This window comes from Cervus canadensis, chromosome 5 (assembly GCF_019320065.1).
Source record: "Cervus canadensis isolate Bull #8, Minnesota chromosome 5, ASM1932006v1, whole genome shotgun sequence".
In the NCBI taxonomy this organism is placed as follows: Eukaryota; Metazoa; Chordata; class Mammalia; order Artiodactyla; family Cervidae; genus Cervus; species Cervus canadensis.
This window is the reverse complement of record NC_057390.1, coordinates 29,026,835-29,315,192: the sequence shown is the minus strand read 5'-3', so window position 1 is coordinate 29,315,192 and position 288,358 is coordinate 29,026,835. Positions and strand designations below refer to the sequence as shown.

Here is a 288,358-nt window from a genome sequence, read left to right as displayed (position 1 = left end):
CATTCCAGGTTCCCGTGCAATATTGTTCTTTACTGCATCGGACTTTACTTCCATCACTAGTCATATCCACAACTGGGCTTTGTTTTCGCTTTGGCTCCCTCTCTTTATTCTTTCTGGAGTTATTTCTCCACTCTTCTTCAGTAGCATATTGGGCACCTACAAACCTGGAGAGATCATCTTTCAGTGTCATATATTTTTGCCTTTTTATACTGTTCATGGGGTTCTCAAGGCAAGAATACTGAAGTGGTTTGCCATTCCCTTCTCCAGTGGACCACGTTTTGTCAGAACTCTCCACCATGACCGGTCCCTCTTGGATGGCCCTACGTGGCATGGCTCATAGTTTCATTGAGTTAGACAAGGCTGTGTTCCATGTGATCAGTTTGATTAGTTTCCTGTGATTGTGATTTTCGTTCTGTCTTCCCTCTGACAGATAAGGATAAGAGGTTTATGGAAGCTTCCTGATGGGAGAGATTGACTGTGGGGGAAACTGAGTCTTGTTCTGATGGGCGGGGCCATGCTCAGTAAATCTTTAATCCAATTTTCTGTTGATGGGCAGGGCTATGTTTCCTCCCTGTTGTTTGACCTGAGACCAAACTATGGTGGAGGTGATGAAGATAATGGCAACCTCCTTCAAAAGGTCCAATGCACTCACTGCCACACTCAGTGCCCCTGACCCTGCAGCAGGCCACTGCTGACCCACGCCTCTGCCGGAGACCTCAGGACACTCACAGGCAAATCTGGGTCAGTCTCTCGTGGAGTAACTGTTCCTTTCTTCTGGGTCCTGGTGTGCACAAGGTTTTGTCTGTGCCCTTCAAGACTCAGTTTCCCCAGTCTTGTGTAAGCTTTGTAATCAAATCCCACTGGCCTCCAAAGTAAAATTCTCAGGGGGTTCTCAGTCCCTTTGCCAAAACCCCAGGTTGGGAAATTTGTTGTGGGTCCTAGGATTTTCCTAAGAATGCGATCAGTGATCAATGCAAGGAAATAGAGGAAAACAATAGAATGGGAAAAACTAGCAATCTCTTCAAGAAAATTAGAGGTACCAAGGGAACATTTCATGCAAAGATGGGCACAATAAAGGACAGAAATGGTATGGACCTAACAGAAGCAGAAGATATTAAGAAGATGTGGCAAGAATACATAGAAGAAGAAAAAAATCTTCAACCCAGATAACCACAATGGTGTGATCACTCATTTAGAGCCAGACACCCTGGAATGCGAAGTCAAGTGGACCTTAGGAAGCATCACTATGAAGAAAACTAGTGGAGGTGATGGAATTCCAGTTGAGCTATTTCAAATCCTAAAAGATGATGCTGTGAAAGTGCTGCACTCAATATCCCAGCAAATTTGGAAAACTCAGCAGTGGCCACAGTACTGAAAAACATCAGCGTTCATTCCAATCCCAAAGAAAGGCAATGTTAAAGAATGTTCAAACTACCACACAATTGCACTCATCTCACACGCTAGTAAAGTAATGCTCAAAATCCTCCAAGCCAGACTTCAACAGTATGTGAACCGTGAACTTCCAGATGTTCAAGCTTAATTTAGAAAAGGCAGAGGAACCAGAGATCAAATTGCCAACATTCGCTGGATTGTTGAAAAAGCAAGAGAGTTCCAGAAAAACATCTATTTCTGCTTTATTGACTATGCCAAAGCCTTTGACTATGTGGATCACAACAAACTGTGGAAAATTCTTCAAGAGATGGGAATACCAGACCACCTTACCTGCCTCCTGAGAAATCTGTATGCAGGTCAAGAAGCAACAGTTAGAACTGGACATGGAAAAATGGACTGGTTCCAAATTGGGAAAGGAGTACATCAAGGTTGCATATTATCACCCTTCTTATTTAACTTCTATGCAGAGTACATCATGCAAAATGCCAGGCTGGATGAAGTACAAGCTGGAATCAAGATTGCCGGGAGAAATATCAATAACCTCAGATATGCAGATGATACCATCATTATGGCAGAAAGTGAAGAACTGAAGAGCCTCTTGATGAAAGTGAAAGAGGAGAGTGAAAAGGTGACTTAAAACTCAACATTCAGAAAACTAAAATCACGGCATCCGGTCCCATCACTTTATGGCAAATAGGTGGGGAAACAATGGAAAGAGTGACAGACTTTATTTTCTAGTGCTCCAAAATCACTGCAGATGGTGACAGCAGCCATGAAAGTAAAAGATGGTTGCTCCTTGGAAGGAAAGCTATGACCAACCTAGACAGCATATTAAAGAACAGAGAAATTACTTTGCCAACAAAGGTCTGTCTAGTCAAGGCTATGGTTTTTCCAGTAGTCATGTATGGATGTGAGAGCTGGACTATAAGGTGAAGAATTGATGCTTTTGAACTGTGGTGTTGGAGAAGACTCTTGAGAGTCCCTTGGACTGCTAGGAGATCCAATCAGTCCATCCTAAAGGAAATCAGTCCTGAATATTCATTGGAAGGACTGATGCTGAAGCTGAAGCTCCACTACTTTGGCCACTTGATTCAAAGAACTGACTCACTGGAAAAGACCATGATGCTGTGAAAGATTGAAGGTGGGAGGAGAAGGGGATGACAGAGGATGAGATGGTTGGATGGCATCACTGATTCAATGGACATGAGTTTGAGCATGCTCTGGGAGTTAGTGACAGATAGGGAAGCCACCATGCTGCAGTCCATGGGGTTGCAAGGAGTCGGACGTGATTGAGCAACTGAACTGACTGAGCCATGTTAATTCCTTTATAATAGATTATTGGGTGTGTCTGTCAGGGTTTAGCAAAGGACTGATCCCCTAAGAAATATCTTAGTTTGACTTTATGCAGTCGTGGGGCTGTTAAACAGTCTCTGTAAGCTTGTATAATGGCATCTAATATTGGAGATTGACGTTCTCAAGGGCAGGCAGTCAGGATGTAAAGTGAGAAAAACAAGAACAGGCTGGAGGACTTCCCTGGTGGCTCAGTGGTAAAGATATGCCTGCTAATGCAGGAGACATGGGTTTAATCCCTGATCTAGAAGATCCCATATGCCCAACTAAGCCCATGCACCACAACTATGGCGTGCTATACAGCCTGGGAACTACAACTACTGAAGGCCTCGAGCCTTAGACCCTGTGCTCAGCAACAAGAGAAGCCACTGCAATGAGAAGCATCCACTCACCTCAACTCGAGAAAAGCCATGCAGCAACAAAGACCCAATACAACCAAATAAATAAATAAATGAAAGAACAGTCTGGAACTCATAAGCACAAGCTGGAACACATGAGGAGAGTTCCTGCCTCTGACCTTGGTCGTGGAGGAGTCTGGGCCCTTTGTCACAGAGCTACACACACACACATAGTGCTTGTTCAATAGTGAACATCACAACAGAATGAGGACATCTTAATAACTCCTCCAAATGAGGAGTCAGAGAACATGAAGGAGGATCCAGGAGAAGATGAAGCAGTTCCAGTCTTGACTGCTGTCCCATACCAACCAGAATAGCCAGCAGACCATGCATGTTAACTATACAATGACTATGACTTCACTTATACTCTCCAAATTGCCTATGAGAATCTCTCTTGTCCCCTCTAAAAGGAAATATATAGGAAGGGGAATTCTGGGAAATGTAGTTCAGCCTAGCTAAGCTGATACTTTACAAAACAACCACAATCTATCTCTTGCCAACTTGGCACCCAAACATATCTCCATACTTAATCTCCAAATAAAGATAACAACAAAGTCATGCTTCTGCCTGACATAATACAATTATCCTCAGACAATGAAAGACATGCTAACACAGGGGTCAGAAAACATTTTTCTTAAGGTCTAAATAGTAAATATTTTAGGTTTTGCAGGCCACATGGTTTTCGTTGTAACTATTCAATGTTTGCCTTATAGCATGAAAGCAGCTACAAATATGTAACCAAATGAATGTGGCTGTGTTCCAATAAAACATTATTTACAAAAACAGATGGCCAGCCCTTGGGCTATAGTTATTCGCTAACCCCTGTGTTAATCCTTTCACCAAGGGAGAATTAAAAATCCTTTTTTGGATTTAAATGATCTTTATTTTCCTCCTATTTAATTCACGTGTAACCTTTTGATATCCCATAGCTTAAATATTGAGATATAATGTTAACTGCACTTAGCACATCTTATATTAGATAAGGAGATAAGACAGAAGGAAGAAAACAAAAATGTTTTGTTCTATATATAAAGCATATCTGTATCAAAATAAGGGAAGATACTTACAACTATTACAGAACTCCTTTATGCAACTGATTGAGGTTCCTTGTCTGGTTCCAAATCTTATTCTCGAGGAGTTGAGGCCATAAGCAGTTCTACCTGAACTGGAGGTAGTTGTAGTTTTCCACTGACTTAATAATCACAAAACACAGGTGGATTAAAAGTTGCCTTAGAGGACCTCCTGAATTCCAGAAATACTCATTGTGTAACAACTCAATTTCCCCTTGATAGTTAAGCACAATCACGACAGCCAGTGTATTAAATCCCTTCTTTGGGAGACCAAAGCTAGACAGTTAGGTGGCTATCTCTACATCCAATTCAACAGAATCATTGTTGTGTCCCAAGGAAGACCATTCCTCCCTGTGGAACTAAGACTTATAAGGCAACAGAGCCTAAAATTGCGGGGATGGGAAACATGACTTGTACTAGTGGATCACTAGGAATAATAATAAGACCAACAACTTCCATTTCAACCCTCTCAATTTCTAGACTTGTGAATCCTGCCACAGGAAAAAAATAGCAACATAATGAGTATTGATTTAGAGCAGTTAGCATAATCTGGAGGATTATGTTGAGCCTTCACAAGTTGATTACATCATTCTGTCATGTTGCTTCAGAACTGCAGGTAACATGGTAAGTAAGACCAGTGAATTCTATGAGGATGAGCCCTTTGCCTCACTTCATTTGTTATGAAGTAAGTTCCTTGGTCAAAAGTGATGCTGTGTAGAATACCACATTTTTGGATAAAGTAATTGGTTGGCTCACAAATAGTAGTTTTGGCATAAGCATTGCAAACAGACAAGCAAAAAAGACAAGTCCATATCCAATAAAGACAAAGCTATCCCTTCCATGATGGAAGCTGACCAATGTAATCAACCTGTCATCAGGTAATTGGCTGATTCACCCAGGTAATAGTATCATATTGGGGATTTAGTGTTATCTCTGCTATTAGCAGATTGGGCACTCAACAGTGGCTATACCCAAATAGGCCCTAATAATGAAATTTCATAATGCTGATCCCAACATAACCTCCATCTTGACTCCATGGCCATTGGTTTATGAACTCTTGGGCAATAACAGGAGTTACTGGAAGGGAAAGCTGACTGACATTCACAGAACAGGTCATTCTGTTCACCTGGTTTTTAAAGTCCTCCTTTGGTGAGCTGTGACACAATATCTTTACATTCTGTGCCCAGTTAGAAAGCCTTATCTACATAGCTCTTCTTCAGTCTCCCTTCTCCCTAATTTTCCAATTTTGTTCCTTCTAAATCCTTGACCCTCCAGCCAAATCATTAGCTCCAGCCTGTGAATTGATGTGGAGTCATTTGTATGGCCATTTGTCATTCTAGGAAAAATGGATAACTACATGATCTGTTCAAAGTCCTGTCCACAGAAAGAATTTCCCTTTACCATGTCCCAAAGTGGGGTTGCAGTGCTGCACCTATCCACTTTTTGGTGGTTTCCGCACATCATGAAGAATTACCTGTAAACAGACTTCAAGTATTTTTATCTTCAATCAGCTAATCATAGGGAACTCCCTGTGAAGCCATAGATGCAGTTAAAGAAAGATGGAAATGGAGCTGGAGGAGGGGTCATTGACATCTGGGCTACTTCATCTTGCAATTTATCTGTGCCTTCAGGACCTCCTTATATCCAATATCATAGATAGTTCTTTCTTTTGATGAGGGAGTGATGCGGTGCATGCCCAACTTTATGGTTTGGTGGGTCAGACATACCCAGTTCATGATGAACATCTCAGGCCATATGGTAAGTTGGTAGCTCATGGGCAAGCATTTAGTCTCTACTAAGGCCCAGTAACAAGCTGTAAATTGTCTCTCAAAAGGGGAAAGTATGGCTTTGCTAAAAAATTCTAAGTGTTTGTGTTGTGATTCACCTATAGGATGGGGCCTGCCAATGGCTCCAAACAGCATCCTGGGTACCACCAATACTTCAAGTACTATCATATCTTCTGAGTCATATGGCCCAGTTAGCAGAACAGCTTGCATAGCAGCTTGACCTGTTGCAGAGCCTACTCTTATTCTGGGATTCATTCAAAACAGGCAGCTTTTCAGGTCACTCAGTAAATGGGTCAGAGTAGCACACCCAGATGAGATATATGTTGCCTCTAAAATCCAAAGAAGCCCAGTAGGCATTGTGCCTCTTTCCCAATGGTAAGGGAAACCAAATGCAGCAACTTGCCCTTTCATCTTAGAAGAGAAATCTCTTCATATCTCAGATAATTGGACCCCTAGAACTTTCACTAAAGTGGCAGGTCTCCTTGAATTTCTTTGGGATTTATCTCCCACCTTCTAGCACACAAATATCTTATAAGTATGTCTAGAATAGTTGCTACTTTCTGCTCACCACGTCCCCATAGGCTTACTATCATCCATGTAATGAAACAAGGTGATGTTCTATGGAGGGGAAGGGCAATCAAGGCCCTTGCAGACCAGATTATGATATAGGCTGGAGAGTTGATATACCCCTGTGGTAAGACAATAAGGGTATATTGCTACTTTGTCAGATGAAAGCCAACTGCATATGATAGTCTTTACCAACAGGTACAACAGTAAAAGCATTTGCCAGATCAGTAGCTGCATGTCAGAGACGTGTTGATTTGCTCTAAGAACAAAACCACCTCTGGAAACACAACTATATTTGGTATCACCACCAATTAAGTTTATGATAGTTCATTGTCATTCTAGTTGAATCACAACCCCTTCATCTTTCAAGTTCTTTCAAGTGGCACTAATTTCTGCAATTCCTCCATGAATCCGGTATTGTATTTGGTTTACTGTGGTTTACTGTTTTTGTAAGTAGAGACAGTTCTAGTGGCTTCTACTTGGTCTTTCCTACCATAATAGCTCTCATTCCATGTGTCAGAGAACCACTGTGGAGACTCTGCCTGTTTATGGGTGTGTCTATTCTAATTATACATTCTGCAACTCTAAAAATGACCATACAGTGCATTTGGGTACACACTGGGCCCACTAAGATGGACTGAGTCATATATTAGTTATACATTGCTGCCTAACAAATCATTTCAAAACTTAGAGGCTGAAAACAAATACTTATTATCTCACAGTCTCTATGGCTCAGGAACCTGGGAGCAGCTTAGCTGGATGCCTCTAGTGCAAGGCCTCTCAGGAGACTGCAGCCAAGCTGTTGCCTGGGGCTGCAGTCATCTCAAGACTTGATTGGGCATGAGGGACTCATTCCCAAGATCACTTATCTGGTTGTTGACAGGCCTCAGTTTCTCTCTCTTGTTGCACTGGGGGCCTCAGTTCCTCACCATGTCACACAGACGTGTCCATAGAATTGCTTACAATAGGACAGTATGCATCCCACAGTGCAAACAATCTGAGAGAAAGAGAATGAACCAAAGACAGAAGCCATAGTTATTTTATACCCAATATAGGAAGTGTTATCCTATTATTTCTTCCATATTCTATTCATGAGAAATAAGTCACTAGGCCCAACCCATACTCAAGTGTGTGAATACCAGGAAATGGGGATCAGGCACCATATTAGAGGCTGCCAACCACATTGGATTATTGAAATAAAATGAAATTGACAAACAATTGATTTAGAAATAAACATGAAGAGACCAAATAGAAAAATTCCTCAGATCTTCACACAACATATCCCATCTTACAGGTTTGAAATTCAAGGCATAGAGTGGTTAAAAATACGTATCCAAGATTATTTAGTCAGTGGCAAAACTGACGCTCAAATATCAGTGCAATTCCAAAGACTCATTCTGACTCTGAACTCTTCTCGATAATGTCCTTTAATGAGGTCATTTACTCCAAATGGCTTCTCCTCTTTTCCTTCTCTTCTCTTTCCTCCTACTTTTTTCTCCACTTCTAGAAAAAAGACGATTCATATTTAAAGAGACGGGCATATTTATTCAATACCTTATTGGACCTACTGAGGCAACCTCAAATGTGAGGTCATATTTTTTTTCCCAGAAAAGTGACCATTTTGAATGATAATCCAAGGCATTCTCACACTGAACTGTCTCTTTCCCTCTGATGATTTTACATCTTTCCTGTACTTTTTGCCTTCTAAACAGGAGCTGGTGATACTGATACCACAAATTCAGCATACTTGTTCCTTAGCAACAACAGCTGAATTGTCTTTGCCAGTACTTCAAGTTTCAGAGCTGCTCAGAAATCCCCCTCCAAAAGGGCCAGAGTCACTCTCAGAACAGTGAATCCAAAGTTTAAAATATAACTTGAGGGGTATAAGCATACACCCCCATCCCCACCTACTCCTTCCACTTCCCTTTTCCTCCTTTTTGGAGGCACAACCAGTGAGATTTCAGCAATAATTTCTGTAGTCCAGGAAAATGCCAAGGTCACACTAGGGGATACTGGGCTGCCCAAAGGACTGTTTCAGTTCCCACTGCCTACTTACAAGTAAAAAGCAGCTTGCATCCTTAGAATGATCATTTTCTTCACGTAGCTGAAAAAAGTCTCAGATCACAAATTAAAAGGTTGAAAGAATGTTTTGTTGTTTAATAATCAAACCATTTATTTTATCAACCTCATTCCACATAGGAGTAGAAGCCTAGTGCATCATTCAGGATCCCATCCTCAGAGCTGATCTGAGGTGTGGTGTGGGTTGAGGGGAGGATGAGTGGAGAAGACAGGGGAAGGGGACTCTGGCCTTCATCTGTCATCTGTCTGTATCCGTACCTGTTGAGACGTCTCTGATTTGGTTGGTCTCTAGTCTTAAAGCCATTTTCAGCCCCTTGTGCCTGACCACAGGCTCCTCTAGGCTGGCTTTCTCTAAGGTACCACTGTGCCCCTCTCAGAGGTACAAAAACATTCAGCTGTACTTCTATCTCATCTGGATGGGAGAATCCTACAAGTCTTGTGACCTCCCTGGAAGAAAGATACAGCCTTCATCTTCTAAATCCCTATACCTATCTGCGGAAGATTCTACTTCCTTCACTGCCCCCCAAAATTGGCCCAAGGGTTGGGGGTGAGCCAACGGACTCCTGCTCAGACACAAATAATATCTTGCTTCCTCTTAGACACTCTTCTTTTTCCATCTGCACTTCTCTAGACTAATATCAGGTGGAAAGGAGGTAGGGGGACAAACTGGCTTTGGAAATTCTTCAAGAGTTAGGAATACCGGACCACCTTACCTGTCTCCTGAGGTCAAGAATCAATGGTTAGAATCAGACTTTGAACAGCAGACTGGTTCCAAATTAAGAAAGGAGTACATCAAGGCTGTATTTTGTCACCCTGATTATTTAACTTCTATGCAGAGTACATCATGAGAAATGCTGGACTGGGTGAAAGCACAATCTGGAATCAAGATTGCCGGGAGAAATATCAATAACCTCAGATATGCAGATGACACCACCCTTATGGCAGAAAGTGAAGAGGAACTAAAAAGCCTCTTGATGAAAGTGAAAGAGGAGAGTGAAAAGGTGGCTTAAAGCTCAACATTCAGAAAACTAAGATCATGGCATCTGGTCCCATCACTTCATGGCAAATAGATGGGGAAACAATGGAAAGAGTGACAGACTATTTTCTTGGGCTCCAAAATCACTGCAGATGGTGAAAGCAGCCATGAAATTAAAAGACACTTGCTCCTTGGAAGAAAAGCTATGACCAACCTAGACAGCATATTAAAAAGCAGAGACATTACTTTGCCAACAAAGGTCCATCTAGTCAAAGCTATGGTTTTTCCAGTAGTCACGTATGGATGTGAGAGTTGGACTATAAAGAAAGCTGAGCTCTGAAGAACTGATGCTTTTGAACTGTGGTGTTGGAGCAGACTCTTGAGCGTCCCTTGGACTGCAAGGAGATCCAACCAGTCCATCTTAAAGGAAATCAGTCCTGAACTTTCATTGGAAGAACTGATGCTGAAGCTGAAACTCCACTACTTTGGCCACCTGATTCAAAGAACTGACTCATTGGAAAAGACCATGATGCTGTGAAAGATTTAAGGCAGGAGGAAAAGGGGACAACAGAGGATGAGATGGTTGGATGGCATCACTGACTCAATGGACATAAGTTTGAGCAAGTTCCGGGAGTTGGTGATGGACAGGAAGCCCGGCGTACTATAGTCCATGGGGTCACAAAGAGTTAGATACAACTGAGCGACTGAACCAAGCTGAACCAAATATAATTCTAAGCCCTTTTGTCTTCTTCCTAGACCTAAAATTTTTAAACTGAAAAGGAACTATTTCATTCTTGTTCTTTAATTTTCCTGTACAACTTTCCAGAAGACAATTTGTACCTCCAGAATAGGGGGAAAGCCATAGAATAAATAAGAATTATGGTAGAATACATATTAATTAATGCCAAAATATTATTTCACTACAACTAAACACATTTTCCTGCCTTAAAAAAAATCTGTGTCCTTTCTTTTAAAATAGTAGTCCTTTATTTTCTTTCAAATCTACTGAAAGCAGAAAACTCACTGAATATCCTGAGTTAAGTGTCCTTAGAGTGAAAAAAAAGGAGACAAAGTCCCTTTCCTTAAGAGTGGTTGTTATGGGTTGAATTGTTGTTGTTGTTCAGTCACCCATTCATGTCTGACTCTTTGTGACCCCAGGGAAGGCAGCACGCCAGCCTTCCCCGTCCCTCACCCTCACATCCTCTGATACCTTCTTCTCCTTCTGCCCCCAGTCTTTCCCAGCATCAGGGACTTTTCCAGTGAGTTGGCTGTTCGCATCAGGTGACCGAAATACTAGAGCTTCAGCTTCAGCATCAGTCCTTCCAATGAGTATTCAGGGTTAATTTCCTTAAAGGATTGAATTGTGGCCCCCAACCTCTGACGGCCCTGCAAGTATATGTTGAAGTCCAAACTCCCAGTCCTTCAGAATGATGATTTTATTTGGAAATAGATTGTTGACAATGGAGTTAGTTAAGAACAGGACATACTAATGTTCTTATAAGAAGAGAAAAGATACAAAGATCGGGACATACAGATGGTCATGTTATGACAAAGGCAGAGATTGGAGTGGTACAACGACAAGCAAGGAACACCCAGGATTGCCAGCAAACCCCAGAAGCTAAAAGAGGCAAAGGAGGATTCTTCTCTACAGATTTCATGAGAAAACATGGCCTTATATTTGAGGATGTCTCATAATTGGTTCTCTAAGGTAGACATGCCAGTCCCTAAATAGTCTTTCCTCGTGTGATGAAACATGGGGCATAGCCCTGTCAGCACCTTGATTTTGAATTTGGCCTCCAAAATTATGGGAAAATAAATGTCCATTGTTAAATCACCCAGTTTGTTATACTTTGTAACAGCAGCACTGGGAAACGAACACAGTGGCCAATTAAAGATTCAAAAACTCAGATATCACAAAGAGGTTAAGAATAATGCAGTGTTAAACTGCGTGGCACTGAGGAGAACTGCAAAAGGAGTTCTCACTGTGTTACTTCACTAACAACGCTAACACAAAGAGGTTTACCTCTCCTTGGTCTTCTGGGTTCCATGCTTCAAGATCCTATAAAAGAAAGCCTCCAGCTAAAGGTCAGTCTTCGCAGAGGAAGAAGAGATGCTTCTTTTGAACACAAATGCCATAGGCTCCAAAGATAAGTAGGACAAGCCCTCATATCTAGGAAAGTTTTGCTTGCTGTGACTGCCATGTGACTCTGAGCTTCTGCTAACCAGAGCCTCAACCAATAGGAGAATTCTGTCTTAGGAGGCCTGTTTTGAATCTTCATTTCTTTGCCCGAAATCTTAAGAATTGGATAATAGCAGTGGTTCCTATACAACCTGCCTGATTTTGTTCTGCCAAGTTCTCCTCTACTTGTAGGACCTCTTCGTTATGGCCCACTAAATAAGTTGTCTCTACTGGGGCTTCAGTGGCCACCAGGTGTATGAGAAATTCTCTTTCCCATAGCCACAGGACTGACCATTACAATTTTCTGTTTTCAGGGAAGGAAGTAAGAAGTGTAGAAAGAGATTGGTCTTAAAGGACAAGTGGTAAGGGCAAAATGAGAACCCAAATTATGGATTTAGAAAGGACAAAGGACTTGATCTAAACATGGCAACTTTGGCAGTGAGGGACACTATGGCACTGTGGATGAATAATGGTCTGCTGGTTGTGTTTGTCAGAAAGATTCCCTGGACTGTGACCTTGAGTGAGCTGAGAGAACACTTTGCACAATTTGGCCATGTACAAAAGTGCACTGTTCCTTTTGACAAACAGACTGGCTTTCACAGAGGTATGGGTTGGATTCAGTTTTCTTCAAAAGAACTTCACAATGCACTGTAACAGGAAATTCATGTTATTGATGGAGTAAAGCTCCTTGTTCAAGCTCAAAAACCCAAAGCTTTGCAAGGACATCAAACATCTGATGAAGAGAAAGATTTTTGAGACCATCACCACCTATTAAACAAAGTAAACAAAACTGCGGTTGGGGGTGGGGCAGGGGGGAGAGAAGGACCAAGGATAACTGAAGCATCCCAATAATTGTTAGACAAGGAATATATTTTTAAAAAATGAAAGTTTGGTATTCTATAAAGAATAAATAAACTGAATATTGAACATATGAAAAATATAGTATGATTTGTTTCAGAGAACTATGTTTTCAGTTTACTTAATTACTTAAATATCTACAGATGTTTCTGGAGATGTAAAATTAACTATCTACAGACTAAAATATAAATGTGCTGCTTGGAACTAAAGAAAAAAGTTTAAAAAAGAAAGAAAAGGACAAAGGAAATGAAAACTGGCTGGGCTTGCAAGTCAGGAGTCATCCTTGCTTCTTCACTTTCTCTTGTCTCCCACATCCAAGTAATCAGCAGATTTTATCCATTTTATGTCCAAAATATATCTCATATCTGTTCTTTCAGATTTCATCAACCACAAGTTCTTTACACCAGAAAAACATCATCTGTGTCCTAGACAACTGCTAAACCTCTTAACTGATCTCTCTTTTTCCAATTCTATTCTCATATAATACAAAGCAACCATAATAATCTTAAATCGTTAATAAAACCATGTCTTCTGATTAAAATCCTTCAGCTTTCACTTTCAGCTAAGATAGAATAAGACTACATCTATCCTCTTTCCCTAAGCAATTAGAAAAATGGACTATTTTCAGACAATTTTCAGTCTGTGGCTTTCTTCCCTAGGTCCATTCCCACCTTACTGCCTCCAGGTTAGTTACTGAGAATGGTAGTTTTAAAAAGATAAAGTGAAAGTGAAAATGTTAGCTGCTCAGTCATGTCCAATTGTTTGTGATGCTATGGATTGTAGCCTCCTATAGAATTCTGTCCACAGAATTTTCCAGGCAAGAATACTGGAGTGGGTAGTCATTCCCTTCTCCAGGCAATCTTCTCGACCCAGGGATCAAACCCAGGTCTCCTGCACTGTGGGCAGATTCTTTACCAACTGAATCACTACTGAAGCCCCTTTAAAAGATAAGGCTAGTTGTAAAAACCAGCAGCTTTGCTACTTATATGAACTTACTGTCTAGAGGTAGTTTTTAGTCCACATCACTGCGAAGTGTTAACCAAACAGATCATATGAGTTGCAGAGAAAGAGATCTAGCTAGAGCAGGTTAGAAAGTGAAAGTGAAAGTTGCTCAGCCTTGTCCGACTCTTTGCGACCCCATAGACTGAATTAATCAGGCCAGAATACTGGAATGGATAGCCTTTCCCTTCTCCAGGGGATCTTTCAACACAGGTATCGAATTCCAGGTCTCCCACATTGCAGGTGGATTCTTTACCAGCTGAGCTATCAGGGGAGCCCAAGAATACTGGAGTGGGGAGCCTATCCCTTCTCCAGCGGATCTTCCTGACTCAGGAATTGAACCAGGGTCCCCTGTATTGCAGGTGGATTCTTTACCAACTGAGCTATCAGGAAATCCCAGGGTGGTTAGGGTGGCTAGAATTTCTGGAGTAGAGTACCAGAAAAGAGTGAAAATCACAGAGAGAGAGACGGAGATGGGAGGAAGGGGTGGATATTCAGAAGACTAGAGGGATTCTATGAAGTCTCTGGCTGAGTACTAATCTGTGCATGCATAAGAGGAATCTACCACAGGCCAGGGAAGGAAACACCTGAATGGAGTAGGCAGAACAGTTCACAGATCTGGAGATAGATTGTATTCCTACCAGCCAGAGTAGAAAGACCTCATATCATAAGACACTGGGGCATTGGGTGGATTCCTTTTTTTAAGTCTTAATAATAGCCCTGAATTAGCTCTAAGTTGAAGGCTACTCTGGACCCACTCTGATAAAGCTTAAAAACAAGCCCCCAAATAAGCCAAATAACCTCAGGTCACTTAACTGGACATCAGAACAAAATCCAACATTAGTTAAGGAAATAGAAGAAAATCCAGCAAAACAATATAAAATTCACAATGTATGGCATCCAATAAAAAATTAATAAGTGTACAGATAGGACTTAGGGTTATGACAGGGTGAAGAGGTATGTGAATCCTCTCTTCAAAAAACAAGTATAAACTGGATAAAGTTGTCAAAAATAACCATTTCAGGCCCCAGGAAGAATTACCAAAAACACACACCACATTGATAAGCAATTGTTCATTTTTTAAAAATTGAATCTTCAGGCAAGATCAGCAGGAAGCTGGGGCCTTCTTGCCTGGGTCCATTCCCCTCATCTGCCCCCAGGTTGGTTACTGAGATCAGTAGTTTTAAAAAGGTGAAGCTGGTTGTAAAAACCAGCAGTTTGCTGCCAAGGAGAAGACTAAACCTGGGATAGGAATCAAAAAACCATAACAATCTTGTCAGTTAGAAAAAGAAAAAATGGTAGAAAATAAAACTCACAACTTTGCTAGACTGAGTTTGTGATCATAGCTGAGACAAACAGCCAGACCAGGCGGAAATTTAACAAGGAGGTCTTGAAAATAACAGAGCCATAGATGAGCTAGATTAGCTCTTCATCTATCCCCAGCTGACTGGAAAACTACACACACTCACAGGAGAATCCAAAAGAACTCAGTGGAAAGTAAAATTCTCGGGGGCTTCCCTGGTGGCTCAGTGGTAAAGAATCTGCCTGCCAGTGCAGGAGACATGGGTTCAGTCCCTGATCTGGGAAGATCCCACATGCCGTGAAGCAACTATGCCCTTGCACCACAATTATTGAGCCCGTGCTCTAGAGCCCACGAGCTGCAACTACTGAAGCCTGCGTGTCCTAGAGCCTGTGCTCCACAAGAGAAGCCACTGCAATGAGAAGCCTGCACACCACCACTATAGAGTAACCTCCGTTCTCCACAGCTAGAGAAAAGCCTGTGGAGCAACAAAGACCCAGCACAGCCAAAAGTAAATAAATAAAAAATAATAAATGCCAACTTAAAAAAAAAAGTGAAATCCTAGGCATACTTGAGAATCAGCTAAACTTTGAATGAACTCACTCCTCAATCTACACTTGGATAGGCCAACAGAGGGATGGGTCAAAGCCCAGGGTGTCTGAGCAAATCTCTCCTCAAATTATTGACTGATGATTAGGCTATGCTGATATAGAGATTGACCTCTAGTAAGCTAGGATAAAAAATAAAAACAAGAATAAGAATCTGGCAGAGACTTTAGCAGTGGCCTGCAACCCTTGGGGGAGAAAGATTCCTCCATTTAAGTCCACACAAATTTTTTTAAAAATCAGGGGGGGGGAAATCAGACTACAGACTTGCTAACATATTACGGAAAATGCCTGTCAACCAAATATTATGAAAAATGCAAAGAAACAGTGAATTATGATTCACATTCAAGAAAAAAATCAGTAATAGAAACTAATGATGAGCAGACAAGACTTCAAAGCAGCTATTATAAATATATTTAAATAACTAAAGAAACAACGGTCAAAAATTAAAAGAAAATATGAACATAGCTAATAAATAAGAAATTTCAGCAAAGAAATAGAAAGTATTTTAAAAGACCCAGATGGAAATTCTAGAGTTATAAAGTACAATAACTAAAATAAAATATTCCTTTAATGGGCTCAGCATCAGATTTAAGTTGGCAAAAGACCAAATCAGTGAATTAGATAATAGATTATTAGAAAATTTCCAATCTTAATAATAGGAAAAAATGAAGAATAATCAAAATAATCAGAGCTTCAAAGACCTGTGGGACAGCATCAAGTATACCCACATACCCATAATAGGAGCTCCCAAAGGTTAGAGGAGAGAGAGAAAAAACACTTGAAGAAATAATAGCTAAAAATTCTCCAAATTTGATGACAAATATTAATCTTCAAATCCAAGAAATTCAACAAACCCAGTGTGATAAACTTAAGGAAATCTATTCCTAGACATATCATAGTCAAAAAGTTGAAAGTCAAAGAAAAAAAGAAATTCTTGAAATTGGTAAGAGAAAAATGATTCATACAAAGGAACAAAAATGTGAATAATAGCTGGTTTTACATCAGAAATAATAGAGGCCAGAAAGCAGTAGAGTGATATATTCAAAATGCTGCAAGAAAAGCTTTCTAATTAAGAATTCTATATCAATCAAAAGTAAAAATAGAGACATTTCCAATGACCAACAATTCAGAGAATGTGTTACTAGTCAACGTGTCATTTAAGAAATACTAAAGGAAATCCTCTGTGCCTCAGTTTGCTTTTCTGTAAAATGGGAATAATAGTAATATCTATTTATAAACTTATGACAAAAATAAACAAGATTATATGTAAAAATTCCTAGAGCACATCTTGGCATATGGTAAGTGCCCAGTAAATACAAATGAATTGCAAGTATAAGAGCTATGTGCATACACCCAATAAGTCAAATGGCCCTCTGTGCATGCACCCCTCAGCACTTTGCCATTTGCCATTTGCAATGAAGCTATAGGTCTAGATGACCTCTGAACTTCTTGTATCTCAAAAAACTCTAAGACTCTGATTTTACCTTAGTTCTCTTCTTTTACATCTCAATCACTTCCCTTGACTCACCTCAGAGCTGTTCCACGATCCATTTTCCACTCTGTACCTTTTTCACAGAGGACAGTTGTTTTAAATATGCTCCGTTTACCCAAGAAGGAAGGAAAGAAAATTAACGAAATAAGAAGAAGAGTGGAAAATATAAAAACACATACATGAAAAGTCTAGAGATGAAAAGCAAAATGCACTGGAAAATACTACACCTTGTAGTTTTTTCATCATCCAGTTGGCAAACCCTTTCCCATATTGTAAAGCAACTCCTGAAACATCATTTCCTTTAGGCAGATTTCCCAGATTGGTTCCCAGAAGGAGTTCCACTTATGACACCCTACAGCTACTTCCTCTAGTGCATGTTTAACTTGGTTCAACCTGTCCTAAAAGGCAATCATCCTCGATCGGTATTAACAAGCATGTTTTCCTGTTTAGTGGCTTGACTTAATGTACTAAATTGTTCTTTGAAGTCTCTATATGTGTATCAATGTCAGTGAATCTGTCTTTGACCTTAAAGGGACTGTAGTCTCATAGTTAGAAAGGACTAGACTTACTATCAAAAAGATAAATCTAAATAAAATCCTGATGCCCTGAATTACTTTTTCAGACTTCATGCCTAAATCCCTTAAAAAAGTAAATCTAGTACTCCTGCTTTGAGGAAGATAGGGTATATATACTTTTCCCTATTCTTCCTACTAAGTGCAACTAAAAACTTTGAACACTATGCATAAAATAAATACATATAAATCATATATTAAAAAATATAACATATATTATACGTAAAATAAATAGATATAAATAAAATTAAAATATAAGAAATCTGAATAGTAGGAATAAGAAAGCAGACTGGTTAGGGCCTTCAGGGCTCAAGGAATGACAAGGTGGTGAGTTCTCTGACTTTTTCTTTGTGCCGCATATGCTCCAAACTGGGAACTAAAGAAGAAGGCAACACGGAAACGCCAATAAGTACGGACATTAAAAAAAAATCCAACAAAAGCTTGCTCTCTCCAAAGACCAAAGAAATAAAGAACTTCTAGACAATGTTGCTCTACTATGGCCAAATACAAAAAGAAAAAAAAAAAGCCCTACCCTAGGACTCTCAAAAGTACTATCCATAAAAAGAAAAGTTGGTAAGTAGGACTTCATAAAAATGTATAACTTTTGTTCAAAGACCCTGTTAAGAGGATAAAAAGACAAACTATAGTGTGGGAGAAATTATTTGCAAAACACACATCCAAAAAGGACTAGTATCTAAAATATATAAAGAACATTTTTTTCATGTATATAAATATATAAAGAATTTTCAAAATGCAATGGTAAAAAACAAACAATCCAGTTAGAAAATAAGCAAAAGATATAAAAAGACATTTTACTGTAAAGAATATACAGATAGCATATAAAACATGAAAAAAATGTTCTACTTCGTTAGCCATTGAGAGTGAAAGTGAAGTCATTCAGTCATGTCTGACTCTTTGTGATCCCATGGACTGTAGCATACCATGCTCCTCCATCCATGGGATTTTCCAGGCAAGAGTACTGGAGTGGGTTGCCATTTCATTAGCCATTCAGTCAGTCAGTCAGTCAGTTTAGTCACTCAGCTGTGTCCAACTCTTTGCGACCTCATGAATCGCAGCACGCCAGGCCTCCCTGTCCATCACCAACTCCCGGAGCTTACTCAAACTCATGCCCATCGAGTCAGTGATGCCATCCAGCCATCTCATCCTTTGTTGTCCCCTCCTCCTCCTGCCCTCAATCCCTCCCAGCATCAGGGTCTTTTCCAATGAGTCAACTCTTCGCATGAGGTGGCCAAAGTACTGGAGTTTCAGCTTCAGCATGAACACCCAGGACTGATCTCCTTTAGGATGGAGACTGGTTGGATTTCCTTGCAGTCCAAGGGACTCTCAAGAGTCTTCTCCAACACCACAGTTCAAAAACATCAAATCTTCGGTGCTCAGCTTTCTTCACAGTCCAACTCTCACATCCATACATGACCACTGGAAAAACCATAGCCTTGACTAGACGGACCTTTGTTGGCAAAGTAATGTCTCTGCTTTTTAATGTGCTATCTAGGTTGGTCATAACTTTCCTTCCAAGGAGTAAGTGTCTTTTAATTTCATGGCTGCAATCACCATCTGCAGTGATTTTGGAGCCCCAAAACGTAAAGTCTGACACTGTTTGCACTGTTTCCCCATCTATTTGCCAAGAAGTGATGGGACCAGATGCCATGATCTTAGTTTTCTGAATGTTGAGGTTTAAGCCAATTTTTCACTCTCCTCTTTCACTTTCATCAAGAGACTCTTTAGTTCTTCACTTTCTGCCATAAGGGTGGTGTCATCTGCATATCTGAGGTTATTGATATTTCTCCCAGCAATCTTGATTCCAGCTTGTGCTTCTTCCAGCTCAGCGTTTCTCATGATGTACTCTGCATATAAGTTAAAAAAGCAGGGTGACAATATACAGCCTTGACGTACTCCTTTTCCTATTTGGAACCAGTCTGTTGTTTCATGTCCAGTTCTAGCTGTTGCTTCCTGACCTGCATATAGGTTTCTCAAGAGGCAGGTCAGGTGGTCTGATATTCCCATCTCTTTCAGAATTTTCCAGAGTTTATTGTGATCCACACAGTCAAAGGCTTTGGCATAGTCAATAAAGCAGAAATAGATGTTTTTCTGGAACTCTCTTGCTTTTTCAACAATCCAGCGAATGTTGGCAATTTGATCTCTGGTTCCTCTGCCTTTTCTAAAACCAGCTTGAACATCTGGAAGTTCACAGTTCACGTATTGCTGAAGCCTGGCTTGGAGAATTTTGAGCATTACTTTACTAGCGTGTGAGATGAGTGCAATTGTGTGGTAGTTTGAGCATTCTTTGGCATTGCCTTTCTTTGGGATTGGAATGAAAACTGACCTTTTCCAGTCCTGTGGCCACTGCTGAGTTTTCCAAATTTGTCTGCATATTGAGTGCAGCACTTTCACAGCATCATTTTTCAGGATTTGAAATAGCTCAACTGGAATTCCATCACCTCCACTAGCTTTGTTCATAGTGATGCTTTCTAAGGCCCACTTGACTTCATTAGCCATTAGGGAGATACAAATTAAAACCATAGGGAGGTATCATTACACACCTATCAGAATGGCTAAAACAGAAAATAATGACACCACCAAATGCTGGTGAGGATATGGAGAAACTGGATTCATCACACATTGCTGGTAAGAATGCAAAATGGGATTGCCACTCTAGAAAATAATTTTACAATTTCTTTAAAAAAAAAAAAACCTATGCAATTGCCATACCACCAAGCAGTTGAACTCTTCGGCATTTATCTCAAAATATGAAAATTTACACACACACACAAACTTGCACATGGATGTTTATAGTAATGATAGCCAAAAACTGGGAGAACAATTGTCCTTCAATGTTTAAATGGTTAAGCAACTGGTACATTCATCCCATGGAATACTATTCAGCAATAAAAAGGAATGAACTATTGATATATGAAACAACTTGGATAAATCCCCACAGAAGCACGTTGAATGAAAAAAGCCAGTCCCTAAATTGATGCTTTTGAACTGTGGTGTTGGAGAAGACTCTTGAGAGTCCCTTGGACTGCAAGGAGATCCAACCAGTCCATCCTAAAGGAGATCAGTCCTGGGTGTTCACTGGAAGGACTGATGATGAAGCTGAAACTCCAATACTTTGGCCACCTCATGCGAAGAGTTGACTCACTGGAAAAGACCCTGATGCTGGGAGGGATTGGGGGCAGGAGGAGAAAGGGATGACAGAGGATGAGATGGCTGGATGGCATCACCGACTCGATGGACATGATTTTGAGTAAATTCCGGGAGTTGGCGATGGACAGGGAGGCCTGGCGTGCTGAGATTCATGGGGTCGCAAAGAGTTTGACACGACTGAGCGACTGAACTGAACTGAACTGAAAGTTTACCTACTGTATGACTTAATTTATCTAACATTCATGAAATGACAAAATTTTAGAAATGGAGAATAGATTTGTAGTTTCCTGGAGTTAAGGAAGTGGTGGGAGTGGGAGAAAAGTAGATAGGGCTATCATGAGGCAATGTAAGGACTATCTGTAGTGATGGAAACCTTCTGTATATTGAATATCACTTTTATGACCTTGTTTTGTTATTGTACTCTAATTTTGCAATAAATTGTCATTAAAGAGCCTCTTGATGAAAGAGGAGAGTGAAAAAGTTGGCTTAAAGCTCAACATTCAGAAAACTAAGATCACGGCATCCAGTCCCATCAATTCATGGGAAATAGATGGGGAAACAGTGGCAGACTTTATTTTTCTGGGCTCCTCAATCACTGCAGATGGTGATTGAAGCCCTGAAATTAAAAGACACTTGCTCCTTTGAAGGAAAGTTATGACCAACCTAGACAGCATATTAAAAAGCAGACATTACTTTGCCAACAAAGGTCCATCTAGTCAAAGCTGTGGTTTTTCCAGTAGTCATGTATGGATGTGAGAGTTGGATTATAAAGAAAGCTGAGCGCCGAAGAATTGATGCTTTTGAACTGTAGTGTTAGAGAAGACTCTTGAGAGTCCCTTGACTGCAAGATCCAACCAGTCCATCCTAAAGGAGATCAGTCCTGGGTGTTCATTGGAATGACTGATGCTGAAGCTGAAACTCCAGTGCTTTGGCCACCTGATACAGACAGCTGACTCAATTGGAAAGACCCTGATGCTGGGAAAGATTGAGGGCAGGAGGAGAAGGGGATGACAGAGGATGAGATGGTTGGATGGCATCACCAACACAAAGGACATAGGTTTGGGTGGACTCCGGGAGTTGGTGATGGACAGGGAGACCTGGCGTGCTGCGGTTCACGGGGTCGCAAAGAGTCGGACAGGACTGAGCAGCTGAACTGAACCGAACTGAGGAGAAACTAGGTAAATGATATTAGGATTTCTGTTTTGTTTCTTACAACTCTAAAGGAATCCACAATCACCTCAACTACACTGGGAGAAATCACATTTGGCTGTTTTTTAGTCTTTTAGATGTTAGTGTGAAAAAACATTTTATTTAGAGGATCCTTCAGGGAGAACAGGATGACCCTGGGTGCCTATGAAAAGAAGGTAGACATACATTTGAGGTTTAAAGGACAAGAAGGAAGCCAGATACAGAAATTGAAGTTTATCAACTTCTTAATTTAGACCAGGTCTGGTAGTAGTATAATTTTCTTTTTTTTTTTTAAGGTATATACACACACTGCTAAACACAATATATCATTCATGCTACTGTTATTTAAAGTTTAGTGATTTATATCAAGGGACTTCACTCAGGGAGGACTATTTTCAAGCCAAGGCAAGCTATGTCTACTGAAACCATGTCAGTTTAGTGGCAATTATAGGCTTAAATGACAAGTGAAATAATTGGATTCTGATTCCCCTCCATGCTTCCATGTCTCCTCCCTTCCAGAAATCATAGGTGACTTTCTATTATTCTACTACACCATGTCTAGATTTAGATTTGCTTTTGTTTATTGTATTTAGTGCATTCCTACAATTTCTACCTGTGGACTCAGGTCTTTCTTCAATTCTGGAAATTTTTCAACAATTATCTCTTCATATATTTGATCCCCTTCTTTTTCTATTTTCTTTCTCTGCAATCCCTAATAGATGTTTGATTCAAACTCTTATTTCAGTCTCCATGTCTCATAATTTCTCTATTTTTCCTCTCTGTGCTGTGCATTCTGTATGATTTCTTCACATATACCTTCTAATTCTGTAATTTTCTCTTCAGCTAATCTATTTAATCCAGTTTTCTTATTACTTTTACTTTTAGAATTTCTGTTTTGTTCCAATTATTTATTGCTATGTAAATTATCTCTAAACATAGCATTGTAAACCAATCATTTATTCTGCTCATGATTTTGTAGATTAGGAATTGAGATAGAACTCGGTTAGAGGTTCTGGCTTAGGGTCTCTTATGCAATTGCATTCGGACAGTGGTTAAAGCTTGAAGAGCAGAGGACTAGAAAAGTGATGGATACCCAGATAGCTCTCCTTATTTATGTAGCCTCAGGACCTCTGCATATAGGCATTTTGCATGGGCCTGACAACTCCTGGGCAGTTGAACTCCTTGCATGGCAGCTCAGGACTTGAGCACAAGTGATCCAGTCAACAAAACAAAAACTGCCTCACATTTCTGACGTAGCCTCAAGAAGTCACATGGCATTACTTATACCAGATTCTATTAATTACAAATCAATCACAACCATATCGCTCAAGGAAAGAGGCACAGACCCCACCTCTCAATGGAAGGAGTATAAAAGACATGTTGTAAGAGAACAGCATGTGGGATGGAAAATGTTGATGCCATCTATAAGCAATGATTTTGAAAGATACAATCTACTGTACTGCATGATTTTTTTTCAAATCCCTTCTTTTTAAAAAATGATATCCTGTTCCTACCTACAAGTTTTGTCCTTCCTCTCTTTTTTTAAACATCTGAAAGAATATTAAAGTCTCTTTTGCATTGTGTCCTGGATTGTGGTTAAGACCCCATCAAGCTTTTCCATGGCTATGTTTGCTAGGGTGTCAATGGGATTCACTGATTCCACATAAATATTTAGTTTAAATTCTTGGGCTTCTACACAATGAGGTTATTGTAAGAATTTGAGCCTGCATTGGCAGCACAGGATAAGGATCTTTATTTCTCTTAGCTGACTCTTTTGATATTCATGGCCAAGATGCGAGCCTGGTCCATGCTCTTTAAGGAGCCCAGCTATAGCTTATGCTATGTGCAGACCTAAAGAGTTGACTGCCACCCTTTCCAACTGTTAAAATCTATACTCCAAGGTGCTGGGATTGCTCATAGGACAAAAGTAGCACTCACCTCTGTGAATTTGCTCTTAATTTCTGACACCTGGAAATTTCTGTTTCTTACAAGGTCAGCTATGGACTAAGAAAAATATTTTTCATGTCCAGAGATTTTATGTTAGGAGTGGAAAGGGGATTTCCCGTGTTTCCTTGGTCCTATTTTTGACCACAAGTCAACTGTGTTTCTAAATATAGAGCTTTTGATTGCTGAATGCTTCCATTTAACGAAAAAATAAGCTCCTCTTTATGGATCTTCTAGCTTCATTATAGAAGATAATAAGAGACTGAGGTTTTTGCGCAAAGGAATAAAGACAGTGAGTGTGTATTTGCAAACCTATAAGGGAATGGACAGGCTCAGTACTTGCTAGGTTCAGGTCACAGATGCCAAGGACTTATTTTATTTAAAAATTTTATTGCAGTATAGTTGATTTACAATATTGTATCAGTTTCAAGTGTATAACAAAGTGATTCAGAGATAGATATTTTTCATGTTCTTTTCCATTATAGGTTCAGTCAGTTCAGTCACTCAGTCATGTCTGATTCTTTTTGACCCCATGGACTGCACCACGCCAAGTTTCCCTGTCCATCACCAACTCCCGGAGCTTGCTCAAACTCATGTCCATGGAGTTGGTGATGCCATCCAAGCATCTCATCCTCTGTCATCCCCTTCTTCTCCTGCCCTCAATCTTTCCCAGCATCAGGGTCTTTTCCAATGAGTCAGTTCTTCACATCATTATAGGTTACTACATGGTATTGAATATAGTTCCTTATGCCATAAGGACCCATTCTTAAAGAGTTGCTCCAATGTGAGTCTGCTCCCTGGAAGGTGCCCTGTAAGAGTTCAGAGGACTCTAGTGACGGCCACTATTCAGTGACCTTTCTATCTCTATCAATTGACCACCCCGTCTTAGATGAGTGGGAACTCAACTATATTCTCAGAACACTTGACCACCAGCTTTCTAACTGAGAAGTGAAGAGTAGTAGCACCTTGCTCTGCTGTGAGTCTATCCAGGCCACAGTGTTTTGCCAACCCAAGGAGGAGTTCTCTTACTTTTTCTTCATGAAGGAACAGAGCATAATAGAACATCAAAAACTAAGGCACTTGCAGAGTTCACCCATGTATGTCACAGGTGCAGAGATTTTGGGCACAGGTCAAGTATGAGGTAGTAAGAATCATAAGGGAACTCAAACTAACCTAGCAAAGCCAGTTTCCAGGACAGGAAAGGGAAACGAGATTTTTAGTAAAGTTAGTCTTCAGTGCCTTTTCTCCCATCACCTCCTCCTCTTGCCACCTACTCAAAAGGAACTCTTTTCAGACTTCTGTCTGAAAGTGTCCTTTCAAGAGGAGACTCGTGATGGTTCATATTTATACAACTGCTTTTTTATAAGCAAGATGATAATGATGACCCTCAGGGTCCAGTTAAATTCCCACCCCTACCCCAAGTATTCTCTGCCAACTCTAGCCCATTCTGACCTCTCCTTTTCCCTTCCCTTCGATTTATTGTCTATCTCATTCACTGGTCGCCTCACACGTGCCTCGGGACTTTTCCTGTCATTGTCTCAAATTGTTATTTATTGCAATATTCTTTGCAAACTTTTAGTATGTTGAGTTTTAGTCTCTCTAACCAGATTATAGGAGTTTTAAGTCCAGGAATGTACATCACACATCTTCATTTCAATAATTTATAGCACTCACCATAGGCTATAGCATGACACAGGGGCTCCATAAATATTAATAAACAATAGCTTATTTATTCACTGCTCTTGTTTGTAAGTTTATATGATATACCACATATTCAGAAACTGGCATGCTCTGGAATACAAAGGACCCTTGAAGAAATGGTTCAGTCTTACCCTGCTTCAGTTTCCCACCGGCAACATGGAGATGGCAATGCTTGCTGATCTCCACTTCACTGGTAGATGAAAGTGAAAGTCGCTCAGTCGTGTCCAACTTTTTGCCACCCCATAGACTATACAGTCCATGGAATTCTCCAGGCCAGAATACTAGAGTGGGTAGCTTTTCCCTTCTCCGGGGGATCTTCCCAGCCCAGGCATCAAAATCAGGTCTCCTGCATTGCAGCCAGATTCTTTACCAGCTGAGCCACAAGGGGGTTGTTATTGCTATTTTTTTTTTTTTAATCTGGTGACACAACGTCTTTACAAGCTTTCTGTGAAGCCTGGGCACAGGTGTCCCTCACTTTGCACAAATCACTTAGTTATGAAAAATTAGACAAAAATGAGATTTTACTGACTTACGGTTTGAATTCATCATTTAAAGTTTGATATGAGTTTGTCAGTTGTGAAATTAAATATGTAGTAGAGACTTAAAAGGGCTTCCCTGGTGGCTCAGACAGTTTGGAATCCTCCTGTAATGCAGGAGAAGAAAAAGGCTACCCACTCTAGTTTTCTTGCCTGGAGAATCCCATGGACAGAGGAGCCTGGCGGGCTACGATCCTTGGAGTTGAAGAGTCAGATTTGACTGAGCAACTAAACATACACACACACACACACACACACACACACACACACATACAACCGGACTTAAAAAACACTTGGTCAGATAAACTTGACTTGAAATAAGGAACCTACCCTAATTTATATATTTATAAATCCAGATTTTCCTTTGCACACTCCCCCAACAATATGGAAAATGTCCATCAGTGATCCATAAATTAAATCCCTCTTTTTCTGATTTGCACCATCCCCATTCTTGCTTATTCTCTGCTAAACCCACCTGGTGAAGCTCCAAGTGGGGTAAGCCAACTCTTGGCCTCCAAGGCCCCTGCACCTTAAATATGGAGCTCCTCTGAAGATGATTAATCACACAGCCCCATAGATCTCACCACCACTGGTCTCCTCAAAGCCTCAGTGCTTCCACCACCACCCCCAAACTCTTAGTGAATGCCTTTGCATCCTACTTAGCTGGAAAAAAATATATAAATAAATATATATATATATATATATACACACACACACATACATATATATATATACACATACATGTGCACATGCTTAGTCACTAATTCATGTCTGACTCTTTGTGACCCCATGGACTGTAGCCTGACAGGCTCCTCTGTCCATGGGATCTCCCAGGAGTGGGCTGCCATTTCCTTCTCCAGGGGATCTTCTCAGATCAGGAATCGAACCTGCATCTTCTGCAATGGCAGGCAGATACTTTACTGCTGAGATACCAGGAAAGCACACACACATACACATATATATAAATATGTGTGTGTGAGTGTGTGTGTCATAAGATGGAAACAACCTCAACAAAATTGCTGCTCTGTTCAACCTCACCCAAACGCCATCCACAACAAACTTACGTAATTGAGTTGTGACTTTGGGTGTCCCTCTGACCATCACAGACTTAAGTAACTTGACCTAAGCCCTAAACCCTCAATTTCTCTACCTAATGAGCCTAGAGACCATCCTTAAGGATTATGCAAATGCAACACTTAATTGCTTTGGCCATATCTATTCCTTTTGCACTCTGTATTTTGTCTCTAAGGAGTCTCTGACAGCCAGGATACTCACCTTGGCCCTTTCACTATTTTCACACAATACTGTTTACCAGTTCAGTGATCTCACAACCCATCTCCTAACTCAGAGTCATCCAAAGCCCCTGTTCTCGTCCTATGACCTTCAACACTATGGACCAGTGAAGTGTAGCTCACTTCCTAATGCTTCTCTCTTGAGGTGACTCTGACCAGTCTGCCCAGTCTCTGGCTCTTTGGGATTCTGGGGAAAAAAATTTTCAACATCTCATTGTACTCATCTTTTTTGAAACTTTTCCTTACTTCCATTTTCAGTGGAAAGGCTCATTCTGGGTTGTAGCTATTCAGTTGCTCAGTCACGTCCAATTCTTTGTAACTCCGTGAACTGTAGCATGCCAGGCTTCCCTGTCCTTCACCATCTCCTGGAGCTTGCTCAAACTCATGTCTATTGGATTAGGGGCCGGTATTCATTTTCATTAATTGAAGGCTTCTTCCATCACCCATTCTTGGAGTTCTGTTTGTATCTTCTTGGACATAATGTGGACACACAAATTCAATATATTTTAAATGCACCTACATGTGTGCCTCTGCTGCTATCTCACCCTGAAAAGATGCTTTTTCTTCTGAATGAAGGATAGTTTCATCTATCCCCCTTGACCAAGCAAATCATCCTTAACTTTCCTCTCCTCTAATTCTCATGTTCAAACAATCACCAGAACCAATTAATTCCACCACATAAGTCACTCTCTCTCTCCTTTACTGTTACTTCCCAAGTTCAAGTCTACATGATTGCAACAATCTTCTTGTTGATTTCTCTGAGTCTAGTCTTGCTACCTTTAATCCATTCTTTAGGCTTCAACCTATAGTTAGTTCAGATATGCTCTACTTGGCTCTCTTTATCTTTAGACCAGTAGCTACTTAAGGCTTGGTTACTGCTCAAAATGCTTCATTCTGCTGCCCAAGTTGAAGGAGAAATGGCCACCCTTGAATCTATTATAGCCAGAGAGATCATTCTAATATCCAAAGGTTACCAATCTCTCCCTTGATTAAAATTCTTCAGTGGCTCCCTAATGTTCTTAAAAGACAACCCAAACTTATTATGATATATTAATTAGCTATTGTTACAATGATACCATGTAACAAACTATCCCCCAAATCAGAGGCTTACAATAACACTCCCTATTTTCATACTCACAAGGCTACAGGTTGGCTACAGCTAAGCTTAGCTAGGCTAGAATTCAGGCTTCTGAGCTCCAGGATCTAACCTATAGGAGGTATATTGGGCTCAGAACCCTATACAATATAAAGGATCTTCCAATAAAGGCCCTACCTTGTCATCCAAATTCCCAGTACAGAACCTACTTTATAGTAAATGCTCACTAAATATTTGTTGAAAGACTGAATGAATCCAGATAAGGTTCACTTTGGGAAAACCAAGAAGTTAATTTCTGGGTCTGCAGCCTCCCCATTATACATGTCATTTTCTCATTTATAACATGTCTTGTTTAGGAATCTGGTTCCCTTGTGATCACCTCCTTCTGATCACTACTAGACCTCACTCATGCACTCAGCAATTTACACATTTATAGAAATATCAGTCTGTTAACCCTTCCAGATTTATTTGGCATCTGAGCTCTAACTAAGGAATCTGTAGCAAGACTTTGACCTCTGCTAAAGGAATTTAAATCATGTAGCTAAAGATAAAGAAAAAATTAACACTAAATAAAAGATGAGTTATATTCTCCTCGAGGTAAGGGTCACATAAAAATCAGATTCACCTCCCATTAGTTTATCATACAGATATCAGCTCAGCCCTTCACAACCATCACACAAAATGTTTCACTCAGTTAGGTGTTTTATTTTAAGCCCTCCAGGATGGAAGCTTTCTTTGAATGCACTAAGGATAAAGACAGCTGCCGCAGACAACAATCTTCCCATAACACACCAACATCCATGCCAGCTTTCCCCATGATTAATTCTTCAGCCAGTGGTGTACACATAGCTTCTTCCAGTGAGATCCGAGAATGCACCTAGAAATAGGTCATCTGAAATAAACATCAGCTTCACTTCAAAAAGATTCTATGCCAATGTGGTCATAACCCAAAAAAAAGAGTCCTTTGGGAAACAGGACATGTAAACAGCAGAGCCCAGGCATCCTTGCATCCTGTTCCTGCCTTCTCAGTGGCAGCTTCATAACTGACCTCTCTAAAATCAACAGCTCTTATTCTCAAAATGGAGTATGGGCAACATCGTTCCCTCCTTTCCTGATTTTCACTGTCTTAGCCCTGCAACACAATACTCATTTGCAAGAACATGAATTAATCTGGGTAAGCAGCAGGCTTGCTCCATCTTTCTGGTAAATTTATAAAACAGCAAACATAACTAGGATGCATCTTGAAGCCAGATTACTGGGGGAGGAATCTGGAAGGTAATGTGTGGGTACAGAGGAAACTAATATTTATTGAACAATTTCCATGCACCACTGTTCTATTGTTTTATATACAGGATGTAGTTTAACCTTTATAACACATATCTGAGATATCTGTTATCATCTCTCTTTGTAAATATAAAAGTCAAGGTTAATTAGAGAGGTTAATTAACTCACCCATGGGTCCCAGAGCTAATACTCAGCAAAGACAGAATTAGAACCCAAGCCTGACTAATCTCCAAAATCCATGTCCCCAGCACCTGCTACACACCTCCTTGACTGAGTCTCCTTAATGAGAGAATGAAAAGACACATTTCCAGAACTGTATAGCAAACAAGGAATTTTTTTTTCATTGAAGGATAATTGCTTTACAGAATTTTGCTGTTTTCTGTCAAACCTCAACATGAATCAGCTATAGGTATACATATATCTCCTCCCTTTTGAATCTCCCTCCCATTTCCCTCCCCATCCCACCCCTCTAGGTTGATACACAGCCCCTGTTTGAGTTTCCTGAGACATATAGCAAATTCCCGTTGGCTATCTATTTTATATATGGTAAGGTAAGCTTCCATGTTACTCTTTCCATACATCTCACCCTCTCCTCCCCTCTCCCCATGTCCACAAGTCTATTCTCTATGTCTGTTTCTCCACTGCTGCCCTGTAAGTAAATTCTTCAGTACCATTTTTCTAGATTCTTTATATAAGTGTTAGAATACGATATTTATCTTTCTCTTTCTGACTTGCTTCACTCTGTATAATAGGTTCTAAGTTCATCCACATCAGTAGAACTGACTCAAAGGCACTCCTTTTTATGGCTGAATAATATTCCATTGTGTACATGTACCACAACTTCTTTATCCATTCATCGGTTGGTGGACATCTAGGTGGCTTCCATGTTCTAGCTATTGTAAACAGTGTTGCAGTGAAAAGTGGGATACATGCATCTTTTCTAATTTTGGTTTCCTCAGGGTATATGCCTAGGAGTGGGATTGCTGGGTCATATGGTGCTTTTATTCCTAGTTTTTTAAGGAATCTCCATACCATCTTCCACAGTGGCTGTATCAGTTTATATTCCCACCAACAGTGCAAGAGCATTCCCTTTTCTCCACACCCTCTCCAGCATTTATTGTTTGTTGACTTTTTGATGATGGCCATTCTAACTGGTGTGAGGTGATATCTCATTGTAATTTTGATTTGCATTTCTATAATATTGGGCGATGTGTTTTTATGTGTTTGTTAGCCATTGGTATGTCTTCTTTGGAGAAATGTCTGTTTAGGTCTTTTCACCACTTTTTGAGTGGGTTGTTTGCTTTTCTGGTATTGAGTTGCATGAGCTGCCTGTATATTTTGGAAATTAATCCTTTGTCAGTTGTTTCATTTGCTATTATTCTCTCCCACTCTGAGGGATGTCTTTTCACCTTGCTTATAGTTTCCTTTACTGTGCAAAAGCTTTTCAGTTGAATCAGGTCCCACTTGTTTACTTTGTTTTTATTTCCATTACTCTAGGAGGTGGGTCATAGAGGATCTTGCTTTGATTTATGTCATCGAGTGTTCTGCCTATGTTTTCCTCTAAGACTTTTATAGTTTCTGGTCTTATATTTAGGTCTCTAATCTATTTTGAGTTTATCTTCCGTGTATGGTGTTAGGAAGTGTTCTAATTTCATTCTTTTACATGTAGCTGTCCAGTTTTCCCAGCACCATTTATTGAAGAGGCTGTCTTTGCCCCAATGTATATTTTTGCCTCCTTTGTCAAATATAAGGTACCCATATGTGCATGGGTTTATTTCTGAGCTTTCTGTCTTGTTCCATTGGTCTATATTTCTGTTTTTGTGCCAGTACCATACTGTCTTGATGACTGTAGCTTTATAGTATAATCTGAAGTCAGGAAGGTTGATTCCTCCAGCTCCATTCTTCTTTCATTGGACTGCTTTGGCTATTCGGGGTCTTATGTGTTTCCATATGAATTCTGAAATTTTTTGTTCTAGTTCTGTGAAAAATGTCACCGGCAATTTGATAGGGATCTCACTGAATCTGTAATTGCCTTTGGTAGTATAGTCAGTTTTGCAATATTGATTCTTCCTACCCAGGAACATGGAATATCTCTCCATCTGTTTATGCCATCTTTGATTTCTTTCATTAGTGTCTTATAATTTTCTGTGTACAGTTCTTTTGTCACCTTAGGTAGGTTTATTCCTAGATATTTAATTCTTTTTGCTACAATGGTGAATGAGATTGATTCCTTAGTTTCTGATTTTTCATTGTTAGCATATAGAAATGCAAGTGATTTCTGTGTATTGATTTTGTATCCTGCAACTTTGCTAAATTCACTGATTACCTCTAGTAATTTTCTGATGTCTTTAGATTTTCTATGAAAAGTATCATGTCATCTGCAAGCAGTGAGAGCTTTACTTCTTCTTTTCTGATCTGGATTCCTTTTATTTCTTTTCCTTCTCTGATTGCTATAGCTAGGACTTTCAGAACTATGTTGAATAATAGTGGCAAAAGTGGACACCTTTTTCTTGTTCCTGATCTTAGGGGGAATGCTTTCAGTTTTTCACCATTGAGAATAATGTTTGCTGTAGGCTTATCATATATGGCCTTTACCATGTTGAGGTAGGTTCCTTCTATGCCCATTTTTTGAAGAGTTTTAATCATAAATGGGTGCTGAATTTTGTCAAAAGCTTTTTCTGCATCTATTGTGATTATAATATGGTTTTTTATCTTTCAGTTTGTTAATATGGTGTATCACCTTGATTGATTTTTGTATATTGAAGAATCCTTGCATCCCTGGAATAAACCCAACTTGGTCGTGGTGTATGAGCTTTTTGATGTGTGGCTGAATTCTGTTTGCTAAATTTTGTTGAGGATTTTTGCATCTATGTTCATCAGTGATATTGGCCTGTAGTCTTCATTTTTGTGTTTTCTTTGTCTGGTTTTGGTATCAGGGTGATGGTGGCCTTGTAGAATGAGTTCCTTCTTCTGAAATTTTTTGAAAGAGTCTTATAAGGATAGGCATTAATTCTTCTCTAAATGTTTGATAGAATTCTCCTGTGAAGCCATCTGGTCCTGGGCTTTTGTTTTTTGGGAGAATTTTTATCACAGCTTCAATTTCAGGGCTTGTAATTGGGTTGTTCATAATTTCTCTTTCTTTCTGGTTCAGTCTTAGAAGATTGAACTTTTCTAAGGATCTGTCCATTTTTATTGCCATATAGCTGTTCATAATAGTCTCTCATAATCCTTTGTATTTCTGCATTGTCTGTTGTAACTTCTCCTGTTTCATTTCTAATTTTGTTGAGTTGATTCTACTCTTTTCTTCTTGATGGGTCTGGCTAAAGGTTTGTCAATTTTGTTTATCATCTCAAAGAACCAGCTTTTAGTTTTGTTAATCTTTACTATTGTTTCTTTCTTTTTCATTTATTTCTGCTCGGATCTTTATGATTTCTTTCCTTCTACTAATTTTGGTGTTTTTTCTTCTTTTTTCCAATTGTTTTAGGTGTACAATTAGGTTGTCTATTCGATGTTTTTCTTGTTTCTTAAGGTAGGATTGTCTTGCTATAAACTTCCCTCTTAGAACTGCTTTTGCTGAATCTTATAGGTTTTGACTTGTCATGTTTTCATTGTCATTTGTTTCTAGAAATTTTTTTTATTCCCCTTTTGATTTCTTCAGTAACCTGTTGGCTATTTAGAAACGTGTTGCTTAATCTCCATATGTTTGTGTTTCTTACAGTTTTTTTCTTATAATTGATATCTAGTCTCATAGCATTGTGGTTGAATAAGATGCTTGATATGATTTCAATTTTCTTAAATTTACTGAGGTTTGATTTGTGACCCAAGATGTTGTCTATCCTGGAGAATGTTACATGTGCACTTCAGAAGGTGTATTCTTCTGCATTTGGAATGTCCTAAAGATGTCAATGAGATCCATTTCATCTAAAGTATCATTTAAGACTTGTGTTTCCTTATTAATTTTCTGTTTTGATGATCTCTCCATTGGTGTGAGGAGAAAGAAATGGCAACCCACTCTAGTATTCCTGCCTAGAGAATCCCATGGGCAGAGGAGCCTGGTGGGCTGCTGTCCATAGGGTCGCACAGAGTTGGACATGACTGAAACAACTTAGCATGCATGTATGCATTGGAGAAGGAAATGGCAACCCACTCCAGTGTTCTTGCCTGGAGAATCCCAGGGACAGAGGAGCCTGGTGGGCTGCCATCTGTGGGGTTGCACAGAGTCAGATACAACAGCAGCAACTTAGCAGCAGCAGCAGCCATTGGTGTGGGTGGGGTATTAAAGTTTCCTACTATTATTGTGTTACTGTCAACTTCTCCTTTTAAGTCTGTTAGTGTTTATCTTATGTATTGAGGTGCTCCTATGTTGGGTACATAGATATTTACCATTGTTATGTCTTCCTCTTGGATTTATCCTTTGATCATTATGCAGTGTCCTTCCTTATCTCTTGTAATCATCTCTATTTTAAGGTCTATCTTGTCTGATATGAGGATTGCTACTCCAGCTTTCTTTTGGTCCCCATTTGTATGGAATATGTTTTTCCATCCTCTCACTTTCAGTCTATATGTGTCTTTAGGTCTGAAGTGGGTTTCTTGTAGACAGCACATATATAGGTCTTGTTTTTGTATCCTTTCAGCCTGTCTGTGTCTTTTGATTGGAGCATTTAATCCATTTACATTTAAAGTAATTATTGATAGGTATGTTCTTATTGCCATTTTCTTAATTGTTTGGGGTTGATTGTGTAGATCTTTTTCCTTCTCTTGTATTTCTTGACTATTTAAGTCCCTTTAACATTTGTTGTAAAGCTGGTTTGGTGGTGCTGAATTCTCTTCACTTTTGCTTGTCTGAAAAGCTTTTTATTTCTCCACCAAATTTTGAATGAGATCTTTGCTGGGTAGAGTAATCTTAGTTGTAGATTTTTCCCTTTAGTACTTTAAATATATCCTGCCATTCCTTTCTGGCCTGCAGAGTTTCTGCTGAAAGATCAGTTAAGTGTATGGGGTTTCCCTGGTATGTTACTTGTTGCTTCTCCCTTGCTGCTTTTAATATTCTTTCTTCGCGTTTAGTCTTTGTTAGTTTGATTAGTATGTATGTTGGCATGTTTCTCCTTGGGTTTATCATTATGGGACTCTTTGTGCCTCTTGAATTTGATTGACTATTTCTTTTTCCATGTTGGGGAAATTTCAACTAAAATCTCTTCAAAAAATTTCTCATACCCTTTCTTTTTCTCTTCTTCTTTTGGGACCCCTATAATTCAAATGTTGGTGCATTTGATATTGTCCCAGAGGTCTATGAGACTATCCTCAGTTCTTTTCATTGTTTTTACTTTATTTTGCTCTTCAGAAGTTATTTCTACCATTTTGTCTTCCAGCTCACTGATTCATTCTTCTGCTTCAGATATTGTGCTATTAATTCCTTCCAGAGTATTTTTAATTTCAGTAATTGTGTTGTTTGTATGTTTATTCTTTAATTCTTCTAGATCTTTGTTAATTGATTCTTGCATTTTCTCCATTTTGTTTTCAAGGTCTTTGATCATCTTTACTATCATTATTCTGAATTCTTTTTCAGGTAGTTTGCTTATTTCCTCTTCATTTATTTGGACTTCTGTGTTTCTAGTTTGTTCCTTTATTTGTGTAGTACTTCTCTGCCTTTTTATTATTATTTTTTAACTTTTTGTGTTTGAGGTCTCCTTTTCTCAGGCTTCAAGGAAAGTTGAATTCTTTCCTTGAAGAAGGTTGAATTCTTTCTTCTTTTTGGTTTCTGCCCTCCTAAGGTTGGTCCAGTGGATTGTGTGAGCTTCGTATAGGATGAGACTTTTGCTGAGTTTTTGTTTGTTTGCTTTTCCTCTGATGGGCAAGGCTGAGTGAGGTGGCAATCCTCTCTGCTGATGACTGGGCTTGTAGTTTTGTTTTGTTTGTTGTTTAGATGAGATGTCCTGCACAGGGTGCTACTGGTGGCTCAGTGATGGTGGGCCTTGTATCAGGTGGTTTTGTTTGTGTGGGTTCTCACCATTTGATACTCCCTAGGGTTGAAAAGACCCTGGTGCTGGGAAAGATTGAGGGCAGGAGAAGAAGGGGATGACAGAGGATGAGATGGTTGGATGGCATCACCGACTCAATGGACATGAGATTGGGTAGACTCCAGGGGTTGATGATGGACAGGGAGGCCTGGTGTGCTGCAGTCCATGGGGTCCTAAGGAGTAGGACATGACTGAGTGACTGAACTGAACTGAACTGAACTGAGGGTTAGTTCTCTGGGAGTCTAGGGTCTTGGAGTCAGTGCTCCCACTCCAAAGTTCGGGGCTTGATCTCTGGTCAGAAACAGAGATTCCACAAGTGGTTTGTTATGGCATTAAGTGAGATTAAAACAAATATCCAAAAATGAGAAACCAAAGATGAACCTCAGACAAATGGCAGTTATAAAATCAGGCAAATAATAATTAAAATAATGGAATACACCCATAAGCAAAGTCAAAACAGTCCAACAAAAACACAGTAGATTGACCTGGTGAACAAAGGAAATAAAAAATTATATTTACCAGAACAAAACTAACTAAAGCAAGAAATGGAAAACAAAACTAAAGTAAGGTGCCAATTGGGGAATAAAGCAATGAAAATAAGACTAACAAATATGTTGAGAGGAAAGGAGAAAAAGAAAACAAAGAAATAATAGATATGCAAAGTTAAACAGAGGTAGATAAAGAAGATTTATATATGTTAAAGATTAACTGCAAGGAGAAAAGAACAGCAAGAAAAGCAAACAAAGGAATAAATGTAGAAAAAATAATAATAAGTTTAAAAAATTAAAATTAAAAAAAGAGAAAAGAAAAAAAAAAAAAAATGGAAAACTCCACAGACCTGCAAAAGCCCAATGTAGAAGCAGAGGTTTATAACAACAATAAAAAAATGTGACTGAGAAAAAAAAAAAGCTCAAAAGCTTAACTGGATTTCATACTGCCAGTAAAATGAACAACTACAACAAAGGGGCAGAAAAGGAGGGGAAAAAGAGAAAAATCCAAAAGATTCTACAGATCAAGTCAAAAAATAAGAACAATAAATGTTTTTCTTGAGTCACTGCTGTCAGAGTCCTTTCCCCCACTGGGAGTCACAGTCCACCTCACCTCCCGAGGATGCCCTCCAACACTGTACTGATCTCTGGACCTGCTGTGGGGGCAGCTCAGATTCTAATCTGGTCCTACACCTGTGTGTTCTTGCCCCCAATGTCCACAGCTATCAGAACTAGTGTGTTTTCTTTTGTGGAAGCTCTCAATGACCTTTTATATATTCCATAGACACAGAGTCTGCCTAGTTGATCATGTGGATTTAATCTGCAGTGAGTACAGCTGGTGGGAAGGTTTTGGGTCTTCTTCCTTAGCCACGCTGCCCCTGGGTTTCAATTGTGGTTTTATTTCCACCTGTGCATGTGGGTTTCTACTGGGCTTTGTTCCTGAGGCTGCTCTGGAGGACTTGGGTTTGCCCCTGTGAGGGCCAGGTGTGGAGTTCGTGCAGATGCTTGGGCCACAGGGGTTCTGGAAGCACCAGGTACTCAGGGGAGTCGGCAGCTAGTGAAGCAGGAAATTCAGAGCTCTAGCAGGGTATGGCAAGCAGTATTGGCCAATACACTCCAGTATTCTTGCCTGGAGAAGCCCCCTCCCTGACAGAGAAGCCTGGAAGGCCACAGTCTACAGGATCACAACGAGTCGGACACGACCAAAGCGACCCCGTGCACATAGATGCAAGACTTTTTTTTGCCTGTAGCAGCTCTGCCCAGGGGAGAGGTGAGTGTGAAGTTTGCAAAGCTGCTTGGCTTACGGGGACCCTGGCAGTGCCAAGTGCAGGGACATCCTCCACCAGGAGTTACGGCCCTATCAGAGTCTTTTTTCAAGCCTCTTGGCAGCTGGCGATCAGAAGGCCTCTTTGGTCAGTCCTTCTCGGGAGCTCCGCCTGTTCAGGCACTTAGAGGGCTCCCTTGCCTGGGGTGCTTCTCTGCTGTTCAGGGTGTCAGGCACTTAAAGGAGCCCCTGGGTGGGGTCCTGCCCTGTAATTCCGCGTGCCAGGCGTTTGATGGGCCAGCCTCTCTATTTTCAGCTGCCAGTGCTGGCATGTAGGGAGAGAGAGGCTATGGTGATGGCTCCACCCCCTACGCATGACTCAGCAGTATCGCCTTGCCTCCATGGCTGCCTGGCTTTCCTCCACCGGCATTTCCCACCACAGTCTCCTCCCTCACATCCCCTTGATCGTCTCTCTGCAGTCAACAGCAGCCCTCGCCCTGGGGTTGCTCCACAATCCCTAAACCCCAGCTCCCAGCCACTGCACCTTCCAGGTGACCAGTGCTCCTGTCCGGGGTATGTGTGGCTGCGGCAAGGACTATCTGATTCTCATTCTATTTTGGCTGCCACAGATCATCTATTTCACTCTCAGCCTTAAATGTTTCTCCTCTGACTCAGACAACTGCCCCAGTGTGGGGATCGGACCCCTACTTCAGTTCCCCCACCTGCCAAGGGCAGGTCCCATCCTAACACTCCTGTTCTTCCCCCTAGTTCCTTCATCCTACGAGTTTTGCGTGGTTCTATATACTCTTTTCCACAGGTCAGGTCCTCCTGTCTGCTCTCAGCTGCTGTTCTGCATGCACTTCTGTGTCTGAAGGTGTATTCCTGATGTATCCGTGGGGAGAGATGTACTCCATGTCCACCTACTCCTCTACCATCTTGTTCTCTCTCCTAAACAAGAAACTTTTAATGAACCAATCAACAATCTTCCAGTTAACAAGTATATGCTTAAAGCATCACAAGAGCTGAGCCTTAGGACAGTCACCACAGGAAAGACACAGAAGTGGGTGATGGACTCTGACCCCCAGTAGATTACAACCTAGGAGAGAAGAAAAGGATCTTGTCCAGAAAATGGACAAATGCTCAACTGTGTAGTACAGCTCAGAGATAGGACAGGCCAGTGTGGGCTGAATAAGGAATGGATCATTCAGGGTTCTACTTACAAGAAACCAGATTTAAGCAAAAGAATTTAGTTAATAGCTAGCGGGCAAAACTGGCTTCCGAGTGGTGCTAGTGGTAAGGAACATGACTACCAATGAAGGAGACATAAGAGACACAGTTTCAATCCCTGGGTCAGAAATATTCTCTGGAATATTCAAGGGCTTCAGGAGGGCATGGCAACCCTCTCCAGTATTCTTTCCTGGAGAATCCCACGGACAGAGGAGCCTGGTAAGCTACAATCCATAGAGTCGCAAAGAGTCAGACATGACTTAACATGCATGGACAAAACCACAGTGAGGTATCATTTTACATTTAATAGAATGGCTATGATCAAAAAGACATAATTACAAATATTACTTGACAAAGATGTGGAGCAATTGGAACTTTCACATATTGCAAATGGTGCAGGCACTCTAGAAAACAGTTTAGCAATTCCTCAAAAGCTTAATCATAGTTACCATAGTTACTGTACCTGCAATTCCACTCCCAAGTTTATACCCAAGAAAAGTGAAGATATAACGTCTACACAAAAACTTGTACATAAATGTTTATAGAGACATTATTCACAATATCCAGAAAGTAGAAACAATCCAAATATCCATTAAAATATTAAATATCCATTAATATACAAATAAAATGTGGGATATCCATACAATGGATTCAACAGTAAAAAGGAAAGAATTACCAATACCTGCTACAACATGGATGAATCTTGAAAATGTAATACCAAGTAAAAAAAACCAATCCTTAAAAACCATGTTGTATGATTCCATTATATGAAATGCCCAGAATAGAGAAATCTATAAACAAATAAAACAGATTAGTAGTTGCCTACCTCTTGAAGTAGGGGGAGGAATAGAAAGTGACTGATAATGGATATGAGCTTTATTTTTGAAGGACAAGAATATTCTAAAATTAGATTGTGGTAATCATTTCACAGTCCTGTGAATTTACTTTAAAACATTGAACTGTACACTTTAAATGGGTATATTATATCTCAATAAAACTTAAAAAAAAAAAAACTAGTTGGGGAGGTGGTCCCTAGTGGCCTCTTGGTTAGGAATCTGGGCTTTCACTGCCATGGCCTAAGTTCAGTCTGTGATGGGGGAACTGAGATCCTGCAAGCTGCCTGATGCTACCAAAAATAAATACACACGCACAAAATATACCTTTTTTAATTAAGAAAAAACTAGTGGGTAGCTTACAGAATCTCTGGGAGATTGAAGAACTAGGCTTAGAGGTTGTAGAGGTGGGGAAAAAATGCTCCAAATTATTCAGGCAACTGTGATGTCAAATGCATCATAGTCATTGCTTTTGGGCACAGACTGTTCCTTGCCCAGAAGTCATGACCAACACAGAAGTCAGCTACAGGACCACAGCCGTTCCTGCTTTTGGAATCCAGATTATCTTCCACTGCGACAGCCCCCACTGGCTGTCAGAATGTGTTCTTCATGCTCCCTGCTTCTTCTCATAGATGGTTTAGGGTAGGGGGCATTTCACTGGGAGAGCCTAGGTCCCATAACCATACCACAGGTACAAAGGCCAGGAAAGTGAGCACCCAGTGGACAGTGGACAGTGCCTTTAAAGGGTGATTCTCCAACATAGGAAGAAGGTGGCCACTAAGAATGACTAATGCTGCTACAGAAAGTTTCTCCAATTGGAAATAGCTTTAGCCAGTCTTTGAGGGATAGACAGGATTTGATCCAGAAAAAATGAGAAAAACATTGCAGTTGAGGAAATTGCATTAGGTTGATAGGAATAAAAAACTAGGTTTTTCAGGAATTCACAAGGTCTTCCAACTTGATGGAAAGTTAAGACATGCAGGCATCTAAAAGATGATACAAGGAGACACAGAGACATCAAGCTCTGGGCTGTGCAGTTGCAGGAACTTTAAAAGAAAAGTCACTCAAGGTGGGTTATTAGAGGAAACCCTCAAGGTCCGAATCACTGGTTAGGATTTCTTTGTAGTCTGGCCACCAAGGGCTTCAGTGACAACTTAAAAGTTAGAACCAACCAATTCCCTAGGCACCCAGGTGGTTTCTTCACTTCCTTTGTTTAGTTCCTTGCAAGCCTGGGCAGGAAACTGAGCAATGGAAACAAGGGCTGCTTTTGAGGTGTATTCAAATGGGGACCATGGTGGCAGTTTGAGGGGGAGATATGTTATTTCTGGTTTAGGCTGTTGAGACTTTTTTTGCTAAATGATTTCTTTTTCTCCCTGTGTCTCCTCTGAACACAGGATAGATTGATCCCTCTCTCAGGCCATCCCACATCATTTCTTTCTATTCTTGATTTCTGTTTAGAACTCTAAATCTTTGTTCCGTCTATGTGGCTGAGATGATGTAGAGCAGTCTGGAAGAGGGTCTGGCCCTTTCACCATAGTGCATTTTATTTTTATGCTCCTTTTCTATCTGGTTTTTCTTAATAGCTTTGAGATGAATTTCCTTTCAGCCTTGCTCTGGCCTTGTGAAAGCAAAGAGTTGAGTTATTAGGCACAATAGGAGCATTTATTTATCTGGCTTTCGTCAAGATAAATAACAAATTTATATAAAATCTTAGCACATCAAAAAATCCCAGTCTATTAGAAATAAGTGCGCTTTACTTAATGGTTTTGCAAAACTTTGCTGTAAAATCTCACCATGGTAAATTAATTTGCTAAATAGTAGCTTAGCCTGAAGTCCCTTTTAGCACTATGGGGCAGATGGAAGAGGTGAATTTTAAGAAAATCTCACCATGGAGTTTAAAAAAAAACAAAAACCACCACATCAGCAACATCATACATAAAAAGCAGGGATGATGGATTCACCATCAATAAATTTAATAGCAGCCAGAGCACCATTTGCTAGAAATCCACTTTGAGTCTGAATTATTTTAAATAAGGCATCACACATAAAAGTAAGGAAGAAAAAATTCCCAGCTCAGTTTCCATTAATTTCTCAGCCAGTAAATTTGAAATAGGGTAGAATTTACAGGTCAACAGCAAAAACTCACTCAACCAGGGGAAAAATGGGCCATTTCTCTTTGGTATCCAACTGAAGACCCCACTTAGGAATTATTCCTGCTTCTTGAAAAGTATTTTAACTGTATCATTTCTTGATTTTAACTGGACCGAAGCAACTCCCCATAATACAGGGAAAGGGGAGTGAATGAATTGAGTTTCCCCTGAGTTACAAGGGTATTATCCAGGCCTCCAAGGGGCAGCCTACCCAAATTAGCACTAAAGACTGTCACACCAACTAAGATGAAGACACAAGATACAAATGCTGGCTTTTGTCATTGGCAAGTTAGAAATGCTGAGCAATTGGAAGAGAGAAATGTATCTGTCTTTGGCAGCCCAGTAGAGGGGTTTGCCTGCTTATTGAGCCTAACTCTTTAGAACAGGGCCTTTCACTGAGCTGGGGATTCAGGACAGCCATTTGACTAGTCCTCACATTCACGAAGAGCTTCAACTGTAGACGTTTGATGTTCTCATCTCAGGAGGTCATCCATCCAGTCCCAGAGATGCACAGTGACTAAAAGAGGAAGACATTCATTGTAAAACTTTCATCTACCACATGTCTGCCTGTGTTGCACCATACATTAATGTTTCAAATGTTTTTATGTGAATAACACAAATACACTTCACGACACTTGACATAAACAGTATTTTTTCCCAATTATTTTTATTAGTTGCATAAACAGCATTTAAAACAATTTTTTAAACCTAGTTTTGGAGATATATATATATATATATATATATGAGAGAGAGAGAACCTCCAAAATAAATAAAGGAGAGAGTGAAAATGGTATGGAGCCTCTCTCAAGTTCTGAGAGACCCTACGTAGAAGGCTGGGTCTTGTTAATGACACTATACTACACATTTGACTCAATTTTGTTTCCATTGTTAATCAATCTTTAGAACCTTAAGTTTCAGAGATAAAAAAAGCAGGTAAATGAAAATAATATTATTATTTAGTGAGTACCAACTACATACTGGCCTCTGTACTGGGCTTTTTCTGTTATTTTCTTTAATCCACAGCAGCATTTAGGTAAAAAATTATTATCGCCATTTTAATGTAATGGAGTGTTAGTTGCTCAGTTGTATCCAACTCTTTGAGACCCCATGGACTGTAGCCCACCAGATTTCTCTGTCCATAGAATTCTCCAGGCAAGAATACTGGAGTGGATAGCCATTCCCTTCTCCAGGACATCTTCCCAACTCAGGGATCAAACCCAGATCTCCTGCACTGCAGGCAGATCTTTTACAGTCAGAGCCACTAGGGAGAATGTAAACTGAGGCTCAGAGAATTGGCATTCACTTAAGATCACCTAGATGTAAAGAAGGACCGTATTTGAACCCAGGTCTGTTTATATTCAAAGGCCATGTTTTTAACCACAACTTGGGGATCATGGTAGTAATTAGTTTTATAGGAAAACTAAGAGAGAACATCATCTTCTTTAACCAGTACTAGATGAATTTTATCAAATTCTACCCTTTGGCCTCCCTTTTTGAGAGCTAATGCTGGCCAGGTCCCACGGGTACCATGTATCAGCTTAGTCTTCTTTTGGATAGATAACTGCAATACAACTAACTAGACTTTGATTTTAGATTTTTGTGTTCTCTTGAAGTTAGACCCTGAGTGGGATTTGGATCATTTGGAAACTTCTCAGCAACCATTCATAGATCACTGTTAGAGTGAGAATCTTATTACCAGAGGATAATCTTATATTTAAGCCTTGAACCACCTTGCTTTTCTTCTGTGTACCCAATAACATGCCTTTTAGAGAAAGAACTACCAATTCTCTGATATTCACTAGCCTAGTTATAGGACATCTCTTACTTTTAATAAATAAATGTATTATTTTAAGAGGTAAGAGCATTCAAAAATGGCAATAGGATTTGTAATAAAAGTAAGTCTTCCCACCCACATTCTAATTCTCTCCTTAAAGGCAACTACTATCTTTAAGAGATATTCCATGAAAACATAAGCATTGAATAAACGAGTGTTAGTCGCTCAGTCATGTCTGACTCTTTGCGACCCCGTGGACTGTGGCCGGCCAGGCTCCTCTGTCCATGGAAATCTCCAGGCAAGAATCCTGGAGTGGGTGTCCATTCCCTTCTCCAGGGGATCTTCTTCCCAACTCAGGGATCGAACCTGGGTCTCCTGCATAATAGGCAGATTCTTTACTATCTAAGCCATCAGGGAAGCCCAAGCACTGACTGTATCCATTTAAAAGTCAGTGTTCTCCCCAAATACTATACTTTTAATGATGTGTCTCTAAGATGGTTTCATATATACATGGAGCTTTCTTCTTGTTTATGACTACATAGTGTTTCAGTTTAGTTCAGTTCAGTTGCTCAGTCGCGTCCAATTCTTTGCGACCCCATGAATGGCAGCACGCCAGGCCTCCCTGTCCATCACCAACTCCCGGAGTTTACTCAAACTCATGTCCATCAAGTCGGTGATGCCATCCAGCCATCTCATCCTCTGTCGTCTTCATTTCCTCTTTGCTTTCTCCCATAAGGGTGGTGTCACCTGCATATCTGAGGTTATTGATATTTCTCCCGGCAGTCTTGATTCCAGCTTGTGCTTTATCCAGCCCTGCATTTCACTAGATGTACTCTGCATATAGGGCTTCCCTCGTGGCTCAGATGTTAAAGAATCCACCTGCAATGTGGGAGACCTGAGTTCAATCCCTGGGTTGGGAAGATGCCCTAGAGAAGGGAAATGCTACCCACTCCCGTATTCTGGCCTGGAGAATTCCATGACTGTATAGTCTATGGGGTCACAAAGAGTCGGACATTACTGAGTGACTTTCACCTTTACTTTCTTCACTCTGCATATAAGTTAAGTAAGCAGGGTGATAATATACAGCCTTGACGTACTCCTTTCCCAATTTGGAACCAGTCCATTGTTCCATGTCCAGTTCTAATTGTTGCTTCTTGAGCATACAGATTTCTCAGGAGGCAGGTAATGTGGTCTGGTATTTCCATCTCTTTCAGAATTTTCCACAGTTTGTTGTGATCCACACAGTCAAACTAGTAGTCCACATAGAATACTTTTGGTGTAGTCACTAAAGCAGAAGTAGATGTTTACCTGGAACTCTCTTGCTTTTTCAACGATCCAATGGATGTTGGCAGTTTGATCTCTGGTTCCTCTGCCTTTTCTAAATCCAGTTTGAACATCTGGAAGTTCACAGTTCACGTACTGTTAAAGCTGGCTTGGAGAATTTTGAGCATTACTTTGCTAACGTGTACTTTTCTACTTGTAGCAATTTACAAATGTAGACCTATCTATGCAATTAATTTTCAGAAATTACATTTCTGTGTCTAACTTTTTTGTGTGTGGTACCCTATGGCACATGGGATCTTAGTTCTGTGACCAGGGATGGAACCCCCTGCCCCCTCCACAGTGGAAACGTGGAGTCTTAACCACCAGAGTGCAGGGAAGTCTCTGCTGTGTCTAATTTAATCTGCCTTTTCTGGAAGGTGTACTGATTTACTCTTGCACCAACAATTTCCTACTTCCTAATATCTTCACCTACACAGTGTGTTACAAACTTTTGGATCTTTGCCAATCTTTCCAGTTTTAATTTATGTTTCTCTTACTTAAGCCTTATTTAAGGCTAACTGAACAACTTTTTATATGTTCACAAATCATCTATATTTCTTTTTCTATAAACTATCTGTTAATACACTTTGCCTATTTTTCTGTTAGCCTATTGATCCTTTTACTTATTAATGTGTAGGGACTCTTTTTATTAAGGAAATAAACTCTATGGGATATGTGTTATAAACAGGTTTTTCCTCAATTTGTTAGTTGTCTTTTCACTTTATTAGTTCTTTGCAAGCAATTTTTGTTTTCATTTTTATTCACTAAAATTTGTCAGTTCTTTGTTCTACATTCTCTGGGATTTGTATCAAACTTAAAAAGTCTTCTTCCACATTGATATTGTATAATAATTCTCCTACATATCTTATAACTTTGCTTTTTATATTTCAATCTTTGATCCATCTGGAGTGTATTTCATGCAAGGAGCAAGGCAGTGATTTGCTTTGATTGCAGTGTTCCAAATGGCTCTCAAACAATTTTGCATTTCATCTTTTCTAAATTATGCTTGGGGGCACCCTAAGAAACCTGGGAATTGGTGTTACTTTCAGCCTTAGATCCCTTAGAAAACCCACCCCACACAGCACACGGACAGCACAATCACTACTACTCTTAAGGAATCAGCTGGCATAAGTAGAATGTGTCAGAGTGAGAAGCCAGACAACTGAAATTAGTCCAGTTCTGAGCAAGAGAGTTTCGTGAATCCTAAAGCATATGAATTTGTGAAGGGGAGGGGAAAGGATATTCTTTAAATGTGTATATATATATATTTAAAATATATTATAATCTTATATTATAAATATATAATTAGATATAACATCAATATTTATTTAGAATAGGAGAAATGTTTAAAAGTAAATACAGTTTAAAAGTGAATTACAAACTTTAAATAATTCAGAAAATTATTAATATGTTTAAGTCCTGACATCTATCTATAATAATTTGGCTGCATATTCTTTGATTGCCTCTTCATATGACAATAATTTTATAATATTATTTTCCATAGAGAAAATAGATAACTCAGTTCTTCTTCTAGCCTGGTTGATCAAAACTTGTTTTTATTAATGATGACTTAAAAAATTTCCTTCAGCAATAAATGTTAGTGGTATTGTCATGTTATTTTATAAGATTGCTTTCAAATTTGAGGAAATCTCTACAAAGATTTCAGGTCATTTCAGTTTTCTTGTTCAATGGCTAACCTTAAATTCTATTTGAATTGATAATGATCATTAACCCATTTGTCATCAGTACTATCATTGTAAACCTTACGTGAATTTAGGTGATTTTCTTTTGTCCAGTATTTTCTGCCAAATCACAAAGTAACATAAACTCTTTTGCAGTGTTTGTATAATTTTTTCATCTTCATTAATGGAATTGACAAACAATCCAAAAGTTTATTTCTTCTCTTCAAAATTTATCTCTTCCTTTTACAGAATTATTGCTTCAGGTATGATATAAAATTTGGGGGTTCAAATTCACTTCTTCTTGTCTTTGCTTATCTCCATGACTATTATTTCATATTCCATTAATTTTATATAAAATTTTATTGATCAAAGAGGAAATTAAATCTGAAATTACAAATTATATAGAAAATATTTTTTAAAAGATTACTTTATAAGAAAACCAATGGGTCACAGCTAAAACTGCACTCTGAGGAAAATACATAGCCTGAGGAGCTAAAATAAATGGATTTACTTTTTTTTAACTTTCTATTTTATATTGAACTATAGCTGATTAACAATGCTATGATAATTTCAGGTGGACAGCAAAGGGACTCAGAATGGATATACTTGTATCCAATCTCCCCTGGGGGCTCAGCAGTAAAGAATTTCCCTGCCAATGCAGGAGACATAGGTTGCATTCCTGGGTCAGGAAGATCCCCTGGAGGAGGAAATTGCAACCCACTCCAGTATTCTTGCCTGAGAAATCCCATGGACAGAGGAGCCTGGTGGGCTACAGTCCATGGGGTGGCAAAGAGTTGAATACGGCTTAGCTACTAAACAACAGTAACAGTTCTCCCCCAAGCTCCCCTCCCATCCAGGCTGCCACATACTATTGAGCAGAGTTCCCTGTGCTGTACAGTAGGACCCTATTGGTTATCCATTTTAAATACAGCAATATGTGCACGTTCATCCCAAACTCCGTAATTCTCTCTTCCCCTATTCTTCCCCCTGGCAACTGTATGTCCATTGTCTAAGTCTGTGAGACTATTTCTGTTTTGTAAATAAGTTTATTTGTATTATTTCTGTTTAGACTCCACATATAAATGATGTCATACAATATTCCTCCTTCTCTGTCTGACTTACTTCACTCAGCATGACAATCTCTAGGCCTATTCATGTTGCTGCAAATGGCATTATTTCATTCATTTTAATGGCTGAGTAATATTCCATTGTATATATGTACCACATTTTCTTTATCCATTCCCCTGTTGATGGGCATTTAGGTTGCTTTCATGTCTTGGCTATTGTTAACAGCATTGCAATGGACATTTGGGTGCATGTACCCTTTTGGACCATTTTTTCCATTGGGTATATGCCTAGCAGTGGGGTTTTAGGATCACATAGTAGCTCTATAAATGGATTTACTTTTTTAAAAAGTAGTAAAAGAACAAGAAGGAAACCAAAAGAAAACAGTAAAAAGTAATTAATAAAGAAAATGTTGCTTTTTTATTTCAGACTATACTACAAAGCTACAGTCATCAAGATGGTATGGTACTGGCACAAACAGAAATATAGACCAATGGAACAAGATAGAAATCCCAGAGATAAATCCATGCACCTATGGGTACCTTATCATTGACAAAGGTGGCAAGAGTATACAAAGGAGAAAAGATAGTCTCTTCAATAAGTGATGCTGGGGAAATGGGACAGCTATGTGTAAAAGAATGAAATTAGAACACTTCCTAACACCATACACAAAGGTAAACTCAAAATGGATTAAAGACCTAAATATAAAGACCAAAAATCATAAAATTCTTAGAGAAAAACATAGGCAGAATACTCTGTGACATAAATCACAGCAAGATCCTCCATGACCCATCTCCTAGAGTAATGGAAATAAAAATAAACAAGTGGGACCTAGTTAAAAGCTTTTGCAAAGGGACTATAAGCAAGGTGAAAAGACAACCATCATAATTGGAGAAAATAATAGCAAATGAACCAACTGACAAAGGAATAATCTCCAAAAACATACAAGCAGCTCATGAAACTCATTACCAGAGAAACAAACAACCAGATCAAAAAATGGGAAAAATACCTGAACAGACACTTCTCCAAAGAAGACATACAGATGGCTTATAAACACATGAACAGATGCTCAACATTGCTCATTATTAGAGAAATGCAAATCAAACCTACAATGAGATATAACCTCACACTGGTCAGAATGGCCATCGTCAAAAAAACTACAAACATTAAATCCTGGAGAGAGTGTGAAGAAAAGGGAACCCTCTTGTACTGTTGGTAGGAATGTAAATTGATACAGCCACTATGGAGGACAGTATGAAGAGCCGACTCATTAGAAAACACTCTGATGGTGGGAGAGATTAAGGGCATGAGGAGAAGGGGAGGACAGAGGATGAGATGATTGGATGGCATCACCGACTCAATGGACATGAGTTTGAGCTAACTCCAGGAGATAGTGAAGGACAGGGAAGCCTGGTGTTCTTTAATCCATGGTGTTGCAAAGAGTCAGACATGACTAAAAGACTGAACAACAACAACAACAATGGAGATACCTTAACAGAACAACAACCAGGGATAAAAACTACCATATGACCCAACAACCCCATTATGGGCACGTATCCTCGGAAAGCCATAACTGAAAAGGACACATGTACCCCAGTGTTCACTGCAGCACTATTTAGGGTAGCTAGGACATGGAAGCAACCTAGAGTCCATCAACAGATGAATGGACAAAGAAGCTGTGGTATGTGTGTGTATACACACACACACACACACACACACACACACACACACACACACACACACACTGGAATATTACTCAGCCATAAAAAGGAACACGTTTGAGTCCGTTGTAATGAGGTGGATGAACCTACAGCCTATTATACAGAGTGAAGCAAATATAGTTTATTAACTCATATATATGGAATCTAGAAAGATGGTACTGATGAACCTATTAGCAGGGCAGCACTGGAGACACAGACATAGAGAATAGATCTGTGAACACAGTGGGAGAAGGAGAGGGTGGGACTAATGGAGAGAGTAGCATGGAAACATATGCTACCATATGTAAAATAGCTAGCCAGTGGGAATTTGCTATATGGCTCAAGAAACTCAAATCAGTAATCTGTGACAATATAGAGGGATGGGATGGGGTAGAAGGTGGGAGGAAGGTTCAAGAGGGGGGGAAAATATGTATACCTATGACTGATTCATGTTGATACATGGCAGAAGCCAATACAATATTGTAAAGCAATTATCCTTCAATTGAAAATAACAAATTTTAAAAAAGAAAAGGTCGAGATTATTGAAAAGTTATAAAAAGATAAGTAAACTCTCAAAATTTAATATTTGAAAAGAATCAATAAAATGGGTAAGTCTCTGTCAAACCTAATATAAAAAAGAGAACCACAAGATTGGGAATAAGAAAGAATATACTATGAGAATAAGAAAGGATATACTATTGATCCAACCAGTCAATCCTAAAGGAAATCAGTCCTGAATATTCACTGGAAGGACTAATGCTGAAGCTGAACCTCCAATAATTTGGCCACCTGATGCGAAGAGCTGACTCATTAGAAGAGACCCTGATGCTGGGAAAGATTGAAGTCAGGAGGAGAAGGGGACGACAGAGGATGAGATGGTTAGATGGCATCACTGACTCAATGGACATGAGTTTGAGCAAGCTCCGGGAGTTGGTGATGGACAGGGAAGCCTGGCGTGCTGCAGTCCATGGGGTCGCAAAGAGTTAGACACGACTGAGCGGTTGAACAGCAATAACAAATACTATGAGAAAATATTGTCAGTGAATATTAAATTGACCTCTATAGCTATAACTTAGAATATAGAGGAAATGAATGTTTTCCTATTAAAATGCAACTTAAGATTTAAGTTTAACACTACTTGAGTTTCAACTCAAGCCACAAGATGATCAGACTCTACATTCTGTATTTCACAGGAAGGACTAAAGTCTGTGCAGAATTTACAAAGGTAAAAAGCATTAGATTGATAACTTTTAAAGTTTTAATCGACTTTGAGAGCACAAAATTTGGAAAACTAAAGAGATCTTTGTCAGGAGGTTTTTTTTAAAAATAGCTAAACTGTGATTACTTCTCTCTAGCTCCACCAAAGGAGAGAGGAATGTTACCTCCTAATCCAAAATCTAGTTCTAGAGATTTCAGTCAGATGACCCAAAGAGCTTGATTTGTGTTCCCTGTTATTGCTGGGAGGGATTGAGAATGAGGGAGAAAGGCACAACTGTCTGGGGTCTTAGTCTTATCTAAGAAACCTCACAGGCGACTTCCCTGGTTGTCCAGTGGTTAAGAATCTGCCTGCCAATGCTCGGGACATAGGTTCGATCCCTGGTTCAGGAAGATTCCACATGCCAGGGGGCAACTGAGCCCCTATGCCACATATCCTGAGCCCACCCGCTGCAACTACTGAAGGCCACACAGCTAGAGCCTGTGCTCCGCAACAAAAGGAGTCACTGCAATGAGAAGCTCACAACTAGAGAGTAGTTCACTGCAACTAGAAGAAGCCTGCACAGCAACAAAACCCAACACAGCCAATCAATAAATAGATAAGCACATGACCTCCATGAAATCATGGACCTTGCACAGGAGACAGCAGCAGGAAATAAAGGAGCATCTGATAGATATGAAGACAGATGACCTTAAAATGGCCAGGAAAGCATGGAAGAACAGTTACAGAGGAGCAAGTGAAACTGAGAGAAGTTTTGCCTAACCAAAAAAGAAGGGGAGTGCCATGGACTCATGGAAGGAACTTTAAAAGCTGGAGCAATCTGGCCCCTGGGAACCTATTAGGGCTTCCTTCAATGAGAGGACAGTCCTTACATTAAGGAAAAACTGCTGAAACTAGAATCAAAACTTAGCAAGATGGAGTCAATAGAGGAGGAAGGAAAAAGGTCCAGAGCAAGTGCAGGTAAGGCAACAGAGCCAGGAAATCTCAGAAAATAAGCTGCCGAATTTTTTAAGGCTACCTGAAAACAGAAAAGAGAGCTCTATGAAGTTACCCTGAAACTTGCTTCCTTCCAAAAGTTCAGGAAAACTGGTTTCACATTAAAAAATGAATAATATAAAAGGTCTGAGGTCAAATCCCACACAAAGTTACTATACGGTAAAAGAGAGTAAGACACGGAATACCATTGCCCTGATCCAATGCTTCTCAAACATTTGTTCTCAGCATCCCCTTATACTTTCAAAAAATGGTGAGGTCACCCCCAAAATTTTGTTCATGTGAGTTATATCATTTTATATTTATCTTATTCAAAATTAAAACTAAGCAATATTTAAAATGTTTATTAGTTTATTTAAAAATAATAATGCACCGATTATTTTTAAATTGGAGAATAATTGCTTTACAATGTTGTATTGGTTTTTGCCATACTATAACACCAATTAGCCACAACTTGCTTCCCTAGTGACTCAGATGGTAAAGCGTCTGCCTGCAATGTGGGAGACCCGGGTTCAATCCCTGGGTCGGGAAGATCCCCTGGAGAAGGAAATGGCAACCCACTCCAGTACTCTTGCCTGGAAAATTCCATGGACGGAGGAGCCTGGTAAGCTACAGTCCATGGGGTCGCAAAGAGTCGGACACAACTGGGCGACGTCACTAAGTCACTAATATATATATATATCCACATCTCCCTCCCAACCTACCCCCAACCCCACCCCCTAGGTCAACACAGAGCACTGGGCTGGGCACCCTATGTTATACACCAGCTTCCCACTAGCTATCTATTTTATAAATGGTAGTGTATATTTTTATGCATGATAGTATATATATGTCAATGCCACTTTCTCAACTTGTCCCACCTTCTCCTTCCCCCACTGTGTCCACATGTCCATTCTCTACATCTGCATCTCTATTCCTGCACTGCAGATAGGTTCATCAGTACCATTTTTCTAGATTCCATGTACATGCATTAATACACAGTATTTATTTTTCTCTTTCCGGTTTACTTCACTCTGTATAACAAGCTCTAGGTTTATCCACCTCAGTTCAACTGACTCACACTTGTTCCTTTTTGTGACTGACTAATATCCCATTGTATATATCTACCACAACTTCTTCACCATTCATCTGTTGATGGATATCTAGGTTGCTTCCATGTCCTGGCTATTGGAAACAGTGCTTCAATGAACATTGGAGTACATGTGTCCTTTTCAATTATGGTTTTCTGAGGGTACATGCCCAGTAGTGAAATTACTGGGTCAGACCATAGTTTTATGTCAGAATTTTTTCAGGAATCTCCATACTGTTCTCCATAGTGGCTGTATCAATTTACGTTCCCACCAACAGTAATGTACCCATTATATGTTAACATTAATAATATTTAATGAAAAATCACTGTATTTTCCCAAACAACATGTAATTTAATAAGAAGAATAGCACTATTTTACATGTATATAGATCTCTTAATTGTTGGGCTTAATAGAAAACAGCCAGATTCTACTATCTGCTTCTGCACTCCATCTGTTGTGATGTGCTATTCTAGTCGAAATAAATGAAAAAAAAAATCTGGTCTGAAACATTCAGTTCAGTCGCTCAGTTATGTCTGACTCTTTTTCGACCCCATGGACTGCAGCACACCAGGCTTCCCTGTCCATGACCAGCTCCTGGAGCTTGCTCAAACTCATGTCCATCAAGTCAGTGATTCCATCCAACTATATCATCCTCTGTTGTCCCCTTCTCCTCCTGCCTTCAATCTTCCCCAGCTTCAGGGTCTTTTCCATTGAGTCTGTTATTTGCATCAGGTGGCCAAGGAATTGGAGCTTCAGCAACAGCATCAGTCCTTCCAATGAATATTCAGGACTGATTTCCTTTAGGATTGACTGGTTTGATCTCCTTGCTGTCCAAGGGACTCTCAAGAATCTTCTGTGATACCACAGTTCAAAGCATCAATTCCTTGGCACTCAGCTTTCTTCATGGTCCAACTCTAACATCCATACATGACTACTGGAACAACCGTAGCTTTGACGAGATGGAGCTTTGTTGGCAAAGTAATGTCTCTGCTTTTCAATGTGCTGTCTATGTTTGTCATAGCTCTTCTTCAAAGGAGCAAGCGTCTTTTAATTTCATGGCTGCAGTCACCATCTGTGGTGATTTTGGAGCCCAAGAAAATAGTCTGTCACTGTTTCCATTGTTCGCCTGTCTATTTGCCATGAAGTGATGGGCTTGGATGCCATGATGTTCGTTTTTTGAATGTTGAATTTTAAGCCAGCTTTTTCACTCTACTCTTAAACATATGTGTAGTTGTAAAAGAGAAAGTGAAAGTGAAGTCATTTCCGACTCTTTGCAACCCCATGGACTGTAGGCCACCAGGCTCCTCTGTCCATGGGATTTCCCAGGCAAGAATACTGGAGTGGGTTGCCATTTCCTTCTCCAGGGGGTCTTCCCGACCCAGGGATCGAACCTGGGTCTCCCGCTTTGCGGGCAGATGCTTTAACCTCTGAGTCACCAGGGAAGCCCTGTAAAAGAGAGAGGTATATTAATAACTTTTTCAGATAGTTGTGAATGCTCCTTTTTGATATTACACCAAACCTTTACAAATGATAATTGCTAAGAGGTTAGTTGCTAACTCAGAATATGAAACCCTGTTAATGAACTTTACAAATTCTGTTCTATTAAATCCATTGGTTTATTTTTGTGTTTTGTTTCTAATTTTTATTAGAGTTGATTTACAATATTATATTGATTTCAGGTATACAACATAGTGGTTCAATATTTTTATAGATTATACTCCATTAAAAGTTATTACAAAATAATAGTTATGTTTCCCTTCACTGTACAATATATCCTTGTTACTTATTTACTTTATATATAGTAGTTTATATCTCTTTTTTTATTGGCATATAATTACTTTAAAATGTTGTGTTGGTTTCTATTGTACAACAAAGTGAATCAGCTCTATGTATACAAATATCCCCTCTCTCTTGAGTCTCCCTCTCACTCCCTCAATAGTAGTTTATATCTCTTAATCTAATGCCCCTATCTTGTCCCTCCTCACTTCACTCTCCCCACTGGTAACCACTAGTTTGTTCTCTATATCTGTGAGTTTGCTTGTTTCTGTTCTGTTCCATACATTGATTTCTTTTATTTTTCAGATCCCACATATAAATGATAACATAGAGTAGTTTTTTCCCCTGTCTGATTTATTTCACTAAGCATAACACCCTCTAGGTCCATCCATGTTATTTTAAATGACACTTTTTAATTCTTTTTTATGGTTGAGTAGTATTCCTTTGTATGTACATATATATACATCACATCTTCTTTATCCATTCATCTCTTGATGGACACTTATATTGCTTCCATATTTCTGCTATTATAAATAATGCTGCTATGAAAGCTGGAGTTTATAAATATCTTCAAATTAAGTGCTATCATTTTCTTTAAATATATACCCAGGAGTGGATTGATGGATCATATGGTAGTTCTATTTTTACTCTTTTAAGGAACCTCCATGCTGTTTTCCATTATGGCTGCACCAATTTACATTCCCACCAACAATGTAGGATGGTTCCCTTTCCTCTACATTCTTGACAATGTTCATTATTTGTAGACATGATGATAGCCATTTCGACAGATGTGAAGTAATATCTCATTGTGGTTTTGATTTACATTCCTCTGATGATTAGTGATGCTGAGCGGTTTTTCATGTGCCTATTGAGCATCTGCATATCTTCTTGGGAAAAATATTTAAGCCTTCCGCCCATTTTTTAAAATCAGTATGTTTGCTTTTTTGATGTTGAGTTGTTGAACTGTTTGTGTATTTTAGATATTAACCCATTATTGATCTTATTAACTGCAGATATTTTCTCCCATTCAATAGGTGTCTTTCCATTTTGTCAATGGTTTCCTTTGCTGTGCAAAAGCTTTTATGTTCAATTAGTTCTCATTTGTTATTTTTGTTTTTGTTTCTTTTGCCTTAGGAAACAGATCCAAAAAAATATTGCTACATCAAAAAGTGTTCTGCTTATGTTCCCTTCTAGGAGTTTTATGTTTTCAGGTCTTACAGTTTGTCTTTTATCTAAATTTTGAGAGTTTTTTGTATATGGTGTGAAAAAAGTTATTTTCCACGTAGCTATTCAGTTTTCATAGCACCACTTATTGAAGAAGCTGTCTTTTCTCTACTGTATATTCTTGCTTCCTTTGGCTAAAGCACTTTGTGTTTCTTGGAGGGTAGCTTTGAAGTAATTTAATAAAATTCAGTGTTTGGATGGGCAAAAAAAAAAAAAAGACAAATGTTGACACATTCACTAAACAATTGCAAAAAGTCACACTTGTAAATCTCACCACAATGTCACCTGAATAGTATTTAAGTATTAGGAAATTGCAATATCATATTGAAACTGTGTAGTCTCTCAGACATGTCCAACTCTTTGGGATCTCATGGACTGTAACCTGTCAGTCTCCTCTGTCCGTGGAATTTTCCAGGCAAGAATACTGGTGTGGGTAGCCATGCCCTTCTCCAGGGGATCTTCCTGACTCAGGGGTCAAACCTGGGTCTCGCACATTGCAGGCAGATTCTTTACCATATGAGCCACAAGGGAAGCCAGTGGCAAATATAAGTTTTCCAAAATTCAGGTGCTCACTTGAAAACTTACATTTTATCACTGGCAATAAGTACTGTCAGTTATTTCTCATGATGCTTCAGGCATATGTTAGTTCATATTCAAAATATGTCTATGAAACACTCAATTCTGAATAACCGTGGCTTACCTGTTAGTCATTTCAAGTAAAGATGGTGTTCTACTTAAAAAATTATTGATTAGTTCAGTTAGCAATTCAAACATTGCAATACTTTTCCTGGAAAGAACCATCACAGTTTAGTATGCAGTTAGTGTTTCATACTACACTTGATCTTAGCCAAAAGGCCAAGAAATGACTTTATTTTGTGGGGCTCCAAAATCACTCCAGATGGTGACTGTAGCCATGAAATTAAAAGACACTTGCTCCTTGGAAGAAAAGTTATGACAAACCTAGACAGCATATTAAAAAGCAGAGACATTACTTTACCAACAAAGGCCTGTCTAGTCAAAGCTTTGGTTGTTCCAATAGTCATGTATGGATGTGAAGGCTGGACTATAAAGAGAGCTGAGTGCCGAAGAATTGGTGCTTTTGAACTGTGGTGTTGGAGAAGACTCTTGAGAGTCCCTTGGACTGCAAGGAGATCCAACCAGTTCATCCTAAGGAAATCAGTCCTGACTTCTCATTAGAAGGACTGATGCTGAAGCTGAAACTCCAATACTTTGGCCACCTGATGCGAATAACTGACTCACTGGAAAAGACTCTGATGCTGGGAATGATTGAAGGCGGGAAGAGAAGGGGATGACAGAGGCTGAGATGGTAGGATGGCATCACCGACTCAATAGACATGAGTTTGTGCAAGCTCCAGGAGTTGTTGATGGACAGGGAAGCCCGGCATAACTGCAGTCCATGGGGTCGCAAACAGTTGGACACAACTGAGCGACTGAATTGAACTGAACTGAGTATTTCATATGTACTTCCCATTTTGTCACTCAGAACATTAAAAAATGTGTACTCAAGGGAAAAACTTTAATAAAATTAATAATTTTTCCTATTTCATCAAGGACATTCTTAAGTAAAACTGGCTTTTTAAAAATGCATTTAAAATGACTACTAATACCTTTTGGTGCCACTGCCTTAATTCGTGATAAAACTAGCAATTTTACCTATCCTTGCTTTGAACTATCAGTGCAAATGTCAATACAGTGAAAGAGAAAAATAACACCTTCGTAAGAGCACGAAAATAGAAAATAGCTTTTACTTTTCAGTGTGTCTAAAAGGTTCTTGAACCACGCATTGAAGTCCACTTTATAGATAAAAAAAGCATTCAGATATGCTCACAGAATATATAAAAACTGTCCAAAGTGCTCAAAATGAGCTAAAAGACATCAAGAAAATAATAAAATATTTGAAAGAATAATGTAAATCAAACTTAGAAAAAAATTAGAAATAAGTTGACAGAACCCAGAAAAGAAGGAAAGGGGAATTCCTTGGTGGTCCAGCAGTTAAGACTTCATGCTTCCACTGGAGGAGGGACTGGTTTGATCTCTGGTTAGGGTTAGATACCTAAGATACCTCATGAACTAAGATACCTCATGCTCTGTGGCATGGCCCAAAAATAAGAAGAGAAAGAAAGGAATAATAATTTCAAAATTGAAGGTGAATGTAGAACCAATAAATCAGTAAACACAGTAGATTATGCCTTGAGAGGAATAGGTGAACTGGAAGAATCAACCTGCCTGACTTCAGGCTCTACTACAAAGCCACAGTCATCAAGACAGTATGGTACTGGCACAAAGACAGAAATATAGATCAATGGAACAGAATAGAAAGTCCAGAGATAAATCCACGTACCCACGGACACCTTATCTTCGACAAAGGAGGCAAGAATATACAATGGAAAGAAGACGAATATACAATGGAAAGAAGACAACCTCTTTAAGAAGTGGTGCTGGGAAAACTGGTCAACCACTTGTAAAAGAATGAAACTAGAACACTTTCTAACACCATAAACAAAAATAAACTCAAAATGGATTAAAGATCTAAATGTAAGACCAGAAACTATAAAACTCCTAGAGGAAAACATAGGCAAGACACTCTCCGATATAAATCACAGCAAAATCCTCTAAGACCCACCTCCCAGAATATTGGAAATAAAAGCAAAAATAAACAAGTGGGACCTAATTAAACTTAAAAGCTTTTGCACAACAAATGAAACTATAAGCAAGGTGAAAAGACAGCCTTCACAATGGGAGAAAATAATAGCAAATGAAGAAACAGACAAAGGATTAATCTCAAAAATATACAAGCAACTCTTGCAGCTCAATTCCAGAAAACTAAATGACCCAATCAAAAAATGGGCCAAAGATCTAAACAGACATTTCTCCAAAGAAGACAGGCAGATGGCTAACAAACACATGAAAAGATGCTCAACATCACTCATTATCAGAGAAATGCAAATCAAAACCACAATGAGGTACCATTACACGCCAGTCAGGATGGCTGCTATCCAAAAGTCTACAAGCAATAAATGCTGGAGAGGGTGTGGAGAAAAGGGAACCCTCTTACACTGTTGGTGGGATGCAAACTAGTACAGCCGCTATGGAGAACAGTGTGGAGATTTCTTAAAAAACTGGAAATAGAACTGCCATATGACCCAGCAATCCCACTTCTGGGCATACACACTGAGGAAACCAGATCTGAAAGAGACACGTGCACCCCAATGTTCATCGCAGCACTGTTTATAATAGCCAGGACATGGAAGCAACCTAGATGCCCATCAGCAGATGAATGGATAAGGAAGCTATGGTACATATACACCATGGAATATTACTCAGCCATTAAAAAGAATTCATTTGAACCAGTTCTAATGAGATGGATGAAACTGGAGCCCATTATACAGAGTGAAGTAAGCCAGAAAGATAAAGACCAATACAGTATACTAGCACATATATATGAAATTTTAAAAGATGGTAATGATAACCCTATATGCAAAACAGAAAAACCCTATATGCAAAAACAGATGTACAGAACAGACTTTCGGACTCTGTAGGTGAAGGCGAGGGTGGGATGTTCTGAGAGAATAGCACTGGAACAAGTATACTATCAAGGGTGAAACAGATCACCAGCCAGGTTGGATGCATGAGACAAGTGCTCAGGGCTGGTGCACTGGAAAGACTCAGAGGGATGGGATGGAGAGGGAGGCAAGAGGGGGGATCGGGACGGGGAATACATGTAAATCCATGGCTGATTCATGTCAATGTATGACAAAAACCACTACAATATTGTAAAGTAATTAGCCTCCAACTAATAAAAATAAATGGGAAAAAAATAAATAAAATGAATCTAGAGCACCAAAAAAAAAAAAAAAAAACCACTACAATATTGTAAAGTAATTAGCCTCCAACTAATAAAAATAAATGAAAAAAAAGAAAAGGAATTTTTTAAAGATAAAAAAATTAGCTTTTTTTAAAGATAAAAAAGTATCCTTAATAAAGAAAAATGGAGGGATAAAAAGGACTTAAGAGAATGTGACACATATTAAATACAGACAATTGAGAGCCAACATGTAGACAATAATGATCCTAGGGAAGAAAACCATAGCAAGAGAACAGGAGAAGTGTTTGAAAACTAATTGAAGAAAACTTTCCTGAAGCAAAAAAAAAAAAAAAAAAAGACTTGAAGCTACAGCAAACATCTGTTTCTGAGAATATGAACTCAAAACAAACAAAACAGTCATATTCTAGAATTGTTTTGAAAGAAAGGAAGAAAACATGCTTTGGTCTTCTAAGCAAAAATAGTAAGTGATTTGTAATGTTAAGAAAATTGGATTAGCATGAGATTTTTTCAACATTACCACCATATAACAGAAGAAGGGAAATAAGATATTTAAGATTCTCAAAAAGAGAAGATGTAGGCCAAAGATTTCATATTCATAAAAATTGACTTTCAAGTATAAAGTGCACAGATGTATGATTATCAGTATGCAGTAATTCAGGCAATATTGTACCCATGAGCCCTTCCCGAGGAATCTACTAGAGAATGAACTTCGATCTAAAGGATTAGAGATGCATTGCCATAAGGACTCTTAATGAACATTAAGTACAGAATATATAAATTTAATAGAACTAACACTAAATGAAGGTTAAAAGAAGAAAGTGAAAGTGAAAGTCACTCAGTCGTGTCCAACTTTTTGCAACCCCATGGACTGTACAGTCCATGGAATTCTCCAGGCCAGAATACTGGAGTGGGTAGCCCTTCCCTTCTCCAGGGGATCTTCCCAACCCAGGAATCAAACCCAGATCTCCTGCATTGCAGGCAGATTCTTTACCAGCTGAGCCACCAGCAAAGCCTTAGAAGGGAGAGAGTTTAGTATATAATGCTTACATTCTTAGGGAATGTAGATACAGCACAATGATAAAAAGATAAAGGAGAATAGGGAGAGCATAATGCAAAAAAAATTATAGTTACTGTCAGTACATAGTATTGCTAACTGAGACTATTGTATGTGTGATATATATAATAAAACAGATGAGTAGTCAAGAGATGTTTTAATTCCATTATCCTCTGTTCCCTTGAGAATCAAGATTCATGGTTTGGAAGAAAGGAGATACAATTGTAAAATAGAAGAGGCTAAGAAAAAACCTGCAGACTTGAATTTGAATTGGAAATATCATTGTAAACTCATGAGGTATTTCACCTTAGAAAACACAAATGTAGGTGTTGACATATATACTACCTAGCTGAGTCCACTGAAATGCCTAGAAACAATAACCGAGCCAATAGCAGTGAACTAATCTAGTACTCAAAAATATGGTCTTGAAATACTATTTCTCACTAAAAGAAACCTGTGTTTCTTAGAGAAGTGGAAGATTCTTTTTGCAACAAAAAATATACAAGAAAAGCATAGACCATCCTGTAATACTAAGGAAGGAATATAATCATCCCTGGGTATCCTCAGGAGATTGGTTCCAGGACCCCCTTCAGAATCCAAAAATCCAAGGATGCTCAAGTCTTTTATATAAGTTAGAGACAGAGAAATATCATATGATATTACTTATATGTGGAATCTGAAAAAACCCACAATGGTACAAATGAACTTAATTATGAAACAGCAACAAACTCACAGACTTAGAGAATGAACTTACGGTTACCAGGGGAGAAGGCAGAGGGGGAGGAATAGTTAGGAAGTTTGAGACTGAAATATACACACTGCTATATTTTAAATGGATAACCAACAAGGACCTACTGTATGGCACAGAGAACTCTTCTCAATATTATGTAACAACTCTAATGTGAAAAGATTTTGAAAAAGAATAGATATATGTATACATTCTACATCAGGAATACACCTTCAGACACAGAAGTGCATGCAGGACACCAGGTGAGTGTGGACAGGAGTACTGACCAGTGTAAAAGAATATACAGAACCACACAAAACTTGGTAGGACAAAGAAACTAGGGGGAGAAACAGGAATGTTAGTAGGACTGGACCTGCCCTCAGCAGGTAGGGGAACTGAAGCGGGGGTCTGATCCCCACATTGGGGTAGTTGTCTGAGTCAGAGGAGAAACATTTAAGGCTGAGAGTGAAACAGCTGATCTGTGGAAACCTAAATAGAATGAGAATCAGATAGTCCTTGCTGCAGCCATACATACCCCAGACAGGGACACATGTCCCCTGGAAGGTGAGTGGCTGGAAGCTAGAGTTTAGGGCTTGTGGAGCAATCCCAAAGTGAGGGCTGCTGTTGACTGCAGAGAGATGGATCGAGAGGATGTGAGGGAGGAGACTGTGGTAGGAAATGCCTGTGGAGGAAAGCCAGGCAGCCATGGAAGCAAGGCGATACTGCTGAGTCACGCATAGGGGGTGGAGCAATCACCATAGCCTCTCTCCCCCCATATGCCAGCATCAGCAGCTGAACAATAGAGAGGCTGGCCCATCAAACACCTAACACACAGAAATACAGAGTAGGACACCCAGGGTACTCCTTTAAGCGACTGACGCGCCAATCTACAGAGTAAGACCCCAGCCAGGGGGCCCCTATATGTGCCTGACACGCTGAACAGCAGAGAAGGACCCCAGGCACAGGAGCCCTCTAAGTGTCTGAACGGGCGGAGCTCCCGAGGAGGACTGGCCAAAGAGGCCTTCTGATCGCCAGCTGCAAGAGGCTTGAAAAAAGACTCTGATAGGGACATGACTCCTGGGGCAGAGGCAGCCGTGTCCCTGCACACTTGGTTCTGCCAGGGTGCCCATAAGCCAAACAATAGCACCACATTCACGCTCAACTCTCACTGGAGCAGAGCTGCCACAGGCAAAAAATAATCTTGTGTCTATGTGTGCAGGGTTGCTTCGGCCATGTTCAACTCTTTGCGACACTGTAGACTGCAGGCTGCCAGGCTTCTCTGTCAGAGGGTTCTCCAGGCAAGAAAACTGGAGCGTATTGGCCAATACTGGTTGCCATGCCCTTCTAGAGCACTGTATTTCCTGCTGCCCTAGCCGCCAACTCTCCTGAGTACCTGGTGCTGCCAGAGCCCCTGAGACCCAAGCAGCTGCACCACCTCCACACCTGGCCCTCACAGGGGCAAACCCAGGTCCTCCGGGGCAGCCTCAGGAACAAAACCCAGTGGACGACCCACGTGCAGAGGTGGAAATAAAACCACAACGGAAACCCAGGGGCAGCGTGGCTAAGGAAGAAGACCCGAAACCTTCCCACCCGCTGTACAAGCTGCAGATTAATCCACATGAAAAACTAGGCAGACTCTGTGTTTGCAGAATATATAAAAGGACATTGAGAGCTCTCACAAAAGAAAACACACTAGTTCTGATAGCTGTGGATATTGGAGGCAAGAACACACAGGATTAGGACCAGATTAGAATCTGGACTGCCCCCACAACAGGTCCAGATCAACACAGTGTTGGAAGGCATCCTAGGGAGATGAAGTGGACTGTGACTCAAACACAATAAGTTAAAAACAATAATGAAAAGGCAGAGAAATACTACACAAATGAATGCACAAACTAGAAACACAGAAGTCCAAATAAATGAAGAGGAAATAGGCAAACTACCTGAAAAAGAATTCAGAATAATGACAGTAAACATGATCAAAAACCTTGAAAACAAAATGGAGACAATGCAGGAATCAATTAACAAAGACCTGGAAGAATTAAAGAATAAACATACAGAGACAAACAATACAATTACTGAAATTAAAAATACTCTGGAAGGAATCAATAGCAGAATATCTGAAGCAGAAGAACGAATCTCAGTGAGCTGTAAGACTAAGTGGTGGAAATAACTTCTGAAGAGCAGAATAAAGTAAAAACAATGAAAAGAACTGAGGATGGTCTCAGAGACCTCTGGGACAATATCAAACACACCAACATTTGAATTATAGGGGTCCCAAAAGAAGAAGAGAAAAAGAAAGGGTATGAGAAAATTTTTGAAGAGATTTTAGTTGAAATTTCCCCAACATGGAAAAAGAAATAGTCAATCAAGTCCAAGAGTCCCATACAGGATAAACCCAAGGAGAAACACGCCAACACACATACTAATCAAACTAACAAAGACTAAACACAAAGAATATTAAAAGCAGCGAGGTAGAAGCAACAAGTAACATACCAGGGAAACCCCATACACTTAACTGATCTTTCAGCAGAAACTCTGCAGGCCAGAAAGGAATGGCAGGATATATTTAAAGTACTAAACAGAAAAAAATCTACAACCAAGATTACTCTACCCAGCAAGGATCTCATTCAAAATTTGATGGAGAAATAAAAAGCTTTTCAGACAAGCAAAAGTGAAGAGAATTCAGCTCCACCAAACCAGCTTTACAACAAATGTTAAAGGGACTTAAATAGTCAAGAAATACAAGAGAAGGGAAAAGATCTACTCAGTCAACCCCAAACAACTAAGAAAATGGCAATAAGAACATACCTATCAATAATTACTTTAAATGTAAATGGATTAAATGCTCCAACCAAAAGACACAGACTGGCTGAATGGATCCAAAAACAAGACCTATATATGTGATGTCTACAAGAAACACCTCAAATCTAAAGACACTTATAGACTGAAAGTGAGAGGATGGAAAAATACATTCCATGCAAATTGGAAACAAAAGAAAGCTGGAGTAGCAATCCTCATATCAGACAAGATAGACCTTAAAATAAAGATGATTACAAGAGATAAGGAAGGACACTGCATAATGATCCAGGGATCAATCCAAGAGGAAGACGTAACAATTGTAAATATCTGTGCACCCAACATAGGAGCACCTCAATACATAAGATAAACACTAACAGACATAAAAGGAGAAATCGACAATAACACGATAATAGTAGGAGACAGTAACACCCTACTAACACCAATGGACAGATCAGCAAAACAGAAAATTAATAAGGAAATACAAGTCTTAAATGATACATTAGATGAGATCAGTCTCATTGATATCATCAGGACATTCCAAATGCAGAAGAATACACCTTCTTCTTAAGTGCACATGGAACATTCTCCAGGATAGACCACATCTTGGGTCACAAATCAAACCTCAGTAAATTTAAGAAAATTGAAATCGTATCAAGCATTTTCTCCAACCACAATATGTGACTTGATATCAATGATAAGGAAAAAAAACTGTAAGAAACATAAACATATGGAGATTAAACAACACATTTCTAAATAACCAACAGGTTACTGAAGAAATCAAAAGGGAAATCAAAAAATTTCTAGAAAAAAATGACAATGAAACATGACAACTCAAAACCTATAGGATTCAGTGAAAGAGGGAAGTTTATTGCAAGGCAATCCTACTTTAAGAAACAAGAAAAACATCGAATAGATAACCTAATGGTACACCTAAAACACCTGGAAAAAGAAGAAAAAAACCCACCAAAATTAGTAGAAGGAAAGAAATCATAAATATCCGAGCAGAAATAAATGAAAAAGAAATTAAAGAAACAATAGTAAAGATTAATAAAACTAAAAGCTTGTTCTTTGAGAAGATTAAAAAAAATGACAAACCTTTGGCCAGACTCATCAAAAAAAAAAAAGAGAGAGAGAAAAATCAACTCAACAAAATTAGAAATGAAACAGGAGAGGTTACAACAGACAATGCAGAAATACAAAGGATTATGAGAGACTGTTCTGAACAACTATATGGCAATAAAATAGATAACCTGGAAGAAATGCACAGATCCTTAGAAAAGTTTGATCTTCCAAGACTGAACCAGGAAGAAATAGAAATTATGAACAACCCAATTACAAACCCTGAAATTGAAGCTGTGATCAAAAAATCTCCCAAACAACAAAAGCCCAGGACCAGATGGCTTCACAAGAGAATTCTATCAAACATTTAGAAAAGAGCTAATGCCTATCCTGCTAAGACTCTTTCAAAAAATTGCAGAGGAAGGAACACTTAAACGCATTCTACAAGGCCACCATCACCCTGATACCAAAACCAGACAAAGACAACACAAAAATGAAGACTACAGGCCAATATCACTGATGAATATAGATGCAAAAATCCTCAACAAAATTTAGCAAACAGAATTCAGCCACACATCACAAAGCTCATACACCATGATCAAGTTGGGTTTATTCCAGGGATGCAAGGACACTTCAATATATGCAAATCAATTAAGGTAATACACCATACTAACAAATTGGAAAATAAAAACCATATGATAATCTTGATAAACGCAGAAAAAACCTTTGACAAAATTCAGCACCCATTTATGATTAAAACTCTTTAAAAAATGGGCATAAAAGGAACCTACCTCAACACAGTAAAGGTCATATACGATAAGCCCACAGAAAACATTACTCTAATGATGAAAACTGAAAGCATTCTCCCTAAGAACAGAAACAAGACAAGGGTGTCCACTAATTTCACCACTATTATTCAAAATAGTTCTGAAAGTCCTAGCTATAGCAATCAGAGAAGGAAAAGAAATAAAAGGAATCCAGATCAGAAAAGAAGAAGTAAAGCTCTCACTGCTTGCAGATGACATGATACTTTTCATAGAAAATCTAAAGACATCAGAAAATTACTAGAGGTAATCAGTGAATTTAGCAAAGTTGCAGGATACAAAATCAATACACAGAAATCACTTGCATTTCTATATGCTAACAATGAAAAATCAGAAACTAAGGAATCAATCTCATTCACCATTGTAGCAAAAAGAATTAAATATCTAGGAATAAACCTACCTAAGGAGACAAAAGAACTGTACACAGAAAATTATAAGACACTAATGAAAGAAATCAAAGATGGCATAAATAGATGGAGAGATATTCCATGTTCCTGGGTAGGAAGAATCAATATTGCAAAACTGACTATACTACCAAAGGCAATTAGATTCAATGCGATCCCTATCAAATTGCCAATGACATTTTTCACAGAACTAGAGCAAAAAATTTCAGAATTCATATGGAAACACATAAGACCCCGAATAGCCAAAGCACTCCAATGAAAGAAGAATGGAGCTGGAGGAATCAACCTTCCTGTCTTCAGATTATACTACAAAGCTACCGTCATCAGGACAGTATGGTACTGGCACAAAAACAGAAATATAGACCAATGGAACAAGACAGAAAGCCCAGAAATAAACCCATGCACATATGGGTACCTTATATTTGACAAAGGAGGCAAGAATATACAATGGGGCAAAGACAGCCTCTTCAATAAATGGTGCTGGGAAAACTGGACAGCTACATGTAAAAGAATGAAATTAGAACACTTCCTAACACCATACACGGAAGATAAACTCAAAATAGATTAGAGACCTAAATGTAAGACCAGAAACTATAAAAGTCTTAGAGGAAAACATAGGCAGAACACTCGATGACATAAATCAAAGCAAGATCCTCTATGACCCACCTCCTAGAGTAATGGAAATAAAAACAAAGTAAACAAGTGGGACCTGATTCAACTGAAAAGCTTTTGCACAGTAAAGGAAACTATAAGCAAGGTGAAAAGACATCCCTCAGAGTGGGAGAAAATAATAGCAAATGAAACAACTGACAAAGGATTAATTTCCAAAATATACAGGCAGCTCATGCAACTCAATACCAGAAAAGCAAACAACCCACTCAAAAAGTGGTGAAAAGACCTAAACAGACATTTCTCCAAAGAAGACATACCAATGGCTAACAAACACATAAAAACACATCGCTCATTATTATAGAAATGCAAATCAAAATTACAATGAGATATCAACTCACACCAGTTAGAATGGCCATCATCAAAAAGTCAACAAACAATAAATGCTGGAGAGGGTGTGGAGAAAAGGGAATGCTCTTGCACTGTTGGTGGGAATGTAAACTGATATAGCCACTGTGGAAGATGGTATGGAGATTCCTTAAAAAACTAGGAATAAAGCACCATATGACCCAGCAATCCCACTCCTAGGCATATACCCTGAGGAAATCAAAATTAGAAAAGACGCATGTATCCCATTTTTCATTGCAGCACTGTTTACAATAGCTAGAACATGGAAGCCACCTAGATGTCCACCAACCGATGAATGGATAAAGAAGTTGTGGTATATATACACAATGGAATATTACTCAGCCATAAAAAGGAGTGCCTTTGTGTCAGTTCTACTGATGTGGATGAACTTAGAACCTATTATACAGAGTGAAGCAAGTCATAAAGAGAAAGATAAATATCGTATTCTAACACTTATATAAAGAATCTAGAAAAATGGTACTGAAGAATTTACTTACAGGGCAGCAGTGGAGAAACAGACATAGAGAATAGACTTGTGGACATGGGGAGAGGGGAGGAGAGGGTGAGATGTATGGAAAGAGTAACATGGAAACTCACATTACCCTATGTAAAATAAGTAGCCAATGGGAATTTGCTGTATGGCTCAGGAAACTCAAACAAGGGCCCTGTTTCAACCTAAGGGGGAGGGATGGGGAGAGAGATGGGAGGGAAGTTCAAAAGGTATAGGATATATGTATACCTATGGCTCATTCATGTTGAGGTTTGGCAGAAAACAACAAAATTCTGTAAAGCAATTATCCTTCAATAAAAAAATTAATTTTAAAAAATAAAAGAAAAAACTGCACATATATCTTCCAGAATTAACATATAAAGTTAATGCAATTCTAACTAGAATCAAAATAAAGATATTTTGATTTTGTTTGGGAACTGAATAAAATTATTTTAAAGAAGACTATAGAAGAATAAGTACCAAAAATAGTTAAGAAAATTATTTTTAAAAAGAAGAGTAAAGGGTTACAAGCTGTAGATATGGTCAGTTTGGCTTAATGTTTAAGAACATGGGCTCTGGAACTATACTTTTGGGGAACAGACTCTACTACTTACTGGTGATGAGGCACAGAGCATGTTTGAAATAAGGATGTTGATAGTATCATCCCCAAGAAAGAGAAACGCAAGAAGGCAATCTAGTTGTCTGAGGAGGCCTTACAAATAACTGAGAAAAGAAGAGAGGTGAAAGACAAAGGTGAAAGGGAAAGCTATACCCAGCTGAATGCAGAGTTCCAGAGAATAGCAGGAGAGATAAGAAAGCCTTCTTAAGTGAACAGTGCAAAAAATAGAGGAAAACAATAGAATCAGAAAGACTAGAGGTCTCTTTAAGAAAATTGGAGATACCAAGGGAACATTTCATGAAAAAATAGGCATAATAAGGGATAAAAATGGCAAGGACCTAACAGAGGCAGAAGAGGTTAAGGAAAAATGACAAGAATACACAGATCTGTACAAAAAAAGCTCTTAATGATCCAGATAACCATGGTGGTGCGGTCACTCACCTAAAGTCAGACATCCTGGAGTGTGAAGTCAGATGGGCCTTAGGAAACATTACTATGAACAAAGCTAATGGAGGTGATGGAATTCTAGCTGAGCTATTTCAAGTTCTCAAGGATAATGCTGTTAAAGTGCTGCAATCTTTATGCCAACAAATTTGGAAACACAGCAGTGGCCATGGGACTGGAAAAGGTCAGTTTTCATTCCAGTCCCAAAGAAAAGTGAAAGTGAAGTCGCTCAGTTTTGTCCGATTCTGCAACCACATGGACTGTAGGGCTGTAGCCTACCAGTCTTCTCCATTCATGGGATTTTCCAGGTAAGAGTAGAGGAGTGGGTTGCCATTTTCTTTTCCAGAAGATGTTCGTGACCCATGGATCGAATCCAGGTCTCCCTCATTGCCAGCAAACGCTTTACCCTCTGAGCCACCAGGGAAGCCAATACCAGAGGATGTTCAAATTACCATACAATTGCACTGATTTCACATGCCAGCAAGATTTCGCTCAAAATCCCTCAAGCTAGGCTTCAGCAGTATGTGAACCAACAACTTCCAAATGTACAAGCTGGATTTAGAAAAGGCAAAGGGCTTAGCAAACCAGAGGGCTTCCCTGGTGGCTCAGATGGCAAAGAATCTGCCTGCATAGTGACAGACTTTATTTTCTTGGGTTCCAAAATCACTGCAGATGGTGACTGCAGCCATGAAATTAAAAGATGCTTGGTCCTTGGAAGAAAACCTATGACAAACCTAGACAGCATATTAAAAAACAGAGACATTACTTTACCAACAAAAGTCCATACAGTCAAAGCTATGGCTTTTCCAGTAATCATGTAAGGATGTGAGAGCTGGACCATAAGGAAGGCTGAGCACTGAAGAATTGATGCTTTTGAACTGCGGTCCTGGAGAAGACTCTTTGAGAGTCCCTTGGACAGCAAAGAGATTATACCAGTCAATCCTGAAGGAGATCAACCCTAAATATTCATTGGAAGGACTGATGCTGAAGCTGAAGCTCCAATACTTTGGCCACCTGATTCAAAGAGCCACTCATTGGAAAAGACCCTGATGATGGGAAAGACTGAAGGGAGGAAAAGAAGGGGACAACAGAGGATGAGATGGTTGGATGGCATCACCGACTCAATGGACATGAGTTTGAGCAAACTCTGGGAGAGAGTGAAGAACAGGGAAGCCTGGCTTGCTGCAGTTCATGGGGTCACAAGAGTCGGACACTACTTAGCAACTAAACGGCAACAGCAATAGTACCTACCTGACAGGAGGTTTGTGAGGGTTAAATCTAAATTGCTTAGGACAGTATATAGTGAATACTACAACTGTACTCTTGTTATTATGCTATAATTACTATAAAGTCAGTATATCAAAGGGTATGATAAATTCCAGAAATATTCATAATGAAACAAATTAGAGTACCAAAAATAGAGTCCAGCATACATGGGAACTTAATGTATGACAAAGGTAGAAATTCAGTTTAGTAAAGAAAAATAATTTATTTACAGAAGAAGCACAATAGGCTGGCCATCTGGAAGAAATGCATGTCATATACAAAAATAAATTCCAGATGGATTCCACATTTAAATGTAACCAAAAAAATAAAGCTTTTAGAAAACTTAGAAGAATAACCAACCTTGGGATGAAAGAGGTATTCTTAAATAGGACAGAAAGCTCTGACTCACTGAATGAAGAGTCAAAAAATAATAAGCATAAATAAAATAAAAATTATAGTCTGTGGAAATATTTGCAACATTTAACAAACATTTGTTTGAACACCTTTTACGCAATAGATGCTACTGGGTACCATGATGAATAAAACATTTAGCAAATACTAGAAGCCAGGGTTTGATTTATTATTTTGTTATTTGTCTATATGATATACCTACATTCCTAGAGCTTATCTTCTAGTGATAGATATAACAGGTAACATACAAAGAGTTCTTACATGTAAGAGAGAGAAAAAAACCAATGGTAAAAGTGGTAAGAAAATATAAAGAGACAACTCAAAGAATTCCAAACAGCTATAACATATGAAATCATACTTATCGCATCTATGTGATGAAAACACTGCATATTTCTTCCCAACTCTGTGGTCAGTGACCTCATGCTGGTAGTTTGGCCTCAGTCATGATGAGAGTATTTACATCATAGAAATCAGCAAATGCTACAAGTTAGAGTTTGATTTATTATTTTGTTACTTGTCTTAAAAAAATGGAGAAAAATGTAAAAAATGTAGATTAAACTAAAAACGTGGCGTGTCTGTGGCCATCACATTATGAATAGCACAGAACATTAAGGAAATATTCTTCTAGTATTTGAAAACTATTATCTGATTCAGCACAATAGTCACTCACCTCACTGACAGATAATGAGGTTCCGAAATATGTGTGCTAAAATGGAAAGAAATTTCAATTTAATGAGTACAGTTTATATGAGGATAAAAATAGTTTAATAGTAGATCACATTTCAGATTTAATGACAATAAATTTATCAGGAAAAGAGTGAATTGGAATGGAGCTCCATTTGTTAAATCATGGTTGTACTGTAATCACAGGTTGCATATGCAGATATGAGAATTCAGTAACAACCAGCCAAAGCACCCTGTAATATTCAGTTGGCTATAAAGAACTTATGATACATCATTGAATATTCTATTATTATTTATAAATTATGTATCATTGAAGTCAGTAAAATCAACAATAAACATATGTGCTTATAGGTAGCACTTTGTGAATGTGTTTTTGCGTGTGTGTGTGTGTGTAGAGTTATTAATAGTTAAACACTTACCAGCACTTGCTTCCACCAACATCCCTTTAACCAGAATTTATTCACATGGCCATGGAAGGCTTGTTCTAGCTAAGCAACCTCATGACCAGCTAAAAATTGTTGTAACACCATGGTGAAGGATAGGCTGGATTTGGGGGGAAAAAAACTATCAAGCTCTGACACAGCACTGTTATTTTCATTTTTTTAAGAGGACATTGAGACTCAGCTTAAATTAACTTGCCCAAGAGTCACTCATCTAAAAAGAAGATGAGATGGGATTTGATCTCATGTTTGTCCAGTTCCATTTTTTTTTTCTCCACACCATTCTCTACCTCTCAAAATATAACACACTCAGTTTGACATAATGGTGGAGTTTACAAACAAAAGATTTTTCCAACTTCCCTGGAGGTATGTACTTATAAGATGACTAATATAGTGAAGAGTTTCGATCACAGAAAGAAGTCAATGAATGGCCAGCGTGAGGAAGTCAGTGGGAACAATGTGTTTCTCTGGACAGCTTATTTGCCTTCAGGGAGATTAAAACCATGGGTTTATCCAGACAGTTAGGGAGCTGTGTACCCATCTCCATTTTTTTTTTTCCAGACCCAGTCTGCATGATTTTTTGTTTACTATTATTACCTTGGAAATAAACATTGCCAGACACATGAGAAATAGATGGGAACCAGGGAAAGAAATGGGAATGAGACAACTTGAAAATTGCCTTGTCCCAGCTGGTCAGTAATACCCTCACTTTAATGTATTTATCTTATCTAGGGCTTTCCTGGTGACTCAGATGGCAAATAATCTGCCTGCAATGCAGGAGACCCAGGTTCAATCCCTGGGTTAACGTCCCCTGGAGAAGTATTCTTGCCTGGAGAATTCCATGGACAGAGGAACCTGGCGGGCTGCAGTCCATGAGGTCGCAGAATCGGACATGACTGACCAACTAACACTTTCAATTCTTTGTCACAAATCTTATCTACTAGGCTTTAAACCCCTTGAAGTCAGGAACTGTGTCTTGTTAAATGTCCTAATATAATTTCTCCATATAGCCAATGAGTAACAAATATTGGTTGAATAAATTATGATACGAGTGGATACTCAGCCCTTATTTACATAATATGTATCTTAGTTCTCTTTATCTGAGCATTCCCTGAGAGGAGGAACCATATCTTCCATCAACACCAAAGGTTATTCAGCTATTTATACAACAGATATCCATTAAACTCATGCTATATGTGAAGCACCACAGAGTGAAAATATTGGTCATTGCTTACACTAGGAACTCCACAAGACTCAGAACCATATACTTTATTTCCTCTGAGACTTTCCATAAAGGACAGTATATATTCAGAATGCAAGTTTCTTTATAAAAATAGCTAACATTTATTGGATATTTACTGTGTGTTGGCACCAAGTGCTTTATATATATTTTTGCATTTAACCACCATAACAAAACCATGGGCCTTCCCTCATGGCTCAGACAGTAAAGAATCTGCCTGCAATACCGGAGACCCAGGTTTGATCCCTAGGTCGTGAAGATCCCCTGGAAAAGGGAATGGCAACCCACTCTATTATTCTTGCCTGGAGAATTCCATGGACAGAGGAGCCTGGTAGGCTATAGTCCATGGGGTCACAAAAAGTCGGACATAACTGGGCAACTAACACAAAGCAACAATCCTATGAGGGGGGCACTATTACCACCCCTACCTTGTAGATGAGGAAGTTGAAGCTTAAGAAATGAAGTAGTAAAAAGAAATCACACAGCTACAAAGTGTCAGAATCCCAAATTTTTACTGCTGTGGCATCCTGCCTTCCTCTGGGCTACTGGCAGGGTCAGTTCTCTGGAACAACGCTGAAAGGACGAGCCATTAAAAAGTCTAGCCCTGTAGTTCTGCCAAGGACACTGAGTCTTCCTTCAATCCCTCCCCTTCTTAGCCAGGACTGACAGATATGATGTAGAGGTCATGATTTTAGATGAGGTATCTTATAACAGAGTCAGTGGTGAACACCATTTCTGACAGACTTTAGAGTTTGGTTTTACTATTTGGATAATAGATTACTCTCACCTGTCTCTAGCTCATTAGAAAACTAAGAGTTGCCTAGTTTGCTAAAACTGGAAAATGCTTTCAAAGAGACAGTGGAGTTCGAAGGAAGCTTTTTAAAAATTCCTGCTTTGTTTGGTTCAGAATAGATGTCTGAATTGATATATTTAAATCCCCTTCCTCTACACTAAAACAAGAGCAAAGATCTACAGAAGAGAATAAAAGAGAGGACCAGAGAATTTGATGACTTTCTGGAAAATAGAAAGTGGATAAGACCTTATTTACAGGTAAAATCGAGTCCCAAATGCACAGAAAGAATGAAGGAAGGGTTGGATAAGAAATAATGGGGGAAAAAAAAAAAAAGAAATAATGGGGGAGAAAAAGTCAGGAAGAAAGGAAATTTAGAAATGTCAGAAGTAGAACTTTGTTAGAAAGTTATGCTCCATACACCAAACTACAATAACATGAATTCCAGCATATGGTAGAGTATAAGAAAATGTAATGAACTTGACTTTGTTGCATGAGCAGGTTTCTTTGAACAGTTCTACTCCTTCTCCAAGGTTTCAATAACAATATTTGGGTATATCAAGAATATTATTTAAAGAGTCATATTAAGACATTGTCCAAAGGTTTCCAGTTTTTAGAATCAGTCCATAGAGAAGCCATGGAGGATTGTACAGCTGTAGAATAAAATGTAAAGACAATAAACCTGGACAAGATGAAAGTAATACTGTAGCTGACAGAAGTTGGGAGGAGAGGAGGATGAAGCAGAGGTGTTAATATATTCACAACAGAGAATCAAAAGATATTGTCTAAAGTTGTTTAAAAAAGAATTAGACATTGAAGTGTGTCATGTAAAGTCATAAAAGTAATAGAAGAACCAATGATAAAAATATAACGAACAAAACTTGGAAATACAAAGGAGATGAAAAGTCATATAAGTGAGCTAAATTCCTCATCCTTCTTTCATAGTAAGGAGTCAATTGATAAGATCTAAACTCGGTAAAGCAGGAAATAAATGATTAGGATATGATTTTGAATGATCATGCTGAACAACAGAAAAATTCAAAATAGAAATGGTTAAAAATGGATACTTCCCATCTATTCTAGAAAAACACTTCTACATGTGTACTAGGAACTAGAGACAATGAAACTCATTGCAGTTCTGTGTTGTAATAATGAAAAATTGGAAATATCTAAGTGTTCACTGTATGTAAATAAATAATGGCAGAGTGATATTATACAATAGTTTAAAGAAGTGAAATGGGTATATATGCACTGACATGGAAGGATATCAAAGTATACCATCTGTGCACAATAAAAATCAAAATAAGCATACATTTAAAGATTATAAAGATCTGAGAGGAAACCCACCACTGTTAACAAAGGTGGTGACTCCTGAGGAGGGGAATGTAATTGGGATGATGGTCAAGGAGGACTCTAACTTTATCTGTGAGGTTTAAAATTTTTACAAGAACATGTTCAAGCATGATTTGTGTAGCCTAAAACCAATCATTTTTAATTGGTTACCACTGTGGCAGACATAGAGCTTTTTCATTTAATACCACTCTATAACATATTTTTTTTTTACTATATGTATGTACATGTTATTTTAAAATAATAATTTTAAACAATGACAACAAAAAACAATATTTTGGTTCCTTTAGTTACAGAAAACTTCTTAGAACAGTGTAGCTGCAAGTAGTTCTCTAAGCCAAAAAGTTGCCCTCCCACTAGCCCTATAAATGATCGTTATTTATGACCACTTCGTGGTATAGATGTGTACAGCTATTTACCATTTCTTCTGGGAGGGTGGATGTTCACATTCATATGAGACAAAACAAATCAAGATTCAACTAGACAGGCTGCTGTGGGCTTGGGGATTAGAAGAGCAAAAATAAAAATAAAAAACAAACCCAGCAACATGCAACATATTCCAGTAAATCACTTCTCCTTTTTGTCTTCTTCTTAAGAAAGAATTTAACAACCTCATCTGTGTTGTGGACATTTTTATGTACTTACCACTGAGTTTTAAAAAGCATGAACAAAATATTTGGCTGAACTGGCCTCTGGACTGGAAGCAGGATAGTAATCACGGTAGATCTTGTTCAAGATTCAATAGTGAGTATATGTATTAATACATCATTTCATCTGTCCAACAATAGCTGTTCCTTTTTTTCCTTATCTTTTTGAGTAACCTTTCAGAAAACTTTAAAATTTTACCAGATTCTGTAGGTTTCACTACTTAAGACCAAGTGAGATCATTTAAACACTAGGGGGATGAGAGACTATTTCTTTCAATTCTTATTCAAATTCTGACCTTCCCTTCAACATCCCACCATTATGTTCTTTCTGAACCTCAAGAGTACGTTGAGCTTACCTTCCTCTTCCATGGCTTGTCTTTTAGGTATGATTCACTTGGGAAGAATCTAGAATCCTTCCACAGCAGATATGGCAGATTTTGATTCAGATGTTAATTCTGAGCATTTTGTTTTACCTATAAAGGAATTAACATTATTTAACTCCAATAATATTAGAATAATAATATTGTTCAATAACAGTGAACAACAATATCGTTCACAAATAGTGTTATTTAATCCTCTCAATGTCCCTGTAATCTTGAGTATTATAAGTACCATTTTAATGAAGAAGAAACAGGTGAAAAGAGTTAGGAACTTTGCCCCCAAGAGATGAATCACAAGAAACCGCTTTCCATTCCAGACCTTTAACACAGTTCTCCTGGTCCGGTTACCTAATAGGAAATCTTTGTTAAGATTCCTCCTGGTCTTACATTTATAAAAACACCTTTATGGATTGAGTAAACTTCCAGGAACTTTAATGAGAAATCTCCTAATGAATTCCTTTGAAGTTGCCAACACCTTTCAGATATATTTGCAGTGACACCACAAGTTGCTTTTTACCTGTAGAAACAAAGCACCCTATCTTTGATGTTAGCCTCCAGATCTTAACCTGTTTCTACCCGGGGCAGTGCAATTAGGGCAGTGAGCTGCCACTTGAAAAGAAGATCCATATGTTTGGTGTCCCTATTATCACCCTCTCTATATATGAGCCCATTGTTTTTCCATCTGACTGATGCTTACAACTTTACTCCTGGGATACACACTATCAAGACTCCTCACCCAGAACCAAGCAGGTAAAAAAAGAAGATTAAAAGGTTAAAATAACTACAACAAAACCAGATATATTACAAGATCACTCCTATCCCACCTTAGGTCAGGGCTGGGTCCTGACATTATTCCAATCACCCTTTTGTTGATGGTACTTAAATCAAACTGTGAATATCTCAAAGCTTGGAATTTGATACATCAAATCAAGCCTTAATTTACTCCATTCACTGGTCCATCTGTCACCTACCACACTTTCCCAGGCAGTACTGAGGACGTTCCAGTGTAATCTAGACTTGTCCTTTCTTTCTTCTTCCCAAGTTGAAACATTTTCACTCTCTGCCTCATTTCCATTGGTCCAAGATGTCTGTGGCTTCCGCAGAGAGCTAATCCAATAAGCCAATCCATGCAAATGTACAAAAAGGCTTAGAATAGAACCTCCCTGGTCCTCCCAAATAAAGAACACATAGTTCCTTCAAGACTAAAAATATCCAAAACTAAAAAGAAAAATTATAAATATGTAAAATTCCCCCGCCTTATTTTTCAACTGATTTATCATGAACATCTTCCCACATCAATCAATTTTATACAGCAACTTTTTTAATGTTTCAAAATGCAGTTATACTTCCCTGTCTTCCCACTGTTGAGCATTTAGTTTCTCTCCAGTTCTTCACTGTAATGAACATTTTATATCTAAACCTATACGTACAGAATATGGTTTCTATACCAAAAGGGATGCAGCCTGGTGAACAGGGAGGAATTTCTCTAGAAGGCCTGTTATGCAGCCTTATTTTCTGTGTGTGATTGGGTTCAACCTTCCTTCCAACACTATTTCTGTCCTTGGCTTGCAATCATCACCATGAAAGCTATTAATCGGGGACAGACTTGAGGAAAGGGCTTTGTTGTTGTTGCTGTTGAATTGCTAAGTCATGTTGGACTCTCTGCGACCCCATGAACTTCAGCACGCCAGGCTTCCCTGTCCTTCACTATCTGCTGGAGTATGCTAAAACTCATGTCCATTGATTCAGTGATGCCATCCAACCATCTCATCCTTTGTCGCCCCTTTCTCCTCCTGCCCTCAATCTTTTCCAGCATGAGAGTCTTTTCCAATGAGTCAGCTCTTGACATCAGGTGACCAGAGTAGTGGAACTTCAGCTTCAGCATCAGTCCTTTCAATGAATATTCAGCGTTGATTTACTTTAGTATTGACTGGCTTGATCTCCTTACCATCCAAGGGACTCTCAAGAGTCTTCTCCAACACCACAGTTCAAAAGCATCACTTCTTCAGTGCTCAGCCTTCTTTATGGTCCAACTCTCATATCCATACATGATTACGGGGAAAACCACAGCTTTGACTATACAGACCTTTGTCGGCAAAGTGATGTCTCTGCTTTTTAATACGCTGTCTAGTTTTGTCATAACTTTTCTTCTAACAAGCAGCATCTTTTAATTTCATGACTGCAGTCACCATCTGCAGTGATTTTGGAGCCCAAGAAAATAAAATCTGCCACTGTTTCATTTTTTTTCCCCATCTAAATTGCCATGAAGTGATGGGACTAAATGCCATTATCTTCATTTTTTGAATGTTGAGTTTTAAGTCATCTTTTTCACTCTCTTCTTTAATCTTCAGAAAGGGCTTGGAAGATGATAAACCTTGACATTCATATCTGAAAAGTCACTGTTACTGTATATATTTTTATCAGTTTGGATAAAAGTTGATGAGTGAGTGAAAATTGCTTAGTCATGTCCGACTCTTTGCGACCCCATGGACTATATAGTCCATGGAATTCTCCAGACCAGAATACTGGAGTGGGTAGCCTTTCCCTTCTCCAGGGGATCTTCCCAACCCAGGGATCAAACCCAGATCTCCTGCATTGCAGGCAAATTCTTTACCAGCTGAGCCACAAGGGAAGCCCAAAGTTGATGAAATTTAACCCAAATCTTCATGGACAATTCATAAGAATTCTGGGCAACCAGAAAGGCAATTGAGTTTCTATAGTAAATTTGGAGTTTGTGGGCCCAGCCGCTGATCTGAGCCTTGGTTTGGCTGCTTCTCTCCCCTTGTTTCTGTGACCCTCTTAAAATCAGCTTCAGGACTTCCCTGGGGGCTCAGTGGTAAAGAATCCGTCTGCCAATGCAGGAGACATGGGTTCAGTCCCTGATCCAGAAAGATACCACATGTCAGGGAGCAACTGAGCCCATGAGCCTCAACTATCGAGTCTGTGTTTTAGAGCCTGGGAGCCACAACTGCTGAGCCCACATGCTGAAACTACTGAAGCCTGCGCATGAGAGACATAGAGCCCATGCTCCAACAAGAGAGGAGCCAGTGAAATGAGAAACCCGTGCAGCGCAACTGAAGGGTAGCCCCTGTTCACCACAGCTAGAGAAAGCCCTCAAGCAACAGCAAAGATTCAACACAGTCAAAAATAAAATGGTAAAAAAATAATAATAATAAAGTAAAATCAGCTTCAGAAGGTCAAATGAAGCAATAATTGTCCCTCTTTTCTAACATCATTTTGGAATATAGGCATGATGGTGATGATAAGGATGATAGTAATGGTAACATAAGTAGACTCTGGCTAAAGCATTTGTTCCACTGGCAAGATCTTCCTGAAACAATACTACAGAGTGGAGGAACAGGATAATCAGAACAGGAGTCTTTTCATCTCACAGGAAATATGGGAGCTTAGTGCTCTGCCCATCTGCCTGCAATGGGATCCAGCTAAGTGTTCCTTCTGCTATTCCTAGTTCCATGAAAGGCAGACTTTACAATTCTCTGATGATTAAAAAAGAAAGACACTTGAAGATTAAACTAGAATTGAGGTAAAGTTTCATAAATCTCCTTTTAGCCACAAGAAGACTGAAGACTTTGCCTCCAAAATCCCGGGGATAAGGGACTGATGTGCTATCCATCACCTTGATGTGTTCAACATTCAGTTATAGAGAGGAGCTCAGTTTTAATGGAATACTAGGAAAAGCATCTGGAGATGATCAGGTACTGATTTAAGGTATCACAGAGAGTATGTATATTCTGTATCAGAAAGATAGAGGATCTTTTCTTGTGACCAGAATTAGAGATCGTTTCTGCAAAAGTCACCCAAAGGGCATCTATGTACCACATCCGAGGCAATTGCAAGAGTCTCAGCTTTTCCCACCTCACACTACTTCCATTTTGACCTTGGTCTTCTCATAAAGCAGTGGGCTTGACTAAAATGTGAGTTTCTGTTATTCAAATCCACTCTCATTTAAAGAGGCAAAGACATTTACAAATGGGAGGCACCCTTAGATTTGGGGATACTACAGCAATCCCTATGATGTATAGTTCAAGGGTCACCAGGAAGACTACTCTGTCTCCTATCAGATACATGCAGTGCTTGCATTAAAGAACTTTTTTCCCATTGAGTCTCAAGAACTTTCTGGCTTCCAAAGTCCCCAGTTATGACATAAATAACTCTGGAGAGGGTCACACAATAAGCTAACAGTTTAGAAAGATTCATTTTACTATCCTGTTCATTTTATTCCATATCTCTAAAAATTAACGTAATAGTTTTTCTAATTAAATCTTACCTAGAACTCCAATATATAAAACTACAGTGACTCTGGCTGAAGCTGGATGGAGGCCTGAGGCTTACCTACTTGACTTCCTCTTCAATCTGATGAAATCCAGAAAAACAATAGTCAATTTTATATTTTTAATGAAGTTTAAATTAAACATGTGCAAGTCCCCATAAGTAACACTGAAGAACCTTAGAGTTCCTCAACATACAGTTTGGATAATTAAAAACTGGACAACTAGATGTTATGTGCCCCTCCACACAATGCTATAGGAAGAATATAGGACCACTATGAAGTACCTCTACACAAAAACAACAACAAAAGTGTACTTAATCAAGCCTCGAGTTGTAAAGTATCTGTTAATGGGAAATAAGGAGATAGAGAAACAACTTAAATTTCACCATGTGGAAAAAATAGTTAGCCAAATACAGAATGAGGGAAATCCTATAGGACAAATGACCTGATTTTTCCAACAAATAAGTAATCTGGAAAGGGAAACTATTATACTAGATGTTTAAAGATTTACAAAATAACTAAAAGACAATCCAATTTAAAAATGGACAAAGGACTTGAAAAGACATTTCTCCAAATAAGATATACAAGTGGCCTAGAAGCACAAGTCATTAGTTACTAGGGAAATGAAAATCAAACCCACAATGAGATACCACTTCACACCCACAAGGAAGGCTACAGTTTTTTGGGTTTTTTGTTTTTAAAAGGTATAAAATAGCAAGTGTTGGCAAGATGTGGAGAAATTTGTACTCTCATACATTGCTGGTGGAAATGTAAAATGGTACAGTTCCTGTGGAACCAGTTTGGCAGTTCTTCAAAAAGTTAACCATAAATTTGCTATGACCCAGCAATTCTTCTGGGTATATGCTCAAAGAATTGAAAACTGATACTCAAACAAATACATGCACAAACATGTTTACAGCAGCATTGTTCAAAATAGCTAAAGATGAAAAAGCCCAAAGGCCCAACAACAAATGAATGGATAAACAAATTGTGGTATATACACACAATGAAATATTATTTGACCATAAAAAGGAAAAAAGTACTGATACACACCACAACATGGATGAATCTCATGGAGAATAAAGCCACACACAAAGGGTCATATGTTGTATGATTCCATTTTACAGAATACTCAGGACTGGTAGATCCATAGCAATAGAAAGCAGATTGGTGGTTGCCACATGCTGGTGGGAGGCAGGAAAGGGGAGCCACTGTCTAAGGGGGTTCTAGGGGTAATGAAATGTTTTAGAACTAGATAGACGTGGTTGCACAGGATTGTGACTGCACAGGATTGTGACTGTGATTTGTTCACTTTAAAATGATTAATCTGGGGCATGTTCCCCATGATCCAGTGGGCTAAGGCTCTGTGTTCCCAATGCAGGGGGCCTGGGTTTGATCTCTGGTCTGGGAACTAGATCCCATATGCTGCACCTAAGAGTTCACATGCCGCAACTTAAGATCCCACACGCCACAACTAAGACCCAATGCAGCCAAATAAGTAAATTAAAAAATAAATATTAAAAAAACTAAAATGATTAATTTTATGTTATATTTTACCTCAGTAAAGACAGATCATTTTTAAACACTTGGGAAATATACCAATCAGCTGCACATATAGACCTTGTTTTGGTCCAAAGTCAAGCAAATTAATTATAAAAATATATTTTTGAGGAAATTGGTGAGCCTTATACATGACTTGAGTGTTAGATGACATTAAAGAATTATTATTAATTTGTTTGTGAATTAACAGTACATCGATTGTGTCTTTAGAAATTCCTTCTCAGGCAGAGATTCATTCTAAAGGTGAAATATGATGTCTGGGGTGTGCTTTAAAATACTCCCCCCAAAAAATATTAAGAAAGGGGATAGTTGAAATAAGACTGGCAAAATTCTGACAATTGATGAGACCAAGTAATGGGGACATAGGTGCTATTGCTATTTTCATGTATATTTGAAATCTTCTATAATGAAACACTTTTTAATTTGGTATAGAAACCATAGATTTATTTAATACCATTTATGGTCTTTCAAAGGGATTCCCTGGTGGCTCAGACGGTAAAGAGTCAGCCTACAGTGCGGGAGACCCGGGTTCGGTCCCTGGGTCGGGAAGATCCCCTGGAGAAGGAAATGACAACCCACTCCAGTATTCTTGCCCGGAAAATCCCATGGATGGAGAAGCCTGGCAGGCTACAGTCCATGGGGTTGCAAAGAGTCGGAGACTACTGAACAACTTCACTTTCCTTTCCTTTGGTCTTTCAAAATGGACTTAGGATAGGTGCTTGGAAGGTGTTTGGCAAACATGGGAAGAGAAAGATGTAGTAAAAGCAACAGGTAGAGAAGAGAAAAACGGAAAAAGAATACTAATGGATGCCATATGTAAAATAGATAGCCAACAGGAATTTGCTATATGGCTAAGGAAACTCAAAAAGGGGCTCTGTATCAATCTAGAGGGGTGGGATGGGGAGGGAGATGGGAGGGAGATTCAAAAGGGAGGGAATATGTGTATACCTTTGGCTGATTCGTGTTGAGATTTGACAGAAAACAAAATTCTGTAAAGCAATTATCCTTCAATAAAAAGACAAATAAAACACATACAATTAAAAAAAAAAGAATACTAATGGAGGTATACTAACCCATATACCTCACAACTTTGCAGGGGCTAGGTCCTTTAGGAGGAAAGAGAAAACTGCCTCCTAAGTTGCATATCACAGCCTCACTCCAGCTTTCAAGGCCTACAGTCACAGGGGCCTGGACATGGTGTAAAGGAAGCTCTGTGCGTCCCTTCCAAGGGCAGAAGAAGCAGCATCCTCATCCTGATCACCAGTGACCAAAATTTATTGGCATCACCCATGTGTAAAGTACTGTGGCTATCAATAGCTCCAAGTTAAATCTCCACCTTAAACTGCATCTTGCCAATAGTTGTCATCACATCCAAGTAGCCCTTACAGAACTTAGTGACCCGGAGGTGGAGGGGAGCTGAGAAATCACAGATCTCTCTTCATCTTGTGAAGTCACAATGGATCTTGGCAGTGTTGAGTGCACTTGTACACTACCAACTGCCGCTAAGCTGTGTAAGTCTCTAGTTGTTGACTTCAAACACCTTATTTGCAGAATGAGAATTTGAATGGTTTCTCTTGTCCCTTTTATCTCTATAAAGCATTCATTCAATGAATATCTATTTTATGAATAAACACAGAATCTCTAGAAAGTTTTCCCTCATCAAAACTATTGTCCTCTAAACTTCAGGAGTTGAAAGTTAATTAGACAAGGCTTCTCCTCTAAACAGGAAAAGTGCAGCAAATACCTTTATCCGTAATCATGGGTGCCTCATAGGTAGGTTCCTACTACTAAAGAAGGAAAGAGCTATATTTTGCAGTTATTGACAGGCAAGAAGTTCTTCCTGAATTTGTTTCCTTTCTCTTTATTTAAAAAAAAAACCTTGAAATTTTACCACCCAGAGAAACCTCTTAACATTTTTCTAGATGTCTTTTCAGGCATCGTTTATAGTGGTTACATGGTATGCTTTTGTATGGATTCATTATGGTTTACATAACAATTCTCTACTTAGGTTGTTCCTATTATAAAATTATTGGGAGGAACATCCTTGTACCCACATCCTTGTTTCATTGTTCAAGAAAATCCTAGAATGGAATTTCTGGGTCAAAGGAAATGCACATTTAAAGTTTTTATAAAAGTGTTTAAATGCCCTCCAGAAAGACTGTGGCAATATTCCCACTAGCACTATATGAAAATGTCTATGTCACTATATCCTTCCCAATGTGAGTGTTAGCATTCACTTTAGTCTTTGCCAATCAATCCTTCCTGACATTTTACAGAGTCTTCTATAGTGCTGTGTTTGCTTTTCTATACCTGAGAGGTGCTATAATGCTGTTGTAAGTTTAGCCAGAGGTGGTACCTTCTTTCCTCCACTTCTGAGGGAAAGGGAATCTATCCCAAGAATCTGAATCCCCTAGTTCTTGGAGCAACAGTTAGAGTCTGCAGGCAACACAGCGTCTTCTTTTCTTTGTCCTCCTGGTATAGTGAACTACATTCCACTCTAACGCCATGTCCCCTGCTCCAGGAATATTCATCCAGATTCCCTATTTAATCACAAGCAACTAAAAGTTAATTCATCACAGCTCCTGTTAAGACTTCATAAAATAAAGCCGCCCTGCACCCCCATTCTGCAAACGGACAACTGACTTTTTGGTATAATGTGAGCTTTACTAAAGCAACCATGACTGATAAGAGCAGATTTGGTTTGATTTGAATTCCTTCCCATTATGATTTCCTACTAGCCTCCTGACTTACGTTAGCCAAACAGAGAAAACACCACACCATAGGTAACTGTCCATTTTTCTTTCTTTAAAGGTTAGTTTTAATAGGTGTTGGCAAGGGCCTGTCAAATTGCTAGGGATTTTTTTCTAGAAAATTAAATATGTAACTGATTTATTCTTCTGGCCAATCTTTCCTTCCATATCCCCACCTTCATGACATAACAATCATGAGGTTATAAAAACATGTGGAGAAAGGTTATGAGAATCAGTAAGGTTTAGAGTATGTTGTCTGCCAGCCTAAACTGCCTTTATGAATGCATACAAATTCCTATTCCCATTTTCACTGCAGAGAATAGGCTGTTACATATTCGTCTCGGCTGCATTCTGCATCAGCTCTCTATCTTCCAGGCCTCTTTCCCTCTGCACAAGCCTCTCTCAAATAAACCACTGGTCCAGGTAGTATTTCTAGCCAATGCACTGATAGAAGAAATGAGGGTGTTTTATTCCCTCTGAAGAGGATACAGTATGAAAGGCAACCCTTTTAGAAGGGTCACAGAGGGCTATGGATTTTTGCTGGTCGTAAATCAAGCTGTTGATAAAAAACAATGTGCTTTCCGGGAAGGAGTGATTTGAAGTGGCCCTGACCCAGGACATGGTGAATATACAGCACATGAAATAAGATGTGATGGTCACCTAGGCTACAGCCGGTGGCTCTAGTCACTTTTAAAAGTTGTACATCGAAGACTCTAGGGAGTACTTAAAATTATAATCTTTTAGAAGAAGTACTTTTGCTGGGTGCAAAGGGCAGCTGCTGGAATACATGGCCATCAGAGGGCTCCCCTCCCACTTTGCTTTGAATTCACTCACACCCTCTCTTCCCCAAAAAAGGAAGGACCAGATGGTTTAGGGTAGTGTTACCCAACTTTTTTGAACACATGCCTTATTTATATATATTATATATATATAAATTATTATATATATAAATATATATTTTTTAAATATAAAAATCACACACATACTCCCACTTAGAAATCATTATTGTCTACATACCCCCACCAGCCTGGGAGATTTTACCTAGTTTTACTTGTAGTTGTTTTCATTATGAAAATAATAAGGGAGTGTTTTTATTTGCCTTCAAATATTGAAAATGACTTTTTAAACTATACCATTCTTCCCATGGTCATCCTAGAGAATCGACAAATACCATATTCCTAATACTTACCAGTCTAGACCTCTTTCCTCACACCATTCCTGTGATTAAGATCCTAGTCAAAGACAGTATTTAGTCTTTGACACTTTAGTGTGAGTCTGCATCACTCTGTTGCCTCTCTGGAGACATGTGCAGATTAAGGCTATCTCTAATGGGATAGAGATAATCCTTAATTAAGGCTTCTGATTGGAGGACAAACATTCAAAGTTGGCTCTCAAAAGTCCCAGACCCAGCAGAATCCAGAATTCACACAAACCTACTGAATCAGCTTCTCCAGGCGGATGGTCTGGGAATCTTTATTATTGGAAAGTTTCTCCAGGAGCCTCTGACTCATGTCCAGATTTGTAACTAATCAGTCAACACTGCAGAAGACATTTGTCTTTCTTGGTTACTCCAAAACTTTTTTCTTTTTTTAACATTCTCATCATATTTGAATAGTTCTATATATTATGAATTCCATTTTCCCACTAAAAAGTCTAAATAAACCATTTTCCTATATTCCATTGCTGCTATTTGTGGGCATGTGACAGGTTCTATCATTCAAATGCACCTGTGTGAGTTTGATTCAGAAAGAGCTGCCTAAGGCTGGGCACGGAAGGACATTTTTGCTACCACAAGAGTCCTCCTGGGATTGTCAGAGGTGCTGCAGCTTGCAGATTATGGAAGAAGCCCTGTCGTCCTAAGATCTGTGATGGCAGCAGCTCCCTCATCAGGCAAATTCAGCAGTGTGGTTCTAAATATTATTTCTAGGAGGTCAGTCTAGAGTACTGATTCTCAGTCTTGATTATGCATTAGAGTCACTTGAGGAGATTTTTTTTTTTTTTAATTAACACCTGGATTCTACTCCAGACAGTCTGATATATGGTACAGGGTATAATGTGGGCATTAGCTCCCAGGTGATTAAATGTGCAGCCAAGTTTAAGAACCTCTGACCTTAAGCCTCTGCCTCTTTTTTCCCTTCCAACAATGATTTAATAAATACCTTCCCAATTAAAATAGCTAAATGCATTCTACAGTCTACAGCTAAGAAGCACAACCAGTAGAGATTCCTAAGATCCCTTCCAATTCTGAAAATATCGAATTTTATGGTATTCTGTCTTTTTAAATTGTTTAGAAGGATACCAGGACAATTCAATGGAGAAAAACAGCCTCTTCAACAAATGATGCTGAGACAACTGAATAGTCACATTCAAAAGAATGAAGTTGGAATCCTACCTCACATCATATACAAAACCTGACTCAAAGTGAACAAAGGACCTACATGTGAGAACTAAGAGCATAAAACTCTTAGAAGAAAAAATAGATATAAATCTTTTTTTAGTTGAAGTATAGTTAATTTATAATGCTGTGCTAGTTTGAATATACAGCAAATTGACTCAGTTATATATATTTTTCAGATTATTATCTATCATAGCTTATATAAGATATTGAATATTTCCCCTTGTATTATACAGTAAATCTTTATTGCTTACTTATTTTATATATAGTAGTATGCTTCTGTTAATCCCATATTCCTAATTTATCCCTCCCCACCTCCCTTTCCCCTTTGGCAAGTTTGTTTTCTGTCTGCAAGTCTATTTCTGTTTTGTAGATAACTTCATTGGTACCATTTTTTAGATTCCACATACAAGCGATATAATTTTTTTCTTTTTCTGTTTGACTTACTTCATTTAGTATGATACTATGTAGGGTTCATTCCTGTTGCTCAAAATGGCAATATTTTATTCACTCTTTTTTATGCCTGAGTAATATTATATTGTGTAATTTATATATATATATATATGTATATATGCTACATCTTCTTTATCCATTCATCGGTTGATGGACACTTAGGTTGCTTCTGTTTCTTGGCTATTGTAAATAATGCTGCTATGAATATTGGGGTACATATATCTTTTCAAATTAGAGTTTTTTTCTTTTCCAGATACATGTCTAGGAGTGGCATTGCTGGATTGTGTGATGATTCTATTTTTAGCTTTTATAGGTGCCTCCATAACCTTCCATGGTGGCTGCACCAATTTACATTTCCACCACCAATGTGAAAGGGTTCCTTTTTCTCCACACCCTTTCTAGCATTTATTATTTTCAGGCTTTTCGATGATAGTGTGAGGTTATACCTCATTTTGGTTTTAATTTGTATTTCTCTAACAATTAGTGATGTTGAACATCTTTTCATGTGCCTGTTGGCCATCTGTATGTCTTCTTTGAAGAAATGTCTGTTTAGGTCCTCATTTTTTTTTATTGGGTTGTTTGGTTTTTTGATACTGAGTTGTATGAGCTGTTTGTATATTTTGGAAATTAACCCCTTGTCTTTCCCACTGTTTGCAAATATTTTCTCCCATTCTATAAGTTGTCTTTTTGTTTGTTGATGACTTCTTTTGCTATGCAAAAACTTCTAAGTTTGATTAGGTCCCATTTCTTTTGCTTTTATTTCTTTGGTTTTAGGAGACTGATCTAACATAATGTTGTTGTGGTTTCTGTTAGAGAATGTTTCACCTATGCTTTTTTCTAGCAATTTTATGATGTCATGTTTTATATTTAGGTCAGTAAACCATTTTGAGTTTACTTTTGTATATGGTGAGGGGATGTTCTACCTTCATTAATTTCCATGAGGCTGTCCAGCTTTCCCAGCACCACTTACTGAGAAAACTATCTTTTCTGCATTGTCTATTCTCGCCTCTTTCATCAAAGATTAACTGACCATAAGTGTATGGGGTTTATTTCTGTGACCTCTAAAGTAGATGGAAATCTTCGTTACCTTGGATTGGTCACTGATTTCTTTCATATGACACCAAAAACAAAATAAATAAGAGAAAAAACAGATCGATGGGATATCATCAAAATTTAAAACTTGTGTGTCTTAATAAAGGACATCATTCAGGGAGTAAAAAGACAACTGACAAAATGGAAAAAAATTTTTCGCAAATTAGATATCTGATAAGTAAGTTGTCTCTAGATATATACTCTTACCAAAAAACAAACAAAAAGAACTCTTGCAACTGAGTGATAAAAATCAAATAACCTAAAAGGATCTAAATAGACATTTCTCCAAAGAATATATAAAAATGGCCAATAGCACATAAGAGGATGTTTAACATCATAAGTCATTAGGGAAATGCAAATCAAAATCACAGGGAGATACCACTTTATACCCACTGGGATGACCATTTAAAAAATGGAAAATAACAAGTTTTGGTAAGAATGTGGAGAAATTGGAACCCTTTTACACTACCAGTGGGTCTGTGGTGCAGTTCCTCAAAATGTTAAAACATACTGCTACCATCTGACCCAGCAATTCCACTCCTAAGTACATACCAAAGAGGAATGAAAACATACATCCATATAAAAACTTGTACATGAATGGTCATAGCAGCATTATTCATAGTAGGCAAAAAGTGGAAACAACTCAAATGTTCATCAGTGGATAAATAAAAACTGATTGACATACAATAGAATATTATTCAACAACAACAACAAAGTGAAGTACTAATACATGCTACAGCATGGATGAAGCTGGAAAACATTATGGTAACTAAAAGAAGCCGGTCTCCAAAAAAAACCACATATCATATGTTTTCACATTTATGTGAAATATCCAGAATAGGCAAATCTATAAATAGAAAAAGTGGTTTCCGAGGACTGGAAGGGTTGAGAGAAAATGAGATATGGCTGCTAATGGGTATGGGGTTTCTTTTTTGGGATTAACAAAGGTGTTCTAAAATTTATTGTAGTCATAACTGCACAAGTTTGTAAATATACCAAAAAACACAGAACTGTACACTTTGAATATATGCTATGGGAATTGTATCTCAATAAGGCTGTTATAAAAAAAAAAAAAAAAAAAACCTTTTATGGAGGGATTTCAAAACTTGGCCTCTGTCAGAGAAAATATTTGGGAAGAAGAGTGATGGAAAATCACTCAGTAGTCAGATCCTTCTTTGCCTTTTAGTAAAGTGCACTGCAGAAAGGCGTGGTCTCCAAAATAATAGGGGACCCCAAAATTAATGATAGCAAAAAGAAAACTTTCATTTCTGTTAAAATGAAAATACTTTTTGAGAGGAACTTGGGGAAATAGTCATATATGACTTGTCAACCTCTTTCTTGTAGTGAGAAGGTCAAAGGAGAGAAGCAGTTGTTCTGATGCCTTCAGGTGGGTGGAAAGACATGGATGGATGCTGAAGCCAGGGAGAAATCCTGATCTGAGCCAACACAGAGACAGATGAGGCTGGGAGGGTAGGACCAAAGCAGAAAGCTGGTACAGAATCTCTATAGAAAATGGGAGGCCTTCCCCAGTGGTCCGGCGGTTAACACTTGACAATGCAGGGCTCCCAGGTTGGATCCCTGGTCTAGGAGGACCACATGCCACAGGGAAGTTAAGCCCACAGGTCACAACAACTGAGCCCACATGCCTAGAGCCCATGTTCCACAACGAGAGAAACCACTGAAATGAGAAGCCCACGCATGGCAACTACAGAATAACCCCCACTCCCCACAACTAGAGAAGGCCCACATGCAGCAACAAAGACCCATCACAGTCAAAAAGAAAATAAAAAGAAAGAAAATGGAAAATGTAAGAAACGTTTGAGAGCTTTGCATCACTGAACTGTTAATAGAGGTTACCTCTGAGGAGTGGTTCAGAGTAGAAGCTATTATATTTTTCTTCCTTGTAATTAAAATTTTTTACAATGAACATGCATTTGTTCATTGTAAATACGTGTAAATACTTTGTGATTAACAACATAAGAAAGAAATGGTTTGCTTTAACAAGTGTGAGCATGACTATTTAAATGAGAAAAAGATCAGGAAGAGAACCACAAGCAAAAGGAAGGGGAAACTGGAGAGAAAAGGAACAAAGGGCGATGGACAAAACTCATCACCAAAATGGCATTGGGAAAGAGAAGTAAATACATTATTAATTCAAGCTTTTGAAAAACTAGTTGCAGAAGTGTTTCTGTAGCACAGGATAACAAATAAAGCCTGGGCCCGTAATTTTGTACTTGCTTATTTCAGTGATTTTCTCAAGGTCAAATAATTAAAGGTCATCTAGAATTTTAAGAAAAGAAAGTTGTAATAAATAGGTTGGAATGTTGAAAGCCAGGCTAATATTTTAGTTTCTTTGGTAGACAGTGAGGATTTTCTGATGAATTTTGAGCAACTGAAATTGTGTTTGGTGGCGATATATGTCGATGGTTCCCAAACCTGGCTATGCATCAAAAATCATAGAGTTAGCTTGAAAGAATATAGAGATTCTGGGTACCTACCATATTTCTTACTTAATACATTTGGGCTAAGGTCCAAGAATCTATATTTATAAACCTCATGTATTTCTGATGGTCTATCATATTTAAGAGTGGATGGAAATATAGAATAGATTCAGTTCAGTTCAGTTCAGTCGCTCAGTCATGTCTGACTCTTTGCGATCCCATGGACTGCAGCATGCTGGGCTTCCCTGCCCATCACCAACTCCCGGAGTTTACTCAAACTCATGTCCATTGAGTCGATGATGCCATCCAACCATCTCATCCTCTGTCGTCCCCTTCTCCTCCTGCCCCCAATCCCTCCCAGCATCAGGGTCTTTTCAAATGAGTCAGTTCTTCGAATCAGATGGCCAAAGTATTGGAGTTTCAGCTTTAGCATCAGTCCTTCCAATGAATATTCAGAACTGATTTCCTTCAGGATAGACTAGTTGGATCTCCTTGCAGTCCAAGGGACTCTCAAGAGTCTTCTCCAACACCACAGTTCAAAAACATCAATTCTTTGGTGCTCAACTTTCTTTATAGTCCAACTCTCATACCCATACATGACTACTGGAAAAACCATAGCCTTGACTAGATGGACCTTTGTTGGCAAAGTAATGTCTCTGCTTTTTAATATGCTATCTAGGTTGGTCATAACTTTTCGTCCAAGGAGTAAGTGTCCTTTAATTTCATGGCTGCAGTAACATTCTGCAGTTATTTTGGCGACCCAGTGGTCATGTATGGATGTGAGAGTTGGACTGTGAAGAAAGCTCAGCACCGAAAAATTGATGCTTTTGGACTACGGTGTTAGAGAAGACCACTGGTACTGTCCTAGCCACAGTGCTCTAACATGGTGTAGGCACAAGTTGCCCCATCATTCTAAAGCATTCTAAAGCATTGAATATCTCACCATTCTGACTCAACTGTGGAAAGTCTGCCCCATTATTTTTCCTGAAACCAGCTTTCCTAAATGTCTGTAGCACTAGTGTTACTGGGATCCATTTTGATGTTCTCTTTTTCATTCACTCATTTGCAGGAAATAATGCAAACAGGGAGGCAGATAGGTTTCTGGAAAAGTTCTGATACAGAATACTGGAGCACTGAACTGGAATATAATAGGAAAAAAATCAATATGACCATAATTGGGGGTTTCCCAGGTTGCACAGAGGTAAAAACATCCTCCTGCGAATGCAGGAAACACAAGAGACATGGTTCAATCCCAATGTAGGGAAGATCCTCTGGAGAAGGAAGTGGCAGCCCACTCCAGTATTCTTGCCTGGCAAAGTCCACAGACAGAGGAGCCTGGCAGGCTACAGTCCATGGGGTCGCAAAGAATCAGACACGACTGAGCTCACACAAACACATGAAGGGGAAATCCATATGGTTTAGTGAGTGCTGGACTGTACATCCCATGAGGCAAATATCAGCCTGTTTTACTGACTGCTATGTATTTACTGCAGAGTGTACCTGATGTAGTAAGGGCTCAATAATATTGATATTAACTGAATGAGTGAATGAAAAAGAGAACATCAAAATGGATCCCAGTAACACTAGTGCTACAGACATTTAGGAAAGCTGGTTTCAGGAAAAATAATGGGGCAGACTTTCCACAGTTGAGTCAGAATGGTGAGATATTCAATGCTTTAGAATGATGGGGCAACTTGTGCCTACACCACACTAGAGCATTGTGGCTAGGACAGTACCAGGAAGAAGAATTCTGGAGAATATTTTCATTGTCCAAAGCCTCTAGATAACTGTCTACAATATTAGGCTCTGTGAGACATTCAACTGTGTCATCAGGTCTTGCTGTGTTCTCTGACTGCAGGTGGAAGGTTCACCACTAGGTGATTTTCTACATCTCCTTCTTTATAGGTGTTAATTAGGTCAGCTCCTCCCACACCTCCAGTCTGCATCCATGAAGGATTTCGTACTCCACCCACATTCACCCGTTCATCTGACTACACCTTAGCTCCTCTCATCTCACTTCCCCTTTTACATCTGCCACAGTCCTCTCCTCCACAACCCCCAGCCCCAACAACCACAGTCTGTTCCTATATTTACTTGGCCCTTGACCTGAAAGGGTTCTGCTTCTGTTTCACAAAGGTTTTGGAGGTTCTGCTGGCTGGACCCTGATCATTCTCTCATAAATAGTTTCTGTGCTTTCATTCTGCCTCTCTCTGTTCCTGGCCACCCTGGACATCAGCTTCCAGGCTGGGACCCCACTACACTTTCTTCATTCTCCCCAAAAAGAGAGTAAAAAAAGCATGTAACTGCTTTGAAAAAAATGGGACATTCCAATCCTCCTTATAAGAGGAATAAAGACCTAAACTAGATCTTTGGTCCATTTCCACTTAGGGTGAAGCATACATGGGTATGATTATAGATCAAATAGAATGTCATCTTTCCTATGGAATCTTTTGTTTGTTCAGTCGCTCAGTCATGTCCAACTCTTTGTGACCCCATGGACTGTAGCATGCTAGGCTTCCCTATCCAGCACCATCTCCCGGAGCTTGCTCAAACTCATATCCATTGAGTCAGTGATGTCTTCCAACCACCTCATCCTCTGTCATCCCCTTCTCCTGCCTTCAATCTTTCTCAGCATCAGGGTCTTTTCTAGTGAGTCAGCTGTTCACATCAGGTGGTCAAAGAATTGGAGCCTCAACCTCAGCATCAGTCCCTCCAATGCAAATCAAAGGATTGATTTACTTTAGGATTGACTGGTTTGATCTCTTTGCAGTCCAAGGGACTCTCAAGAGTCTTCTCCAACACCACAGCTCAAAACCATCAATTCTTCAGGATTCAGCCTTCTTCATGGTCCAACTCTCACATCCATGGAACCTTAGGAATTGCTTTAAAAGTGTTTTAATAAATTAAAATTAAAAGGACCACCTTGCCACCCAGGTACCATATTACATTGGAATTAGCTGTGAGCAAGTCATTTCACTTCAAATAAGGTTGATTTTGCTAAATGATGAACATCATCTCTTCTAACATTCTTTGATCTAGTAAATGTATCCCTTTGTTTCTGATCCCTCTCTCTTGAAGTGGAGGAGAGGTTGAGATGGGGGATATGGGCCCATATCCATAGGGGAGAAACACAGGAGTGACACAGGAGGTCAAATCGTCCAGCCAGGCTGGAGTGGATTACCTGAAAAGGGTCTTTATAGCCATGGACAACTGTTGAAGCCAAAGTATGCAGAAGCCAAAGTCTACAGATGAATGAAGGTCAGAGGATTTGGGAATGTGACGGCCGTGAGTAGTGGAGTCAGTACAAAATGAGAAGTGATGTGGGGAAATTCCAAGTAAATAGGCTTTGCTCTGAATTTCTATCCCCTGTTTTTATAGGTAGTCATTTCCACTAAAGGGGGCCAGGATGGAACAGGGCTGCTTTGGCTGCATACAAGGATTTATTGAGTACCTAGAGGTTGATGAAAAGTAATTGCAGTTTTGGACCGTGAATTTTAAATCATTATATCTAGGCTCAAGCACATCTTTATTAATCAAAATAGGAACCATTACAATCAACACATTTTTGCCAATGAGAAATGTTGGTTTATTCTGTAGCATAAAAATCCATGTTTTGGGATTCAACAAACCCTTAAAAAGTATTTTCTGCTTCCTGATGGTTGTGAAAGCATTTTCCCTGAAAAAAAATTGTAGAGATACTTGAAGAAGTGGTAGTTAGTTGTTGAGAAGTCAGGTGAATATGGCAGATGAGGCAAAACTTCATAGTCCAATTTGTTCAACTTTCGAATCGTTGGTTGTGTGATGTGTGGTCAGACATTGTCGTGTAGAAGAACTGGGCCCATTCTGTTGACCAATGCAGGCTGCAGTCATTGCAGTTTTTGGTGCATCTCATCAATTTGCTGAGCTTACTTTCTCAGATGTAAAGATTTTGTCAGGATTCAGAAAGCTCTAATGGACCAGACTGGCAGCAGCCCACCAGACAGTGACCATGACCACTTTTTGGTGCAAGTTTGGCTTTGGGAAGTGCTTTGGAGCTTCTTATCAGTCCAACAACTGGGCTGTCAAATAAAATCCACTTTTAGTCACATGTCACAATCTGATCAAGAAATGCTTTGTTGTTGTTGCATAGAATAAGAGAAGATGATACTTCAAAATGACAATCTTTTAATTTGCAGGCAGCTCATGAGGCACCCACTTGTTGAGCTTTTTCACCTTTCAAATGCCGAGTGAACATAGAATGGTTGACATTGAGTTCTTTAGCAACTTCTTTTGTGGTTAAGAGGATCACTTTTGATGATCCTCTCAATTGGTCATTGTCAACTTTGATGCCCAGCCACTGTGCTCTTCATCTTCAAGGCTCTCGTCTGCTTTGTAGAACTTCTTGAACCACCACTGTACTATATGTTCATTAGCAGTTCCTAGGCCAAGTGCGTGGCTGATGTTGCAATTTATCTCCACTGTTTTATGTCCCATTTTGAACTTGAATAAGAAAATCACTCAAACTTGCTTTTTGTCTAACATTTCCCTATTCTAAAATACATATAAAATAGAAAGTAATGTCATTAGCAAAAAACATAAAGTGAGAAATGAACATTAAAATGATGTATAACATAGCCACATTTAAGAATGTATTCCAATATCAAATAGCAAAGTTCAACAACGTAAAACCACAATTACTTTTGCACCAACCTTATACTCTACTCTCTGATTTCCTTTCCCCAACTCCCATCCCCAGAGAAGCAACATTCTGCCAGACTGATGCACTTGGAGACATTCTCCTATTGTCTCAGCTAGCTGTTTCTGAATAAAGGATCTATGTTTCCAGTTATGAAAGGGAACAATGGGTAATGCCATTTAAAGAAAGGGAGAGGGTAGTGTTTGTTTGTGAAATCAAGGAGCCAGACACCATTTTGTCAGGAGTGCAAATTTCCGGGTCTTCACAGAAGTGAGGGTGTCAGGATGTACAGGATGCCACATTGTACTCTGCGCTTTCCACTCTCCATCTGTAGAGAGCAGTCACTTAGGAAGACGAGTCCTTTTTACAAGGATTGTTTGCCTATTTCAAACTATTTTTTCCCTCTTGGCTCTGAGCTCTCATTCTTTGACTTGAACTTTAAAGAACACTTCTTGAAAAGTCAGGCTGTTGTTAACTTTTTACTATTACAAACATGATCATGACAAACAGCTTTATACATACACCTTTGTATATTTGTTCAATTATTTCCTGAGGATAAATCCATAGAAGTAAAATTGCTGAATCAAAAGAAGTAGATGTTTGGGAGGAATTTAGTAAAATTTGCTAAACTACCCTCCAGAAATGTAACAATATACATGTCATCAACTGATTATGACAGTATCCTTATTCTGTATGCAACAAACATTTTCAAATATTTGCTAATCTGAAGGTTAAAAATATGTTTCCTTCTTGAATTAATTTCATTTTCAGCTACCAAAATTTTTTTTTGTTACTTATATTTATTTGCTACTTTGATTTCTTCTTTTTGTGAGTTTCCTTTTTATGTTCTTTGTCTACTTTTCTTTCACAACATTTAGCTTTATCTTATTTATTAAGCTCAGTCATGTCTGACTCTTTACGACACCATTGACTATAGCCCTCCAGGCTCCTCTGTCCATGGGATTCTCCAGGAAAGAATGCTGGAATGGGTTGCCAATTCCTTCTCCAGGGGATTCTCCTGACCCAGGGATAGAACATGGGTCTTCCACATTGCAAGCAGATTCTTTACCATCTGAGCCACCAGGGAAGCTCTTATTTACTAATAAGAGGTCTTTATCTATTAAGACTATTAACTGTACACCATTGCAAGTGTTCCTCCCGTTTGTCCTTTCTCTCTCTCCCCCTTTTTTTTTTTTTCTAATTTTCCCCCTGGTCTCTGATTAACAACATTCTCTCTTTTTCCATCCAGGTGATCAAATCTGGCTTGGAAAAAACCAACCTGGAGAATCACAGATCTCATAATGGAGTTTCATTACTTGCTGATACATTTCCTTCTGCCACTTCTCCAGGATCTTCCACTCTTGCTCTGAAAAATATAAGGTCACATCATCAAGTGTCATGGTTATCAGAATAGACCATAGCACTTCACGGTCCCACCAGCCCCAGCCTAGCAGTGCCCAGTGTCCTGGAAGCTCCCTGGACCTTCCCTGCCCCTTGGCCTCCCATTCTGCCACACCCGTGTCCTTTGTGAGTTTTTTTTAACATAGTGAAAACTTTTACACTTAGAATTAGTCAGCTGGACTCAGTTGAGATGATCCCAATTTTGTTGGCAACGTTCAAAGGATCATAGTTAGGAGCCAGTTGAACCTATGCCCTCTCCTCTCCATCAGATCTGATCAGGGTGTTGTCCTTAGCCATGTCAATGTCATAGAGCTTCTTCACAGCCTGTTTAGTTCGGTGTTTGTTGGCATTAACATCCACAGTGAACACCAGTGTGTTGCTACCCTCTGTTTTCTTCATGGTTGACTCTGTGGTGAGTGGGAACTTGATGATGGCATAGTGGTCAAGCTTCTTTCTCCTAGGGGCATTCTTCACAGGATATTTGGGCTGCCTCCTGAACCACAGTGGGTGACATCTGGATCTTCTTTTTTTGTTTCTGGCTGTGGACACCTTTCAACACTGCTTTCTTGGCCTCAGAGCCTTTGCTTTGGTTTCAACTTTGGGAGAGTCAGGGGCTTCCTTCTTTGTCTTCAGTGCCATCTTTGTGAAAAGGCCTGTCCTTTTGTTTATCATTGTTTGTGGCATTCACTTTGCTTTGTCTTTCTTGAGCATACAAAATTTTATTATTATTATTATCATTTTTGGCACTGTTGCGCAGCTTTTGGGATCTTAGTTCCCTGACCAGTGATCAAAACTGCACCCTGGCAGTGAAAGCACCATTCCTAACCACTGGAACACCAGGGAATTCCCAAAATTTTATTACTTTTGTTTCGACAAATCTATCTGCTACTTGCCTTTAGAAGAAAAATTTCTCAAAGAAGCCAGAGGGGGAAAAAACACCTTAATTATAGGGAACAAAGATGAATTACATCAGACTTCTCTTTAGAAACCATGCAGGCAAAAAGAGATTAGAGTGAAATATTTAGTGTTGAACAAAAAAAGCTACCAAACTAGATAGCTATATCCAGTTAAATTAGCTTTCAAAAGTGAAGGAGAAATAAAGACTTTTTCAGGCAAATAAAAGCAAAGGAACTTGTCACCAGTCATCCAGCCCTTGTGAGAAATGGTAGAAGAGACTCTTCCAAGAGAAGAACGTATAGATCATATATCTAGACCTGTAGAAAATGCAGATTAGAAACTCAGATCGACATCTGAAGAAAGAAGAATATTAGAGAGAAGAAACTAACGAAAGTAAAATAAAACTTTATATTTTTGTTATTCTTAATTGATCTAATAGACAACTGCTTGTCCAAAAATAACAATAGCAATAATGTATTGGTTGATTATAGCTTATGAATAAGTGAAATGAATGACAGCAATGTTATAAGGGACAAGAGGGGAAATTGGGAATTCTCTGTCATAAGGTACCTGTCCTGCCTATGAAGCAGTATAAATAGACTTACTTTAGTTGTAAAGAAGTATAATCAATGGGCCAAGAGAAAATGAAATAATATAAAATGCTCAGTTAAAAACAGAGAAGGCAGGATGGGAGGAAGCAGGGCTGTGTGAGGTCGCTTCACTTCCTGTGTGCAGGGTGGCTTTCTGCGCTCCCACCCTTATTCTGTTTTGATTGCCTGACTGCCACCCTTGTGGGTCTCATGCAGGCCCCTGAAAGGGTCTGTCCCAGTTGGGTCTGCCCTCCACTGCAGTCATTCCTCCTGGCTGAAGTTGACATCTGATGACATGAAGCAGCAGATCTACAAACTGGCCAAGAAAGGCCTGCCTCAGAGTGATCCTGAGATGCTCACATGGCATTGTCCTGTGACAGGCAATAAAATCTTGAGAATTCTTAAGTTCAAAGGACTTCCTCCTGATCTTCCTGAGGATCTCTAGCATTGAATCAAGAAACTTGTTGCTGTTCGAGAGTATCTTCAGAGAATAGAAAGGATAAAGATGTTAAATTCCTTTTGATTCTGATTGAGGACTGCATTCACAGGTTCATTCAATATTGTAAGACCAAAACAGTCCTTCCCTCACCCCACCCCCAACCAGTTTGGAAATACTAGTCATCCATAGCCTCTGCCCTGGTTGCACAAATTTGTCTATGTACTCAAGCAATAAAATTATTGTTTAACTAGGGGAAAAAAAAAACAGAGAAGGCAGAAAAAGAGGGGAAGACAAGAAGCAAGGAACAATGCAATGACTAGAAAACAGTTGCAAATATGATAGACATGAATCAATTATATCAATAATCATTTCAAATGTGAAAAGTCTAAACACATCAATTAAAAGATAGAGATTGAGAGAGTGCATAAAAACCATGTTGCTTTTAAGAAGCCTACTTTAAATGTAAAGACACATACAGATTGAAAATAAAGAGGTAGAGACATATATGGGCTTCCCTTGTGGCTCAGCTGGTAAAGAATCCTGCAATGCAGGAGACCTGGGTTTGATCCCTGGGTTGGGAAGATCCCCTGGAGAAGGGAACAGCTACCCACTCCAGTATTCTCACCTGGAGAATTCCATGGACTAAATAATCCATGGGGTCGCAAAGAGTCAGACATGACTGACTGACTTACACTTTCACTTTCAGAGACATAAATACCATGGTAACACTAACCTAAAGACTACTGGAGTAGCTATATTAATTTCAGACAAAGCTGACTTCAGAAACAGGAAAATTAACATGGTGTTATCACCAATATTAACAATAACATTCTTTTATAAATATCAATAATAGCAAGGAGAATTATTAATGATAAAGGAGTCAAGTCTCCAAGGAAACAACAATCCTAAATGTGTATCTGCTTAACAACAGAGCATCAAGATAGGTGAAGCAAAACCTGATAGAGTGCAAGAAGTAGAGGAAGCCATGATTATAGTTAAAGATATGAACACTATCTATTAGCAACTGACAAATCCAATAGAAAATCAATAAGGATACAGTTGAACTGAACAGCATTATTAATGAACTGGAGTTAACTGACAGTTATAGAATTCTTTATCCAAAAACAGCAGAATACACATTCTTCTCAAGCTTATATGGGATATTCACCAAGATAGCCCACATTCAGTGCCATAAAACACACATTAACAAATTTAGAAGAATATAAATCCCACAAAGTATTCTCTCACACCACAATGGAATTAAGCCAAAAATCAATAACAGAAAAATAAATGGAAATCTCAAAATATTTGGAAATTAAACCACATACTTCTAAATAACACATCAAAGAATATCTCCAAAAAAATCCTTAAATATTTTGAACTAAATGAAAATATAACTTAACAAAATCTGTTGGATGCAGTGAAAGCAATGGTGTGTGTATGTGTGTTAGTCGCTCAGTCGTGTCCGACTCTTTGTAACCCCACAAACGGTAACTCACCAGGCTTCTCTGTCCATGGAATTCTCCAGGCAAGAACACTGGAGTAGACTGCCATTCCCTTCTCTGAGAGCAGGGCTTCCCTAGTGGCTCAGATGGTAAAGTGTCTGCCTGGAATGCGGGAGACCCGGGTTCAACCCCTGGGTTGGGAAGAGCCCCTGGAGAAGGAAATGGCAACCCACTCCAGTACTCTTGCCTGGAAAATTCCGTGGACTGAGGAGCCTGGTAGGCTACAGTCCATGGGGTCCCAAAGAGTTGGACATGACTGAGCAACTTTACTTTCACTTACTTTCTCTGAGAGCAATAGTAAGAGAGAAATGTATAGCATTGAATTCATATTTTAGAAATGGAGAAAGAATTAAAGATAATAGTCTAAGCCTCCAATTTAGGACAGAGAAAGAAAAATAATATAAACCTAAAGCAAACAGACTACATTAGGGCAGAAGTCAATGAAATTGAAGACAGGAAAACAATAGACAAAATGGGTGAAACCAAAAGCTGGTTCTTTGAAAAGATCAATATTTTCCATTGGATCTCCAAAGTAGACATACCAGTGGCCAGCAGGCACATGAAAAGATACTCAACATATTTAATTATTAGAGAAATGTGAATCAAAACTACTATGAGATATGACTCACACCAGTCAGAATGGCCATTATTATAAAGTCTATAAATAATAAATGCTGGAGAGGGTGTGGAGAAAAGGAATTCACCTACATATTTGGTGGGAATTTAAATTGGTGCAGTCACTATGGGGAAGAGTATGGAGGTTCCTTAAAAAACTAAAAATAGAGTTATCATATGATCCTACAATCCCCTGGAGGAGGGCATGGCAATGCACTCCAGTATTCTTGCCTGGAGCATCCCCATGGACAGAGGAGCCTTGAGGGCTACATTCCATGGGGTTGCAAAGAGTCAGACGTGATTAAGCGGATAAGCATAGCATCTACAATCTCACTACTAGCCCTATATCTGGAGAACACTCTAACTTGAAAAGATATATGCACCCCAACATTCATAGCAGCACTATTTACAATAGCCAAGACACGGACGCAACCTAAGTATCCGTCAACAGATGAATGGATAAAGAAGATGTCATATGTATATGTCACATGTATATGTCAGATGTCATATGTATACGCTGCTGCTGCTTAGTCACTTCAGTCGTGTCCGACTCTGTGTGACACTATGGACTGCAGCTCGCCAGGCTCTTCTGTCCATGGGATTCTCTAGGCAAGAGGACTGGAGTGGGGTGCCATGCCTTCCTCAGGGGATCTTCCCGACCCAGGAATCAAACCCATGTCTCCTGCATTGCAGGCAGATTCTTCACCGCTGAGCCACTAGGGAAGCCTGAGTATATGCATACATATATATATGTAATATATAAATTAGGACTTTAGAATTAACATATCCACACTGGTATATATAATATAGATAAGCAACAAGGATCTACTGTAGAGAAAATATTGATCTTTTCAAAGAACCAGCTTTTGGTTTCACCCATTTTGTCTATTGTTTTCCTGTCTTCAATTTCATTGACTTCTGCCCTAATGTAGTCTTCGAACTACACTTTGTAGTTCACTTGAACTACACTTTTGTAGAGCACTTTGAACTACATTCAAAGTCTTATAATAAGATTTAATGGAAAGGAATCTGAAAAAGAATATATATATATATATTCAATCACATATATAATTGAATCACTTTGGTGTACACCTGAAACTAATTAACCTGAAACTAACATTGCAAATTAACTATACTTCAAATTTTTTAAGTGGTTAAAAAAGTATATTTGCCTTTGGAATATTTCTTTTTTAAACTGTCCTGTGTCTTTACCAAAGGACAATTTACATACAATAAACTTACCCATTATAAGTGTACATTTGTATCAGTACTTCCAATAGAATTTGTACATGGTAGAAATATCCTATAATATGCAAAATCCAATCAGTAGCACTAACTACCCCAACTATGGCTAGTGTAATCTAGAAAATAGAAAATATATTTTTAAATTTTCTAATATTTTTATTGAGGTAAAATTTATGTTATATAAATTTTGCCATTTTACCATTTTAAAGTGTATAATTCACTGCCATTTATTATCTTCACAGTGTTACACAACCGTCTCTATCAAGTTTCAAAACATTTCATCACCCAAAAAGGAAACTCCACACCCGTCAAGCAGTAACTTCCCATATCCCCTTCCCCCAACCCTTGGCAGTCTGTAATCTGCTTTCTGTTTCTTTGGCTTTACCTATTCTGGATATTTCATATAAATGGAATGCTATAATATGTAAATCTTTGTTATCTGATTTCTTTAACTTAGCATAATGTTTTCATGGTTCATCCATGTAGTAGCTTATGCAAGTACTCTATTCTTTTTTGCAACTCCATAGATGGTAGCCCATCAGGATCCTCTGTCCATGGAATTCTCCAGGCAAGAATACTAGAGTGGGTTGCCATTCCCTTCTCCAGGGGATCTTCCTGACCCAAGGCTTGAACTCAGGTCTCTTGCATTGCAGGCAGAGTCTTTATTGCCTGAGCCAACAGGGAAGCTCTTTTATAGATGTACCACAGTTTGTTTATCTATTCATCGGTTGATGGACATTTGGGTTGTTCTTACCTTTTGGTTAAAGGTATTAAAGATAAATAGTGTTGGTGTGAAAATTCATACCAACTTTTGTTTGAATATCTATTTTCAGTTCTTTTGAGTATACATCTAGAAGTGGAATTGCTCGGACACGGTAATTCTGTTGCTGTTGTTGTTCAGTCCCTAAGTTGTGTCTCACTCTTTGTGACCCATGGACTGCAGCACACCAGGCTTCCCTGTCCTTCACTATCTCTCTGAGTCTGCTCAAACTCATGTCCATTGAGTCAGTGATGCCATCCAACCATCTCATTCTCTGTCACCCCTTCTCCTCTTGCCCTCAATTTTTCCCAGAATCAGGATCTTTTACAGTGAGTTGGCTCTTCACATCAAGTGGCCAAAGTATTGGAGCATCACTCCTTCCAATGAATGGTCAGGGTTGACTTCCTTTAGGATTGACTAGTTTGATCTCCATGTGTTCCAACGGACTCTCAAGAGTCTTCTATAGCACCGTAATTTGAAAGCACCTGTTCTTCAGCACTGAGCCTTCTTGATGGTCCAACTCACATCCGTACATGACTAATGGAAAACCTATAGCTTTGACTATATGGACCTTTGTTGGCAAAGTGATGTCTCTGCTTTCTAATACGCTGTCTTGGTGTTAATTTTATGTTTAACTTTTTAAGAAACTGCCAACATGTTTTTCACTGCAACTCTACTATTTTACATTCCCATGAGCAACGTATACTGCAAAGTTTCCAGTTTCCCTACATCCTCATCAACACTTTTTCTTTTCTTTTCTCTAAATTATAGCCATCCTAGGAGTATGATGTAGCATCTTACTGTGGTCCTGATTTGCATTTCTCTGATGACTAATGATGTTGAGCATCTCTCATATGCTTATTGGCCATTTGTATATCATCTTTGAAGAAATATCTATTTGGTTCTTTGCCAATTTTGGAATTAGGTTGTTTGTCTTTTTGTTATTGAATTGCAAGAATTCTTTACAAGTTCTGGATATTCCTTATCAAATATATGATTGGCAAATATTTTCTCCCATTTTGTTGGTTTTTTTTTTTTTTTTACTTTTGATGGTGTCCTTTGATTCACAAACACTTTTAATTTTTATGCCAGATTTATCTATTTTTTGGCTGTGCCATGTGGCTGGTGGGATCTTATTTCCCCAACCAGGGATCAAACCCAGACCCTTGGCAGTGAAGGTGCAGAGTCGTAACCACTGGACTGACAGGAAATTCCCTTGTTACTTGTGCTTTTGACGTCATATCTCAAACTCTATTGCTAAATCAAAGATTATGAAGATTTACTCATAAGTTTTTTTCTAAGTGTTTTATAATTTTAGCACTTACACTTAGGTTTTCGGTTTGAGTTAATATTTGTATATGATATAAAGTAGGGGTCCAACTTCACTCTTTTGCATGTGTCCACCCAGTCATCTGAGAACAATTTGTTGACAAAAATCTTTCCTTGTTGAATGGTCTTGGCACCATTTAATTAACCACAGACTTATAGGTTTATTTCTGGACACTCAATTCTATTCCTCTGAATAATACAACTTTAATAAATTTAAATTTAAATTGCCATATGTGCCTAGTGGCTATCATATTAGAGAACACAAAATTAGATGACTGTTGATTGACATCAGGGCAAAAATAAAATAAGAATTTTGCTTAAGGATGGAGGTCAGATGGAAAAAAGAAATTTGAGCGTAAAGGACATATCCTGGGAAAGGTGATAGAGAGGACGTTTGGAGCACAATGGACACAACTAAGGTCACTTTTCCAGGATCAGATCCAGAAGAGGGAAGTTCCTCGAGGCCAAATCTATCCTAGCCAGAGTTCTTTCGGTAAATGTTTAGTCTCTAAGGGATAAAATGTCCAATATTTCATATTTTTTCCTCTCTGACTCTGTTTCATTCTGAGATGGTGAACTGGCTGATAGAGGAGGAATATCACTTACATGACCACATGGCAGTGAAGGCATTATTTTGACCCATATCATGTCCTCTGACTTCTCACTGGCCTTGGTTGTAAAGTGACTGAATCAGGTAGTTTCCCTAACTAGAGACAACGGAAGGAAAGCAAGTCCTGGCTGACTATTGTGGTTGATATGCTGGAGACCGTAACTGGAACTCCATCACCACAATTAGGTGTTCTTGGTCCTAATATTCCCCACCTCTGGATCTCTCTTTATTCTATCCCACATTCTTTCCTAGTCTGCTGAAGCTCCCCAGCTCCTAGCCCTCTCATCTACGCCACGCACCACCCCCACCCCCTCCCCCCCACCCCTGCCCCGGATAGAAGTATAATTTGCACTGTGTAAAAAATAGCCTGGTCTGAGTTCTTCAGGTTAGCCATTGATGTGTAAAGTAATTTAGAAGGTCTTTTTCATAACACCAGGCTTTCACCATACTTTTTCTTCCTTTTTTTTTTTTGCTGGAGAAAAAATAACTGAGCAATGATTTTTTTTTACCCATCCATCTCCTGAAGCTCTGAAACCTACTGCTACAGTCCCATGATAGCAAGATTTAGAAAATACAGAAATAAGTATGATGATATTATATACATTCACACCCCATGTTATATTCTCTTTTCCCCATACGCTTCACAAAAGAAAGACCTCATGCACCATTTTTATTTCTATATAGCTCCTAGAATAGTACATGGCACATAAGAAGGATATACAAGTTTCCTGAGAGGATGGATGAATGAATGAGGTACAACTCCATCCTGCTTTAGTTCAGAATGACTAAATTTAGGTAGAAAATTATGCTGCTCATAAAAAGCTAAGCAGAAATGAGTTTCAAGTCACCTAATTGTTATGTTTGTTCATGCCACTATTTTCTGAGTCCAGAATTAACTGTTTCATCTAGTTATCGATCAATGTTATATAAAGCTAATGCTAATACAAATAATTCTTCACTCTCTGCCCTCTCCAAGGGGAATTGCTACACATATAATTCAAATGATCAGATAAATGTGTACCTGATGTGTGGATGTTTTTAGGCCGAAGAATTTCTGGACGAAAGGTTAATTTTAGTTAACCAAACTTGGTCTTGCATATTACGTATTTCTATTAACACTACTGCTGCCCAGAGAAAAATTTCCCTCTGTTGAGTTGCTATGAGAATTCAGAATTTTTTTACTCTGCAAGTAATATGAACCTACTGTAGAAAATTTGAAAATTAACAAGAATTTTTATTAGAGGTTTTGGTGAATGGGTGGTGGATGTATGCATATTTGGAGAAGCATTTTTTTCTACATCAGAAAGGTAGAGAGATTTGGAGGCCTGAGATGGGGAAGACCTGGAATTGAGGAAGCCAGAAACCAACCTGTTTAGGTACCAGCTTGTCTAGGTGCTACCCAAGGAAGGACAACAAAAAGGAAAACTTGTCTGGCTTGAGAGAAGGAAGAGATGAGGTACGGATTAGCCATGGTTCTCCAGAAAATCAGAACCAATAGGAGATATATAGAGACTTAGGAGGAATTGCCTCACACAATCATGGAGGCTGTGAAGTCCTATTTGCCATCTGTAAGCCTGGAGACCCCGGAAAGCTGGTGATGCAGTTCCAATCCAAGTCAAAAGGCCTGAAAACAGGGAGAACAGATGGTATACCTTTTAGTACAGTTCTAAGGGGGTTTCCCTGGTGGCTCAGTTGGTAAAGAATCCGCCTGCAGTGCAAGAGAGCCAGGTTCAATCCCTGGGTCAGGAAGAACCTGGAGAAGGGCATGGCAGCCGACTCCAGTATTATTCTTGCCTGGAGAATCCCATGGACAGAGGAGCCTGGTGGGCTATGGTCCATGGGGTTGCAAAGAGTCAGACATGACTGAAGCAACTTAGCACACACACACCCACGGTTCCAAGACCTGAACCAGAGAGCCAGTGGAATAAGTTTCCACCCTGGGACAGGAGACTACTGCTATCTAACTCCGGTGGTCAAGGAGTCAGGCTACTGCTGCTGCTAAGTCGCTTACATCTCCCGCACTGACAGCCATGTTCTTTACCACTAGCACCACCTGGGAAGCCCAAGTGGTCAGGCATAGAGGGCAAAGCCTCACCTCCTTCACCCTTTTTTGGTTCTATTCAGACCCTCAACAGATTGTGTAATTGGGGAAGGGAATCTGCTATGGATTCAAATCCTCATTTCTTCTGGAAACACCCTCACAGACATACCTAGAAATGTTAACTGGATATCTGGACATTCCATGACCCAGTTAAGTTGACATATAAAATTAGCCATCACAAGGCACACTTAAAGGGAATATATAAAGGTCTACGAACTGCACAGTGTAAAACTCTCCTCTTATAAAATCTTGAGTAAAAATCAACACTTGGTCTTAATGGAATCCCAGGGAACAAAAGGGATATTGAGTCCTATTTAGCAGAAGGTTCAAGGCTATAGCAGAACCATAGCCATAAGTACTAACATGGGAAATTTTTTAAAAGAAGAAAATATAAATGCCCTGTAATTCCACTTTATAGCAATGACTTCTATTGACCTTGTGGTATGTTTTTTTTTCCCTTCTTTTGCATATGTATGTATGTATATATGTATGTGAATATGCAGATGGCACTAGTGATAAATAATTTGCCTGCTAATGCAGGAGACACAGGAGACTTAGTTTCAATCCCTGGGTCCAGAAGATCCCCTGGAATAGGAAATGACAACCCACTCCAGTAATCTTACCTGGAAAATTCCATGGACAGAGGAGCCTGGAGGGCTACAGTCGATGAGGTCACAAAGAGTCAGACACAATTGAGCACACACGTATACAATATGCAATAATATTGGGACTGTATTGTATGGTATTTTATTCTACACTTTTTTGGCCATTATCAGCCAGTCATGTCCGACTCTGCAACCCCATTGACTGCAGCATGCCAGACTTTCTTGTCCTTCACTATGTATTGGAATTTGCTCAAACTCTTTTCCATTGAGTTAGTGATGCCATCCAACCATCTCTTTCTGTCATCCCCTTCTCCTCCTGCCCTCAATCTTTCCCAGCATAGGGTCTTTTTCAATGAGTCAGCTCTTTGCATCATGCGGCCAAAGTATTGGAGCTTTACCTTCAGCATCAGTCCTTCCAATGAATATTCAGGGTTGATTTCCTTTAGGATTGACTGGTTTGATCTCCTTACAGTCAAAGGGACCTCAAGAGTCTTCTCCAACACCACAGTTCAAAAGCATCAATTCTAAGGCACTCAGCCTTCTTGATGGTCCAACTCTCACATCCATACATGACTACTGGAAAACCATAGCTTTGACTATATGGACCTTTGTCAGCAAAGTAATGTCTCTGCTTTTTAAAATGCTGTCTACATTTGTCATAGCTTTTCTTCCAAAGAGCAAGCGTCTTTTAATTTTCATGGCTGCAGTCACCATCTGCAGTGATTTTGGAGCCCAAGAAAATAAAATTTGTCACTATTTCCATTTTTCCCCCATCTATTTGCCATGAAGTGATGAGGCTGGATGCCATGATCTTAGTTTTTTGAATGTTGAGTTTTAAGCCAGCTTTTTCACTCCATCTTTCACCTTCATCAAGAGGCTCTTTAGTTCCTCTTTGTTTTCTGCCATTAGGGTGGTGTCATCTGCATATCTGAGGTTGTTGATATTTCTCCGGGCAATCTTGATTTCAGCTTGTGCTTCATCCAGCCTGGCATTTCCCATGATACACTCTGCATATAAGTTAAATAAGCAGGGTGGCAATATACAGCATTGATGTACTCCTTTCCACCTTACATTAAATCATGAGTATTGAATATTATTAAATATGGTTTAAAAATATGATCTTTAGTCTCTGCATAATAGTTCATCAAAGCATATATACCAAAGTTATTTAATTACTTCTCTATTAGAGATATTTATCAGTTTCCAATTTTTTATTGGTACAAGAACTCTAGCATGAATATCTTTTAATGTAAATTGACACATGTGCTTAATTGCTCAGTTGTGTCTGACTCTTTGTGACCCCATGGACTGTAGCCGGCCAGGCTCCTCTGTCTGTGGGATTCTCCAGGCAAGAATACGAGTGGGTTGCCATGCCCTCCAGGGGATCTTCCCAACCCAGGGATCAAACCCAGGTCTCCCACATTGCAGGCAGATTCTTTACCATCTGAACCACCAGGGAAGCCCATAAATTGATATGGGCATCTACAATTCTCTCCTTAGAATAGAGTTCAAGAAGTCAAAGTGCATGAAAATTTTTGACTCTTGCTCTATTCTTCCATTTTGCCAAAACATCTTTTGAAATGGGTGATTTATACTCTCACTACCATAACAACAAAAAGATTATTTTCACCTGTTTTTGTACTTTCTATAAATGAATAACAAGGTGTGTGCTCTTTGTGTCTAGTTTCTTTTCCATAATACATGTTTGTGAGATTCAATCATGTTGTTGCATAAGGTTGCAGATTGTTTTCTTCTTATTGCTGTTAGAATTCTATTGTGTAAATACCACCACTTATTTATCCACTGATGAGCATTTAGGCATTTTCCCATTCGGTATTATGAATACTGCTGCTATGTCATGTCTTTTGGAGAAAGAATTTGGTGCAGAATTGCTGAGTACACACATATTTAATAGATAATGTCAAAATTGTTTTCGAAGTGATCAAAACCATTTTATATCCCATCAGCAAGGTGTGAGAGTTACACTTGTTTCACATCCTTATCAATATTTAGTATTGTTAGTCTTTTTCATTGTAGCCATTCTGGTAGGGCTTCCCTGACAGCTCAGTTGGTAAAGAATCAACCTGCAATGCAGGAGACACTGATTTGATTCCTGGGTCAGGAAGATCCCCTGGAGAAGGGATAGGTTACCCACTCCAGTATTCTTGGGCTTCCCTTGTGCTCAGCTGGTAAAGAATCCACCTGCAATGCAGGAGAACTGGGTTCGATCTCCAAGTTGGGAAGATCCCCTGGAGAAGGGAAAGGCTACCCTCTCCAATATTCTGGCAGGGAGAATTCCATGGACTGTTTAGTTCATGGGATCGCAAAGACTCAGACAACTGAGTGAGTTTCACTTTCACTTTCATTCTGGTAGGTATGCAACACTATCTCATTGAGGTTTAAATTTGATTTTTCCTGATGACTAATACTGAGTGCCTTTTCATATGTTTTTTAGCCATTTAGTATACTCTTTCATGAAGTATCTGTTCAAATTTTTGCTCTTTTTTCCCACCTAGTAAGTTGGATAAATGCATGTAAATATCTTTTCCCACTCTTTGGGTTCCCTTTTTTACTCTCAATGGTATCTTTGTGTGAATGGAAGTTTTAATTTTAATACAATCAGTTTATCAATTGTTTTCTTTAATGATTAATACTTTTTGTGACTGTTTAAATAACCTTTATCCATTCCAAGATCATGAAGATGTTCCTCTATGTTTTCCTCTGCATGTTTTTTTTTTTTGTTTTTCCCCTTTCATGTTTAGATCTGGAATTCATTTGGAGCTGTTTCATGTGTATCATGTGAGGCAGAGGTTCAGATCCATTTTATTCCATACAAATAGTCAATTCACCCAGCACTATTTAACTGAAAGACCATCTTTTACCCTCTGCCTTACATTATTTGTTGCCTTTATTGTAGATCAGGTGACCATGCTTATGTGGTTCTGTTTCTCTATTCTGTTCCAATGGTTGATTGGCTTGTGTATTCTTGAGCCAATAGAACAGAGTCTTAATTACTAGAATATCTGATAGGTCAGTTTTTCAACTGGTTTGCAAGATTGCTTTGTTTGCCCACTTATATAATGGGATACTAGGGAATTTTTTCTTATTGCTATGTAAAAATTCCTTTCTTGTAAAGCATATTAATCCTTGCCTGTTTATGTAATATGAATATCGTCCAGTTTGTCATTTGACTTTTTATTTTGTTTATAATCTCTTACCATAGAGTAGTATCAAATTCTTACAAGCCGAAGTCTATTGATTTTTTTTAATTTTCTCAACACTATTTTTATACTTACAAAGCTTTCCCCCAATCTCCATGAAATTTAAATGTAACATTTTTATTCAAAATATGGAACATGTGTGCCTACATGAAAACAAATGCCTTCTTCTATAAAGTAATCAGTTGTCCTTTCTTGTCTAGAGTAGGAAAATGAAGTTCAGGGAGGGCAAGAGGGCAGTCAATCCTGCTTAAAATTAAAAACTGAGAGTTCTGAGAAACCACTGGCTTACTTCCCTGAATCCCATGCGCATGGGTCAGTTACCCTTGGTTAAAAAAATATATATATTGCCCCAGTTTCATCTGATTTCTCTGGGAAGGTTATTGACCCAGTCAGCAGAGTGGATTGCCATGATAATATCATAAGGAGTTGGTGGGTCTGGGTTTCCAGGGCTGGAGTTGGAGCTGACAGACAGCCAGGATTACCTTGCTTCAAAAGTGGTCAGCACTCATAATCAAGAGCCTGCTGGACAGGGCACTGTTCCTGCCTTCAGAAGTACTATCTCAACCTTATGGCTCACAGGAGGCTACCTGGGAGCCACTGACCACATCAGTGAAATTTGTAAATGTGCCTGACCAAAGCAGCCTCAGCACCTCAGCTCACAGAATTCCCCATGTATACTGTCTCTTCTAGAAGCTCAAGGAGAAAGAAGGTAGTTTTTCTTTTTCCTTTTTGATAAAACCAAACCATTGTAGATATTATTAAGAGGCAGAATAGAAGCCCAACCAATGAGGTGGAAATATGGTTTTCATTACAACTTTATTTTAATCCTGGCTCATTTTTTTCTCTGCAGGGGAAATAAGGGGAAGCCATAAAACCCCTCTTGGCTCTACATGTGTTGTGCTTAGTTGTGGCCAAAGAGAATTTTATCAGAATGTTTGCTGTGGGCCAGTGGAATATTTTCTCTTTCATTGTTTTAAAAACAAAAACATTAACTAAAACAAAATCTCTTAGCTCCTCCCACCGAAAAAAAAAAGAAAAGAAAATGAAAAATCCATAGAGCTGCTTGCCTTACTATGAGAGTTTTTATAATTTAGTGCTTCCTCAAAATTAATGCATAGGACTGATTGCAGTTATGAAACATTGAAAATGTGGGCTTTTCAGCCACTTAATGTCCTGTTCAGCTATCCTTGGAGGAAAGCCAAAAGGGATTAAAATCTTCTGAAAGACTAAAAGATGATTATCTTCTTTGGCTCTACTGTTTGACTTTAAATCTCTAGCTTTCGAAAAAGCTGGAATAAGCCAGTTTTGATGGTGACAGCTTTTTTCCTTCTTAAAATGATGTTAAATTATGTTCCTATATACATTTACAATCTCATATTTTAGATGAACTGCAATAAACTGCGACCTTTTCGGACTGTTGTTTTAACGATTCAGAGGGAGCTCTACTGCCCTTCAGTGAGTTCCCCATCTACAACCCAAAACCTCAAAATTCATACTGGAATTTCACCTTTTAATGAGATTTTCCTGGGGTAAAAGGCAATTACTCTTAAAGGTTGATACTAATTACTACCTCAGCACAAATGACTTTATCAGGCCTTCTCTCAAGGGCTAGCTTTGACAGAAAGATGTTACATGCTCTGTTGGGAGCCAGTCCCCACTGAGCGGAGCCAAGGAGGGAGGTGGCAGGAACAAAGAGAAGGAATAGAGCTGGCAAAAGACACACACTCAGCGGCCCTCAAGACTGCGAAGTCAGCTTGCTCTGGCTCTGCCGAGGGAGCGAAAGGCTTTCAGAGACGACGTTAAGACCTCACCCTTATCCAGCCACTCAGCTGCTGAGCTCTTCAAGTGTTTGGATCCTAGTCTTAGGATCTAGGCAAAGACAGAAGTCATACTGTAACAGGAGGGAAAGGGGCAGAGCACAACTTTGGAAAGAATGACATAGCCCAAGGACACAACATAAACCAATTAGAATCAAATGGGACCAAGATGGCAGACAAGACAGAACTTGATCCTCAGTCAGTAAGTGAAATGACACACCCAGAGGTGCCATGACAGTTCCAGTTCAGTTCAGTTCAGTTCAGTTCAGTTCTGCAGTTGCTCAATCATGTCCGACTCTTTGCAGCCCCATGGACTACAGCACTTCAGGCTTCGCTGTCCATCACCAACTCCTGGAGTTTACTCACACTCATGTCCATTGAGTCAGTGATTCCATCCAACCATCTCATTCTCTGTCATCCCCTTCTCCTCCTGCCCTCAATCATTCCCATCATCAGGGTCTTTTCAAGTGACTGAGTTCTTCACATCAGGTGGCCAAAGTATTGGAGTTTCAGCTTCAGCATCAGTCCTTCCAATGAATATTCAGGACTGATCTCCTTTAGGATGGACTGGTTGGATCTCCTTGCAGTCCAAGGGGCTCTCAGGAGTCTTCTCCAACACCACAGTTCAAAAGCACCAATTCTTTGGTGCTCAGCTTTTTTTATAGTCCAACTCTCATATCCATACATGACTAATGACAGTTCCAAGGTACTGTTAAAAAACCAACGAGTGGGCAGTGGTGCAGATCCTGGATAGCTCTGCCCCTTCCCAAAAATAGTTGGAATAATCCTCCCACTCATTAGCATATGAAGTTACCCATCCTATAAAAACTAACCATGCCAAATTTTGGCACAACACCAGCCATCTGCAATGGCCCACACTCTGTCTGTTGAGTATGCTTCTCTCTGAATCTGAATAAATCCACTTCTTACCTATCACTTTGTTTCTCACTGAATTCTTTCTGTGATGAGACATCAAGAACCTGAGCTTCATTAGATCCTGAAACCAGGTACTGTAGGTTTTGGCTGGGTTTGAGTCCCAGCCACGTGGGTTCAAGTCCCAAACAGGATTTTGGCTGGGTTTGAGTCCCAGTCACGTGGGCTTGAGTCCCAAGCAAGGTTTTGGCTAGTTTCGAGACCCAGTCACATAGGTTTGAGTCCCAAACTGGGTTTTGGCTGGGTCTGAGTCCCAGTACATGGGTTCACAATCACATAGGTTCAAACCACAATCACAGAAAACTAACCAATCTAATCACATGGACCACAGCCTCATCTACCTCAATGAAACTATGAGCCATGCCATATAGAACCACCCAAGACAGATGGCTCATGGTGGAGAGTTCAGACAAAATGTGGTCCACTAGAGGAAAGAATGGCAAACCACTTCAGTATTTTTGCCTTGAGATCCCCATGAACAGCATGAAAAAGCAAAAAGATAGGACACTGAAAGATGAACTCCCCAGGTCAGTAGGTGCCCAATATGCTACTGGAGATCAGTGGAGAAATAACTCCAGAAAGAATGAAGAGATGGAACCAATGCAAAAACAACACCCAGTTGTGGATGTGACTGGTAATGGAAGCAAGGACCAGTGCAATATTGCATAGGAACCTGGAATGTTAGGTCCATGAATCAAGGCAAATTGGAAGTGGTCAAACAGGAGAGATGGCAGGAGTGAACGTTAGCATCTTAGGAATCAGTGAACTAAAATGGACTTAAATGGGTGAATTTAACTCAGATCACCATTATATCTACTCCTGTGGGCAAGAATCCCTTAGAAAAAATGCAGTAACCATCATAGTCAAAAAAAGAGTCCAAAATGCAGTACTTGGATGCAATCTCAAAACCGACAGAATGATCTCTGTTCATTTCCAAGGTAAACCAATCAATATCATGGTAATCCAAGTCTATGCCCTGAATAGTAATGCTTAAGAAGCTTAAGTTGAATGGTTCTTTGAAGACCTACAGGACCTTCTAGAACAAAACCCCCCCCAAAATGTCCTTTTCATTATAGGGAACCGGAATGCAAAAGTAGGAAGTCAAGAAACACCTGGAGTAACAGGCAAATTTGGCCTTGGAGTACAGAATGAAACAGGGCAAAGGCTAATAGAGTTTTGCCAAGAGGACACACTGGTCATTGCAAACACCCTCTTCCAACAACTCAAGAGAAGACTCTACACATGGACATCACCAGATGGTCAACAGCGAAATCAGATTGATTATATTCTTTGCAGCCAAAGGTGGAGAAGCTCTATACAGTCAGCAAAAACAAGACCAGGAGCTGACTGTGGCTCAGATCATGAACTCCTTATTACCAAATTCAGACTGAATTTGAAGAAAGTAGGGAAAACCACTAGACCATTCAGGTATGACCTAAATCATATCCCTTATGATTATACAGTGAAAGTGAGAAATAGATTTAAGGGACTAGATCTGATAGACAGAGTGCCTGATGAACTATGGATGGAGGTTCATGACATTGTACAGGAGATGGGGATCAAGACCATGCCCAAGAAAAAGAAATGCTAAAGAACAAAATGGCTGTCTGAGGAGGCCTTACAAGTAGCTGTGAAAAGAAAAGACGTGAAAAACAAAGGAGAAAAGGAAAGATATACCCATTTGAATACAGAGTTCCGAAGAATAGCAAGGAGAGATAAGAAAGCCTTCCTCAGTGATAAGTGCAAAGAAATTGAGAAAAACAATAGAATGGGAAAGACTAGAGATCTCTTCAAGAAAATTAGAGATACCAAGGGAACATTTCATGCAAAGATGGGCAAAATAAATGACAGAAATGGTATGGACTGAACAGAAGAAGATATTAAGAAGAGGTGGTAAGAATACACATAAGAACACTACAAAAAAAAATTTTCATGACCCAGATAATCATGATGATGTGATCACACTCACCTAGAGCCAGACATTCTGAAATGTGAAGTCAAGTGGACCTTAGGAAGCATCACTATGAACAAAGCTAGTGGAGGTGATGGAATTCCAGTTGAGCTATTTCAAATCCTAAAAGATGATGCTGTGAAAGTGCTGCACTCAATATGCCAGCAAATTTGGAAAACTCAGCAGTGGCCACAGGACTGGAAAAGATCAGTTTTCCTTCCAATCCCAAAGAAAGGCAATGCCAAAGAATGTTCAAACTACCACACAATTGCACTCATCTCACATGCTAGCAAAGTAATGCTCAAAATCCTCCAAGCCAGGCTTCAACAATATGTGAACCATGAACTTCCAGATGTTCAAGCTGGATTAAGAAAAGGGAAAAGAACCAGAAATCAAATTGCCAACATCTGCTGGATCATCAAAAAAGCAAAAGAGTTCCAGAAAAACATCTACTTCTGCTTTATTGACATGCCAAAGTCTTTGACTGTGTGGATCACCACAAACTGTGGAAAATTCTGAGGAGATGGGAATACCAGACCATCTGACCTGCCTCTTGAGAAACCTGTATGCAGGTCAGAAAGCAACAGTTAGAAACGAATTAGAAACAGTTAGAAACAGACTGGTTCCAAATAGAAAAAGGAGTATGTCAAGGCTGTATATTGTCACCCTGCTTATTTAACATATATGCAGAGAACATCATGAAAAACTCTGGGCTGGATGAAGCTCTAGCTGGAATCAAGATTGCTGGGAGAAATATCAATAACCTCAGATATGCAGATGACACCACACTTACGGCAGAAAGCTAAGAAGAACTAAAGAGCCTCTTGATGAAAGTGAAAGAGGAGAGTGAAAAAGTTGGCTTAAAACTCAACATTCAGAAAACTAAGATCATGGCATCTGGTTCCATCACTTCATGGCAAATAGATGGGGAAACAGTGAAAGACTTTATTTTGGGGGGCTCCAAAATCACTGCAGATGGTGACTGCAGCCATGAAATTAAAAGATGCTTGCTCCTTGGAAGAAAAGCTAATACCAACCTAGACAGCATATCAAAAAGCAGAGACATTACTTTGCCAACAAAGGTCCATCTAGTCAAGGTTATGGTTTTTTCAATAATCATGTATGGAAGTGAAAATTGGACTGTAAAGAAAGCTGAGTGCTGAAGAATTGATACTTTTGAACTGTGGTACTGGAGAAGACTCTTGAGAGTCTCTCAGACTGCAAGAAGATCCAACCAGTCCATCCTAAAGGAAATCAGTTCTGAATATTCATTGGAAGGACTGATCCTGAAGCTGAAACTCCAATACTTTGATGCAAAAACCCTGATGCTGGGAAAGACTGAAGGCTGGAGGAGAAGGGGATGACAGAGGATGAGATGGTTGGATGGCATCACCGACTCAATGGACATGAGTGTGAGTAAACTCCGGGAGTTGGTGATAGACAGGGAGGCCTGGCGTGCTGCAGTCCATGGGGTCGCAACGAGTCGGACATGAGTGAGCAACTGAACTGAACTGAACTGGACATGGGATTAAGTCCCAATCTCTGGTAAACGGTTTCAATACTAGTTCTACCCATGTGAGACAAGTTTTCATATATCTGACTCATGCTCAACTTCCATGAAACAATCTTCTATAAGAAACAACTGATATTTAGTCAGATCTTTCCTAGAAAATAGAGAAAGGAATGGCAACCAACTCTGGTATTCTTGCCTGGAGAATTCCATGGACAGAGGACCCTGGCAGGCTATAATCTGAGGAGTCACAAAGAGCTGGATACAACTGAGCAACTGACCCCTTCACCTTCACTTTCCCTAGATAACCAAGTTTATAAGAACATTATGAACTAGCATAGAGATGTTTATTAGTGAATTATATCTTAATAATCATGATAAAAACAATAATAATAAATATAAGAAGTGCTTACCTTATTTCCTTATCACTATGACTCCCATGAGGTAAATAATAATTTTATCTAAGGATAATATTGAAAATAATTAACAAGTGATATGGCCAACCAATCAAAACAGACAGCGCATTGGTGTATACTGGCTGAAAACTCACTTGCTACAATCACCCTCACATTACAGATTTGGGAACTGGGGTTTAAAATAGGGTAGTAAATTGTCCTAGGTTATACAAACAGGAGACCTGGGTTTGATCCCTGGGTTTGAACAATCCTCTGGAGAAGGGAATGGCTACCCACTCCAGTATTTTTGCCTGGAGAATTCCATGGACAGAGGAACCTGACGGGCTACAGTCAATGGTGTCGCAAAGAATAAGACACAACTAAGCAACTAACACTTTTATATATATATATATATATATATATATATATATATAAACAGTATGCATAGTAAAGGTAGGATTTTCTTTACATGTGATCTCACTCTAGAATTCACATTTGGTGTGTGTTTCTATAGGCCAGAGGGACTTTGTGAAACTGAAAGTTGCAATCTTGTTTCAATTTCTTAGTCACAAACATGTCTGGGCAAGAGCAATCCACTCATACCAATACAAAAATACTCAAAACACAGGTAAGCAAGGTTGTTTAGAAATATTTTAGTATATTAACAGGAACATTGAAAGTAAATTAAAAGGAACTGTGAATTGCTTTGGCATCTCTCTAACTTGAGTCTCCCTTTTTCTCTCCCCATGGCTTATTCCCACACTTCCTTCTCCTCTCAGGTTTCTGCTCAAACAGGTTAACACAATAGCAACGCTTGCCCTGCATTTCCTATCTCTCTCACCTTGCTTTACTTTTGTCCTCAGCATTTAACATCATCTTACATACTATGTACTTAATACACTCTTACATAGAGAGCTTCCCTGATAGCTCAGTTGGTAAAGAATCCACCTGCGATGCAGGAGACCCCGCTTCAATTCCTGGGTCAGGAAGATCTGCTGGAGAAGGGATAGGCTACCCACTCCAGTGTTCTTGGGCTTCCCTTGTGGCTCAGATGGTGAAGAATCTGCCTTCATTGTGGGAAACCTGGGTTGGTCCCTGGACTGGGAATATCCCCTGGAGAAGGGAAAGGCTACCCACTCCAGTATTCTGGTCAGGAGAATTCCATGGACTATATAGTCCATGGGGTCACAGAGAGTTTGACATGACTGAGCAACTTTGACTTTCACTACATACTGTGTGTTGAATGTATTTATTTTTTATCTCCCCCAGTTAGAATGTGAACTCCACAAAGTTAAGCACTTTGTCTTGTTTGCTACTCTATTCTCAGCACCTAGAGCAGCATTTACTGGATGATGGAATGAATACTGTTTGCAAGCCCACGTGATACCATAGTAAAAGCATTGACTTTAGAACCAGAGGTGGATTGGAATCTCAGCTTGGCCACTTACCAGTTGTGTGACCTTGGACAAGCCAACCACTTGAAGCCTCCGAGGCTTCAGGAAGAGCAAAGGCCCTGAGACGGGAGCATGCTGGACAGGACAGAGTGGCCAGGGTAACGGCAGCATGGAGAGAAGGTAGACCATCGGACGAGATGAGACAGATAAAGGCTGAGGGGCAGATTGTGTAGGCTTGCTGAGATATTTTAAAGACTGTGAGTTTTCTTCTGGATGAGATATGAAGTCAGTCAGAGGATATGATACAAAGGAAAAACATTGTCTGTGTTAAGTTTTACAAAGACTGCTTAAGGACAAGGATGGGGGCAAAGCGACCAATTAGGTGGCTACTGCAATAATCCAGGTGGGAGATGATGGTGGTTTGGGTCAGATTAGCAGCAGCAAAGATAGTGGAAGATTGTCAGATTCTGAATATATTTTGAAAACATAGCCAACAAGATTTGCTGACATTTGTGTGGGGAGTGTGAGAGGAGAAAAAGGGTCAATAATGACTCCAAGGATAGGGGGGAGGACTGTGGGATGAGCAGGTATAGGACTGGAAAACCACAAATTTGCTTTCAGTCCAGTCAAGTCTGAGAAGCCTATTTGACATCCAAGGAGAGAAGTCAAGCTGTCAGTGGGAAAGACAATTCTAGAATTCATGAGAGAGTTACAGGCTAGAGATATAAATTTGACTATTGTCAATAGATAAATCTGAAGTTTCTGTCCTGGCTGCTAGTAAGAATCACCTAAGAAGCTTTTTAAAAAAATTGTTTTAATTGTGGTAAGATGCATGTAGTATAAAATTCATCGTCTTAACCATCTTTAAAAAAAATACCTAGACTCCAACTTGGACCAATAGAAAGAGAATTCTTGGTGTAGGGACTGGGTACCATATTTTTAACAAGTATACCAAGTGTTTTGACCTGAGGAAATGAAGAGAAACCAAAAACGAAATAGAAAAGGAATAACCTATGACATAGGAGAAAATGAGACAAGTGGAATGTTCCCAAAATTGAGTACAAAAAATATTTCAAGAAAATGGTTTCCCCATCTGTTTGCCATGAAGTGATGGGATGGGATGCCATGATCTTAGTTTTCTGAATGTTGAGTTTTAAGCCAACTTTTTCACTCTCCACTGTCACTTTCATCAAGAGGCTCTTTAGTTCTTCACTTTCTGCAAAAATTCATGTTGCAGCTCTAATCCATAGTGTGGTGGTACTTGGAGGTGGAGTCTGTGTGAGATACAGTAATTAGAATTAGATTAGGTCATGAAAGTGGAATCTTCATGATTGGATTAGTGCTCTTCTAAGAAGAGACAAAAGAGAGCTTTCTCCTCCCAGTATGTGAGCACAGAAGTATGGTGGTCATCTGCAAAAGAGGAAGAAGCCCTTTATCAGACACCTAATCTGCTGCACCTTGACCTTGACCTTTCCAGCCTCCAAAACTATGAGAAATATATACTTGTTGTTTAAGCCACCCAGTCTAATCCAGTATTTTATGATAGTAGCCTGAGCTGACCAACACACTGGATACCTTGGATGGTTCATAGGATTCACACCCTTAGAAATTGTAAGTAACTATTTTCAGGAAAAGATCTACAACTCTTATCAGAGACTCAAAGAACTAAATATGTGACCACTCTCCCAGGCCCCCACAAAGTCTACTGGCTTAGACTGTCCTTTGTGTCTCTATCCTGTCAAATTATAGGAAACTTAAGGATTGGGATCTCAGTCTTGGCCTTCATTCCTACTTGAAGACCTGACCCATATCCAGGAGTACTAAAAAATATGATGAAATGATAAAGTTCAAGGGAATACAGACATTTTCTTTATCCAATCTTGCTAATGTCCACCTGAGAAAGTTTATTATCTACAATAAATCATAGAGTCCAATCTGCTTACAATTGTTAACATATACTTGGGTTACTTTTTCTGTAAGCTTTTAATAATAGCAACCTTAGATTCAAAGGAAGATAAGTCATTCAGCCTAACCCTATCCCTGCTTTCCCCTCTTCACGCAGTGGCCCCCCCACCCCCGCCATCTCCACTTCCATACTCAAATGTATTCCCACACCTGCAATGCAGGAGAACTGGGTTCAATCCCTGGGTCAGGGAGATCCCCTAGAGAAGGGAACAGCTGCCCACCCCAGTATTCTGGCCTGGAGAATTCCATGAACAGAGGAGCCACTGTAGACTGTGGTCTATAGTCCATGGGGTTGCAAAGAATTGGGCACAACTGAGCAACTGAAGTTTGACTTTCAAAGTCAAATATAATTTTTTGGTGGTTAACTGTGATTAATTTTCTATTCCACTGAATCTATCCATGGAGCAGCAACTTTGGAACAAAAGGTAGCCTGACTGTCTTGCATTCTATGGACTGTATGGCAAGAGTTGAGAGACAAGTATCATTGTAGTACCGAGGGAAAAAATTTTCAGAAAAGGAGACCAAGAAAAATATGACTCATTATGGGTGAACCTTGAAAACATGAAAGAAACCGAGCACAAAAGGCCACATTTTGTATCATTCTGTTTACATGAAATGTTGAGAAAAGGCAAATCCACAGAAACACAAAGTAGATTAGTGGTTGCTAGGAGCTGAGGGAAGGGGAATGGGGAGTGACCACTAATGGGTATGGAGGTTCCTTCTGGCAGGGGTGGGGGTGGGTGGTGGGTCAGAGCAGGACACAATAAAAATGTTTTTAGAATTAGATAGCTGTGGTGGTTGTACAACTGTGATATACTAAAACCACAGAGTTGCATACTTTAAAAGAGTGGATTTTATGGTATATGAATTTTACCTCAATTTTAAAAAGAAGAAAAAAGAAAAAGAAGTAAAGATTCATTACAATTATGACTATATCTCTTATCTGACAATTAATTTTGGAGCATAGCCTTGAGATATTTATTATATATACAGTTCTATGCTGTTTAACCTCTTCTCCATCCTAATGGAAATCTTTTTTATTGGTTTTTCTGCTTATAAAACAATGTATATGCACTGTTTAAAATTCTGAAAATACAAGAGAATGCAAAGAATAGGATAACGTGAAAAGCCACCAACGATTCTGGTGTATATTTTTTGAGATTACTTTTCCATGTACACGTAACAAGAGAAATATTTGAAACATATACCAATGTATTTTTCTCTTTTGCACTTCCTTGTATGTCAAGGATTCTTACAGCAGGAATGCAAAAATTGGAAAAAAGAGTCAATGTTCAGCTTTTTTACTTCTAAAATAAGATTTTTGGTCAGACATTAAGAGTTTTGAAAACTCAACTTTGAGAACAGAGAAAAAAATTTTTTTTAATGATTTTATTCCTCATTAACACAAGAGACAGAGCCAATCAACTAAATCAGAGAGTTTTACTAAAAGCCAGGACTAGAGAAATCTCAGAATGAGGGGAGTGCACTTGTGAGAGTAGGGGAAGGAGGGGAACTTTGGCTCAGAGGACCATGGGAAAAAGAAGAAACTAGGGGAAGAGGAAGTAGACAGTCAGACAGGTGTATTCTGACTGCCACTTCCTGGACTGAATCCCTGGAGGGGAAATCATGTTGGACAGATTGAGAGGTAAGTGAAAGGCGAAGGAGCCTTTGCCTTCCCTGCTGAAAAACCCAGGAGGAGACTGCAGTTCAGGGAGATGGATTAGGGGGTGAGCAACAGCAGAACAACAGTGACCAGCTAGAAGAGGCCGAACAGCACACTCAAACTGATCCCGGCTCCACTGTGAGGTGGAAGGGACCTCCCCAAGGGGGAATCCAAAGATTAGCAGAACATTAGTTGAGGAGCAGCTGGTGTGCAACGATCAGACCAGCTACCCTGCATTGGAAACCAGACCCACCAAATGCCGTGAGGATGGGTGAGTCCCCATGCATAGATGCCATTGTTGCCAGGCAGAGGGTAGGCGAGAACCAGCCTTGTTAGGAAATTGAACTTTGAATTAATAAATATTTACCTGATAGAGAACATTTTACATCAAAATAGACTGTTAAACCACAAGAGACTATTTAATCTGGAGGAGGCTGAGATAACTTTAATTGGACAGGTGGGCGTGTATGAAATTAGATTTGTTAAGAAACGTAAAGAAGCCACATGCCTCTGTGTAGGGCAGTGTTCCCACTCCAGATCTTATAAGTATGTTTAGCAAAATGGAATGATTGAAAATGAATAAAGGCCTATGAATATGTTTAGCATACATGCTTTTGTAACCTGATGTTTTTCGCTTTACAATACTAGGGGTTTTGCTGTTTATTACATTTTCTTTCCCCCAGATAGCTATAAATATCTTGAGGACAGAATGTTGTTTTCTATTTCTTTGTATCTACCTCAGTACCTAGCACAAAGCAAACACTCCATGTCACAGCCACCTAAAACACTTCTAGTTCTCTCCCTACACACATGAAATTAAAAAAACCTAAAAGCTAGCAGATAGTTTAGAAGAAAGGGCCAGTGGGAAGAGCACTGAATGACTATCTGAGTTCCTGTCTGATCAGTCACTGACTTTAGGCAAGTTACTTGACCTCTTGCCCTCGCTTTCTCTGCCTTTAAACACTAAGTGAAGTCGCTCAGTCCTGTCCAATTCTTTGCGACCCCATGGACTGTAGCCCACCAGGCTCCTCCGCCCTTGGGATTTTCCAGGCAAGAGTACTAGAGTGGGTTGCCATTTCCTTCTCCAGGGGATCTTGCCAACCCAGGGACTGAACCTAGGTCTCCTGCCTTGCAGGCAGACGCTTTACCATTTGAGCCACCAGGGAAGCCCCTTAAATCCCAAATGTGAGATAATATGCCCTCACTACCTTACCATTCATGTGTGAGACTAAAATAAAGAAATGTACACTTAATTGCTAGGAAGAGAATGCAAAATGCTCAAATACAATGTTTAATCCAAATCTGACTTTACCAGTGACCTGGGACTAGAATACCAAAGGGCTTGAGATAAGGCTTTGTTTGCTGGCTTCTCTCCTCCCATAACCTTCCTCCAAATCCTTTGCTATGGTGGCCTTTCCACTCCTCCCCCACCCCCACGTAACCCCCATGGTTGTTCTCTGGCTCCTGCCAGACTGGAGTCAATGATCTCCCAGGAAATACCTATTTTTAAAGAACAACTGAAAGATTTTTACTTAGCTGACTTGTGACGTTTTCCTGGACACAGATGGAAAAAAGTTATTTAGAGACAGGAAAACAATAAGGGTGTTTTTTATTCTAACAGTGATTAAAGATCATTAATTCTTTCCACTTCATCAGTTCTCAGGTCTTACAGATCTTGACTGAAAACAAGTAAGAGTAAGGATTTTCTCCACTCACCAATAGCCTTAACCAATGGCCTAGGTAAGCTGTGTAGCCAGGACTTCACCAGGCAAAGCACTGCAACTTGATTCCTAAGCAGGAGGAATCCGGTGTCATGCTCTCTGGTATGTGGAATATGGTTCTGGATCCTCAATAAAACCCCAGTTTTGCCTCCAGGGGTTTCAAAATCTAAAGCAAGCATGATCCTGAATAGTTCTTTGTTGCTTTCTTTAAAAATCCAGTTCCAATTTAAGTACCTTTCACTATTGAAACAGATCTCTGGGAAGTATCTTCTTGTAAAGTAAGAAATATTTTAAAATGTTGAACAATTATTCATTCACTTAGGACACATTAAATGAGTACTTGTTATGTACCAGGAGCTGTGCTAGGTCCTGGGATAGAAAAAGAATCAAGCTCAGTTTAGTAGGGGAAAAATTGTTCTACTGTAGAAAGTAAATCATAAATATTCACTGGCCAAGAGGAAGGAGGACCCAGAGCACACAAGATAGGTGCTTCAGGTAAGACTTCACCGAAGGTGCCCTTGAGCTGGTTATTTTCTTTCATGCACTCATACCGCAAATACTCACTGCACTCACTGTGTATCAGGCATTGTTCTAGGTACTGGGAATACAGTACTGATCAAAACAGATCAAAATCTCTGCCCTCATGAACTTACATTCTTGTGTAGACAATAATGAAGACAAGTAAATATAAGGCTTCTTTATCTAACGAGCAAAAAGTGCTAAGGAAGAAAAATTAAACCACAATTGCAAACTTGAAATTGTAGATGAGAATGCTGTGGAAGGTCTCTCTGAGAAGGCAACTCTCAAGAAAGTGTGAGAACAAGCCCTAGGGATACCATGGGATGATAAGGCAGAGGGAACAGGAAACACAAAGGCCTGAAGTAGACAAGTCCCTGAAGTAGACAAGTCCACGGATATTTTGAGGAAAAGCAAGGCCCGTGTGTCTAGAGTAGAATGATTGTGGGAAAGAGGAGTGGAAAATGAGATTTGAGAATCAACTGATGAGAAAGAGGGCAGACTTTGGAAAGGAAGTCATTAAAAGTTCGGAGCAAGGAACTGAGAAGATGACGGCATGAAAATGATCCCGGGGCAAGAGCAGACAAGACCAATTGGAGGTCATTGCAGTAGTCGAGATAAAAGATGGTAGTTTGGACCAGCATAGTGGCAAGGGAGGAGGTGAGAAATAGTCATTTTCTGAATATATTTTGAAGAAAGAGCCAACATGATTTGCTGATAGGTTGTATGTGAAATGTGGGACAAAGAAACCAGAAAAGCACCAAAGTTTTTGGCCTGACCATCTACAAAGATGGAGTTGCCATCAACTGATATGGAGCAGAGTGGAAGGACTTGGTTTAGGAGGATAAATCTAGAATTCAACTTTGAACATGTTTTGTTTGAGACATTAATGCTATCTAGAGGTATGAAAGAGTTTTATATTTGGGACCAGTGTTCAGAACAGAGTTTGAGTAGAGACATAAATCTGGGCACTGTCAGCACATAGATCAAATTTAACACCATGAGTTTGGATAAAATCACCTAGAGAGAATAAGGATATAAAAGGGAATAAAGAAAGAAAAGAAAAGTGTTTCTGATAGGGGAAAACATGTGAGGACAAGAAGGTGAGGACAGAAATTAGTTTAGCTAAGTTAGACAGGAATTGACAAACTTTTCTGTAAAGAGCTAGTTAAATATTTAGATGTATATTTAGATAAGTATTTTGTGGGTCATACCATCTATGTCACAACTAATCAGCTCTGTCATCATAGCACAAAAGTAGTCATAGACAACACCTAAATGAATGAGAGTGGTTGGGTTCAACTGAAAATTTATTTATGGATGCTGGAAGTTGAATTTAACGAGTCACAAAGTATTACTCATCTTTTCATTCTTTTCATCCATTTAAATATGTAAAAATCATTCTTAGCTCATAGGCTGTACAGAAACAGGCAGCAAGCCAGATTTAGTCCTCTGGCTATAGTTTGCCAACTTCTGAGCTACAATATAGGGTGCAATCAGGGAATAGTTGAAAATGAAATTGCAGAAGTAGTCAGAATTCACGTCATGGATGAGAAATATTAGATATAAAGTGACTGGTACATGGTATGTACTCAATAAATGGTAGATATTATTGATCTGATGTGTCACATAAAGGGAACTAGCAGCCAGCTTTAAGGAAGTGAGATTTATAGTCAAAACTAAGACCTACAATCATAGGATTTAGCAATAACTAAACCAAGAGAAGTAAGAGGCTAAATTAGGCCTTAACTGAAATGAGTTGGAGATGAACTTGAGGGGTCCCAAAGGTACCAAGCAAGACATCTTTGGTGATAGGTACTGTAAAAATACACACATGGATGATAAGATGTAATGGTACTTTAATTTTACAAAATGTGTGCGGAAACTCATTGTGGCTGCAGGCATGATTCATTTGCAGTCCATGAATTAAGATCTTAAATCATTAATGCAAAAGACACTTCAGTGAATGAACCATATTTCTGGGATATAGGAGCTTCTTTAATTATACGCAAGCTTATCAAACCAGAGATAAACATGATGTATCAATATATCTTAGGTTTCCGTTGTGGCTCAGCTGGTAAAGAATCTGCCTGCAATGAGGGAGACCTGGGTTCGATCTCTGGGTTGGGAAGATCCCCCAGAGAAGGGAACAGCTACCCACTCCAGTATTCTGGCCTGGAGAATTCCATGGACTGCATAGTCCATGGGGTACCAAATAGTTGGATATGACTGAGTGACTTTCACTTTCACTTAATCAATATATCAGAATCACCAAGCAGAATATAGGCTGTGTAGTAAGGTGAACTACTAATACTAGTCCTCTTCCATTAAACCACCTCCCTACTTGCAGGACAGGTTGGGTTTACTTATTCTGTTCCTGGTCAGTTGGGTTAAGAGGCCCTTAGCTGTACTGGGCCTTACTCTTCTCTTCTAATAGCATATTTATATCTTTGAAAGCTAGGGAACAAATTGCTTACCTTTTGGTTCCTTTCAGTTAATTTTAATAAAAAAGACAATTGCCCAATGACCTGGCCCGTAAGATTCTCTATTTTTCATTTTTTTAAAATAAGTTTTATTTTATTGCACCATAGATATAAGACATGCTCACGGTAGACAATACAGAAAATATTGAAAAGGAGTAGTATAGTCACATGGTAGTGAACAATCATCCCTGTATTCCAAGAAAATCACAGAATTTTGAATTTTTTTCTCTATATAATCATTATTATATTTTAAATTTCCAAACTTCTTTGCCACCACAAAATTTCAGCTCTCAGCCTGCCATAAGACTAACCTGAAAACCCTAGAATATATTAATACAACTATGAGATGTTTTTCTTCTTCAGTACACAAAATAAAACTTCATAGTCCATCAACAATATATGATTAAGATTTTTGAGGATATGCTTTAGCACTGTTTGTTGAATACTTAAAAATAAAAATCAGCATTCCATTATTAAGAACAGCTGGCTGTGACTCCTCTGCAGTTTTTGTTTTATGGTCCCTTCTGATTCTTAGCTGTAATTAATTTACTGGAAAGATTAAACAGGGCTGAATTAACAATGCAAACACAGTTGTATGATAAAAAGTCTGTTATTCTTCATGTCTATATTTTTAATCAAAACTATTTTTCAAAAAGGCTATCAGATACAGATAAAATTATACTATTATGTGGCAACTATAAACTCCATTTAACCACAATAAAAACACTCTCAAGAATCAACTGACAGTATCCACTGCTATATTTAAAGTGGATAACCAACAAGGACCTACTGTATTGTGTAGGGAACACTGCTCAGTGTTATATGGCAGCTTGGATGGGAGGGGAGTTTGGAGGAGAATGGATACATGTATATGTATGGCTGAGTTTCTTTGCCGTCCACCTGAAATTATCACAACATCGTTAATTGGCTATGTGCTGTGCTGTGTTGAGTCGCTCAGTCACGTCCGACTCTTTGAGACCCCATGGACTTTAGCCCACCAGGCTCCTCTGTCCATGGGATTCCAGGCAAGAATACTGGAGTGGGTTGTCATGCCCTCCTCCAGGGGATCTTCCCAACCCAGGGATCAAACCCAGGTCTACTGCATTGCAGGAGGATTCTTTATCGTCTGAGCCACCATCGGTTATCCTCCAAACCAAATAAAAAGTTTTAAAATTTTTTTTAAATTAAACTTAAAAAAAAAAGAATCATCTTACAGTTTACAAATGAACTTTAAGGAATATTTGATTAAATAAAAATCCCAGTCTAACAAGGCATTGCCTTTAAGAATTGTTTAGAAAGGAACGAGAGCTATGATAATAAATTAACGTGTGGCTATTGAGCATTTCCTGACTCTTGCTTCAGTTCTCATAATTCTGTCTTCCCCTTCACAATATTATTGTTGTGATGGGGAAAAGGTACATGTTGTTAATGATTTCTGCGCCTGTTGTTTTGCCTACATTCTCCAGAAAGCCCTTTCAATGCTGTTCTTTGGAATCAGGCTTCACATGTTCATTCCAAGTGAAAGTTGGGCCTTTGCCAGTGAATTCAATGTCAGTGTCAATTGTTAGGGTTCAAGAACGGTTCTGTGAAAGGCAGTTTAGTATAGAAGAAAGAGTAAGGCACTGGGGTTCCAGGTCCTAATTCTGACCCTGACACCTATTAGTTTTGTGTCCCTTAGCTATTTACTTAAACCAACTAAGGTTTTGTTCCTTAACTGTAAAATGAGAATAATAACTGCCCTGCCTATCTCTCAGGATTGTTGTGAGGATAAATAATATACTGCAAGTGAAAGTGCTTTTTCAAAATGCTAAGTAAATGTCAAGCTTTTATGTCTGTGGTTATATATGTAAATATATAATATATATAAAAGTATTTAATAATTCACTATTTCAACCAATTTAGGTGTTTGACATTAAGAATATTCATAGTGTTGTGCAACCATCAGCATGATTCTTCTCCAGAATTTTTTTCATATTCCCCAAATTTAAACTCTGCCCATTTAAACAATAACTCCCCATTCCTCCCCCTTCTCAACTTCTGGCAACCACCAGTCTATCTTCTGTTTCTATGGATTTGGCTAGTCTAAATAGTCATACAAGTGAATCACACAAAATTTGTCCTTTTGTGTCTGACTTATTTAACTTACCATGACATTTTCAAGGTTCATCCATGTCATAGCATGTATCAGAATCTCCTTCCCCTTTAAGACTAAATAATATTTCATCGTATATGTAAACCACACTTTGTTTATCCACTCATCTGTTAGTAGACATTTGGGTTGTCTCCCCCTTTTGGCTATTGTAAATAATTCTGCTATGAACACTGGTGTACAGATATCTGTTCAAGTTCCCCCCTTCAATTCTTCTGGATACATACCAAGTAGTAAAATTCTTGGCTCAAATGGTAACTCCATTCTTAATTTTTTGAGCAATTTTCATACTTTTTTCCATAGAGGCTGTACCATTTTACATTCCTACCAACAGTGCAAAAAAGTTCTAATTTCTCTTACATCTTTACCAACACTTGATACTTTGTGTATGTAAGAACCATTCTAATGATTGTGAAGTGGTATGTCATTGTGGTTTTGATTTGTATTTTCCTGTGTTTAGTGGCATTGAGCATCTTTTCATGTGCCTATTGGCCATCTGTATACCCTCTTTGGAAAAATGTCTATTCAAGGCCTTTGCCCATTTTTCAATTGGGTTGTTTGGGGTTTTTTATTGTTTTTGAGTTGTATGTATTCTTTTGTATTTCAGATATAAATCCCTTGTCAAGGATATGATTTGCACATGTTTTCTCCCATTCCATGAGTTGCCAAATATTTTTATTTTTATTCACGTACCAAATTTTACTTGTAAAATATGCTTAATCCTTCAGTAATGAGCTTTAGGAACTCATAATATGCTCACAAATAGAATTCCTCTATATAAACATAATACCATAACTTAGAGACCAGAAGAAAAATTTTGATTGGTAAGTTTTTTCTTCTGATTTAAGAAATAAGAAAAAATATTTTAAACTTCTCCTACTCACAACCTGTCTCAGTAAGATATTTTTTTAGCAAGTTGAAAAGTAATTTTCTTTACCTGCTTACACAAGAATTAAGTAGATTAACAAATTTGACAACAGAATGCTAAAGCTGTATATACTTGAGGGGAGAATATAGAGACACTTTAGAAAAATAACATTGCTTGTGCCTTGCCATTCACCAGCTACAAAGGAAAAACAAACAAGCCATATCCTAGCAGAGAATAATTACCCTCTCCAGGTTAAACTGTGTAGATGGAAATAACACTCAAAAAAATATTGAATACTTACAGGTCTTTCATTCAATCATTTATTTCATGAGTTTGTTAGACTTCGCTCTGTGTTAGGTGCTGGAGACACGAAAATGAAAGGACACAATTCCTGCCCTCATGGAGCTCTTGTGCAAGTGGGGAAAAAAAATGACCAAGAAACAGACAATTACAATACAATATGATGAGTACCAGGGTGCTCCAAGGAGTGTTTCCATCATGGATAATTCACAGTTAACTGCTGTGAGGAGTATCTCAGAAGTATCAAGCTCATATGCAAGGATTTACAAAACCCATTAGGAATATAAAACTTTAGAAATGTTCATTACTGTTATTATATCCTTGGTATTCTTTAAGTAACAGAGATAGCGTGTATAAACCACATAGGATTTGGGGTCTAAATTTTTACATTTGTTTTCATTATAAAAAAATTATGCATTCTTATTGTAGAGAATGCAAGCAATAAGAACTCACCAGAGCTAACCTTCATGACAGTTCGCTATGTTCTATCTCATCAAAGATATTATTGACTGTAAAGTGAAAAGTGAAAGTGAAGTCACTCAGTCATGTCCAACTCTTTGTGACCCCATGGACTCTAGTCTACCAGGCTCCTCCATCCCTGGGATTTTCCAAGCAAGAATACTGGAGTGGGTTGCCCTTTCCTTCTCCAGGAGATGTTCCCGACCCAGGTATTGAACCCAGGTCTCCCGCATTGTAGGCAGACGCTTTACCATATGAGCCAACAGGGAGCTCTATTGACTGTAAGATGCATCCTAAATTCAAAAGTGCTAAAAAGTGGAGAGAGAAAAAAAAGAATTTCAGTAAGCACTTGAAGCCTTGGGTCTATATGAAGAGAGGGCAGAAGCACCAAGGCACTCCTGAGCAAATTGTACAGCAAAATCAGCAGAACTCTGGCTTTCATATTAACAGGTTTACATTCATTTTTATACTAACATGTTGAACTTCTGGGCACTGTATATTGCATTAAGAAGTAGGATTCCAGAAATCCCTGGCTCTTAGAAAATGCTCCCAAAGTTTACGTTATCAGAGCTGTCCTTAGTAGCTTAACTGAGTAAGTTAAGGAATACGATCCTCACCCTTCCAAAGCCTTAGTCTGTATTACTCAAGTGAACCTTTGCCTGGAAGGAGATAAATCTCTAGTTTCTGAAGCACTAGTCAATAAATATATATTGATCCCACATGGAACTTATCAGACATGAAAGAGCATACAGTTTTTTTTTTTTTCATTCATCATCCCATATTTGTTTTCTCTTCTAAAATTCAAAGGGTTTTAGGGAATGAAAAATGTTGTGATGTAACCTGTCTAATTGCCATTTCTCTTTGTTTTAGAAACATGGAGGCAGCATGGTAAAACACAGTACAACAGGAAGACCTGTGTAGGGAGACCTAGGTGCTGCTTCTTAGCTCTACCACTAATTAGATGTGTTGCTGCTGTTTAGTCACTAAGTTGTGTCTGACTCTTTTGTGACCCCATGGACTGTAGCCCTCCAGGATCCTCTGTCCATGAGATTTCCCAGGCAAGAATACTGGAGTGGGTTGCCATTTCCTTCTCCAGGAGATCTTCCCAATCCAGGGATCAAATCTGCTTCTCTTGCATTGCAGGTAGATTTTTTTTTACTGCTGAGCCACCAGGAAAGCCCAATTAAATGTGTAATTTTAGATAAATCACTTAACCTCTCTAGACCTCTGTTTCTTATCTCTAATTGCTCTATCTAGTCCACAGGTTATTGTGCAGATCAAAAGAAATCATAAATGTAAAAGCACTTCAAAAAATGTAACACATGCATATTATAAGGTATTATTAATACATACACTTATTATTAGTCTGCAATGTCAACATTAGGCTAAAGCAAGAGAAGCCCTTGCCCTGAGCCCTGTACTTCAGAGGGCCCTGCATACAAATTTATTAAATATCCATTAACATGTTCCTAGAAAATATGGCCTCATCTCTGACAGCAGCAACAACATTCCTTGGAGTGATTCAGAGATTATATACAATATTTTCTGGATCTGACCCAAAGTGGATCATCTTGATTAAACACATTGAATCTGACCTCCCAGCTATTCTGGGTTAAAAATGGAGATGCCATTTAAATACTGTCAGAGCAGTTAATTTAGACAGGAGAGTGAGTATACTAGGAGAATTAAGTGAAACAATAGAAGATTCTCAGATAAATAAGGAATTATGGTCTGTGGAGAAAAAATTTTTTTATTTTGTGCTAACCACAGTTATTTGGTACAGACTGTTGCTTGCTATTAATGATGTTAGCAAACATTTACAAAAGATACAAACAGATCTAAGTTTGCCTACTTCACTTTTTAAATAATTTAAAATACTTTAAAATTTTTTAGAGAAAATTATTTTCCTAAATAGATTCTAAATGTGACACATACAACAAAAGTGACATTCCAATAAGACAAAAGAAAATGGGAACAAGGAAATAAAAATGCTTACATGATTATAAAGACATTCACATTCAAGTATATATCTATATAATAATCACATGTATTAATATATAAATATATGTTTATATTAATATGTATGTATGTATGGGCATATATACATATATACTACTTTCAAAACATGCTAAATGAAGTATAGTCTCCTATGAAGATAGACATGAACAAACTGAACCACATATTTTTCTTTTGTTTATGATATCCCAACATTAAAAAATTTGAAAGAAGAATTTAACACTTTATGGATAAAGATACTGCTTAAAGACTGGTAAAAAAAAAATCATGTGATAGAACTTATAGGATAAAATAAAAAATTCCTAGTATCTTCTGTGATAATGATTATCATTGCAACCCCATTAATATGTTTGAACACAATGTGTAAAATTCATGGTTTATTTCCAAATATAAATATTGATTTAGAAATTTTATTGACAATTTTAGCTGCTATTGCCTCAGCAGAATAAAATTTCTCCAATTCTATTGAGACAAATTTTAAAAACATCTAATATTAAGTGACTATTCTTCACATGAAAATACTATTAAGGTTAATTTTTAAGATGTCCTCTTTTCTAAGGATTAATATTGATACATTCATGAATAAAATGATATGTCTAGGATTTGCTTCAACATAATTGGATAGAGTTGAGGAGTATAGATAAACCAAGACTGACCAAGAGTTAACACTTGCTGAAGCTGAATGATAGGTACATGGGATTCTTTATATTTATATTTGTAAACGTTTGTCTTTTTCCATGGTAAAAAGTTAAACAGAAAAAAACTAAATACATTGATACAAGAAAAATTACCTATTTTGCTGCTAGTGTCAACAGAACACAAATTTCATATAACATTATAATTAATGACTTTCCTGGAAAAAATAAAATGCATAGAATAAGTATACGGTAATTTATAATTACCTGTTTATCTTATTCCTCATCCAAACATCACCAGTCCATCCATAAAATGCAAATATATAATATTAAGTGCAATCATTTTTAAGCTGACAATCATATTTAGCTGACTTTCAATCATATAAAAAAATTTGCTTTATACATTAAAAATATTTTTTTTTGTCAAGGAAGGTGGCTAGAACACATGTATTTATTTATTTTTAGCTTGATTTATAATTTTTAATGATTTAGACCTCTTGTTTGGAGCCCTCTACTGTACTCTTGTCCTGGGTACTACAAATGCTAGGGACCAGCATATTCTCAAAATTTCCCTTTTATTCTCAATTTTAACAACTGAGACAGTTTGGATGGAGATAACTGGAATACTGCTTTATTCAACTTATAATTGTCTTTCCCTGTTTATTTTAGAAAAACAATTGTGTAATTATGCTAAACATCACAAAGAACTCGTATATCTCAAAACATTTTACCCAAAGCAGGAACCACGGTGTTCCTGATTATATTGACACTCTGCCCCTCTCCACAGACCAGTGACCAAAGCAGCCATCATCTCTTTAGAAAGAATAGGTAAGATCAAGTTACAGTCTTTTGGGGGAAGACCTTAGGGATGGTTTGAGATAACTGATCATCCATATCAAAGTTATTCTGTAGAAAGTTCTGCTAATAACCTTAATTTTTTTTGTCTAATACAAATATTAGGCTTTAGGACAACTTGTGTAGAAAGAAAGTTTAAGATCCCCTATCTTTTTTTAAAATTTATTTTTTAATTGAAGGATAATTGCTTTACAGAATTTTGTTATTTTCTGTCAAATATCAACAAAGATCCCCTATCTTTTATATCATGAAGGAATTTAGTTTCGTATTTCCTTTACATCCAATCCCGAAACTTCTTTAGGTGAGGGGATAATTATCTGGTCAACAGTTATTAGTCCACAAAACCAACCAACAATTAGTTTGTTTTGTCTAACCTGTTCATATTTTCCTACCCCAGAGCCCTCTGTTTGAATTAACTGTGCATGTGTATGTGCTCAGTGATTGAATCCACGTCTCTTCTGTCTCCTGCATTGGCAGGCAGGTTCTTTACCACTAGTGCCACCTCGGAAGCCCTTTGAATTAACTGTATGATAGCTCAAATACTACATGGAGCAACATTTTCTGACTCATGAAAGAGCTTCTTTCCAGTAAGGTATGTTCATATGACATCTCTCCAATTCTAAGACATTTTTTATTTAGGATTGACCAAAGATGTAGTAAGCACTTTTTTAGGAGGAAAAAAAATAAAAACAAAAGAAAGACTGCAAAATTAACTCAAATTTCAGAAACATTGAGATGGGGGTTGAGGGGCGAGAAATATGTCTTGGAATTGAGGAAACACTTAACTAGGGTTTTCTTAAAGTGCACTTTAGAATTAAGAAAGTTATTATAATTCTTATGGGAAGCTGTGAGGAACGACAGGAGCCAGAGAAAGAGGTACATGTGGGTCATTATGTAGAAGCAGCATGGTGGCCCTCAGCTCTGGTCATAAAAGCATAAGGATGAGGATGAGGACCTAACAGGAAGGACACCCAGAGTGGAGAGAAAGAGGCTTGAGAGTAGGCATCATGGGTAACACAGGCATTGGCCTTAAAGACACAGTATATCAGGAAATTTGCCTGCGGCTGGTTTTGCTTCCAAACAATCCTAAATAACCAGGAAACTACAGAAAGTGATTAAGTTATGCCCTCACTTCTGTACTTCTTTACCTTAGTTTATTATCAAAACCTAACCACCAGGCAATGCAGGGCCTTTCAGTTAGCCTTCTTGAGAAATAGGACTGAGTAGTCTATGTTCTGAAACATTTAAAATTATATTTAATCTTATGTTTATACATCTAAATGTAAATAGTGGAATGTTAAAATATTTTTTAATTCTATGTATTCAGTTCAGTTCAGTCGCTCAGTCATGTCTGACTCTTTGTGACCCCATGAATCGCAGCATGCCAGGCCTCCCTGTCCATCACCAGCTCCCGGAGTTTACTCAAACTCATGCCCATCGAGTCAGTGATGCCACCCAGCCATCTCATCCTCTGTCGTCCCCTTCTCCTCCTGCCCCCAATCCCTCCCAGCATCAGGGTCTTTTCCAGTAAGTCAACTCTTCGCATGAGGTGGCCAAAGTACTGGAGTTTCAGCTTCAGCGTCTGTCCTTCCAATGAACAGCCAGGACTGATCTCCTTAATGCAAAATGTTTTGAGACTAAATACCAGAGGGTATAGTCATTAGGTGTTATTGTGTTTACCCAATAATTGGTTTCTTGCCTATAACATGAATCTGTTTCAGAATGGAAAAATAAATTAAACAGAAAACAAATTCCCTATATAAAGGTCATATGAGTTCTTTGTAACCAGGAATGAAGTATTATAGTACATTTACTGAGCACCTGGTATTTAGTTCAGGTGGCTTGCTTCACTCTGTAAATGTCAATAACTAGCATTTGTAAGTCTGAACTATCATAATGGTCACTTTCATGTACTAATCTCATCCTAATTCTGTAACTGGAAAAAATGACTAAAAATCATGAACACTATGTGACTAAATAGGAGAAATAAGTATTCTTTAACAGTTTGGGAATAGGAACAGTGTTTGAAGAGGGAGACAGGAAAAGAGGCATTCTGGACCTTCTTGGCAGTTTTGATTCTATCTTCAGTGGTTCCAAAATCTAAGAGGGACAGCCTGCTACAAAAATCTTTAATATCTCTATCTTCCTAATTCCTAGCTCCTGTCTCAGTAGAGAACATTTTGGTCTGTATATATTGTTCTATTTCTTAAACCCTGGGTAAGAGGATGTCAGATGGTAAACAAAGGAATTGCCTCCTTCATTCACTGAGCTATTATGAGTCAGGCACCATGCTGGGTGTCTTGGAACCAAAGGTAGCTAAGGTAACATTCCTTCTGTTCAGAAGCTTTCATGTGATGAGGGGAAAGCAGTCAGGAATTGAGACCAGACAAGGAAATAAATCATTAGGTCACTGGTATTGATTATAGGTATATACCAAACAAGATTATTTAAATCAGCCTGTGGTGTGTGTCTTGAGGGTAGGGGATAGAACATCAGTGGTGTACTGGAATTTAAAGTCTCAACCAGGACTCCCCTGATGGTCCAGTGGTTAAGAATCCACCTACCAGTGTAGGGGACACGAGAGCTTGATCCCTCATCTGGGAGGACTGGGAGCAGCTAAGGCACCACAACCACCGAGCCCAAGCTCTAGGGCCCGTGCTCTGCAACCGGGGAAGCCCACATTCCACAACTAGAGAAAGCCAGCACACAGCACCAAAGACTCGGCACAGCCAAAAGAAACTAACTAATTAGTTAAAATGAATAAATAAAGTCTCAACCAAAGAGCAGGGATTAGCCAGATGAAGTACAGCAAAGGAATATGGAAGAACCTTCTGGCAGAAGGCACAGAAATAAAACTGGCAGAAACTGGTGAGTCATTATTTGGGGGTTGGATCAAAAAGAGAAAGAAGAATCTCATAGATCGTCAGGTAGAAGCTGCAACGGTGTAGGCACAGCAGTCAAAATCAAGTGTCAGTCAGATTTCTCTTCTGCCAACTTTGCTTTGGATAATGCCCCTCCCCTTGTTAATGGGTCCCTTTGTCCTGACCCAAGTCATGGCTTGTAATCTGGCTCCAATAACTAACCTCACTCTTCTGGGTTTGGCATTTTGGCAGGTGACCACATTTTTTAGCTTCCTCTTGCTTTCCATCCCTGTCATTCATTCCTGTTAAACTCTTTCATTCTGTGCATTTTGCTGCTTGTTTGGCAAGTGTTCCAGATGCCTAACACCCAGTTAAATTAAACTTAGTTTTATATATATTGATTTTCCTTTGCTAGAAAGAATACACTTACCCCCAAATAAGAGCTCTCTTAGTTTTTGCTTTTGTAATGATTTTTAAAGAAATGGACAAGCGCCAGGGGCTAAGGGCCAAGAAGTCAATAATAATGATAATAGCTACAAGCGTGGATTTTTGTTGGTTGCCTGCTCAGTGTCTCAGCCCAGTCTTTTTTCCTCCACAGTACCTTATCTTCATCTGAGGACTCCACCCCTCCTCTTGGAGCCTATGTGCCTGCAGAGAAGCAGACCTACTCCCTGGTTAGTTCAGGCCAACCATCACATTCCATCTTCCCATGCGTAGCTTTCAGATTTAAACAAGTGAATATCACGATACTTGCTGGACTGATGGAAATCACTCTCTCTAGATGTGGATGAGGGAACATGTGCTTTACAGGACTGTTGGCAGCCATATTGTGATCATGAGAGTTGCTGGCTTTAGGATAAAACAGTTGTTGCAGAAGACAGAGAAAGATGGATAGAAAAAATCTGAACCCTTAGTGATATGGCTGAACCTGTAGTGACTGACAGAGAAGGCAGTGGCACCCCACTCCAGTACTCTCGCCTGGAAAATCCCATGGACGGAGGAGCCTGGTAGGCTGCGATCCATGGGGTCGCTAAGAGTCGGACACGACTGAGCGACTTCACTTTCACTTTTCACTTTCATGCACTGGAGAAGGAAATGGCAACCCACTCCAGTGTTCTTGCCTGGAGAATCCCAGGGACAGGGGAGCCTGGTGGGCTTCCATCTATAGGGTTGCACAGAGTCGCACACGACTGAAGCAACTTAGCAGCAGCAGCAGTGACTGAAGACCTAGAGAAACAGCCCTTAATGACAAACCCCAAAGCCAGCCTTACCTCTCGACTTCCAATTTCATGAATCAGTACATTCCTTTATCGTTTAAAGCAGTTTGTGTTTTTTGTTACTTGCAACATATGATATTCTATGCTGTATAGCTACTATTTGTTGAGGGTCTACTATGTGCCAGGAATTATAATGAGGAGGCTCCATAAAGACTAATTCTCACAACCATATTTTTTTTTAATTGTGGTAAAATATACATAACATAAAATGTTCCACTTTAATAATTGTTAACTGTATAATTTAGTGACACAGAGTTGTGCAACCATCTCCACTATCTACTTCTAACCATAGTCTGAGGTGGGCATTAATATCCTCATTTTACCAAAAAGGAAACTGATCCTCAGAGAGGTGTGTCACCCAAAGCAGACCACGAGTCAGTGGTACAGTCAGGATTTAAACCCAAGTCTGCCAATTGCAAAGCTCATATTTTTTTTTTCTACTTTATTACAGTGCCAAAATAAATAATCAAGCAAGGAAACACGAAACCTTGGTCAAATTACCAGCACAGGGTCCACAACACAGAGAGGAGCAGATCTAGCAAACAAAAAACAAGATAAGGAACAAAATGTGATCAGAATTCAAGTCATCAAAGGTAGGATACTAGAGGCTGGAGTCATGGGGAATAGGGGAAAACATTTAGGTTCAAGAAGTAGGGTTTGAAAAAAAAAAAGTAGGGTTTGAAAGGGGGCTTATCAGATAAAGAATATCCGGTCTATTTGCTTACTAGACCCCGGTTTTTAGGTGCGCGATCCTTGTCCTGCCCACTTCCCAAAAGGATTTTGACCTGAAGACTAGTAAGACATGCTCATTCACTCAGTCATGTCCAACTCTTTGTGACCTTTTGGACTGTAGCCTGCCAGGTTCCTCTGTCTACGGGATTTTTCAGGCAAGAACACTGCAGTGGGTTGCCATTTCCTCCTCCAGGGGATCTTCCCCATCCAGGGATTGAACTCACGTCTCTTGCATCTCTTGCATTGCAGGCAGATTCTATACCGCTGAGCCATCGAGCTATGCTTTAAAACAAAAATACCCCCAATTTTATGTTAAGCATTCATTAAAATAAGTCACATAATAAAATTGATCTGTATCACAAAGGAGACATAGCCTGTGGTGAGGCCTGGCCCTTTAAATGAGGTCTGAAATGACAGAAGAGCTCTATTACCTTCTTGTGAGAACAAGATAGATTGCAAGTAGTGCTCCCAACCCCCACCCCAAAATTACAAGCTTCTTTGCTATAAAAGCTCTCTATCTTTGATCAGTATCTCTTAATTGTTTACTTTTTAACCAAGGGTTTTTAACTAGGACTATTAGAAATCTAGAAGGTGTTTTATCTGTTGGTCTGTTTGTTTTCAAAAGTCTGATTCCTTTCATTTGTGATCCTAGGTAAGTATTAGCTTGGAGGGTTTTACTTATACCAAAAAATCAGTTCCCTAATTTTCAGTTTCTGTGTTAATTTCTAGTTCCAAGGCTGTCTTGAAACAGGGGAGGGGAAGTTATGAGAATGGACTGGGTAAGACTCCCTGATGTTTGCATACCCCCAAACTTGACTCATTTGAAAAGACCCTGATGCTGGGAAAGATTGAGGGCAGGAGCAGAAGGGGACAACAGAGGATGGATGGTGGGATGGCATCACCGACTCAATGGACCAGAGTATGAGCAAACTCTGGTAGTTGGTAATGGACAGGGAAGCCTGGCATGCTGCTGTCCATGGGGTCGCAAAGAGTCGGACACGACTTAGCGACTGAACTGAACTGAACTTGACCTTCACACCAAAGCCCCTTCTCCAGCTGTGAGTAAACAAAAACACTAACATTTTCTCAACAATTGTATTATAAACAAATCTGAATGCTGATCTTAATGATTCACTGCACACTTAATTTGAAACAATAGTGGCAGGAACCCCCTACAGCCAATGTCACTTGACATAGTTGACACGTGCATGAGGCTTATCACTCTTCTCCCTCTAGAGCAGCAGTTGGAGAGTGAATGTCCATCCTACAAAAGGATAATTTTTTTGGCAATATAGTTTTTTTGTAAAATAAAATAGAAAACTGATTTTTTTTCTCCTTTAGGAACAGTTTGCTTTGTATTTTTTTTTCTAGTGGACTTTATTTCTTTAGAGCAATTTGGATTCATAGTAAAATTGAGCAGGAAGTATAGATATTTCTCATTACCCCATCTTCACACATGTATCTCCACCCCCTCCCCCCATTAGAGTGGTATATTTGTTACAAGTGATGAGCCTACAATGACATATCATTATCACCCAAAGTCCATAGTTTACATTAGGGTTCACTCTTGGTGTTGTATATCCTATCTGTTCGGACAAATGTATAATAACATCCATATACATACTGAGTAGTTTCACTGCCCTAAAAATCATCTGTGCTCTGCCTATTCATCCCCTCCTCCTCTCTAACCCCTGGCAACCACTAATCTTCTTACCATCTCCATAGTTGTAACTTTTCCAGAAATGCCATAATGTTGGAATCATACAAGTGTGTAGCCTTTTCGTATTGGCTTCTTTCATTTAGTAATGTACATTTAAGGTGCCAACAAAGGTCCATCTAGTTAAGGCTATGGTTTTTCCAGTAGTCACGTATGGATGTGAGAGTTGAACTATAAAGAAAGCTGAGCACCGAAGAATTGATGTTTTTGAACTGTGGTGTTGGAGAACTCTTGAGAGTCCCTTGGGCTGCAAGGAAATCCAACCAGTCCATCTTAAATGAAAGCAGTCCTGAATATTCATTGGAAGGACTGATACTGAAGCTGAAACTCCAATACTTTGGCCATCTGATGTGAAGAACTGACTCATCTGACAGAAATGCTGGGAAAGATTGAAGGTGGGAGCAGAAGGGGATGACAGAGGGTGAGATGATTGGATGGCATCACTGACTCAATGGACATGAGTGTGAGTTAACTCCAGGAGTTAATAATAGACAGGGAAGCCTGGCATGCTGCAGTCCATGGGGTCACAAAGAGACGGACACAACTGAGTGACTGAACTGAACTGAACTGAAGGTTCCTCTATGTCTTTTCACAGCTTGATAGCTCATTTCTTTTTAATGCTAATATTCCATTGGGCTTCCCAGGTGGCACAGTGGTAAAGAATTCACCTACCAATCCAAGAGACACAGGAGATATGGGTTCAATCCCTGGGTCAGGAAGATCCCCTGGAGAAGGAAATGGCAACCCACTCCAGTATTCTTGTCTGAAAAATTCCATGGACAGAAGAGCCTGGTGGGCTACAGTCCATGGGGTCACAAAGAGTCAGGCACAACTGAGAAGACACACACACACACATTACCTGGATATCCCATAGTTTATTTATGCACTCATCTACTTAAGGGTATCTTGATTGCTTCCAAGTTTTGTCAATTATGAGTAAAGCCGCTATAAACATCTGTGTGAAGGTTTTTGTGTGGAGGTAAGTTTTCAGTTCCCTTGGGTAGATGCCGAAGAGTGTGATTGCTGGATCACACTCTTATATAGTAAGAATATAGTTAGTTTTGTAAGAAATTGCCAAAGTGAAAGTGAAAGTGTTAGTCACTTAGTTATGTTGACTCTTTCGTGACCCCATGGACTATAGCCCATCAGGCTCCTCTGTCCATGAAATTCTCCAGGCAGGAATACTGGAGTAGGTTGCCATTCCCTTCTCCAGGGTATCTTTCTGACCCAGGGATCAAACCTGGGTCCCCTGCATAGCAGGCAGATTCTTTACCATCTTGAGCCACCACGGAAGATCAACTGCCATACAGTCTTTCAAGGAAGCTGTACCCATTTGCATTCCCACCAGCAATGAATAAGAGCTCCTGTTGCTCCACATCCTCCCCAGCATTTCATGCTGACAGTGTTCTGCATTTTGGTTGTTCTCATAGGTGTGTGCTGGGTTTCCTTATCTTTTCAGTTTTTACCCTTGTCCACCTCTCCACCCCCACCCTTCCTTACAATTGCTAACCTTTTCAGAAAGAGCCATAGAATTTGAGCATGAGAGTTGAGCAGTAGGTGGCACAAGCTCAGCAACATCAGACACATGATAGAGCGAAAGACTGAGAAAGGACTGCCTCAAGTCACATGGGAGCCCTGGGAAGAGGAGTAATCTGGCACGCCTTCAAGCCAATATTCTTTAAATAGCTGAGAGCAGAGAAAAATTCATTTTCTATTAATATAAAATGTATAGCTCTTTATGGTTAAAATAAAGAAGTTATTACATGCATTGAATATAACAATATTTCCACTTATTTGGAATGATCTTTCATTTTACATTTTTTGTACCACTTATAACTTGAACAGCAGCATAGAGTTAAATTACAGCCACAAAAATCTTGCTCGAAATATAGTTACAAGTCATATATATATATATATATATATATATTTTTTTTTTTTTTTTATGTCACAAAAACAGTTCCAAATTTTCTGAAATTCTTATTCTTTCTTCATTTTTCTTTTGGGAATTTCTGAACCAGACAACCACAACCTCCTGTAAGACATATCCATGGCTTTATTTATTTATTTAATATTTATTTATTTGGCTGCAGCAAGTAAGTTGCAGCATGCAGGATCTTCAGTTGCAGTATGTGAACTAATAGTTGTGGCATTTGGGATCTAGTTCCCTGACCAGGAATTGAACCTGAGCCCTCTGCATTGAGAGTACAGAGTCTTAGCCCCTAGACCAGGAAAGTCCCTCCATGGCTTTAAAATGTAGAAAATAATCATCTGTCCCCAAAAATTGTATAAGAAATTTGGGGTAGAATTCCAAACTCAAACCCTCCCCCCACTTCTTCTTCTGGCTGGCTTACCTGAGGGAGTATGCACACCTATACTATGTCCCGATGAGAACCCCAGAACGATTTCATTAGTAAGCAGGAAGTGTCCAACTTAAAGCTTGAGTCAAGGCTGGGTGGAGGCCAAGAGATCTAAGTGAGGCCTCTTGCTTTTCCAATCCCAAATCTAAGTTCTGTGACTTCCTCAAGTGTGCCAGAAGAGAGAAGAGTAAGAGTGAGGGTAAGAAAAAGACTCAAGTTCTTAGGTATTAATAGCCGAGCTGAATGAAGTCCACATATTTGACCAGGTGCCAGGATGACATTGGACTGTCAGACCTGTGAACTTGGGAATCAAGTAGGGAGAGGAGGAGGATCAGGCTCCTCAGGAGAGAAGTCTACCTTCAGTCCTCCACGCCCACCCTCCCTCCTGATTTGCTTACTACATGGCTTCCCTGCGGCTGCTGCTGCTAACTCGCTTCAGTTGTGTCCGACTCTGTGCGACCCCAACGACGGCAGCCCACCAGGCTCCCCTGTCCCTGGGATTCTCCAGGCAAGAATACTGGAGTGGCTTCCCTAGTAGCTCAGAATCTGCCTACCATGCAGGAGTCCTGGGTTTGATCCCTGGGTCAGGAAGATCCCCTGGAAAAGGGAATGGCAACCCACTCCAGTATTCTTACCTGGAGAATTCCATGGACAGAGGAGCCTGGCAGGCTACAGTCCATGGGGTCACAAAGAGTCGGACACGACTGAGTGACTAACACACTGGAGAGAATATGTGTAAAACAGCCTGCAGCTCCTGTGGTAGGAAATGAAAAAGCAGGCTTTAGGAGCTATAAAGAATGAAGTGTCTTTCAATGTCACCTTCCTTTCCTCTAGGAAGTATTCCCAGTTTCTGACCAGACTAGTCACTTCTTCCATATAGAACATCTAATAGGAGGGTAGATTGAAGACAGAAGCTTAGATGGAAGATTGCTCCTTCATGAGCTCTGGCAGAAATGCAAGGGGAGACACTGACCAACATCCCGCATACCCCATTATTCTCTATTTAACAACAGGCCTTAATAATCAAATCTCTGTTCAGTCAGGATTGTCCAACTAGGAGAGACCAGCAGCTCCCTTAGTTATTACTTCTCCTCACTGTAACTTCCTGGGGCCAATGAAATGCACAGTTAAATTAGTCCTCCTAAAATGAATTAAAACAGGTCATTAATCAATTTAACTTCAAGACTGTCCTGCACCCTAGACTAAATATTCACTCCCTAGTTTATTTCTCATCTGAAACTATGACTAATAATATTGCCCCAAACTAGTCAACAGAGAAGATTACTCTTACAAGTCCAAATAAAACAAAGAATGGTTGAAAATGGAATAATGTGAAGCCCTCCCCATTATTAAATTACTACAGAAATTCAAGTCCAAAATGAATTCCTCTTCCTATGGTAAGTTAAATTCAGAAGACCATGAAGTTTGACTACTCTCGCTGGTTTCCAGATCTTTTCAGTCTCTGTCAGAAGATTCTCCCTCAGATGCCTTGGGATTTGGGTTCCTTCAGCAGCCACTGCATGCTGAGCCTTCTTCCATTACATGGGTGTAGCACCTTCAGTAACATCAAAACTGAAGTAATCCACCTGAAACTGTTGTATCCCATAAATGTAAAAGCAAATGTGACTCTGGCAGTAACAACATCTTGCAAACAAAATGATATTCCTAGAACCCAGTATATAGATCCTTGTTGCTGTTGCCTGTCAGAGATTGCAGCAGACTGAATATTATCTAGGAGAAGGGGAATAATGTAAAAGGGAACAACAACAAATGGAGAACATCATTTTGGTTTTTGCCATGCCAAGATGCCTATTAGAACACGTCAGTTTTCCAACTACTATGCTGCTGCTGCTAAGTCACATCAGTCGTGTCCAACTCTGTGTGACCCCACAGACGGCAGCCCACCAGGCTCCCCCGTCCCTGGGAGGCAAGGGAAGTCCAGGCAAGAACACTGGAGTGGGTTGCCATTTTCTTCTCCAGTACATGAAAGTGAAAAGTGAAAGTGAAGTCGCTCAGTCGTGTCCGACTCCTAGTGACCCCATGGACTGCCGCCTACCAGGCTCCTCCGTCTATGGGATTTTCCAGGCAAGAGTACTGGAGTGGGGTGTCATTGCCTTCTCCTTCCAACTACTATATGTGAATTTAAATTCAGCTGGGATGCATTTCCCATCAGGAGGTTAACTGTGACATAGGACCTAATTGCTTTTAATAAGGTCAGAGTTGACTTTCTACATAATGTCTTTTTCCTGCTTCCAAAAAGGTACCCACATCTCCTCCATCCAGTTGACCACCTCTGGAGCTTCAGGGGAAATTCTGATTGACTTAAGAGTAATCTCATGCTTGCCAGAGATTTACTCAAGAGTGGGCATAGGGCCCACCTGGGTACAGATCCATGAGGAGGTTTACAGTGGCAGCATCTTCAATGTCTACTAGATCACACCCAAATCTTCCTTATGTCTCTTGAGATCCTTCCCATGTTTTGAACACTTCTATTTCCATTTCCCTTGGGGTCTGGTATTTCTGGCCTGGAAGCCCACTGTTAAATTGAGCCTGGTCTCAGAGGAGTGACATAGCTTCCCTTTCCATGGTGAACTCAGCACGACACATTTAATAATAGACAATCCTATAATCCATGCTTATAGCCGTATAGCATCTTCTCTGGGTATTTGTCCATCTCCAGTAGGATCCCAAATAATTTTAAACTTTATGACACAGCTGCTACCACTGTGCCTTGCTCTAGAACTCCTTAGGTCTATTAACCTTGCTTCCAAGATCTTCTTTCCTGAAATGTATCTTAGCTGGATCACTCTCAACAAATTCCTGAATCTGAAGCTTCTGTGGATGCTTGTAGAGGCCATAATCTCAGGATCATAGAGGCTCTCATACATCCTCTGACACATGCTCCTCTAAAACCCTCTTCCTTTATGTTTCAAATTCTCTAGTCCTTGAGTAACTTGTACCACTTCATGTATTACTTACTGCTATTTTTATTTCCACCTATGTTCCATTTCTTTCCATAATTCCTACTCCTTTCAGGGAGGCCTAACTGAATTTTTAAATTTTAACATACTAAGTGAAAGTGAAAGTCACTCAGTTGTGTCTGACTCTTTGCAACCCCATGGACTATAGTCTATGGAATTGTCTAGGCCAGCATACTGGAGTGGGTAGCCCTTCCCTTCTCCAGGGGAATCTTACCAACCCAGGGATCGAACCCAGGTCTCCCACATTGCAGGCGGATTCTTAACCAGCTGAGCCACAAGGGAAGCCCAACATACTACTTAAAAGAGTCCAATTTTTCAATAACACAGATAAAACTCCAGCTGCAGTCTTTTTTTCTTCCCTTCCTTCCTCCCTTCCTTCCTCTTTCTAGGTCCATGCATTTGTTTCCTGACGTATTCCATAAACTGCCTCTTCAGAGGCTCCCACAGAGAAAGAATATTCTGCATCTGCCACAAGGTCCTCAGTCCAAATATTGCTTGAGTGGAAACAAACTGCATAGGTCTTCTTCCGTCAGTTTCAACCCATGCCTAATCTCTACCGATTGTTGCTCTGCCTCTTTCCTTTTGGCGTTGTCTTCCCTGTTCTTCTAAAATATTTTCCTAATACCATTTTCTAGTCATATTTCCTTATAACAAGAGCCATACCTGCTTCCCCACATATAAAGTCTGTGTAATCCTGAAACTCATCAAGGAGTGCATGAAATAACATCAGTATCAACAGCAGTGACAATAATGGCTAATAGTTTATTGAGCTCCTACTGCATATTGAACACTCTTCTCAGCATTTTATAATCGTCACAACAATCCCATGAAATGAGGGCTATTGTCACCCCATATTACTGATGTAGAAACTGAAGCAGAGAGAGGTTAAGTAACTTGGCCAAGGTCAGAGAGCCAGTAGGTAGCAGAGCTCTGTCACCTTCTTTCATTCACATCTGCCCACAGTTCAGTCACCTACCAGTCCTTCCATAATATAACACCCTTTTATTGTTTGGCCTAGTCTTTTCTCAATACTTCAAGATTGGGTTCTCCTTTTAAAAAGCAAAAAAAAAAAAGACTTACAGTGGTCTATCACAGTCCATCCTAAATCTTGAACATAATTTCTTTTGATAGGGCTAGTCTCTATTATTCCACAGGGAAAGGTATTAAAGTTAGATTCTATAATTTTTTTTACAGATAACCTGTTATGAGGATCATTTCATTGCCTGCTTACCAGGTTTTCCCACATATACATTGAATTTAAATTCTTAGTTCCAAGTTAATTTTCACTTACTAATTGATAAAATATTATCTGAGCATGTACTAAAGAATGAATTTTTGCAGCTTAAGTCATTCATACTCTAACAAGGATATTTTAAACAGAGCTGGTTATTCCTTCAGGAAAACCATATTCAGATCAAACTAATTTCCTAAATGACATAAACGGAGTGAGCAGCTTTCAGGTGTCTTATGTAACTGACTTGAGTACTGACGGCTTAGGACTAGATGATGGAATGACAGGGAAAGGGGAAGCTGAATCTTTGAAATGGTAAAAATTATCATTTAAAAATCACAGTAAATATCACCTGCCAGGTATTAAAATGATTAAAGGGCTTATTTTTTCCACACTCCTATTGTGATAAGTTTTATAAACAAATAATTTTAAGTACACTAACCTGTTAAGCACCAGTAATTAGTTGAGAAAAACAAACACAAATATTCTTGAAGAGAGAGCAAACCCTGAGGGAATTCAGTCCTCTGAAATTATGCTAAGTGTATATTGAAATCATTTGGAAGACTGCTACCCACCCCCCCACCCCCCAAATAAAAATCTCCTTTATGTTTTTCTGCTGTTTTCTCTCACACATAACTCCTGTGGCAGCTGACAGGATTATCTGCTAACACAGGTGGACCTGGTGATGGCTAAAACCATCTGGAATATTTTGGGTTTCACTGGAAGAATTCAGAGTCTATAATATCGGTGAACGGAAAGGGCACTGGACTGTCAGGCATTAACTTTGCCACTAAGTAGTTATGGGATTTGCTTCTGTCATCTCATTTCTTTGAATTTTAGTTTCCTTATATAGCAAATACAAAAATGAGAATTAAATGATCTCCAAGGCCTATTCTAACAACTCCCAAGTTTTAACTTAAGATGGTTTTGAACACTTTTTCACAAAGAAGTCTCTAACGTTTAATGCTTTTGTAAGATAAACTAAAAATATGTAGGAACCAGTGATATGATAGGATAATATTTTTTAATATCTCCCAGTAGATATTCCATTATTGTTAAACTAGCTTCTCTCCTGCGTTCCATCCACCATTATGGCTCCAAAAAAGGGAGCACAGTAGATGTCATCACAAAAAATGAAGAGGATATGGTACATAAGGAAAGCTCTTGTCACACAAGAAGAATAAAAATAACCTCTTTTTAAAAACTACTTTATTAAAATACACATTTTACAATGTTACATTAGAAAAATCCATCTCTTATAGCCCTAAGAGACCATGGAAAGAAGAAAGGGGGACAGAAAGACGTAATCAGACTCAGTGTGCTTACTTCCTGTCCCTTCTCAGTGTGGCAACTAGAGTTGGCAGTATATAGTTGAAATATTCACAGAGATATGGGGAAATCCAAGAAAAATGGGGATAATGGTTTGCTTCTCTTGGCATGCCTGTGAGAGGCTGAGTCCTTTAGGATCTCTGCTTTCAGCTTAATGGCATGTTCCACATGACATAGGGAGAAAAATGCAACATCAGTGAAGGGAGGTGGCTCAGTAGATGAGCCTGAAGCAAAGTTCCTGGCTCATCAAGGCCTACATGGGATATTCTGGGAAACCAGAAGTTCCCACATGTTTCAGTGAGAAGATGGAATGGCATCATGAGAATCAATGGACCTGCAGAGGCCTGGGGTCAGGACAGAGGTTGCAGTGTATAAGGCAAATGGTTCAGCGTGGAAGTAGCACAACTTCTAGAAAGGACAGAAGGAGCAGTTTTATCTCTGAGGCTAGCAGTTCTGCTTTCGGACTATACCAGACACTCCACAGTAAAGGACAACACAAGGACTGGCATGCATGGCTCAGGGTTTTTCCTTGATGCCCTGCTGACCTCCCCATCCCACAGGCTTTTACCAGCCCACTAGTTACTGTGTGAATTAGAAAAAGGCACTATCAAGGCATTTTACTTCCACCTGTCAGAAAATTATCATAACATACTGGTTTTGTTAAAATAAGGCATCTTACTGCCACATGCCGGAGAACTATCATTCCAAGTTTATTACAACTTGGAAATCTAGGATATCGAAGATGTGACATACCCGTCTATGTACACTTTACACAGAATCCCTCAACTCCCATGTATATCTTCGAATGACAGGGAAATGGGAAATCTGTAAGATTCAGTACTTAACTATAAAAGAAAAGGGATAACGTGGGGACTCAAAAAGGATAAGCTACAGATAATAAGCTATGTCTTCTCTGTACATCTGAATTAACTAAATCAACTACCACACCAAAATACAAACTATGCCCCATATTTTGCAATTTATTTTATATTTTGCTATCTCCCATAGCACCTTACATAGCAATGCATACACAGAAGGAAGCAATAAATGCATGCTGGAAAAAAAGTAAATTTTCAGAAAAAATCAGAGTTATGGATCCACTTATAATATGTACAATAGCATGTCATTTTCCTTTTTTCCTGCTACGTTTATTTGAACCAAATCTAAAATTTTACCCATTTGTACCTTGCTAACCACCATAAACAAACATTTGCAGTTCTTCATTGTAAGCCTCCCTCCTCAATTTTTTTCTCGAGAAGGAAACTTAGATCTAAGTTTCTCCATTGTCAGGACCAAAGAAAGCTCATCCCAAAATTAGAGAATGTTTTAAAATTAAAAACAGTATTATGTAATCCAAAGTAAATTCTTATTTAAAGTGAGGGAACCCTGAAAGTTAGAAATGTATTTTGCCCAGAGGCATACATCAAGTCAGAGACTCAAACACCCTACACAACAGTGGCTCTTACTGTTCCTCTCTCCCCTCCCAAAACACACACTTCCCCGCTCTTACCCCTACTTCTCTTATTGTACTTTGTAACCACTTAGCCATCCATCTCAAACCTAAGACAGCACCTAGTCAAACTGAAATGAGAAAGAAATCACCTGAAGATCGAAAATCAGAGAATCAGGTAAACTGCCAGTTTTACCATTTCCATAAGGTGATAAACAAAAGAGAGCGGAAAGAACCGAGAAAGGATACTTTTTCAGTCATCACAACAGCAGCGAGGGAATAAAAACACGTTTTCCCTGGGGAGAGATTATCTTGAGGAGACCAGATACAGACACAAAAGATAATTCCCCTTGGGGCTTTTCTTTTCCTCTGAGTTTGTGAAACCTAAAAAAAAAAAAAAAAAAAAAAATTAAAACGTTTATCACATAAACAATCACAACCTCAACACATTTACTTCTCCTCTTTTCTCACCTATTATTTCCCCAAACATTATAGAGACCGCGTCTTCAATAAGTAAACTGACCAAAGGTCTATTCCCTATTGATCACAATCTTTTTAAGATACTCCTTTTAGACTACAAGTAGGAACCGACTTCTAACTTCGGTTCCCGAGCTCAAAGCTCGGTAAAGTGGATCTTCAAGGTTTAGCAAATACCCTCAGCTGAACTAAAGGGTACAGAATCTCTAGCGCTCCCTAGAGCTCAGAGTTTGAACCTACCTACCACAAAAAACCCCAGTTATCAAAGACTGGCTACCTCGCTCTACTTTTCTTTTCCGCTTAAAAAATCAGATGGGGGGGCGGGGCGGGGAGAGGTTGAAACGGCGAACCGAAGGATTAATCACTTCTCCCCATTACATCAGCAGCCCCCGCCCTTTCCTCCGAGCACCTCCTCTCCTAGAATCGTCGCTACGCACTAGCGCTCTCTTCATCCACCCCCCGCTCTATTATATGCCCTGATACCTCCCCATTATCACCCGCCCCACCACACTCCCCATCTCCTCCTTCCCCCACCTCCTTAGCAGGGGAGGGAGGAAACCCGAGAGAGGAAACAGGGCGTTGAAGGAAGGGACTTGGCGATAAGAGCAGAGGCCCCATTGGCCCGAAGGTTGTATGAGCGCCTCCCATTGGCTCCTTGGCCGGAATCCCCGCCCCTCTTCTTCCCCGCCCATTTGCCCCTTCCCCCGCCGCTCCACGGCCCTCCCCCGCGCCCCTGGCCAGCCCCGCGGCGGGGAGGGACCGACTGGGCGAGTGGTGGCTCCGGCGGTGTCAATGGCTCCTCCTGCCACGGAGCAGCAGCAGAAGCAGCGGCGACGGGGCTGAGGAGGAGGAGGAGGAGGAGGAAAGGCTCCTTTAAGGAGGAGGAACGACGACGCCTCTTTTTCCCCCTATCTCCTCCCTTCACACTCATTTCCCCTTCGCCGAGGAGAGAAGGGGGGGAGGAGAGAGAAGAGGCCGAAGAAAGAGAGAAAAAATTCCTCTCAGAAATCTCTTTCAGGGGGTGTGGGGGGGAGGAAGAGGAAAAAAAAAAAAGAGCCGGGCGCCCCCTGCTCCCTCCCTTCTCTCCCTCTCTTCTCCTCCTTCTCCCTTCCTCACCCGCCCGCCCACTCCCCCCCGCCGCCGGAGACGCCGCTCGGGAGTCGGCGGGACCAGGGTCTGTCTCCTCAGCCGCCGACGCCGCGCTTCGCCTCAGGATCCCCAGGCGGGCGGACGCCCTTTCTTTCTTTCTCTCGCTCTGCCCGTCTTTCTGTCTCCGTCCCTCGCGGCCGCCCCGCCCGGCGGCCTCGGCCTTCCCCGTGCGTCAGGCCCGCCCGCCTGGCCTCGCTCGGTCTCTGTCTGTCTCCGCGGGCCTTTCTCTTGACTCGGGGTCCCGCTCGCCCCTCCGCCCTTACCATCTCCCCTTCCCCTCGCCCCCTTTCCTTCCTCCCCCCTCCCCACCCCCTTCTCCCGCCCCGTAGCTCGCGGTCCGTGTGCGTGTGTGTGTGTGTGTCCCTCCGCCAACGCCGCCACCTCAGCCCGGCAAATGAACTCCGTCCGAGCCGCCAACCGGAGACCCAGGCGAGTGTCGCGGCCGCGCCCGGTGCAGCAACAGCAGCAGCAGCCCCCGCAGCAGCCGCCGCCGCAGCCGCCCCAGCAGCAGCCGCCGCAGCAGCAGCCTCCGCCGCCGCCGCAGCAGCAGCAACAGCCTCCGCCGCCGCCACCGCCGCCTCCGCCGCTGCCCCAGGAGCGGAACAACGCCGGCGAGCGGGGTAAGGCCGCGCTCCTTCCCCGCCGCCCGCCGGCTCGGGCGCCCGGCCGGCGGGACCCGCGGGGAGGGAGGCCGGGGCGGGCGGGGGCGGCTTGTGTGCCTGGGGGGTGGGAGAAGGGAGGCCGAGCGGAGGCGGGTCCCCCGGTGCCGCAGTGTCAGCTCAGTCCGGGCCCCGGCCGGCAGGAAAAGCCGCGGCTTCCCGACTCGCCTGGGCTCTTAGCTCAGGCCGCGCTTTGTTTGGTTTCGGGGGCTCGGCACCCTCTCCCCTCGACCCATCCCTCTGGTTTTTGAGCTCCCTTACGGACCCCGCTGGAGTCTGTTGGTGGGTGGGGGTAAGGCGAAGGGTGGAATCTCTCCTTTTTCGGCTGCCTTCCACGGTTTGGTCTCCTGTTTCTAATGGAAGATGGGGGCGACAACTGGGAGTGATCGGGTGGTTGGGGCTGGCTGGGGAACTTGTTTTTCCCCCTTTTCTCTGTTAGCCTCCCCCTTCCTGTGGAGGAGGGGAGTGGGGGAGTTGGAGTGGTCGGTGGTGTTGGCCGGGGAACTTGTTTCCCCCGCCCTCCCCCCTCCCCCAGTCACGGGGTAGGGGGAGCGGCGACTCTTCTCCCAACCTCATGATGTTTGCTGCGCAGTTTGGCTTTAGTTACAGAACCCCTGGGATGGACCCGTTAAATTAAGACCTTTAAATAAATAAATATAGAATCCATCGGCCATTTCCAGCCCCCTCCCTCGCGTGCGGTGCAGTTACCCTTCCGCTCTATCGACTCCCTTCTCGCTTGTCCTCCCCTAGGATACCCCCACGCCACCTTGCTGCCCCTCCGTCTCCCAGTGGGATTTGAACGCCCCTTCCTTAGAACTGACCCCTTGTGGGAGAGAGTGCGTGTGTTTGTGCCTGTGTGTGTTGTGTCCAGGGCCTGGTGAAATGTGTCATTTGGACCCAACTGTGTAGCTCTGTCTGGTAACCACCATTGTCTAAGGGCTGAAGCTCCCGGGGGTTGGATTTTTGCTTCAGCAAAAATAATGTTCAGTTCTACTTTGATGATATTTGGGGAGGTTTTGGAGATGGGGTGTTGCACCTTGATCTCCAAATGTAACTATTCTGTTTGTTAATTAGCTGCTCTCAGTGGGGGTGGAGGTCAATACCATATTTATGTGTACGGTTGTTTAAGGAGGAGGGGAATTGTTAGGAGACATTTTGCGTGTTTTCGTTGGCGGATTAAGGTTAATTTTACGTGCGTTGGTTGTCACACCTCCTTTGGCTGAGGGAATTAAGATTAAATGCCTTTTGAAAATCATACATTCTTTGCTTAAAAATTGTTTCTTTGTTGTACATGATCAAAATACCGAACAAATGAAAGAGGGAGATGATAATTGAAAAATAGTTTAAACGGTTTTCACTGGTTACTGTTACAGATAGTCCTTGTGAAAGCAGTTTACTATACGTTGCTTGAAAGGATGTGTTCAAGCCAGTTAGAGGTCTTGTGCTGCATTACTGGTAAATGTGTTTTAATGTTTCTTTGATATATTTACAGGGTTTTTTTTTTTTAATTAAAAATACAGTTTCATCATTTCCTTTTGTATTTGCATATCAGGGTTCTCCTGTGTTTCATTCAAATAATAGTCAAGTCTCAGAATTGACACTATATGTAATAGAGTTGACTTTTTTTTTTAAAAGCAATGACATTGGGTTGAAATCCTAAGATAATAAGGATTCTATTGCTAGAAGTAAGCTTTTTCAAGATGTACTGATTTGTTAATTACATTAACAGTGAATCAGACTGTTTCAGCCAAACTTAGTCTGATTGTGTATTTTTAAATGTTAAATCTGAATCTTTTTATTTGTGTGTATTTTCAACTTAGTTGAGGTACTTCTATTTGATCACTTTTCTTGCTTAAAATTATTAGCTACTAAAGTCTATTTCCTTTTGAAGTAAAGTGACTTGGTTGTTGGCAGTCACATGCCAGAGTGTCATTTTTCTTTTCATTGATATCCATAAACTGACTAAGATGTTCGTGAATCAGAATTTCAGTATCTACCCAACCAAATGGTAAATCAAATTCACTGTAGAATTGTTGTTGCTTTGCTGCTGTTAGTAGAAACTGTTCTATGTTGGCACAGAGAGGAAAAGAACTGCTGATTAGCCTTCAGGGAAAATGCTGTGGGTCTTTTTGGAGGGCAAATAAATGGCCTTAAGATGAATTAAAAGACTAAAATTAGAAAAAGTTTGCTAATGTTATGTAAAAAATAGTAATCTTTGAAAATTCGCATTTTTTATTAATTTTAAATGTACAGTTTGCATAATGATCAGAAGCTAGCCAAGAAGAATACTCTTTTAACAGTTTTACGAAGTATGCAAAGTGTCACTATTTCTGGTTTGAATAGGAAAGGTTTGGTTGTTGCTGGTTTGAAAATACCGGGTTTCATAATTTTGACAAGGTAATTAAGGAACTACAGCTAAGCTTATGCATGTGCCTGTTTTAGTTTTTACTAACTCTTAATGGATCTGTAACTCTTGCATTAGAATCTTGGATAGAGTTACATAATAGTGGATCAGAGAGTTTTCAGAGTAGGGAACTGAAGTGAGACTCACTGTTTTAAGAGAAGTTAACTCAATCTGTATATAAAATCACTTATTTCATGTAAAGGGTGGACTTTAGGCTTCTGAGTGGTAGTAAGTTATACGAAAGTATTTTTTTCAAGCAAAAATTCTGTCAGAACTGGTTTTTAGTTGCGTCTTTGCCCACAGGTTAATTAGTCTTAAAAACTTCCTTGATACCTCCTTTAAAAATGTGTATATATTTGAGTGTTGTAATGGCCAGTGTTTGAAAAAGAAAGAAACAATCAGTATGGAGTGAAATCTTACGAGGACTTTTTAAAGGCAGGAGATTTGCTTACACCCCAAATGGGAAATAATCAGCCTGGGTCTTCCATGGAATGCTGTCCTCTTGCATGTTATCTGAAACGGTCTGCTGTTTAAAGATGGAATACAAATCATTAGCATTTTTAGGCTTTTATTTTAAATCTTGGGTTTAGGATTTCACATACCACTTTTAGCTAGTAGAAAATAATTTGTCTTCCACATAGGAATCCTTTGATACTATGTTCCAGCTTCAGTGAAACTGAAAGTATGTGGGGTTGGATTTTATATATTTGTTTTCTTTTAAAATCCTGAATGAGTTTTTGCAACTTGTTCTGCTGAATTTATCATGAAATCTATTTGGCAGTCTTGTTTTAGAAATATGTCTGAGGAACGCTTACACATCTGCAGAAGTGATATGTATTCTGAGCATTTTTAAGTTTTAGTTGAAATTGATTACTTTGATTAGGTATTAAATGCACATGATTTAAAATTCAGAAGTCTCTTTCCTACAACTGCCTTCAGCTCCCAAATTTTCCTACCTGGAATCAACCTATTGATTATTATGTCTTTCATTAGTTTCTTACTTATTATGTTTTAATAAAAGATTAAGTTTGACTTCTGAAAATCTTGATATGAAAGTTTTCAGAAATAAGTGTAATTTCCTAGTTGTTGGCAAATTCATAAAGTTGAAATGTTGAAATTTTAACTGGGTTATATATAGTTCAAGAATTTAATGAATTATAACAATATATTGATGGATTTTGCTATTTCTAGTCTGAAATTATCAGAGTAAAAATGTAATCAATCTCTGTAATCTCCTATTTGTGAGATTAAAATCTCACCTATGATCCTGGATTTATAGTTATTACTTTTTTTTTTTTAAGTGAGCTTTTAAAATAATTCAGTGTGTGTATAGTATTACATAAAATATTGCTTAGTGGCTGCATATTCTATGGAGAGTCAGGAAGCTCTTTAGTGTTCTAGTCATGTGTCCTAGTTACACTTTTCTGTGGAGTTGTCCTAGCCCATTATATTTTACCTTTAGGTTCTCCCTACTACTTACTTACAGAGTAAGGAATTTCTGCATTCTTTCTAGATAGAAGAATTCTGGACAAGGAATCTGATTTTTCCTCTTTTAGGAATTAAGTACCATGAGTCATTGCTCTTCCATCTTGTGGCTAACCCTTCGAAATATTTACATCCCATAAGAGGAATGCCACTTAACTGTGTGTTGCGGGTGGGGTGGGGGGCTGTTTTCTCAACACTTAAAAATTATTTGAGGAATAGAAATGCGATAGTGACAATACTGATGTTAGAGTTCTGCTGGTAAGGCCTAAGGCCTGTCCCTATACTGCTTGCCTCTTTTTTTTTTTTAACTGGAAATTCTGGCAAACCCAAGGAAAGGCTAACCAGCTTGGAGACCTATCAGGTAAGGCAAGAATGACCAGTAGATCCTGACCTGTTAGTGAGGATCCCTGAACTTAAATTTGGCAGAATTCAAAGCTAGTGAGTATTTTCTGCCTTTTCCTCTTTTTGTTTTAATTTTGGAAATAATTTATAATAAGTTATTTCACCTTGAGATCTCTTACTGTCTTAATTGTTCTCTCTTTTATTCCTAGCTAGTTACTCTTATTTTGTGTCTATCTTGTCCCATTGGTCTCTGAAGGGTTACTATGTTTTAGACCTTCCATTTCTTGTTTTATCAGTCATTGAAAGTGCATTCTTGGCTTCCAGAAAACTGGTTATTGTGTGAGGTTGTAAGCAGGGTACTCCCAAATTGTAGTTGTTGCCCTCTGAAAGCAAATTTATAAAGGCGTAAAATATAAGGGATGAGACAATTGGAGATAGTATGTTGGGAAGAGCTCAGAGTTAGAGCTACCTAGAGGTAGGTTCTAAACTTAGCCACACCACTAATGAGCTGTGTGTGTGTGACATGGGGCGAGAAGTGTAACCACTCAGCCTTACTCTGTTATCTTTAAAATAGGGATGGTAACACTTGCCTGACAGTAATTTAAAGATAAGAGATAGTGAAGTACCTAGCATATGGTAGATGCTCAATAAATAGCAGCTCTTTTAAATACTAAAAATAATAGTATGGAACAGAAGCAGCCATTTATAAAACTAAACCTAAGAAATAAAATATGTGTGAATCACCAAAGAGTTTGTGACACATCCCAAAATGCAGTCCAGGTGATGTGGTATAACATCAGAGAAACTGATTTGCAATTGTAAATCAGTAATCTTATATCTAATGAATTGAAATATTCTTTGAAAAAAGAATAACAGAAGAAATGGGTATATGGAGTAATAAACATGAGTGTTTCTTACGTACTAGAGTCTGTGCCAGATATTTTTCTTATATACCATACCTCTTAGCAATTCTGTACGATGACTGTTACACAGCAGTGATTGTACTTAGTAAGTAGTAGAGAATTTAAAAAATGATTTATATATCCTAGTGTTATCCATCAAACGGAGATACTGAAATACATTTGACTGAGTATCTTCATCACCTCCAGAGAAAGGAATCTCCTAAACCTTGGGCACATCAGTCTCCTGTCCTATTCCACCTATCTGATCGAAGGCTGATATAGTAGTATGATGCCAATGATAGTTAAATCATTCGGTTTCCCATTTCTAAGTAGCTTTCTGATCATAATTTTACCTCATGTTTCCAGATGAGATTGCAGTGATTGGTCCACATGTTTTTCCAGTTTGTTGATGAAATCACTAAGCACTCATTGTACAAAGAAGGTTAGATTTCCCTTGAATTACTCATAAGTTTTGAATAAAGGGCGTTAAGTCATTTTTTAGCTCATAGTTATAGACTGGACTATTTCAGGAAGGAAAAAAATGTGAGTTTAATTAGACTTCAGTAGGAATTTTGACAGATTTGTAGACTAAGTACTGTTTACTCTTTTCTCACCATAATTTGGGGTCCTTACATGCATAACTTGATGTCTTTACATGCATAGCTTGAGGTTTTTGTTTAAGTTTGGTTAATATATGTGCTTGAACTTAATCCTTAGAAAATAGAGAAATGAAACCAACTAACTTCTTTACGTAATTTATTTTAATTGAAGGCAAATATTGAAAATATTTACTTTGAAAATGAATATGTTGTGTATTTTTTATTTTAAAAGACGCGCAAGTAAGATAGTATAGTTAAAAGCAAACTTAAATCATATCATGTAAGTTAGTTGCTTATTCTCTCAGGTTCTAAAAATCCAATTGTCAAATGTTATGCTTTTCTAGCAAATGGAAAATGGTATGACTGTGTTCAACAGAGGAGAAAACATTATTAAACACTGTCAACTGGCGGCTAAACTTTAAAACATTAATGGGATTTCCCTGGTGGCCCAGTGGTTAAGACTCTGTACTTGCAATGTAGGAGGCATAGGTTCAATCCCTGATCAGGGAAGTTCTGCATGCTGCATGCACTGTGTGGCCCCCCAAAATTTTTTTTAATGTATATTTTCACATCTCATTAGAGATGGGGTACCATTCATCTTTTCTGTGAGAAAAGGCAACTTTTCTCAAAGTTTAGAAATAATTTGATTGGTAGAAATGAGGTAAGAAACTGCTTTAAAATTATTTTTCTGGTAATGGTGATAACCTAGCTTTTTTGTAGTGTACACTCAACCCTCAGATGGTTGAGTTGGGTTGTATCAATCTTTGACTGCTGAAAGTTTGTGAGGAACTATGTGAATTCAGCCTTTGGTGTTGGTTTCTTTAGTTCAATGTGTTGCTGGCTGACTTGAATCAGTTTAGCCTTTGTTGACTCTACTTGGGTTTAGATAAGAGAACTCTTTTTGCACTCAAGTATTAATTTTGTATCTTGCATCCATACTATATAATTGTGTGTGTGTGTATACATGTGTATGTATGTGTAAGAACACATGGCCTTATGAGGCACTTAACACTTAGGAGTAAGCAAGTGGGGAAAAGGAAAGACATAGTCACCTGTTGTAGTTTGAGGATTGGGGGGGCTGTGTGTGTGTGTGTATGTGTGTGTATGTATGTGTATGGGCTTCCCTGGTGGCAGCATATGTTACTAGTAATTGATCTGCATTTCTGAAAAAGAAAATAAGGAGTAGAATTTAACAGTAGCAAGTGGAAGTCATTCAAGTTTGTATCATGGCAGAGAAGATCAAAAAATACTTGTTTAAAAGAATGGGTGAAGACAGTATATTTTGGAATTTAGTATTTTTGGCAAACTGTATGATAAAAGAAATTGTGGAATTGCTCATTTTTCTTCTTTATATAGAAGAACTTTTTTACAGGTATTTGTTAGAAGTAGACACAAAACTTTGAAGCGCTGTGTCATACACTGAAACTTAACATAAAACACACCTGAAACTTAGAAAATAGTTGTGCATTCACTGTACCTCAGTTTTTAAAAAGTGTGTGTTCATGTCCTTTGTCGTGTCTGGCTGTTTGTGACTCCAGGAACTGTAGTCCACCAGGTTCCTCTGTCCATGGAATTTTCCAAGCAAGAATACTGAAGTGGGTTGCCATTTCCTCTTTTAGGGGGTCTCCCAACCCCAGGATCAAACCTGCGTCTCTTGCATTGGCGGGTGGATTCTTTACCACTGCACCACTTGGGAAGCCCAAAAAAAGTAGACACGGTTGTGTGTGAGTGACTGATATCTTTGTAATCCTTTGAGATGTATTTGTAATTTGAAGAAACTGATTATTTGGTCAAATTTTGATATTTTAAGCCCGGTAAAATTGATAGGAGAAATAAGCAATTTGGAGAAAGACTTTCTAGGAAGGAGTGCTCTCTCACAGGCAAAATGAGCACACCAGAGGAGAGGGAGACTGGAAGATTTTTTTTTTTTTCAAGAATCACTTACCTTACATGTTTATTTTCCCTGATGAAGTATTTCTGAACCTTAGATTTTTCTGAAGTTTTACTTTTTTCCCCAAAAAGAGTAATTTTCAGTTGATTGGAGAAAAGAGAAAGAATTTGAGTGGGTACAAATGACAATATGTATAAGTCATTTACATTAGCAATGGTCATTTGGATTAAAAACTGTCTGTACATGAACAGAGGAGCCTGGTGGGCTACAGTCCATGGGGTCACAAAGAGTTAGACATGGCTGAGCAACTTGCATATGGATATGGATATATAACTTTATATAATCTATATGTGTATGTACTACATATATAAATTAACTACATTTAAATTGTAGACATACAGTTTAAGTATTACAATTAAGTTGTAGAAATACAACCAGAAATTCTACAATTTAAGTTGTAGAAATAATTTTTATGAGTCTTTTTTTTTTTAACTTAAAAGTTTCGGTGAAAGTATACAAGTACACACAAATCACTGATACAGCCTGTTGCCTTTTTGCAAAGTGAACATGTCTATGTAATCAGTAATACCTAGATCAAGAAATATTACCAACATCCTAGATGGGCAAAATTTCTATTTTCTTTATAAGAAATGGAAGATAAAACAGCTTTAAGACAAATATGGATATGACCCCTTATATCGTTACAACAGTTTATTTCAAATACTAGTGTTTTTCTTAAATCTTTAGATATTTTTGCTTGTGTATCCTTTAACATAGAGAAAGAAATGGCAACCCACTCCAGTATTCTTGCCTGGAGAATCCTATGGACAGAGGAGCCTGGTGGGCTACAGTCCATGGAGTCACAAAGAGTTGGACATGGCTGAGCAACTAACACACACACTTTAACAATGCAATGTTAGGAAGCTTACCCATCAACTTAATATGCTGAAGTTTTCCCCAAAGATCATTGTTGTTCCGTCACTAAGTCATGTACTGCTCTTTGAGACCCCTGAACTATCTCCTGAAGTTTGATCAGGCTCATGTCCATTGAGCTGCTAATGCCATCCAACCATCTCATCCTCTGTTGCTCTCTGCTCCTTCCCTCACTCTTTCCCAGCAGCAGGGTCTTTTCCAAAGAGTCGGGTCTTCCATCAGGTGGCCAGAGTATTGGCGCTTCAGCTTCATTCCTTCTAGTGAATATTCCTTTAGGATTGACTGGTTTGATCTCCTTGTTGTCCAAGGGACTCGCCAGAGTCTTCTTCAGCACTGTAGTTCAAAAGCATCAATTCTTCGGCCAAAGACCATAGGTTAGGTTATTTTGAGGAGAGGGGAAATCTTGTTTTTTATATTTAAGAATTTTTAAAACTAATGTGGAGCTTAATATGCGATTCTGAGTCTTCATTCCAAAAACTGTTGTTTCTCTTTACTACTGCCATGAATATTTTTGATTCTCCATTTCAGATTGGAACACTTTCTCACTGCTTTTTTAAACTTACCCTTTTAACTCCTGTGAAAATATTTTGACATTGTTTGGTCAGTTATTTTATTTCTTGTTTTTCTGCATATTTTGGTTATCCTTTGTTATCTTACATTTAACTTATTTTTAAATTATAAAACTTTCACAGAAAAATGGTGGCATATTTTGCTTTCAGAATTGTATTTTCAGTCCTTGACCGGATCTCTTCATTCCTTTCACATAAGAAGAAGGTGTAAAAGTACCTCTGCCAGCATCATTGATAAGTTCTTCATCAAGTGAAAGCTTGTGCTGAAGTGCTAGTGATTTATAAGCTTGTACACTTTATTATACAAGTATCCCCTGAGAATGACAGATGGGCTCTGTTTTTAAGGAACTACTTGCTTGAAACTGATGATACAGTAGCCTTAGTTACCAGAGGAGTAAGATTTCATTATTTCATGTCTGCTCTTTCAGCACTTAACAGTCCAGCATTAGTGCTAACAGTTCTTTCTTGTCTGCAACAAGCAGTGTGAAGATTGTCACCTTCCTTTCTGTTTTATCTTCTTATTTTTTTCGTGCATAGCCACATTCAGTAATTGTTACTGGTTAAATTTGAGAGGGATAGGAGCTTTTCAAAGTGCCTTGCTTATTCTTTTTTCTGCAGTGGTTTCTTCTTTTTGCAGTAGTTTTTTTTTAATTACGAGATTTTAAATAAGTTCTGACTTCTGAAATGCTCTGAAACCCTTTCTGTATCATTTACGTTACCAATATAAATCAACAAGATCTAAGTTTGGGTGGTGGTAGTGTTCCTAGAGACTGAATATAAATAGCATTTCAGATCATGATGTCTTGTAAATAAGTGTGTTGATATTGTCTTCTGGTATATGTTTTTAAGAATGAGTGTGTGTATGTATCTGGCGTTTTATTTGTAACTTTAACATTAGACAGTTTGCAAGACCAAAGTCTCTTAGTGGGTTTTTCAGTTCAATGCTATTAAGATAAAGTTTTGTTATGACTCCCTACTCTTTACTGTATGTTTTACCGTTTAATTATTCATTGAATTACCTTTGTGCCACACTTAGAAAGTTACTGCAGCCTAAATATTAAGCCAAGTTGTGGTGCTTTGATGTAACTGAGAAAGAAACATGTACCAAGTGAAGGAAACTACCCAGAGTTGGAGTCACTTGTCTTGTTTTCATGGTATTTGTCCTTCTTCATTACATTCATTGTTTTGCCCTTACATCCAGAAACTGAGAATAGGTTAAAGTTAGATCGTGTTGCTAGAAGTTAAGCTCAATTGCAGAAATAAACAACACTTTCAGGTTTTTCATAGCATCTGTAATCCCACATACCTAGTAGTTGTAAGTCTCAGGATGCCTTAATGGATTTTTCTGATTCTTTCTCAGTATCTCTATTGCTGTTTCTCACAGGGAACCTATTCTCTATTTCTGAGTTATTTGGTTTGAGAACCTATTAGCTGAAGTCTTTAATGCTGAAAAACTGAGCTGGGAGATCTGGAGGTAGTGAATTTAATCTGAGTCTGTATAGTTAAGTCTGGTTTTAGAGGGCTAGAAAAATGTCACATAGCAATCATAGACATACTTTGATAACATACACATAAACACAGTGAAACTGGGAATGTGTACTCTTGATATTGTGAAGTGTCTAAAATTGCTTGGTAAAATGTTAACAGTAATGTCCTTAGGATGATGGAGGTGAGGTGATTTTTTTAATTCTTCCTGTACTTTTTTGTTTTTCAAAGACTATGGAATCTGGAAGGGGAGAGGAGTGTGTGTGTGTGTTTAAGAATTTAATAGTTCTAATTGTGATGTAAAGTCATTCTACTTGGTTAGATGACATAGTCCCCACATGGGTCATTTTAAATGTGAATAAAAGCGTAAAACTACATTTTTTAATGCTATAAGTGTGTTTTAAATGCTTATTCATGGACATTTTGGGGTTTTGTATTCATTATAACTTTTAAGATAGTTATATAACTGTGTCATATATGGGAAATGAGGATAACTGATGATCAGAAAGTCAGAATTCAGAAATTAAAGCAAAATTTGATATTTGGAAGTTTGAGCCAGTGATTCTGTCTTTCCACGATGTCTTTGACAGTAGATTATGGTAGTAAATACATAAAAATAAAATTTTAATTGCATGCCTGACTGAATGATGAAAGATGGAAATTTAGTGTGCAAACGAACTGAATAATTAGGTGAATAAAAGATTTATTATTGTTACAACAGATGGATGCTTGTTCTGTATCCTGGTGGTAAGGGTTCATGACTATTTGATAATTTTATATGGGAGAATATTTTTCTTTTCATAAAACTGGTATTAGCGCTGAAGAAATTAATGGCTATCAGTTAATTAAGTTCAAGCAAAAATTGCTAGGGGAAATCGTTTCATCGTTGCCAGTTTTTAAATAAACCACATCCTTTCCTTTCTAAGATATTATATTTGGAGAAGTTTTGGATTGTGGGATCTAATGAGTTTGGGAATAAATAAAAACCTGGCAGTGTCTTTCAAAAAATACAGACCTTTGAAGTTTAAATTTAGTAATTAGACTTGGAATTAACTCATCTCAGTGGTCACCTGACTAGTCTTCTGATTATCTTATAGACACTTCACAAACCTAAACTGGGAGAAAACAAGCATTTTCCACAAAATACACTAGAACTTTCATTGAATGAGGTGACTGTTTGGCTTTTTTGTTTTGTTTTTATAGTTCAGTTCAGTTCAGTCGCTCAGTCATGTCCGACTCTTTGCAACCCCATGAACCGCAGCACGCCAGGCCTCCCTGTCCATCACCAACTCCTGGAGTGCACCCAAACCCATGTCCATTGTGTCGGTGATGCCATCCAACTATCTCATCCTCTGTCATCCCCTTCTCCTCCTGCCCTCAGTCTTTCCCAGCATCAGGGTCTTTTCAAATGAGTCAGCTCTCTGCATCAGGTGGCCAAAGTATTGGAGTTTCGCTTCAACACCAGTCCTTCCAGTGAACACCCAGGACTGATCTCCTTCAGGGACTAGTAATATGGTTTATGGCTTCCCAGGTGGCTCAGTGGTAAAGAATCCGATTGCCAATAACAAGGAGATGCAGGAAACTTGGGTTCAATCCCTGGGTCAGAAACATCTAGTGAAGTAGGAAATGGCAACCCACTCTAGTATTCTTGCTGGGAGAATCCCATGGACAGAGGAGCCTGGTGGGCTACAGCCCATAGGACTGCAAAGAATTGGACACAGCTGAGCATGAACACACACTAATACAGTTTAAGGCAAATCAGTCATTAAATGTAGATTCTAGATGATAATCAGCATGGTTTTATGAAGAACTGATTATAGATAAATGTATTTTTCTGTACTAGTGACTTTTGGTAGGTGAAGAGAGAACAAGAACAACAGAGCCAGGTTTAAATAAGACATTTTATTCTTTTATGAAGGAGTCATATTGATGTTGTGGCAGTTGGGAGAACTTTTTAAAAGTTGTATTGTCTGGAAGCTACAACTTTTAAAAATAGTGCTAGACATTTGCAAATAGATACTTACTAAATGGGTCTTTCTATTTCCTTTCCCTCTCCTGGACTCAAATTTGTTCACATAATCACTGATTTAAGTGGCTGAGCATATTAACTTCATGGATGAGATCTTAAAAGGTGATAAGGTTGAGTACTTGAAAAACTGAAAATAGAAGTCAAATTATTTTGAATAGTCTAAGAAAAAAGGAACAAACAAATGGGCTTCAATCTTTGTGGAAATAACCAAAAAATGAGTAGTAACTAAGAAGGGATGAGCCAGAAGAATTAAGCAGAAAGTGATTTGGTATATAGTTGAATGAATCATCCTAAAGTATGTGTGCACATGTAAACACATGGAATAGTATCATAGTAGTTTTGGAATGGTTGGAAAAAAACATATATTAGAAAAATCTAAATGTTATCTTAAAGGGGAACAAGCTAAATGGTAAATTAAGAATTACTTTCAGGAAAGGTAAAAAACTGTCTCTTTTAAAAATTGCACTTAAAAAAGTTAAGAGTAAACCTGATCAAGAAAGGTAAAAGACTTAGATGCTGTGAACTATGTAACATTGACAAAGGAAACTGAGGATGATTCAAAGAAATGAAGATATCCCATGCTTTTGTATTGGAAGAATCAATATTATTAAAATGGTCATACTACCCAAAGCAATCTGCAGATTTAATGTGATCCCTATCAAATTATCCTTGGCCTTTTTCACAGAACCTAGAACAAATAATCCTAAAATTTATATGGAACTGTAAACTGAACCAGAATTACTAAAGCAGTCCTGAAGAAAAAGAACAGAGCTGAAGGCGTAATTCTCCCACCCATCAGACAATACTGCAAAACTACAGGAATCAAAACAGCATGGTATTGGCAGAAAAACAAATATATGTATCAGTGGAACAAAATTGAGAGTCCAGAAATAAACCCACATACCTACCAGTCAGTCAGCCTTCAACAAAGGAGGCAAGAATATATAATGGAGGAAAAAGTCTCTTTAGTAAGTGGTATTGGGAAAACTGACAGCTGCATGAAAATTAGTGAAGTTAAAACACTCTTGCATCATCCAAAAATTAAACTCAAAACGGGTTAAAGACTTAAATATGAGGCATGATACAATAAAACAGAAGACATGGGCAAAAAACATTTTCTGACATAAATTATACCAGTGTTTTCTTAGGCCAGTCTCCCAAGGCAATAGAAGTAAAAGCAAAAGTAAACAAATGGGACCTAATCAAACTGAGAAGCTTTTACACAGTGAAAGAAACCATAAACAACTAAAAGGCAACCTACAGACCGGGAGAAAATGCTTGCAAACAATGCAACCAACAACGGCTTAATTTGCAAAATTGCAACAACTCACACAATTCAATAACAATAGCAACCCAAATCAAAAAATGAGCAGAAGACCTAAACAGACTGTTTCTCTAAAGGAGATACACAGGTGGCCAACAGACACATGAAATGATGCTCAATGTTGCTATTTGTTAGAGAAATGCAAATCAAAACAACAATGAGATATCATCTCACACCAGTCAAAATGGTCATCATCAAAAAAGTCTATGTGTTGAAAAGATGCTCAACATCACTCATTATCAGAGAAATGCAAATCAAAACCACAATGAGGTACTATTACACACCAGTCAGGATGGCTGCTATCCAAAAGTCTACAAGCAATAAATGCTGGAGAGGGTGTGGAGAAAAGGGAACCCTCTTACACTGTTGGTGGGAATGCAAACTAGTACAGCCACTATGGAAAACAGTGTGGAGATTTCTTAAAAAACTGGAAATAGAACTGCCATATGACCCAGCAATCCCACTTCTGGGCATACACACCGAGGAAACGAGATCTGAAAGAGACACGTGCACCCCAATGTTCATCGCATCACTGTTTATAATAGCCAGGACATGGAAGCAACCTAGATGTCCATCAGCAGATAAATGGATAAGGAAGCTGTGGTACATATACACCATGGAATATTACTCAGCTGTTAAAAAGAATTCGTTTGAATCAGTCCTAATGAGATGGATGAAACTGGAGCCCATTATACAGAGTGAAGTAAGCCAGAAAGTTAAAGAACATTACAGCATACTAACACATATATATGGAATTTAGAAAGATGGTAATGATAACCCTATATGCAAAACAGAAAAAGAGACACAGATGTACAGAACAAACTTTTGGACTCTGTGGGAGAAGGTGAGGGTGGGATGTTTCGAAAGAACAGCATGTATATTATCTATAGTGAAACAGATCACCAGCCCAGGTGGGATGCATGAGACAAGTGCTCGGGCCTGGTGCACTGGGAAGACCCAGAGGAATCGGGTGGAGAGGGAGGTGGGAGGGGGGATCGGGATGGGGAATACATGTAACTCCATGGCTGATTCATGTCAATGTATGACAAAACCCACTGCAATGTTGTGAAGTAATTAGCCTCCAACTAATAAAAATAAATGAAAAAAAAAAACACATTAAAAAAATAGTTCACCTTTTTTAGCTTGTAGTTCTAAGAGAAGCCGTTCTTTGACAAGTTTAATGGCTGCTTCAGTGGCCTCAGCTATAGTGTTTCTGGTTAACATTTCAAGGGCTTTATCAAAACGTGGTTGAATTACTTTATCATAGTCAATTACCTGCAAAGAATATTTGAGAAAATCAATATAAGCACAAGTTACTCTGAAAACTAAGCACATTGTTCATCAACATTTATTTCTACAGCTATACCTATGTATCTCAAAAATCTTAATGCTGCTTGAAGTATGTTATTTTCAGAATTCACTGATTTTTAAGTGCTAGCTTTCAAAGAAAGCTAGTATATATATTTATATATGTATGATCATGTAATATGTATTCAAATTACATATATATTTTAAACATCAACATTTTATTTATAGTCTACATACAATAAAAGGTACCCATTATAAGTACAGAGTTTGATGAGTTTTTACGAATATATACATAAAAACCACTACAATAAAAACATAGAACATTTTTATCACCCCCTAAAGTCTCCTCCTCATCCTTTATAGTCAGTGCCTGGCCCTTAGTAACGCCTTTGTTTTCCATCAAATACAGATAAGTTTTGCCTTTTGTACAATTTCTTATAAATGGAACCAAACAGTATATAATCTTCCCCAAGCTTTTCTCCTTTAGCATAATGTTTTTGAGATTCAACAATATAACTATATGTCTCAGTAATCTATTCCTATTTTTGAGCAGTATAATTGTATGAATATGTTGTTTTTTAATTCATTCAACATGGACGTTTGGGTTGTTTCTAGTTTGGGCTATTATAAATAAAGAAGCAATGAACACTTGTGGGAAAAAAAAAAGTCTATGTGTAACAAAAGTTGGAGAGGGTGTGGAGAAAAGGGAACCCTCCTACACATTTGGTAGGAATGTAAATTAGTGCAGCCAGTATGGAAAACAGTATGGAGGTTCCTTAAAAAACTAAAAATAGAGTTGCTAAATGATCCACTAATCCCACTTGTGGGCATGTATCCAGAGAAAATGAATTTGAAAGACACCTGCACCCTACTGTTCATAGCAGCACTATTTCCTAGCCAAGACTTGGAAGCAACCTAAATGACCATCAGCAGATGAATGAGTAAAGAAGATGTGGCATGTATACATAATGGAACTGTACTCAGACATTAAAAAAAAAAAAAAAACAATGAAATAATGTCATTTGCAGCAACATGAATAGATCTGGAGATTATCATACTAGGTAAAGTAAGAGAAAGACAAATATCATATGTTATCACTTATATGTGGAATCTAAAATATGACACATATGAACTTGCTAACAAAACAGACTCTCAGATATAGAAAACAAATTTATGGTTACCAAAGGGGAAAGACAGTGGGGAAAGATAAATTAGAAGTTTTAGATTAGCATATACAAACTACTGTGTATCTGTATAAAACAGATAAACAAGGTCCTACTGTATAGTACAGTATAGTACAGTAGTACTATACAGGTCCCTGTATAGTGCAGGGAACTATATTCAATATCCTGTAATAGACCATAATGGAAAAGAATATAAAAAAGAAGATATATGCACACCAACATATATATATACACATAGATGTGTATATATATATATAAACTGAATCACTTTGTTGTATACCGGAAACTACCACAACCTTGTAAATCAACTATACTTCAGTTTAAAAAAAAAAAATTACTTTCACATGACTGAAAGTATTAAAAATGTTGCTCAGTTATTTTTCTGTGTGCTCAGAAGATAGAGAAAATGAATTTAAGTTAGATTAACGACCTATACTGGTGTAAATAACATCTCACTAAAGATTAGGAACTTCTTTGGTGGCATCTGTTAGTATTAGGTGTTTTAATTAAATCTTAGAGGTGGCAAATTAGAAATTGTAGAATGTTGAAAATTGAACCACAGAGCCAATTCTTGAGGTTTATTCACTTCTTCAGGTTGGAATTAAAACACAGATTTCCTCACTCCCAATCAGTGGTGAGTGAGGAAATCGGTCCCATCACTTCATGGGAAATAGATGAAGAAACAGTGGAAACAGTGTCAGACTTTATTTTTGGGGGCTCCAAAATCACTGCAGATGGTGATTGCAGCCATGAAATTAAAAGACGCTTACTCCTTGGAAGGAAAGTTATGACCAACCTAGACAGCATATTAAAAAGCAGAGACATTACTTTGCCAACAAGGGTCCGTCTAGTCAAGGCTCTGGTTTTTCCAGTGGTCATGTATGGATGTGAGAGTTGGACTGTGAAGAAAGCTGAGCGCCGAAAAATTGATGCTTTTGAGCTGTGGTGTTGGAGAAGACTCTTGAGAGTCCCTTGGATCGCAAGAAGAACCAACCAGTTCATCCTAAAGATCAGTCCTGGGTGTTGATTGGAAGGACTGATGCTGAAGCTGAAACTCCAATACTTTGGCCACCTCATGGGAAGAGTTGACTCATTGGAAAAGACCCTGATGCTGGGAGGAATTGGGGGCAGGAGGAGAAGGGGATGACAGAGGATGAGATGCTTGGATGGCATCACTGACTCGATGGACATGAGTTTGAGTAAACTCTGGGAATTGTGATGGACCAGGGAGGCCTGGCATGCTGCGATTCATGGGGTCACAAGGAGTCGGACACAACCGAGCAACTGAACTGAACTGAATCAGTGGTAATGGTGCTATCTGTTCTTGTTCTGGAATTTTATTTTCATTCTGTTCATTTTTCAGTTTAGTGATTTGTTGAATCTATTGATCTGATAAACTTTTCTGTAATTCCATAATTTAAACAAATTATTTTTTTAGAATACTTGTCTTAGTTAAAAAAAAATGCAAATAAAATTACGGTTTACTTCTTGCTGATTGACTTAATTTTTTTTTTTTTCCCTGTTTTGGCTGTGACTGGTTGGGGGTAAAAAGCAATTATACTATGCAGTGTAAGGTAAACCATGTTGATGACAGGTTCATGTGATGATTCCCAGTGTAATTGATTTCAGATGCATAAAAACTGGTTAATGCTTTTGAAGAGGTTAAGAGTTTTTTCCACTGTGAATTCAAGTATCCATTTATAATATTGATGGTATTTCAGGTCAATAAGGAAGCGATTTACTGTTCACTAAATGATATTGAGACTATTGATTATTCCTTTGGAAAAACATTTAATTTCCTACTTTGTACAGTAACAAGAAATACATTCCAAATGATTAAAGAGTGCAAACATTTTTTAATTAGAAAAAAAATTTTTGTAGTAAAAATATCTAACGTGAGATCTACTTTTTAAACAAAATTTTAAGTATATGATACGGTATTGTTAACTATGGGCAAGACATTTTATATCAGATCATGAGAACTTAATTTATCTTTCATAACTGAAACTTTATACCCATTGAGTAGCACCTTTTCATTTCCTCTTTCCCCTGGCCTTTCTACTCTCTACTTCTGTGAGTTTGACTATTTTAGATACTTCATATTATTTGTCCTTTGTAACAAGCTTATTTCACGTAGCATAATGTCCTCCTAGTAAGAGCTCAGTGTTTTTGTTTAACCATAGAAGAGTAAGAAGAAAGTACTTTTCGTGTAAGCAAGGCCAAAATATCCAAAAGTCATTAAAGGAACATCAGGAAACTGACTATACAAAATAAATTGAAAGTTCTATACAAGAGAGGTGCTAAAAACAAAGTTAATGCAAATGAAAGACTGGAAGAAAAAAATTTACACCTATTTACCATACAAACAACATATGAGTCTTTTGAAAAATTTTATTCATTCATTTTTGGCTGCACTAGGTTTTTCATTGCTGTGCTCAGACTTTCTCTGGTTACGGCGAGCTAGGGCTACTCTGGTGGCAGTGCCCAGGCTTCTAATTGAGGTGGCTTCTCTTGTGGATTACAGGCTCTTGGGCACTCAGGCTTCAGAAGTTGCAGCCCTCCAGCTCTAGAGTTGTGGCTCAGTAGTTGTGGCACATGCATCTGGAATCTTCCCAGACCAGGGATCAAGTTCATGGTAGGCGAATACTTATCCACTGGACCACCTAGGATGTCCCTATATGAGTCTTTATTAAAAAATTTTTTGAGATAAAATATAGCTTATTGAACTGAATCCTCTTTTTTAAAAATACCTTCCATCCCATTCCCCTCCTCACTCTCATACTTCTCAGAAACAACCACTGTCGTGCATTTGTGATAAGGGCCTGTTCATTCCTTGTAAAAAATACTTATACATGTACATGCATCTGTAAACATGTATGCTTATAGTTGTTGCTGTGGGAAAGGAAGCTTGCCTTCATGTTTATGGCTCAGTGGGATAAACAAATATGAAATACCTCAAAAGACATTTAATGGTAAGGGCCAAGTGAGTGGTATAAATCATGAGTGTCTGGCACTCTAGAAATTTTCAAATGATTCCTAAATGAATTAATATAGAATTATATGAAACTTTAAAAAGTCACTTCTTTTCCTTTATATTTCTGTTCCCCAGAGATAACCATTGTATTTGTATGTTTGTGTTTACTTTTAAATTTAACACATGTGTATATAAATACGCATACTTTTTTCCTTAAAAGGAAACCACACTATGTAATAATTTATAAATTAAGTTTTTCTTTTTGCTTAAATATATCTTGTTGTTTGTTTTTTTAATAACAATATAAAAAGTTGTCTCAGTCTTTTTTAGTTTAACAGTCCATTATGTGACTATACCACAATTTATATTAAATATCTCTGTTGACTAATATTTAGGTACTTTTTTTTTTTGCTATGATAGAATTGCAGTGAACATCTTTGTGCAAATGTCTTTATATGTTTACGTCACAATTTCAGTTCATATAAGTGAGTTATTGAGTCAAAGGGATACTTGCATTTTTTTCCTCCAGTTTCATTGAGATACAGTTGGCATGAAGCACTATACAAGTTTAACATGTACAGCATAATGATTTGACTTAATATATCATGAAATGATTATCATAAGTTTCGTGAATATCATCTCATACAGATACAAAATTAAAGATATAGAAAAGGTTTTTTTCCTTGTAATGAGATCTCTTGGGATTTACTGTTAACTTTGATATATAACATAAAGCAGTATTATACTTATCATGTTTACATAACATCCCTAGTATCTGTTTTATAATTGAAAATTTGTATCTTTTGACTGCTTTCATCTAGTTCCTCCTTCCCAATGCCCCACCTCTGATAACCACAAATCTGATCTTACTCTTTTGCAAGTTTGTTTTTTGAGATACAATAGACCCACAATACTTTGTAAAGTTCCTATTACCAAATTTGTTTTAAAAAAATAATTGCACCGTTAAGGAAACTAGTCTGAGGGCTAAAATGGTTTGTAAAGACTTCTCAGAGAAAGTGGGTACTTTAACAAGATCTTGAGGATTGAGTATGTCACAGAAAAAAGGGAAAAAATAACATTCTTAGTAAGAGGAAATTGGCTAGACAAACAGCATAGAAGAGTTACCAGGGCAGAGATTTTTACTCTGTTTGCATACTCTGTTCATCTCTCAGTTTACGTTATGTTGGTGTTTCTTTTCCAATAAGGAGGTTAGAGTTAGTCACTCTTGTCTCTCTAAGGCTTTCCTCTACCACCTGTGAATTAATCTAAATCTTTTATGCCAGTCTTTCACATGTTGGCTGCCTATTTTTCTTCCATATGATTCTTCTCTTGACAGACTCACATGCATTGCTAATCTCACACACAGACACACACACACACACAGCTATAAAATTTTGAACTCAGTTGTTGCTTAAGTATTTGATCACTTCCTTTTTACCCCCATGCCTTCTTGATAGCTTCTCATATCCCAGTGTCATTTACAATTGTTGGTAGGTGCATTTATGCTTAATGTGTGAAGGAATATGAGTAAAGATTTGATAATATTTTATGTAGTAAGCTTATCTTATCATGTTCTACACTCTGAATCTTTTGCTAATACTGTTTGGCAAAGTTTCTGAAAAGTCACCAGAATGTATTTTCCTTACAAATAAATGCCTAATATCAGTGAACAGATTTGTAATACACAATAGAAACTGCATACAGTTCTCATTATAATACGGCTTCCCTGGTAGCTCAGACAGTAAAGAATATTCTTACAATGCAGGAAACCAGGGTTTGATTTCCTGGGTCAGGAAGGTCCCCTGGAGAAGGGTATGGCACCCCATTCCAGTTTTCCTGTCTGGAGAATCCCCATGGACAGAGGAGTCTGACTGGCTACAGTCCATGGGGTCGCACAGAATCGGACACATCTAATAAGCTATTAACATTTTCACAATTTTCACAGTTGTAATGTTAATAGATATCATTTATTGATCACTTTATTTCAAGTAGACAGTAAGTGCTGGTTTTATTCTTACAACAATTTCCATCATATGGACAATATACCTGTTTTACATTTGAGAAAACAGAAGTTGAGCAAATTTGACTCCCAGGACCGAATAAATGGCAACCATAGGGTTAGAATCCATGTCTTTCTGATTAAACAGCCTGAATAAAGGTTGAATTACTATATTATACTATATCAGTAATCATTATCTCCCATGTATAACTTTTCAAAAACACATATCTAGGAAATATTTGTTACATAAAAATGATTACTAATTGCATTGCAGTTACCTGCTTTTACAAAGCAAGGAGTAATGAATAATCAATTATGCATTTCCCAAGAAAACTTTGAAAATTCAGAAAAGCATAAAGAGAAATTGAAAATTAGCAACAATCACCCTAGAGGAAACTTCCCTGGGGATCCAGTGGCTAAGAATCTTTGCTCCCAATGCAGGGGGCCCGGGTTTGATCCCTGGTCAGGGAACTAGGTCCTACATGCCACAACAAAGAGTTCACATGCCACAACTAAAGAGCCCACATGCTGCAACTGAGACGCAGCACAGTCAAGTAAATAAGTAGATGTTAAATTAAAAAAAAAAAAATAGAGAAAACTTACACATTTCTTTCTACTTGCTATAAATGTAATAAGATGTAGAAATATATGTAGTATCATGTAATATTTTCATTGGAATTGTTCTGTATACAATTTTGTGTTCTCCCTTATTTAACATTATTTTCCTAATATATATATATGCATGTATGTATATATTCTTTGAAAACGGTTATCAGTGGCTGCATTTTTAAAACTTTTTAATTTATATTTGGCCGTACTGGGTCCTCGTTGCTATGCAAGGGCTTTCACTAGTTGCGAAGAGCAGGGTCTGTTCTCTAGTTGCAATGTGTAGACGTCTCATTGAGGTTGCTTCTCTTGATTTAGGTCATACCTGAATGGTCTAGTGGTTTTCCCCACTTTCTTCAATTTAAGTCTGAGTATGGCAATAAGGACTTCATGATCTGAGCCATAGTCAGCTCCCGGTCTTGTTTTTACTGACTGTATAGAGCTTCTCCACCTTTGGCTGCAAAGAATATAATCAATCTGATTTCGCTGTTGACCATCTGGTGATGTCCATGTGTAGAGTCTTCTCTTGTGTTGTTGAAAGACGGTGTTTGCTATGACCAGTGAATTCTCTCGGCAAAACTCATATTATTTGCCCTGCTACATTCTGTATTCCAAGGCCAAATTTGCCTATTACTCCAGGTGTTTCTTGACTTCCTACTTTTGCATTCCAGTCCCCTGTGATGAAAAGGACATCTTTTGGGGGTGTTAGTTCTAAAAGGTCTTGTAGGTCTTCATGGAGCTGTTCAACTTCAGCTTCTTCAGCGTTACTGGTTGGGGCATAAACTTGGATTACTGTAATATTGAATGGTTTGCCTTGAAAACAAACAGAGATCATTCTGTCATTTTTGAGATTGCATCCAAATACTGCATTTCGGACTCTTTTGTTGACTGTGATGGCTACTGCATTTTTTCTAAGGAATTCCTGCCCACAGTAGCAGATACAATGGTCATCTGACTTAAATTCACCCATTCTAATCCACCTTAGTTCCCTGATTCCTAGAATGTTGTTCACTCTTGCCATCTCCTGTTTGACCACTTCCAATTTGCCTTGATCCAACATTTGCTGGATCATTGAAAAAGTAAGAGAGTTGCAGAGAAACATCTATTTCTGCTTTATTGACTATGCCAAAACCTTTGACTGTTTGGATCACAATAAACTGGAAAATTGTGAAAGAGATGGGAATACCAGACCATCTGACCTGCCTCTTGAGAAACCTGTATGCAGGTCAGGAAGCAACAGTTAGCACTGGACATGGACCAACAGACTGGTTCCAAATAGGAAAAGGAGTATGTGAAGGCTGTGTATTGTCACCCTGCTTATTTAACTTATATGAAGAGTACATCATGAGAAATGCTGGACTGGATGAAGCACAAGCTGGAATCAAGATTGCTGGGAGAGAGATCAATAACCTCAGATATGCAGATGACACCACCCTTATGGCAAAAAGTGAAGAAGAACTAAAGAGCTTCTTGATGAAAGTGAAAGAGTAGAGTGAAAAAGTTGGCTTAAAGCTCAACATTCAGAAAACTAAGATTATGGCATCTGGTCCCTTCACTTCATAGCAGATAGGTGGGGAAACAGTGGCTGACTTTATTTTTCTAGGCTCCAAAATCACTGTAGATGGTGATTGCAGCCATGAAATTAAAAGACACTTACTCCTTGGAAGGAAAGTTACGACCAACCTAGACAACATATTAAAAAGCAGAGACATTACTTTGTCAACAAAGGTCTGTCTAATCAAGGCTCTGGTTTTTCCAGTAGTCAAGTGTGGATGTGAGAGTTGGACTATAAAGAAAGCTGAGGCCAAAGAATTGATGCTTTTGAGCTGTGGTGTTGGAGAAGACTCTTGAGAGTCCCTTGGACTGCAAGGAGATCTAACCAGTCCGTCCTAAAGGAGATCAGTCCTGGGCGTTCATTGGAGGGACTGATGTTGAAGCTGAAACTCCAGTACTTTGGTTACCCGATGTGAAGAGCTGACTCATTGGAAAAGACCCTGATGTTGGGAAAGATTGAAGGCAGGAGGAGAAGTGGACGACAGAGAATGAGATGGTTGTATGGCATCACCGACTCAATGAACATGGGTTTGGGTGGACTCCGGCAGTTGGTGATGGACAGGGAGGCCTGGCGTGCTGTGGTTTATGGGGTTGCAAAGAGTCGAACATGACTGAGTGACTGAGCTGACTGAACTCTTGTTGCAGAGCACAGGTTCTAGCGTACTCAGGCTTCAGATTTTTCGGCTCGTGATTTCTAGGCTCAGTAGTTGTGGCACATGGACTTAGTTGCCCCACAGCATGTGGAATCCTTCTGGACCAGGGATCAACCCTGAGTCCCCTGCATTGGAAGGTGGATTCTTAACCACTGGACCAACAGGGAAGTCCTGCATGGTATGTTTTATGTATCCTTGAATTTATTTTATCATTCCTTTATTGTTAGGTTACTTTTTGTTCAGTCACTCAGTAGCATCTGACTCTTTGTGACCCCATGGACAGCAGCATGCCAGGCTTCCCTGTCCTTCACCATCTCCTGGAGTTTGGTCAAACTCCTGTCCATTGAGTTGGTGATGCCATCCAACCATGTTGTCCTCTTTTGTTCCTGTCTCCTCCTGCCTTCAGTCTTTCCTAGCATCAGGGTCTTTTCTAATGAGTCAATTCTTTTGGCATCAGGTGGCCAAAGTATTGCAGCTTCAGCACTAGTCCTTCCAATGAATATTCAGGGTTTATTTCCTTTAAGATTGACTGGTTTGATCTACTTGCTATCCAAGGGACTCTCCAGAGTCTTCTTCAGCACCACAGTTCAAAAGCATCAGTTCTTTGATGCTCAGCCTTCTTTATGGTCCAGCTCTTACATCCGTACACGACTACTGGAAAAACCATAGCTTTTACTATACGGACCTTTGTCACCAAAGTAATATCTCTGCTTTTTAAATACGCTGTCTAGGTTTGTCATAGCTTTTCTTCCAAGGAGCAAGCGTCTTTTAATTTCATGGCTGCAGTCACCATCTGCAGTGATTTTTGGAACTCAAGAAAATAAGTCTGTCACTTTTTCCATTGTTACCCTATTTGCCATGAAGTGATGGGATCTTAGTATTTTGAATGTTGAGTTTTAATTCAGCTTTTTCACTCTCCTCTTTCACTTTCATCAAGAGGCTCTTTAGTTCTTCTTCGCTTTCTGCCATAAGGGTGGTGTCATCTGCATATCTGAGGTTATTGATATTTCTCCCAGTAATCTTGATTCCAGCTTGTGTTTCATCCAGCCTGGCATTTTGCATGATATACTCTACATAGAAGTTAAATAAGCAGGGTAACAGTATACAGCCTTTCCCAGTTTGGAACCAGTCTGTTGTTCCATGTCCAGTTCTAACTGATGCTTCTTGACCTGCACACAGATTTCTCAAGAGGCAGGTCAGGTGGTCTGGTATTTCCATATTTTTAAGAATTTTCCACAGTTTGTTGTGATCCACACACATCTAGTTTTTCTCTGTTGTAAGTTACACTGTAAGGAGAAATCATCAGAATGGGCCCATGAGTTCCAACATTGAGATTCCCCACCTTTCCAAAGACAGTTGTGTAAGTCGCACAGTTGTGTCCGACTCTTTGCAATGTCATGGACTGTAGCCTGTCCGGCTCCTCTGTCCATGGAATTCTCCAGGCAGGAGTACTGGAGTGCATGATAATAGCTACATAATTCTACATCTTTCCCCTGTAGAAGTCATAAAATTTAAAAATAAGGAAAATACCTGAACTTCCATTTTCAGTGAACTGAAAGACACAACATGTAGACTGCAAATTATATTTAAAGGCTGTCAAAAGCATCTTGAGAAGGAGCAGAAGTTGTGAACTTAAAAACATTTATTAAAGTTTAAGGGTTCACCTTGAAGTTCAAAGGCTAAATCTCTTGTTTGTAGTAACAGGGTTGGTGCCAGAAATACCTAGCTTGATTCAGAACAGAAGAAAAGGTAGAGCTACATTTACATGGAGCAGTATGCACCCAAATCAGCTCTTCTCTCTAGCATCAAAGAAGGAGAAAGTCTTTTGACTTTTACTTTTCAGTAAGGAAACCAAAACAGTGCTTCAGAACAAATTGTTTTAAGTACAATTAAAACCTAACTGAACTGAAATTTTTGTCTTGAAAACTGTACTTGTGCCAGGGAAACTGACCAGAATGGTCATAAAGATTCCTTTGGTCAGCCAACCACCCTCATCTTTCTTCCTACAAAGTTCTTTCCAAGGGGTTGATAGTTGGACTGGCCTCAGATTTCTGTATAACATTCAATACCAAAAAAACAAAAAAAACATTCAATACCAGAAGATGTTAAAGCAGTGTTTACAAAGTAAGGAAGTAAAGCGAAAGCCAAAGATTTCATATCCAGTTAGGCTGTTCTTCAAGTATGAAAGGTATAAACAGAACTCAGGGAATGCTGTATATATGAACCCTTCTTGAGGAAACTGTTAAAGTATAAACTTCCGCCTTCCAAGAGCTATCTGAGAAAAGAATTTGTTGTAACCATTGAATATATATACATATATATATATAGAGAGAGAGATTTTATAACCCTAAAGACTAAAACAAATGTAGAGATTATGATGATGGAATATAATGTTATATACCTTGATGATGTAGAAATGATGAAAACTAATAAAATTTGAGAGAAGAAAGTTTATAGATTACCTCATTGTAATTACTGGTAGTCGAAAACTGTATTCAAGATCACAAATCAAGTAACGGAAGTATAAACATGTTTAACACTTTAAAGGTAATGCTGTTGATGGAATTAAGTAAGGAGAGGAAGAGGAAACATGTTCATTTTAACATTGCTCATATTAAGGAATTAACAGGTATCTTAAAAAATAATCTAGTGGAATTCTAAGTCATTAATACGAGAGTTAATCACTAGAACAAAAAACTTTACTAAAATTTGAAAGAACTGGAAACCTATCTAAAAGAAAACATCATCTGTTGAAAGAATATTCATATACAACCACACATGTAACAAAACATAGCAGTGCTAAGACCAGACATCTTTTATATAAAAAATACAAGTAGACTTTATCCCACCTTTGAAGGAAAAGGTTTCTAATTAGATTCCGAGCAAAACGAATTCTGTGGTTTGTCTGCAAGAAAACGATTGTGAAAGCTTAACATTTTAAAAGATGGCAAAGTGAAAGAAATTTAGGGATATCATGACCGTAACATATAAGGTGGAGTTCATAGTAAATAGGTAAAGAATACAATTTCTTAAACAGTGAAGTGAAAGTTTAATAGACGTGATTATCTGTATATCAACTAAAATAGCAGCCTAGGTTAAGCCGAAATTATAGAAAATATGAGGACAAGTGGAATAAATACGTAATTGAAAGACACAAAACAAACCTTAAATAAAATATCTTTTCTCGATAGAGAGGATAACATCATCACAGTTCCCACTGAGGTAGTTTGTCAACTAGTTTTTAAAATGAGACGTGTTGATTCCAAAGTTAATAGGGAAAAATATGCAAGAGTAGACAGGAGAGCTAAAAAACTAAAAACTGAGGGAGAACTTGTCTTTCCAGAAATTAAGATATAAAGGTAAAATGCACAAAATGGGCATGGTACCAATCAACAAACATACGTGGGTCAGTGAAGCAGAATAGCAAGTCCAGAAATACTTTCAAATACGTGTGAGAATATAATAAAAGTGGCATCTCAAATCTGTGGGGGGAAAAAAAAAAAACAATTTTTTCTTAATTTAAAAAATAATTTAAAAAATAAACAATAAACTAGGGACAGCTGGTTAGCTGTATGAAAGAACTTCAGTCTGTAAATTTCACACATATACCAAATGGATCAATGAAAAATAAACCATGAAAGTAATAGAAGAAAGCATTAAAGAAGTCTTGACAATTTTGATGTGCGGAAGACCATTTAAATTAAATCCAGAATTCATAAAATAATGGGTAATTTTTACTGCATTAGAAAAGCAGTCTCTGAATGGATAAAAATGTGATATGTGTATATACAATGAGATTATATTCATCCTTAAAAAAAATCCTGTCACATGGTACAGCTTGGATAAGCCTTGAGGACATTATGCTGGGTAGAACACACCAGTCACAAATACTGCATAATTCTACTTAAATGAGGTATCTTAAACTAGTCAAACTCTTAGAAAAAGAAAGTAGAATGGTGGTTGCCAGGAACTAAGTGGAGAGGGGAAAGGGAAGTTTTTTTCACCTGGAATCAGTTCAGTTCAGTCGCTCAGTCGTGTCCAACTCTTTGTGACCCCATGGACTGCAGCACTCCAGGCCTCCCTGTCCATCACCAACTCACAGAATTTATTTAAACTCATGTCCTTTTAATTGGTTTTGCCATCTAACCATCTCATCTTCTGTCGTCCCCTTCTCCTCCCGCCTTCCGTCTTTCCCAGCATCAGAGTCTTTTCAAATGAGTCAGTTCTTCGCATCAGGTGGCCAAAAGTATTGGAGTTTCAGCTTCAGCATCAGTCCTTCCAGTGAATATTCAGGACTGATTTCATTTAGGATGGACCGGTTGGATCTCCTTGCTGTCCAAGGGACTCTCAAGAGTCTTCTGCAACACCACAGTTCAAAACCATCAATACTTTGGTGCTTAGCTTCCTGTATAGTCCAGCTCTCACATCCATACATGACTACTGGAAAGACCATAGCTTTGACTAGACATACTTTTGTTGGCAAAGTAATGTCTCTGCTTTTTAATATGCTGTCTAGGTTGGTCATAACTTTTCATCCAAGGAGCAAACGTCTTTTAATTTCATGGCTGCAGTCACCATCTGCAGTGATTTTGGAACCTAAAAAAGTTTCTCACTGTTTCCATTGTTTCCCCATCTATTTGCCATGAAGTGATGGGACCAGATGCCATGATCTTAGTTTTCTGAATTTTGAGCTTTAAACCAACTTTTTCACTCTCCTTTTTCACTTTCATCAAGAGGCTCTTTAGTTCTTCACTTTTTGCCATAAGGGTGGTGTCATCTGCATATCTGAGGTTTTTGATATTTCTTCCGGCAATCTTGATTCCAGCTTGTACTTCATCCAGTCTGGCATTTTGCATGATGTGCTCTGCATAGAAGTTAAATAAGCGGGGTGACAGTATGCAACCTTTCCCAGTTTGGAACCAGTCTGTTTTTCCATGTCTGGTTCTAACTTGCTTCTTGACCTGCATACAGATTTCTCAAGAGGCAGGTCAGGTGGTCTGGTATTCCCATCTCTTTAAGAATTTTCCAGTTTATTGTGATCCACACAGTCAAAGGCTTTGGCGTAGTCATTAAAGCAGAAGTAGATGTTTTTCTGGAACTCTCTTGCTTTTCCAATAACCCAGCAGATATTGGCAATTTGATCTCTGGTTCCTCTGCCTTTTCTAAAACCAACTTGAACATCTGGAAGTGCATGGTTCATGTACTGTTGAAGCCTGGCTTGGAGAATTTTGAGCATTATTTGCTAGCATGTGAGATGAGTGCAATTGTGCAGTAGTTTGAGCATTCTTTGGCATTGCCTTTTTTGGGATTGGAATGAAAACTGACATTTTCCAGTCCTGTGGCCACTGCTGAGTTTTCCAGACCTGCTGGCATATTGAGTGCAGGACTTTCACAGCATCATCTTTTAGGATTTGAAATAGCTCAACTGGAATTCCATCACCTCCACTAGTTTTATTCATAGTGATGCTTCCTAAGGTCCACTTGACTTTGCATTCCAGGATGTCTGGCTCTAGGTGAGTGACACCATCATGATTACCTGGGTCCTGAAGATCTTTTTTGTATAGTTCTGTGTAGTCTTGCCACCTCTTCTTAATATCTTCTGCTTCTGTTAGGACCATTGTCCTTTATTGTGCCCATCTTTGCATGAAAAGTTCTCATTTTCTTGATATCATTAGGTATAGAGTTTCCTTTTTGCATGATGAAAAAGTTCTAGAGAGCCATTGCACAACATTGTGCATATAGTTAACACTATTACACTATGCACTTAAAAGTGACTTAGATGATGTTTTATGTGTTTTGTTTATCACAGTTTTTTCTTAAAAAAAGCACTCAGAATGCCAGAAACCACCATAATACAGCAGTCAGAATACAGATTAACAACTAGCAAAACTTATCTGCAGTTCATATCACAAAGGGTGTTCTTCTGTATAAATCCTGCAAACTCAGTTTAAAAAGCCCTGTAATCTAATAAAAAAAATGGGGGCAAAGATGTGAATAGATAATTGACAGAACATTAAATGCAAATAGCTTGTGAGCATCTGAGAAGCTGCTAATAATAACCTCATTCAAAGTAAGAGAAATTAAAACCAAAACACCTATTAGGCAAAAACCTAAAAGTTAGATAACATCCTCATGATGCTTTGTCATACATGACTATTGAGGATAAAATTGAGATATCCTCTGGAATTCAGTTGGGCACTGTCTCCCAGAATAAAAGTACATTTACTCTTGATAAAATAGAAACATCTTTGGACTTAAAAGAATAAAGAACAGTGTGTTAAGTAGAGACTAAATACATGAGTCTACCTAAATCTGGTTTAGAAGCAGGCAGATTCTCTGAAAGTTCTTTTCTTTCAGGATGGGGACCAAAGCGATATTGATGTGCAGGTTGGATAAAGGAGGTACACTACTTGTTTGTTTACTGTTCAAGAAACTAGGGGGCTGAGTCAAGAAGGAGCTTATAGGTCCATAGGAGTGGAAGAAAGCAGTGAAAGCCTCCTAGATAAGATCTGAGCCAACCTGCCCATGATGTAGTGACTGGATCTTCAGGAAGACCCCATCTGCAGCAATTAACAAGCTTCATTGGGGTGGGAGACTTGAGTGAGAGGTACAAAAGCTGTTAAGGTGAGGTAAGCACATGTAAACATACCCACCAGCACCCCTGCATTCCTCTACCATATATACACGTGCAACTGTAACTTGTGATGAACCTGCAAACAAAAATTCAAAAACACACAAGAAAAACTAACCCTAAAAAAAGGTCAACACCTTTACTAAAAAAAAGGGGGAAAGAAAACACTCTGTGTATTGATGGAGAAGTATCTTCAAGATTTCTTTGCTTGGTGGGAGAAAAGGAGATCACAGTACAGTGTTTATGGTCTATTTCCTTTTGTCTGAAGTAGGGGAATAGTTGATGTTCTCAGTCAAGTAAATTGTTCTTCACAGACTATCTTCAGATATCTAAATATATTTAAGAGTCTCAGGGAGATAAAGGGATAAGTAATATCCATAAAAGAAAACGAAAATTAAGTACATGCCAATTTGGCCTTGCCTGGTGTCTCAGTGGTAAAGAATCCTCCTGCCTGTGCAGGAGACACAAGTTCAATCCCTTGGTTGAGAAGATCTCCTGGAGAAGGAAATGACAACCTACTCCAGTATTCTTGCCTGGAAAATTCCATGGACAGAGGAACCTGGCAGGCTGCAGGATGTTACTTATTCCTTTATCTCTCTGAGAATCTTAAATATATTTAGTTATCTGAAGATTGTTCTTCACAGACTAAGGATTTACTTGAATAAGAATATCAATTATTCCTCTACTCCAGCACAAAAGGAAATAGACTGTAAACACTGTGCTGTGATCTCCTTTTTTCCCACCAAGCAAATGCAGACACAAGTAGCCAGACAGGACTTAACCAGTAAACGACAACGACAGATTAGCAAATAGGTGTAAAAGCTGAGCGCTGTAGAATTGATTTGACTTAGTAGATGAGATGTATTATATTGAACACAATAAAAGAATTAGTGATTTTGAAGCATAATATTGAGGAATTCACCCAATAGTTAGCAAAAATGAAGGGAAAAAATTAGAGGATTGGTCAAAAGATCTAAACATCTGTCCAAAAGAAGTTTTAGGAGAAATTAGATAAAATAGTAGAAATATAATATTTAATGAGATGATTAGTTTTTAGAATTGAAGTAAAATCTAAGTTTTCACACTGAACTTGTATATTAATTAACAATTACTTAGCAGGATAAATACTCCAAAAAGTCGGCTCTAAATGCTCAATAGTGAAGTTGCAGAACAAAAAAAAAAAAAAATAGTTTTTATAAAAAGGATGAAAAAAAAAGCCAGAGTACCTGCACCAAAATATCAGTCATACTAACACTATATTTATCAGAACAGTAATTTCCAGAAGAAAATGGGGTACTTTTTCCTCAAAATGTACAGGGAATGTAACTGTTAAATCTTGACTTCTGTACCTATTTAAAATATCAAGAATGAGACCCAACATGAGGACTTACACAGAAACTGAGTTTATCACTTTAAAAACTTGATGCAGTATCCTTTAACTAAAAAATAAATAGATTTAAAAAAAAACTTGATGCAAAAACCAAAGTGATGTACTTGGGCCAAAAGAATAGTAAACTAGAGGGCGGCATTGGATAAAGGAATACATTGTGAGCAAAGAATCTGTGAACTGTGTTAATCAGGTTGACTATTGATTGTTCATTTTTTAATATTTTTTTAAGGTAAAACCAAAATATCAATACTAGAAAATAAAAAGAAAGTTGGAAGAAAGAGGATTACATCGAGCCTAGAATGCTACTATACTTAATCTTGTTTACAGGAAGTAAGTACAGAGTTACTGAAAACTTTAGGGTATCTTAAAAAATGAATAGCTATTTTTGTGGCTCTGCAGACAACTTGGATGAAATTCTAGCTTATCTTTCACTGTGCGTGTGCTTAGTCACTCAGTCGTGTCCAACTCTTTGTGACCCCATGGACTGGAGCACACCAGGCTCCTCTGACTATGGGATCTCACTGGCTGTGTGGTATTAAGGTTACTGCACCTTCCTCTGCCTAAATTTTCTTATCTATAAAGATGACAGTAAGTAATATTGAGTTGACCAAAAAAGCTTGCTTGGGTTTTTCTGATGTCCAGACAAACTTTTTGGGCAACCCAGTATTTCCTCATAATGTTGTGGAGTTAATTGAAATACATATAAAACTTTTAGTACACTGGGCTTTCCTGGTAGCTCAACTGGTAAAGAATCTGCAGTGTGGGAGACCTGGGTTCAGTCCCTGGGTTGGGAAGATCTCCTGGAGAAGGGAATGGCCTACCCACTCCATCCTGGAGAAGTCCATGGACTGTTTAGTCCATGGGTCGCAAAGAGTCAGACACGACTGAGCAACTTTCACTTCACGTTAGAACACTACTTAGTACATATAAGCACTCAGTACTTTTGCTGTTGCTCCTTTTATTTTTTAACTTTTTAGGAGTACCTGTGGAAAAAAGAAGCAAAACCTATGGCTTCCAATCCAGCAGAACTAAAAAGAGTGAAGAAATCTTAACTTTTAGTATACCATCAGGGTTAGGTGGACTAATTTTAGTTTTTTATTTTATTTTATTTTATTTTTGAACAGTCCTAACTACTTACTAGGGTTGCTGTTTTGTGACTTTTATTCTTTATTCAAGATCTTCCAAAATACAGAGAAATTTTACTTGTGGGTTGCCATTTCTTTCTCCAGGGGATCTTCCTGACCCAGGGATTGAACCTGGGTCTCCTGCATTGCAGGAAGTTACCATCTGAGCCACCAGGAAGCCCTTTACAATAAGAAAGCAAGGATGGTGGAGTCTTCTGAATAGAAGATGCAGTAGTAAAATAGTCGATTCTCAAGTTTTTTTCTTTATTACACTACTCAAGAATTACATCCTTCTTCAAAAAGGTATAAAGTAGGATGGGAGACAGACAGATCAAAAGATAAATGTGCAGAATTCCCTGGTCGTCCAGTGGTTAGAACACCATGCTGTCACTGCTGAGGGCCTGGGTTTAATGCCTGGTCAGTGAGCTAAGATCCCACAAGCAGTGAGGCATGGCCTCAACAACAGCAACAACAACAAAAGATAAATGCAGAGAGAAAAGTAACATTGTAGACTGAGTTGTCCGGTATGGTAGCCGCTTGTCCCATGTGATTTATACTAAAATTAATTAATAGAATTGAAAATTCAGTTTCCCCAGTCACATTAAGCATGAAGTGGTTGTGTAGAGAGAGTGTAACTGCTAACCTCATGTCGAACGTTTTCATCATTGCAGAAAGTTTTACTAGATATCACTTCTCTAGACTTTTATTAATATGATAGTAAAATTGATCATATACATGAACTCAGATTGTGAGATTTCAGATGATCACATCCTGTATGAAATTATATTTTAAATTATTTCAAACTCAGGAATAGATGAACACACAGTATATTTATTTTTCTTTCTTTCTGTTTTTTGAAACATGCCACACAGCTTATAGGATCTCAGTTCCCTGATCAAGGATTGGACCCACACCATGAGGGTGAAAGCCTGTAATCCTATCCACAAGCCCACCAGGTCCGACATAGAGTATATTTTTGATGAATGCATGGTATATTTCTAAGGACAAAAAGAAATAGGGTAGTTTCTACCAAGTAGTCATTCAACAGGAATATTTTGCAACACAAATGTGGACTGTCATCATTTGCTAAAAAGCATCCTGTGATAGTGTTCTTTCATCTCTTATGTTTTTGTGTAAAACAAATTATTTGGTGACGTTTAAATTCTTACTAAAATTTTGAGTGGAGTTGCTTTTTTTTTTTAACGTTTATTTATATTTTTGACTGCGCTGGATCTGCATTGCTGCGTGCAGGCTTTTTCTAATTGCAGAGAGCAGGGACTACTCTAGCTGCTGTGCACAGGCTTCTCATTGTGGTGGCCTCTCTTGTGGAGCATAGGCTCTAGGGCATGTGGGCTCAGTAATTGTGGCTTGTGGGCTCTAGACGCTGGTTCAGTAGTTGCGGTACATGGGCAAAGCCTCACAGCATGTGGAATCTTCTGGACCAGGGATTGAACCCCCCAGTTCAATAATGTCCCTTGCATTGGCAGGTGGATTCTCAACCACTGAACTACCAGGGAAGTTCCTGAAGTTGCTTTTCATTATCCTGTCAGTTAAGTCGCTCATTCGTGTCCGACTTGTTGCGACCCCATGAACCACAGCACGCCAGGCCTCCCTGTCCATCACCAGCTCCCAGAGTTCACCCAAACCCATGTATCGAGTCGATGATGCCGTTAATTCTTCTATAAATTATGTTTTAGAAACTGAAAAATAAATGAATGGATATGTAACCAACTTGGCATACCAACAGTAGTTGAAAGTAAGCCTGCAGGAATGGAAGCTACAAGGAACAAGCCAAATCAGGCCGTTCTGCGCCGCACATACCCCTCCCACACCCCAACTCAGGAATTAGTAGCACAGTATCTGTAAAGAGATATTTGCCTCTTTATCATCAAGGTGAAAAGCTGTTAATGGGAGAACATATACCAGATACAGGTGAAGGTTGGGCCTTCAAACCTAAAATGGTGATTAAATGGAAAGTGCCTTTGAAAAGTTGAAGATCTCATTGCTTAATCACACTTTGAGTCGTTGATTTGTAGAGGTATGTGCCCTTTAAGGAAGAGGTTAGAAGGGTACTCTTGGAAAACAAACTTGTCTAAAACTCTAGACTTGAACAGCACTGACACTGAAATGTCTGTTCCTACTATATTACTCTGCAGCAGTGGTTCTCAAATATTTGAGGACTCCCTAAGAACTTTTTAGAATGTGAGTTATAGCTATTTACTGTATTATAAATTAAAGCAAAGTTTTTGGAGATTTACAGTTGAGGAAAACCTGTAATGTGAAAGATGAAAGCCAAAGCAGAAAGATGGAAACAAGTTATTTGGAAGAAGCAGCAATGGTGTAGGGAGAAAGAAAAGTTGAAAGACAATTATACCTTCAGGAGGCTGAAAGAAGCTATTCTATTTGTGGAACCTGAAATAGAGGTTATATTAATAAATAAGGAGTATCATAGAGCCAAAGTGAGCTCTAAATTTAAAATATGAACAGATAGGAAAAGTAAAGGATTTAACTCTAGTAGAAGGAAATGTTGACAGATTTTGTTTGTAACATAGGAATGGGGAAGGACTTTTGTATACAAAGCTTTTAAAAAATTGATAATTATTTGGCTGCATCAGGTTATCTGTTGCGGTGCACAGACTCTAGTTGCAGTGCACAGACTCTCTAGTTGCTGCATGCAGGTTTAGTTGCTCTGTGGTATGTGGGATCTTGGTTCCCTGACCAGGGATCAACCCCTATGTACCCTGTGATGCAAGGTGGACTGTTAACCACTGGATCACAAGGGATGTCCCTGTGTACAAAACTTTAAAAGCATATTGCATGAGTAAAAAGGAATAAATTTGTTTCCATCAGGATTAAAGAGTTCTGTACATTGAAAGGACATCATGATAGGATGGGAGATGTTTGTAAAATGTAAAACTAACAAAGGATCTAACATCTAGGAAATGAAGGGAACTCCTAAAAATCAGAAGGAAAAAAATAGCCATCCTAATATAAAAATGCATACAGTTTCTAAAGAGGCAATATTTATAGGAGGAACCTCAAAGCTAATAAGACTATAAGAGATGCTCAGTCATTACTTGTCAGAAAGTGTAAATTAAAACAAGTGAGATACCACTTTATATCTATAATTTGGACAAAACTAGAAAACTCAGTGCATTTTCCTCATAACAGGTTACCCCAAAAGTTTATCATCTTCAGACAGCAAACATTATCTCACAGATGCTAAGGATCAAGACTCCAGTAGCGTTGTAGGTTGTATCTCAGCATCTCTCATGAGGTTGCAGTTGAGCTGTCATTTGAAGGTTTGACTGGGGCTGAAATACCTGCTTCCAGGATGGTCGATTCACACAGCTGTTGGCAGAAAGACTCAGTTTCTTGCTGACTGTTGGCAGAAGGGCTTCATTTTCCTCTGCATGGGCCTATTCACAGGGCTGCTTGAGTGGATCTGTAAGACTGATTGCTCCTAATGACATGGTGCTATGGACTAGATGTGTCCCCCTGGCTCCCCCCGCCAAAAAAAAACTTTATAGGTTGAAATCTAATCCTTGATGTGATGGTACTTAGCAGTGGGGCCTTTAGGAAATGATTAGCTCACAAGAGTGAAGCCCTCGTGACTGGGATTAGCACCCTTATAAGAAGAGACCAGAGAATTGACTTACTGTTTTCTTCCCCCATATAAAAATAAAAAGAAGTCAGCTATCTGCAACCCAGAATGTCCTCACCAGAATGCAGCTATGCTGGCATTATGATCTTGGCCTTCCAGCCTGTACAACTGTAAGAAATAAAGTTCTTTTGTTGATAAGCCACTCAGTTTATAGTGTTTTGTTATAGCAGCCTGAGCTGACTAAGATATATGGCATCTGGCTTTCCCCAGAGCAGGTGATCCAAAAGGGAGCAGACGGGAAGCCACTATGCCTTTTATGATCTCTTCTTCCAAATTGCATACTATCACTTTCCTATTCATTAGAGGCAAGTCACTAAGTCCAGCCAGTACTTAGGGTTAGAGAAATAAGGCTTCGATCTTGAAGGGAGAAATTTGTGAACTTAGTACAATTTACACTGGATAATGCCAAGTGTGTTAATAGGAATGTAGACTCTGCAGCCATTCTGGAGCTTAGTCTAGTTGTCTTTAGGTTAGGAATACAGATGCCTTATGATCAGTAATTTCATTTTTAGGCATATACCTCAAGGTATTTGTAAAAGTTTCATAAGGGATATGTATTTGAATGTTCATTGCAGTATTATTTGCAGCAGCAGGAAGTTGGAGGCAGTCTAGCTATTCTGTATACCGTCTGAATGTAGATAGGTGAAATTTGTGGATGGACATTATTTTAGTTTCCTAGGACTGCTATAACCAAGTACTACAAACTAGGTGACTTAAAACAACAAATGTATTCTCTCACAGTTCTGGAGATTAGAAGTCCCAAATTAAGATGTGATCCCTCTGAAACTCAGAGGGTAGAATCTTTCCTTATCCATTGCTAAATTATGGTGGTGGCTGTTTATCCATGGCACTCCTTGTCTTGCAGCTGTATCGCTCCAACTTTTGCCTCTGGTGTCACATGAATTTCTCTTTCTCTTTTTTTTTTAATTTTATGGGAATATGGTTGATTTACAGTGTTGTGTTAGTTTCAGGTATACAGCAAAGTACTGGATCATGTGGCAGTTCTGTTTTTAGTTTTTTAAGGAACCTCCATACTGTTCTCCATAGTGGTTGTACCAGTTTACATTCCCACCAACAGTTTAGGAGGGTTCACCCCTTCCAGCATTTATTACTTGTAGACTTTTTGATGATTGCCATTCTGACCACTGTGAGGTGATACCTCATTGTAGTTTTGATTTGTATTTCTCTGATAATTAGTGACATTGAGCATCTTTTTATGTGTGTTTTGGCCGTCTATATGTCTTCTTTGGAGGAATGTCTGTAGATCTTCTGTCCATTTTTTGATTGAGTGGTTTGTTCTTTTGGTATAGGGCTGGATGAGCTCTTTGTATAATTCAGAGATTGATCCCTTGTGGGACTTTTGCAAATATTTTCTCCCAGTCTGTGGGTTGTCTTTTAATTTTGTTTATGGTTTCTTTTGCTATGCAAAAAATTTTAAGTTTAATGGGCTGGAAGAAGCACAAGCTGGAATCAAGATTGCAGGGAGAGTTATCAATAACCTCAGATATGCAGATAACACCACCCTTATGGCAGAAAGTGAAGAGGAACTAAAAAGCCTCTTGATGAAAGTGAAAGAGGAGAGTGAAAAAGTTGGCTTAAAGCTTAACATTCAGAAAACTAAGATCATGGCATCTGGTCCCATCACCTCATGGGAAATAGATGGGGAGACAGTGGAAACAGTGTCAGGCTTTATTTTTTTGGGCTCCAAAATCACTGCAGATGCTGACTGCAGCCATGAAATTAAAAGACGCTTACTCCTTGCAAGGAAAGTTATGACCAACCTAGACAGCATATTAAAAAGCAGAGACATTACTTTACCAACAAAGTCCGTCTGGTCAAGGCTATGGTTTTTCCAGTGGTCATGTATGGATGTGAGAGTTGGACTGTGAAGAAAGCTGAGTGCCGAAAAATTGATGCTTTTGAACTGTGGTGTTGGAGAAGACTCTTGAGAGTCCCTTGGACTGCAAGGAGATCCAACCAGTCCATCCTAAAGGAGATCGGTCCTGGGTGTTCTTTGGAAGGACTGATGCTGAAGCTGAACCTCCAGTACTTTGGCCACCTCTTGCGAAGACTTTAACACAGCAACTAGAAGCAATTGGTTAGGTGTACACATGCACATAATATGTAGTGGAAAATGTAAGAAACAGAATGAGGAGGTAGTAACAAAAAAGAAAGTGAAGTCGCTCAGTCGTGTCCGACTCTTTGCAACCCCATGGACTGTAGCCTACCATGCTCCTCCCCGTCCATGAGATTTTCCAGGCAGGCGTCCTGGAGTGGGTTGCCATTTCCTTCTCCAGAGAATCTTCCTGACCCAGGGATCGAACCTGAGTCTCCCATGTTGTGGCCAGATGCTTTACCGTCTGAGCCATCAGGAACTAGTAACAATAACATTTATATAAATGAAAAATCTGTATTCATCAGGGTTCTGCAGAGAAACAAAACCAATTAGGTTGAGGCACGCGCACGCACGCACACACACACAGATTCCGAGGTTTTAAGGAATTGGCTTAGATGATTATGGAGTCTAGAAGTCAAAATCTGCAATGTCTGGCAGGGTGGAGATCAAAGAGAGCTGATGGTACAGTTCCAGTCTGAAGACCAGCAGCCAGACTCAGGAGAGCAGATGGTGTAGATAGTCTGAAGACAGTATGCTGAAGTATTCTCTTTTGTTTGGTGAGGCTGTTCTTTTTGTTCTGAGCAAATCTTGCAGTTGATTGGATGAGTCCCACCGACATTATGGAGAGCAGTCTGCTTAAACAAAGTTAGCTGATTCAATATTAATCTTGTCCAAGACGACATTTAGAATTAACCATTACAAGTCCTCCTCTTGTCAAACTGACACAGACATTTCCTTAAACCATACTGAGTTTCCAAATAAAGACAATAACAAAGTCAGACTACCACTTAATATGATACAACTATCCTGTGTACAACCAAAAACACACTAATCCTTTCCCCAGAGGAGGATGCAAACCCTGGATGTTTACTCTTCTCCTTGATGTTCCGTAACTTAAACACTGTGATGTTATTTGTATATATACTTTATATAATATAATAAAAAATATAATATACATATTATATATATAATATAATATATATATAAGAAATATATATAATATAATAAAAAAGTCAGTATATTTTATGTTGAATGATGAAGAGATAAAGAGAGGGAAGAAAAACAAGGATGTTTACTTTATACACACACAAGCATGTTCATATCAAAATAAGAAGTACTCATAGTTATGGTCCTCATTTCTGTAACTGGTCATATGGTCATAGCTGGTACTTTTAACTACTTTTGTGCACTCCCCCTTCAGCTTTTTATTTGCCCTTCAGCAAAACTCAGCTGGTCATCATTCTATACCTTGTGTGATGACCCTAAGCCTTCATTCCTGAAGGGTCTAGGCTATTTGTGGTCCTGCCTGAATTGTGTTGTAGTAGATTTCTATTGATTTTAATGACAGGGCATAGTAGTACTAAGAGATGCCCCTGGGGATCTGTTGTATTCCATATAGACTCTTCTTTACCTCCATCTTGGAGAAGCGGTCCAGTTTTTCCTTGATCCAGTCATCCCAGCAGCCCAGTAACTCCCTTCTTGGTTTGTTGGTTCAGAAATGTGAAGAGTCCAGAATGTCCAGGTGGCAGTTTTAACTTTCAGTTCAGTGGCTTTCCTGGTGGGTCAGAGGGTAAAGCGTCTGCCTGCAATGCGGGAGGCCTGAGTTTCATCCCCAGGTCAGGAAGATTCTCTGGAGAAGGAAATGGCAACCCACTCAAGTACTGTTGCCTGGAAACTTCCACGGATGGAGGAGCCTGGTAGGCTGCAAGTCCATGGGATCGCAAAGAGTCGCACACAATTGAGCAAATTCACTTCAGTGGAATCATTGTCATGTCTCCCTGTGGAAGCATTCCTTCCTTTGGAACTGAGACCTCTAGGCCAGTAAGAGCATAAGGTCATGGGGACAGGAAGCAAAAATTTTCCTAGTGGGTCACTAGGGGTAATAGTGAGTGATGCTGCTTCCATTTCTACCCCTTGATTCCTGGATCTGTGAGTTCTGGTTATGGAAGAAATTGCACCATATAGTGGATTTTTACTTACTATGCCTTCACAACCTGCTTGGAACCATCTCCTATGTACAACTTCCATTTGATTATGGAGTGCTGCCATGCATGCCCAGCTTTGTGGCTTGGTGGGTCAGATAATGCCCAGTTCATGGTGAGCAGTGGCTCACATGGTAACCTCATGGCCCATGGTTAAACATTTAACCTCTACTAAGGCCCAGTAGCAGGCCAACAGGTGTTTCTTCAAGGAGAATGGTTAGGTACAGGGGATGGTGGGCTTCACTCCATATGCCTAAGGGCCTGTGCTTCAGTTCTCCCGTAGGGGCCAGCCAAAAGTTCCAAACAGCATTCCTGTCTGCACTGGCATTTCAAGCACCATTGGATTTGCTGGTTCATATGACTCATGTCAGAGCAGCTTGGACAGCAGCTTGGTTCTATTGCTGAGCCATCTCTTTTCTGGGTGCCACACAAAATTAGCAGGTTTGGGGTCACTCAGTAAATGAGTCAGAGTAACACCTGAATGAGTAAAGGATTACCTCCACAACCCAAAGTTTATTGTATCACTAGGCATTGGGCTGTTTTGGTTTTTGGTTTTTTAAATTGTGAGATGGGCCAGATGCAACAACTTACTTTCACTTCAGACATATCTCAAGATGGCCCACATCACTAAACCTATAGTTAAAATTCCCTGAATTTTTTTTTTTTTTTTTTAAATTTTATGTAGGCTGTGCAGGCTTTTCTCTAATTGCAGCAAGTGGAGGCTATTCTTTGGTTGCGGTACCAGGGCTTTTCATTGCAGTGGCTACTCTTGTAGAGCACAGACTCTAAGGCATTTGGGCTTAGTAGTTGTGGTTCCCAGGCTCTAGAGCACAGACTCAATTAGTTGTTCCTTGGCATGTAGGATTTTCCTGGACCAGGGATCAAACCTGTGTCTCCTGCATCGGCAGGTGGATTCTTTACCATTGAGCCACCAGGAAAGCCCCTTCCCTGAATTTTGGTTGGATTTAGTTTCCACTTCCTGGTACGTAAATGTCTTACCAATGAGTCTATAGAGTAGTTGCTACTTCTGACTCACTGCTGCTGCTGCTAAGTCGCTTCAGTTGTGTCTGACTCTGTGCGACCCCATAGACAGCAGCCCACCAGGTTCTGCCATCCCTGGGATTCTCCAGGCAAGAACACTGGAGTGGGTTGCCATTTCCTTCTCGAGTCTAATGTCCCCAGTGTGATATCTTGTGAAAGCGAAAAGTGGTCAGTATCCCTCATCACCTTTAGCAAGTGGTGTTGGGAAAGCTGAACAGCTACATATAAATCAGTGAAGTTAAAACACTCTTGCATCATACGCAGAAATAAACTCAAAATGGATTAAAGATTTAAATATAAGACATGATGCTATAAAACTCCTAGAAGAGATCATAGGCAAGACATTCTTTGACCTAAGTTGTACCAATATTTTCTTAGGTCAGTCTCACAAGGCAATAGAAATAAAAGCAAAACTAAACAAATGAAAACTAATCAAACTTAGAAGCTTTTGCACAGCAGAGGAAACCATCAACAACAAAAAAGAAAACCTACAGAGAGAAAAAATGTTTTCAAATGATGCGACCAATGAAGGCTTAATTTCCAAAATATACAAACAGCCCACACAACTCAATAACAAAAAAGAGAAACCCAGTCAAAAAATGGACAGAAGACCTAAACAGGCATTTCTCTAAAGGAGATGTATAGATGGCCAAAAGGCACATGAAAAGATGCTCAACATTGGTATTTATTAGAGAAATGATGCAGATCAAAACAACAATAAGATACTATCTCACACCAGTCAAAATGACCATCATTTAAAAAATCTACAAATAGCAAAAACTGGACAGAGTATGGAGAAAAGGGAATCCTCCTACACAGTTGGTGGGAATGTAAATTGGTGCAGCCACTTTGGAAAACAGCATGGAGGTTCCTTAAAAAACTAAAAATAGAGCTGCTATATGATCCTACAGTCCTACTCTGGGCCTGTTTCTAGAGAACACTCTAATTCAAAAAGATACATGTAACCCCCAGTGTTCATAGCAGTACTGTTTACAGTCCATCAAGACTTGGAAATAACCTAAACGTTCATCAACAGATGAATGGGGAAAGAAGATAGGGCATATACATAATGGAACACTACTCAGCCATTAAAAAATTAATAAAATAATGTTATTTGCAGCAACATGGATGGTTCTAGAGATTATACTAAGTCAGAGAAAGACATACTGCATGTTATCACTTATATGTGGAATCTGTGACATAAATGAACTTATTTATAAAACAGACTCACAGACATAGAAAACAAATTTATGGTTTCCCCAATGGGAAGGGAAATGGGGGGGGTAAAAATTTGAAATTAGCAGATATAACCTAAAATATATAAAGTAGATAAACAAGGTCCTACATATAACACAGGGAACTATTTTCAGTATCCGGTAATAAACCATAATGAAAAAGAATATAAGCTTCAGCAGTACGTGAACCAAAACCTTCCAAGGTTACAGCCTGGATTTAGAAAAGCCAGAGGAACCAGAGATCTTATTGTCAACATTTGTTGGATCATAGAGAAAGCAAGGAAATTCCAGAAAAACATTTACTTCTGCTTCATGACTTTGCTAAAATCTTTGTGTGGATCACAACAAACTGTGGAACTTTCTTAAAGAGATGGAGATACGAGACCACCTTACCTGTCTCGTGAGAAACCTGTATGCAAGTCAAGAAGCAACAGCTGGAACCTTACATGGAACAACAAACTGGTTCCAAATTGGGAAAGGAGTACAACAAGGCTGTATATTGTCACCCTTTTTGTTTAACTTCTGTGCAGAGTACATCATGCAAAATGCCGTACTGGATGAATTACAAGCTGGAATCAAGATTTTTGGGAGAAATATCAAGACCCTTGGATATACAGATGATACCCGTCTAATGGCAGAAAGCAAAGAGGAACTAAAGAGCCTCTTGATGAAGGGCCAAGAGGAGATTGAAAAACTGGTTTAAAACTCAGCATTCAAAAAACTAAGATCATGGCATCCGATCCCATCACTTTGTGGCAAATAGATGGGGAAAAGGTGGAAACAGGGACAGATTTTATTTTCTTGGGTTCCAAAATCACTGCGGATAGTGACTGAAACCACAAAATTAAGACTCTTGCTCCTTTGGAAGAAAAGCTATGACAGACCTACACAGTGTTGACGACCTACACAGTGTATTAAAAAGTGGAGATATCACTTTGCAAACAAAGGTCCACATAGTCAAAGCTATGGTTTTTCCAATAGTCATGTACAGATGTGAGAGTTGAACCACACCAAAGGATTGATGCTTTTAAATTGTGGTGCAGGAGAAGACTCTTGAGGGTCCCTAGGGCTGCAGGGAGATCAAATCACTCAATCCTAAAGGAAATCAACCCTAAATATTCGTTAGAAGGACTGATGCTGAAGCTTCAATACTTTGGCCAACTCATTGGAAAAGACCCCAATGCTGGAAAAGATTGAAGGCAAAAGGAGAAGAGGATGAAATGGTTAGATAGCATCACTGACTCAGTGGACATGAATTGGGTCGAATTCCAGGAGATGGTGAAGGACAGAGAAGCCTCATGTGCTGCAGTCCATGGGGGCACAGAATTGGGCACAACTTATCAACTGAACTACAACAGATACATAACTGAATAACTGCTGTACCCCAGAAACTAACTCAACACTGCAAATCAGCTATGCTTCAACTAGGAGTGGTGTTTATATAACACATTTTTTTCAGAGTTTTTAAATTAAAACAAGGAAAAGAATGACCACTTATCACACTGTGCATACAAACTGATCCTTGTTTGGCAATAAAGAGTGATATTAAACATTTTAGAATAGTTGCCTTTGTATAAGGAGAGGAATGAAAATGGAAAATGAGGGTAAAATAAATTCAAATGGAACTTAAAATATACATAAATAAAATTGTTAAAGTCAAAGTCTCCCAGAAACTAGAATGAAAGATCAACAGTATGGGTAAGAAAAGAGAACAGTCTGTGAGGCGCAACTCTCAAAAACTAGGAGTTTCAGAAAAAGAAACTTGAGAGGAAGTAATTCAAATATAATTTGAGAATATTTCTCAAAAATAAAGGACATGGATTTGAAGATGCTGGGGCTCACCATGCATTTGTGACAGTGAGTGATAAAAGGCCCACTTTGTGGTATATCACAGTGAAATTACAGCACATCCAGAAATAAAGAGAAAAACCTAAAAGCTGTTAGAGAGGAGAGGATAGAGTCACAAACCAATGATCTTGAGTCAGAATATCACTGAGCTTCTTGAAAACAAACCTGAAAGACACAGAGCATCATGTCTTCACATTTATGAGGAAAAAATAGTTTCTAAGAACTCATTACTTAGGCATGCTCTCAAATATGGAGTGGAATAAATAATACACTTGAAATTTATGAAGAAAAATGTAAAACCGGAAAATGGACAGGTCTACATTTATAGCAATCTCTTACAAACTTAGTAAGGATATAGAAGATTAAACAATACAATGACAAGTTTGATTTTAAAAGAACATTGTGTACATATGTAAACATAGACACACAAGTAGAACGTATAAATTATTTTTAAGCATGCAAATTTCAAATTACAAAAGTAAAATTTATCGTAGTGGAAATTTTATCAGATTTCATGAAATTAGTGTTATTGGGCATATTCTTGGACCTCAGTTTCGTTGAGAAATTAGTAATGAGGTTAAAATTATTTTTAAACATCTTCTGAACAATAACGAGTTTTTAAAAATTACATTTGAAAACTAAGTATCCAAGGCTTAAGAGACAACAAAATATCCCATATGAAATTACAAAATATTTAAAACTCTTTGGCACAGAACACCACACATCAGAAATTAATGTTGCACCTCATGTGAATGGACATTTGTTGGACTAAAAATAGCTTGTTTTTTAAAAAATTACTTATTTATTTTTGATTGTGCTGGGTTTTTGTTGCTGCACACGGGCTTTCTCTAGTTGTATTGAGTGGGGGCTGTTGTTGATTGCAGCGGCTTCTCTTGTTATGGACCACAGGCTATAGGTACGTAGGCTTCAGTGGTTGCAGTGCACAGGTTCAGTATTTATGGCACATGGACTTAGTTGCTCCGTGGTATGTGGCGTCTTCCTGGACCAGAGATCACATCTGTGTCCCCTGCACTGGCAGGCAGATTCTTACCCACTATATCACTAGGGAAGTCCGAATATGCTAATTTTCAAAAGACTGAATATAGAGTAGAAATTAATGAAAATACAAATAATGAAATCAATATATGGACCAATAGGCAAATTTCTAACAAGAGCGATTAAGGGGGAAAAGATACAAATGAGCAGTATTTAAGACAAAGAGGAATATGATCACAGATACAGTAAAAAATGTTAAGGGTTCTTGGTCAGTAATATTAACTAGATACTAAAGAAACGAAGATCATGGCATCCGGCCCCATTACTTCATGGCAAATAGAAGGGGAAAAGGTGGAAGTAGTGACAGATTTCCTCTTCTTGGGCTCTAAAATCATTGCGGATAGTGACTGTTGCCATGAAATCAGAAGGCGATTGCTTCTTGGCAGGAAAGCTATGACAAACTGAGACAGTGTGTTGAAAAGCAGTGACATTACTCTGCTGACAAATGTCCATATAGTCAAGGCTGTGGTCTTCCCAGTGGTCACGAGTGGTTGTGAGAGCTGGACCTTAAACAAGGCAGCGCTCCAAAAAATTGATGCCTTTGAACTCTGGTGCTGGAGAAGACTCCTGAGAGTCCCTTGGACAGCAAAGAGAACAAACTAATCAATCTTCCCTGAATACTCATTGGAAGGACTGATGGTAAAGCTGAAGCTCCAGTATTTTGGTCACCTGACGCGAACAGCCACTCATTGGAAAAGTCCCTGATGCTGGGAAGGATTGAGGGCGTCAGAGGATGAGATGACTGGATGGCATCACCAATGCAGTGGACGTGAACTTGGACAAACTTCAGGAGATGGTGAGGGACAGCGAGGCCTGGCATGTTGCAGTCCTTGGGGTTGCAAAGAGTTGGACACGACTGGGCGACTGAACAACAACAGTCAGTTATAAGGTAATATCTTTGTATGGTGACAGATAGTAACTGGGTTTATCATCATAATCATTTCATTATGTACCGAAATAGCAAGTCACTATGCTGTGCACCAGAAATGTAGTGTTGTCAGTCAGTTATCCTTAAAACAAGCAAACAAACTGAAAAAGAGGTCAGATGTACGGTTATGAGAGGCAGGGTTTGGAGGAATGGGGAGTTGGATGAAGGTGATCAGAAGATACAAACTTCCAGTTATGAGGCAAGTTGAGTATTAGGGATGTAGTGTACAACATGATTAATTTGATGAACACTGCTATATGTTATATATGAAAATTGTTAAGAGAGTAAATCCTAAGAGTTCTCTACACAAGGAAAAAATGTTTTTTTCTTATAGTTTGTACCTACATGAGATGATGGATGTGTTCAGTAAACTTATTAGGATGATCATTTCATGGTGTATAAGTCTTATCATTCATTATACTGTACACCTTAAACCTATACAGTGCTGTATATCAATTATATCTTAGTAACACTGGAAGAAATTTAATTTCATGAATATTTTGTCAGTAAATTTGAGTCTTAGATGCTTTTTTTTTTTAGAAAAATGCAATTGACAAAATTTCCTTAGAAATAACACTGATAAATTAATCATCAATAATGCTAAATAGAAAACAGAAACAAATTCCCGTGTACCAACTCCCCTACCAAAAAGTACACCAAACTCCCAAATTTTATAGTTTTAGAGAGTTGTCCATTTTACAAAAATAATCTTTCAACAATTTCTAGAACATCTGTCTACTATATATAATAATTAAATAATGTAAAAGTCTTTAATACCAAAAGCAACTTATGACAGTATAAGGAAAAATATAACTTAATCTTATGAACAGGGATGCAAAAATCTTAAGACATCAGCAAGTTAAACTCAATTTACATTAACAAGAATACATCACAGTCAAGTGAGGCTAATCCCAGAAATGCAGTTGGTTTATTTATAAAAAAACTCTTAATGTAACCTGTCATTTCTAACAAAGGAAAAAAAAATTTATTCATTGAGCAGATATTGAGCATCTACCAGAAATTAGGCACTATTAATTGTGTAGTAATGTACAAACCAAGTCTTGTTTTTGTGGAACTTAGAATCTAGTGTTAAGACAAATGATGTTAGATATGATAAATGCTATGAAGAAACATAATGCCAGATAAAGGGAGTGGAGAGTGATAATTTTTGCCAATATTCATTTACACATTAAATACAAGTCCTCAATCTCTCCATCTCTGTTCTGCTTTAATCTTTTTGGTGTCTACATTTTCCTAAGCACAGTTTGAAGACATCTACTATAAAAAATAATCAGACAATTAAATAAATACTCCTGTACAGAAGATATGGTGATAGCTGCCATGATATTTTGTCCGTCAAAGTCTGTCTTGTAATGACTCTTTTTTTTTTTTTTGACTCTGTCTTTATCAATTGAAGCTTCAGAGTTTGAAATTTAGAATTTCCTATTGTCTAGGAAATGATAATAAATGTATGGAAAACTTGACATTGAAAGACTGCCCGTATATATGATTTCTTTTTTACATAGAACAACTTAACTTTGATTTCTCATGGGAAGGATTAAAGGAAAAAAAGATAAGCTGTTTTCCTAACTTATTAATTAAATATTGTAGCATGGTGTTTTTTAGCGTAGTTTTAAAGTCATGATAAATATGCATCTGGGATTTAAGTTTAATTTCAACATAGTGATAAATGAAGCAAAAGTTATTTAAATTAATTTCACAGAAAGACCTATTTTAATCCCAGATAAGCAGTCTCACACATGCATCCCTGTAAGTCATTAATGGGTGAATAACTGTAACTTTATTAAAAATTTGTATATACTCCCAAAACAACCCTAAGGCTTATTAGAGTTCCATAGTATAGCACTGTATTTGAAGGACAACAGTTACTTCAGAAAAATCTGACCTATATAATTGGATTTTGGGAGGTCTTCTTGGATATGTCTTTTGGTTCCCTTTGTTTAATCCCTACAAAAGAACTAAACTTCTGCTTTGACTTCATTAAAATACTGCTTAACTAGGAGCTGTTGCTGAAAATGCTTCCTAAAGTAATTTTTATGTTTATATATTTTGAATAACTTAAAAAGCAGACTTTTAGGCATAAGATACAATATATTTTAGGGCTTCCCTAGTGGCTCAGATGCTAAAAAATCTGCCTGCAATGCAGGAGACCTGGGTTCAATCCCTGGGTTGGGAAGATCTCCTGGAGGAGGGCATAGCAGTCCACTCCAGTATTCTTGCCTGAAGAATTCTGTGGACAGAGGAGCCTGGCAGGCTACAGTCCATGGGGTCACAAAGAGTTGGACATGACTGAGCGACTAAGCACAGCACAGTGTATTTTAGGTCTGTTCTGTCAGCCTGCTAGTTTACCTCAAGATTCCTTGCTCCCATAAAATCAGGGAGTTTTGTTTGTTTTTAAGGTGCTTAAGACAGCTAGGGTCAAGAATTGGACAGCTTCCAAAAAGATGTGTGCGTAGAAATCTTTCACTTTCATCTCACCCAAACGTTCAGATTTGCAGCCAGCAAACTGATTTGGTGAATAGAATGCCTTATTCTATACAGTGTTCCTAAAAAATAAATTCAGTTGGTTTCCAATATTTTAAATGTGAGATTCCACATAATCTTGATTCTCAGGTTCCTTCATCATCTGATATCACTGACTTGAATTCCAATATGGCAGCCATTGGCCAAGGTCTTAACATTGGGTAAGAATTGCATGAGCCATAAACTCTCCAGTTCTCTTTATCGTCCACCATTTTAATGTTTCACTTCACTTGCTTCTTTACTTGCAGCCTTTATAGGCATTTAAATATATGACCCTTGGTAAATAATTTACTGACTCATATGAAGAATCTTTAAAAATTGTTTCTTTTAATTGTGGCATGAGAAACTAATACAACTGGGATAAACTAAATGGTTTTTCTAAAAGCCTTGAATTTGGGTAAACATTGGCATCTCTCTTTCCCAGAAACTGTACCGTCTTTAGGAGAATATGCAGGTACAGAGGTATAAATATGTATTAATGTATTCTTTCTTTATTGACCTACTCAAAGCATTTGATGTTGATTCCCCTGGAGTCTGGTAGTTTCTACAGGAAGAATGTTGGTGAATTCAGTGATGTTTGATAAGGTTCTAACTTTGTTGAGTTGATTATATGACTATTAAAATTAATTTTCAAGTTCGTATCACTAGAAAGTTTTTAACGTTTTTCTGTGTCATCAGACAGGTACTTGGGGTAGTCATTTATACTGCTTATTAAATATTTTTGGCTCTGCACCATCTGGCACTTTCCGACCCCTCTGTCATTGGGCTATGTGTACAGTTCTGGCCAAAGAATTGTGAATGGAAATGAGCGTGTCACTTCCAAGTCAATCATTTAATTGCCAGTATGAGGTCTTCCAGAGCTCTTTTCCTTGTACTGCTGCTGCTAGTATTGTTTCAGGGAATGGCTTTTCGATAAGTCTGAGTTCCAGAGGAGAACAGTTATGTAGAGCAGAGGTCTTCAGCAACCAGATAGACAGGTAAAATGAGTTAGAAATAAATCTTTGTTGTTTTAAGCTAAAGATTTTTTGGAGTTCATTACTGCAGCTTTTGAACAAGCCTATCTGACTGATTCTACACTGTACCAATAAACTGAAGAAAGAATGATGTAATTAACAGTCAGCAATTAATTAAAGGCAGCTGTGTTAAAATCTGTAAGCTGCAAACTGTTAGAAGATTGTTTTTAGTCTTTTGGGTAATTTTTATTTGTAAGTTGTGTCATCAGAGGACATAATTCTTAGAAATTGTAGCTCAGCGTACACATGAAAGATATGTCAGGGAGCATGGAACATTTTGCAGAGTCAGCACAGTTTTAAGTATATAAAAATAATCAGAAGATGATCAAGATTTATCATAGAGAATCCTGCGTACCATCAGTATGGTGTGTGTGTGTGTTTTCTCAAGAGTAGCATGGAGCTGAAAGGTTTTAAACAGCCTTGCTAGATAGATTACAGATATTTGTGACAACGTAATTTTGTGATATGGTTTTAGATCCCATGTCATACAACACCCTTCTTTTGTAGATGTTGTATGTTATAAAAGATGAGATAAAGAATGTGTTTGATTAACTTTGTACATTATTTTTAAGTTTTAAAATACTATTTTGATTTCCTTTTCCCAGCTTATATTTTTCTCAGCACTCTTTGCCAACATTGTTTTCCTCTTGCTTCCTCATTGTCCCCTTCTTTGTTACATTTAATCCTCACAGTGATTGTAAAAAGTAGGTATTTTTTTGCCACTTTACAGTTGTGGAGACAGGCTTGGTGAGGTGAAGTAATCTGCCCAAAATCATGTTGTTGCAGAGCCTGGAATTTGAACACGGGTCTTAAATGTATTTAAGATTCTTGTTCAAATGTATAGAATGTTTTTACTTTGTGTTATTATTAATTAAAATAATTACTGTCTGAATTGACAGGAAGCCCAAAGTAATAGTTGTTTTAAAAGATAGAAGTTTATTCTTTTCTGATGTGGTGACAGTTTAGAGGTGAGCCTCTAAGGTTGGTGTGAAGGCTCCACCATAACATATTAGGGACCTGGGCTCCTATTTTATTACTCCACTATCCATAAATATGTGACTTTATGGGTCAAAATATCTGCTTATGTTCCAACATTCTACCTAGTAGGAAGCAGAAAAGGTAAAAAAGGACCCTCTTTTCTTTCCTTTAGAATCTATCCCAGAAGTCATGCAAGCCACTTCTGTTTATATCTCAACGGCCAAAACTTAGTCAGATGGTCAGCTTGACAGTAAGAAATATGGGCTGTATTCTAGATGGTCATCTGCTCAGCTAAAAATCTAGGGTCTGTCATAGACAAGGTGAATAGATTTGAAGTGTTAGACATTTCTGTCACAGTTGTAATCAGTTGTTTCAAATTGTTTTTTCTTAGCTATTTAACAGACACTTATTTTATACAATGGAAAACTGTATTGATTTTTGTGTCCATTTACAGGTTAGAAAAATATTACTCTAAATAAAGAATACCCAGGTGTTTTGTTTGTACATAGGAAAGTCTGAAAGTGTTAGCTTAATATTTTACTTTAAAATGTTACTGACAAATGAGAAAAACACGTTCTGTCTCATGTAGCAAATAGAATGTGATTAATAATATATGTAGACTGAATGTGAATCTAAAAAGTAGAATTAAATTTTAAGGCTTTGCTTCTTTTACTTCCACTGCTAGTGGGTCAAAATACCTAATTGATACGCATGTCATTCCCCTAGTTCACTAGTTCACTAGATGAGTGTTTCACCTAACCTCTTAAAAGAACTTTTACTCATCTTGACAGAAGACCCTATTGCTTATAACATAATGATAACATAAATGATTTATTAATTCTGGTGTACTTATTTAAATATTTATGCAGTCACTGTCTTTAATTATGAGTTTTTCGAAGGTAGTTTCTCTGTCTTTATGTCCTTTCTCATGAAGTAGTATCAGTACTTAAGAATTTTTTAAAAAATTTAATGACTAGGAATGTTTAAGATGGATTCTGTTTAGCCATCTTAGTTGTGGTAGTCTTATAAACTGAAGATCAACACAGTCACATGCCTTTGTAAGCATGACCAAATTATCAACTTTTAATTCTTAAATGAAAAATTACAACAAATATGCTTATGTAAATTGGTTCTCATTTGTTCAAAACACCTAGTGACATCATAAGTCCAGCTTTAGGTTTATCTCTATGCTCTAGTAGAAGATGCTGTATTTCTTCAAAGTCGGCCAATACCTTTGAATATTTTTGTACCACAACCTCCAAATAATAGGTATACAGAAAATTGTGTAAAACTTTTGAAATAAAATTTTAGCTTTTACTTAGGTACTTCATAAATTAGTAGCTGTTTATAGATCCTTAGTTTTGAACAGTTTATTAAACGAGTGCCCATATGATTTGATTATAGGTTTCACTTAAGTTTTCTGTAGCTGTATTATTTCAAAGCCTTGTAAATGAGCTATCTAAGAACATTTGTGGAAATTAGATTTTCATTTAATTTGGTTCTGTATTAGTCTTAACAGCAGAACATTGTGAAATCAGCTATGTAGTGATTATTCTTGACACAAATGTGTGAATAAAAGTATTTAATAATTAACTCATTAGCTTTCCTATGATATCAGCAGGTTTACAGCATTTTAAAGTTGAGACAGTTTCTTATTGAGCTAATTTAACAACAGTATCTTGATTTTATTTTCTATATTGAAACACATTTGAAGGCAAAGAGAATAACAGAAAGCTAGTGTAAGTCTCAAACTAATTCTTTTATATTTGTTATTAAATAACATCAGTATGCTTGGGGCTGTGATAATCACTGTTAAAGGATGATCCAAAGAAAGAATTATACATATGTGCATTTTTTTGAAATTTGTACATGCATTTTTATAATGAGATTGCTCCATAGATTGGGTTTTGATTCTCATTTTTCCCTTTTCTTCCCAGTTCTAAAGATCAGTCTGGTTTGTTAAATTCCTTTTGAATTTCAAATTATTACTTTTCAAGTCCAGTGGCTTTCAACCCTGGTTGTTCATCATGAACAGTGAATATCTTCAAAATTCAAGATGCTTTTAAATGTGAAAAACTTAAATCTGACTCAAACTGGCTTAAACAATAAGAAAACTTATATTACATGACAAGATGTTTTGTCATGTCTAGTTCCCCTCAAGGACATAGAATGGCTGCCTATGATAATAGTGTAACATTTATCCTTGTTAGTATCTATTAGGAGAAAAGAGAAATGGACTTCTTTTACCCAGAAGTCAAAAAGGAAGCTGCTGCTTCTCTCTTATGTTAGCTCAGGCCTCCTCACCCTTGAGGAGTATGAAATTACTATAAATAACCATATTCATATGTGGTAGAAAGGATATTACAAAGTTAATTACAGTGTCCACTTCATAAGAAGTAAAGTGTGGATATGTGTTTTTACAAGGTCTGCAGATGATTCAGTGCACGACTAAGTCTGAACATTGCTATACTTTGCAGTTCAAAAAATAATAGGGAAGGAAAAAAAGATACTAATTCTTTTTCTCCATTTTCTAGTGGAACAAGGGACAGTTTGATTTAACTTACTTTCTGCTGAAGAGGCTAATGTTCTGGTTAGCCTTGGTTAAGACTCCAGGGTAAAATAATTGTTAAGGATGAGGATTGAAAACCATATTCATATTTGTCATTTAAATCTATCAATCATGTGAAATAGAGCCAATTTTTAATACAGTGGCTGTTGTCAGATATTTTGGCTGTGTGCTATCTGGCAAAGGAGTTAACCAATCAGAACACAGTGATTTTAAAAAGTGTTTAAGCTATTTGGAAAAAAGGTTCCAGCAATCTCATTTATCTTAAACAGCACTAAGGAACAGAAGCAATAATGACTTAGGAGCAGCATGACATGGTTATAAAGCCCATGCCCTTTATTCTTGGGAAAGTCTTCTCAGTTCCTATGATAGTGACTGTTTACCCTCACTTTTGGGGTAAACAGGTAAAGAATGTGCCTGCAATGCAGAAGACACAGGAGACACAGGTTCAATCTCTGGGTTGGGAAGATCCCCTGGAGAAGGAAATGACAGCCCACTCCAGTATTCTTGCCTGAAGAATTCCATGGACAGAGGAGCCTGGAGGGCCACAGTCCTTAGGGTCGCAAAAGAGTCTCTCACAAGCACACGACTGAGCTGCTAGCACACACCCTTATGTTTAAAACAAATACGTTTAGCAAGCTATTTCTTTGTTTTATCAGAGAAAAGAGGAGTCTGTAGTCTCAGGAACAGCCAAAAGAAGTGACATCTAACAACCTTACAGCAAGAAAAGAAAAAAATTGATAAACTACAGGAATAACAGAAGAAACCCAGCAGTTTAGGGTAATAAAAAAATAGGTTTGTGGTGGTCATTTGGTAATACATAGAAATACTGAATCATTAGTTGTACACCAGGAACTAACATATTGTGTGTGTGTACTCATGTGCTCAGTAACATAGTTTTATAGATCAATTATACATTAAAAAACATTCACAGAAAAAGATACCAGATTTGTGATTATCAGAAGCAAGATTTAAGAATAGGGGGATAGGATGAAGGTGGGCAAAAGGTATAAACCTCCACTTTTAGGATAAATAAGTACTAGAGATTTAATGTATAACATGATTTATTTGTTAACACTTCTGTACATTATTTATGAAAGTTAAGAGTAAATCCTGAGCATTCTGATCACAAGGAAAAAAATTTTTTTTCTTTTATTTGCATCTATGAGATGTTGGATGTTTACTAAACTTATTAGGGTAGCCATTTCATGATGTATATAAGTCAAATCATTATGCTCTACACCTTATATGTATACAGTGCTGTATATCAATTATAACCCAATAAAACTAGAAGAAAAAAATTGCTTTGTACTGACAAGCGAGTGACCAGAGTCTTGTTGTATTACAAAGCAGTAGACTTACTTCACGATCCTAATGGTTATCTTATAAAAACCAAGAAAGGGTTACATTATTTTAAAATACTCTTTTTAAAGCAAAATAAGGTAATATACTTTAGAAATAATTTCAATCAAAATGATTAACATTTTTAAAAAATTTTTGGTGTTTGAAGGATTTGTAAAATCTTCAGATATCCTGACAAAGTAGCTGCAGATAAGAAAGACACAGTAAAGCTTTAGCTGTTTATATGCAAGGGTAAAGTCTCATCCATTTATGAATTTGTGAAAATGTACCATTTTTCTCTGTGTAAATCATCCAGCAGATATTAAAGTCTGCCACAGTCTTCCTCCCTCTCTCCCCACCCTAATCAGTGCAAACTAGTTTAATCTTAAATGTAATTCATGCATTATAAAAGTGAAGCATTGGTATCGACACAGTTGTTTCCCAAATCCCCCGCCTATTTTGTACTTTTACATTTTAATACTTTGAACTCCAGGTAATCTTGAGATCAGTGAGTGTGTTTTATTGTGGTAGTGTTCCGTCTTAAACATCTTAGAAAAGAGTTCCATTTCTGTGAAGGGTAGCTTTAAATTACCCGTATCGCTGATCAGTTCTGTTACTACAATTAAGAGTTTATTATGAAAATGTTGCTATGAATCCTTTCAGTTTTGTAGGTATCAGTACTTTTTCTGGACTAGAAACTCATTTGTAAGAAGCATAGTTAAATTTTTCATAAAGGTCTAAGTATTTACAATTGATTCAGGTTTTTGCATTTGATCCAGCCTTGTGTTTTTCTCTAGGACATTGTTACTAATAATCTGTGAATATACCACATGAAAACTTGGATAATTTGTAAATTTATTTTTTTAACTCTTCAGTTCTAGTATGAAGAGTTTTTTTTTATTTCAGTTAATCATTTATGTGACTGACTGAAGGAAGGAAATCGTGGAAAAATAATATTTTGGCGCCATCTGCTGTTCTTTAGTGTGGTATTTCATCTATTGATACTTCACTAAAACTTGTAATTTGAATTTGTTTTTTCTTTTATCCAAATAGAGCACAAAGATAAAGGAGGCGTTTTTTTTGTTTGTTTGTTTTTTTTAATCTGCTGGAGCTGCCTTACAATTACTATATTTCCAGCTGCCAAAGTTACCTTGTAATTTTGGTGATAAGAAAAAGGCTTGTCTTAAATACATTTCCGTACTCTTAACTCTGCCACTTGCATTTCCATTCAGATTTCCTTCTCTCAGTGCCGTGTCTTCCCGTGAAAGCTCCTGAGTGTCACTAGACTACTTACTTTGCCTTTGTTTGTGTTCTTAGTGTCCCTTTTCCTTTCTGAGTACCATGTTCTTTGTTTCATTGCTTGCCCATATCGTATCCTCCAGCCTAACCTCTGTTCACACTGTTAAATCTTCCCCTTTGATTCTGAACTACATTTATGTCTATTTTTATTGCTTTTCCTTTAGGTAAATTATTTGCCTACAGAGATAACATCTTATCCCCCCCTCCCCCATTTTGCTGTGCTGTGCAGCTTGCAGGATCTTAGTTCCCCAACCAGGGATTAAACTCGGCACCCTATAGTGGAAGATCAGAGTCCTAACTACTGGACCACCAGGGAATTCCCGAGAAATAACATCTTATTTTATATTTATATTCTCTAATTGTCTCATGTGATATGGTAGTACTCTGGTACATTGAGATATACACACACTGTTTTGCTCATTAATTGCCATTTTTGTCTTTTCTCTCCAAAAAAACGGCATGTTATTTGTTGACTAGGATGACTTGTATACTGATTTTGTAATCTTCAGGTAACAATTCTACCTGCACAATTAGGTATGAAGACTAGGAAATATAATTAAGAGAATTGTGTGCTGAATAAAGATGGAGGTATCCTGAGCAGTGAACTTTGAGTCAAGTGGATAAGTTTCTGTGCATAAATAGATTGAAGTTTATTTTGGCTGCCTAAAGCTTATCCTACTTCATCTTTATCAAATTAAACATTGCCTGTTGATTTCTCCTATGGTAGTTTACTTATAGCATTCCCTCTACCCACCTCATCCCAGTATAACTTGAAACAACATACTTAAGACTTAATTTTGGAGCTTCCCAGATGGCACAGTGGTAAAAGTGCCTGCCAGTTCAGGAGATGCAAGAGATGCAGGTTCCATCTCTGGGTCCAGAAGATGGCTTGGAGAAGGAAATGGCAACTTGCTCTAGTATTCTTGCCTGGAACATCCCATGGACAGAGGAGCCTGGTAGGCTACAGTCCATAGGGTTGCAAAGTGTCAAACATGACTGAGCACTCATGCCTGAAGCTTAATTTTATTTTCCTCACTATGGAGAATATCTGTAGACTCTCTCTTGTAAGATGAGAATGTTCATGGCTCTCTATTTTCATTATCACGGTCAATAACATTTACCACATTGTTAATAGAGCATTATTGATTTGTATGTAGGTTGATTCTAGAAGTTGAAAAATAACAATAGTGTTCATCTTATTATACTTATAGGAATATCTTCTCCGTTTAGCCAAGCACATGATAGATTCTGTTCTTTTTTCTACTACCTTATACATTCCTGCTCTGCTCAAAAGAAATCATTCCTAACTTCGGATGGATTCTTTTTGTATTTCACCTGTTGGCTTTATCGTGTCTTCAAGTTTTTCTAAGCTCACTACTCTCTAACCTATTAATTTCCAGGGAATTTCTTACCTGCAGCTCTTTGGAGCCCTGGTTCAATCTATACCAAGTTTCTTTGGGCCTCCTTCACCCCTTTTACCTTAGAATATCTTCCCATTGTTGCTTTTCTGTGATGATTTCATTAACTACTGCATCTTAAGTCTTACCCCTTTTGGGTTTACTCACTACTTTTGTTGAAATATGTCCTCAAGTAATTTTTTATTTTAGGAGAAAATGTGTAAGTCTGTGAAAATTTCTTTACTCTGCCTTCACCCTTATTTGGTATTTTGATGAGACTTCCTTTTATTGATCTGCAGTGAATGCCATTGTTTTCAGATCTACATATCACTGTTGTCCTTTTTGTACTTGCATTTTCAGAATTCAAAACTTCTCTGAGATTTTGAAAGAAGTTGACAGCTCCCTCTTCTGTTGTAGCCTCTAACATGCTTTACTGGGCAGCTTCCTCTATTTTGCATCACTACTCAATATTCCTTTATATTTTTGTCTTCAGGAAACCCATTGAAATCTCATATTGATGGGTTTATCAGTTCTCTTTGTTGTAAGGGTTTGTATCTTTATTTCCTTACTATTAATACTAAGGAGTTTAGAGATAAAATGAATCTACCTATACTGTCATTTTCCCCTCTCTTTCTGTTAAAGTTTGGAATTGAAATAGTAATATATACTTAGAATATGTTATCCTGTAACTTGAATTCTTATTATTATAATGTAATGTTAGATACCTAACAATTACATTATACTCATTTTGCTATATCAGAAAATAATTCCTGATTTTGTGTTGTGTTTTATAGGTAATAGTAGTATGTATACATGTAACTTTTCAGTGGATAACGGCAAAAACATTAGTAGAGAAGAGTGACTGAGCCATATGTTTTGAGGCTATTTTGTTTTTTCCTGTTTTAACTACCACCACTCTAACCCGGGGCTTTCTGATTTGTTGGGATTATTGAAGGAGCCTTTTTATTGTGCCATATTGCTGCCTAAGCCACCTCTTAACGAAAGGTGTACTAAATGCTACAACACTAATTGAAAGCTTTCCATGATTTCTTAACAGAAAAAAAGACCAAACTCTTTACCTTGGAATTCAAGGAGTTTTGTTTGGTCCCAGTAATAATTCTCCATGTCATCCCTTGCCCAGCAGCAGAAGCATCTCTCGGAATTTGTTAGCAATTTAAATTCTCACTCCCTCTCCCCTTTGTCTGATTTAGAAACACTGGGGGTAGAGCTCAGCAAGGTGCTTTAATAACACCACCATAAGATTCGGGCTGGTCTAGTCCATCCCTTTCATTTGCAGGCAGAAAATTGAGGTATAGAGAAAGAGGTAAATTGGCTTGTCCAAACTCATACAACTAGGTAGAATTTTCTTTCTAGTACTGTATACATGATTTGACTTTTTATGAGTTGCAATCAGAAAGCAATCCATCCATGATGGGAAAGCTTTATATAGAATGTGAGACTTGACAGAACACTAAACTATAACCTTATGTAAGTAGAGAGAAAAGAGATGATATTATAAGCAAGAAGACCACAGTGAGTAAAGGCATGAAGATATAAATATACTTTTGACCCTTAAACAGGTTTGAACTGCATGTGTCCACTTATCCATGGGTTTTTTTCTTTCAATAGTAAATGCTGCAGTTCTACACAATCTGTAGTTGGTTGAATCTATGGATCAGGAACTGCCAATGTGGAGGGCCAACTGTAAGTTATAGGTGGGTTTTCAACTGCAAGGAGGATCAGTTCCCCTAATCCCATATGTTCCAGGGTCTACTGGGACGTCTCAGGGTCATTCTGAGAACAATCGGCAAGTTGGACTAATAATTAATAGGCCTCCTTTATGTGAATATAGAGAATAATGTATGTAAAATAATGATCACAAAGCTTGGCATATTGATAAAGCATTAGCTGCACCGTCTTGTTGGGCTAATGTTGGTTGTATTGTTGATTTTGTTTTTGTTAGAAAGGCAGCATGGAACAGAAGATAAGACTGGGTGGCTGAATCAAATTCCAGCCATGCACTTACTGGCTGTTTGACTTCTAGAAAGTTACTCTCTAAAACTCAAGTTTCCACATTTCTAAAATGGAAATAATAATATCAACCTTATAGGGTGGTAATAATGATGCAGTGAGATGTGTCTTGATTACATACCTGCTTCATAATCAGTTCAGTTCAGTCACTCAGTTGTGTCCGATGCTTTGCGACCCCATGGACTGCAGCACGCCAGGCTTCCGTGTCCATCACCAACTCCCGGAGTTGACTCAAACTCATGTCCATTGAGTTGGTGATGCCATCCAACCATCTCCTCCTCTGTCATCCCCTTCTCCTCTTGCTTTCAATCTTTCCCAGCATCAGGGTCTATTCAAATGAGTCAGTTCTTCGCATCAGGTGGCCAAAGTATTGGAGTTTCAGCTTCAGCATCAGTCCTTCCAATGAATATTCAGGACTGATTTCCTTTAGGATGGACTGGTTTGATCTCCTTGCAGTCCAAGGGACTCTAAATAATCTTCACCAACATCACGATTCAAAAGCATCAATTCTTTGATGCTCAGCTTTCTTTATAGTCCAACTCTCATCCATACATGACTACTGGAAAAACCATAGCTTTGACTAGATGGAACTTTGTTGACAAAGTAATGTCTCTGCTTTTTAATATGCTGTCTAGGTTGGTTATAACTTTTCTTCCAAGGAGCAAGCATCTTTTAATTTCATGGCGGCAGTCACCATCTGCGGTGATTTTGGAGCCCCAGAAAATAGTCTCTCAGTGATTCCATTGTTTCCCCATCTATTTGCCATGAAGTGATGGGACCAGATGCCATGATCTTAGTTTTCTGAATGTTGAGTTTTAAGCCAGCTTTTTCGCTCTCCTCTTTCACTTTGATCAAGAGGCTCTTCAGTTCCTTTTCGCTTTCTGCCATAAGGGTACTGTCATCAGTGTATCTGAGGTTATTGATATTTTTCCCGGCAGTCTTGATTCCAGCTTGTGCTTCATCCAGCCTAATTATTTATTATTTAACTGGTAACTATCATTACTTCCTCGTTTGATAAATCATCTTATTTGACTCTAAATGACAAAACTATGTCAAAAATAATATTTTTTCATGAAAAGGTAAATTTTTATTATGACTGAAACAGTTTACAAATATGGCCAAGAGAAAAAGGAAGCTGGTTAAATAAATTTAACAAGGGGCTGATTACATAAATCATGGAACATTTTTATTCTGTAGGGACTAGAAAGCATGTTTCAGAAAGAAATTTTGTGACATGTATCATGAACATATGGTTATGATGTAACAAAAATAAAATATAAACAGTGCCTGCAGTGTTTCAGTTATATAATTTGTATAGAGAAAAATAACGTGAAGAATGTTCTAAAATATTAATGGTAATAAATTCTGAGATTTTAGTAACTTTTTTCTTTTGTGTTTTTCTGTATTCACATTTTCTAAGTGAACTTTTTAAAAATTAAGATATAGTTGATATACAATATTATATAAGTTTCAGGTGTACAACATAGTGTTTCACAATTTTTAAAGGTTATAATTCCATTTATAGTTATTATAAATACTGGCTATATTCCCTGTGTTGTACTGTGTATCCTTGTAGCTTATTTTGTACATAGTAATTTGTACCTCTTAAACCCCTAGCCTTACTTGCCTCTCCACTAGTAACTACTAGTTTGTTCTCTATATCCCTGTTTCTCTTTTTATTATATTCAGTAGTTTAATTTTTAGCTTCCACACATGCAGTATCACATAGTATTTTTCTTTCTGACTCATTTCACTTAGCATAATACCCTCCAAGTCCATCCATGTTGTTACAGGGCAAAAGTTCATTCTCTGTGTCTGTGTGTGTGTACCATATATTCTATTTTGTTGTTGTTGTTGTTGTTGTTTTAAGATTGATTGATTTATGGATGTGCCCTGTCTTTGTTGCTGTGCACAGGCTTTCTCTTGTTGCAGCAAGTGGGGGCTACTCTTAGCTGTGGTGTGTGACCTTCTCATTGCAGAGCGGGAGCACTAGGTTTATGGGGCTCAGTAGTTGCAGTTTGCAGGCTTAGTTGCTCCATAGCATGTGGAATCTTTCCGGACCAGGGATCAAACCATGTCCCTTGCATTGGCAGGTGGATTCTTAACCATCAGACCACCAGAGAAGTCCCTACCATATCTTCTTTATCCATATATCTGTTGATTGACACTTAAGTTGCTTCTATATCTTGGCAATTGTAAACATTTTTATAATTGAGAAAAAAATGAATGTTACACATACTTTAAATTTATGACAGGATCATTAGAATAATATTATACCCTCCTAAGTATTCATTTTTGTCAGTGGTCAGTCCTTGGTATTTCTGGATTTCACCTTGTATTTTCTGCTGGTCATGAACTATTCTAAACACTCATCATGAGAATTATTTTGTGATAAGAATTATTTCTACATTTCAGAGGGTTTTTTGAACATTGAATCAGATAATAAAGGCCTTTAGCTAGAATTTGAAATGTATTTTGAGCGCACCTTGCTAGCTTTTAGCATTTCATTTCAATTATGATAATAACGAACATTGAAATGTTATCCCTTGCAAGGACTGTGTTGAGAATTAATCTTCACAAAAATTTTATGAGGTAGTCACCATTATCATCTCCATTTTATAGATGCACTGAAAATCAGGCAGGTTAAGGAACTTGTCCAAGATTGCACAGCTACTAAGCCAGTATTCTAACAAAGAAGCTAGACAGTCTTTCCAGAGCCTGTTCCTTAAATATTGTACTATATCATCAAATATGTGAAATATCAAAATGTTATTGACATAATACAGAAAGATCTGAGTTACTGATTATGAAAATAAAGAGGTCTGATGTATATGTTGTGGTTTTATAAAGTGTTAACTTGATTCTTTGAATAAAGTTAGACATGAAAAACTATTACTTTTTTTTTAAATTCTTTGCATTTCCAGGAGTATATGTTCCATTTCATGGTACTCTTATATAGTAATATACTCCTAGTGATAAGTATATTCAGTGGTATTTAGCATAACCTGTATTTAGATAGCACAGTGGTTAATAGTATTGGGCTCTGGAGCTAGACTGAGTGAGTTCACATTCTGCCTCTGCTACTTAATACTTGGTGGCCTTGGTCAAGATGTTTAACCACTGTGTGCCTAGTTTTCTCATTTGTAAAATAGGAATATGTTCTTCATGGAGTTGATAAAAGGATTCAGTGAGTTAATTCATATATAAAACAGTTGGAATAGTGTCTGTACATGGAAGTTTTCAGTGTTAGATACACCAGTTTGTAGTAGTACTATTATTATTCCATTTACTATCATCATTATTATCATTATCATCTGTATTGATTATATGACAAGCTTTTTTGAGAAATCCACATTACTTTTTGTGAAAATAAAGAACATTGTACTTGGAGTCCACCAAGCTAAAAATTTTTGCTACCACTTATTGGCTTTCAAACCTCAAACACTTCATGGAACCCTATTGGGCCTCAGATGCCCACTAGTGATACCTTTCCTGTTAGCTGATCTTTGATCTGTAAAACATTTGCTTAAAATCATGCAGTCTCAGGATTGTGGTCTAACTATAGAACTGAAAGAGAACTGATGATGCTGTCTCTCATCCATTTTCTTTCTTTCAACTTAACGTAGTTTGCTGTGTGAATTTACAGCAAAGATTAAGCATTTAATGCTTATAAGAATATAATCTTCTGGTGTTATATCTTTTTTCCTTTTCATACTGTTCATGGGGTTCTCGCAGCAAGAATACTGGAGTGGTTTGCCATTGTCTCCTCCAGTGGACCATGTTTTTCCTGAACTCTTTTCTATGACCTGTACATCTTGGGTGGCCCTGCACATCATGGCTCATAGCTTCATAGAGTTATACAAGCTCCTTCTCCATGACAAGGTTGTGATCCATGAAGGGGATCACTCTAATGGCAGAAAGTGAAGAGGAACTAAAGAGCCTCTTGATGAACGTGAAAGAGGAGAGTGAAAAAGCCGGCTTAAAACTCAACATTCAAAAAACTATAATTATGGCATCTTGGTCCCATCACATCATGGCAAGGGGTGGGGGTGGAAACAGTGACAGATTTTATTTTCTTGGGCTCTAAAATCACTGCAGACAGTGACTGCAGCCATGAAATTTAAAAACATTTGCCCCTTGGAAGGAAAGCTGTGACAAACTTAGCATATTAAAAAGCAGAGACATCCCTTTGCCGACAAGGTCCATCTAGTCAGAACTATGGTTTTTCCAGTAGTCATGTACAGATGTGAGAGATGGGCCATAAAGAAACCTGAGCACCAAAGAATTGATGCGTTCGAATTGTGGTGCTGGAGAAAACACTTGAGAGTCCCTTGGACAGCAGAGAGATCTAACCAATCAATCCTAAAGGAAATCAATCCTGACTAATCATTAGAAGGACTGATGCTGAAGTTGAAGATCTGATACTTTGGCCACCTGATGCAAAGAGCCGACTCACTGGAAAAAGGACTTAATGCTGGGAAAGATTGAAGGCAAAATGAGAAGGGGGCAACAGGATGAGACGGTTGGGTGGCAATCACTGACTCAGTGGACATGAATCTGAGCAAATTCTGAGAGATATTTGAAGGACAGGGAAGCCTGGTGTGCTGTAGTCCATGGAGTTGCGAAGAGTTGGACACGACTGAACAATAACAGACAAGAATTTAATAGCCTTATTCTCATTTTGATCTTCATACTTTGCTCTTCCTGGTCTTCACACTAGTCCTTTTCTATAAAACTAAACTAATGAAAGGCACTTCTAAAATTGCCTACATTTCCTGTGAAAGTAAATCAGGGACGGGCCGAATGTTTCCCTTGAAGCTGGGTGTGCGTGGTGTGTCCCGTTTCTGCTTCTCTGCCACCTCGTGTGTGAGCTCAGCGTGGCTCTTCCTGGGGGGCTGCAGTTACTTGTTTCCATAACTATAGCAGTTCCCTTAATGGCAGATTGTTATATTCATCATGACTGGCAAGTAGATGAAAATCAGCAATTTTTAATTAGTGACTTATATGAATCTTAGGTTAGCCTCGAATTAGGTTTGTCTTACTGATTTGGAACCATGGTCATTCTGATCTTAAATTAATGATGCACTTGATGCTCTAGTCATATCAGCTCCTACTTTGGATGTAATGCTACTTTTGAACTATGTAGTTTTCCTTGAACTTTAAAAATACTTAAATTTTATGAAAGTTAAAAATAGTTTTTCTTGTTTGATAAAATAGAAAAGAATATGTTTTGTGAATTTTGTCACTTTAGGAAATACTGAAAATGAAAAACTGGTGGTAAAATATGAGAATAGAAGAAGGAATTTCAAATTTTCCAATTGTGGGTGAGGCCATTCTATACTACTACTTTCCCTGCAAGCAAAGGGAGAAAATGCCTTAGGAGAACAAAATGTGATTTGTAACAGGAAAGAATGAAAATAAAGCTAAGCTATTCCCAAAGGATATTAATCCTTGAATTAGTAGTTTTCAATTGACTTTATTTTTTATCAAGCTAGAGTTAGGAATTCGTGTCAGTTCTGGGACCCACAGGTTTTTTTTCTTTCTTTCATATATACAGTAATGAAAAGTTATGACCAATCTAGACAGCATATTAAAAAGCAGAGACATTACTTTGCCAACAAAGGTCCATCTCAAAGCTTTGGTTTTTCCAGTAGTCATGTATGAATGTGAGAGTTGGACTAGAAAGAAAGCTGAGCACCAAAGAATTGATGCTTTTGAACTGTGGTGTTGGAGAAGACTCTTGAGAGTCCCTTGGGCTGCAAGGAGATCCAACCAGTCCATCCTAAAGGAAATCAGTCTTGAATATCCTTTGGAGGGACTGATGGTGATGCTGAAACTCCAATACTTTGGCCACCTGATGTGAAGAACTGACTAATTTGTAAAGACCCTGATGCTGGGAAAGATGAAGGTGGGAGGAGAACGGGATGACAGAGGATGAAATGGTTGGATGGCATTATGAACTCAATAGACATGAGTTTGAGTAAACTCCAGGAGTTGGTGATGGACAGGGAAGCCTGGCGTAATGCAGTCCATGGGGTTGCAAAGAGTTGGACACTACTGAGCAACTGAACTGAATGATAATTTTGACATAGATAACTATCCACTTATGTGGCTAATGCTTAAGAGTTGGATGACATATCTGCCATGAAAATTAGTATTGTACCATATGTAAATAATGACAGCTAATCTACACTTTTAACTCTGTACTCCTACTGTAGTGTATTTTCAGAGTGACAGAAGTCCCTGATTCTTTATCTCCAACCGAAATCACGCGCTGGAGCCTAAAATAAATATATTTAGCTTTGTTGAGAGTCTCCACTTGATTGCATTATGAGTACCTCAAAACCAAAACCTGAACTCCTCTCCTCCCCTTGATCCCTGTCTCACCTACAAAGGTTTCTACCTTGTTAGTACATAGCACCACCATCTACTGGATTGCCCAAGTCAGTATGATTCATGGCACCAACCTCTTCTCCATCCCACCCATATGCATTCAGTCACCAAGGTTTATGAATTTATTTTGTGACTATATCCCAGATGTATTCAGTTATTTCATATTTATTACCATAGTTCAAGCTGTGTTCATCTCTCCATTGTATTACTCCGTTGTAGCTTCCTAATTGGCCACTTACCACCAGTGCTATCCGTTTTCAAATGCCTATACATTCAGGTAATCTCCCTAAAACACAAATCAGAACATCTCACTGTTCTATTTAAAACCTTTTTAGTAGCTATCCTTGGCCTTCCAGATAAAATCTAAATAAAGTGTTTGTGGCACCCTTCATAATCTGGCATCTGCTATGTGATACTGCAGTATGGAGCAACTTGCAATTCCTTGAGACGGCTGGAGGTGAGCACCTTCAGTCTTCGCACACACTTCCATCTGATTAACCAACTCCCAGTAGTTACTGTCTCACCTTAGACTTTCTTCAAGAAACTGTCAACTAATATCCCAACAACATGCTCTTAACATCATCTAAGATTGGATTAGATGCTCTTGTGTGTTCCCATAGTATGTTTGTGCTCAGACTCTTTAAGTCATGTCTGACTCTTTGTGACCCCAGACTGTAGCCCACCAGGGTCAGACTGTCCATGGGATTTCCTAGGCAAGAATACTGAAGTAGGTTGCCATTTCCTTCTCCATGTTCTGCTTATTCCTATTGCGGCGTGTGACATACTGTACTATTACTGCCTGCTTGGTTATTTATTGTCTCTTCTAAGTCATTGGAGGGCAAGTACAAGATTCTGTTTGGTTGCTCTGTTTTACCAGTACCTCACACAGTGCATGGCTCATTCATTCATTTATTTTCCAGATACTTGTTGAACAAACTTCATGTAAGATGGCGTACAATGCAGTGGTTTAAATTTCTTCTGATGAAATGAAGGCTTGTTTAAATTGTCAGTAGTTCTTTATAGTTTATCAAAGATATGGCCAAATATATTTTCTTTGACCAGTCTTAGATAATCCTTGTAGTTCATGTTGTGAAAATTCAGCAGAATTATATGCATATATGTGCATAAATAATACCTAAAATATATTAATGAAAGCATTGAGCAGTATTCTTAATAGTTAGATTTTTTAGAGTTTGTAACTATATATAAGATACAATTAGAAATATCTGATTATTGCAAGTCAGACTTTTAAAAAGCATATTTTTGTAACTTTGTTCCTGGATTCTCTCCCTTGAAATAGTTAAGTAAATTTTTCAAGTAAAGTATATAAGTTAAAATGCACTTAAGAGAAATTTCTGTCTTGATTTTAGTTTTTTTGTGGATTTTTTTTTTCAGTAGTTGGAAAAAAGCTGTGGTAGTTCCCAACTGTGTTAGAAACAGTTGTCAAGTGTGGTTCTTTATACTGTGAGCTGTTTCTAAACACACAGTTACTAGCGCAAGTTTCCAATATATGATCTGTGGCTATGGGTAAGTAACATGGAACTTAGATAATATTTGTGGTGAGAAAAAGAAAAAAACTCTTGGAAGTTAAATTCCACATAAACTACCTTTTAACTTTAGGTTAGTCTTTAAACCTAAGGTGTATAGACTTTAACCTTGATCCAGTCAGTAGTGTAATTTTTTGTACATCTTTGAGATAGTTAAAAGGTATGTAAAAATTAAGATATTTTGCTTAAGGTATATAGACTTAAGTCTCTTCTTTTGTGGAAGTGAATCTTAGTATAAATTTTCAATGCTATTATATTTTTTTTCAATCCTATTTAATAGCAAAGATTTCAAAATTTTTTTTTTAGTTACAGAAGCATACTTAATCTACAGAAGCCTTTATCCCTATGGGTCCTATTAATAGTGAAGACTCTAGTATATTTGTATATCATTATTAGTAAAAATCTAAAAATGATAAATTTTTATATTACGTGTATGTGTGTAAGAGGACTGGTAAGAATTTAATAAAAGGGTGTATGTATGTGTGAATACTGTGCAATTAGGATAACTTCTAGCCACATTGGAGCTATTGAGCACTTGAAGTATGGCTTATCTGAATTTGAGGCATACTGTATGAGTGTTAAAAATATAAACCTTTAGTATGAAAAAAGAGCATGTGTTTCTATTGGGTATCTTCTGGTCAAGAACTTTTTATTCTAACTGAAAATTACATTTTCTGTAAGTTAGAGTTGAAGTTAAACATTTTTGGTATTGAGTTATTTTTTATTAGTCTTAGATTATAATTTGACATCTGAATATTGGTATTCCAATATTAGATATAAAAGTGAAGGCTATAAAGTTAAAAAAAATTAAACAAAATATTATTTTGAGGTCTTGATTTTGGATTTTGTTGTTAGAACAGTATCATAACTAGTCCTTCCTGATCTCTTGGTTCTTGAATTGGACACAGTTTGGCAGCTACCATGGATCAGTTTAGTCACTGTGTAATTTATTGTTTGCTTCATATGTGCCAAATCTGTTGTAATTTCAGGAGGGAACAAAATATAGATGTATATGCTTGTAAATTAGTTCACAGAGTTGGAGGTAGGAAGAAGAGAAGCAATTCTTATCTGGATTTTTATTTTCTGTTGAGTAGTATGTAAGGTCGAATTAGTACACCACTGTTGGTGGGTTCTTGGAAAAACTCTTGAATAAATTGAATTGAGTTCTCAATGGATTAGAATCAGCATTTCTTGAGTAGTTATTGGGTACTAAGCTGAACGTGGAGGAAAATATAAAATGTATATATATTTACAGTATTCTAATACATTTATAATATAATTTATAACAATATAATTTATTATATTAAATGATAATTGTAATAATGTATAATACATTTATTATATAATATATATACACACACACATATATATATATATATATAAAATAGCCTTGTCCTCAGAGCTTAAATTTTGTTAGGAAAATAAGAAGTATACCAAGAAAGCAAATAACAAATAAGGCAGCTGTGATACGATAGAGTATATGGTGTATATACGGTACTGTAGGAGTTCAAAAGATGGAGAGAACACTAATCACTAAAGATTATTTCATGTGTGTATGTTTTGGGGTTTGTGTCTTTTAAGTTTTCTCCTTCAGTTTCTTATTTATATTAGTAAACTGGTAATTTACTTTGAGAGCAGTATAGAAAATAGGACAGATTCTTGATCTCAGCACAAGTAAAAGAGTTTAATACAGTTGTTTTAGAGCTGAGCTTTGAGTGCTTTAGAACAGGACAGTGTTTTGAATAGGACGTTGAGATTATTGCATTATGTGATTCAAATCATGTAGCTTTATGCGTTTATTTGGTGTGAACTTCAAACTGCACTGGAATTAACCAGCACTGTCTCTTCCGTATTAATTACTTCTGCATTCCTTACTTCAGTTCAGTCGCTCAGTCATGTCCAACCCTTTGAGACCTTATGGACTGCAGCACGCCAGGCTTCCCTGTCCATCACCAATTCCTGGAGCTTACTCAAGCTCATGTTCATCAAGTCAGTGATGCCATCCAACCATCTCTGTCGTCCCCTTCTCCTACCTTCAATCTTTGCCAGAATCAGGGTCTTTACAAATTAGTCAGTTCTTCACATCAGGTGGCCAAAGTATTGGAGTTTCAGCATCACCATCAGTCCTTCCAAAGGATATTCAAGACTGATTTCCTTTAGGATGGACTGGTTGGATCTCCTTGCAGTCCAAGGGACTCTCAAGAGTCTTCTCCAACACCACAGTTCAAAAGCATCAATTCTTTGGTGCTCAGCTTTCTTTCTAGTCCAACTCTCACATCCACACATGACTCCTGGAAAAACCATAGTTTTGACTAGATGGACCTTTGTTGGTAAAGTAATGTCTCTGCTTTTTAATATGCTGTCTAGGTTGGTCATAGTTTTTCTTCCAAGGAGCAAGTGTCTTTTAATTTCATGGCTGCAGTCACTATTTTTGCAGTGATTTTGGAGCCCCCAAAAATAAAGTCTGTCACTGTTTCCACTGTTTTCCCATCTATTTGCTGTGAAGTGATGGGACCGGATGCCATGATCTTAGTTTTCTGAATGTTGAGTTTTAAAACAACTTTTTCACTCTTTCACTTTCATCAAGAGACTCTTTAGTTCTTCTTTGCTTTCTGCTATAAGTGTAGTGTCATTAAGTGTCTGTCATATGTGGTGGTCTGCATATCTGAGGTTATTGATATTTCTCCCAACAATCTTGGTTCCAGCTTGTGCTTCATCCAGCCCAGCATTTCTCATGATGTATACTCTGCATATAAGTTAAATAAGCAGGGTGACAATATACAGCCTTGACGTACTCCTTTTCCTGTTTGGAACCAGTCTATTGTTCTTTGTCCAGTTCTAACTGATGCTTCTTGACCTGCATATGGATTTCTCAGGAGGCAGATCAGGTGGTCTGCTATTCCCATCTCTTTAAGAATTTTCCAGTTTGTTGTGATCCACACAGTCAGAGGCTTTGTCGTTGTCAATAAAGCAGAAGTAGATGTTTTTCTGTAACTCTCTTGCTTTTCCGATAACCCAGCAGATGTTGGCAATTTGATCTCTGCCTTTGTTCCTCTGCCTTTTCTAAATCCAGCTTGAACATCTGGAAGTTCATAGTTCACGTATTGCTGAAGCTTGGCTTGGAGGATTTTGACCATTACTTTGCTAGCATGTGAGATGAGTACAATTGTGTGGTAGTTTGAGCATTCTTTGGGATTGCCTTTCTTTGGGATTGGAATGAAAACTGACCTTTTCCAGTCCTGTGGCCACTGCTGAGTTTTCCAGATTTGCTGGCATATTGAGTGCAGCACTTTCACAGCATCATCTTTTAAGATCTGAAATAGCTCAACTGGAATTCCATCACCTCCACTAGTCTTGTTTGTAGTGATGCTTCCTAAGACCCACTTGACTTTGCATTCCAGGATGTCTGGCTCTAGGTAAGTGATCACACCATCATGGTTATCTGGGTCCTGAAGATCTTTTTTGTATAGTTCTTCTGTGTATGCTTGTCACCTCTTCTTAATATCTTCTGCTTCCGTTAGGTCCATACCATTTCTGTCCTTTATTGTGTCCATCTTTGCATGAAATGTTCCTTTGGTATCTTTAATTTTCTTGAACAGATCTCTAGTCTTTCCCATTCTGTTGTTTTCCTGTATTTCTTTGCACTGATCACTGAGGAAGGCTTTCTTATCCCTCCTTGCTATTTTTTTGGAACTCTGCATTCAAATGGGTATATCTTTCCTGTTCTCGTTATTTATCAGTCCTTAATATTTGCTGTGTTAATGGTGAGAAGGAAAAATAATTCCAGGCTGGTGTCTGGGTGGGTATCTGTAATAATAAGATCTATCAACTTGATGGACATGAGTTTGAGTAAGCTCCGGGAGTTGGTGATGGACGGGAAGCCTGGCATGCTGCAGTCCATGGGGTCTCAAAGATTCGGACACAACTGAGTGACTGAACTGAGCTGAGAAGATTGTAAACAGGAGTGGGATTTAGAGAGAGACGGTAGTATAGGATGAAAAGTTTGAGCATGTCCTTGTGAGTGTTGTAGAAACTGACTACTAGCTGCATCGTAAACCAGGATGATGGAGGTATCCCCTGCACGTGCATACACACTGCAAACATAATGGAAATGTAACACAGAACAATAACAAAATTATAAATGCATAGCTAAACTCTGAGGAAGGAAAGAAGGAGAGTCCCAGGTGCCAGGTATGAGAGAAATCAAATCAAAACCTTAAGTGGGAACTAGTGCTGCTGTGTAAAATAGTACAGGGGCCTTGTGGTCCGGGGTATAAGGGGCTTCCCAGGTGGCTCAGTGACTCCACCTGCCAGTGCAGGAGCTGCAAGAGACATAGGTTTGATTCCTGGGATGGGAAGATCCCCGAAGAAGGAAATGGCAACCCACCCCATTGTTCTTGCCTGGACAGAGGAGCCTGGCAGGCTAGAGACAGAGGTTTGATTCCTGGGGTGGGATGATTCCCTGAAGGAGGAAATGCCAAACCACTCCATTGTTCTTGCCGTGAACAGAGGGGCCTGGCAGGCTACAGTCCATGGAGTCGGACATGACTGAGCAGCTGAACACAGACGTACGTAGGTCTGGGGTGAAATTTTAGTGCACATACGGAGAATGGAGTTTGGGCCTTTTAAAAATAGAACTAGCTCTGATATACAGGCATGCAGCCTTGAACCTGAATTATGTGTGTGTGTTCAGTTGTGTCTGACTCTCTGCGTCCCCATGAACTGTAGCCCTTCCATCTCCACTGTCCATGGAGATATCCAGGCAAGAATACTGAAGTGGGTTGCCGTTTCCTCTCCCAAGGGATCTTCTGACCCACATATAGAAACCATTGTCTCCTGCATTGGCAGGTAGATTGTTTACCACTGAGCCACTTGGGAAGACCCTGGAATTGGAAAGAATTTCCCTAATTGCAGTGTTGCTGTGGGTTTTTTTTGGAGGGGGGGGGCGGCGTTTAAGTGTTCAATGATGGAACAGTCTAAACAAGAAATGAATGTGTATGAAATAATTAAAAGGATTAAAACAAGGACGTGAAGCATGAAGTAATAGCCAATATGAAAAACAAGCAGTAAGTCTCAAAAAAGAAAATTAAAATCAGTGTTCAGAAATTAAAAATATAGTTGTGGAATTTGGCTTTAGTTGGATTATATAGAGTATTAAATATATTCTTGCTTGGCTGAAAAGGGAAAAAAGTATATAGCAATAAATGGTTAAGAACTAAATCTAAATGTAATGATGCAAAAGTAAAAAGCTGAAAATCAGGATTGGCAAAATGCTAGACTGATACAGAATAAAACAGAAAGCTCCTAGGAAAGAACTATCAGGCAAGAACAGATTTTAAAGGCAAAAGTGCTATTAAGGATGAAGAGAGCTGTTGCATAATGGTGGAAAGGAATAATTCACCAGGAAGAAATAATAATCTTGAAGCTTTATGTCTAAATAATATTATCTCAAAGTATGTAAAGCAAAATTTTACATACTGTAAATGAACTATCTGTAGATAGAGGGAAATTTTAGCACATTTCCCTCAGAAGCAGGCAGATAAACCAGACCACTGCTACCACCACCTCCTCCCCACCAAAAAGTAAAGACATAGAATATATGATCACTCAGTTCAGTAGAGTTCAGTTCAGCCACTCAGTCGTGTCCAATTTTTTGTGACCCCATGAATTGCAGCATGCCAGGCCTCCCTGTCCATCACCAACTCCCGGAGCTTACTCAAACTCATGTCCATCAAGTCGGTGATGCCATCCAGCCATCTCATCCTCTGTCATCCCCTTCTCCTGCCCCCAATCCCTCTCAGCATCAGGGTCTTTTCCAGTGAGTCAACTCTTCACATGAGGTGGCCAAAGTATTGGAGTTTCAGCTTCAGCATCAGTCCATCCAATGCACACCCAGGACTGATCTGCTTTAGGATGGACTGGTTGGATCTCCTTGCAGTCCAAGGGACTCTCAAGAGTCTTCTCCAACACCACAGTTCAAAAGCATCAATTTTTCGGTGCTCAGCTTTCTTCACAGTCCAACTCTCACATCCATACATGACCACTGGAAAAACCATAGCCTTGACTAGATGGACCTTTGTTGGCAAAGTAATGTCTCTGCTTTTTAATATGCTATCTAGGTTGGTTATAACTTTCCTTCCAAGGAGTAAGTGTCTTTTAATTTCATGGCTGCAGTCACCATCTGCAGTGATTTTGGAGCCCAAAAAAAATAAAGTCTGACACTGTTTCCCCATCTATTTCCCATGAAGTGATGGAACCAGATGCCATGATCTTAGTTTTCTGAATGTTGAACTTTAAGCTGACTTTTTCACTCTCCTTTCACTTTCATCAAGAGGCTTTTTAGTTCCTCTTCACTCTCTGCCATAAGGGTGGTGTGATCTGCATATCTGAGGTTATTGATATTTCTCCCGGCAGTCTTGATTCCAGCTTGTGCTTCTTCCAGTCCAGCGTTTCTCATGATGTACTCTGCATATAAGTTAAATAAGTGGGGTGACAATATACAGCCTTGACATACTCCTTTTCCTTTTTGGAACCAGTCTAACTGGTTCTATGTCCATGTCCAGTTCTAACTGTTGCTTCCTGACCTGCATATAGGTTTCTCAAGAGGCAGGTCAGGTGGTCTGGTATTCCCATCTCTTTAAGAATTTTCCACAGTTTATTGTGATCCACACAGTCAAAGGCTTTGGCATAGTCAATAAAGCAGAAATAGTTTTTCTGGAACTCTCTTTGCTTTTTCGATGATCCAGCGTATGTTGGCAATTTGATCTCTGGTTCCTCTGCCTTTTTAAAACCAGCTTGAACATCTGGAAGTTCACGGTTCACGTGTTGCTGGAGCCTGGCTTCGAGAATTTTGAGCATTACTTTACTAGCGTGTGAGATGAGTGTAATTGTGCGGTAGTTTGAGCATTCTTTGGGATTGCCTTTCTTTGGGATTGGAATGAAAACTGACCTTTTCCAGTCCTGTGGCCACTGCTGAGTTTTCCCAATTTGCTGACTTATTGCGTGTAGCACTTTCACAGCACCATCTTTCAGGATTTGAAATAACTCAACTGGAATTCCATCACCTCCACTAGCTTTGTTCATAGTGATGCTTTCTAAGGCCCACTTGACTTCACTACAGTTAACAGACTTGGTATTTTAGATGTGTTTAACCTCTAGTCTCAAAAAAAACAGAACATAGATGTTCCTTTCAACTACACTTGAAACATAGAAATTTACTACGTTAACTAAAATGGAATGACTTCACAAATAACCAGGCATGTTACACTGGCTATATTTTCTGACTACAGTGTAAGTACATGGAAACGTTATTAGGTTTTCCAAATTTTATTCGAAAGTGTTTTTAATAGAATAATATTTAAATAAAATAATAGCTAAAACATTTACTGAGCACTTAATGTGAGCCAGGCTTATTACTGAATGTTTTGCATATGTTATTTAAATACTTTTCAGCAGCCCTATGAATTATAAGATACTGTTAGCATACTTAGTGGGGGCTTCCCTCATAGCTCAGTTGGTAAATCATCTGCCTGCAATGCAGGAGACCCGGGTTTGATTCCTGGGTCGGGAAGATCCCCTGGAGAAGGAAATGGCAACCCACTCCAATATTCTTGCCTGGAGAATCCCATGGACAGAAGAGCCTGACAGGCTACAGTCCATAGGATTGCAAGAGTCGGACACGACTTAGCGACTAAACCACCACCACCATCCTTAGTAGTGAGAATATTTAGGTTTAAAAACATTTATAGGTCTTGAGCTTCCCCTGCAGGGGCTGTGGGTTAGATCCCTAGTCAGGGAACTAAGATCCCACATGCTGTGTGGGTGGAGCCAAGAAATTAATTAATTTTAAAAGCTTATTTATCTGCCCAAGGTCTGCAGTTGGGAAGAAAAACGTCTCTTTTTAAATACATTGTACAACCTTCCCACCTTTTAAAAATAACTTGATTGTAAAATACAGCCAGATAGGGAAGTTCACATTAAACAACTACATAGTTTATTGAATTATTGTTAAGGTTGGTATTGTAATACCAATAGATCAAGAAGTAGAACTTTACCCAGCCACTGCAGAAGCCTTTTATGTGCCCCATCCTGACCATAACCTCTTTCCTTCCCCATAGAAAGCATTTTTGTAATAATCATTTTCTAGCTTCTTTTCTATAATTTTAGTACTGTAGTATATGTTCTTAAACAGTATGCTTTAGTTTTGCTTTTTTCCCCCCATTTTTCCCCCATGGAGTTTATTTCTTGAAAAAACTAGTATAGTTTGATCTTGTAGAGTTTCTGAGAGGTTTGTTCAAGTTGAGATTTGATGGTTTTGGCAGAATATTGTAGATGGTGATGTGTTCTTTCATCAGGAGATATATAAATGTCTGGTAATATTTCTTTTTGTGATATTGGAACTATTGATACTCAATGGTTAATTCTATTAACTCTTTAGAGGTTCCAGATTTTATTTTTCTGATTTTATTATTTCTTCATTTATTGCTGGAATGTTTCTCTAAAGAAGCTTCCCCTCACCTAAGACTTGGTTACCTGGTGGTTCCGTTTATATAAAAGAGGAAGAGCTAGTGTTATTTCCTGTTGTATACCAGTTTTTAAAATGAGGAGTTGCTTTTCACTGGTATCTTTCAAAGCAACCTCCATCCCCCCCCCCCCCCCCGCTTTTTAAATTTATTTATTTATTTTATTTGGAGGCTAATTACAAGATTGTGGTTTTGCCCTTTTTTTGTGTCATAAATTCACAAGATTTAAATATATTTCTTTCAGTTCATTTCAGTTATTCTTATTGATGCTCAAATTGTCCCATCTTCGGCCAGTGGGAGCATCTTCAAGTTGGTTTTCTTCCATCAGGGAGTTTATATTTTAGTAAATGTATGTATATATAAGCATATGTATGTGTGCCTGCTCTGTTGCTCAGTTGTGTCCAACTCTTTCTTACCCTGTGGACTGTAGCCCATCAGGCTCCTCTGTCTGTAGAATTTTCCAGGCAAGAATACTGGAGCGAGTTGCCATTTCCTTCTCCAGGAGATCCTCCCAACCCAGAGATTGAACCCATGTCTCTTGATTGGCAGGCAGATTCTTGAACACTGCATCACCTGGGAAGCCCCAATCATGTGTATATGTATTGCCTTAAAACACACACATATACTAAAACACTGTTCTGTGTATTTTGGGTTTTACTCTTGATAAACATTTCGATTGATACCCAGCAGTATTATAAAAAGTACTGCAATGAATATCTTGGTTCTTAACTACTTTGCCCATGTGTGCAAAATCAATTCCCAGAATGGAATTGTTAAGTAATAATAGCTATTGCCAAATTGCTCTCCTCAAAGCAATTAAGAATTTTTTTGTCTTATGTTTTCCTTTGTTATGTAGTATTAGTATACAATCAAACTTTCTGATCTTTGATAATCTGCTACATTTAAAAAATCTCATTGTAGTTTCTATTAGTATTTCATTTGTATTTCCTAAATTCTGAATTGTCTGTGTCCTTGGTGCAATTTTCTGTTGAATTGTTAGTCTTTTCCATGTTGATTTGTAGTACTCAGATGTAATAAGAAAATTACCCTTTTGTGACATGTGTTAACAAGTGTGTGTGTTAGTGTCTCAGTCATGTCCAACTCTTTGCAATCCCATGAACTGTAGCCCAGCAGGCTCCCCTGTCCCTGGAATTCTTCAGGCAAGAATACTGGAATGGGTTATTTTTCCTAATTGTGTTGTTTTCTTTTGACTATCTCTATAGTTGCCATTTCCTAAGCAGAATTTTTAAATGTAAACATATTACTCAAATTTATTAGTTCATTTTTAAACAATCTAAACTTAGGAAAGAGTTTAAACAGTACAAAGAAGTTCCCCTCCCTCCACCCTGAACCCTTCAAGAATAAGTTCCCAGCTTTATCCTGTCACTTCCTAATACTTTAGTGTGTATTTCCTATTCACCTCGATAACCATACTATACCTATTAAAATCAGAAAGTTAATACTGACACATTACTGTCTTTAGATCTCCATTCAGGTTTCACTAATTGAAATATTTCACTCTTGTCCTAAAAACAAACCTTTACACAAAAGGATCTAGTTCAGAACCACAGGTTTCAATGAGTATACATATCTTTTCAATGTCCTTCCATCTGGAACAGTTCCTTAGGTTTTTCTTTGACTTTCAACTTCGATAATTTGAAGATTATTCAAAACAAATTAGAACAAATTCAGATTTTTCCTAGTGATTCCTCATAATTCTGATGTTCCCAGTAGACTTAGGTTACGTATCTTTATCAGAAATATCATAGAAGTGATTCTGTGCTCTTTCATGCTGTCAGGTGACACACAGTTTCAGTATGTCCTGTGAATGATGTTTACTTCAATCACTTAAGACGGTGTTTGATTGGCATTTCTACTGTAGAGTTATGATTTTTCCCTTTCTACTTAATCAGTATTTTGTGTGTGTGGGGGGGGTACTTTAAACATCTCATTCCTTATCAAACTTTCCACTTATTCCTTTATTTATAGTAGAATGAATTTACAGGTTGTCCATTCAGTAGGTTATAATCCCTTTACTATCATGAGTTTTGATACTTGAGCATAGTTTTGCTAGCTAGTGGGTGAGATCATTTGGGCTGATCTCAGTATTTTTTTTTTTTTTTTTGACTGTCATGTGGGCTTTCTCTATTTGTGGCATGGATGCCTCTCTAGTTGCAGTACATGGGCTTAGTTACCCCCCAAGGCGTGTGGGATCTTAGTTCTCTGACCAGGGGAATCTGTGTCCCTTGCATTGAAAAGTGGATTCTCAACCACTGGACCACCAGGGAAGTCCATTCAGTGTTCTTTTGACATGTCCTCATTATTCAGCAGTTTCTTGTTTCTGCCACAAGATATTTCAGGCTCACCTTGTATTTCCCTCAACCTAGAATCATCCATTTCTCCAAGGAGCCCTTTTCCCTTTTATAAAGAAGTAAGAAAGTATTCAGAAGCAAATATGCAAATACTGGTCGCGTTCATTGCTATTGGAGTGACACTGCTTCCAGACTTTGTTACACATGTGTGTAATCCACACATTTCCAAACATTTATACATATGTGTATATGTGCTTACCTATTTCTATATCTATCTTTTATTTTTATTATTTTTTTTTTCATTTATTTTTATTAGTTGGAGGCTAATTACTTTACAGTGTTGTAGTGGTTTTTGCCATACATTGACATGAATCAGCCATGGATTTACGTGTGTTCCCCATCCTGATCCCCCCTCCCGCCTCCCTCCCCATCCCATCCCTCTGGGTCTTCCCAGTGCACCAGCCCTGAGCACTTGTGTCATGCATCCAACCTGGGCTGGTGGTCTTTTTCACCCTTGATACTATACTTGTTTCAATGCTGTTCTCTCAAAACATCCCACCGTCGCCTTCTCCCACAGAGTCCCAAGGTCTGTTCTGTACATCTATGTGTCTTTTTCTGTTTTGCATATTGGGTTATCGTTACCATCTTTTTAAATTCCATATATATGTGTTAGTATACTGTATTAGTCTTTATCTTTCTGGCTTACTTCACTCTGTATAAATCGGCTCCAGTTTCATCCATCTCATTAGAACTGATTCAAATGAATTCTTTTTAATGGCTGAGTAATATTCCATTGTGTATATGTACCACAGCTTCCTTATCCATTCGTCTGCTGATACCTATTTCTATATCTTATCTTTTAAAAACAATGAGTTCACATTGAAAATTCCAGTCCAACAGTGTAAGATGTACTTTGTATTTATATTTTAACTCTCTTCTCAGAAGCCTGGCTTCCATTCTTCTTAATTATTTGATCAGTCCATTGATGTTACCAAGCTTCCAGTTCCACCTTCCCCTCTCCTGTGTCTATAGCCTTTTCTGGCACCCTTCCCACACACAAACCTCCTTCTTCTCACCCCTCTTGAGCTCCAACACTGTATGCCAGACCACCCTCTGCATGGATGCCCTTTTTATCCCACTTGGTATCTATACTGAATCTACACTATCCTACTTGGTATTTATAATCTATACTGAACTGTCCGTCTCCATTGACACACTTCTCACCCTACTTGTACTCTAACCATGCAGTACTCACTCAGCAAGTGAACATCCTCCTCACCTTTTTTAAAAATGCCTTCCAAGTTCTGTGTCATACCTTTAAAGAACTTACCCACTTTCACATTATAAAAAATAGTTTTGTTTTCTTTTCGTGATTTTATTTATTTGTATTGTAGGTAAGCATTGTGAAATTTATTTTGAAGTAAGAAATGAAACAGAAATCCAACACTTCTCAAATGGTTATCCAGATGACTAGAATTTTGTATAAAAACTGTATCTCCCTCCCCCAAAAATGTATTACAAAGTTTTTTATAAATTTACTGAATCCATAGGGCTTTTTCTTAAAAATGGGTGTCATTTTCATAATATTTTTGTTTATAACAGATGATGATGTACCTGCAGATATGGTTGCAGAAGAATCCGGTCCTGGTGCACAAAATAGTCCATACCAACTTCGTAGGAAAACGCTTTTGCCAAAAAGAACAGCGTGTCCTACAAAGAGCAGTATGGAGGTAGGTTAAATGTCTGTTTTGGGGTGTATAATGAAAGAATTGTTAGGAAACAAATGGGACTGTCATCATTTTTTAGAAGTTAATGATTATGGGTAAAACTATTTTCTTAACTAGTTTTCATTTTGTTTTTGAAGGGTGCTTCAACTTCAACTACAGAAAACTTTTTTGGTCATCGTGCAAAACGTGCAAGAGTTTCTGGAAAATCACAAGATCTATCAGGTATTTCCTTTGAGAAAGTTAAGGAATAGGGTAAAATAGTTCTTTTCAATTTGTTTAACAACAAAAAACTAAAATTAAATGTTTATTTACACATTTGAGATTGAGAAAGCAATTTATTACAGAATAAACCTGAGAACCATGACCTCCATCTTTGACTGTAATTGTTGTATAAAAATCCTTTTTGTATATTTATTGTAACCAGTTACTGAAATGGTACATACTAGCTAAAAGAAAGAATACTGTTAAGATAAAAGAAAATAAATGTGTGTCATCTCTGACAGCAAATACTTATAAAATGATAGTCATCAAAAAATAAAAGCTCTTCATTTAACAAAATGAAAACTGTGCTCTTTAAATAATGAGAAAGTCTTTGCTAGCATGATAGATTATGTTCCGTTTGTTAATCTTTTTATAGCAGCACCTGCTGAACAGTATCTTCAGGAGAAACTGCCAGATGAAGTGGTTCTAAAAATCTTCTCGTATTTGCTGGAACAGGATCTTTGTAGAGCAGCTTGTGTGTGTAAACGCTTCAGTGAACTTGCTAATGATCCAATTTTATGGTAAGTGAAAATTTATTTCTTAGTATCTTGAGATATTTTACTTACTGCCCCAAATGCTAAAGGATGGTAGGAAGGTTGGAGTATGAGTTGATGGTTACAGTTAAATAGAAGAAAATTAGAATACTTATAAATTCCAGTTCAGTTCAGTCGCTCAGTCGTGTCTAACCCTGCGACCCCATGGATTGCAGCACTCCAGGCTTCCCTGTCCATCACCAACTCCTGGAGCCCTCAAATTCATGTCCATTGCGTCTGTGATGCCATCCAACCATCTCATCCTCTGTCACCCCCTTCTCCTGCCTTCAGTCTTTCCCAGAATCAGGGTCTTTTCCAATGAATCTGTTCTTCCCATCAGGTAACCAAAGTATTGGAGTTTCAGCTTCAGCATCAGTCCTTCCAAAGAATATTCAGGACTGATTTCCTTTAGGATTGACTGGTTGAATCTCCTTGCAGTCCAAGGGACTCTCAAGAGTCTTCTCCACACCCCAGTTCAAAAGCATCAATTCTTTGGCACTCAGCTTTCTTTATAGTCCAACTCTCACATCCATACATGACTCCTGGAAAAACCATAGTTTTGACTAGATTGACCTTTGTTGGTAAAGTAATGTCTCTGCTTTTTAATATGCTGTCTAGGTTGGTCATAGCTTTTCTTCCAAGGAGCAAGCATCTTTTAATTTCATGGCTGCAGTCACCATCTGCAGTGATTTTGGAGCACCCAAAAATAAAGTGTGTCACTGTTTCCATTGTTTCCCCGTCTATTTGCCGTGAGGCGATGGGACTGGGTGCCATGATCTTAGTTTCTTCAGTGTTGAGTTTTAAGCCAGTTTTTTTGTTTCTTTCACCCTCATCAAGAGTCCTCTTTGCTTTCTGCCATTAAAGTGGTGTCACCTGCATATCTGAGGTTATTGATATTTCTCCCATCAATCTTGATGCCAGCTTGTGCTTCATCCAGCCCAGCATTTTGCATAATATACTCTGTATATAAGTTAAATAAGCAGAGTGGCAGTATACTGCCTTGATGTACTCCTTTCTTAATTTGGAACCAGTCTGTTGTTCCGTGTCCAGTTCTAACTGATGCTTCCTGACCTGCATACAGATTTCTCAGGAGGCAGGTCAGGTGGTCTGCTGTTCCCATCTCTTTAAGAATTTTCCAGTTTGTTGTGATCCACATAGTCAGAGGCTTTGGCATAGTCAATAAAGCAGTAGATGTTTTTCTGGAACTCTTGCTTTTTTGATGATCCAGCAGATGTTGGCAGTTTGATCTCTGCCTTTGTTCCTCTGCCTTTTCTAAATCCAGCTTGAACATCTGGAAGTTCACGGTTCTTGTACTGTTGAAGCCTGGCTTGGAAAATTTTGAGCATTACTTGGCTAGCATGTGAGATGAGTGCAATTGTGTGGTAGTTTGAGCATTCTTTGGGATTGCCTTTCTTTGGGATTGGAATGAAAACTGACCTTTTCCAGTCCTGTGGCCACTGCTGAGTTTTCCAGATTTGCTGGCATATTGAGTGCAGCACTTTCACAGCATCATCTTTTAAGATCTGAAATAGCTCAACTGGAATTCCATCACCTCCACTAGTCTTGTTTGTAGTGATGCTTCCTAAGACCCACTTGACTTTGCATTCCAGGATGTCTGGCTCTAGGTAAGTGATCACACCATCATGGTTATCTGGGTCCTGAAGATCTTTTTTGTATAGTTCTTCTGTGTATGCTTGTCACCTCTTCTTAATATCTTCTGCTTCCGTTAGGTCCATACCATTTCTGTCCTTTATTGTGTCCATCTTTGCATGAAATGTTCCTTTGGTATCTTTTAATTTTCTTGAACAGATCTCTAGTCTTTCCCATTCTGTTGTTTTCCTGTATTTCTTTGCACTGATCACTGAGGAAGGCTTTCTTATCTCTCCTTGCTATTTTTTGGAACTCTGCATTCAAATGGATATATCTTTCCTTTGCTCCTTTCCCAGTTACCTGTTTATCACAAATGTTGGTTATCAGTCCAGACAGTGTTTTTAAAACAATAAGAAACAAAGTGAAGTTGCTCAGTTGTGTCTGACCCTTTGTCACTCCATGGACTGTAGCCTATCAGACTCCGCCATCCATGGGTTTTTACAGCAAGAATTTTGGAGTGGGTTTCCATTTCCTTCTCCAGGAGATCTTCCCAACCCAGGAATTGAACCTGGGTCTCTGGGTTCCTGGGTTTGCATTGTAGGCTTTACCATCTGAGCCACCATCTGAGTACTTCCTTTATTTAAAACAATAAAGGAAGTACATTTTCTGCTATTTGTCAGTTAAAAGCTACTGAGTGATTATGGAGAATACTTTTCATTCCATTGCTTTTTAGAAACAGAACTAAGTAATTTAAAACAGCTAACAGTTCAGTAAAAATGTAGATTTTGTATATCACTTCTAGGTAAAAGTTTGGACAGTTGTATTTTTGAACCATGAAATATGTGTGCCCTTTGACACAGGAATTCCACTTCTAAAAATTTGCTTACGTTATGTATAAATTTTTCATAATAGCATAGTTAACAGTGGGAGAAAACTAGAAATAATCAAAGTCTAGCAATAAGGGATTGGACTAAAAGTAAACAGTGTTATGTCTACTTAGAGGGTTTTGATATAGTCATTAACAGTGAACTTTACAGTTTTTAATAACATGGGAATATGCTATGTTATAAAAAATGAAAGCAGAATACAAAAATTTTATGTTATCACAATTGTAATAAATGAAACTCTAGCTAAAAAGACTGGAAAGAAATACAGTAAATTGTTAATAGTTAATATATTAAAAGTAGGTTATCGCTTTCATACTTTTCTGTATTTTTACAGCAGCTATATGATTACTTCTATGATACTAAAAATAAGGTACACTTTAAATTTAAGAAAGAAAATTATCTTTGTGTTGGAAAGGAAAAAGGGGGTGTTAAAAGAGCAGAATAAACATTTATTTTGTATAAGAAATTATATAACAGTTAACTATCACTCCACTCCTAAGATTTGATGATTTGAGATCAGACATATGTGAAACATCATTATTTAAAATCATCCTTTTAAGTTATAACTGTATGTGACTTTTATAGTAAGGGTGGTTTTTATTTCCCTTTGACTAAGCAATCAGATTTTAAAGAATTGATGCATTCTTTTAGGTGGACTGCTTTACTTTTTATATGCAGTTACATTATTTTAGCCAAAAATTTTATTCTTACATTTAAAATTCTGCTCTTTCATATTCTTATAAGTTTTTGAGGCCTCAAATAATTTTTATAGTTGTTTAAAGAATATTTTATGAAGAAATCTTAAACCCCTTTCCCCCTCCAGGAAACGATTATACATGGAAGTATTCGAGTATACCCGCCCTATGATGCACCCTGAACCTGGCAAATTCTACCAGATTAATCCAGAAGAATATGAGCACCCAAATCCATGGAAAGAGAGTTTCCAGCAGTTGGTATGAAGTATAAATGGAAAATGCTGATTTTATATTATATATATTTTAAATAAAAGCTTTTAAACATATAATGTTTTATTATATTTATAAATACAGTTTTATAATAGTTCCTTTTTCAAAATTTAAACTCAAGTATAGGTTTCATGGGGATTTCTTGGTGGTCCAGTGTTTAGGACTTCACACTTTCACTACTGAGGTCTGGGGTTCAATTCCTGGTCAGGAAATGAAGGTCCCAGAAGCCACGCAGCATGGCCAAAAAAAAAACTAGGTTTCTCAAGTCAGTACACATTTACCAGCCAGCAAAGGAGTCATCAGTTCTTTTCACTACTGGCATATTTATTAATAATTTAAACAGTAGCAGTAAGTATCAGTAGCCTGAGAGCAGTTATACTTTCTATGGATCTGTTTCAACTATATTTAAATTATTACTGTTGGGTAGTTATTTAGAGTGTTGCAGAATTCCCTTGGTAGTCCAGTGGTCACATTTAGCTTTATTTTCATATGGTCCTTTATGAATAGTTAACTACCCAACTAGGGGTGATTTTGTTCCACAGGGGATATTTGGCAGTGTCTGGAGATTTTTGGTTTTCACAACTGGAGAAGAGACTGCTTCTGATACCTGATGGTTAGAGTCCAGAGATGCTACTAAACATCCTGCAATGCACAGAATAAGCCCCTACAACAAAGAATCTGTTATAAACTATCAGTAGTGCTGAGGTTGAAAAACCATGTTCTTACTTACTGGGTATTACTGAGATATAAACTGTTCTAGGTTTTACATTGCAGGATGCGTCAGGACATTAGTTGAACTAACTAAAACTTGTTCTTGAAAATTAATTTTAAAAATTCATGTAGTACTAAACTAATTTATAGTGTTTATACTAGTAGTCAGTTTTTTATTTTTGTATTTTTGATGTCTTAGTATAAAGGTGCACATGTAAAGCCAGGATTTGCTGAACATTTCTACAGCAACCCTGCAAGATACAAAGGAAGAGAAAACATGTTGGTATGTTTGATTTGTCTTTTTCTAAGATTTAAAATTATGATCTTACAGTTCTATACTGACATGTTTTTGCGGGGGGGGTTGTTTGTTTTAGTACTACGATACAATTGAAGATGCCCTTGGTGGGGTACAAGAAGCTCATTTTGATGGACTTATCTTTGTTCATTCTGGAATATATACTGATGAATGGATATATATTGAATCTCCAATCACCATGATTGGTGCAGGTATTTTGAAATGTGTTGTCATTAGAATTTTAATACTTTATTTATGTGATGGGTTTTTTAAAAATGCTGGTTACTTAAAAAAAAAAATGCTGATTACTTAAAATACAGATGAACCTTGATAATACCTTAATTGTAGGAAAAAATTAGAAATATATATATTTTATATGATGGAAATGAAAACTTTAGAGTTCAGAAATTATAAAGGTATCTGTTTCTCTTTGAGGGGGGATGGATGTGTATAATTCTTGATGCCAATAGTTTGTCCAACTGCTTTAGTTATTAAGGAGAGAAAAATATTTGTTAGTTTTATCTTTTATTTGAAAATACAGAGGCTAATGTTTTTATTGCTGTGTTTTTAATGAAACAAATGTGCTTTTAAAATACTTTCCATGCTGTTTCAAGGTTGTTTTTATGGTCACGTTTCTAAATATAAATGTAATGTTTGTTGAGCACTGGCCAGTTATTTGAAAATTTATGGGCTCTCTGATTTTTTTAAGGATACAGTAGTACAAGACCATTTTAAAATAGCGAGTAGTTGTTACTAGTTAATTATATTTGCATTTACTGCCCTTTCTTCTTCCCTCCCCTATTTCCACGTCAAAGAGAAGTGAGAGAGAATATAGAAAAATTTTGCCTACTAATTTTCATTATTTCCCAAATCAAGACCAGTACTGAAAATAGTTTAAATAAAGAAGTTTCTTTCTTTCTCTCCCTGCTCATCGTCCCCTTCTTTCTTCTCTCTGAATGTTGTCTTCTGGTGCTACTGGTAGTGATTTGGTTTCCACAAGAAACCCACATTTTAATATGCCATTGCATTTGGTATTGAAACTATTTGTAGCTGATTCTATTAAGAGTATTATTATACATGGATTTGAGTTATGGTGATGCTCAAATAATGTCCGTGTTCAGTATGACAAGTTATCTGTCTGATAAAAGAGTATTAATCCTGCCTACTCAATTCTAATGTTCTTTAAAAATTCCCTCTCTAAAAGAACTACCCAATTTAAAACTGTAGAAAAGGTTCTATTGAATTATTAGTTTTATGGCAGAGTATTTTTACTGACTAAGAAAGTAATTTTTTGATCTGTCTGATGAAAATAATATGCTTTAAAATATTTTCTTCGTAGCACCTGGAAAAGTAGCAGACAAAGTTATAATTGAAAACACTAGAGATTCAACCTTTGTTTTTATGGAAGGTTCTGAAGATGCTTATGTTGGATACATGACAATAAGGGTAAGAAATTATAAATTTTTAAGTACATATATGGAAATCATTTAAGACTGTGGTTATTTATTTCAAACAAAATTTCTACTTTACAGTTTAACCCTGATGACAAATCTGCTCAGCACCACAATGCGCACCACTGCCTAGAGATTACAGTGAACTGTAGCCCTATCATCGATCACTGTATCATCCGAAGCACATGCACAGGTCAGTGTTCCCGTTGTGTTTTATTATAGGTCAGTCATTGTGTTGCCCAGTAGGATTTTAAATAAATGTTTTTTCTTACAGTTGGCTCTGCAGTATGTGTTAGTGGTCAAGGAGCGTGTCCCACTATCAAGCACTGTAACATCAGTGACTGTGAAAATGTTGGACTTTATATAACAGATCATGCACAGGTATTAATTTTAATTTTGTGGGGTTTTTTCTTTTCCGTGTTTTTTTTTCCAACTATACTAATGTTTATTTCTGGTTAATTGTTGTAGGGAATATATGAGGATAATGAAATTTCCAATAATGCTTTAGCTGGGATTTGGGTTAAAAATCATGGAAACCCAATTATTAGACGGAATCATATTCATCATGGACGTGACGTTGGTGTGTTCACATTTGATCATGGCATGGTAAGAACACTTATTCTTAATTAAAAAAAAAAAAACAACTAATGTCGTATCAGTTAAATTTCAAATAGGTGTCAGCATTTTATCATCACCAAATTGCTGAATTGAAGAGTATAAGTCTAAAGACTAAAAATTAAAATGAGTATGCAATATCAATTCTGTAAATTCTTGAATCTAACATTCTATACATGTAGAGAAGATGGAGTCCTTAGAGAATTGATGTGATCTTTGAAGAGAGTAAGGTCTAATCCAGTAGTTCTCGAATGTAAGTATGAATAAAAATCACCCAGATACAATAAATCAGGATTCTTCAGGATGGCACCCAGTATTTGCATTTTTAGTAAGCACCATAAGTGAATTTAATGCAGGTTGCTTTTTGTTTGTTTTTTGCCATTCTGCATGGCTTATAGGATCTTAGTTCTCCAACCAGGGACTGAACCTGGGCCCTCAGCAGTGAGAACATGGTGTCCTAACCTAACCACTGAACTGCTAGGGGATTCCTAATACCTAGTTTTTGTTGAAGTAATTTTTTAAAATCCTAGGACAGCATTGGCAACATTTTTTGTTAAGAAGTCCGAGATGGGCGAGGAGGTTGTAATGTGGTAAAAAACAAGGGTATGATGAAGTTTTATTGCAATTATGTGGTATTAATCAAACAACTTTGGAACATTGAATTGGGACATATAAAAATTGTCTGTTAACAAAGGAAGTTTATTTTCAGCTGTTTGTGCCTAAAACCCTAACACATGTTGAACCCGTTTTTTGCCCGCCACTTGTGGCATGTGACATCTTAGTTCCCCTACCAGGTATCAAACCCGTACTCCCTCAGTGGAAGTATGGAGTCTTAACCACTGGACCTCCAAAGAAGTCTACTAAACGCTGTTAAAACTGAAGTAGACTAGGAAGGAGTACCCTTTTATTAAATTCTGATTAGATGTAAATAGTTTTATTAATAGACCCCCCCAGTTCATTATATTCCTGGGATAACTAACCTGAGAAAAACAGTTCACTTAAAACTCATGCTGTATAGTTTGGGCCTGTAAATAAGAAAGCACAGTGGAGATGACCACTTGTCCTTCTCCAGCTAGAATTTTAAAATTGACTTTTTTTTTGCAAATTGTAGCTCTTTTTTCCCAAGGAGTAGGAAAGAGGGGAGTTTGGAAATTGGGGGGGGAGGGTCTCAGCAAAAGTATGGAGGTTGTCAAAACATGAGTCTTCAGAGAATTCATCCTGCCTGGTTTCAAAGCATAGCTTTGTGTAACCTTCAGCTCTTAACTTCTCAGAGCCTTGGACGTGCACTACCTCATTTATACAACACACATGGATTGGGTTCTGTGGTTGATGGCAATGATGGTCCCAATTCTTCACCCCTTCCTGTGGGCACACTCTTTGCTACATAAGTTTGCAGTGTCCTCTCACTTTGCCCTGGGCTCAGCCATGCAACTTGCTTTGGTCAATTGGATGTTAGCAAACAAGATGCAGTCCAGAGGCTTGAAATGGGTATGTACCTCTGTCTTCACCATGAGAACATGCCCAGGGTAGCCCATTGGAAGATGAAAGATACGTGAAGCAGATTTGCATTACAGAAGCCAGCCTAGATCAGCCTATGGCCAGCTGGTTCCCAGCAAAAATCAGCAGAGCCACCTAGCCAACTCTCTGGTCAACTAGTTTACCCCTAGATGTCTGAGAACAAAATCCTTTTTTTGGTATAAGCTGAGCTTTGGGGCTTTTGTTGTGCAGAATTATTGAGTCAGTGCAGCTACCATTACATGCTAGCCACTCTGCAAACACTGACTACAAAGTTATATAGGAGGATAATAATGCCTATCATGAAAGACCTTTGATGATTAAATAATAGAATACATGTAAAGTGCTTGTCTATTAATAAATGCTTTCTGCTGTTTTTTTAAGAGTCTTAAGAATCTACCCCCTCTTAGAGGCCTGTGTTGGTAATTTTTTTTTTTTCCTAATTTTTTCTTTTTTTTTCTAACCGCACCCTACCTGCGGCGTGCAGAATCTTAGTTCCCCAACCAGAGATCAAATCCCTGCCCCCTGCATTGGGAGAGTGTCTTAACCGCGCGGACCATAAGAGAAGCCCTAGCAGTAATTCTTAAATGGAATTCTAAATGGAACTCATATTTTTGTAATGAAACTATACTATGCTAGTATTTCTTTGCCTGTGTTGCCTTTAGACTTTGCCCTAGAGTTACATATACAGTTTCAAGTATCATATTTATGCATGCGTCTGGTCTCATTCATAGATGATTTGAGGTACCAGAATAACTTTAACCTGAGTAAATTTCCTCATTTTTAAAATACCTAATGTTGATGGTCACTTATTAAAATTCATCATTATAATATACTCTTTACACAGTCCCAGTACAGTTTACATTTTATAGATTCAGGCTTATAAATTTTTAAAAAACAAATCTTGGGCGATCCTACAGATAGAAATCTCATCAATCCTTAATGGAAATATATAAATTATATAGACTTACAAGGAAAAGATGGTAATAAAGCATATCTTGGGCCTCTTTCATCTATTTTAGTATTGTGATAAAATCCTTTGGTAGAATGTTCTTTATTATTAAGGTGTTTTTTGTGTTGGTTTCCATGATTGGTAGGATATCACTAAGGTTAACCTTTTTAAAATTTGACTTTGTTTTTTCATAGAACTTCAGAAAACATCAGAGTAAATATTTAAATTAGTTTCTGTACTGTTCTCTGAAATTGTCTTTCCTCTTCCTTGTCTTATGACCAGCTTAGAATTTAAACTCCTATATTGGCAAGACTGAATGGTGAAAGAATTTCTGCTATTTTTTTTTATCTTAAACTAATGTTTTAAAATATTACATGCCCTGTGTAAAAGACATCCCTAGAATTTCAAAGGTTATGGTTCTAGAGGTTGTCATAATTAACTGCATGTTTAAACTTCTGAAAAATTATAAAAAATACTTTATATTTCAGACCTCTGTACTCCATCATTTGTATCCTTATTTTTCTTTAGAGCTTTACAACATTTATATTCCTGCAGTTATTTATTTAACCTTCAGTCCTTTTATCATAGTTTTTCCATTCCTGATTTTATTGTGATTCATTCTTGATATGGCTATTCTGTCATCTAGCCATTTTGATTCTGTTTATTTTTAAAAGGAAGGCTTATAGCTTGAATTCTTCCCACTTGAGAATGCCTACCTGTTAACCTTTTAACTTTGTTGAGTTTATAGTTTTTGTTTTCTTTTGCTCAGAATTGTGTATCTGTTTTTATATTTCTAGAATTGAGTGTGACTGAGAAGTCTGAGATCATTCTGGGTTTTTGTTTTTCCCTTTCTGATGGAGATTTGCTTTTCTACTTCAGTTATCCATGTGATGTTTTTGTTGTATGTTAATAGTTTTCTTTTTACCACTTCTCTGTTTCATATGTTCCTTTCTTTAGAAACTTAGGTATCGTCTCTGTTACTTACGTTGTTCTATAGTGCTTCCTTCTTTTCCTTTGTGCTGTGCTGTGCGAAGTTGCCTCAGTCATGTGTGACTCTCGGCAGTCCCGTGGACTGTAGCTACCAGGCTCCTCTGTCCGTGGGACTCTCCAGGCAAGAATACTGGAGTAGGTTGCAGTGCCCTCCTCCAGGGGACCTTCCCGACCCAGGGATCAAACCCACATCTCTACGTCTCCTGCTTTGGCAGGCCAGTTCTTTACCACCAGCACCACCTGGGATTCTGTGTAATTTCCTCAAATCTGTGTCTTTTACTGTGTCTACATATCTTTATCTCTTTTTCTATTGTGTTTCCAGTATGGTTTTTATCTCTGATTTTTTTAATGTGCTTTTGTTTTATGGAATCCTTCTTGAATATATAATACTGGAGACAATATTGTAACAAATTTCCCATGTATCCACCCTCCACATTCAAACTTTCAATTCATGTTTCAGTTTTATTTCATCTGTACTTCATACATTGCTTATTCTCTTCTTTATTCCAAATTATTTTGAAGCAAATCTCAGATATCATCATCTCATCTGTAAACATTTCAGCATGTATCTTTCTTTTAAAGGTAGGATTCCTTCTTTTTCTTTTACATACCCACAGTGCCATTCTCACTCCTAAAAATAATTTTTCTATCAACATCTACCAAATTCTTTGTGGTTTTTTGTTTTTAATATTCAGTCTGTTGCAGAGTGTTATTTTCATAAAGTAAAATTAAAATACAGCAGTAGCAAGTTTCTATAAAATTTCCAAGATATGTATTTTAAGTTTATGAATTTAGCTCATGATAGATTGACAGTAGACAAAAACTATGTTGAGGTATGGTTTTCCTCTCCTTTTACTTTGGATAGTCCTCTTTAGATAAGAAATGCAAGTTTTGGATAATAGAAGTTGTACATTAGTGTGTTTCTTCAAATTTTCTTCTTGTGCCTAAATTATTTCTATGAAATATTACTGTAGGATTATTTCCTTCCTCTCCTGTGTTCTGTTCATGACACTAGATGTCACTACTTAGTAGAAGATCATTGGTTATGCTTGCTTATTAGAACAGTTACTTGGGGAAACATACCTTGCTAAAGGTGTATAGTAACATCTGCCAGCTCTCACTTTAGTCTTCCTTATTCAGATATCACAGTATTAGGCAAGTGTTTGATAGAGTATAGTTTGGGATTGTAGACATTTATTTCAATGAAGATAACATATTTTTCTTTATTTATTCATTCCTTTTTTATCGCAAGAGTTTAAGAGAAACTCTTGAATGCCTTTCATTCTGTCATCTTTAATAAAGACTATTTCAATTCAAAAATTTTTAATGAAAAAAATATTTAATCTCCTTTTATTTTGATATCAGTGTTAATTTTTTTAGATTGGTAGAATGATCATTTTTAAGGACTTATATATTAGAGATTTAGGAATGCTTGTGCTGAAAAGTTAACAAGGTTTTGTTTTAAAATACTAGAAGAAGCTGTTAGCAATCTGGTATCTTCTGGTAGGGAAATAAATCATTTTATGATAAGGAGTAGTCTGGTAAAATGTCCTTGCCCTTAGAGTTTTGTATTTATATTAGAGCTTTCATGGTTTGCATCTTAAAAGGCAAAGTAGAATTATGTTTTCTACTTACAGTCCATTACACCATTTTGCACTAAAGGCATTTCTTAACAAAATAGATGCATTTCATTAAAATTATTTTAAAGCAAAATTGCACTAACTGAATCCTTTAATTCATAACAATAGATTGGTTTTCTATGATACTATAAAACTATATGTCAATGAAGTGTTGCCCTTTCTGACTGTAATAAAATCACAGTTGTAGCAATGTAAGAGGTTCTGAGAACATGAAGGAAGAAGATTTTTCTTTTCAAAAAGTTTTTGCTGCTTTTTTTCTTGAAAGTTATCTTAAAAGATACAGATTACAACTCCCATCTTTGATAGAACTAGGGGACATTTTTAACCTCTAAATTACAGTATGATAAAATAACCATGTGCCTATGATCATGGTAACCAGTTCAGATTAGAGCAGGTTCTAAAAATTGCTTACATTCAGGAAGAACCTAATGTGAATACAGATACATTAAGAAGTGATTGGGGGGGCCTCCCTGGTGGTCCAGTAGTTAGCAATCCACCTGCCAATGTAGGGGACACCGGTTCCATCCCTAATCCAGGAGGATCCCACATGCCTTGGGGCAACTAAGCCCGTGCACCACAACTACTGAGCCCACACTCCAGAGCCTGCGAGCTGCAACCACAGAAGCCCACACGCTGTAGAGCCTGTGCTCTGTCATGGGAAAAGGCACTGCAATAAGAAAGCCCGCATGCTGCAGTAGAGAGTAGCCCCTGCTCACCGCAACCTGAGAAAGCCCACACCACAACAAAGACCCAGGCACAGCCAAAAATTTAAAAAAAGAAATGATTAGAAATTCCCTGGCAGTCAACTGGTTTGTATTCCAAGCTTTCACTGACAAATGCATGGATTCTACCCCTGGTCTCCCGACAGGGAGTCTCTGCAAGCTATGCCTTGCAGCCACCAAAAAAAAAAAAGTGATTTAAACAACTAGTAGCAAGTTTAGGATAGAATTACCTGGACATGTAAGCAAAAGAGAACGAGATAATTGTAGGAGAGCAAAAATCTCATCTTTCATAATAGATCATAATACTAAAAACATAATACTAAAACTTCAAACTCAAGATAAGGCAGTACAAATTTTCACTTAAAAATATGAAAGTAGGTCAAAAGAATTGAAAATGGGGACCTCTGAACAAGGGAGAATGAAGAAAGGGACTGCTGTTTGCCTTAGTAAACTTGTGGGTCCTAGTTGACTCTCCTAAGTGTGCAAAATCAAAACCTAAAAAAAAAACAAGTAATTCCCTGGTGGGCTAGTGGATAGAACTCTGCACTTTCACAGCTGACGGCTTGGGTTCAGTCCTTGGTCAGGGACCTAAGATCCAGCAACATGTGTGGTGTCGCCAAAAAAGCAACTGTGCATTTGAAAACTGTCTAGTAGATGTATTGTAGCAAAGTATACTTGCAGTACTCCAGGTTGTACTAGCACAGCCCAAACATGACAGTGGCCTGTTACTGGAATCTTTATAGAAGCCCAGTAAATAGCATACCTTTTCCTGCCGCATTCTGAGCAAATTAAGAAATCAAAGCTATGAAGTAGCATGAGGAGGTTGAAATATCAACTTCATTTCTCTTAAAGGTTAAATTGGAGGATACAACTTAGAATGAGAACTAAATGGGTCTGTTTAACTGAACCCCAGAATAAAATGGACTTACCTACTTAGTCACAGTCAATGTTCCTGGAATAGTAAAGAAGGTATACTCCCCTAAGGGCAGCTCACTTTTGTGAGAAAAAGGGTGAAGCTGAATTGACCATACTCAGTTTAGTCTTTCCCAAGTTTACCATTCAGGGCATATCATTCAACTCGTGACAGAGAGAGAGAGAGAAGTTGAGCTTCCTTCTCAATGATGAAAACATCAAAATGTTGAATTGTTCCAATCTGACATTAATCTCTTTCAGTTTAATCTCTTTTACAATTTTTGTTACTTTGATGCTCAGTTTTGCCATAATAGTCTGTATACACCTGGTGTCGATCCATTTTTAGTTGGTATAAATCAAAGAAGAAAAATTTTTTTCATATACTAAGGAGCTGTTTTTGATGCAGTCAAAAACTGCATACTCTTTTTTTTTTTTAAAAAAGAGTAAGTTTATAACCTGTATATTAACAGGTAAGTTATAAGTGATTTGTACTTTATTTGTGGGAAATGAAACCTGAAAATTACTTCTAAATGTTCTTCTGAGAGAGACATTTCCTTAAAGAGTTGAATATGTAGTATATTAGAATACTCAGAATTACATCCTGTTTTAACCTCTACTAGATTTGGCAAAAAGTTTATCAAGTCATGTTTGAGTGCTTACCATGTGTAAAATCTTAAATAGATGCTCGAGAAGTTAGTAAAAGAGGCACCCTTTCTCTTCAGGAGCTTATAATCAGGTAAAAATGGATATAACAAATTAAGCACAAGATAGTACATGGAAGTGGCATAAGAAAATACTTAGTGCTAAAGGGAATTTAATTAGAGGGGAACACATGGAATTTTTGAAGGGAGGTAGACAAGGAGTATGAAATGGCTTCTAGGAGTGCTGTCATTTTATTCCCTCATTTTTTCCTCTAACATTTAGTCTGACTGGGTCTTAGAATTTAAGATATCAGTATTACAGTAACATTTATTATCTTTAGAAAATAAGTAAAATATATCCATTGTAGAAAGCTTAAGAAATGTAGAGAAGCATAAAGAATACAGTAAGGATGCATAATACCACTACTCATTTAATCACACACTCATATTCTTGTTTTATCCTTCAGGTTGTTTTTTTTCCCAAATAAAATTGACATCATATTGAATGTATATTAAAGTACCATGTATACTGTTCTTTTCACTAAGCATGATAGCATGTATAACATGAGCCTAGGTCTTCACAACATTTTGAGTCAGTTCTCTATTACTATCCTAAGATGAACATTTATTATGTCTCTGTATGTAGTCTCTGATTATGTCCTTTGGTCAACTTTTTAATAGTTGATTTTTTGGGACATTTTTAAGGTTATGATAGTGTATTTTCTCTAGTACTTAAATAAACCTTTTGTTGAAGAATATATATTCTTAGTATTTATTTGCGTTTATTGAATAAGTCTTTCCCTATTTTTCTTTCCTGGCTTTGAATATACTCACATTAATTAAAGGATTTAATTAATTCAAATTAAATTGAAATGCTTAAATTAAAACATTTAAATGTTTATATATTTGTCTCTGTTTCATTCTTAACTCTTGAACGTTTCTAATACTTAATTTGGAGGTATACATTTAAAAGGTTTTTTAATGTCATTTCTTTTTGGAAAGTAGCCTTACCTTCAGGCTTAATTTCTGTATTTTCCAGGGTTACTTTGAAAGCTGCAACATACACAGAAACCGGATAGCAGGCTTTGAAGTAAAAGCTTACGCTAACCCCACAGTGGTTCGATGTGAAATTCATCATGGGCAGACTGGGGGAATATATGTTCATGAAAAAGGAAGAGGACAATTCATAGAGAATAAAATCTATGCAAACAACTTTGCAGGTGTATGGATTACCTCAAATAGTGACCCAACAATAAGGTATTTATTATATATAATTATGGAAGACAATTACATTTTCACTTTATGTTTTGTGTTATAAGAAGAGTTAAGATACTTAGCTTTAACTATTTTTCCTAGACACCTGTTACTATAAAATAGATTTACCTAATAAAAGTGTGTGCATCTGAATGAACATAGCTATTGCATTTATTTTATGGTGTTCTATTTTTTGTTAGTGATCTAATCCATGTAACCTATTTTTTATGAAAAATTGCAAATGCTGTGATTTTCATTTTAAATTCATCAAACTGTATTATAGATGAGTAAATAGAGCTCTGATCTTCTCTTGGAATCTGAATGATCTGTCTTGTCCTTTTTTTTTTCTTTCTGAGATCAGATAGTTAGGTTATTAATTATCTCAAGATATTTGGACAGAGAGCAAGAATAACAAAAGTGTCGAAACTTGAAGCTGTCAGTTCCTGACACTCCCTCTGGCCACAGCAAGAAAACAAACAGATCCAGTCTTTTTTTTATTATTTATTTTTGGCTGTGCTGGACGTTGGTGTATGTGGACTTTCTCTGGTGGCAGAGAGTGGAATCTACTCTCTAGTTGCAGTGTGTGGGCTTCTCATTGCAGTGGCTCCTCTTGTTTCGGAGCAGAAGCTCTAGAGCATGGGCTTAGTAGTTGTGGCACATGGGCTTAGTTGCCTCACTGCTTGTGGAGTCTTCCATTGTCCCCTGCATCGGGAGGTGGATTTTTAACCACTGGACCACCAGGGGAATCCACAGATCCAGTCTTATAGGCACTGGCTAAGACTGTAAGACAGGGCTATTATAATGAAATCAATGACTATGAATTATTTCTATAAAATTGTTTTCCACTGGCTTTATGAAAGTTGATTATGTGATTTCCATCTTAATTACTATTCAACAAATGCTTATAGATGGGCTAAGAAAAGTTCTTTTAAATGGATTAGCTCTTTTTTTTTTTTTTTTTTTTTAATTTTTGTAAATTTTAATAAGTTTTGTTTTTGTTTCCTTTGACCTCGAATCTTGTGGGATCCTAGTTCTCTGACCAGAGATCAGACCTGGGCCCTCTGAAGTGGAAGTGCAGTGTCCTAACCACTGGGCTGTCTGGGAGTTTCCTGAATTAGTGCTTTTGAGGGGAATTTTTAAGAATGCTAATTCATGGGGAAGGCAATGGCAACCCACTCCAGTACTCTTGCCTGGAAAATCCCATGGATGGAGGAACCTGTTAGGCTGCAGTCCATGGGGTCGCACAGAGTTGGACACGACTGAAGTGACTTAGCAGCGGCAGCAGCATATTCCCAACATCACAATTCTCCCCCTTCTTACTGTTCTCAGAAACACAAGGAATAATCTGATCCAGGACCAGGACCACCTCTCCAAATGACTGTATTTATAAAGACTTTTGGAGCTGCACTGAAACATCTGTTATAGTTAAACCAACCTGGTTTTTTTTCTTAATGAATTGAGTTCCCAAGGTACCTTATTAAAGCTCTTTCAGAAAGCTCAAAAAAAAAAAAAATGCTAATTCATCTCAAATACTGGATGGCTTTTCCAAAGCTTTAAGTCTTAGAATTGAAGGGAAATCATCTAGTTCCTCATTTCTATTTAGGAAGCTGAGACTCATAGAAGTTAAATAATTTTCTAAGGTCGCATGAACATGGCTGGGCTTTTAATAAAACAAGCAAGCCTTTCTGAATAGATTCTTTTTTGTGTTCTTTCCTCATATGATTATAGGGGGAATTCTATATTTAATGGAAATCAAGGTGGAGTTTACATCTTCGGTGATGGACGAGGCCTTATCGAAGGAAATGACATTTATGGTAAATGTATTTTGTTTTGTAAAATTTTAGAGCCTGGCCTGTGTTCCTGTCATTAGTAAACGGACCATTTTGAAACCTTCTGAACAGGAGAAATGATCTAGGTTCTTTAAATTCTCAATAAAGATTATTCTGTGACATTTATTTACTTAACAAACATTTACTGAGTATCTACTATGTATTAGGCACTATTCTACGTACTAGAAATGAAAATAAAACTAAGACCCTATTTTCACAGAATTTCTGCAGTTCCCTTAGATTCACTCCATTGTTTAGCAATTTCTGTGGTAGTTTAATACACTTTGGTACTAATTAGAAAGGGAAAATACTTACTCCTCATTAAAACTTTTGAGGTATTAATTCAGCAAACAACTATGAGGTATCTGTGTGCTAGACACTGATATGTTCCTGGGTGTCCTCTTTTGCTAATAACTTACTGGATAACACACATAATTTTACTCATTGCTAGGTACTTTTTTGAGTACCTTACTTGAGTTAAGTCATATAATATTTACATCAACCCTGTGAAGTAGGCTCTATTAAATATCCCTCACTTACTGGTCAGGAAACAAAGATACAGAGAGGTTTAAGCAATTACTCAGAGTCACCCAGGAAATAAATCAATTTCCTGGGAGTCAGAACTTAACAGCCTGGCTCCAGCATCTCTGGGCTTAACCACTATACTTAGACTGCCTGCAGTCCTTCTGCATCTTCTTACACTCCTAGTTCCCTTAGTTTTGTCTTGAAATGTTCATGGATCATAAGTATCTTTCTGAATATGACATATTTCACAGAATTGCACTCTGCTGTGTTCCAATAGGCTCCATGTGTTGATATTGTAACTTTTATTTTTAAATAGGCAATGCGTTAGCAGGAATTCAGATTAGGACAAACAGTTGTCCAATTGTTCGACATAACAAAATTCATGATGGCCAGCATGGTGGAATTTATGTGGTAAGTTAATAAATACAGTTCTAGAACTTCATGAATCAAAGTCGGGGTAGAAAGAAGAGTACAAAATTATGTCTACCTTTAAGTAGGCCATATTCAACTTTTTCTCTCTCCCAGTGTATGAATGACTTAATTTTTCGTGTGTAGCGCTCAGTATAATTTTGTCAACTGACTAAATTGAAGCATAGGAGATACACCTTTTTATTGAAATATCTAATTATAATGGAGCCCAACAACAAATGGTTGGCAGTCTGAGTTAAATTTGTTACACTAGAATTTGGCCAGTGTGATTACTGTATGAGTCTCTGAGATTTTCCAGAAATATTAATTAAAATCATAATATCACTGAGTACTAATAATACTAGACTTGAATATTTTTATCTTCTGAAAAAGCCAGACATTTGACATGATGTTGAAACGTAATTAAACATCTTACAAAATTTAAAAACCTATGTATTAGTGTATTAGTCCTGTGTCTTCTGTCGTCATAGTATCTGACACTGTTACTCAAGTAAGAAAATACAGAGAATTTCAGAAAGGTCCTTGCGTGATGCCAGGTGTGAGTCTAATTTTTATTCATAGTTCTAGAAATGTTCATGTCTTAAATCCTTTACTAAAAATAAAAATTTTAGTAACTTGAACCTTGTTTTGAACCAGTGATAGGTTGAAATGATTATTAACTTCCTAAGTGAGAGAACTTTAGTTTGTTTTGTATCTTAGAATGAAATAAGAAAATCCAGTGCTACTATTCTTAACCATAATAGATTTAAAAATACACAAAGGACAGCATAAAACCTTTGAGCTTAAACTCAGGTAAAGACTAGGTAAGAGAATGTTACCAGTTAGCTCTTTTTTTGTTTGTTTGTTTGGTCATAATTTGTCTCAAAAGGTAGACTATACTGCAAATTATTTGGCTTATACAAGATACATATTATAGTCAATAACTTTTATTTAGCATGAGAAAGGACAAGGCGTAATAGAAGAGAATGAAGTCTATAGTAATACTCTGGCCGGAGTCTGGGTGACAACTGGCAGCACTCCAGTACTGAGAAGAAACAGGATACACAGTGGCAAGCAGGTAAGGTTATATTTGACTTAATATGGGAAATTATTGTTTTATAAACACATTTTTTAATTTGAAATAAATTTTTATTAATTTTAGGTTGGTGTTTATTTTTATGACAATGGACATGGAGTACTAGAGGACAATGATATTTATAATCATATGTATTCAGGGGTTCAGATAAGGTAAATGTTTTTGTTTTCACATTTGGCTTTCTTTGGGGAGGGAATTGTGAGTGTGTAGGGTAAATAGAAGAAATTACATAGTTATTAAATGCTCAATCTTTATTTCTCCTTTTGTATATGTGTTCATATTCTATCATACTCTCGGCTTAAATTGTGAGACTGTAAGTTTTGGCTGAATGGCACTATGCCATAAGAGCTCATTTCCACTGTTGTGTCATCTGGCATGACAAGCCTTATCAGCTGTCGGTATACTCTGTCATACTTGGAGAGTGGAGAGCTGTGTAATACCTGTAAGGTACCTATGTGTCGTAGGTTCTTAGTAAATGGGAGCTTCTGTTTTATGCCCATTCTGCAAAATTAATAGGTTTTAAATCCTTCTTTCTTGTATTTTACCAGTTTTTGGAATTGCAGTAGTCCTGATCAAATTTTATTTTACATATGAGGGGAGCATGTAATAATAAATGTTACTTAATCTAACCTCCTCAGTTTAGTTTACGTATCAGGAGACTCTATGATAATAATCTATAGCTAAGTCTGTTCTGTGGGAAAATAGAATTACACACAATTAAGCCCGTTTCCTCATTGACAGACTTCTCAAAGTGTCTTGAAGGTGATATTTAATTATGTCGTTAATTCTTACAGTGATTATTGTGGGTTTTCTTACTGTTAACATGGGATGTGGGAGTAGAAGCAATGAGATGGCATTACTTTCTATTCTATCCATAGGACTGGAAGCAACCCCAAAATTAGGCGCAACAAAATCTGGGGAGGACAGAATGGTGGAATTCTAGTTTATAATTCTGGTATGTTTAATCTTTTACCTTTTTTTTTTTTCCAGTGATATTGTCTTTAGAAATATACTTTCTAAATAACATAACCTAAATTTTTCCACTTATAGGTCTAGGCTGTATAGAAGACAATGAAATATTTGACAATGCAATGGCTGGAGTCTGGATTAAGACAGACAGTAATCCTACACTAAGAAGAAATAAAATCCATGATGGAAGAGATGGTGGCATCTGTATATTTAATGGGGGTCGAGGTATTGTTGTTAACTTTGCATTAGTTAAAAACCCAGTTTTCCATTATTCTTCCATATCTGTAATGATCAATGACATTGCCAATTAATGTCATTGTGAGGGAATCATGGTCTTTCGTTATTAAATCTTGAGATGGCTTAGGAGGCTAGTGCTTAGAGCTAAAGGAGACATGTTTGCAGAATTTTTCTTCTGTTAACAACTACCTTGAGTGTGCTGCTTGTTAGTAAGGCTTTTTTAAGGTAGCAGAATTTGTTTACACCCTCTCTCTGGACCTTTTATTATCCAGAATAGTGATATGATTATAATAAACTTTTTTTTTATAATAAACTTTAAAGTCAAGTTATAGAACTAGGTGTGAAAAATTAATTGGTCTGTAAATATATAAAAATGTCTGTAGTCAATAACTATTGCTTATTTGTATCTGTTCACAACCATCTATGTTGGAGAATTGAATTAATGAAGCCAAGATATGCTTAGTTTGGTATCCATAAAGGTCAAATCAACTTTGCATTGAGGCTCACAGTCCCTGCCTCTTGCCAGTTCATTTTGTTCATAGAGGCTATTGAATGCAAATTATCACCATTCCTGAAATATCAATAACCCAACATTATATATACCTTGTATAGAAGGTTAGCTAGTAATTACTCTAACATAATGAGACTTAATCAACAATTTACTACCACCAAGCAGCATGATTCCAATAATGACATAAACTCTCAAGAAGCTTATAATCTAGTAGTTCAGTAAATGACATAATCCTCTGATAGGATTCTTTATAAGATACAATGAGGAAATACAGTACAGAATTGTTGGTTTTATTTGTAAGGTGTTGGAAAAGGTTCTGGAAACTGGTTTAGTAAGGCAAGAGATTCTGAAAGTTGAGGCTGGAAAGGGGGCAGGGCCCAAATCATTAAAGGCTTTGTTTTTGTACATGCAGTGTAATGAAAAGGCTTTGTATGTATGTAGTAGTTTGGACTAGACCTTAGCAATAGTACTTGAGGAGCCTATAGTGGACATCTACAAGATTAGCAGTAGGTCTTGGAATAATCAGGCTTATCCTGTGGCTCAGTGGTATAAAGAAGCCACCTGCAGTGCAAGAGTTGTAGGAGACATGTGTTTGATCCCTGAGTCGAGAAGATCCCCTGGAGGAGGGCATGGCAACCCACTCCAGTATTCTCACCTTGAGAATCCCGTGGACAGGGCTGCAGTCCATGGGATCACAGAGTCAGACACAACTGAAGTGACTTAGCACTCATGCACTTGGAATAGTCTTTTCTAGGGGGAAAGAATTTACAGGTTAATACTTAACAATTACAGATAGGTCAGATGTGTACAGAAATAAAAGCATTTCATGTCTTCAGGGAGCAGAGAAACACTAGTACATAACTAAATATGATTCACTGTACATAAGTAGGTTTTATAGGAGTAATGTTAATACTTATTTAGTACTGTGTACTTTTACATGTATTAACTAATCCTCATAATAATCCTATTGTGGTAGGTGCTATTATGCCTATTTTACTGATAAGGAAATTAAGATAAAGAAAAGTAATTTGCCCAGAGTTTGGATGTGGTTAAGTGGTTAAGTCAGTGTTTGAAGGTATGAAGTCTGATTCCTCAGTCTACTCTTAATCATTGTTATCATCCCAGAAGAGAGAATAATTAATTTGATAGAGGAAAACCAAAAACCTCCCAGAAGAAGTGACATTAAGAAGAAAGACTATGGGAAGACACTGCAGAAAGAGGAAATAATATAAATCAAAGGCAGTAGGGATAAAAATGTATAGCATATTCACAGTGTAGGTAATGTAGTGAAACAAGAGGGGTAGGTTGGGGGAATATTTTGAAAGACTGTAAACAGCAAGTTAAATTTTAAACTTTATTCGTTAAGTTTTTTATACTGATAAAGGGATATGATAAGAGTTGTAGGAAACTGGGGAAACAACAGCAGAAGAGAGACCGAAGTAAAGAAACTGATCAAGGAATGCTGATAGTGGCCAGAAAGAATTGGGGCTTGAACCTAAAGCATGGAGAATGCAAAGATCCTAAAAATATTTCAAAGGAATTAATTCAGCAGTGTTGAGTAAGAATCAGCTTTATGCTTTGTGCCTGGGCACTGGGGGTGCAGTGGTAAGCTATACGTGGTCCTTGCAACCATGGGACTTCCAGTTTATGGGTTAGAATGGTTATCTGCTAATTTTAAAATTTTTGGTTAAATTCTACTTTAAAAATTTGTGAATTACTAAACTTTCTTTTCAGTTGAAAAATTAGTCCTATGAATTTTACAGTCAGTAAGAAACTAAAAGAAAACCTAAATACCACCAAAAAGACAGTAAAATTTGCTATGTGGATTAGCCTTAACCTGGGGAAATTTTTCATTATAGGTCTCCTTGAAGAAAATGACATTTTCAGGAATGCTCAAGCAGGTGTTCTAATCAGCACTAATAGTCATCCAGTCTTGAGGAAAAACAGAATATTTGATGGATTTGCTGCAGGTTTGTATTTTCTTTTGTTACCTGTAGCTTGTTTGCTATACATTAAACTGATCCTTGGTATATCGTCTCTTCTTAAATACGTGTAAATCTATTGCTGATTCATGTCAATGCATGACAAAACCCACTGGAAAAAAAAAAACCAAAGGTGTGCAGTGTGCTGCAGAAGTCGGCCGAGTGCTTGTTTACAGTTGCTTTTAAGAGCACCCAATCCAAGTTTTGGATTCAGTCCACAGGGTTGCAGAGTTGGACATGCCTTAGTGACTGAGCTCACACAATCTAAGTTTCGGATTCTTCTACTCTAAGCCAAACTTATAATATTGTTCTTGTAGTTCAGTAGTAATTAAGAATCATTAATTGGATAAGAGTAAATACTGGCTACCATTGGGAATAAATTAAGATAAAATGCAAGCCCTCTGGCCTCACAAACAATGTTTTTTTAAAAGATACTGGAATGTAAAATTCAAGTATTATGCATATATTCAACTTTTTGCCAGTAAAGACAATTTCTTTTAATTCCAAATAACCATCTAGCTCCTGCCTACGCATATTTCTGGGCCCTGTCTTAGTTGGAGAGAAATTTTAAAATAATGTCATTATCAATAAAGTATTATTCCTTCCTTATTTTTTCATTTATATTAGTTGGAGGCTAATTACAATATTGTAGTGGTTTTTGCCTACATTGACATGAATCAGCCTTTAGCAGGGATAGAGAACTAAGTGATTCAAATAAGCTTCCATTTTTTCTTTAGATGTTAGGAATTAAAATACAGTTTACTACATTTAACATACTTTTTATATAAAAGAACTAGTTTACTACATGTGCTATATTTCAGGTTTATTTTAAGAAACTATATAAAGTGATGCATCTGCTGTTTGTAAATTTTGCTTCAGGTATTGAAATTACAAATCATGCAACTGCAACACTAGAAGGCAATCAAATTTTTAACAACCGATTTGGAGGCTTATTTTTAGCATCTGGTGTTAATGTGACAATGAAAGGTATGTTGGAATCTTGTGTTCTGCCTATAAGTGCACTAAATATGCCATGAGAAGATAATCAGAAGCCACTGCTATTCAATAATTCTTCTGTCACTGTACAGTAACCAGCAACTCAAGAGATGTATTTTGAAAGAGTTTTGTTTCAACTTATTCTGAATAGTTGGGAGTACCTTGTACAAGGAAAACTCATTTCTATTTTTACTTCATTGATAAGCCTCTTTTAAAGCTCTTAAAAACTCTATCTTAAGTCTTTATACTATAGAATATTATTCTTTCTTTCATTACAGATAACAAAATAATGAACAATCAAGACGCGATAGAAAAGGCTGTTAGTAGAGGCCAGTGTTTATATAAAATATCAAGTTATACCAGCTATCCCATGCATGATTTCTACAGGTATATTTCTCAGTTATCTTAAAAAAGGAGAGGTACTAAGGTTTTCTTTTCTAAACTGACAAGAACTCAACATTTTTAGCTTTCCCTTAAGTGTATGAGCTAAAAGAAAGTAAACTGGGTACTTGCTAATAGAATGTAACTGAAAATTATTAGCTGTCCACATTAAGTTCTGTGATCGTCTTGGAGGATCCTGTGTTTGAGACCATAAAATGTGGGAAAATGTAGTACTGTAGTAAGTGTAGATACCACTGAAAATGCAAAACATTTATATTGTTTTCCTAGACTGTCATTAAGTGTTCCTTATATCCTAGCTACCATGAGTGGTTTTAATTCCCCTCTCCACTGTATTGATTCAGTAAAGGTAGCTACTTGTTTTCCTTGGGAGACACAAAATAGGAAATTGTTATATTCCATTGAAGTCCCTTTTCAGAACTAGACTAGAACCACAAAAATTTTGGTCCTCTTAAAAGCCAAAGGTCATAGGGTAATATATAACAGATTGAAGTATTTTGAATAAGATGATCGAGGAAAATAACATAAGCTTTTGTTTTTTAGATGTCACACTTGTAACACCACAGATCGAAACGCCATATGTGTGAATTGCATTAAGAAGTGCCATCAGGGACATGATGTAGAATTTATTAGACATGATAGGTATGTATGTAGCACACTTGCTTGCTGTATTACCCAATTATTTTAGTCTCCTTACTTTCCTAATCTTTGGGTTTTCATATTTTGTTTTAGGTTTTTCTGTGACTGTGGTGCTGGAACACTGTCTAATCCTTGTACATTAGCTGGTGAGCCTACACATGATACAGATACACTATATGACTCTGCTCCACCTATAGAATCTAATACATTGCAGCACAACTGAATACCTTCCCTAAAGAAAAAGTCCTGCCATTCTAACATCATAACTTAAACGTTTTGGTTTTTTTTTTTTTTTTGAAGATTTAAAATATTTGCCCATGCTACAGGAAGAGACTGTATTAAAAATGAATACACAAGGTCAGTTGACACTATGAAGCTCAAGCTACCAAAAAGAAAGTGGCAATATATTGACTCAGGATCTCAAAGCTGGGTGTTTTAGCATTACTGTGTAAAGACTTTTGAAGGGACAGAAGTGAAGAAAATAAGCTTCAATTTTGTACAGATACCAACTTCTGAAAAAAAGCTGGTGTTTTTACAACTAGCATTGAATGCAGTCCAACTTGCAGTAGTACTCTTCAATAGACAAGCAGCTTTGTTGCTGCTTTTATGGACGTGGGTACCAATTGCTTTTGTAATATGGTAAAAATGTGAGCTAGCACTTCTGCGTTTCTTTTGATTTTTTTTAACATGTATTCAGATTGAGAAATATGATTTTAATGCTTTAATCTCATGTAGTTTGTTTTTAATTTCAAGCAAAATCTTATTGTACTTGAATGTGCCCTGTTTTGTTAGCACACCTAGACTTGCTGTAACTGTACTCATGTCCCAGTATGTACGTTCTTTCTATGAAAGAGAAAACACTAATCTTAAATTATATCCAGCAATGTTTCTGGTATCCTTTAAGAAAAGTTAAGACTATTATTTCCTTCCCTTCCCTGTGCAGCATTCAAAATCACCCCTAGAAAAAGTGAGTGTTTTAATGAGACTTCCTAGGAAGGGATGCACTGTAAAACAAAAGTATTCTTGTAACTCAGTTTTGTGAAAGGTAAAAACTACTATGTTTTAAAAGTACACTTTAGAAAGTCTCTTCAAAACAGTCCTGTATTTGAACTCTGTTCATAGTTTTTTTTTGAACAGTTAAGACAAATTGCTGGAAATTAAAACAATTTCCCGCATTAAGCTGAGACAAGTATATATACAGCCCTATACAGTTTCATAGCCCCCCCCCCCCATTTATGTGTATTGGTGACAGTGGGTATAAACAGCCTGAAAGTGTATGCATGTACCATAACATCTAGACTTAATATATTGTGGAGTATTCAATAACCATTATGTAGAAGGTAGATAAGAATTAAAAGGGTTTAATTTCCTAGAAAGAAAATGGAAAAATGGTCATTTTTAAAAAATAAAGTTTATTAGATCATAATGTTGTCTGAATTTACCACCTTTGTCAAAAGTGAACTCAAAGCTTCCAATGTAGTCTATAATTCCTCAATCAAAGTCAGCAACTTATGGACAGCTTCAGCATCCACAGTCGACCTTTCACTAGCCAGACAAACCTCCCTTAAAAGTAAAAAAAAAAGTTAGTTTGCATTTTTCACAGTGCATCATCCACCCCTTTACTGCTTTTGAAACTGCATTGTAAAGTTATATCCAATTATAGTTACCGAAATAATCGCAGTGACTGAGTCATCTTCTCAAATTCTCTTGCTTTTCTATGTCCCTTTTGAATAACCTCCTCTGGAAGATTAGCAAGCCGGGCTGCATTAAAGCCATAGCTTTTAGGACAGGCCCCCTTAATGAATTTATAGAGGAAGGTAATAGTCTCCTGGCTGGGATCTTCACACTCATTTTCTACCATACATGCCTAAAAAAGAAAAATTACATGCTGGCAATGGAAGGACCTGCTCAAAAACCAACACAATTTTTGAATAAACAATTTATACATACCATGTGTCCTAGGCGCACTGCAACATTTTGAGAATAATCTTCAACTAATGAATGGTAGTGGGTGGAAAACAACGTACGACACTTTATATTCTCAGCAAGTTCTTTAACAACTGCATTTGCTATTGCTGTCCCGTCAAATGTTGCAGTACCTCGTCCTATGAAGATATACATAAACTATACATTACACAGTCTGCCCTATTATATTCCAAGGACAGGCCTCAGAATTTTTTTAAAATGCACTGAGCATCAGCTTAGTACATCCAAAAGCACTCTGTAAACAGGCCCTCTCTAGCTACTAAGCAGGCCTGCTTATCAGCCCTTGGAGTTCAGGAATACTACTCAAGTGCCACTATGCTTCAGAAACTTCCTTTTAGTTCTCTTTAAATAGCCTTATTATCCAATTACCCCTGTATTACAATTTAAATTCTAACAGGATTTAGAAATTGCCACCTTAGTGCCAACTGTGGGGTCTATGGACAAAGGTGGGTATATTCATAGTCTTTTTCTTTAAGAAATGTGTCCTTCAGACCATTTTCCAGAAAAATAATTCTTTGTACTAATGTTTTAGAAATTTTAATGTCTTACCTAATTCATCCACAAGCACCAGAGAATGTGCTGTTGCATGTGTAAGTATACTGGCAGTTTCACTCAATTCAACAAAAAATGTACTTTCACCTTTAAAAAAAAAAAAATAGGTGATCAAAATGAGAATCCTCTTTTAACAGCAGAAACATCTTTTAGGTTCGCATCATTTGAATCTATTATGAACTACCCAGTGGTACTAAAGATTAAATTTTACTATATTACTTCTAGTATGGTAAAACTTGCATAATGAATTGTCAAATAACAGAGCCTTAGGTAGAAAAATAACTCACCTGACATTATTCTGTCTGAGGCACCAAGTCTAGTAAACACTCTATCAATTGGTGTGAGCCTACACACTTCAGCTGGTACATAACAGCCCATCTGGGCCATTATAGCTAATAGGCCAGCCTGTGAATGAGGGAGGAAAAAGTTATTTTATGACTGATATTAACAGAACAGATAGAGATATCTATGTATATCCAGAAGACAGATAATAAGCCAAGCTAATAAACATTAACTACAAGTCAGGCTGGGAGGGATTGGGGGCAGGAGGAGAAGGGGACGACAGAGGATGAGATAGCTGGATGGCATCACTGACTCGATGGACATGAGTTTGAGTAAGCTCCAGGAGTTGGTGATGGACAGGGAGGCCTGGTGTGCTGCGATTCATGGGGTCGCAAAGAGTCGGACACGACTGAGCGACTGAACTGAGAAGCCAGGCACTCTTAAACAATCTTCACAATCATAGGAAAAGTGAGGCTGAGGGCCTGCTGGCTTTAAAACCTCAGAACATATACACTAACCCACTATACTAGTGCTTCTCAACTCTGGCTGAACAGTAGGATTAAAACTATTGATGCCTAGAACCAACTGCAAACCAAACAATTTCAGAGGATGAATACACCCCAATTCCCAGGTACTTTTTTTGTTGTGCTCTCTAGATGATTTTGATTTAAAATGAAAAGGTTAAAAACCATATCACTACACTACTCCTCTCCAGTCAGTAAATTTGTACAAAGTGTATAATACAGTACAGTAGAATAAGAGGGTCAGCAAACATTTTTTGTCAAGGGCCCAGTGTCTCTGTGACATTTTTTTCTAAACTTTTTAAAAATCTAAATCATGTTTAGCTTAGGGATTTGCCAACCCCTGACAAAAGGTTAGGAAAATATATTTACTGTCTTCCCTAAAAGCAGTTCCCAACAGTTAACTAAAGGTCATGAATTATATTTGCTTTCCTGTATGAACAAGTCCAATGGTTCTAAGGCTTCCTAGAAATGAACCTAATTTAAGAACAAATGTACATTTGTATAGTTTTCATTCATTATGAATACATCTAACCTTCAAAGGAAAAGGATGCAGAGCTCATAAAAGTCATGGCCTGAACCAACTTCACCTTCTTAAGTATTTCCTTTAACATCAGGCAAATATTTGACCAATGAAATGAACATCGTTCATGACTCAAGGAGTTTTCCTTTGCTTATCAGTAAGTCAGTGACTATCGTGAGCTTTTTAGGAAACAGTGGCTTAAATGTGTAATAAATTCAAAGTTTTGTAACACCACCATTTATATAATACTTCACCTGTCTCATGAGTGTAGACTTGCCTCCCATATTTGGTCCAGTAACAAGCACACAATAAGCTTTGCCATTTTCCTCCTCCTCTTCCTCACAGCCTATTAGAATGTCATTAGGAATAAAGTCATCACCAAAAAAAGTCTTCGTAATGCAGGGATGGCGTGATCCTTTAAGGTCTAGAAAGGGAGGAGTATCTTCTTCTGGCAACAGAATTATTGGACGACACATAGGACCATCACCCCCTCGACTGTAGTTAGTCAGGCACAATAAAACATCTGGTAAAGAGAGGACAAAAGTGAGGCTTCATCATTTTTGATAAGCAACAAAGGCCCAACTTCTATAAAGTCTTTCAAAAATGCTTTTTTAATAGAGGTAACATGTTCCACTTTAGACATGGCAGGTTTTTTTATGTAAGCAGGCACTCTAGTGACATTGTTCTAACTGTATATAAATGTATATAAAATTATATACAAAGTATATAAAATGCTTTGTTCCTTACAGCACTTCATTAAGAAATCTATCCCCTCAAAGTAGAAATTGTCAAAACACAGGAAAAAACCCTCAAAAAAAAAAAAAAAAGAAAAACTTCAAAAGTGTAAAGCAAAGGCTTCAAAATAAGTTGGCCATGAAGTTTAAAGGAAAAGGAAATTATTTATGAAACTAAAGAGGTTACCTAATTACAAATACATAAACCAGGGCTCTTAGAAATAAACTCAGAAAATAAAGTGTGATAACTTGGGCTAGGAGAAAAAGGAAAGATTAAAATCTTTTCAAATATGTGTGTAGAGTGTAAAACAAACAGAGGTCAAGGGATAGCTTTAAATTAATTAACCTAAGTAGCTTGGGACGTCACTGACCCTCGTGGTTCAGTGGTTAAGGCTCCGTGCTCCCAATGCCGGGGGCACAAGTTCCATCCTTGGTCAGGGAGCTAGAGCCTGCATGCTGCAACAACAATCACAAGTGCCACAACTAAGACCTAGAGCAGCCAAATGTTTTCAAAGTGCAATGGAAACATCATGTCCTATGCACCTTTCAAAAATAGCTTAAAAGCAACATTTATCAAATACTACAAATTCAACTGAAATTTGATCAAAATATATACCCGTTACTTGAGTTTAGGGTTATGAGTCAACGGGGACTTTCCAATGGGCTGTAATTTCAATATAAAACTGGCACACAGGGCATCACTAACTAAAGCTTTAGGAACAAACATGTTGAAAGCCTTACCCAACACTGAGATGCACTCCACAGCAGCCTGCCAGTCCTTATAATTTTTATCAAAGTTATAGAACAGTCGCCTCATGCAGTCCTTTAATGATGCATCTCTCCGTTCTTCAGCATTTATCAGATTAGCCAACTTCTTCTCAATTGTTTTGGTCCAGTATCGTTTACAGCCTTTTTTGGTGGATTTCAACTCATATTCTTCTGGCAAATTACGGGTGATGAAATTCTCTGGAATTTCCAACTGGTAACGATTCCTACCAATTCCCCAGTAAACTATGGTTCTACAGCCAATTCGACTGCGCTGTTTCTCCAAGTATTCCAGGAGGCTCTGTTCATTTTCTCTTATGTCAGCAAGAGCTTGGTCATAATCAGAGTCAAATCCTGCTTTGGGAGTAATCAGTCCAGTCTTTCGAGCCTTTTCATGGTCAAAGGCTGTATCCCATCGGTTCAGTTCTGAAGTCAAATCAGGAAAGCGCCCTTTAGGATTTTTTGTCTGCAGAGTAAGGACCTGCTTGAGGATTTTAGACTTAAAGTCATCAATGACTTCTTCCATAAGCCCTATAATTTTACATATTACTTTGAATCCTTCCAGAGCAGAAAGAAAATCAATAATCTTTTTTTTGCTGTATGTGGTTTCCTCATACATTATAGCCCTGCTATCTGGGTGGTTCTGGCTCTTGAGGGGAGACCCAACATTATGAATTTTACTCAGTAGTCTCTCAAGGTCTGGAAGCTTCTTAAGAAGGTCTACAACCTCAGAGATTTTGTCAGGCACAACCATTAGGTCTTCTATGGCATCCAGGCGGTCATTGATAGCATGAGGGTTACAGAGTGGGGCGCAAAGCCACTGCTTTAAGAGCCGTTTACCAAAGGGAGTATGGCAAGTATCAATCTTCTCTAACAAGGTCCCTTCAGTAGAACCATTTGTTCCATTCAGAAAAATCTCCAAGTTGTTTAATGTCACAGCATCTAGCACCATTCGTTGATTGGCTTTAGCAAAGACAGCACCAGGTCTTGTAGCATGGACCATGTCAGAATCCAGGGGAACATATTCTTCAAAATTAGCCATTGATAAAAGCTCCTGATCAATAAGGCATTTTTTGAGGTAGAAGACACAACCACCAAGAGCAGAGAGGGCCAATTCACTCCTCTCTCCTGGTGTCAATCCAATAGAATCTGACTCTGAGGTCATACCTTTAAGCACCTGGGGTAGCATCACCCCACCTTCCTCATTTAACTTGTCTGTAAAATATCCTTCTTCAAGGAGAGTTCTCAAAGTTTTGGCTGCATCCCAAAACTGGGAGCCCGGTATCAGACCTTCCTGAAGAGAAGAGGATAACGAACTCTTGAGAATCATCTTCGTTTCCGTTGAGAGATTTCCCTTCTCAAATAAGACCTGTACCGGAGGATAGTGTGCCACTAAAGTCCTAAACCTGGAACAGTGGCGATCATCTGAAAACTGACCTATGAAGAACCTCCCTAGTGAGGTATCAACAAAGCATACTCCGTACACGCGAGTGTGGCCAGAAGACTCCTCTTCTTTCTCTTTGAGGCTAAGAAGGTACTTGCTGTAGTTCTCCGAGGGGTCACCTTCCAGCACACTGTAGGTCTGTGTACCCTTGGTAATGATCCTACAGATCTCCCTCCGCACCACTCTGTCATACTTGGATATGTGTGCCATTTTTCGGCATCGTGCCTCCATCATTTCTGGGGTCTCGGTCTGTTCTACTCGTGCTACTTTGTAGCCCTTCTGGACCAGGGAATCTGAGTATCGGCCAAATGCAATTTCAGGGAAACCAGAATGGGCCCAGTTGCCTTTCATGAATACCAGCCCTAGCTCACTGACTCCAATAAGAGCATCCATGTGGTACATCTCATAAAATTTCCCCACTTTATAAAATATGACCAGATCAAAGTTCTGAGACTTAATTTGCCACCACTTCCTCATCCCAGGAGTACAGGAATTAAGGAAATCCTCGGGCACATAGAGTGTAGATGCATCAAAATCAGGGTGATCAGGCCGCCTCCTGTGTACATCTCTTCTCTTTTCCTCCTTAAGCCACTCTAAAGTTTCATGATACCAGACAGTGGGGCGATTACTGTCATCACATCCCCCACTAATGTGGGCTTGGGATTCAGAATTTTGAGGGGCAGAGAAAGCACTCAAAGTATTCTTGGTTTCTGATGAAATGCCAGTTGCTCGTTTGGTGGCTGAAGGCATTTCCTTCCTTGAACTCTTCCTCTTGAGGGAACCATTCCCAGTTACCATTCTCTTCCGCTTTGGTGCAACTTTGACAGGGCTGTCTAGGCCTTCACTGTCACTGTCCCCCACGCCACTGCTCATTTCATCACTGCTTGCTTCCTCCTTAGTGTCTGGCTTGAATTCCACATCAGAGCCACCCATGTCACTCTCAGAGTCTGATATGACCCTTCGTTTTTTTATTTGTCGGCTACTTCGTCTGGATCCTTGCACCTTTGGCCTCACTTCCTCTTCACTCTCAATGTCATTTTCCTCTTCACTCTTATCTGATGTGTAAGGGGCACCTACCTGAGAGGCAAAGAAAGAATATTTTAAAATATAAAAGTAAAATTTGGAAAAATGACAATATTGCTAAGGAATCTCTCTCAATATGCTGCAACTTCATATATCAAGAACCCACCTCCAGAAATAAGAAACTATTTTCTTTCTCAATGGATAGTAATTTAAGTTTCACCTAAAATTAATAAAAGTGTCACAATACAGGATTAAGTGATTCTGTCATGAGAGTTCTTTCCTATTTAGTACTAATGAAGTCCTTAGGATGACCATACATGACAAAATACCCATAGGTGATGTCCTCGTTAACAGTCATAGCTGTAGAAAAAACTTATCTTTCTTCCAAGGTCATCGCTCCTCTTACAGTTGAACATATTATAGTTTACCATTCTATAAATTCCTTACTATAAAAAAAAACAACAGTAATCATTTTAGTTCTACTCCTTGCTCCTCCACAAACCAGCTCTATTTTTTTCAGCAAGGCACGTTCAGTTCTCATAGACCTCCCTCATATGTAAAGTAGTTATGAGGTTAAATGATTTCTGTCATTACCACCCAGATCTAAACATCTGATTAATGTTATGATCCCTGGTCTCAACCTCAAAATTAAGATTAAAAACATTTCTTTCTCGTTTTTTTTTTTTTTGGCTGCGCTCATTCTTTGTTGCAGTACGCAGGCTTACTTGTGGTATATGGACTTTTAGTTCCCCGATGAGGATCGAACCCACGCCCCCAGCCCTGGGAGTGCAGTCTTTTATCTACTGGGATCACCACAGAAGTGCCAGTTCCTCTTAAAATATGCATTTTATATGCCTATCTCATATAGAAAGAACAAAAGCAAGCAGCTGATAGATGACTCTGTTTATATACCAATTATTTGTTCATTTAAGATTTAATTCACTTAAAGTGACCATTAATATTTGAAACCAAGATTGTCTTTCAACCTCTTCTTACCAATCTAAAATACAACAAAAAAGTATTAGAACATAAAACTGGATCATTTCCACACCCTCATATAAAAGGTTACTATCAGACACCATAACCAATTTTATCACCATGTCCTCACTGTCCCTAGCTCTCTGTCCTGGTTACCAAAATGGTACTCCCTTCAATAAGCATGTGTGTTTCCAGCAGACTTGAGAACTTAAGTAAAAAAGGGTGCTAGACTGTTGAGGATTCTAAGTAATTGAATATGACCAGAGGTGTAAGAAAGTATGTGTGTATGAATACCAAATAAAATATATTTATATATATTTGTGTGTGTGTGTATATAGACACACACACAAGCTCCGGGAGTTGGTGATGGACAGGGATGCCTGGCGTGCTGCAGTCCATGGGGTTGCAAAGAGTTAGACATGACTGAGCAACTGAACTGAAATAAATAAAATAGGAAATTACCATTCTAATATGTCCCTCCCTACTTTTCAACATTTTCCAAACAATAGTAACAACTGCCTGTTAGCAGTGTCCCACCTCCGTCTCTTCTTCCTCCTCTGGCTCTGAGGGCTCATCACATACTGCCAACTCAAGCCTCTTAATCTTGTCTTTATTCAAGGCTTCATCTGCACGTTGCATTGCTCTGAGTATTTCAGGCTTTGCACTGTAAAAATGACCTCCTTTCTGGGCTTCCTTGGAATGTGAACCTAAAAAACACACATGTATTTATTAATAAATAAGAACAGTTGGCTGAACATTTGGCTCAATGTATAACGCTTGCCCTAAGGAGCAAGAATGATAACCATCAAGGTGTTTTGTTTTGCCAAAGGCACATGGGATCTTAGTTCCCTGACCAGGGATGGAACCTGTGCCCCTGCAATGGAAGTGCAGTCTTAATCACTAGGCGGCCAGGAAAGTCCTTCAGGTATAACTTTTAATGTCCCATTATTTTTGATTGATATAGATAAGATCAATAAAGCCTTCACAGAAGGAATTTTCAGGGTAAAACTATCAGTAAAACTGAAATTACCTATTTTACCTCCTGTAAGTTACCTTAATTGTTGGTTCACCCAGGACCACTCTCTCTTCCAGAAAGACTTCAGACTGTGGACCCTAAAACCATACCTCTACAGGTGAGACATAAGACGTAAAGGAGATTTGAGACTCTTTTTAAAAAAACATTGCTTAAGGAAGGCGAAAACTACACTGTCACTTAAATGAAGCAATGACATTAACAATGTTTGCTCCCAAGACAGTTAGCTAAGACAGATTTTTTAAAAAATCCTACTCTAAGGAATCCTAAATTTTGGGAGGATAATAACCCAGTACAGACTTTAAAGTTTCTTCAAAACAGTTGCATCAAAAATGTCTTGCTCTGTTTTAAAGTAAAACTTCCTTTATTCATTTCATTTCAAACAACTATAGTATTAAATGACATGTCTATACAGTGAGCAAAAGGTTAGATATAGACAATTATAAGGCTAATGGTACAGAATTGTTTTAGTTCTTTTCCAAGAGGCCTAACTAGGAATGTCTGTTCTCTTCTTCTACCTGAATATAACTACAGCTGCAAAACAAACCTGAATTTGTCTAACAGATCCAAACACTGCACCACTCACTTCTTTCAGTATATTAAAACTGATGGGACATTCTAAATTTCCATGGAATTAGCAACTTTTATGAGCTGACTAAAACAAAGCTGCAATTTCTTACTTCTCTAAAGAGCTACACCAAAACTACAAACTGCAGCAGTCAGAATCATTTGAGTGGCTCTGAACTTTCCCAAAGTACCTGTTACAGCTGTGCTCACCCCGCCTGCACCACCACCATTCCCCCAAACCTCTAATGCAAACTGCAACCCAAGACCATCCCCGCCACCAGAGGCCTCCTGTTTTCATGCACACCTCTTTGCTGATTTATTCACATACACATTTTGCAACAGTTTGGAAATTTAAAGGGCAAAGAGCCAAATGCACAGCGGTAACTTTATAAAATAATTACAACATAAAAGTAAACTTTTTTGATCTCTTTTTAAAGCCATCTTTTGCCAAGGCTTGGTTTAGCATCTCAAAATTGTCCTGGAAAAAGACCTCATTTATCTTCTGGTCCAACTTGCGTGTATGCAAACAGAAGTTACTCTGGCCAAGATTATACAGCCAATTAATAGACGACGGAAGTAAACTCTCTCACTCTGTTCTCACCCTGCACATCAGGTTTCTACACAGGCCCATCTGCCCTGCAGGATGAGGAGCACTATGGCCGAAAGGGCATGATTCCCAGGCTTCTGGGACACTGACCGCTGTTCTGATTCCAAGATACTGAGTTCAGCAATGTCCTAGCCAGGAGTCTGAAGACAATGGAAAGACCCTGCAGTCACACTGTGCATGCACTGCAGGAGACGGACAGGGTGCAGCCACCTAGGTGACCATACACGCAGGACTGCTGATGTCTGTGATAAATGAGGCTGGGCCTGGGAAGAGTGAGTCACGGTTCCAGAAGTCTGGTTTCTGATGTGAAACTCAACTCAGATGTGCTCATAAGGTGAGCATTTTGAAGCCGAGGTCGCATGCACCTCCACCTGTCCTAGAGTATGTCACTGATCTATATGTTCCGTATCTTGGCTACACTGTCTTTCTTTTGGAACCTTTTAAGATAGGAACACTGTTTATTTTTTTCATGTCTGAATCTGGCATTGTCGTCCATCATGAGATCCAATCATGAAATCATTTTTCCTTTAAGGATTTGATATTGCTATAAGTCACTCAGAAGGGCAGAAATAAAAATTCAACTCCACACTACAAACTGGCCGAAGATCAGCTACATCTTATCCTTTTCCCATGCTAGAAGCTTTTACCACACCCACTCTTAACAATTTATTGGAGTAAAATAATGCTTAAATGCACTATGTAGGAGACACTAACATGCAGACTCATGTGTGTGGGCTCTATCTTACAAACATACCCAACCTGCAAAGTAAATCTCTTACCTGTATATGGCTTTAATAGCCTTCTGCTGACCCAGCCCCGTGTTGGGCTGTCATCAAAAAACTGTACATGAACTCGGGCAGACTTTCCTTTCTCACGGATGAATGTTCCATCAAAAGGGTGGTTGTAAACCAGGCAAGGCCACCAAGGGTAACCCTCCATCTTGGCCCAAACCAAATCACCTGGTGAGAAGTCACAAGAACTGCTGCCAAGAGAAAATACATAACTTGGTTAATATTTTGTTAAGTTACATTAAAGGCAATTACCTACAAGAAAGCAGTTCTAAGGAAGGTATCTTAAGACACCTTTGAAATTTTCTGGCATTAATATTCAGGCACAGAAATTCTAAAAGTAATGCTTTTTTAAAATCAGATTTTCAAAATCATAAGCAAATATCACAAGACAACACAACTGTAATGGTATTAAAGTCAGAAATTATCTCAGAATTATTCAAGGTTTAAAAACTATGGCAGAATTCTGATAGACTGGTAATAGCAGGAAAAAGACAAACTCATTGTATATGTAATCCAAATTATGAGTAACACCTGTACTAACACATGTATACATTAGGAACAGGATCTGACCCAAAGTATTAATAAAATACCAAGCTATTGCCTACATAAATTTGCTATACTTACATTAAAAATTATTTAATTAAAACTTTGCTCCAGTGTATTCCAAATACCCCAAAAGCTAGCAGACTAATTAATACCCCTAGCCCATCCCTAAAAATCTAGTTTTGTGGGAAAACTTAAGAGGTAAGTATGTAATGTGCCCAAAATAGTTGTGTACACAAATAGTTATATAAATAAGCCTACAGAATCAACAGGAGATCTAATCTTCACAAAAACTGACTTAGCCCTGAAGATTTCCTGAGAAAGGGAGAGGAAGGGAAGAAGTATACAGGAGTCCCTCAGTGATAGAGAGGCCACAATGGATAAACCCTGCTCCAGTACTATATACCATGGTTTTCTAAGCCTGCTTCAAGGTTTGCACTGAACAATGACAAATGTAAAATGTATTACAAAACAGAATATTTTAGACAGTTTAGAATAATCAATTGAGGCCACCTTAATGAGGCTCAATCATAAAACTGAAGTATTTCTTTCTTCAAAAAATGTGGATGTGGATATCCCTATACTAGGCAGAAAAGAAACCAGAACAGAAGCATGGCTTCAGCTGGTGCTTACATCCAGCGCCTTTAAAGCACATTCTTTCAACTTAGCAAACTATAGTGACCAGCATGAGTTTGTAATTATTGCTGTCAAACACCACAGGGGTCATCTTCAGACAGGGAGCTGTGTCTGCACAATTCAGGTGTCTTTAAGTGTTTCCTCCTTACTAACATATCCATTTGTTAAAGAGGAGACAAAGATCCTTATCTCTGTGTGGAACTGTAGAGCAGGCGTTCCCTTAACTTAGCCAGGCAACCACTTAACCACAAAGTCTATCACACTGGGATCAGGAAACCACAAGCTTTCCTTGTATGTTAGGTCCTGAGAGTACCCTAAATCTGTACCCTTTCCTGTTGCTAACAGAGGGAAATAATCTTTGTCGTATATAAATACACTATCAGAACTGAATCTGAACTCTCTTAACAGTAACTTCTAGAAAACTGGCCAGAGCAAATACATGTTATGCCAATGAACATGTCTCCTCATAGGAAGCATATTTCTGGCTGTAAGGTCTTCAGACATCAGACTACGAACTGTTGGCCAAAGTCGATTTTTCTGAGGGGAACCAGTAAAGATACTCATCAGTTCAGCCTGATTGCCCTTCATCCCTTAAGAGGTGAAATTTGGTGTGTATATCAAGAGGCCTTAACTCATCACTGGCTAGTTTGAAGCAGTTCCTCCCCTAGGTGAGCTCAGGCTGGCCAGAAAGGAGTCAGGTTTACAAAGTGTTCAGTTCAGTCATTCAGTCATGTCTGAGTCTTTGCGACTCCATGGACTGCAGCACTGCAGGCCTCCCTGTCCATCACCAACTCCCGGAGCTTGCTCAAACTTATGTCCATTGAGTCGGTGATGCCATCCGCCGTCTCATCCTCTGTCGTCACCTTCTCATCTCGCCTTCAATCTTTCCCAGCATCAGGGTCTTTTCAAATGAGTCAGTTCTTCGCATCAGGTGGCCAAAGTACTGGAGTTTCAGCTCCAGCATCACTCCTTACAATGAACACTCAGGACTGATCTCCTTCAGGATGGACTGGTTGGATCTCCTTGCAGTCCAAGGGGCTCTCAAGAGTCTTCTCCAACACCACAGATCAAAAGCATCAATTCTTCGGCACTCAGCTTTCTTTATAGTCCAACTCTCACATTCATACATGACTCTTGGAAAAACCATAGCTTTGACTAGATGGACCTTTGTTGGCAAAGTAATGTCTCTGCTTTTTAATATGCTGTCTAGGTTGGTCGTAGTTTTTCTTCCAAGGAGCAAACATCTTTTAATCTCATGGCTGCAGTCACCATCTGCAGTGATTTTGGAGCCCCCAAAAATAGAGTGTCACTGTTTCCATTGTTTCCCCATCTATTTGCCATGAAGTGATGGGACCAGATGCCATGATCTTAATTTTCTGAATGTTGAGTTTTAAGCCAGCTTTTTCACTCTCCTGTGTCACTTTCATACAAAGTGTTAGTGCTTTGTAAAAGTGAAGACTGTTTTCCTTGCCCATGTGAGGGTAAGGACTAAGGTATGGCTAATTCAACAGTAGCTATTTCATTACATGTCTATAAAAGTTACACATTCTTTAGAACAGAATTAGTGCATCAGAGACTTTGACAAGAATGAACATCTTGGTGGTACATTTGAAGTTCAAGGGAGCAGGACACCCCCAAACTAATAATTCTATTTTATCTCGTGTGAAGCAACAAAGTACTTGCAAGTATCTCAGGTGTCTTAGAAACTAAATATGTAGATCAAAATTCTTGAGCAAAAAATATGAGATGGCCACACTTGCCTCCTTAAAGTTCCTGTCTATCCTCAATTAAGAGTAACTCAAGTTTCCAGCTGAGACCCAAGACATGGGGGGAAAACTTTGAGTTCTATACCTTTAACAGTACTAAGTTAATCTAGTTTTTATCCCAAAGGAAATTTGAGCTTTCTCTCTAAGACTGTTACCTTAAAACTCTTGTCATTTGTATAAAAGTGTACAAACTGTACAACAAATTGTAAAATGGTGTTCAAAGGTTTCAAATTGACATAGGTTCCTTTCCAAGCAACCAACTTGAAAATGTAATGTCTTCAGGGCTTCTCTGGTGGCTCAGTGGTAAAGAATCCGCCTGCCAATGCAGCAGACACGGGTTCGAGCCCTGATCTGGGAAGATCCCACATGGGGTGGAGCACCTAAGCCTGGGCACCACAACTGCTGAGCCTGAGCTGCAACTCCTGAAGCCGGAGTGCCCTGGAGCCCTTGCTCTGCAACAGGAGAAGCCACAGCAATGAGAAGCCTGCACACAAGGCAACTAGAGGGGCCCCTGCTCGCCACAACCAAAGAAAAGCCCTCACAGCAATGACAGCACAGCCATAAGTAAAGAAAGAAATAATTTTTAAAATTTAATGTCTTTAACTTTATTTGAAAGGCAAATAAATGTGCATCCTCACTACAGGAAGAAACACATAAAAAGCTAATTACAATCATCAGATCTGTAAAGCTAAAATGCCATCATAAATTGAATTGTTTAAAAACAAAATTGTTCTTCAACATCACCTCACCCTAAACATAAACTTATACTTACAGAATCTTATTTATGTATAAAGTAACTCTGCTGTTAAGAATGGGGGGTGGGGCGGGGGCCGGGGGTGGGGTGGGCGCAGGCGGAATGGATTCCCTGGTAGTCCAGTGGTTAGGACACAAAGCCTAGTGTAGTGGAAGAAAGTGGAAGTACTCTAAATGCTAAGACTAAAAATGTAGCTAAGAAAAAAAAAATGGATAGTTTCCCCAATGTTAAAAGGCTTTTCAGAAAAATACTCTTTTTAAGTTACTTTCTATGTGCAAACGAATTCTTTAAAGGTAATTTAAAATTTTTATCTCTAGTAGTTGTGCAGTCTCCACAGAATATCAAAATAAAAGGAACATAAATTTTAATCCATGCAAATATTCAGATTTTTACCAATACTAATACCATATTTTAAAGTATGTAACTATTACTTAAGCATGGGATCACAGTGGAATGCACTATAATTTGAATATCTGCTATTTTTCATACGTTGATCCTTAAAGAGCCAGAGGACCTTATAAAATCAGAGATGGATACAAATGGTTCTACTTGAAACTTTAACAGTCAGATTCAGCCTTTACTGTATTTTAACATTTGGCTCCCATTTCCTGACAATCTTAATACATTCTTTCTCTTTTCAAATAACTAGGACTGTGTTAAACATTAACAAGGATCATCAAACCCTATGCAGTGCAAATCCAATTTGAAAATATCTAGGCCAAAAAGTCACTTTACAATGTAGAATGGGTTCCTCTTAGAACCCAATGTGAAATCCCAAAATAAATATGGGAATTAGCCTATGATATACTTTATAAATATGATTCAACTATGATTTTACAAGTGGTTTTTGTTTTCTGGCTGCGCCACACACCTCTGTGGGATTTCAGTCACCCGAGAAAGGGCCCAGCTGGGCCCCTGGCAGAGAGAGTGGGGTCCTGACCACTGACCGCCTGGGAGTTCACTTTACAATTGTTTTTAAAATGATAATATATCTCAAATGTCTGATATTCTTGGGATTTTTAAAGACAGCTTTAAAAAGGTGACAGTTCAGAAAAGCAAGTGTAAAACATACAACTAAAACACAACTTCATACAACTAAAAATAAGAAATGACTTAATAAAGCTAAATATACATGACAAATCTTTACACTTTTGCTTGAAAAAATGCCATTATTTTTGCTCCCTCTTTAGCCCATTACCTTGGTGTCAATTATTAGTTGTGCCCCAAATTTATAAGCAACATTTCTGTCTACTTTTAAAAACAGAATCAGTAGATACAAAAAGCAATGCTAGAATTTGCTCCTATAAACAATAAAAGTTAGACTGGCTATGTGTAAAAAAAATTTGTGTATATAAACACAAGTTTCACAAAGTTGTGTATATAAACACAAGTTGGCTCAAGCCAACTACCTATCAGTGCTTGTATCTACTTCTCAACGTAGACCATTAGAGAAGGCCCCTACCCTCAAATAGCTAATGAGAAAACAGAAGTAAGCAGAGAAGTTACTACCAAGGGCTCCCATCACACCTACCCATCTACCTGCACCTCTCTGCCCTTCACCTGGCTTTCCTTCCTTTGGCTTGGATAACTACGGCATCTATCACTTATGCATGAGGTCTAGGGCAACCATATAAATTATCATCCAAACTGGCCTCTAAAACTATTTCCTAAATATTATTAGAAAAGAAGCCTATAAAAAAACTAAAACCAGCGCTCTTCGGAAAGCAGCTCAAGGAGCAGGGACAACTGACAGTCGTCATCAGAATGAAAAGTTCTGAGATAATGTTAAAAAGTTATAAATGCCAGCTAAGAGGCTCCTTCTGGCCCAATTATTATGACAAGTTCAGCATCTTCTTAGTTAAATCGATTAAATCAAGTTAAGTCTGTGAAACCAAGTCCACCATGATACTTTTTTAAAAGCCTGAATTCTTTTCTTACAAAAAATATTATATTAGGTGTGATATTATTTAGAATATATTACTATAAATAGATTTAACTGTATGAAAAGTAGAAGGAAAGGCACCTACAACTAGGGCAGATTGTTACCTTTAACTAAAGGCTCTTACGGGGAAAAAAAAAATTCTTGTCACGGTCTGACACACCACTCCTATAAATGAATACAAGGCACACACTTAAAATTTTTTACTGTCCTCATTTCTCATAATCAACAGATAATTACTGAAACGAGATTGCAAAAAATAAACCAGCTAAGATTTGCTTTAAAAAGCCAGATTAACGTAGTCAGAAGCCTTGCTCACAGATCTTTCAATTGTCTTAATAAGCTAGAGGGGACTTCCCTAGTGGTCCAGTGGTTGAAATTTCACCTTCTGATGCAGGGGGTGTGGTTTCCATCCCTGGTCTGGTCTAGGAGCTAAGATCCCACACGCCTCCCGGCCAAAAAACCAAAACATAAAACAGAAGCAGTATTGCAACAAATGTAATAAAGACTTAAAATTTAAAAAAAAAAAAAAGGCTACAGAAGAAATGAAGTACTGAGAAGCAAGCCCAGACTGCACAGACCTACATCCTGCAGCCATTTACTCAAACTGATGTCACCTTAACTGCTTCCTCTTTCTCAACCCAGGTGAAAAAAACACTTTTGCATCACACCTGACAAAGACCCTAGGGGAAGGAAAGAAAAAAGACAAAACACTTTAACAGTGGTACACAAAAGGAAACTAAAAGACAAATGACCACTGAAAGATGCTCAAGTTCTTTCAACTGACCCCTAGGCAAAGTCCAAATGTTTTGTAGCCCATCAGCAGAGACTGGATCTCCTCATACCTAAGGCTCCGGCCTCCTGTTTTCATTCTCAATTTGCAGGACCTTCCTCTTCCTGCACCAGCTTCCTAAAACCCCCTCACCTCTACAGCAGTTGAGCTAACTTCTACTTATCTATCCTCTGGTCTCAGCCTTAGAGCTGAAAGCCTACCCTGACCCATACATACCCCATCCTCCCCCCAAAGTGAACAGAGCTCACCGGCTCTGCTCCTGCTCTAAAACTGCCTTTTCGCTTGTCCAGCTCACTCTTATATCCAGGTTCCACAACGCCCATACTATGCCTGCCAGAGGAGGTACGTTAACATTTGTTAGGCGAAGGCCAAATCTATCTAATGAATGGAGAGTTCTTTAGAAACCTAGAATCAAATGCCCATTGTTCTTGAATACCCTGAAAGCAGTCCTATAGAGTAGGTGGTCAAGTGTAAACAATATATTCTTTTTTAAGTCTTTTATGAGTTTCCAAAATTCAGACCTCCAAAAAAAAAAAACCACAAACTGCATATGCTATTCAAAATATAAAGCACAACCATACAACAAATAATTCCATCTGTTTAGAATGGATGCAGGAAGAATCAAATTCAAGTTTAGGTGAAAGAAACGCTTTGTACCTCTCTTACCATGCATCTGTTACAGAGGATGCACATGTAGGGAAGGAAAAAAATTATTTTGGAAAAATATTTAATTTTCACTGGAGTATAACTGTTGTACAATGTTGTGTTAGTGTGGTGTACAGTAAGTCAATCAGCTATACTTATACATATAACCCCTCTTTTTCAGATTTCCTTTCCATTAGGTCACCACAGAACACTTGAGTTCCCTGAGTTATATAGTAGGTTCTCATTAGTTATCTATTTTACGCATAGTATCAATAGTGTACACATCAATCCCAATCTCCCAATTCATCCCACCCCCCAGGGAAAATATTTTTCCGTCCACCCATCTGAGTTCTTGGCTGAGAGATACAAAGGGAAACTGAGCAACACTCCTGGAGACGGCCCACATTACCACCTTAAACCACTGTCTTCAGCTATAGACAAAGGAAAGACAGGGGGCCGGGGAGGGAGACCAGGGAGGTTACCAAGAAAAGAACAAAAAACAAGGATATGTTTGTTATTAAGATTTCAGTCCAGTGCCTATAGAATCTCCCTTCTCTTCTTAGTACAGAGAGGCAGGCATCCTTACAAATGGAGATTTCCCTTTTAAATGTAAATTTCCCTTACAGAAGAATAACTTCTACTGTTCTCAGAGGTTCTCCCCTGTCTTCCCCTTCTCAAAAATACTCAGCTCAAAATAACCTCTATGCCAGAGGCACATTCTGGGGTAGCAAATCCTGCCACTCTTCAGGCAACTACATAAACTTCCTGAGAGGGTCGCTTGGAGAATTACAGCTGCACTTTGAAAAATCTGTGGGACGCCTAAAACGCAAGACATTCTAAATCAACTACTCAGCTCTCTGATCTTGAATGTGTTCTCTTTTTTTGTACCACTATTTCACCCGTTCAGACAGCTGCCATTACACTTTATGCCTAATACAATACATGGGATACAATAAGTGAGAGCTTTTCAAAATGTCGCCCGCTACTTCAACAAAGGCCTGCTAAACCCTGAAACACCACCAAACTGCCTAGGAGAGGAAGACACCGCCGGGCAGGCTTAGCCTTTATCACGTTCATACCTCTCTCCCAGAGCCAGATCAAGGCCTTTGGGGGCTCTCAATTCAGGAAAAAATTACAGTCCCCCATCCTCCCCTGAAAGCCCCAACAAAAGATGCACTATTTCGGGGAGTGCTTTCGGTCTATCGGTTAGGATTCCGCGCTGTTACTGCCATGGCCCAAGTTCAATGCCTGGTCCCCGAACTTAGATCCCGAGAGTTTCCCTGGTGAGGCAAAAAAAAAAAAAAATGCACTATTTCTTAAACTAACATTATTTTCAACTCGCACAATACTTCCAGGTGTCAAAATTAACATTAAATTAAGCTTTCCATCTGTTTTGATGCATATGCAATCTATCTACACGTTGACCCAGCTTGGTCCCCGCACTTTCTGCTCCCCTCCCCTGCTAACTCGGACCAATCAGGCCCCTTGGTTTACCAGCTGACACACCCCCGCGCTCTAAACTTGCAGTCCACCCCCCAGTGTTAGTCGCTGAGTAGAGTCGTGACTTTTTGCAACTCCAAAGACTGTAGCCCACCAGGTTCCTCTCTCCATGGAATTCTCCAGGCAAGAATAATGGAGTGGGTATCCATTCGCTTCTCTAGGGGATCTTCCCGATTCAGGGATAGAACCGGGGTCTCCCGCATTGCCGGCAGATTCTTCACCTTCTGAGCCGCCAGGGAGGCCCCAAGATTACCGCAGAAGGTAACACTCACCCACCCCAACAGCCCACACACCCACCCCGCCAGAGGCTTCGCGTCCGAGGCTCTAATCCAAACATCGAGGATGTTCCTCGAGCAACTAGCGGGCTCGAAATGGACCATCCCGGCTCTGATGGGGGAACATCCTCCGGATATCCCACTCGAAGCACGCCGCGCCCCCACAACCTGCAGGTTCCCGGCGTCCATCCCTGCCGCAGGCATTCGTCCTTCCTGCCACCCCTCCCCCGCCCGGGGCAGGCGCCACCCCTCCCTCGCCCAGAGGGCGCACCGCGCGCCGCGCAGGCCAGCTTTTTCTTCCCGCCCCACCCCCAGTACTCCCTTCTCCCCTTTCTCCTTCCTACTCCAAGCACCTTCCACTCCTCCTCCCGCACCTGGCGGACTTCTCCTCCTCCACCTCCGAACTAAGCGCGTCCTCCCCTCCACCCCCACCCCTTCTCCTGGCATGGCCGATTTCCTCGCACCCTGTTTACAAGCTACACCCCCAAAGCTCCCTGCACTCTTTCAAGCAGCCCCACCTCCTCCGAGCCCAGGGCCTGGACGCGCAACCCTAGCCCCGCGAGGCCACCTCCCTGCACCGCCCCCCCCACGCCGCTACCTGGCGGGGACCGCAGGGGAGGCCGACTTCCGCAGCCCTCCGTTGAGGTTCCTGGCCTCGGCCCGCGACGTGGTACCCGCTAGGGGCTCAGGCCCGGCCTCGCTCCAGGCCGCATCCCCGCCTGGGGAAGGGGAGGCCCGGGTAGCAGCGGCGGCGGCGCTGCTTCCACTTGAGGCTCTGACGGGGGCTTTGTTGGCATTATTCACGGCTGGAGACTTAGGGAAGAAGCTATACAGCGTGCTCTGTCGCGACATAGCCACAGAGGCCGAGGCTCAACCGCTCCGTCGGACCGAGCAACTAGAGGCAAGGCATCTACCGCGCGGGGCCTGCTGGCGGGAAATCTGGGGGGAGGTGCGCTCCGCGGGAGGAACTCTGGCCCCAGCGGCCAATCGGCAGGCGCCTGGGCGTGCGCGGGCGGCGTCACTGGCGGCGCGCGTCCGACCCCGCCCCCTCGGGCGCCAAGAGACGTGGGGAGAGGCGGGGTCAGCCCGCCGCTGCGCGGGGCAGTAGCCCGTGGTGCTGGCATCCGCTCGCGCCTAGGCGGGTGAGGTTCGAGGCTGGATAGGACTGGAAACCTCAACCTACATAAAACCTGCGCGGCTGCGGGCCTCCCCACTTCGGAAAGGCGTTCGTCTTTGAAAGGGAATCTAGAGTCACTGGAGCTGCGATCACATAGCGGCCGGTGTGTGCCTAGGGCGTGCACCGCCTAGACAGTGTAAGGGGGTAAGCCCAACGGTCACGGAAAGAGACCCTTGTGGAGAAACGCCTGCCAGCGCCTGCGTGAAAATCCTGCGGTTAGATTCCATACCCAAGGAGCCGGAAGAAAAAAAAAAGATCCAGACTTCCAGACTTAAATCAGCAAATCAAGTCTCATGTTCACTTTCTATTCGCAAAGCATTGCACATAGTAGGTACTTGATATTCTACAATTGAATGCTAAGTGGCAAGCCCTGTAAGAGTTTATGATGTCTTACCACCTACATGGCTTTCCTCTGCCGGGCAGCAATCAAATCCAAACATTTTATATAGATTAACTAAATAAATCCTCTCTGTAACCTGTGAGTTAAGTACTTGTGGTCCAGTGTTCCTTACCTGAACTCTTGGGCCAGGTGTGTCTCACAATGCAGGATTTTTCATGTTTTAGAAAAGTCGCAAGGTGTGAGTAAATTCCTATTCTCCAAATTAAAGAAAGAAATTGAAAGACTGACAGGTCTTTGGCCCTAATCCCAGACTGTGAATAAGTAACTATGGAATCCAGAATCCCAGAAACCAGCCCCAACCAGCAGCAGCTGTGCTTTGGTACAAACACCCGAAGATCAGCTCTTTTCTTTGTTCAGGAGTCTGTTCTACCACGCAGTTCTCCTTTCTAGGCATGTAATAAAGTCAGTTTTGTTTCAGAAGTAGTATTTGGAATAATACTAATCCCTCCATGAGGATGATACAGGACACCCTCAGAGAATCTTGAGGCAATACCCTGAAGTCAGATATAATATTCCTTCAGCAGAAGGACTTCCCTGGTGGTCCAGGGGCTAAGATTGCACTTGTAAGGCAGGGGAATGGGTTCAGTCCCCAGTTAGGGAACCAGATCCCACCTGCTGCACCTGAGTTCACGCGCTGCACCTGAGAGATCCCATATGCCACAACTAAGACCTGGTGCAGCCAAAATAAATAAATATTAATATATACATATTCCTTCAGGAAAACATATGCATATTCACACTCAGTGGGATAAATACAGACTGTAAATAGCCTCACTTTAGCTCAGGTCAAACTTTGCTACCAAATGAGTTTGCCACAAAACATTTTTCAGAACTTTTTGGATTTTAGAATTGCAAGTTGGGATTGTTCACTCCCTAAGTGGTGTATGACTTTCCGACCCCATGAACTGCTACATGCCACACTTCACTATCTCCAGGCGTTTGCTTAAACTCATGTCCATTGAGTTGGTGATGCAGCACCACCACCTCATCCTCATCCCTTCTCTTCCTCCCTTCAATCTTTCCCAAGATCAGTCTTTTCCAATGAGTCAGCTCTTCACATCAGGTGGCCAAAGTATTGGAGCTTCAGCATCCATCCTTCCAGTGAATAGTCAAGCTTGATTTCCTTCAGTATTGACTGGTTTGATCTCCTTGCTGTCCCAAGGGACTCTCAATTGTCTTCTCCAGGGCCACAGTTCAAAAGCATCAATTCTTCAGTGCTCAGCCTTCTTTATGGTCCAACTCTCACATCTATGTATGACTACTGTAGAAAAATATAGTTTTTGGCAGCAAAGGGATGTCTCTGCTTTTTAATATGCTGTCTACCTTGGTCATAGCTTTTCTTCCAAGGAGTAAGCGTCTTTTAATTTCATGGCTGCAGTCACCATCTGCAGTGATTTTGGAGCCCTCAAAAATAAAGTCTCTCACTGTTTCCATTGTTTCCCCATCTATCTGCCATGAAGTGATGGGACTGGGTGCCCTGATCTTAGTTTTTTCAGTATTGAGTTTTAAGCCAGCTTTTTCACTCTCTTTCACTCTCATCAAATCTTCTTTGCAAAAAAAAAAAAAAAAAAAGTCTTCTTTGCTTTCTGCCATTAAAGTGGTGTCATCTGCATACCTGAGGTCATTTATATTTCTCCTGTCAATCTTGCTGCCAGCTTGTGAGTCATCCAGCCCAGCAATTTGCATGGTCTACTCTGCATTATAAGTTAAATAAGCAGGTTGACAGTATACAGCCTTGACATATACTGCCTTCCCAATTTTGAACCAATCAGTTGTTCAATGTAAGTTTCTAACTGTTGCTTCTTATCCTACATGCAGTTTTCTCAGGAGACAGGTAAGGTGGTCTTGTATTCCTATCCCTTCAAGAATTTTCCACAGTTTGTTGTGACCCACACAGTCAAAGGCTTTAGCATAATAGGGATTGTAAACTTGTATTATGTCTCCATTTTATGGCTGAAGACACTTAGGGACAGATGGATTAGATGGCCCAAGACCAAATAGCCAGAAAAGGGTAGAGTAGGAATTTAAATTCTAGGAAGAGTTTCTGGAGTCCTGTTTTATTAACAGGGGCTTCCCCAATGACTCGGTGGGTAAAGAATCTGCCTGCAATGCAGGAGATGCAGGAGACACATGTTAGATCCCTAAGTCAGGAAGGTCCCCTGGAGGAGGAAATGGCAATCCATTCCAGTATTCTTGTCTGAAAAATCTCGTAGACAGAGGAGTCTGGCAGGTTACAGTCCAAAGTGTTGCAAAGGGTCAGACACAACTGATCACAATTGGCTTGGTTATTAATAGAAATGTTATATTGCCTGCAGTTTAACATCATTTTCTATTTTATTTCATCCTCACAACAACCTTATATTAGATTGAACTATATAAAATTAATATTCAACCTTTTTTTTCTTTTCTAGCTGCATCATGCACTGTTTCTGGGATCTTGGTTACCCCACCAAGGATTGAACCCCAGGCCCTCAGCAGTGAGATCATGAAATCCTAACTACTGTACTATCAGGGAATTCCATATTCAACCTTCTGCAAAGTATAAAAATTCTGTTTCATTTGATTCAACTTCATATTATTCTTGTTTTATAAAAAGGAAATGTACGCTCAGAGGAATGAGCCAGTTAGTTATAGGACAGAAGTTAAGAGCCAGTGCTTGGGTTAAATCAAGACCTGGCCTCTGACCCTCACCCACCAGCCAGGTAATAGTGATTTTACTTCTCTGAACTGTTTCCTCATCACTAATGAGAACACTAATAACTATGGGTCAAAATTTGGAGGGCGGTTAGATGCCTCCCACAGAGTTAAACAAGAAGTCACACATCACCAAACACACAGTCCCTTGGTAGGTGAAGTCACTCAGCCTTCTCCACACAGAAAATGCACACTGTGTGCAGAAATAAATGAAGAACGCCCAAACAAGAACAAACAGAACAAGCTACTTCTTCAGAACTTGCCACCACCACTTGCATCTGGACAAGATTCACAGTCAGGCAGAGGAGTAGGCAGGCTTCATAGTGAAAAAGAGAAGGTGTCAGGTGTGCTGTGATAGGAGGGAGCTGGCGTGGGATAGCTGGAGATGGGCTAACCAGAAGTAGAGCATGCTCTTCGACTGGTTTGGGGAGCATGTTTAGCTTTCTTTGATTGGAGAGTGAAAAAGAGTTGGCTTAAAACTCAACATTCAGAAAACTAAGATCATGACATCTGGTCTCATCACTTCATGACAGAGATGGGGAAACAATGGAAACAGTGGCAGACTTTATTTTGGGGGGCTCCAAAATCACTGCAGATGGTGACTGCAACCATGAAATTAAAAGATGCTTGCTCCTTGGAAGAAAAGCTATGACCAAGCTAGACAGCATATTAAAAAGCAGAGATACTACTTTGCCAACAAAGGTCTGTCTAGTCAAAGCTATGGTTTTTCCAGTAGTAATGTATGGATGTGAGAGTTGGACTATAAAGAAAGCTGAGCGACAAAGAATTGATAGTTTTGAACTGTGGTGTTGGAGAAGATTCTTGAGAGTCCCTTGGACAGCTACGAGATCAAACCAGTCCATCCTAAAGGAGATCAGTCCTGAATATTCATTGTAAGGAGTGATGCTGGAGCTGAAACTCCAGAACTTTGACCACCTGACTCGAAGAACTGACTCATTTGAAAAGACCCTGATGCTGGGAATAGTTGACGGTGGGAGGAGAAGGGGATGACAGAGGATGAGATGGTTGGATGGCATCATCGACTCAATGGACTTGAGTTTGAGTAAACTTTGGGAGTTGGTGATGGACAGGGAAGTCTGGTGTGCTTCAGTCCATGGGGTCACAAACAGTTGGACACAACTGAGCAACTGAACTGAACTGAACTGAACTGATTGGTCCTGAGTGGGGACTGATTTCCTTTAGGATTGACTGCTTTGATCTCCTAGCTGTCCAAGGGACTCTCAAGAATCTTCCCCAACACCACAGTTCAAAACTATCAATTCTTTGGTGCTCAGCTTTCTTTATAGTCCAACTCTCACATACGTACATGACTATTGGAAGTGGGGATAAAAAATATACAGCAGCTGACCAGTCATCAACCAGGTCCTCAAAATTCTGGGTCAGTTACTGCAGAGTTCTTTGTTTTCTGGACTGTTTGCTGCAAAGGTTGGGGTTTGGCTTCCATCTGCAGCAAGCAACTCAGGAAGTCAAGCGTAGCTGCAATGGGGAGCTAAACAACAACCCCTGTAGCAATGCCTTTGAGTTGCTGCCAAATGCAAATAATGGTGGCTGACTCCTTGCTGAAGCAAGCTCTGAGTAAATAGCTTTTGCTTGTTCTCATTTCAGTGGTCTTAACTATTTCCACATGTCTGACAGCACAGCCTTCCAGGCAGAAGTCAACAGCCTCTAAGTGAAAAGCAAACATGGTGAGTTTGGGAATAGCAAGGTGGCCCAAGTGGTTGGAGGAGGATAAACTGGGAGGAGCAGTAGGACATAAGGTCAGAGAAGAAAGACAAGGGAAGATTATCCCTGCCTTTATAAGACTTGTCGCTTTGACTCTGAGTGAGCTGGGAAGCCATGTGGGTTTTGAGTAGAAGAATGACCTGATCTGACATGAACTGCTAGATTCAGAAAAGACTGTATTTAATAAACAGTAATCTAATTGAGCTATATTATTCTCTACAGAAGAAAGACTGTGGAAATAGAAAACATAAAGTCTAGTGGAAGAAAGAACCAGAAGAGCAGGAATCAGGGGTGTTTATATCCAAAATTCTGGACACATTTCCTCTAAGATGACTCATGAATAGGGTACTGTGAAATAGCCCTTAAGAGTTAATAATTTAAAAAAAAAGAGTTAATCATATGTGCTCTGCACCTGTGCTCCCCACTCATATGCCACCTCCTTCATCTAAGTTCTTCCTTTATACTGGGCACTGATGATGGCACAGCAGATACAGCCATGAACCAGACAGACACATCCAGAGGAGATGGAGATTGCTGGAGGGGAGCAAAATTTTTTACCCCAAAATGTACCTCTTTCACATGAGGATTAATTTAGGCTGATTATTTTTGTTCTTGTTACCTCCCCCTTAACTGCCTAAAAGAATTTAGATAAAAGGCCTATTCCTAGAATAGGGCCATTATGAGAAATGTCAGCAAAGAATATAAGCTAGGTGTGAAACAGGAGGGGAGAGGGCAGGACACAATTTTGAAAGAATGACATAGCGTGAGGATACAACATAGACCAATTAGAATCAAATGGGTCCAAGATGGCAGACAAGACAGTTCCAAGGCACCATCAAAGACCAAAAGGTGGGCAGGGGGCCCAATTCCAGGAAATCTCCACCCCTTCCCCAAAATAGTTGGAATAATCCTCCCACTCATTAGCCTATGAAGTTACCCAGCCTATAAAAACTAACCACGCCACGTTTGGAGGACACTGCACTCGCCTTCTGTGATGGCCCACACTCTGTCTATGGAGTGTGTTTCTCTCTGAATAAATCTACTTCTTAACCTACCACTTTATCTCTCACTGATTCTTTCTACAATGAGACATCAAGAACCTGAGGTTCATTGCTGTAGGTTTGGGCTGGGTTCAAGTCCTAGCCATGTGGCTTAGAGTCCCAAACTGGATTTGGGCCAGGTTCAAGTCCCTGCCATGTAGGTTCAAGTCCTCAGTTCAGTTCAGTCATTCAGTCATGTGCGACTCTGCAACCACATGGACTGCAGTACACCAGGCTTCCCTGTCCATCTCCAACTCCTGGAGCTTACTCAGACTCACGTCCATCGAGTTGGTGATACTATCCAACCATCTCATCCTCTGTTGTCCCCTTCTCCTGCTGTCTTCAATCTTTCCCAGCATCAGGGGCTTTTCAAATGAGTCAGTTCTTTGCATCAGGTGGCCACAGTATTGGAGTTTCAGCTTCAGCATTAATCCTTCCAATGAATATTCAGGACTGATTTCCTTTAGGATGGACTGGTTGGATTTCCTTCCAGTCCAAGGGACTCTCAAGAGTCTTCTCCAACACCACAGTTCAAAACCATCAATACTTTGGTGCTTAGCTTCCTGTACAGTCCAACTCTCACATCCATACATGACTACTGGAAAAACCATAGCTTTGACCAGACAGACCTTTGTTGGCAAAATAATGTCTCTGCTTTTTAATATGCTGTCTAGCTTGGTCATAGCTTTTCTTCCAAGGAGCAAGCATCTTTTAATTTCATGGCTGCAGTCACCATCTGCAGTGATTTTGGAGCCCCCCAAAATAAAGTCTGCCACTGTTTCCATTGTTCCCCCATCTATTTGTCATGAAGTGATGAGACCAGATGCCATGATCTTAGTTTTCTGGATGTTGAGTTTTAAGCCAGCTTTTTCACTCTCTTCTTTTCACTTTCATCAAGAGCCTCTTTAGTTCTTCTTCACTTTCTGCCATTAGGGTGGTATTGTCTGTGTATCTGAGTTTATTTCTATTTCTCCTGGCAACCTTGATTCCAGCTTGTGCTTCATCCAGCCTCACATTTCACATGATGTACTCTTGCATGTAAGTTAAATAAGCAGGGTGACAATATACAACCTTGACATACTTCTTTCCCAATTTGGAACCAGTTCATTGTTCCATGTCTGGTTCTAACTGTTGCTTCTTGATCAGCATACAGATTTCTCAGGAGGCAGGTAAGGTGGTCTGGTATTCCCATCTCTTTAGGGATTTTCCACAGTTTGTTGTGAGCCACACAGTCAAAA

At 38.6% G+C, this 288,358-nt stretch overlaps 2 protein-coding genes across 4 annotated transcripts; one reads left to right on the top strand and one right to left on the bottom strand.

The window, feature by feature from the left end:
- Positions 1-152,557: 152,557 nt before the first annotated feature.
- FBXO11 (F-box protein 11) lies at positions 152,558-260,835 on the top strand. 2 transcript variants are annotated; one of them, XM_043468510.1, is made up of 23 exons: positions 152,558-152,919; positions 233,760-233,887; positions 234,022-234,106; positions 234,525-234,666; positions 237,979-238,108; positions 239,031-239,114; positions 239,206-239,338; positions 240,466-240,572; positions 240,659-240,770; positions 240,852-240,958; positions 241,046-241,183; positions 249,604-249,821; positions 251,547-251,632; positions 252,489-252,583; positions 253,536-253,658; positions 253,743-253,828; positions 254,555-254,631; positions 254,727-254,870; positions 257,253-257,363; positions 258,255-258,362; positions 258,650-258,758; positions 259,314-259,412; positions 259,503-260,835. In XM_043468510.1, the coding sequence occupies exons 1-23, from the start codon at positions 152,694-152,696 to the stop codon at positions 259,630-259,632; spliced, it is 2,778 nt and encodes a 925-aa protein (XP_043324445.1). In that variant the 5' UTR covers positions 152,558-152,693; the 3' UTR covers positions 259,633-260,835. The 2 variants fall into 2 exon arrangements, with proteins under 2 accessions (XP_043324445.1, XP_043324444.1); XM_043468509.1 differs by having other exon boundaries at positions 152,559-152,919; positions 234,522-234,666.
- Positions 260,802-281,014, bottom strand: MSH6 (mutS homolog 6). 2 transcript variants are annotated; one of them, XM_043468508.1, is made up of 10 exons: positions 280,665-281,014; positions 271,204-271,403; positions 268,755-268,924; positions 264,749-267,293; positions 263,528-263,796; positions 262,235-262,352; positions 261,945-262,034; positions 261,360-261,514; positions 261,077-261,276; positions 260,802-260,972 (listed from the first exon to the last, which is right to left on the bottom strand). In XM_043468508.1, exons 1-10 carry the CDS (start codon positions 280,916-280,918, stop codon positions 260,891-260,893), a joined length of 4,083 nt encoding a protein of 1,360 aa, XP_043324443.1. In that variant the 5' UTR covers positions 280,919-281,014; the 3' UTR covers positions 260,802-260,890. The 2 variants fall into 2 exon arrangements, with proteins under 2 accessions (XP_043324443.1, XP_043324442.1); XM_043468507.1 differs by having other exon boundaries at positions 271,204-271,406; positions 280,665-281,013.
- Between the last annotated feature and the right edge of the window lie 7,344 nt (positions 281,015-288,358).

Coding starts and splice junctions, on each gene's coding strand:
- FBXO11 (XM_043468509.1), top strand. CDS start 152,694: ATGAACTCCGTCCGAGCCGCCAACCGGAGACCCAGGCGAGTGTCGCGG. Junction 152,920..233,759: donor GAACAACGCCGGCGAGCGGG/GTAAGGCCGCGC, acceptor TGTTTATAACAG/ATGATGATGTACCTGCAGAT. Junction 258,363..258,649: donor TGTTAATGTGACAATGAAAG/GTATGTTGGAAT, acceptor CTTTCATTACAG/ATAACAAAATAATGAACAAT.
- MSH6 (XM_043468507.1), bottom strand. CDS start 280,918: ATGTCGCGACAGAGCACGCTGTATAGCTTCTTCCCTAAGTCTCCAGCC. Junction 268,925..271,203: donor GCTATTAAAGCCATATACAG/GTAAGAGATTTA, acceptor TGTGTTTTTTAG/GTTCACATTCCAAGGAAGCC. Junction 262,035..262,234: donor CTCAGACAGAATAATGTCAG/GTGAGTTATTTT, acceptor TTTTTTTTAAAG/GTGAAAGTACATTTTTTGTT.